The 226,049-nt window shown below is 37.8% G+C and overlaps 1 protein-coding gene across 1 annotated transcript; it reads right to left on the reverse strand.

Moving 5' to 3' along the window:
* Window positions 1-10,167: 10,167 nt before the first annotated feature.
* On the reverse strand, window positions 10,168-208,762 carry LOC5576770 (arginine-glutamic acid dipeptide repeats protein). The gene is made up of 17 exons (XM_001662807.2): window positions 208,116-208,762; window positions 183,534-184,523; window positions 133,894-133,939; window positions 79,028-79,462; window positions 55,166-55,387; window positions 54,918-55,097; window positions 54,025-54,855; window positions 47,895-51,598; window positions 38,941-39,384; window positions 38,452-38,505; window positions 37,074-37,169; window positions 36,930-37,006; window positions 36,375-36,424; window positions 35,899-36,010; window positions 13,916-14,007; window positions 13,589-13,656; window positions 10,168-13,207 (listed from the first exon to the last, which is right to left on the reverse strand). The coding sequence occupies exons 4-17, from the start codon at window positions 79,091-79,093 to the stop codon at window positions 13,141-13,143; spliced, it is 6,063 nt and encodes a 2,020-aa protein (XP_001662857.2). The 5' UTR covers window positions 79,094-79,462; window positions 133,894-133,939; window positions 183,534-184,523; window positions 208,116-208,762; the 3' UTR covers window positions 10,168-13,140.
* Window positions 208,763-226,049: the final 17,287 nt, after the last annotated feature.

The following is a 226,049-nucleotide window of genomic DNA, read 5'->3' on the forward strand; positions in this document are numbered from 1 at the left end:
ATAAAAGGACCGAAGGATTCATCGACAAAGGGTGAGATATCGAGATTTGGATAGTAGACTGTATAAAATACTGTTCAGTTAATCGTTTTTAATCATTGTCCGATAACCGGCAATATTAAGGGATATGCAAATCGAAGGCATTTTTTGGCATACATATGTGGTTCATAAATTAAATTGGCGATTCCAAAAAAATATTAGCCTAAAGGGGGCGGAAGTTAATAAAGTTTGGGAAACACTGCTCTAAGAAGTTCCTCCAAGAATTCCTTTAGGGTTTCATCCAACAATTTCCTTAGGAATCTCTCCGATGATTCCTTCCGGAGCTTCTTCATTGGTTTCTCCAGGAATTCTTCCAGAGTTTCTCCCTGTTTTTAAGAATAATTTCTTGGATTTTCTCTTGGAACTTCAAAGATGCCTTCAGGAGTCCTTCTTAGAATAATTTCAGGATATTTTTCATGATCTTTCCAAGAATTCTAATGGAGATTTCTATAGTGACCCCTTCAGGAATCATTCCAAAAAATCTTCCAGCAGTGTCTCCATGGATATTTTCAAAGGTTCTTCCAAATATACCACCAAACATTCCTTCAATAGAATTTCTAAGGTTTTCTTCAGTTATACCCGGAAACTCCTCTAGCAGTTTTTCGTTGAACTATTCCAGGAGCTCGATAAGAATTCTTGAAAAGATCATGAAAAATATCCTGAAATTATTCTACGAAGGACTCCTGAAGGCATCTTTGAAGTTCCAAGAGAAAATCCAAATCGTTATTCTTAAAAACAGGGAGAAACTCTGGAAGAATTCCTGAAGAAACCAATGGAGAAGCTCCGGATGGAATCCTTGGAGAGATTCCTAAGGAAATCGTTGGATGCAACCCTAAAGGAATTCTTGGAGGAACTTTTTAGAGGAATGCCTGCAGGAGTCACCGAAGAAAAGTTTAAACAGAATTCCAGAAAGACTCCCTGAAGGAAATCTTCATAGTTTACTTGGAGCAATCTTTTGAGATATTCATAAGGGTAGGATATTTCTGAAGAAATCTTTGAACGTTTTCCAGTATTTCATGGGTTTATAACTGACGGAATCCCTGGAGGTATTCCTAGAGAAAACCCTAGTGGTACTCTTGAAAAAAATCAATGGATATGTTATTGATTGCTAGAGAAAACTCTGATGGTTTTCCTAACAATTCATTGGAAATATTCCTGGAGGAAAAAATGAAAGTATTTCTGAAGGAATTTCTGCAGGAATCTCCGAAAGAATCACCGGAGGAGTTACAGGAGGTTACTAGACAGCTCCTATACAAATCCACGGAGAAATTGATAAAAATATCCTGAAGTTTATCCAGGAGGAACCCATGGTCAAATTTCAGGAGGAATCTAAGAAGCTATTGCTAGTGGAATCTTAGCAGTAATTTATGGACGAATCCTGAAAGATATTCCTCTACCTGAAGGTATTCCTGTAAGGAACCATGAAGTTAATCCTAAAGAATCCCTGGAGCTATTCTTAGTAGAGTTTTAAAGTTATTTCTTGTGTAGTTTGTGGAGGAAACCTTGGACGTATTTTAAGGGAATCCTTAGAGAAACTGTTGGAGGTATTCTTGGTGGTATTTCTGGAGGAAATGCTGAAGGAATGTAATTTAAGGAATTCCTGGAGGGAGCTCTGGAATTATTTTACGAAAAATCCTTGTAAATATTTTTCTGTATGAGTGAAGAACTAGTCATATGTGTTAAAATTCACGTTAATAAAGAAAAAAAAATATGTAAATATTTCTGGAGGCATTCAAAGAGGTATTCCTGATAGAATCTTTGGAAGAATTCCTGTTAAAATCTTTGGAGGAAATTCTGAACAAATCCCTAGTTGAATTCCTAAGAGAAGGAGTGCTAGGTGTAATCCGCGAAATCCCCGAAGAAATTTAAGAGGAGTTCCTAGAGGAATCCTTTGATGTATCTCATAGAAAATCCCTGAAAAAAAAAAATTTGCCAGAATTTACCAAACAATTTCTGGAGAAAATCCTGGAGAAATTCATAAAATAATTCTTGAAGGAGTATCAGGGGTAATCCCTAATAATACAGATTCTTCAGAGCCTCGAAAACCTCCTCCACTGACCTGCGATCGAATTAAATAAGGCCGATATCGTCCACAAGACCAAGGAAGGTGTCTCGGTTCGATTCCCTGCGCATAAAGTATCATCGTACCTGCTACCCGATATACGAATGCGAAAATGGCAATTTTGTCAAAAAAAACTCTCAGTTAACTACTATGGTAGTGCTCATAAGAACACTAAGCTGAGAATCAGGCTTTGTCCCAGTGAGGACGTAATGTCAAGAAGAAGAAGAAGATGTGACCGTGTCATGATAGTGTTATTTCTTTGCTCGCCTGATCTCCTAATATCACCCTGGAGTGCAATGTTGAACAGTGAATTCCAAAGTGCGTCTCCTTGCTTCCATCTAAATTCACACACGACATTGACACCTCGTCTCCAATCCAAACAGATGGTGAGTCTGCTAGTTATACTCCAAGAATTTATCTAAGTTCATTTGCAAGATGTATCTGGTAATATCTGATTCGTTGTCGGATCGGCCCTCCCAAAAACCAGCCTGGTATTGGCCGACAAAGGATTCCTCAAGTGGTCTCAGTCTGAAGGTATTCCTGGGAAATTCCTGAGAACATTAACTGAAAGAATTCCTGAAGAAATTTGTGGAGAAATTCTTGGAACAACTTGGAAATTGCAAGATAGATTCTTGAAAATTTTCTTAATTAATATTTTCATCTGGATGCAGTAATCATGCTTTTGTTTTGTGTGAAAAGCATTTAATTGAGATGTGTGTGTGTGTGTGTGTGATACAATCCACCTCCCACTGGCCGGCAGTGCTTTTATGGAAGAAAATTGTATGCATGTATTTAATGATACCCTTCGATATCTTTATATCTGCAGACAATTTTAGCCCAGGAGATGAAAGGTGATAGCTCTACTGAAATTCCAACGACCCATTTCAAGAATGGCAGTAAATACACACACATTCTGAGGTCATTTTTATTTACAGTAAGCCCCGCATAAAAACATCCAGATATCAAATGGATATATGCAATGTTTTTACACTTCCCGAATCGAAAATTATATTTTCGACCCTGGCACGTATTTAGTTTGAATTGGTAATAAGTGAGTAAAGTAAACAATAATAAAGAACGATTTTACCAGGATGTGAAGCAGTTTTTCTCCGTCGCTGCACTGGGGTTTCCGTAAAACACTATACACATTTTCACTGCACTCCACGCGTAACACGTTCGATCCTGACCGCATCACCCGCCCCGCAGGAGCAAGCGTCGCAGTCAAAGGAACACACACTACTGCAAAACAGGGGAAAAAATTCTCCGGCAACGAAAATACGCGCGAATCCGTCAGAAAAATCAATCGGACGACGCAAAACCGAACTGTCCTGCTTGGGCTTCACGAAGCACTACCCAGCAAGGCGCTCCAAAACAGGGAAAAAAAAAATCCAGCAACGAAAATACGCGCGAATCCGTCAGAAAAATCAATCGGACGACGCAAAACCGAACTGTCCTGCTTGGGCTTCACGAAGCACTACCCAGCAAGGCGCTCCAAAACAGGGGAAAAAATTCTCCGGCAACGAAAATACGCGCGAATCCGTCAGAAAAATCAATCGGACGACGCAAAACCGAACTGTCCTGCTTGGGCTTCACGAAGCATTTAATTGAGATCATGAGAAAAATTAAGAATATTGTGTAATAAATCTTCGAGCTGTTTAGTGGAATACCTATAATTAAAAGAAAACCCGAATGTAGTACTATACCATTTATTTCCACTAGAGTTTTTTTCATTTATTTAATATTGCAGTGCTTTTATGGCTGTCCTTAAGCTACATGCTCATTTCCAAAGAATTTCAGAGCTGGGAGGGGTCTCGTGGACTTTGCTCAGGGCTCTGTCTCAGTTGGGACATAACACCAGAAAGAAAATTAAGATCATATTGTCTACAAAACAAAAACAAGTGATCAGTGGGAGGGGGTGTGTTTGAGGGTCAACCCTCCCTCCCTCTCCACCTTAGTGGATTTTGGAGTAAGATTTTGGTGTGAAACTACTTGAAATACGAAAAATGCTCTTAAAAGCATGTTTGGCTTATTCAGTTTGGAATATGTGAATTGAATTTTATTTTTAAAATTAAACATTTGGATTTGAAATTCAAATTAGTGAGAGGCTTTAGTGATCACCAAAGTTCTTGATAGTGAGACATACTATTAATGAAATATTGTTCATCCCAAAAATTTTTTTGCTACGTGTCGTGTTTACATTTTCGCCCTCCTGGAGGGTTGACAATTCGGAGGTTCTGTTACTAAAATGATGAAGGATATTTCTCTTCACGAAATTTTACAGGCTTGTCATAGTGACGACCATTAGCATCCGTAAATTGCTGTGGGAGCTTTAAATAACATGAAACTAGTTTTGTTTGAAAAATGACATATTCTCATATTTGGTGGGTTTCCAGCAGGTATTTTTTTTTTAAATTTAATTCGTGTAAAATCATACACATTTATGCCTTGAATATGTTCCATGAGTCAAATTTCAAATGATTTTGCCATCGCTAGAGTTACAGTTAACTTGATGATTAAAACTTGACTAAAGTTTGGAAAGAGCTTCAATTTCTAATTGTGACTGAGACTGTTTTAAGTTTATTTTAATACATTTAATTGTTAAATTATATTCAATTTGATTCCTAATTTTCCATCTATTAGAGCAAACTGCAAATATTTCAAATGTTATCGTTCAAAATTAACACTTCTGTTGGTTTTTAATTCAAATTTAAAAAAATAAGACTCAGTAACTAAACAGAGAGAGAGAAAAAAAAATGAAATTTTGAACTACAAATATTTGGATACTGATCTTATTACTATTTGATTTAGAGCATAACAAAAGGTTTATTTATATTTTATTATTCTAGTACAAGAACCGCATCAACCTGCTTGATGAAATTGTGTCGTTTTCGTTCAATCTATCATGAATTGTTTCAATAATGAAGTAAAAATGTTGGAATTTATGATTTATTTGATTTTTTTTTTCAAAATATTTGATTTCGTATTACAAACATTGCAAGGCTTAAGGCTTTTTTTTAAGAAAAGTACTGATCTACAAATTGTGACTTTTAATTGTTGTGACTGCACAAAGAACCTATTAAACTGCCAAAGTCTCAATTTCAAAAGAAATTCTTAACTTTATGCAGTTTTTCTATTATTTTGCTGGATAAAAGAAAAACAAAATGATGTGGTTGAACCGTCTTAAGCCATCCCAATTTTTGTAAAAATATCCACGTTTTTGCGTCGTTCGTCTCCCCTGAGCAATTTTCTGGATACGACACTGCAAATTATATGAAATATTACATGTAGGTCTATTATTTAATTTTATAAAAATAGTCAACTGAGAGATTATTGATCAATTGAACATAATTTGTAAGCAACCTTATACAGAAAACCAAGCTGTTATAGGATAGACGGTCACTAATTTTGTGAGATATTTCATCCTGCTGCTCCAACAGTTCACGCTGAGCATTAGTGCGATACCTAAATTACTTTATTGAACCTAAAAATTCACCTCGCTCGTGCTGTGTATCACGGGCCAGGTTTACTTGGTAGTGTTGTACTTTTACAACGGCGTGAATGGCACGTCATAAATTCTACTCTCCCTTGTCCACCTCTATGTAATCAATAGACGACCTAAAACCCTTCAAAATGCATCAAAACTTCCACGTCATAGGCGAGAAATGCATAAATTGAGTCCTCGCTACACGCGCAAGCGCACCCCCCATCTGCTCTGCACCGTAGCTCAGCTACTAGTGCGAGGAATTTAAAAGGATCAGTCTTTATGAACACACTTTCGCTACTGCGGTGGTCGTGCGGCGACCGCACTAAATCTATTTATGCGACTGTTTGCAAACCAAACGCCGCAAAGAGAAGAAACAAATGGCGCATGTTGCGAAGCGATTTCATTTCCCCTTCGCTTCGGCACGACCGACATCTGTCGTTTCCGAGCACTTCATCCACACGCGGAGGCATCAACACACGAACGGACGAACGAATAGAGTTATCAGCCGATATTTTTTTTGATTCTTTTGCTCTTTGAAGCACAACTTTCAACATGATATTGTGACGAATCTACAAGAGATACACTTTTGCTCTCAAAGACACTTTGGTAGCTAACAAGTTAATGCATATTTTGTAGAAGAACTTTTTTAACATTAATTACGATAATTTTAATAAAATTCATAAAAATACGCCGAAAAATGCTGATTTTTCCGTCACTTTTTGCAAACTTTTCATAATTTGAGCCTTTGAATCATTTTCTACAAAAATCACGTCCAAGAAACTAAGATAGATTAGATCATAAGCTTTCGATTCATGCGCTGAGATTTAATGTATGACGCATAGTTAATTAGATATGAGGTTCCAAAGATGAACAAGTTGAAAATCTTAAAATCGTGAATAACTCACTTAGCAGTGATTTGCGACCCTATGTTCCATGGGCACTTTTTCATATCTCATGGAGACCTATCTACCCTCAAATTATTAAAAACATGGAACCAAACACCCTGTATATAGAGAGCGTTGTGTTTGGATGGGCATCTAATTCTTCCGAAAGAGGTGCACTTTGCGAAAGAGGACCACGTGATTATTGAGCTGAAATCGAATTCAGGTTAACTTCTGCGTTCATGAGTCCTCTCATGGCGTAGTGGTTAACGCGCCCCAACTAGAGATCGGGGAGTCGTGAGTTCGATTCTCACTGAGAAGACGTGTAACTTTTTCGCAAATCTTCACATCAATTTGTCCATCTAATCCAATTGCAAATTATATGTAATGTTTAGCTTTTCGGTAGTTGTTAAACTTCCACTCGGCTGGTTGGCCGTAAACCACGATTCATAATTAAAACAAGTATTTATCGAGCAACGGACTCATGTTCCGTAACCGGTCGTTTGAGAACGTCGCGACCCATTGGAAGCCCACACAATAGAAACCTCAGCCAGCGCAGTTGCTGGCTAGTGTAGTGTGCTATTCCTATATCTAAAAACAATGCGCTCTCGGGCTAGGCATTGGATATATATAGAGAGCGTTGTGTTTGGATGGGCATCTAATTCTTCCGAAAGAGGTGCACTTTGCGAAAGAGGACCACGTGATTATTGAGCTGAAATCGAATTCAGGTTAACTTCTGCGTTCATGAGTCCTCTCATGGCGTAGTGGTTAACGCGCCCCAACTAGAGATCGGGGAGTCGTGAGTTCGATTCTCACTGAGAAGACGTGTAACTTTTTCGCAAATCTTCACATCAATTTGTCCATCTAATCCAATTGCAAATTATATGTAATGTTTAGCTTTTCGGTAGTTGTTAAACTTCCACTCGGCTGGTTGGCCGTAAACCACGATTCATAATTAAAACAAGTATTTATCGAGCAACGGACTCATGTTCCGTAACCGGTCGTTTGAGAACGTCGCGACCCATTGGAAGCCCACACAATAGAAACCTCAGCCAGCGCAGTTGCTGGCTAGTGTAGTGTGCTATTCCTATATCTAAAAACAATGCGCTCTCGGGCTAGGCATTGGATATATATAGAGAGCGTTGTGTTTGGATGGGCATCTAATTCTTCCGAAAGAGGTGCACTTTGCGAAAGAGGACCACGTGATTATTGAGCTGAAATCGAATTCAGGTTAACTTCTGCGTTCATGAGTCCTCTCATGGCGTAGTGGTTAACGCGCCCCAACTAGAGATCGGGGAGTCGTGAGTTCGATTCTCACTGAGAAGACGTGTAACTTTTTCGCAAATCTTCACATCAATTTGTCCATCTAATCCAATTGCAAATTATATGTAATGTTTAGCTTTTCGGTAGTTGTTAACCTAATATCCGTTTTCCTTGTTTTTGCGTATGTTCTTCAAAACAGCACGCCCACACTGTCAAAATTTGTTGAATGTTGCTTAGTTACCATAAAAAGCGAAAAAAAAGCTGAATCATCTTCAACCAGCATTTATTGAGGCAATTTGAAATACATAAAGCGTTCATAAGGCAAAATGTACTTGATTTTGCTGGTGTAAACGGGAATGCAAAACAATTTTCGATCGAAAGAGCAATCGAACGTAAACAAGAATAGGGATGTATAACTCCGTACTAAAATCGAACGGTTTTCCATAATTTGTTAGATTTTGACGATAATTATCTACAATTTCTACAATTTAATCAAAACCAAATTTGAAGGATGCATTTGTAGTTGAATTCACAATACATTGTGTAAGAAAAATGCACCATGAAAAGACCTGTCGATGTGGGCAACATGAAATTTTTGGACGTATTGCCAAAATCGAACGGACACTGTATTACTATAATATCATGATAAACTTTTAAAATCTACTAAAATGTGTTCTTAGTTCAACAGCATTAAAGTATTGCAACATTTTTCATTAAAAAAATGAGAAAGAATCTCAAGTATTTTTGATAATTTGCAACATCCGCCATTTTTACCGATTTCTTACAAGACTGAAAATTAAAATTGTTTTTAACCATTTTTTTCGTTTTCCTTTATTAAGTAAATACACTTTGATGTTTCTCCATAATCCGTTTGAAAAGTGTATTTTTTTCATTAAATTAAATAAAGAATTATTATTTTTTACTGAAAAGTGTCTTTACTTCCCTTTGCGGGTGAATAGAACCATACGACATCTTAATAAACAAGTGAAGGATGTAGGAAGACGTCACGCATATTTGAGACTAATGAAAGTGGTTTTTATCCACACGATTTACGTTAGTTAGTGTTAGTTAGTTAGTTAGTGTAGTTACGGTATACTTCGTAGATCGGATACTAACAACATTAATGTTTCGTTTGATAATCTCATCGGTTTTTATCCACACGATTTACGTTGTACACATTCAAATATGTCGGATAATGTTTCTATTCGCCCCATTTTACGGTACCTATACATGGGGCAGTATATCGTCCCCTTAATGCAACAATTAGACAACTCGAAATTTCGATTTCAATTTGCCAAAACATAAATCTTAATTAACTTTACAAGATATCCTTCAGATCAGAAGTGTTTGATTCAAAGTAAACAAATCAAAGTTTACTTTTCAATTATATTCTCTGTGATTAACCATCACCAGGTGAAACGGTCAAACTTTCAACATTGGATAGTTCGAAATTTGGATTTTCGAGTTGTAGCATCCAGGGAGCTAGCATGTAGGGACGATATGGCACACGACAAGTTTCAAAATAATCCCACACAATTTCTTATTAAAAAAAAAAGACACAGCCACCGTCTTCAGCCATTTAGCTGCACAGACTGTAACTTAACACTAGACAACGGACAAGCATGCTCCAGTGGTACAGCCGAGAAACATTCGTGACGAAAAGTTTCAATGGCTGCAGCGGGAATTGAACCCACACCCCATGACACGATGCGCTTAAATGCCTGACGACATTAACCGCACGGCCACGAGGCCTGTTATTAACACTTTTAAATGTATTCGAATTCTCTGAGCAGAACTTCAATAGAGAAACAAAAAAGTAGATAGGAGTACCTTGTACCTTTTAATTCCGCCCTAATTGCTTATCTTTGACAGATACACACACGTATTGCGACTACCACTTGTAGCCTTCTTCAGTATCAGTTACTCGTAGATATTTGTTTTTATCTTTTGTTTCTCTTTTTTTTATTATTATTATTAATCTTTATAAACGAGGCTAGCTCATCTCGGAAATAATTTATTCTTGATTGATTGAAACTTTTGTTGTTCATAAGAGGAAAATAATCATCATAGTTATAAAAAAAATAAAACCAGTTTTTTGGCGCAATATCAAAGCAATGCTCAACAAAAGCTATCTGTAATGCGATTATAGATTTTTATGGCGGATTGCTTCAAATTTGATTGAAAAAAAAACTGGTTGATTTTGACTGGAAAATTTTGATGATTGGTAATGATCGAATGATGGATACTTGAGCCTTAATACCGTAATAGGGTATTGATAATAATGATAATAATAATAATAATAATATGGGTAATTCATATGACACTAAAACAAACTTATTTTCTTCAAAACTAGAATCCTAATAATAGCGCAAAGCGGATTTTTAATATTTTGTTTACTCGTATATTTATCATCACTATTCTTATGTTTTCACTTTTAATTGTGTGTTGATTCTTTTCCATTATTATACTTTTTGTCAATAGAATTACTAATACATAATTAAATATTTGTTTGCTTTAATATAAGATCAATGATTCTGTATTTATCCCTTTATTCACTAAATAATTGTTTACTTTTGTTTTGCTGCTGTCGAGATATACTTATCGATCAATAATATACCATTCTGTTTATTTATACTGTACTCTCATTTTTTTGTTCCTGTTTTTGCAATCTCTCACTTTTGCTTGAACGATGTCGTTCATATTTCGACTGTTTTCTGTTGCTGCCGGTTCAGTTATGTGCATTGTGGCAGTTTTGGCAGATCACTGAGAAGACCATGCTATTCAGACTGATGATTCGTGTTCAACCTGTCAAGTGGTCAAGTATCAAACTACAAAAAACCAGTCAGACGGTAGAATGTGTAATATCATCTTTAAAGGGAAACTATGAAGTGTTTGAATATCTGAAGGATAACATCTGATCGGATCAGACCCGACCAAAGACGAGAAGTCTCGTCTCATTGAAGGAAAATACCTCAACGGTGAATGAAATTTGTTTCAAAGAAGTTGAGTATGTTTTGCCTCAATGGAAGGAAATACCTCAACGTTTTGAAGACATATAGAAATTTTACCAAAGAAGAAAGGCAGAAAAACATACCGTTAGATTGATAGAAAAGGAGGGAAAATGCATTTCACAAAGTTTCGTCATAAAACCCTTAAAATGCTACAGATTTGATCTGCAGGTGATATTTTCAAAAAAACGAAATTGAAGCTCGCGTCGGGTGAGAAAAAGTTAATGTAAAGCATAACCATTTCCGTTATAGAAAAAGAGTATGCTAGTTTATCAGATAGTTGAATAGCATGGCCTTTACAAACTGATTATCTGTCAAGTTAACAAGTATCCCCATTAAACATTTGACAGTTCAACAGCCGACTAAATTGGTTGAAAAATTGGTCGATTGTTGCACCGACGCTTATGGAAGTTTAACACAGCTATCAACTGATCAATCGCTAGATTAAATCGGGTGACCGAGGAAATCTGATGTTTTGTAGGTCAACTTGCTTGGATTTTACTTAAAATACCGATTTATCCACCTATTTAGTAGGATTGCGTCGGCCCACCCTATTGAGTCGGGTGATATTCGGTTGATCCCTGTGTTAATCTTCCATAAGCGTCGGTGCAACAATCGACCGATTTTTCAATCAATTCAGTCGGCTGTTGAACTGTCAAATGTTTAATGGGGATCACATCCATACTTGTCACTTAAGTTGTACACGTTGTTTTTACATATTGGCTGTTGCTTTGCCTTACGGTTCACGACGAGAAGCTGGCTCTGTCTGAAAAAGGTTTCACTCCTCGTCGGAACTATAGTTGTTTTTCTGTTACCAAATTTACAATTCATCTGTTACAACAGTGTTGCCGGCTCTCCCACTTTTGTTCGTGTCTGCGTACGTAAATATAGTCGGTAGAAAATGTCAATAAGTTAGAACTCAAAACAACAGAGCTCACAGGCAACTAGTTTTTGTTTAAAATTTCTGCTTTTTTATTTCTTAACTGACATTTATCAAATATGTTAAACAATCAAACCTCTATATCAGTGTTTTAGCTAAGTTTTAACTTTTCATATCTTTTTCGTCGTAACTCAAAATGCAATTGAATGGTTGTTTGTATTAAGTGGTTAACTAAGGTAGCATTTTCTGGTAAGTACCAATCTTCGAGCAAGAGCTCCACGTGATCAGCACAAAAGCGACGTTTTTGAGTGTCGGCTCGTCCGTCTGCTGAATACTTATAGGATGTTGGAAAATCGTTTTCCAGTGAAATTTCATTTGTGAAAGTTTGTCCTTGCGCAAACATAAACGTAAGCAATAGGAAAGTAAATCGCTATATTTTTTACATAAAACTTGCTTTGTTATCGCCTTTTGTATTGTACGACATACGAATATAGACACTTAGAAGATTTCGAAAATGGGACCTTGTTTGTGTTAAATTTAGAAGCATTTTTTTAGTTTTGAATAGTGCGCTTTTAAGCCTAGGGCAGGGTTTGCTTAACATTCTTATTTCTTGTGGATTGAAGTTGAGTGGCAACAGTCCACTCTAGCGAGATGAAATTGGGTCAATATGAAATCGACACAATCCTCGCAGAAAGACTATTTCCGTCTTAAATTTTATCATAAATATAAAATATATACGAATCTACTTACTATCTACCGTTTGTTTACTTTATACAGTCATACAAATGATTTATGTGTACTTTGTCCAACTTATGGTTGTCAAATATGTTTGTGTTCGTACCTGCAATGACGTTTGCGGTAGAGAAACATCACATGCTGCAAATTATGTTTGCTTTTTCTTTGATTTAGATTCATTTTCCTATTCAGTGTAACAGTGCACAGCACAGTGGGTCTGGGTGCATGTTGTGTAACACTTTTTTGAAACTGCTTTGTGTTGTAACCATGTTTCCAAGCCAGCTCACTTCTAGATCATTGGTGCCCCGAAAAGCATGGCAGACTCGATTTGAACCAATTTTGCAATGAATGTTTTACGACCAACTTTGGCGCAACCGCTACCCACTATGCCGATTAGACTGCTTTCCAATATCATCGCGAATGTCAAGGAATTTGGCTACCCCCTGATGTGAACTGAAATATTACCTTATTATTGACAATATTCTCCAATAGATAATCTTAGCACAGCAACAAAGTATCCAGTGATGCCAGTTCTTTGAATAAATATTTTTCATGACTAACCGAATCGAAATTCAACTTGTGCATTAACTTTTTTTAGCTAGAGATCGTCCCCAGTCCGTGGTTGATTACATTCGTCCAATTATGTACAATCACACGTTTGCAGAAAGAAAACATACTAACATAACCTAGTTTGCTGCCTTTTCTTTCTAGCCTGTGTCTGTTCTCACCCTCTTCTTGTTCATCTTCCTCATCTTCGTGTCCTAGTTAGTCTATAGTGTGCAATGTCCCGCCTACATTGGTTTACCGCCACGTGCCGCTTCTTCCAGTGCTCTTACTTTCATTTCCCGCTCGTGTTGTCTAAAAATTGTGTTCAAGGAGGTAACATTAGCGAAAACTTGCAGTGGAACAATCTCCAGTAGTAAGAAAACAATCAAACAAAAAATCTAAACAAAATACAAATCTACCTCTAAACAAAACAAAAAATAAAGAAAAGTTACTCTAATTTACGAATACATAAAATTTTGATTTTTGATACGTTCGATAAAAAAAATGTTTTATGGGATTATCATTTTGGTATGCGCTCGTTTGATATACAATCACATGCTGTAAAACAAACTGAGTTCGGATGATTCAATATCGAACGACGTTCTTCCAAATGATTTTCCCATAGTAAAATGAAAAAGTAGTCGTACTCAGAAAATTAGTGTTTAAATAAAACAATCAAGACTTCAAATATACCTAAGATACTGCTCATGCAGCGAGTGGGCACGGTCTAACGCGTTTTGCCGTTGGAACTCAGCGGCCTGCTGGTAGTGGTGGCGGTGGCGGTGATAAACAGTCATTCATACATACAAGAGGGGATGATAAACAGACAGAGATACAACATATGAATATCGTTCAACCGGATCGATTACGATCGGAACTCAGCAGCGGCTCGTACTATATTTATAGTAATCATCTACAATTTAGGACTTTCCACGCTGATCCAATTGATTCGGGGTTGGGTGGCTGAGAGTTGAAATTTGGTTTGACGGACCCTTACTGCGGCCATCCCGGGAACCTTACCTGCAAGGGATCGTACGACATGCGCAACAGGACCTCCGAGTGGGGATCCCTCGGCATCAGCACATTCGGCCTCGGATATGGTACATTGGCAGCTAGAGGGGCGAAATGAAAACGAGAAGAAATAAAGAAAAACAAAATTAAACACGAACATTTGTTTTATGGTAATAAATTAACAATTCAGAAAAATGTGTTTTACAGATGAAATAATTGGTGTTACTGCAATAATGTGATAAAAGATAAGCAGGTACACACTTTTTTAATCCGAAAACATTTCTCAAAAAATACTCGTTGCTTGATATCGATTTGATCGACACTCTGGGGATTGTGGAAACAAAATAAAGCGGAATATGGAAAGGTTCGATGCTAGGTCACATGAAATGACGAAGGAAGTATGATCAATGATGGTGAAAAATAAAAAAAAATCTTAAATATAAAAATGAGATTACATGATAGCTGTCCGCAAAAAGGAGCGTGGACTGCCATATTTGTAGATACCTACTTCATCTAGGTAAAATTTTAAACTAGATAAAAAATAAGTTAGTTCTTTAATCGATACAAGAAAATAATTAAAATATGCTTAGTAGTTTCCAACAGAATATATCATCACAAACAACTGTGATGCAAATTATCGGCAGTTAGTTTATTTTAATTTTTCAATAATAAGTTGATTGCTTGATTCCTATTTCGAACAGCACGAATAAATCATATTCAAATGACTAATTTCGCAAATAAATTTTTCTGAGTTAATTTTACTGACACCAAACTAGAGAATCGTAACTACTCCCGAGGTGTAAAATGGATTTGAATATGTTAAAATTAAATTTCAATTAACTGCCATTTCCTGATTACTTTTTGACAAATTTCAGCGAACCATTTCAACCAAATCGCCATACAAAAACCGAGTGTTCGGAATATGAGTATGTTCGGTTCGGAATTTGAGACAGAACGGTAGTTGATTCAGTTTGTCTCAAGTTCGTCGAAAATCATTCGGGATCAAACAAAAGCTTCTATGGGAAAGAGGCACCATGATCACTGATCACTTTTTAGATATATGCAATCCCTGTCATGGTTAAATTTGAATAATCTAGAATTCCATATAAAAATGGTCTCATTTGTGGCCCACACTGAAAAAAAAAAACAAAGTTGAAAGTTCGATGTAAAACAAATGATCATTTTTTATTTTAATAAGGAGTGTATCGAAAAGTAGTCGCAAACATTCAAAACAGTCTCAAAAATATTGGGTTGCACCTAGAAACAATTTTTTGCTCAGAAATGCTTTACAATGTATTTAAAAATTATGATGCGGTAATATTGTTTGAATAAAGTGACATTTTGTATGATAATTTTGCAAATTACTAATGAATACTAATGAAAATCTTGCACACCTCTGAAAAAAATTGATATGTTAATAAATGTGTTAAATTTTAAGAAAAAACGATTTTTGTTTATGCCAATATATTCTGTGCCACAACTCTCATGACATAGTTTAAAAAATATATTTTGAAAAATACATTAAAAAGCATTTGAGAGCAAATACAAAAATAAAAAAAGTGGATTTTGAAGGACCTCGTTTTTTGATTTTCTCTTTCTACACGTTAATGGTAGTATCGAACGATTGTAACGAATAAAAAATATTATTTGATTGGAAAAGTTTCATTGCATATTTATGAAGTAACGTAAGCAAAGAATGGTACTGTATATAATTACCACTGTATATGACAGAGCTTCAAAAGTTGATTATACAAAAGTGACTTTCTAAAACCGACCTTATTCCAATATTTGAGCTTTCTTAGAGCAATAATTTATTTTTTGAAATCCGTTTACGTGCTGTGTGAAGTAAACATATTTTCCGATAGAATAAGCTTCTCATCCTATTTTGTTTGATATAAATTTTGTTCAATACAAATCATCGACACTTCAAAAATGTAATTTTGTGCAAGATTTTATTTTCTATGCTTTGTAAACCTTGTTGTATTTATATTAAGACTGCATATTAAATAATATGTTTTTAGTTGCTTCAATACTTGATGACATGATGGAGATTTGCGTAAAAAAAAGCTTTTGAAAAGATGAGCTATGCTCTGAGATATACCGTTTTGAATGTTTGCGACTACTTTTCGATACACTTTATTACTTATGTTCACTACCAACCGTCCATACATCGCAATAAAAGCACTTCTAGGAAAAACAAGTTTTTCTAACAAATTCTTTTTTTGTCTAATCAAAACTTTGTTTTTTTTTTTGTTTAATTGCGATTGCTTACAAAGTTCGATATTTTTGTTCGGTTCCGGTCGGTCGGTTGCTGCGAAGCGAGCAGTGCGTCGTGGTTGCTTTGTGTTTTTTTTTTCATTTTTTTTTAAGTATTTTGAGCGCAGCATAATTTTATGTATTGTTTCAAAAATCCGATGACCCTGTAGGGATCGGTTCTGATTATTTTTTGTAAGCAGAAACTCTAATCTAAATCATCACAATCCAGAAAAGGTACATCGTTCAGTACAAAACGAAACATTATAATCAATATAAGTAATAAACAAATGAATTCACTTTTGATTGCCGGTATTCAAAAGATTAAATTGAAAACATTTAAACAACAAATGCACTGGGTCCATCGCTGGCTTTCCTTGACCATATACCGCTCCCAACCTCCAACTCCGTAGCACTTACGAGGGTGTCGCTGAGTCGGTGGCCTCTCATCAAGTAAGTGCTTCATCAACATTTCCATCCCCTATCCCAAGTTACGGTAAAGATGGGCGTGGCCGGGAATAGCAATATTCATGATTTTGGTAATATTGTCTAAGGCTGGGCCAAGGTTTACTCACCAGCCTTGTTCCTGAAAGCAGTCTAGATGAGGTTATCAAAGGAAACGTGAATGTTGCTAGTATCCAATCTACGAAGTATACCGTAACTACGCTAACGCTAATCAAAACTTTGTTTTTTTGTTAAATATTTTTTTTTATTTTCAAACAAAACTAAACAAGTGAAAGTCACAATCACAACTTAATGAAGTTTAACAACGGAGCAATTTTATCTAATCAGTTTTAAGGACATAGTTGCTTGAGTACCAAAATGGCTTCTAATATGGCACCTTACTTTTCCCTTCACTTTCCGCTCCCTCTCTCACACTTTTCACAGTGCTTTCGAGAGCGATCACAAAAAATGATTATTTTAAGTTACTAACCTTATCGTAGAGGGGTGGTTTCTTAACTGAAATCATTCCATAATGTGTTTTTCACTATTTAATAGTTTTGAACGCAAACAACTAGTAAGTGCTGTGATTTGTGTTGTAAAATATCACTCCTACCGAATCAATTCTTCTTAACGATTCGTGTGGTTGTTTGCTGGCTTTCCTGTGCCTGTTCTAAAACTCACTAGGAATTGTATTTCCACTCACCGTAGCAATTCAAAAATTTAATGCGTAACTCGAAACACTTTGATTTCCCACGCACCGTGCTCCTAGGAGCAATAAATCATATATATTCTTCAATTTGTGCTCGAAAAACAGCACTGGAATGCGTATTCACCGAGCCAACATTGTTTATGAAAGGAGCGCGCAATTCTCACTGATTGGAAGTGATGTCAGCGCTGAGATGATCAGATACACAATGATGTGTTCCAATACTCCGGTCATTTAATGCTCGAGGTAGCGGAGGCTTTCGACATGACGGGTGGCTTCATTCAGGAGCGCTCGAAGCTCTTTGTGGGTCTCCGAGGTCATCTTCTTGAGGGACAACAACCCACGGATGTGAGTTTCCACAATCACGTGTTCATTCTCGGTCCGTCAGAATTTCCCAGGCATGATCGTAATCGCCTTCACTGAGGACCTTCGTAACCAGAACACCTGTTGCCTCACCGATGAGCGCCTTGTCGAGGTGATGCGAGTTTGATTGCGTCACTATCCCCCGAGTTCTCCATCAGATCTTGGAAAATGGCCTTGAACTTAGGCCAGGCGACATAGCTCCCATCGAACGAGCGAATCGGTGCCTTTAATGGTTGCTGTTGGATAACAACTTGAGGCGCTATTGCACTAGCTGGAGGGATCGGAGCCATAGCTTGCTTTGCTGCCAAAATCAGCGCTTCGACAACGTTGGACGCGGCATAGTGCATCTTCTCGTAATCCGCGTATTCATTTTCTTGCTCCTCCAACGTTTCATCCGGTACCAATCCCACTATGTTGGTATGGAGTTGACTGAACTCGACGTATGTGGCGGAAAGCACATTCCGTTGTGCCAATCCAATTTCCTGATTGTTGGCCAACGTCCGATTGATTCTTACAAGCTTCATTCTCACTTGGTTGCTCTGTCTTACGGCCTTCTCGAACTCCTTCTTGATTTATGGATCCATTTCTGATTCCCACTCGGCAAATCCGTGGAACGATCCGGAAGTATCGGCAACGGATACCGAAACGTGATTCTCCACTTCTTGGTTGGCGTTATTTTCTACGGCTTGCTTCGACGGCGTCACAGGCGGCATTTAGCATTGTTTTTTTCTTCGCGCTCTTCTTATTCAGGATCGCGCACAGTTCTACACACTCGGACGCGTTTCGGAACTCAACTCGTCGCGAAAACACCTTTAACACAACGCACCAACTTGTGCGCACTTTTTCTCGAACGCGCAAAAACTTTTCGTACGGAACTCGCGACGCAGTTTTTCAGTTCAAAGTTTTTGCTCGGGCATTCACAGCGGGAGCTAACTTGTTTTGATTCGCTTTCCACTTTGTTCCACACTAGCGTAGCTCGTCTCGAACGAACACGTTTTGACATGCACAGCGTGTGCAATCAACTTTTTCACTTTTTTTTTTTTTTTTTTTCATACTCGGTAAGTAGGCCTTGACCAGGTGAAACGGTTTTTTTCTCTGCTTGTCATTTTTTTTTCACATTTCAGATTCAAATTACTTCCGAGCTTTGGTTTTCGATTCCGTGGATTTGATTGGAGTATTTCACCGAGTGTTTGTTTCAAGTGTTGCTGTTCTTTCATCCATTCAAGAGTTTTACCTGTTTTTCAAGTTCGCCGTAGAAGTTTGGTTGTTCAAGTTCTTTCTGAAGCTTCGTTTGTTGGGACATCAATAAGTATACGTTTTATATTCCATTCCTTTATTTTACTTTATATATTCCATTTTTGAACAAATATTTTTCCCTCGTTAAGTTTCTGTTATGGAAACTGATGAGGGTGAGGGGGGGTCAAAAGATGGGGATCACTCAAACGAAACCACTTCATTGAATAAACCTTTTAGAGTAAAGGTTTATCCTTCCACTTTTCCTGGACCATTCGTGGTTTATTTTCGTAAAAGAGAAAAACCGATCAACGTTTTATTGATTTCATCCGAAATATACAAAAAATATAAATCGGTTAAAGAAATTAAAAAAATTTCTCTCGACAAGTTGAGAGTAATTTTTGGATCGAGAGACGATGCCAACTCTCTTTTGGAATCCAAATTATTTTTTAATTCCTATCGTGTGTATGCGCCTTGCGATGCATGCGAAATTAATGGAATAATTTATGATGAATTTTTGGATTGTGAAGATGTAAGGAACCATGGTTCAGGAATTTTCAGGAACAAATCCCTTTCTCCTGTCGGAGTTTTGGATTGTGTTCGTTTATCGAAACAGTTTTTTAATGGAAATGACTCCAAGTATATCCATTCAAATTGTATCAAAATTACGTTTTCTGGTTCAGTCCTTCCAGACTTCGTAATGATTGATAATGTAAAATTTCGCGTGAGACTTTACTATCCAAAGCTCATGCATTGCGACAATTGTCTTTTATTTGGGCACACTTCAAGTTTTTGCTCCAATAAGCAAAAATGTTCGAAATGTGGAGAGCAACATTCTTCGTCTGAGTGTAATAAACACTCGGACCTTTGTATCTATTGTAAACAAAAACACAATTCTTTGAAAGATTGTGTTGTTTATATTGATCAACAAACTAAATTTAATCAAAAGTTAAAAAATAAAAATCTTTTGTCGTATGCTGAAGTAATGAAATCCTCAGATAACATTTCTTCATCTAATGCTTTTGATGTTCTACCGGATGATGATGGAGTTGAATCATTTGAACATTTTAATAATTTTGTTTACAAACCTCCTAATAAGAGGAGAAAAACGTCCAATAAAGCTCCTAACAAGCAAAATAATATTTTTGATGAACCTCAACCATCAACTTCTTTTGACACGAATTTTCCTCCTATTAAGGCAACTGTTTCTCACAAAAATATTCCTGGTTTTCAAAGAATTGATTCTGATCCCTTATCCAGGACTAATGATCATAAATCAAACAATATTTCGAATGAACAAAATAACGAAAATTCAAATAATTCAATTTTGAAAATTTTGGAGGAACTTGTTGATTTTTTGGAATTGAGCGACTTTTGGAAAAAAATTATCAAAATGATTTTACCATTTCTGGCCTCTGTTTTGGATAAGTTGAATTCATTTGTTCCCCTCATTGCCTCATTATTCTCATCCTAATGGCTTCAAAGGTTTCCAACAGTTTGAATATTTTACAATGGAATTGCCGTAGTGTTATTCCCAAAATTGATAGATTAAAAGCATTAATATCAAATTTCAATGTAGATATTTTTTGTTTAAATGAAACATGGCTAGGCACATCAAAATTTTTCCGCGTTCCAAATTTTAACATAATAAGAAAAGATAGGGATTCATCATTTGGAGGAGTTTTAATTGGAATTCGTGAGAATCTTGAATTTAAATATTTAGATTTATCTTTTCAATCACAAGTAGAATATCTTGCTGTTTCTATAAGAAAAGATAATTATGAGTTTTCTATTATTTGTTTTTATATTCCTCCAAATGTTAGTTTTTCTCTTCCTCAAATTAAATGTATTATAAACGAAATTCCTTCCCCATTTTATATTTTAGGTGATTTCAATGCACATAATTTTGCCTGGGGTAGTGAGAAAACTGATGGTAGAGGTTCTTTAATTATGGACTTAATCGATGATTTTAATTTGAATATTTTGAATGATGGATCAATTACTAGGATTGCTGTTCCTCCTAATAATCATTCATGTGTTGATTTATCCCTGTGTTCAAACAATTTATCAATGCAATCTACATGGAAAATTATAAATGATCCTAATGGTAGTGATCATTTACCTATTATAATTGGAATACAAATTGCTGAACTCAATAATGTATTTCATGAACCATGTGTTCCTGATCTTTGTAAAAATGTAAATTGGTCGAAATTTTCTGATCTTATATATAGTTCATTAATAAACATTGTACATTCTGATTCTCCTATCGAAAATTATAATATTTTCACAAAATTATTGATTGATTGTTTACGGATTTCTCAGAAGAGAAAATTTGTTTCTGGCACTACTAAAATAAAACGTCCATCGTTTTGGTGGGATGATGAGTGTTCCATTTCTTTAAGAAAAAAATCAGATGCATTCAAATTATTTCGCAGATCTGGCTCCAGAAATCATTATTTATTATACTGTAAAGCTGAAGCACAGTTCACAAGAGTTATAAAATTCAAAAAGAGAAATTATTGGAAAAATTTTGTTGAAAATCTTGATAAAGAAACTTCATTATCCAAATTATGGTCTGTAGCTCGTAATTTAAGAAATTATAAATCTCCTCTTTCTACGGCTTTGGAATATTCGGAAAAATGGATTGACGACTTTTCTTCAAAAATATGTCCAGATTTTGTTCCTCGTTCTGTAAATTTCAAAACAAATTCTTTTAATTACTTTCCTGAACTTTGTAATCCTTTTTCGTTAGCTGAATTTAATATGGCTTTATCAATAACCAAAAATACTTCTCCTGGTATTGATAACATTAAATTTATTGTGTTGAAAAATTTGCCTGATGAAGGAAAACTTCATTTGCTTTCAATTTATAATTCTTTCTTATGTCAAAACATCATTCCTCTTGAATGGCGATACATTAAAGTTATAAGTATTGTGAAGCCTGATAGAGATCCTTCTTTTGCAGATAGTAGAAGACCAATCAGTTTGTTATCATGTTTTCGTAAACTATTTGAACGAATGATTTTAAATCGGCTTGAATTATGGGCTGAAAATAACAACATTTTTCCATCTTCTCAATTTGGTTTTAGAAGAGGTCGTGGTACTCGTGACTGTGTTTCACTTTTGGCTTCACAAATTCAGCTTTCTTTCAATAAAAAGCAGGATGTTGTTTCAACTTTCCTAGATGTTTCTGGAGCATATGATTCTGTTTTGATTGATTTATTGTTCAATAAAATGAATACTTTAAAAATTCCAAATTTGATTTCAAATTTTTTATACAATTTATTTTCTTTCAAAATTATGAATTTTTTTCATAATGGATGTTCCAAAACTATTCGTTATAGTTATTTTGGTCTTCCACAAGGATCTTGCCTAAGTCCTTTTTTGTACAATTTATTCACAAGTGATATTGCTTCCATTATACCTAATGGCTGTTATTTGCTTCAGTTTGCTGATGATAATATGATTTCTATTAGCGGCAAAAACAGAGAGATTATTAGACATTTCATGCAATGTGCTTTAGACAATATTGATATGTGGGCGCATGAGAATGGTTTTTCTTTTTCTGTCCAAAAAACTAAATTTATTGTTTTTACAAGAAAACATTCTTCCACAAGAATAAATTTATATCTCAACGGTCTTGAAATTGAAGAAGTTGATGTATATAAATATCTTGGCATATGGTTTGATTCGAAGTTGAATTGGAACACTCACATTATACACATTCAAAAAGTTTGTGCAAAAAGAATAAATTTTCTTCGAACAATCACAGGTACTTGGTGGGGAGCAGATCCTTCTGATTTAATAACACTTTACAAAACTACTATTCGTTCAGTAATGGAATATGGTTGTTTTACATTTGGTAGTGCTGTACAAACATATTTTGTCAAACTTGAAAAAATACAATTTCGTTGCTTGAGAATTTGTTTAAAACTTATGAATTCAACTCATACTCAATCAATTGAAGTTTTGGCAGGTGTTATTCCACTTAAACTTCGTTTTCAAGAATTGAACTGTAAATTTATGATGAATTGTTTTTCTAACAATCATTCGATTATTAATATTTTAAGGTCTTTATTTGAAATTAATCCCACGAGCAAAATATTAGACTCCTTCAATCATTGTTCTGTTGAAAACATTGTTTCAATTCCATGGAATGCATTTTATAATTCTAATATCAACATTCATACTTATCAACCATTAATCGACTTGTCTCTATTTTACGAATTGAAACAAGTTCCAAAAATTCATCATTCTAATATTTCGAAATTTTTATTTGAGCGGAAATTTACTGAAATCACTCCTGCACAATTTTATTATACAGATGGTTCTTTGATTCATGATGATGCTGGCTTCGGTGTGTACAATTTATTGTCAGCTCACTTTTTTAAATTACAATCTCCCTGTTCTATTTTCATAGCAGAGCTGATTGCCTTATATTTTACGTGCATCTTGATCAAAGATTGTACTCCAAATATATATATTGTTTGTTCTGATAGTTTGAGCTGTCTTCATGCATTGAATACAATCAATTTTAATTTTAAAACTCATCATGTAATATTTATGATTAAAAAAATACTATTTGATCTCAACTCTCAAGGATTCGTCATAAAATTCGTATGGGTCCCGGCTCATTGTAATATTTATGGAAATGAACAGGCTGATTCTTTAGCTAAATTAGGTGTGAATTGTGGCGTAATTTTCAATCGTAATATTTCCCCTTCTGAATATTATTCAAAATTTAAAAAAATATCTCTTTCCAATTGGCAAAATTGTTGGAACTCTAGTGATAAAGGACGTTGGTGCCATTCGATTTGTCCTAAAGCAAGTCACATTCCATGGTTCAAAAATATGTCAGTTAGTAGAAATTTTATTTGTTCATTTTCGAGGTTAATGTCAAATCATTATACTTGCAACAGCCATTTGTATCGTATCAACATCACAGATTCCAATTTGTGCGACTGTGGGAAATCCTATGAAGACATTGATCATATAGTATTTCATTGCGACAAATATATTTCTCCAAGAAACAAATTAATGAACAGCATAACTAATTTTGGTCTCTCAGTTCCTGTGTCTGTGCGTGACATACTTGGTGCAAAATGTTATCCAATTTTAAAATTATTGTTCAATTTCTTGAATGAAATCTCATATTCTGTTTGATTCTTCGTTGTTGCTTTTTTCTTTTCAATTTATTTTCAGATATCAATAAGGTTGTGCTTCGTTCCCTGACTGGTTTTTATTCGACTGAATTGACTGAATTGATGCCCTAATTCCAAACGTAATTGATGTCCCTTTCAAGACAATGGCTCTGTTATGGTTCGTTACCGTGTGAGCCTTTAGTTTAAGTGTGTTTTATAACGTTTTGTGAAAAGATAAAGAGGTTTTGTGCCTCTTTGAGAAAGATTTCCTAGAAGAAATCACTCAAAGGGGTTTTTCCCTCTTTCAAAATTTTTGTTTAAAATAAATAATAATAATAATAATAACTTTTTCACTTTCGCACGCCGACGACGCAGGCGGTCGACGGCTCGATTCGGCGAAGCTTGTTTGCCCACAGTTCGTCGAAACTACGACTCCTCACCAGTAAGTCCAAGTTGGCTCCTCTTCATGACCTTTCCATTTCTCGGAAAAAGTTGTGTGCCGCTTTTCTGCTCACCCAGTAGGAGCAAAAGGTGTTACCAGCTCTGGACATGACGTTCCAGGAAATTGTGCTGTGGTGCAATAGTACGATTGTCCTGGCCTGGATACGGAAGCCGCTCAACCAACTACAGTTATTCGTACGAAATCGAATCGCTGTAATCCAAGAGAATACCGGAGACTACAGATGGGAGTATGTCCGGTCCCTGCGAAACCCCGCTGATATCGTTTCCCGAGGCCAACTACCAGAAGCATTGAAGAACAACCAGTTTTGGTGGAATGGCCCGGACTTCCTCCAAAAGGTGGAATACGACATCGACTTGCCCCAGTTCGTTCCAGACGATCAGTTGCCCGAGCTCAAAGGCAACGTCAAGCTAACGTTCGAGGAACTGTCCACCGTCTTGGTTGAGATCGAGGCGGTACTGAACTCTCGACCCCTGTTCACCAACGACCTCCAACGACCCTGCGGACCCGCTGGTGATCATACTGGCCCACTACCTTATCGGCCGTCCGCTCACCGCCATGGCCGAGCCTTCCCTAGAGAATGTCAACGCAACCCGCTTGACTCGATGGCAGCATCTCCAGTTGATGCGAGAACATTTATGGCGCGCAATATCTTTTCTTCGCGTTAGAAATAGGTTAGCCAACTCGAGAAAATCGAATTTTCATCCACTTTGTCGTATCGCAATTTGATTCTTATGCTGAGGGATTCCACGGAGGCATGCAAGTCGATTCTGATCGACCATTTCAAAAATATCTGAAACTTTGCACAGTTTTTCAGTTCCATCTAAATCGTCATTTTCCGATATCAAATCTTCAAGTTGAGTCACGACTAACTTTTCAAAAGGGTGTATGTGAAAATGGTTCAAAAATATTCAAAAAGCTGCACAGCAAAAACGGTTCGTTCGATTGTTAGACAACTAAAGAAACAAAGTTAGACAACTAAATAAAGATTCCAAAAAAAATACACACAGTAAAAAAAAAAATTTTTTTTTTTTGCATTAAAAAACATCATTTTTGTCACAAAAACTCAAATATCTCAAAACCCTATCGGAATACCAACGTAATTTTTTGAGGGAAAACGGTCCATTATATTAGCTATCTACCATAAAAATGGTGATGGTAAGCCAATAAACAAAAAAGTTATGACATTTCAAATATTTCACAAATTTGACACTTAGTGAAATTTTTTTTTCATTGTTATTTTTTTTTAGGACCGCAGTTCGTTGCTGAATTTTTTGTTAAGGGTACCACATGAGGTTAACAAGTTGTTTTCATGATATTTTATTTAATTATTCATAACTATTATAGCATCTATTAGAAAGTTAGACGCGATCCAGTATTGTGATCTAAAGTCTTGATAGTGTCATATTTTTTATTGTACGTAACTGAAGAAAAATTCTCTCAATAGTGTTGAAACCTTTTGATAAAAGAAACCTATAAGAAATCTAATATTGAAGACAAAAGCTACAAAAAAAGTTTTCTATACAGGTATACGACTAGTTTACCTGCAAAAAGTTTACCTCGTAGAGAACAAGGCGGGTCTATACCCAGGTGATCTAGTATACGTAAAGCAGGTCGGTTTTCTCGGCGCTGGTTTTCTCCACAAAGTTAAAATCTGATTACACCTGGGTATAGACCCGCCTTGGTAGAGAATAGACTTTGTTAATCATATTTGGGAGAAAGCGAGTAACTTCAACAACATCAAAAACATGATAAGTACATACCATGAACATACTCACGAAAAAACTAAAAATATACTACCACTATGGTTATAAAAGATTTAATTGTAAAATTTTTCTTCAGTCAAGCAAACGACACCAAACTAGTCAGTAAAAACTTAAAAGTGATTTTGTTTATTAAAATCTAACGAGCAACATGAGTAGTCGCTTTCTCAACTGTTGCAGGCCGTTTGCAGAAAAAAAGTGTTCGAAAGAGCTACGAAATCTCACCGAAAGCACCATAGATAAACTGAAAGCGGCTGGTTATGCTCCAATGTCTACATTGAATACAAATTTACGCATTTGTACGTCCTGCCGTTTAAACGTTGACAAACGGGCAATCTGTACATCATCGGTGGATCAGGTTGCAGGAAGTTCGAAAACAACAACAACTGAGGAATTACTAGATGCACCGACAACAACTGAGGAGTTACTAGAAGTACCAAGTGCAGATAGTCTTGCCACGGTACCATCAGCGACATCTGTTTCAACAAATCAATCAGAAGATGAGTGCATCCAGAAGGTCAACATCGAACGCTTCAACGAAGGGATAGCTGGAATAAAAGTGACTCCGATTAAATGGACGAAGATGGGTTACGTCAATTATCCCGAGAAAAAATACCGTGAAATCAACGAAGCTGTACGAAGAAACCTCTTCAAATTAGGACCTGAGGATGTGGAAAATACAGACTACGATGAAGTAATTATGAATATGAAGGAAAGGTTCTCGAATCTAGCCACGACAAGGAAAGAAAAATTATTGATTTTGTCGATGCTGCCAAGCTCGTGGTCTATTCAAGACGCCATTGATGAGTTCAAAACCAATAGAAATACAGCAAAAGAGGCAAAACAATTCAAAAATAACTGTCTTGCAACCAAAAATGCTAGGTCGAGTACTTCATTAACAGATGAGACAAAAGAAAAAAATAATTCAATATTTTGAAGACGATGAAGGAAGTAGAGCTATGCCTGGCCAAAAAGATTATGTATCTGTAAAAAAAGATGGAAAGCGTCAAGCAATCCAAAAACGATTAATGATGACTACTTTGAAAGAAGCGTATACACTAGAGTGGTTCAAAAAATCGATTTTGCTCCACACCGCCCATTCGATTCTAGATCAAATTCTGAGTGTCCTCTCAAAATTTGAGCTAATTCGGATGAAAACTGAGACTGCACAAGCCCTTTGAAGTTTATATGGGAATTACTATGGGAAAAGCAACCAATTCATTCAATCGGTCATAGTGTTTGCCCATGTGCTCTTGAGGATTGGAACTACGTTGATACTGTGGGATACAATAGTCAGCTACAACTTTGCCGAAGACCGTTTTTAAATCGGACACTCCAGAAATTAGTTATTGATTTTTGAATGATTTGTAAAACTTTGGCTATAATTATTCGGCTGTTCTGCGGGCATCACTGGATATATGCAGTAAAACATAGTAGCCATGATTTGTGCGTGCTATCTTTCGCGCCAGGTGCAGCAATGTTGCCTGTTCAGAAGTTGAATGAGCACTGTTGAAGAATTTGTGACTGGATATAAATCAATAATTAATTACTGAGGCGTCTGATTTGAAAACGGTCTTCAGCAAAGTTGTAGCTGATGAATGTATCTCCCAGTATCAAGGTAGTTCTAATCCCCAAGAGCACATGGGCAAAAACTATGACCGATTGAATGAATTGGTTGCTTTTCCCATAGTAATTCCCATATAAACTTCGAAGGACTTGTGCAGTCTCAGTTTTCATCCAAATGAGTTCAAATTTTGGGAGGACACTCAGAATTTGATCTTGAATCGAATGAGCGGTGTGGAGCAAAAACGAATTTTTGAACCACTCTAGTATACACGCTTCAAGGAAATTAACGAAAATATTAAGGTAGGTTTTTCCTCATTTGCAAGCCTTCGTCCAAGGCAATGCAAGCTTCTATCCAATTCAGGAACACATAATGTTTGTGTGTGCACAACACACGAAAATATTAACCTAATCTTACATAGTTTGAAAAGAATCAATTTATCAAAGGATATTAAAATGTTAACTGGTAGTCTTTTGTTTGAAAATACAACATCAAATTGCTATCTACGATCTTGTTCGGATTGTCCAGATTCTTCATCATTGGAAAATACTTTATTCGCTGAGTTTGAAGAAAATTATATTGATCAGTTATCATTTGAGCAGCGGGTGACCACGGATAGGTGTGACCTAGAAACTATTGTAAAACCTGTAGATGAGTTTGTGTCATTTTTTTGCTTGAAATTAGAAAGTTTAATTCCTCACGACTTTATTAAAACAGAGCAATCCCGCTTTTTAAAAAATACGAAAAATACATTACAAGATGGTGAATTTTTAGTCATTTGTGATTTTTCTGAAAACTATAGCTTTGTATTGCAAGATGAAGTGCAGTCCCATCACTGGAACGTACAACAAGCTACAATTCATCCATTCATTATTTATTTCAATGGAAGTACGCAAATTGAACATTTTAATTTTATTGTAATTTCCGAAGATTTAAGACACGACTCAGTATCTGTAAATTTGTTCATTGCCAAAATGATTAACTTTTTACGCGTTGATAAGGATAAAGAAATCAGAAAGATATATTTCATGTCTGATGGAGCAGCATCGCAGTAAAAAAAACCGTAAGAATTTTTCGAGCCTATGTCAATTTAAATCAAAGTACGGAATTGATGCAGAATGGCATTTCTTTGCTACGTCACATGGCAAAGGTCCTTGTGATGCTATTGGAGGAACCATAAAGCGCATGGCCACAAGAGCAAGTTTAGCCAAAGAACGTGAGCATCCAATTAAAACTGCAAAAGAACTATTTGATTGGGCGAATCGCAGAAAAGAAGAAGATTTAACAAAATTATAATTTTGTTTTACTACTACTGAAGAGTACGAATTAACGGCATCAGAGCTCAGCGAGCAATATAATAACGCAAAAACGATCCAAGGAACCCAAAAATTTCACTGTTTCATTCCATTGTCAGAAAATAAAATTAAAGCAAAACTATACTCGAACTGTACTGATAATGATGCAAAAGTGTTCGATATAGGAAAAAAAATTGAATAACAATAAATAAATAAATAAATAAGTATTAATAAAATGTTTTCATGATCTCATAACGCATACCCAAATCCAAAACTTTTAAAGTTTATATATAACATTTAGAAACTCATCGATCATACTCTAAAAAAAAATATCCTGGTAAAAAAAAAATATTTTCGTGTAATCTGTTAATTCATTTTAATTTATACATATATACATATACATATAATATTTATACATATACATAATATTTATACATATAATATACATAATACTAATGAATACATGAAAACAACTTGTTTAATTCACGCAAGGTCCTTGTAATTGTAATTGTAATTGCTCAATCCACACCCTGGCAGACAATTGTCCGCCAATCTAGACACGGGCTGGGTGAGGACCTACCAAGCCTCCCCCGTTAACATGTCCTATACCGTTTAGCACACCGGGTTCTTCCACAAGCAGGCGCCGGAATTAAAGCGGTCCCACGAGTTTCAGATACATTAAATAGATATAGTCCCTCTGGCACTAAACCGAATAGCGCCCTCCACCTCATCACCAGCACTGCCCATCCCGCACGCCAAACAAAATGCCGGAAGTGGCGTGCCGTGTAGCACATCAGATGTTCTACAGAGCACACCACCTCCGACACCATGCTCAACGTACAGCAAAGACAGCGCTAATAAAAGCGGAAGGCGCACCACTCGGTTCAGTGCCAGAGGGACTATAAGTATAACGAAGAAGAAATGAAAAGATAGTAGAGTTGGTTCGGTTGTTTGATTGCTGAAACGAAAAAAACAGAAACAAAGTGTTAACATTAAAACGGGGTTTTATAATTGATAAATGTATCGATAGTTTCTCATCTGTTACGTTTCCTTATCGTAGCGCTGTCGATTTTTTCCATCTCCAGGGTGTTCATCTCCGCTCGAGCAATGAGGACCATGATGAAATGAGAATATAAAAATGTGAGCATTAGTGTTGATCTACTAATAGATTAATTTAAACTGCTTTTCATGTGCTTTCAAGTCCCTAAGTAACTTGTAAACTCCTACTCAATTATGTTTTGTTGGCCTCCACGTTTTATTTAGACACAATTTTTATTTAGAAAACTATTTGGATCCGAGATTTTAGGTGCAGATTGAGTATGTTTAATAAAACAAGCATCCTGTTTTCCTGTTGATGATTCTGTTATTTATACCAGCTGTATACAAGAATTTATTAATGTAATATATGGATATTGAATAAGTTTCAACGCGCGATTATAATACTTCAGTTTTCGTGCTGTTGTATTGGTGTATGTAGTGGGAAACCAATCAGTTTGGTGATTCTAACGGTAACAAATAGCACGACGAAAGGAAAGTTGATAATCTATCATCATTATGATTTCAGTCCTAATTTCATAATCCGTTTAATAAATTCCGCGTATGCTTCGGCAATTTTAACAATTTATACATATGTATTCGAAGAAAACAGACTACGAGCATTTATTACCTTGCAACACATTCATAAGTGATCAGATATTTATCATTTTCTACAGCCTAATTTAATAATACCTACATTGGGTTGTAACAAAAAAATTGATCTTGGGATGTTGATTTGCCTCCTAATCATAGTTTCGACAATAGTCACATGCTTACTATCCCTTATGGCAGTGTTGTTGATTCTATTGTCTATCGCTCATCAGTTTCGCGCTACCCGGCAGGGACTTGGTCCTATGTACCCAATACTCTGCTATGTCTTAACTTCACGCAATACATTCTGTAGATGTGTGATACAGTTTGCGGAATATTATGATTTATCACTTCATCCAGATGAAAAATTCTGTTATGGTACCATATTCACATATCAGATAACTCCCACCTGGAACGATGTAATACATCGGAGACATGTAGATTCAGATGTATGTAGACGATCTATGCCTAGTTCGGCTCTGATCGACAGGCAATCAGTGTATTCAGTTTTTCAACTAGCTTGAAGCGATGAACGTATCAAGACAAGCTCTCCACTATATCTGCTAGCAATCACCGGTCGTCGATAGACATTTCGGTTCTTTTCTGCTAAAGAAAGATCCAATTGTATGCCAAAGACTATGGCTCATGCTTTTCAATACAGCTGGAAAAACAAGAACTACACCCAGCACCAAATAGTACGTAACTATGAGGCGGACCGGAAGGTTTGATGAGCAATCCCCACCCATTTTGCAGCTTGCAATTCCAAAGTGATAAAACTCAGTCATCTTAAGTAATTTTGATTCAGAAAAGTATCACTACTTGCGCTTACCGATGCCCAGTACAAATGTCAATGACGGCCTACTTCGCCGTAACTGATAGGAGAAGTAAACTGTTTTCACAATAAGACGAACAATATTTTTCTATGCGGGCGGTAACTTTTGCTTCTCAAACAAATATTCCGGTCGAACGTTACCACGCATGATCTACTAAGATTGGTTGCTTTAATGGGTTCCGCAGCCAGTTTGAGGTTGAGGCTCTCCATGAAGTCCGCGTGCTCCATGTTCTCCTCTTTGCTCAAATCGATGTTAGAGTTGCCAGTCACGATGATTGGCATGATCTCCTTTTGATACTCGAAGAAGTTCCGCACCATGAAGAACTTCTTCTGCTTCGTCGTGGTATCCGGGGTAATGTAGAGGCAATTGTCGTATCCGTGGAGAACGCGCTTAAATTGTCCTAAAGCCCTGTCCCAATGTTCGTGCCAAACGCTTAAGTATAGGACAATAACACACGTTTACTCAATTTTATAATGTTTTTCGTTTGTCTAAGCCCAAGAAGCATTTTTTTTTTTATTTTTTCAATAGATTTTGTCACACCCCTTGGCTTAAACTCAAATTTCGGGTGTATTTCGTTTTCCGTGTCCTCTCCGAAATGTCAGATAGGAACAACCCCGTAGTGTTAAAACTAAAAGCCCTGTGGTGTTTTTGTCGACTAAGCGAACGTCAAACATGATCAAAAGTGTCAAGGTTCATTTATGGACCCAATTTTTAAATTAAAGTTTAAATATGATATAGCCGTTATTTGTGCGAGAAAAATTGCTAAAGTAGCTGCAGTAACATGCTCTTTCGTGTTATTAAATAAAAACAAGATTTCATTAAACATTGTAGGACCCTATTGCAGCACAATTTCAAACAAACCGACTTTTTTCAGGGTTACAACAATGCATTCGACGTAAAAGAGTTACAACCATAGACATTTCATATATTACTATTAATTGATTAATTAATTTATTTATTTATCAATTATTATTTTGGTTGATTAGTTTTCAACGGAGATAAATGGCAAACAAAGTTTTACCTAGATTCCCGTCGCTCAGGTCGGGCTGCGGTAGCATTTTTGCAGTCTTCTCTGGTGTGCATATTTCGATTCGATCGACAATTTTTTACCAAATCAAAACATCAACAAAGCTGTTACTGATTAGTTTTAGCTTTTTGTTTGACAAGTTGATACCACAGACAAACAGACGTCACACTCTCATCATTGTATATCGACAACCTTTTTAACGTTCGATTCAAAAATATGGTAGGTGGCCAATCCGCCACCCGCAGCGCTCGCATTGTTTTTGTTCGCGTTTGACGTTTACACACTACCGCCATCTGTTGTCCCGTCGGCCAAATACACTAATTTTAGCATTGGGCGTACCTGTCCTAGTGACTATGATTTGGATCGAGATTTGTTCTAAGTGTTACGTCTGTTTGTCTGTGTTGATACTCTGAACGCTCTAGCATGCATTCACATGTAGGTAGCGACGACGACAACGGCATTGTTCAAAGTTTGTAAAGTAAAGTTTGTAAGGATGCTTAAAAATATCCCGAGCCCGATTTCATCTTCTAAACTCGTACCAATTAGCTCATACGGTTGAAATAATAAAATTTCTGTTAGATATCAGGGATTTCATTAGGATATTGCCTACATTTAGGCGTTTTCATCGCAATTCTTGAAATTAGGGCCCATTCACAAATTTCATAACCTGAAGGGGGTATCAGGTATCAGAAGGCCGGCTCCAAAGGCACGTTGGGATATTTGAGTTTTTGCGTCAAAAATTATGTTTTTTAATGCAAAAAAAAAAAAAATTTTACTGTGTGTATTTTTTTTGGAATCTTTATTTAGTTGTCTAACTTTGTTTCTTTAGTTGTCTAACAATCGAACGAACCGTTTTTGCTGTGCAGCTTTTTGAATATTTTTGAACCATTTTCACATACACCCTTTTGAAAAGTTAGTCGTGACTCAACTGGAAGATTTGATATCGGAAAATGACGATTTAGATGGAACTGGAAAACTGTGCAAAGTTTCAGCTCAATAGAAAAAAATGAATTAAAAAATTTACCAAATTTTGGTGCTGTTGCTTGGAATCACTCTGCTTGTAATAAAGTGCTTTAATCAAATTGCGGCGTGACAAAATGGATAAAAACTTGATTTTTTGCGAGTTGGTTAACTTTTTTTACAACGTGGATTAGTATAATGCATTAATTGAAATTTATAATTCAAAGCTCAAATTACACAAGACAGTCTTATGGAACCACGAATGGATTGAAATCTTAATTCATAAGACTATCTATGGATTTTGTTATCGTGTCAATGCTGGTTCATAAGATCATCTTACGAAATTCCTTCGAGGTGTATTACGGAAACAACATCTGTCGAAAATCATACGATGGTCTTATGAATTTCAAAGATTTTTCTTGTGTCGTAATTCCATAAGCAAATCTCATGACAGTCTTACGTCCGCTTTCCTCAGTGTAGTAGCCATGATCCAAGTCACCAAACAGGGTCATTTTGTATGGAAAACGGTTAAATGATCTTTTTTTTCGCCGCCGGTCACTGTAGACATAAAAGGGGCAAAAATCAAAAATGTTTAGGAAAAACTGGTTTAGAATGTATCGAATGTGACCTCTTGGACTTACTACCCAAAAAAACGGTCGTAGATATGTAGGATACTGAACCGCTTTAATTCTCGAAAATTAGATATCAAACATAATACAGTCAGATCTTCTATAAGACGCTGCCAATCACTGCAATTTCTCAGCCGATTTCAATAGGATGTAGCTATTTTTTGTTTATGTCTGAAACATACTATGAGCTTATTGTCTGCCGACATTCACCTAAATCGTAGTTCACAAAAATGCATTCCCATTAGCTTAAAAGAAATGCTTAGATGGCCCGGGGATTCGAAAATGGTCTCATTCAATAATTTCTTAAAAGATTCACACTGATCCGGTTTTCTTAAAATTCTTTGATATAGTGGCCGATTCCGGAAATTATATGTGATTTGGAATGTCCCTACATCCAGGGGCACAAAAGCACATTTCTCTTATCACCCGACCTGCCCTAGTGACCCACCGGAATAACTCCGGCCAGGGGAACATAACCGAGATATTTTGGCCATAGTTTTGGGAACTTGTAATCAGAAGACAGAGTGTGTTTGTTTGACAAATTGAGACTTGAATTTGCGAAAAAATACGCGTTCTAGTGAGACTTTAACTCACGACTCCGTGTACGCTAAACCGGTGCTTTAACCAACTAAGCTACAGAACACCTTATGATTCTGCGCTGAGAGCTCAACGCATACTGAAGTTCGTGCCGGCAAGTGTTCGGCTTATAGATATGCGGCTGTAGAGCGTAAGAACTCAGCATCCATAAACAATTCGCTCTCACTTGCGATCGGGACAAACACGGAAAAGTGTCAATTGAATGTCGTCTATCACGATGACATTTGCACAAATCATAAGTTTTGTATAGAATTCAGACATCGGATCATAAACAACATGAATAGTTTGATCTTGCCTGTTATGTCGAATGTGACACACATACAGTGAAAGCAAAACAGAAACAAACAAAACCGTAATATTTCCTAGCGAAGCTATCGTGGTCAGTGACATTCAATTGACATTTTTCTTTTCGACATTCGTTTGATCGCTCGTGTTGTGCATGTTTAAGGGAAGCGCTGCTGAATGGGGCTCTGCACAAAAATATTTCGCTCTTTTTCACTCTAACATCAAATTTGTAAACAACAAGGCCAGTAAACGTCAAAATCTCATGCAAAATCAAAACATTGCAGAGCCCCATATCATCGAAAACGTGTCGACTACCGTGATTGCTTACAACACTGGCTGAAATGTGTTAGAAAACGTGATTTTCGTTGATTTTCATAAGCTGTACATGAAAAAATTGCTAAAACATGGGAAAAATCAAAATTTCACCGATGGAATATTTTAAAACTTTATGAAAACATAACCCAATTACTGAACTTTGACGGAAAAAAAATCCGAGGTACATTCGATTTGCATAATCTGCTGATTTAGACATATCGTGTGCTTGTTGTCGTCAGTGTCTTTTGCATGATGAACAGAAAACATAAGTAGAACAGAATTGTAGGTAGACTATCAATGAAAATAACCCAACGTAAATCAAGCAATGCCGAAGATTGATAGCGATAATGATCACTGGAAGCATATGAAGTGCGATAATCACATGATTGTAGTAAATCCGCAAGTGAAGGAGATGAAGGGTGGTATGCAGTAGAATCTGGTGGGTGGTTGTATCGAGAAAGAGCATATGGCAAATGTCTTTGAATACAAACTCACGTGGTAGTTGGAAACCGGCCGCTGCCGCTGCCGCCGCCGTGTCTTGCTGCTGTTGCGAGTGCAAATGCAGGTGCGTATGGGAGTGAGCGTGGTATTCACCAGCCAAGCGCAACTGGAACAAGTGAACAGACCGATAACCACATACGAAACAACAGTGTCACACAGGGGGATTTTCGGGGGTGGGAGGATTTCGGTATTTCGGGCACGGTACATCCGATTATGGATTGACAAAAATTGTAACGGTCTGATTCAGTTTAACTCATATTGATCGAACCAAATAAGTCTGGGTTATTCGACATAAAGGACATTTGACATAACATGTTTTCATTAAGAACATATATCTCTTGGAAGAAGGGATATAATTCTAGTTATGCCAAATCGCCTGCTCCCGAATCAAATGTACCGAAGCCCTGTGGTCAAAAGGATATTATTCATTCGAAATGGATAGAGACCAGAAGAAGGTTACTGATACGTACCAGTGGATCGGCCGGATCCAGCCCAATTAGATGTGGCGGCAGGCCTGATACTGATTTTTGGAGTTTTTTTTTTCAGTGTACAGTTCCATGTGGTGTGAGCACAGGATGTAATAGAAAGGATGAGGCCGCAAAGCCACGATCCAGAGAGAGCGCGCACCAGGAAGGAGGAAGCAAGCCACGTCAGACGACAACAACCAGGTGCGGTTTTTGTTCAGGGTGGGGATTTTATTTTATAATTATTCAATTTCAAACAACGTTTACAATTTTAATGATATCAACCCCACATTTGTTTGTGCGATAATTTTTGATGATTCATTAGATTCACCAGTTTGTCAATCGATATCACAGTGTTGATTTAAGATCGGAAATCGAATTTTGAAATTAGCATTTTGGATCGAGACAGGATTTTTGCGTTTTGCGTATTCGGCAGGTACCACACATCATCACATCACATAGAAATAAAGATTTTGATGTTAGTAATCAACATCCGAAAGAAATAAGATGAGAAATAATAGCAAATAAATGTGGTAAAATCATGTGAACAGAATGACTTACCTATCCGCTCTCGTTCGAGATGCGCTAAGGCAGAGGGGTTGCCATACAGTGCCGGAAACTGCGACGGATGCATCCCTCTAAAAAGAACAATAGAAAATTGTATCAAATATCTTATCGGCTTTCAATATTGTCGCCTATACCAACCTCCGGTAGTACTCCATCCAGTGCGGTTCCAGTCGTGATTGGCCCATGGCCGCCGCAGCAGCTGCCGCTTGTTGATTTTTCAGCTCATCAAACTCCCTAAAAAAGACGTCCCTGTTAATCGTAGAGAATGGGCCAAAACTGGGATCAATATCATTTATCAACAAGGCTAAAGTTTTTTTTTTAACGGGTTGCATATAAAACAGAGAATACAGGAACCGAAACGGACAAACAGAAACACAGAATCTATAACTAGGCGGAGTGCGCAGCGCAACGCACTGGGGATTTTTTTTTTTTTTTTTGGCGGTGTAAACCGATGGGCTCATGAAACCCATCATACAACCGAGACGTAGTCAGTGGAACTAGTATGTGAGTGCCTACATATACGGGATTCTAAACAGTATCTAAAAACAACTCCAAACGTAGTTCTATCACGTTTGCAATAAAAATCTTTACAGAATTCTTGAAGATATCAAAAGTTAGTTTACATACTTAGAATTTGTGTGGATTTCGTGTAGAAATCATAATGAAAATGAGTTTTTTACAAAAAAAAATAAAATTAACACAGGGTAATGTTGGCCAATATTGTAGGTTTGCGATTGAAGTTTTAATACACCTAGTTGCAATCCTCTCAGAATTCTGGCTATAACTTTGCTATGATTCTGTTTGTAATATTGAATCTTCGTTTTCCATCAGATTAAACTACACATTCTTCAAGTAGGAGGTACCTATTTGTTCTAACGTCTACATTAGATCCGTCCCATTTCGGAGATTAAATTTGAAAAGAAAAATTCTTGCAAAATAATAAAATGCACGAAATTAAGATCACAGCTGCGATTAACAAAGGGCACTTTGGTTGTAACGTGTTTTAATTGGTTGATGCTTCTACTATAAGAATAAACAATATATTACACAACTAGTTTCACTGACTCCACTCGCACGGGAGACAAATGTTCAGGATTGCGCCGGATTATTTTCTTTGGGAGAGTAAATTTTGATCGGACCTAGGAAACCATTTTATATCGGAAAAGCACAATTTTCGCTATTGAATCATGCAGCAATGCCATTTCCCACGATTGTTGTATGATCCAACCATATAGCTTCGTTTTAGAAACAACCAATTCAGAGGATGAGGATGGTGACGTTTGTTAAAGTAAATAAATTCAAATGAATGTTTGAAAAGTGAACTTGTTATAATTTTCCAAATGAAGTATGCAGACAAATGAATGAAACTACCAAAATTACATAAAAATAATCACATAAAAATAGGAACGAACACAAATGCCATTAAAAAAACAAACGAACCGAAGTTGTGTTAATATTAAAATGTAACAGTTGGAAACAAGAAACAAAACAGATAATCTCTGCTGAAGTTCTATACCTTTCTCTATTGAAAAGTGGATGATATGGCGGAGGGACCATCGTTTCCACAGGACTACAAATAAACCGTACGGATGGAAATCAGGAGAAAAAGAAGAAAGAAAAAGAAAGAAGAAACAAGATAATCAAGATACATGGTCGATTCGATAGAAAAGCGCACACACGCAAATGGGGCTTGAGGTTCTGAGCGAGGTCAAAGCTTTCGCACGCCATTTCGTGTAACAGGCTCTCTACGTTAATGCGTGTGAAGTTTTTTTTTTGTTTGTTTTAAAGATGTCAATGCAGGAGGTGTTGAGTTGATTGTAGGATATGTATGAGAACGCGAAATCATTAAGACATTATATGCCACAAGAAAATCCTCTCACTCTTCGGTTGTTCTTGAAAATGGACAAAACTGGATATCAAAGCAAATGCATCACACGAACTACCGTCGTAAATTCTAGCTTCATACAGGTGTGCGCCGTTAATTGGAAGCATTGAACAAACGTACCTGAAACCGACGTGAGGCCGGGCATATTCCGACAGCTGCCGCAGTGCCGGCGTGTCCGGGTAGGGTTTAATGTCCGGCTTCATCGATGGAGGTTGCTGCCCAGGATGGCTCGGATGACCAGGATGACCCGGCATGGGACCACCGGGACCAAGTGGCCCCGGTCCACCAGGAGGTTTCCCATGCTGTTGCGCTGCTTGTGCTGCTGCGGCCGCCGCCGCTGCTGCCTGTTGCTGCTGGTGCTGATGCTGTTGTGCTTGAGCGGCTTGCTGTTGTTGCTGCTGCTGCTGTTGAGCTTGCTGGGCTTTCCGTTCCCGTTCCTTTTCCGCCAGCTTTCGGTCGCGATCCTCTCGTTTCCGAGCCAGCTTGGAGTCGGGCGTTGGTTTGAACTCCAGATCCGTTCGACAGCAGGAGTTGTAGTCACCACGATCGCATCGACGAACAAATCTTAACAGGAAAGAATTAAATTAGGGCCATGTGGGAAATCGGTAGCGGGCCATTTGGCCTGTTTTCGAACTCTAGGAGGCATATGGCATTGTCATTTGGCATAACATTGTATCATTATGAACAAGCATATTTTGAAAAACAGGGATATAATTCTCGTTATGGCAAATGGCCTATAGGCCAAATGACCGGTTTGCCAAATGTGTATTATGTCATATGACCTCATCCCAAATGCCTTTAAGCCAAATGGCCCGCTCCCGAAAAGTAGGGGTCATTTGGCACAACGAACATTTGGCATAATTTTGAAACTATGTGCAAAGTAAGGGACATTTGTCATAATGGACATTTCGCATAACTTAAAAAAAATGTGAAAGAATCATTTGGCATAATTTAAAACTGTGTGAATGAAGAAGGTCATTTGTCAGGATTTCAAACCCCATATGTTGAATCTTTTTGGTGTCATAATGAACATTTGGTATCCTTCCCCTTGGTTATGCGACCTTGCCGCGATGAGAGGGCATAATCCATTAGCCCATATAATATCTCGGATGTGACCCAACGGACATTCTGCGTCGTTGATAGAATTGATGCCCATTTCAAATAATTAATCTATTCGAAGTGGACATTAATACGTTCAGACGTTCAGACTGAACGTGGTGACGTTCAGTTTGCCTTTTGCTAACCAGAATGATCCGTAGCCACTCTTACTATTAGCTAGCTAGATACATCGTTATCATGTACGACGTAGGGAATATTACTCTGAGGAAAATGACTAGTAGATTCACTGAGTAGATATAAGTGGTGACAATCTTATTTTAATATGGTTTTTACATTGCCATAATAAGAATTACCTCTTTTGTAACAGCGGTATAAATAATCTAATTCCAGCTTCATTTTCGAAAAATTTACAAGTAGAAAGTAGGCGTTGTGAAGCATTGCATTTGCCACCGAAAAGTGAATCTTGTAGGAGACTGTTATAGAAGCCTAAGGTAACTTTACTCTTCAATAAGGAATATAAAAATGACTATGGGAAGTAAGACGCTGAGATCGATCATTAGGGTACACTTGTTAGTTTCGAAAAATTGTTGAACAGACAAGGAAAGCGACTTTTTTCTTTAAGGATATATGAACGTAATGACCAATAAATACTTTTAACAACAAATATGAAATTGACTAGAACTACTACCAGAGGCGTCGCGTGGTCTAATTATCAACCTGTGCACTTCAAATTTAGTGTCATATTATTTTTGCATTATTGGATTCAAACCATTTTTTAAAGTTAATAAAAATGTGTAACCACTGGCTATCTCTCAGTTGATTCAAAATATTTAAGATTTTATGTGCTAATCGGGTTGTTTTGTTTGATGTTTTAAATGTTTCAGATTTAGCAAATTTGAAACATTTGCATCTTTGAAGAACGGAAAAAAAATCCTAGCCTACTTGAATTTTGACGTTGAGTTTGAATTGCGCGCATATCTTCTGCGCGTTACCGCCGCCGCTGGATGTGGATTTAAAATGAGCGCCGCAATACATATAGTTAATTCAAAATCGGTAGCATCGTGTAGTGCACACCTTTTGAAAAATGCTCGCTTTTAAAATACATCCCTCTTGCATTTATTTTCTGTTTTTCATCTAACTGACCATTGCAAGTTCCCCCGCGCTGTATGTGAAAAGCGAGATTTTTAACCAGTTTAGTTAAAAAACAGTAGCGCGAGTACCAAACGAGAAGAAACTTCCTAGTAGGAAGTTCCTACCGTCAGCCGCCCGAAAAATCCACCTGACTTCACACCACAAGCTTGGTGATGCTGAAGGCGCCAAGGTCAAAAGAGAGCAAGCAAAATAGATCTCTCCAGTAGACTGATTTCTCTCATATCTCTCCCATTCGCACGCTAGCACCGATCGAATTGGCAATGTAGAAGAACTGTGCACCGGCCAGAGTTGACGCTTTGGCAACTTACACACTCGCATTTGTAGCTCAAAAAGCTTTCTGCCACATATACAGAATTGCGTGTACGATACAAGGCAGCGCGTTTCCCGATGAGAGTGCACGCGTTGGTCTTCATCGTCACAGTAGCGAAGTGTAGCGTGGAACAAAATGTTGCGTAGCATGCAGCATGCTGAGCGCGTAGAGAAAATGTGGTCACAAATCGCTTTTGCATTTAATTTGCATAGAAAAATTTACCAACAGATATTTTGTCAGATGAAAATTGCGTTACAAGCTATCAATAATAGAGATAACGAAATGGGCTAAATTTAATATTATTAAGAGAATTATTGAATTGTACTTCAAAAGTAGTACATACTGTAGGTGGTTAGGTTGAACAAGTTGCCACCTGTGCAGTGCACATGTTGCACATGTGGACGCGACGCCTCTGACTACTACTAAACAGCCTAACTTTGTTAAGACTTGACGACAATTGACATTTAAGAGTCTAATCTTACGTAACAGACAGGAGTAATCAGAATAGCACTTAAATGACAAATTATTCAAAACCATTTCGACTAGACAGTATTAGTAATGACACTAGGAACTACACTACTATTTCAAAAAATCTGATGGAGCTGCTGATTTTCACAATGCTTCCTTTCCTCAGAAGCAAGGGAATATGGGTATTTAAAAAAAACTACCACGTCACAATACTAATAAAAAACAGTGGTCATGTGAGCACCATAGCCTAGTCCGTCTGAGTATTGGTCCTGGTAGAGGGGCAAAAGCCAGACCGAGGGTTCAGCTTTGACAAGTTAAGCTGTCAGGCAGCTCCAACTGAATACCATAAAAAAAAAAAAATAATAATAATAATAATAATGAACATTTGGTACAATGTTGTGCCTTCTCGATGTTTGGTAATTTGGCATTAATTTATTTTTCAAGCTTGAGGATTACTTTTGCATAAACCTTTTTTTACGATAGAAAACCCGAGTCAGATGAATACTACGCAATGCTTACTAGAACATGATTCTATGGTTGTCAGAGAATTTAATAAATCAACTTATTGTTTAAATAATGGAGCTTTTGATAAACAATTGAAAGCAAATTGATAAACAACAAAATAATTTGAATTGATTTTGAAGCACATTTCACCATACTGCTTATACTCGCATAACAGTCCTATTTTCTATGGGATTTCCAATATAAATGAAACTGTTATGCGAGTATGGGTAGCATATATCACGTGACTTCTCTCTCCACCGAGGAAAATGTCATCGGGAAATTTATGTTTCCTTGGAAATTCTGAATTATGTTCGATCGGTCATACCAACTGATGCAGTATTTCGATTGAGAATGTTCAATTACTATTCATTTTTTCCCTGAATTTTGACGGTCAACTGTGCTGAGTACAATAGATAACATTAACTTATGCAAAGAAAGTTCTAAGCTACGAAGCAGGCTTTGTCCAAGTGGAACCGGTCATTTGACTGAAAATACTGTAACTTAACAGTATACAATGGACAAGAAACATTCCTGACGAAAAGATCAATAGTTACAGTGGGAATCAAATCAACAATCCATGAAACGATGTGCTTAACTACCTGACGACATTACTCGCACGGCCAAGAAGTCCACAAAATCGCATAGAAGGGGTTCAAACATTTTGACATTTTTGTCGATATTGAGCTTGCCAACAATATGTTAAGATGATTTTTCAGTCCAGCAGTAATTCGAAGATATTTGGTATGTTTTTCGGCTGTCATGTAATTAGTAAAGAGTAAAAAAATGTTGAAAAATTTCAAAGCCGTTCTTCTAGTATTACTTTTCCTTAGCTTCTTTTCCACAAATTCATACAAAAATTTAAGTTGTCAAAATAATCGGCAGTGTAACCTGCTAATATTGTTTATCAATGTTCTGGAGGGACTTAATGATCAATCTCTGGTATTTTTTTCTGAGGACTTCCTGGAAGAGATCTATCTTAATAGATTAACTGAAATAATCCCAGAAGCAATTCCTGAAACAAACTGTTGATGAACACGTGAAGGAATCGTGAAAATGACTGGAAAAATAACTACAAAAAGAACTAAAAAAACGGCGTAGGAACTCCTTCAGGATTGGGTTTCCTATCCGTTCTTGTTTTTACCGAATTTCTCTGAAAAAATGGTAGATCTTATAGGGTAACTACTGGAGAAATCGATGGAAGAAATGGTAAAAAAGTCTTTGGTGTAAATCCTGGAACTGGAAGTGTCTGTGAAAATTCTCAGAGTTAGTCTTCTCGAAATTATTGGAGGCAGCTGCGTTAAATTTCCTGGAGCAAATTCTGGATAAATTCCTAATCATTCCGTAAAACATTGTTGAAGCACTTTATGAACGAATTTCTGGAATTTCTGGAAGAAAGCCTGTAGGAGATCCTGAAACATTTTCAAAAAGAAATCCCTGGAGTAATCAATAGGATTCCAGAAGCTTTGCCTCGAAGTATCTGAAAAGAAAATCCTAGAAAGCTTCTTCTGGATAACACTAAGCTGAGAAGCCAAGCTCTGTCCCAGTTGGGACGTAACAACAGAAAGAAGAAAAAGAAGACATTTAATTGCAGGAATATAACAAGAAAAACAGCATTAGGAGATAGACTTTAGCGTTAGGTTCCATGCGAAAATATTACATTTTTCGTAAAAGAAACCATTTCAAAAGGGATTATGAGAGTCGAATTTTGACAATACGGTCCTAGAGGTTATGATAAAGTCTTGCTGTGATTTAATAACAAGATAGAGCGTGTTCTTGCTACCACTTTGGCTAATTTTCCCGCTTAAATAACGGCTATATCAGGGTGTCTACTCATTTACGGAAATGAAATTCCCTGAGATTTCCAGGTTTTTCCAGGTTTAAAAAAAGATTCAAAACACTGGGAATTCTCCAAAATACATAAATGATTGATGAAAAGTTCATTTTACATGACTAAAAAAAGTGTTTCAAAGCATTTAAACAAAAAATACTTAAATTTACATAAAACATAAAAGTATTTTTCATTTTTATAAACAAAAACTTTATTTTCAGTAATTCAACATTAGAAAAAACAATTAAAAATTTTGTGATTTTTATTTGATTTCCACAAAAAATAATTATTCTTTTCAAATGATCTGAACGTGCCTTCAATCATCAAAATCAGATGAAGAAAATAGTCTATTCGAACATAAGGGAAACAACCTTTCCCCTAAAACGGGATTCTGAATCATGGACATCAGTGATACACCCAATTTCTTTAGAGGGCATTGATTTTGTATTTTTTTTTTTCCAAGATGATATCTTGGGGAAATCGGGTCTGGTAGCGTTTGATAGCCTTGGAAATAAGAATTGTAGATACCTTTCGCTCGAAAAAAAAATCAGAGGGGGTTGTGTACAAGACACGACCGCATGACGTTAACTACGCCAAGTGATTTTTTGCATTTGAATTCATTGACAACATATCTTGACGGTCGCAACATTTTAGATTTTCAATTGACACCCAGTATATTGCCGTAAGACGTAGTTAACGTCAAAAGAAGAATGCGCAAAGAAGCAGAAATTGGTCTGCTTTTTAGTGCACTTACCAACCAAAAAGAATCGTATGTTTGGTTGCGTAAGAAAGGGGTCGACATTTTCCCAATTTTCGACAGTCTATCGTCAAAAATCAAAAGTTTTCTCCATTTGAGTAAAATGTTGTATAAATTTCCGACCGATTGGTGGGAAAATATTGAAAATCTACCGATAAATGGCTGAGTTATTACCATTCAAAATCTTACATAATTTCGTGACGGTCGCAACATTTTAGATTTTTAATTGACACGACGTAGTTAACGTCAAAACAACATGAACCACGTCATGAAATTTTGGTTCCTCATTTGAACAGACATTTCTTTAAGAATGATTCTAAGACTTGTCGGATTCCCTCGACATTACGACAAGTATTACTGCTCGTTTTACCGTGAATTTCTTTCACATATTATTCCAACGATCTCTCTAGGAGTTTGTATTGTGATTTTTCAAGAACTTTATAAGAATTTCTTCCAAGGATATAGTTTTTGATACCTTCAAGAATTCAATCTGGAGTTTTCTGAGGATAACCATAGAAACTACTTCGGTGATTCCATCAGGAATCCCTCCAAAAACCTTTAAAGTCATTTTCAAAGGGAGTAACATGTTCTCAAGAAATATATCCATTGATTTCCCTAGGACTTTCTTCAACATTCCAGCAACTTCAAAATTCATTTTATTTTCCAAAGAAATTATGGCAAAAAAAAATCTAGTCGGTCTTCTAGAGATGTCTCCAGAGAGATGTCAAGGATTTAGAAAAATATTATAAAGAAAATTTCTGTGTGAGTTCTAATATGCCTTGATGAATACCTACGAGGATCTCTGAAAGAACTCCTGCATTCATGATGAAATTCTTCTTGATAAAATGCTAATATAACTGAAAAACAAACTATCGAACAGAATTTTGAAGAGACTCCCTGAAGAAATTTAAGTATGGACAATTAGAAAAATACTTGTTAGAATAGCTAACTTATGTAGAACCTTGAATGAAGTTTTGAAAAATCCACGGAGTTTGGAAATATTATTTGAAAAGTTATTAGATAAATGTTTGAACCACAGCAATAACATGTTGATGAAATGCTGGAGATATTCTGAGAAAAAAATCTGGAGAAACATAATCAGGAATTCCAGGTCAAATTTTTTGAGGAATTCTTGAAAAAATTCATAGAAGATTTCATCGGAATAAGGCCTGAGGAAATTTTCGGAGCAATTTCTGAAAGTAATCGTGCCTGATTTTTTATAGAATCCATGTGAAAAATGAAAAAAACGACGTGTGAATTGTTGTAGGATTTCTTGCAAAAATATCGAAATTATGGAATGAACCTTTGTGCAAAGAAGGAATATGTGGTGAATCTCCTAGAACTAACAACTGGAAAAATCGGTGAATGAATCAGTGGAAAACCAACTGGAGGAAATCCTAGGATAATCGCTGTCATTTTTTTTTTCAGAGTATAATCTATGTGAAAATTACTGGAAGTAATAATGTTGCATTGCTCTACGATTTTCTTAACAAGATTTATGAATGAATTAATTTAAGCATCTCTTGAAAAATTGCTGGCGGCATCCCTGGATAAGCTCACAAAGGTATTCCAGAAAGAATCACCAGAATACCTGAAGCATTCCTTCAAATTTCTTCCAGAACTTGTGGAATAGTCGAAAACCATTTTTGTAAATAAATTTGGAATGTTTTCCTCCAAGTTTCATATGATCATAAATGACACCCAACTGTAAATTAGAACTGTACTTGCTTTCACCAATCTTTCCAATCTTAAGTTTATGTTTTATGTTGGATAAATAAAAATCGTTAATAAAAATAGGGACTGAATATTTCTAGTAGCGTCTTGATAGCGGCGGAGCTGAAATTTTTATGATTGAAAAGATTTTTTGTCAAGAAAAGGACTTTTCTATGCAAAATAATTTCCCTGATTTTAGCCGAAATTCCCTGAGAATTCCAGGTTTTTTCCAGGTTGAATAAAATTCCCTGATAATTCCAGGTTTTCCAGGTTTTTCCAGGTAATAGACACCCTGTATATTATAATCAAACTTCAATTTTAAAAATGAGCATGAGTATGAACATTGATGACCGTACAATTCGTAGTTGCTACTCCGTGATTGACTAGAATAATCGAAATTGCACAAGAAACTAATAGACAGTATAATTTCGAGAATTCCAAATGTTATGAAGTCAATAATGGCGCCGGCCACGTCCTTACGGTCATTGGGGTAGGGAAGGAATGTTAGTGTGACATCCATTGTTATTGAAGACCGAGTATACCTATGCATCTTCAAATATTGGGTTTTGGGACGCTACTTACCCGTTTGTAAAAAAAAGTCATCGCAATAGTTGTAAGCATTAAAAAATACTGATGACTGTTATATCCTCAACATTTTTGATCCATTTCTAAGGATGAATAGACAAATTGATGAACAATAACCTTCCCCGATTATTAAGTATTGCTATTCTGTAAAGTATGTGGAATACGTAAATGCCTTGTGCCAAATGTCCATTGCGCCATTATGCCAAATGGCCTTTATTTTACAATTGGTTTGACAATATGCCAAATGAACCTTACATTACACATGTTTTGATACTACAGTTAACTCTCCCTTACTCGATATTGAAGGGACCATCGAGTTAAAGAACACTAAATCAGTGCAATTGCTATCCAAGGGACCATCGAGTTAGCCATGAAAATCAACTTTTACTATGGTTCTCTAACTCGATATCGAGCAAGGGAGAGTTTACTGTATTGTAATGTTCGTTATGCCAAATGACCCTCATTTTTCACATAGTTTGAAATTATGCATAAATCATACCAACCGTTATGTCAAATGGACCTTATGTCAAGGATAGGTTACATAAAGTACACTTGGCGGTCGTTTAGCGATGAGAGCATGTGGCATTATTTAAAACTATATGAAAAATTAGGGTCATGTGTAAAGTATGTGTCATTGGCCATTTCGTTCCAATTGTCCCAGACCCTAGAAAACCCTTATACTAAACCAAAATACTCACATCGCAGACTGCGACCGATGGCACTCGGTGTCGTCCGGTTTCGCCTCCGGACTCGGCCCCCGATTCATGTCGTGCACCGGCGAAGGTGGCTCCGGATCCGGATCGATGTCCAACGTTTCAATGTGGACCGGTTCGTTCGGGTGCGGGTGATGTGGAGGTCCGTGATGGCCGCCCGGTGGGGGCCCGTGTCCCGGATGGTGCCCAGGATGACCCGGAGGAGGTCCCAAGCCTACACCACCGGCTGCTGCGTGCGCGTGCGCCCGCAAGGCATCCATGTGGCTCGTTTTACCACTGACCTGCAGCTGGTTCTCGATGAAGGGATTGTGTGGTCCAGGCGGGTACGGCGACGGATGGTGAGGTGCTCCCTGGAAGGGACTCCCACTAAGTGGCCCACTACCAGGAGGACCTGCACCACCGGGAGATGGTCCCCCGGAGGGACCACTACTGCTTTGGCTATTGTTACTGTTGTTGGGACCTCCGGGAGCGGAACCAGGTTTAGAACCTGACCCAGAGAGCGACGAGGACGACGAAGACGAATTTTGGGGTGGTTTCGATCCGGATTTGCTCTTATCACCAGCGTTGCCGTGGATCTGCGAATCTTCGGGCCGTGGCGGAGGAATGCTTGTAGGATGACCCGGATGTAGCATTGGATTGTCCAATGGAGACCCTGCAGGCTTCATGTACGAAAACCCGGGACCATAGGCAGCTCCGTAAGGATACGGCGCGTAGAAGGGATTGTGATGATGCGGACTGAACAGAGAGGGGTGAACGAGTGGGTACGGTTGCGAGGGATGCATCACTGATCCAGGCATTCCTGGGATTGGTCCGGTCATGGGGAGTGGCAGTGGCATTTGTGGATGTCGAATTACGGGAGGTGACGCACCAGGTCGGAACGGATGACTTGGAGGTGGCGACCGTTGACCGGCTTGACTGTACATTTTACTTAGCGGGCTAGATATGAGTGAGGAGGACGATGAGGATGGTGGAGGAGGAGTCATATGTGGTGATTGTTGGCGCATTATTTGACGATCCCGTTCGATTGATGCCGCATTAGCTGCCGCTGCCGAAGGGTTCGAAGAGTGGTGACTTAGATGCATCGGACTTGCTCGACTGAGGCTGGAACTAGTTGAATTGGCAGGTGAACTGGACCGATGGTGATGGGATGATGGGAATCCACCGGGACCAGATGGCGGTTGTTGTTGTACACTGGGACTGGACCGACTCAGACTGGATGGAGCTGTTGGGGTTGACGGTGATTGCGCCAAAGGACTTGGCTGATGAAGCGACGTCGGAGGATGGTGTCCTGGAGGATTATTGGATACTGAAGGAGACCTACGTCCTGCACCTGCCACTTCCATTAAACTACCGAGGGCGGATGGCGTTGGGCCACCGAGGAGTGGAAGAGCACCTGCTGGTCCACCTAGTGAATGAGGTAGGAGACCAGCATGGCCCAATGGTCCAGCTAAATGAGCCGGATGATGAGGTGGTAGTTGCATCGCAGGATGACCCAAATGTAATGGAAGAGGATGCGTGAGCATCCCGTGAGGTGTTGGTACTCCCTGAAGGAGAGAGTTGATAGGAGAAGCCCTCGTTGGTGGAAGATCCCGAGGATGTGGTTGGTCGGAGGGACGCATCGGTGCAGGAGATTGAGAATTCATGCCAGGAGCTGTGGAGGTTGGTGTTGTTGCCGAGCTGGATGTTGGCGTAGTGCTCGGTTGAAGTCGGGAGCCTTCCGATTGCTGTGGTGGTTGACGGTGGGCAGATGACAGATATGGACTGCTTGGCATGTGCGATGGTAAACTTGTATTTGGTAACATGTGAGGTGGCTGTTGCTGATGCGGTGGTCCCGATGGTGGTTGCGATCCCTGCGAAGGGTGCGATGAAGGAGGAGGTTGATGAGGTCCGGAACCAACTTGCTGCATAGGAGGTGCGTGGCCCGATTGAGACACTGGCACCGGCGATGAATTTGATCCCATTAGCGACGGATGTGATCCTGGCATTAATCCAGGATTCACAATGCCCGGATGACCGGAATACCCAGATGGGGGCATTCCAGGATGGCCGGACTGTGGTGATGCGATGCTTCCGTGCATTGGTGGTTGTGAACTGCTATTGTTGCTGTTGCTACCCTGGCTGTCTTGATTCGGAGTGATTGCTAAACGAGAAGACGCTGAAACATCCAATGGAGATTGGTCAGCAAGTGGCGAGTATGTTGAACTTTTCATTAGATTGTCCGCTGAAAAGCTGGTCTTCATACCTGACATCGATTCCGGTGGAAGATATTTCAAGTCCTGAGGTTGCTGCTGTTGCGACGTTGGTGGTGGACCTGGCGGACCTTGCTGTGATGGAGGTTGACTTCCCGGTGGTCCGTACGGAGGATGTGGACCCTGATATTTACCCATCGGATCGAATTTCATCATGCCGCTCGGATCGTACGGCTGACGAAGCATACTCAACTGATCCGGATAGTGGCTCTTTGGTATGAGAGGCAAGCCGGTTGGCGTTCCAGCACTACCACTATCCGAGGCAGGAGAGGGGGCAAACTTGGGACGTTCATCCGGTGGTGTGTACTTCATGTTAAGTCCTGCCAGATCCTGCGGATAACCTTTCGGAAGTTGCCCATCGGAAGGACCTCCCGGTGCACCAGGTGGACCAATCTTCATCGACAGGGCACTGTCCTGCGGGGGATATTTGCCAGGTTCCATAAACCGTTTCATGTCGTACTCGAGTGGTTCCTCCTGTCCATATTTCATTGGACCATCCTGTGGCTGTGGTGGATATTTCATATCACCATACTTGAGACCATCATCGCTATGTCCATATTTGATATGGCTTTCGTAGGCAGGTTTCATGGTCAAATTTTCTGGATCATACTTGTTCTCCGGAGGAGCGTCACCTTGTCCGGGTGTGCCGGTTTCCCTCATAAGCTTGGCCTCAGATTTTATTTCAATCTTTAGTTTGAGATCTTGAGGTTGTTCGTTAATTGGCGGCTGACTTTCGGACGGCTCCTCTCCCGGTTCCTTTTTGATGAACACATCCTTTGCGTTGAACTCGGTGGGCGGTGCTATACTATGAGGATTAAGTTCTTGCTTCATGTTGGCAAGTTTAGAGAGCATCTCCTGTTCGTTAGGAGCTTGTCCTGGTAGTGGAACGGCACTGGCAGCGAGTGGAGCCGCACTAGACTCTTGTTGGGATGGGAGAACTGGTGGAGGAGGTACCGTAGGAGAGCCTTCGGCGGCCTTCTCCGGTGGTTCTTCCGCCAAGGTAGTAGGAACGGCAGCCATGGCTTCTTCCGGCGTTGGCACTGGGGCGGGAGCAGGTGTTGCTACCGGAGTTGTCGTCGCCGTCGAAGGTGGAGTGATGTCTTCCGTTTCGGGAAGTTTGGCAGTATCGGCTGCGGTCGGAAGGGCTGCCGTAACCGAAGCCGGTGCGGCAACAACTGTTCCATCCTCTTCCTTCTCGTCGCCGGTTTTGGTGACAGCCGTTGCCGGATTGCTACTTTCCGGCGATTCCGTGACCATCGGTTCTGCAGTAGGCCCAAGCGAGAGGGGATCCTTTTCCTCCTCCTTGGCCGATGGTGCCGTTGGAGTTGCTGCCGCTGCACTAACATTGATACTGACTTCGGTAGCGGCCTCACTGTTCGATTCTGCTTCGTCCAACACCGATCCAGGTCGGCTATCCGTGGTAATACTTTCCGTGGGGCTCTGTGAAAAGAAAGAGGGAGTGTAAGTTTTATGAATTGTGTTCTTTGTTCAACTACCCAGGACGATCTTACTTTGCTTAAAATGCTATAATTTGATTACTTTCTGATATTTGTGGGTACAATACTACATAATTACAATTATTAGGAGATTAGTTATGCTAAACAGTGCATGATATCATAAGGATCCGAAATGTACGTATAACGAAATCACCTGGAGGCTTTGTATATGCAACATTTTACATATAAGATGTCGCGAAAAGGCGTTCTACGTACAAAAGTGGAGGCGATATGCGTGCTTACATTATGTGATGAATAATAATATACAATGCGACTGTATAAATTTTCTACCGAACTAACCTGTGATCTTATCCGACTTAACTTATGATAACAAATTTTGATTTGACAGCTACTACGGAGTGATCCGATTTTGTTTGTACGAGTGTACGAGAGGAAACAAAATGTACAAGTGAACTCAGAAAAGAAGTGTTTTATGCGAGGAAGGTCATCAATCTGACGAGTTTATCCACGGTGTTTTGCGGGCTTGATGTAATTAGTATGAATAAACGAGTTGTAACGTGAACTTTCATCCGATTTCTGGTTGTCTGGGGTAGTCCGCGAAGCAAACAAATTGTCCGGATCTCGTGAAAATCGTGCCTCAGCTGTTATGTCCGACCTCCGCATGACACTTTCAAGCTCAATATTGAACAACAAGCACGAAAGTCCATCACCTTTTCGTAGTCCCCGGTGAGACTCGATCGAACTGGAGTGTTCACCCGAGATCTTCACACAGTTTTGTACACCGTCCTTCTTTGCTATAATCATTTTTGTGAGCTTTCCGGAAAAGCTGTTCGCGTGCATGATCTTCCATAGCTCTACACGGTCAATACTGTCGTATGCCGCTTTGAAATCGATGAACCGGTTGGTGCGTAGGGACCTGGTACTAACGGCATTTCTGGAGGATTTCTCCTACGGAAAAGATCTGGTCGGTTGTCTAGAGGTCGTCAATGAAACCTGCTTAATAACTTCCCACGAACTCGTTTCCTATATGTAGGTGATAGACGAAGGAAGATGATCTGGGAAGGCACTTTGTTGGCGGCGTTTAGAATAGTGATTGCATAATTTTTACATTCCAGTTTGTCGCCCTTTTTATAGATAGGGCATATAACGCCTTGCTTCCACTCCTCTGTTTCCCAGATTCTGACTATCAGCCGATGCAGGCAAGCGGACAACCTCTCCGGGCCCATCTTGATGAGTTCGGTTCCGATACCATATTTGCCAGTGGGCTTGTTGTTCTTGAGCTGTTGAATGGCATCCTTAACTTCCCCCATCGTTGGAGCTGGTTGGTTTCCACTGTCCGTTGTGCTGACGTACCCATCACCTTTGCTGTCCTGATTTGCTGTCCCTGTGTTCTCTGCGCCATTCAGGTTTTCATCGTAGTGCTGCTTCCACGTTTCGATCACCTCGCATTCGTCCGTCAAGATGCTCCCATCCTTATCCCTGCACATTTCAGCACTCGGCATGAAACCTTTGCGGTATGCGTTGAGCTTCTGATAAAACTTACGCGTTTCATGAGAACGGTACAGCAACTCCATTTTTTGGCATTCCATCTCCTCCAGATGGCGCCTTTGCCCCGAAATAGGCGGGTTTGCCTTTTCCCATTAAGTCTGTATCGTTCCACGCTTTGCCGCGTACCATGCTGTAGTACTGTAGTCCGCACTGCATTCTTTTCCTCTAAAACCTCCAAGCACTCCTTGTCAAACCAATCGTTTCTTGAACTCCGTTCCACGTATCCGACAATGCTTCGGGCAGCGTCATTAATGTCTGCTTTGACTGTCCTCCAGCAGTCCTCAAGAGGGGCCCTATCGAGCTCGCCCTCTTCCGGCAACGCTGCCTCAAGACGCTGCGCGTCCGCATTGGCGCCATCTGGTTGTTTCAGTCGCGTTAGATTGTACCGAGGCGAGCGTCGGTACCGTACATCATTGATGACGTATAGTTTTGAGCACAGTTTCACCATCACCAGTCAAGTTCGGAGTCAATGTTAGCAATTAAATGAAAAGATTGATGTGAAATTTGCGAAGTTACACGTCTTCTCGTTGAGAATCAAACTCACGATTCCCTGTTCACTAGATAGGGCGCGTTGCCCCTACACCACGAGAGGGCTCATGGACGCAGAAGTTAACCTGAATTCGATTCCAACTCAATAGTTACGTGGTCCTCTTTCGGAAGAATTAGATGTCCATCTAAACACAACGCTATATGCAAAATACCACGTGAAAGAGACACGTAGAAAACAGGAGACTTACAGATACTTGTTAGCACAAAAAATCCCCTAGATTTTAAAGAAAATTGTACCTTAAAGTACATTATAATGTATAACATTTTAGGCAAAGTAAAATCGTCCTGAATATTTACGGGTTCAATACTCACATCCGATCGTTTCCGTTTCTGTCCATCCTTGTCGTCACTGCCGTCCGGATCCAGCTCATTGGCCCGCTTCTTGCCCTTGTTGGGTGTGTCCGTTTTGCTTTTCGTCTTCTGTCCCTTCCCAGTCGATTCGTCCTTTTTACTCGGCGTCTTGGGACTGTCGATCGGCGTTGTGTCCGGTGTTTCCGTTCCACCCCGCTTGGGACGTTTGCCGCTGGTATTGTTGGTATTGTTCTGGGCGTTGGCCTGCTGTTGCTGTTGCTGCTCTTTCGCCGTCGGTTTCTGGCGAGTTCTCATCCTCGAAGGAGAATCCTCACCCGTTTCTCCTCCCCCTCCCCCTCCTCCTCCTCCGCCGTTTCCTGTGGTTGCTGCTGCCGTTGCAACTGCTGCTGTGGCTACTGCTGGCGTTGCCGTAGCCGTGACCGGTGCTCCCGCTGAAGCCGTCGTTGTGCTGGTTGTGGTTGTTAGTGTCGCTACGACGGTACCAGCTATTGCTGATGCCGTGGATGCTGTTGCTGCTGCTACAGCTGCTGCGGCACTTTCCTTGATGGCCTTGGTGGCACTCGAATCCGAGTCGCACTCGCTGATATCGTCCTCGGTGACGGAACTGTTCTCCTCCTTGGAGATCGGTGATGGCCGCGACGATTCCGTTACGGCCGGTTCCGGTGTTGCTTCCTTTTTGTTACTGTTTGGTGGTGTGTTGTTGCTGCTAGCATTACTGTTGGTACGCGTGTTGCGTCGACGTAATGAACCTGCACGGCGTCGCCTGTGCGGTCGGTTGTTGTTCGCTCCTGGAGTCTTCTTCCACAGGTAGTAGAACTCCACTAGTTCAGGCTGCAAAGAAAGTCGCAATTGATGAGTCATTTAAACGTTCCTAGTTCCCCGAGGGACCTTACCGTAGTTCTGTGTGGCAGTAAATCCTTGTGAATGCGAAAAAAATTCTTCCCAAATTGACGCAGACCCTTGATGAAGCGCTTGGTTTCCTCCTCGGTCCACTTTTTGTCGATCCCCTTCGTCACCGGGCACTTGAGCAGTGCTTCTAGTGCCTTTCCGGCGTCGTATCCAGAATCGTGTAACTGTGGGACAGAGGATGGGAATTGAGAATCTAATTCCGAGTATTATAAAACAAGGGATGGCTACTTACAACATCAAAAGCATTAATCGTTGTATCGTCGCGACTAGCTGCCATGCAACCATCCTCCTCGCACATGCCCTGGAACGCAGAGATTGAACGGGCGGCAGTCAGGTACATCAACAGATCGTTGTCAATGTAGATGCCGGGGGTCCATCTCGGATCCTCTAGGTCGCGTTCTTCATCGTCCTCGGAGCGGTAGTTTTCAATTGGTTGATAATCTGGTAATGTTGCCTGTGGCGGATCGAACGAGAATAGAAGTGGATAAGGGAAAGAAATGGGATTAGTCTCCGGATTAATGCACAAATTGGTCTGTTGCATGAATATGAAGCATGAATGGAAAGATGATTCAAGCAATGAAAGCAATGTAATGGCAAGTGTGTAAACTGAATGTCGAGGATTTTTCTAAAACTACATAGGATTAACCAATTGTCCAAAATGCAAGTAATTTTTTATGAGAACTATCCATATGTTGATCTAGTGCAATTTACGGCTTCGGCACCATTTGATTATTCTAGACAAGAATATGTTACATTCTTACAATATTTTTCTATGGAAACACACCAATGAATATATTCAGATATTTGTTTAGTCTTTCAGTTTCACCTCAAAATATTTGAAGTCTGAATAAAGAATTTCATGAGATAACCTTAGCTAAAATAAATACCGTGCAAACTGGGATCTATTTCGAGTTACCGATAATAGAACAACAGCTTAATTCATAGTTGGTTTGCTAGTAATTTTCAACCTTTACAGTCCGTACACCTCTTTCAAAATTTTGACATTCTCCAGGGACGTGGCTTCAATAAAGCGAAGTAAGTAAGTACCAAACGAAAACCTTTGGATAATATCCAGCAGGATTTTCTGGAGGAAACCTCGAGAGGAAATGTTTGTTTGAAAAACCAGAGGAATTGCAGTAAGTATCAACATTCGACTGCTGATGGAGTGATTCCTTTAAGGTGAAGTAGGCCGTCATTGAAACTTGTACGCGTCTTTGATGATTGCTTCTAAATCATGTCACAATTTCGAAGTCTCGAAAACTTATTCCAACAGTCTCATCAGAAAAGTGAACAAACTTACTTTATCGATTCTACGTGTTTCGCAGACGAAATTCTACGCGTTCCACTCTAAACCAATTCGATTTTTCACTTTCAGAACGTTTAATTCCAGATTTACAAAACGGCGTAAGTAAGATTTTCAACTTTCGCAAAACAAAGTGACTTAACCACGAATCAAAACAAAACGCTAGTCGGTTTTACACTGGTACAATAAACGTCGCAAGTAACTGAATAAAACGGCTTATCATTTTGCAATAAAATTGTAGTTGGAAGTAATAGAAACTACCTAGTTTTTGAATGCGAGCTGACTGTATGCAAAGTTTAAGCGATGTACACAGTGAAAAAATGTTAAAAAGTTGATTAATTTTAAAACAGTTTTAGAAGATAGGTTGTGATTTTTCTTAATTATTTTTCTCAAAACCGTATGAAAGTGACTTACGCCGATTTGAAAGAGTACCGTAATCCGGGGTAACATTGATCATTTTTTTCAGTTTTTCTTTAATTTTTCATTTCACAATACAAATGTTACAAGTTTCATATTTTTAAAACAAGTACTGCCACCCACCGCTCCTAGCTATGTACTTTATTTTGTTTTTCGAAAGATTTAAACATGTTTAAATAAATGTTTTAAGTGATTTTTTGATTCAGCTGATATGGGGTAACATTGATCACCCAAGTAAACAACGTTCGCTAATATTGGAAATGTCGTTACTTACTAAAATCAGGGCCCCTGAAGCCGAATATGAAGACCAAACTCTTACAAGTCATTTACTTTTTGAGTTATTTCAAAATTAAAAACACCTTGAACTGCGTAATACGCCTAAAAGTAGGCAATTTCCTCAGGAAATTCTACATTCGTAATAGTATTTAGTTAATGTTGCCTAAATGAATAAACTTATGAAAGATTTGACAACGGAATCGTTTCCGGCGATGCCATTTTTAGTAACACCCGCATTTTCCTTGATCACATCGTCTGCAGAACTCATGTGAGACATGAATTTTCGGTAGTGTCAGTGAAAATGATAGAAATCATTGATTCAAAAAGTTGACAAATTTGCGCATGAACTAAACGCAATTTTGGCAAAAACCTTAATTATCATTAGCTTATGAATATACGAAAGAGAGGCACCATTCATGGTTCGAAAATGCTTCATCAATAAATCTTTATTTGAACGTTTAACAAGATGAGTCATCTCGATCAATGTTACCCCGCTGATCAATGTTACCCCGGATTACGGTAATCGAGAAGTGATGAAACTCGGTTGATATTGCACTGACGTAGCCGAAAAAATATCAGCATTCTCTCTGCATGTAAGCGCATATGGTTATACTTTTCCCGGTCATTATTAACTATACGGACTGAGTTTTATTACTTTGAAATTGCAAGCTACTATGTCAACATGGCTGCCAAAACGATTGACGGCTACTTAGCCTTAAACACCAGTCACTTCTGAATATATTCCTGATCGAAGCTTTTTTAGAATCCTGTATTTCTGAACAAATGTTTGGAGTATCCTTGAAACATTTTCTCGAGGATTTTGTTACGGAATTCCTGAAGAAACTATGGAAGAGCGTCTCTTGAACCTCTGAAACCATTGTCCTTATAGGAGAGTCTTTAGAGGCCTTTCATTAGAAATAAATAGAATGAAAATATAATTGCTAGACTTGCAACAAAATAGTGATCAAAAAGAGACCTGCTACCCCCCTGATAGAAGATAAAGTTTCCAACAGAGTGAAATGAACTTTTAAAAGCAGTCTCATCTAGGGTTATTTGTACTGGTGTTTCATGGATTAACGATACAAAGTCCTTGTTACTGACAACAGTTCCTACCAATTGAATATATGTTAACAACTACCGAAAAGCTAAACATTACATATAGTTTGCAATTGGATTAGATGGACAAATTGATGTGAAGTTTTGCGAAAAAGTTACACGTCTTCTCAGTGAGAATCGAACTCACGAAACTTCACATCAATTTGTCCATTTAATCCAATTGCAAACTATATGTAATGTTTAGCTTTTCGGTAGTTGTTAAACTTCCACTCGGCTGGTTAGCCGTAAACCACGATTCATAATTAAAAACAAGTGAATATATGTTGTCTAGCAGATGATTAAAGAGTCGGAGTTTACCAATCCGATACACGTGCAGCCAGGACAACAAAAATGAGTACTAACTTAACAAGGATTGTTAAATACTGATAACACAGCGTAACAAAAATGGCATTTTCGCGTGTTTCAAGTAGATTTGGGGTTGCTGAATGCCGTTCTCAGAAATGTCCCTGCACGTCACAGGTCGCCAAAGTTGTCTAAAGCACTGGTTTTATTGATGTTTATTGATTCAGTTTTGCTGCTAGTACAAAGCCCCTTTTTTCTTGAACTAATCTTATAGCAAACCAAGGATAAGACTAGAGTTCCGTTGGATGAGCTAATAACAAACATCAATACACTCTTAAAAATAATGAGTTTTACAAGTGACGTAAACGTTATTATCCTGAATTATTTTGTGACTCAAATACAAATATGACTCAATTTTATGTTTTTGATGACGTATTATGAAATCCACCGGTTTATTAACCTATTTTTACATTAACATAGAAATTAAACAATGTGATTCTAAACTTCGACACTCCTCGCCGTGAAAGTTGAACACAAAACTTAATTTTACGTTTATTAAGGCGTAAAATAGCATGTCCCTCGACCGCATTGACAGCGCCATGAAAATAATCAAGTTTGTTTTCAAACGTGGTCTGTGCAAGACGTCGTCGCGAGTGTTATTTGAGAAAAACGATTAATTTAATGCGTATACTTCAATATATAGCCGTTTTCCACAGCATCCCATGCAGCTCTAATCATCTCGTTCGGGTGGGTCGTGCGGCTGTCAATAAATTGATCCAAAAAGTGTGTGAATATTGTAATTTCTATCATAAATTTCATAGCAAAAGAAAACCTTAGATTTCGTGTGGTGGTGAATTCATGTAGTGATCACAAGAAATGAATGTGTAGTGTGCTCGCTTTTCCCATCGTCAGTTCGTGATAAAATAATCTGTTTGATTTACTGAGAGTGCCTTATTAACATCATGGATTTAAATGATCTGAAGACGAAGTGTATAGTGGAGTAGATCTATTCTCCAAGACCAACACGAGAGTGGGAAATTTTGCAGCTAGATGGTAAGTGAACAAAAATTCTATAACGATTCGTCTCATAGCCAGCACTGATGATCGTACATTCAATTTGCTCAACCATTTTTGCTTGTCACAAGCCAACACACGGCATGGCGTGAAAGTAGATCTCTTTTAACTTACTTTCACGTCATGTCGTATTTTTTTTTGTCTAGTTGAGATCATGTAATTTTCAGAATGAACTTAAATTCGTGTCAAAAGGTTCGCTTCTTTTATGTGCATCTAAGAAGGTTGAATTTTACATGATATTTTCGAAGAGTGTACTATCGATCTGGTTCCTCAGAGATCAAATCGATTATGTTTGATAAGATTCGTGACTTCGCTGAGAAATATGTCTCTATGAAGGGTATAAATAGCGAGACATTTCACATTTTTCCATCAATCTCTAAGGAATGAAAACAAAACTTGTATAGAAATCGATACTTCAATCATTAGTTATCAATGGATATGGCGTAATTTGACATGTACTGTACACTAAGGATACAGGTATTGCTACAATAGATTAAAATAATGGTTGCATTGAATCATTCGAACAGAAAAAAAAGATGGGAGATTTGGTTTGAGATTTCTAACGTTTCATACAATTTATTTTTCACTTACATACAAGAAAAAATACCATGGGCTAGGGAGGTTGAAAAATCTCGTAAAATGTCTTAAGTAATTAATGGACAACCCGTAAAACGTTTATATTTTTTGTCAAAAATTTAGTCAAATCGTTATTACTTTTGAAATTGTGATTGGAAAAATGACTTAAAGATATCTGTCGAAATAACGGTCATCTAGTCACTATTGTTAGTCACTCTATTCTGCATGCTAACCAAATGAAATTGATTCAAAATACTGAGTGATCCGTAATAATGAATTTCAAAAACAAGGACGACATACCAAAAATGACTTGCATTGAGGACATTTTTTCATCAACGATTAGTTGTTAAATCTAGTAGCATCAAAAGATAGTACTACATAATGTTAAGGACAAACGGCGAATGAAAAGTACACTAAAGAAATGCATAAATTAAGTTTCCAAACAATGGCCAATGATACGGAAGGTGCTGCTACAAGCTACCCGAAAGAAACAAGGAAAAGGAGAAACTCACGCACCATAAAGCGATGGAACTTACAAAACAGGCAAATTAAGATAAAGGTGGGAGATAAAATTAAGAGAATGCGCGCGCGTTGAAATAAACTTCCAAGCGAGCTTTCTGATAGGGGTTTATAAGACATGTATGTACTGTGGTTGATGCTACCAAATGTGGGTCGAAGAGACACGGCGGGAACACCGGTGCTGTCATGTGGCAGCACCTTATAACCCGTCATCGTTGTCTCGTCTAGGAACTGAAAATAACAGGTGATTTATTGGCGCGAGATTGGGTTTTTGAATGTGGTGTTAAAAAGTAACCATAATAGCGTTGAAAGATTATGCGATTATGAATGAACAGATATTAACGAGGCGAAACTATAGCACAGACAAACAGACGTAACAGTGATGAAATGTCCATTGACCAGCAAAGGCGCGCATATCGTTTTTCTTCGTGTTTGACGTTTCACACTAGTGCCTTCTTGTGGTCTTGTTGCACAAAAGAATGTTTCAGGCAACATGCTTACCAGATGATGATGATGTGAATTGGGTGATTGGGTGGTCTGTTTGTCTGTGCTATAGCGTAAGTGGTGGGTCGTGCTACTGCTTTCGAATTGGATAAAGGATAATGATCATGCTGATGAAGATGATGATGGGAGGGAAATTATTCAATTGGCAGTCAACCATCATGGAAGGAAATCGATAGGGGGTGACCGAGGGGAAGAGAAGGATAAAAAACAATCTGAAATCAGTTTCGGTTTCCATTTTCTCACACGCGGCTTTCGATTTGTCGATGAGTGTGGGACTCCAGGCTACACATTTTGCCGATCGCAATAGGGAGGCCCCGCACAACTTGGCTTTCACTCAATAAAACTATAAATCAATAAACAACAGAATAAAGAAACTATAAATACAACATGCCTGACAACTGGAACTCAATTCGAACGATACTGCAACGTGTACGGCATACATAGGGGTGCTCTGGGGGAGGTTCATTGCTCTTCGGCTTGAAGAAGTCATTTAACTAATTACCGTCCCTAAAACACTCAAATTAAAATTAATTATTCAACTACTCCGCCATGATTGGTGGTAGACAATGGCCAATCAAAAACGATGTCATTTTCCAATCAATCAAGTGTTGTTTCTACCACTGTATGACATCATTTCAGCTGATAAGCATCTGATTATTGTTGCATTAGTAGGGAAAAAAAAGACTTGTTAACATAGGAAAAGTGATTGATTGGTAGACCGATAACAAAAACCTGTTTTACCAGTTGCATAGAGAAAAACATCTTGTCGAAATATAGTGAAATGTCAGTTTCAATTAAGTCATCCTCATCTGTAAAAGTAAAGGCCCGCTTTTCGTTGCCGTTCCGCTATCATTGCGTTTGGGCCTTAAGCATTAAGGTGCAACATTCCGGAATCCAAACACGGCTGTCACAATGGTCGGTTTGTGCCCCTAATCGCAATTTCAAAGGCAATCAATCTGGAGAAATATTGAACTCGATCTACTTATTTTAAACTTCCTGCTAGTGCACAAAGCTAAAATATATAGGAAATTGTAGAAAAATTGTTGTTAAGATGACAAATCCGTAGACATTTTTTTCAACAAAAATCTCCAGATTTGGAAACTTTGTTTTAAAATCGACGAAAAAAAGAGCATTCAGAACAACATAAATAGTAAATTATTATATAAAAAAATGTTTGATGGACATCCTGCAAACTAAATAAAACTCAAATTGTTCTTTAAATGTTACTAATGTATTAAATTACTATTCCTGTATGTTACTAATGTATTAAATTACTATTCCTGAAGTAAAAACCTTGGATGATGTACAAATTTACAGATATTGAGCCATATCCGGTATTGTGTCCGGTATTGGAAGCCACCTACTATGATTAGCCAATTTGGTACTACATATACATACTGTAACATCATCAAAATGTAATATCAAAATTCGTATTCTTATGTTCAATTTATTTTTGTACGCTACAAAAATGATAATAGTTATCATGAATGGGTAACAAGCTCACATAAAATCAATATTTTTTAAATTCTGAATTTAGTGGCTTAAGTGTCTGGTACTGGGGTTCCCCCTATAAAACAATTTAACTTACTTCTTCACGATACCACCCAGAGCACCCCAATCTACACTGAGATTCAATCTAAAAAAACGTAATTAACTAATTCTAATCGCTGCTCCCCATTCGGGTAGTTCACACACTCGGAAAACCAGCAGAAAAAAAAACATAAATCTCTCTCATTTCCTTTTCAGTCCGACGAAACAAAAACAAATAACGCGTTGTCGGATCGGTCGGTAGGTCCGTCCGATTTACCATCCACTTTACAACACCCACCACCATCATCAAGCTAAGACCGCGCGCTCCGAAAGAAAGTAAACGTTCAATCAAACCACCTAGAACCAATTAAAAGAACCGTTAAAATACTTGAAACTCATTCTTGTTCAATCTGTTTCCTCTGTGGTCCTTCTACACACCAGTGTAATTCCCAACCTTTTTGAAGCTGCGACCCCTTCAAACTTCAGACAGACATCCTGCGGACCCCTCAGAATAAAAGTTCTAGGAATCCTCAAGAGCTAATTTCTGGATGTTAAAGGGTTATGGAGAAATCTGCCTCGTATTCCGCCTAAGCCTTGGGATTTACCAAAGAACTCAGAAAGTGGTCAAGGATTTCTGCCAGAAATCTGACAAAAACCAGAAACGTCAAATAGATACCTCCAGGTGCAATATTAGTAGTTATATCTGGAAGCAAACCACGTAGCGAAATTTAAAATAGCTTGCAATGGCTTCGCGACCTCCTTGAGGACTCTTCACGCCTTCCTAGGGTCCACGGCGCACCGGTTGGGAAACCCTGCTCTACACTGTACAGTGCATCCGTTTACGGAAAGCAATGGGGGCAATAAGAAACAACTTCTCAATGATGGGCCTTCACGTTTACAAAACAAGATCGCGGCCGCGGCGGGAAAATTCGACAAATAAAGACACATTGGGATCGATCCACTTGGAGAGCGACATGGGTTGTATTTTTGACGAATTTAGCGGCTCCATGCTAGAACACAGTTGACTTGAATTGCACTCACACCAAGTGGAAGTAAAATGAGACGAGAAGCGTAAACAAGTTACTTTTGTAACCAAAGTGGCTCAGTAGCCTACTGGATAAAGCACTCGTCCAAGCATACAAGAGTCGAGAGTTCAAATCCCACTCGAGCACGTGGAATTTTTTTCCGTGATCGTATTCAAAGCACGATCAAAGCAAGTGAAGAGAAATATACCATCTGTGTCGGTATGTTTCGCTGTATCTGTATGTTTCGCAAATGGTAGTTAAGCATTGACTATTCGGAAATTTTGTCCAATTTGTTATTATTGTTATTCCTTTACGTGTTAATCAACGTCACCTTTCCCATCGGTTTTCATAGAATAACTTTTTTTTCACAAATGTCAGATTGTTTTGCGGTCTTCGGCAATATTCTTTATCGTAAAAATGTCTATCGAGGACTGTTCTATAGAGGTCAATAGAGAATTTCTATAGAGGTCAATGGGCGTACCGTAATAAATCCCATATAAACTTTGAACGGCTGGCCTGGCGCAAAAATATAGTTTAACCGATCGAGCTGAAATGTTGCAGTTGTTATTAATGCAATTCAAAAAGTGAGAATCTGAGTTTTATCATACACTAACGGACAACACTTATCTACTATATTGAACACATCTGTAAATGTAAAATATAATCAAAATCGAAGACTTTCATGAAGAATAGGCATGATTGCACATAATTTCGAATCATTATCGATGGAATTTGTCATAAGGGCGGGCTTGTAGCCATCCCTATCTTTCTATTTTCTATCTTCCTATCTTCCTATCTTCCTATCTTCTTATCTTCCTATCTTCCTATCTTCCTATCTTCCTATCTTCCTATCTTCACATTTGCCTATCTTCATATCTTCCTATCTTCCTATCTAACTATTTTCCTATTTTACTGGCTTCTTAGCTCCCTATCTTCCTATTTTCCTAGCTTCCTAGCTCCCTACCTTCCAAATCGAAGACTATCATGGCTTCTTAGCTTAATAGCTTCTTAGCTTCCCTAGCTTCTTATCTTCCTATCTTCCTTTCATCCTATCTTCCTATCTTCTATCTTCTACAGGGTGGCTACTAAATTTCCATTTTGAAATTCCCGTTTTTTCCCGGTATAGTTTCCACAATTTTCCCGGTTTTTAATATTGCTAATTAAAGGTATTGCAACTCAACTTTTAATATTTCGATTTTTTTATCTTCATGAAAATCCTGTAGAGCAAATAATTTTAAGGTGAAAATTATTTTCAAACACTTTGTGGATTTGTTAAAAAAAAGACCTATTCGGAATTGTTTTCAAAAATAAATATCAGGATTAAATAACTGAAGAAAAATTTTAATTCAATATGTTTTAAAACCAAAATCTCCTAAAAGAATTAATTTAACTTTGATTCTAAACTTCGTGTAAATTAGTTAGAGAATAGTTAAAAAAATGTTACCTCTGATAGTAGTGAAAATACTAATAGCTATTTATGCAACAAGTTTCAAAATGATGATTCTTCCAGCACGAATTATACATTTATCCAACGAGGCTTTCCAATTTGGATAATTACAATGGATACTGAAAAAAAATTGTTTTAGCTGGTTTTTTTTTTCTAAAAGCAAGATGAAACAAACACACTCAATCTGTTCGGTAAAAATAACTGGGTTTTGGAACTACCGAAAGTCAGTAAACTAAAAAAAATGTCAGAAATCGAAAAGCAGAGATTTTTTACTGAAATTTTGTCGAGAGCTTTCTTTTTATATCATATATCGGTACAAAATAAAACATGGTGAAATTTGCTTTTCAATTACGCGTGGCGACAGTTTTCATTTTACTGACTTTTTCGGTAGTTCCAAAACCCAGTAAAATTTTACCGACCCCAGTAATATAATCTAAGTGTGAAGTAGGAATCCAATCGTTGAAATTTGTCATGCATTCCAATAAAAGTTACAAATGCTGAAGTACAATAATTATATTCAAACATAACGATTTTATACAACCTATGATTTGTAGATATAGAGCTAGAAAATATTCGTTCCAAACTATTTTCCCGGTGACCATCTCAAATTTCCGATTTTCCCCGTCTTTTTTCCCGGTTAGGTGGCCACTCGGCTTCCATTCTAGTCTTCTATTTTCTAGGTCCCCATTAAAGCCATTTTGAAGTTACAACTTGTAACATTAACTTGACATGTGTGGGGCCCTTTCCTTCTTCAATTCAACTTGAATTCTACATATCCAGTAATGCTAGCTTTATATACACTGTTTATATGCATAAATTGCAGCTTGCGTAGCATGGTTACTTTGGTATGACTCGAGAGATGATTGGAATGACTGTAAGAGTAAATGCTTAAATGAAATGGTGGAAGAATTGGAGAAAATTTTTTTTGAATAAATCCTGGTATAATTCCTAGGAAAACTTTTAGAGTTTTCCCTGTAATAATTACTGAAGCTTATAGAAGAAATTGCATAAAGAAATCCCTGAAAGTAACCAGAGGAAATCTCTGGAGAAATAACTAGACGAATACATAACGCTTTTCCTCGAGGAATGTATGAAAAAATCTTGAATAACCAGTGTAATTATCACGTAACAGTCTCTAGGGTGCCGGTGCCATTAGTGGACCACCTAAGCTATAAAAAATCATAACAAAATAACGAAAAGCCTTAACAGAGATCTTTTGGCGTCAACAGAAAGATTTCAACCTCTACTATATGGGAAAAATATAAAAAGAGTGATAAAACTAATATTTTAACATACAATCGCTTGAGCCACTATTGATACACGTGTTCCAGTAGTTGCGCTAGTGCTCCAGTAGTAGACGTTCGGCAATGATACAAGGAAATTTAAACAAAATGGTAATTTTTTACATAGGTTTAACATTTTTCCCTCGGAACAGCAATTAATATCTATCGAATGAAGCATAAAGATCATCTCTAGGGCTTTACTTCATTTTTATACATCCATTTTAAAAACTGCTTCAATCCGTTGATCCACTACTGGAACACGACGGCTACTACAGGTATACCTCGATTTAGTGGACAATATAATTTAAAAAATGTACATGAAATCGAATTGTCCATAAAATCGAGGCAAATTTTTTTTCACTATTTTACAATTTCTTGTTCTTAAAAGTTCATATTAATGCAATGTTATTGATATAAAAATTTTTTTTCATACAAAGCTCAACATTACACAATTGGGGGTTTTCATCATTTTAGCGCTTTTAATAAATAACGCCTTAATTATGCTTCCTAGCGTTTTGGTGTCTTCTAGAAAGTTTTTCAGTAAGTTAATGCGCTCCTTTTGATGTATTTAGCATTTTGATCTATCCTCCTAAAAGTGATATAGAAAATTTATTTTTTTGAAATTTTCAATATACAGGGTTGGTGTCTTCACAAAAGTTGTAGAAAAGACTATTTCAAGCAAATTTGTCGAAGACAACAAGTTCATAATTTCATTACTTTTAAAAATATAATTTATTTTTCGGGGAAGAACCCGTATAACCCAACTAACAATTCAGAGCCACAAACAAGCATGCATGTTTAATTATTGTTCAATAATGGTAATGACAGCTGAATAAAAATGTTGCTCTATAAAGAGCTGAGGAGGTGCTTTTTAACACAAACTTAGATCAATGTTCAACGTTATGCATTAGAATGAACAAAAGTTGAATCGCCACTTATTAAACGTTTCCAAAGATTCTCATTCGACTAGTGAATATTGTTTTACTAATGAGCTGAACAAGACATGTTTCCCCCAATTAAAAAGCTAATATTCCACTAAACAAATGTATATGTATAAAACGATATTCAGAAGACGAACTAACGTTTTACTTGCATCGCACTTCAGCTATTTCCACATGTTTAACAAAAGCATGAATAAGAGCTGAATAAGTATCTTATAAAATCCTAATTCAGCTTCGGTATATTATAAGAACAGTTGATCCAATAGAGGCCAAAATGACGATTAACAAACACATTGTTCAGTAATAAATAAGCCTTGTAAAAGCGATCACACTATAGCTAAATTTCATAAATGGACAAAATATCCGAAATGCGTGTTGAGTTCCGAATGCATTTCAAAGCTTATAACTTATGAATTCTCAAAATTTTTTAAATAGTCGTTCAGAAAATAAACATGGTCAGCCTCCAGAAATGTAGGATTATTTTGAAAAACAAACATTTGAGCTAAGTATTCCTAGTAGGAGCGAAGTACTGACAAACAAAGCGTGATATTGACTTGATTGACATAATAGATCTGAAGACAACATCAAAATTTTGTTTGATTTTTGTATGTAGTTAATTTTACAAATCGTTTCCAGATCTTTTACATATTATATCTCTCAGGTTATTATGACTTTCTACTATCCATATTATAATTAGCTATTGCTAAGCTTTTTTCGCCTGCTCGGGATGTTGCTCCGTACAAGAAAAGTGGACATTTCTTTGACAGAATTGATTAAATAAATATCTAAAGCAAGCTACATTTAAAATGACATTTCTTCTCAACTGAATAGTGCGATCTAGGAAAAATGATTTACTTGGCCATTTCTGGAAAAAATCCCACTCGTCAAGATATTCGAACATTTTTCTATTCAGGCGCATAGTCCTCAGAACACTTCAAATGATTTAAATATATTCATAATAGGTTTATGAAAAATACAAATCAATAATATAATTAATAAATAAAAATATAATTTATAAAATAAATGAATTTCAATTTAAGTTAATGAATCATTAAAATTGAAGTTTTGATCAAACTAAAAATTATTATGAAATCAAAAATAATGTTTATTTACACTAAGTGAAATCAGTCTGAAATGATTAAGGTGAAGATGCATCGAAGCCAAACCTCAAATTTTCAAGAACATGAATCTAGAGAACTAAACATCCGTTCAAGCTGAAAACTTAATCGATTGGTCACCACCAGCGTGTGACCAATCGATTAGGTTTTCAGCTCGAACCGCTGCTTAGTCTGGTTCTCTAGATTTGTGCTCTAGAAAATTTGAGGTATGGCTTCGATGCATATTCACCTTAATCATTTCAGACTGATTTCACTTTGTGTAAATAAACATTATTTTTGACCATCATTGACATATATGTTCTCACTGTGCGCTAAAAATAGCCGGCTAAACTCAGCTTGGATCAGCACTAAACAGCAGCTGAATAATATGCTTGTTCAGTTGTTGATTAGCGTACCATGTGTTGATTAGACGATGTCGGATAGAAGCTCAAACAAGATCAATATTCAGCTGTGAGAGGTTTATATTTTGCACTGGACAAATCATTCATCAATTCTAGGATGGCGCAGATGGCAAGGCATACCGCTGACGATTGGAAGGTCTCGAGTTCGAATCCAGTATCCAGGCGATTTTTAAATATGGTATCATATCAAGATAATTGTGTACAGTACATTTTAATTGAAGCGCCTGAAAAATATTTTTTTGTTTTTTATTTGTTTATAATTATTTTTGGACCAGTCGTATATATCCTAGTTTTCCCTTCTTCTTCTTATTGTTTATGTTGAGCATTTTGCACTCTCATCTGTAGAACATTAGTTAGAAATATTATGGTATGACCCATATTTTATTTGATGCTCATCAAACATCGTATCACAATTAAGATGATATAGATATTAGTTGTGGGGCCAGCCTATTCGGGTATTGGGATAATGATAAATATAAATCATCATGAGTGGTACTATGAAAATTGTATTTTGTACAGAATGCCACTGCTTTACACTCAGTATGCTCTTGACAAACAAGATCTGTTAGCGTTGGACCGATATTTTAAAGATAAGATGTACGTATAAAAGGCAATTTACACCGACTTCAGCCCAAAGCTGCACAGACTGGACGATCACAAGCATTAGGCAACGGACAACACAAAACACCCAGTAGCCCAATTATCAATTTTACGTTTGACGAAAAGTTTCCACCGACTGGAGCGGGAATCGAACCCACACTTCATGGCACAATACGAATCGATCCCACACCCAACGACACAATGCGCTTTAATACCTGACGACACTAATCGCACGGACACGAGACCCACATTCTGAAGCTGTATTTGAAAAAAAAGTTGGAATTGTGGAAAACTCTTGGAGGGAAACTTGAAAAACTTAATGTAAACATCCATCTGTAATACTGAAGAATGATGCAAAATCGTTAGAGTACTCTGTTGAGAAATCCTTGCTGGATTGGGCAACTCTGCCTTCTTTGAGAAAATTTGAAGAGCTCTTGGATCAATTTCTTAACCCCCTAAAATCTACAAATGAGAAATTTATAATAGTGGAATTTTATGAACAATCCTAAGAATAAAAGGATGACCCAAAATAATTTCTATTCGTGCAAATCACAAGAGACTTAGTTCTATAAATATTGAATTCGTGAATGGCGACATGTTTAAATTTATCGTTTATTTATGTTTATTTATGGTTGGGACAAAATCCAAAAAGAAAGCACTTGAATGTCAAAAAAAAAACGGCTGAGGAAGTCACACTGAAGTATTTATTTTCAAACCACTCTAATCTTGTAAAGCTTTGTAGAATATCTTCTATCTAAATAAAAATGGAGTGATGTTTGTATGTCACGAAATGGCTTCCGAACGGGTCAACCGATTTGAATGATTATTTTTCCGATTTGTTCGTTAAGTGTTCCGACGTGCTTGTGTATTTAAAAATCCCAGGATATTCACCGGGAGAGTCGAAAAAATGAGCGTGAACGTAACTGTCATTTTGTATGGGACGATTCATAGCGTTTTTCAAAAGCCTACTTGATGGCAAGACGAAGTTTGCCGGGACCACTAGTTTAATAATACATATGTACCATTTTGCAACAAAATCGGACCCAGGCACTCTATATGCATAACGCAAAGTCCTTAAATATAATTAATTTACATAACGCATGTTTAGAATTGGGTAAACATTAAAAAAAATATAACATGAAATTTCAATGTCCATAAAATCGAGGTAAAATGTACATAAAATCGAAGTACATAAAATCGAGGGTCCATATAATCGAGGGTCCACTAAATCGAGGTATACCTGTACTGGAGCAAGAGAGCAAATTTTTTGCATAAATTTAATTATTTATAAGACTTTTTGATAAAATAAAAAGCTGAAATATGGCAAATCGACTAAACTAGAGACGATCTATCCACCAAAAATAACACATGTAGTGATTATCGAAAAATGTTCGTTTTATTCCATAGTCCAATCTACTGGTACATTACAACGATTGGTACCGGCACCCTACATGTTTTTTTTTTTCTAGAACCTATTAAATTTGGCATCAACATTCAGGAGGAAGAGGAAAAGAAAGTGATGTTATAGTCCATTTTGATGAAAAAAAAACAGACTTTAAAGAGCTATCATTAAGAATCGAGATTTTTCGAAGAGTGGTATTGAAATAGTTACTAATTTCAAACAAGAGACCTGAAAATTTGTTGCCGAAAGGTGATTCAAAAATGATTTTCATACTAATTTCTGATGTCTTTCAAAAATACTTCCAGACACCAACAATTTTAAAAATAATATTCTGGTTTAATTTGTAATGTAGATTGAGTATATGTTAATAATTGTGTACCTAAAAACCCAATTCAGGTTCGTCTCTAATCATTTTAAAAAAAATACAAACATTTGAACCTCATTTTCTTACAAAACCTTCGAACGAATTTCTTTAAAAAAATGGTTTTTGATCTACTTTAAATATAAATTATCATCCAATGTAGTATAAAATGATTTCTTGCTTGTTTTTTTCCGCCTTATGAAGGAATTAATGTCAGAGACAGGTATTCTAAAGACTGCAACTCACAACTTGAATTTTGACAAGTTTCTGAGTCCTTTCCCATGGAATAAGAACCGTAAAACCGAATAAATTCTTCCCACTCGCGTACATCGTACATCGCTGCCCGTCTTTGGGTCTTTGCTCGCGCTCTTCGCGCCCGCAGTATTACTTATTGGCTAATTATACACTGTGAAAAATTTGAACAATTTAAAATTAATTACAGTGCGCGGGGAGCTACAACAGCACAAGAGCCACCGCCAGCGGCCCATTTGGAGGAAGCGGAGAAGTGGGTAGTAGCTCGCGGCTTATAGAGCGCTTTGGGGCAATAAATTTCCGAACAACAATAACAACACGACGGACGACGAAAGACGGGGTAACAATCGAAATACGTTTGTTTGGTATTTTTTAGATGGATGCCTTATTGGTTTCTGCTTCGGAAGGGGTTTCCTGAGAGGTGTATTACATCAAAATTGTATTATGGTTCTATCAAAATTTGTTACAAATCACAAATTGCATTTTTTGGGTAAAAGCATTCTGAATTGACACAGGTAATTATAACACAGTTCAAACATGATGAGTTATTATAAATAAGATTTGTTTAAATTAACAACATTTTTCTTTAAATAAATAGTATAAAGAATTGACAAATTTTGTTATAATTAAGGTGAAAATAAATGGAAGCCAAACCTCAAATTTTCAAGAGCACAAATCTGGAGAACCAAACATCCGTTTAGGCTGAAAACTTAACCGATTGGTCACTAACTGGTGGTAACCAATCGATTAAGTTTTCCGCTCAAACTGGTGTTCGGTTCTCCAGATTTGTGCTCTTGAAAATTTGAATTTTGGCTTCGATTTATATTCACCTTAAATTATGGAAATAACGCTATGATTTATTTTTTTGATTATTTGTTATTTAAATTGTAACAACTCTGTTAAATGTAGTGAAAATTTTGTTAAAAAAACGTCCTGACTGAGTAACAAAGACTGTTACAATTCGGTTGTAATCCACAAATCGGGTTGTGGTGCACAATGGGAACCACTTCCATCATTTGAATTTTATTTACATTATGTGTGTACAATAAGCTTTCATTGGGTTCGTCTTTTTTTCTGTTTCAAGATCGGATCGAAACGCATCGTTGATGAGCACAGCGCGCGTACGTCAATCGACAATTTATTTACCGAACGATCATCAAACGGTAATTGAACGATGATCATTCGATTACACTGGATTATTTTTCTTTTACGTCATGGAAACTTAAGGGGCCTACCTTAGCTTTGAGGTCTGCACAGCGAAGTGAAAATCGCGGAAATATCATATGAGATAAAATAATGCGAATGTTTGTATTCTGTGCTCATATATACAATACGAGCATCGCAATAATTGAAGCTGCTTACTTTTTCAAAATCGGGAAAAGAGTTTCTATTTGTTACAATGACATTCTCAGGTTCTCAGTAGACATTTTCTACACATAAAATTAAGGGTAAGGTCATCTCAACCCATGCATCAACATCAACATGCTTTCCCTTCCCAAAAATATTCCATCACAAGGTTGAAAAAATCATAAATTAAATGAATCCATCAAGAATCTCAGATTTTTTTTATGAGCTGATAATGAGCAGCGTACTATTTAACTTTTAATAGAGTGCAAAACAACGCAGCACAGAATCGCTCTCCAACTTATATTTCAACTTTACCACATAAAAAGGCCTGAAAAAGAGCCATTCGACAAATCAACAACGACAGCAACGGCAGCACGTGTTTACATGCCTTTATGGACTTGTATCTCATCGCACATATTGAAAGCGAAGCAATGAAAAATTGCCACAGATGAAAGATTAGCGACGATTGCGCTGGTCTGAACCGTGTGCTGCTGCTCTCTCGTGGAAGTGTATTTGATTTTTTTTCTGTTCCCTGCCTTTGCTCAGTTTTTCACGGAACATGCGATACTTATCTGCAGTTTTTTTTTTGCACACAAGAAGAGCTGAGAATCATCATCTTGCGAGTAATTTGTTATCACACTGGCAGGGCTGGTTGCGGATGATGATGATGAGTGTCGCCTTCCTTAGCCGAGTGGTTGTGTCCTTTGCTAAGTACAACATCCAAAGTTATCTTTGAAACTTGTAAATTTCATCGCCCTTTGAAAAAAAAGTGGGCCTGACTTTATCATTCTGATGTTCGATGTTCGCCCTTTGAAAAAAAAAGTGGGCCTGACTTTATCATTCTGATGTTCGATTACTGTAGTTGCCAATGCTTTCCAAAGTTAAATCTCCAATAGAAAGTGTAAAAATAATTTTTCTTTGACATTTTTTGACTCTGATTGGAAAACTCCAATTTCTTCGCACATTTACTCACACAAATATGCTGTTGCAAATAAAATGTGAACTCGTGAAACTTCTGTTCTAGTAAGTGAGTATTTTGCTACATTACTCCTTAGCGATAAATGGAATTTTTACTAACAAATTACAATGAATGCCTAAACGCCAAAGATTTTTTAGAAACTTATAAATTGTGCGAGGAGAGGAATGGGATAAAAAAACGTGAAAGAAAAGCTTCAGTTCTCAAAACTCAAATAAAAAATAAGATTGGACATTTAACGTATAATAAATTGGAAAGCAAGTCTTCAAAAATGAGTATCTTCTGAGCTGTAAATGTTGAATTAAATTTTCATTTGTAGCAAAAAACATTTTACATTACGTATACATTTTATCAAAAATTACGGTGACAAACCTAACAATCTGAGCAAAACTAGTCTTAAATGCTGTGTTTTGAGTCAATCAAATAAATATAGTCAACCTAATTGCATCCAACACTTTAATGCTTCCAGTGGACCATTTTGTCTCTTGAAAGAAGCACCACTTTAGACAATGGACCAGCACTCAACGCTCTGTCGACACAATCGGAAAACGTTCCTCATGAAAAGTTTTCCGGATGAAGTGGGAATCGAAGTAACACTCCTCAGCACAATGCTTGACGACACTGTGCGGTAGGCCTTAAATTCTAAAAACGAGTTCAAAAGTTCTCAACAATGAATGTTCCAATAACAGTCGATGAAAACAGATATAATTTAACAACTACCGAAAAGCTAAACATTACATATAATTGGCAATTGTATTAGATGGACAAATTGATGTGAAGATTTGCGAAAAAGTTACACGTCTTCTCAGTGAGAATCGAACTCACGACTTCCCGATCTCTAGTTGGGGCGCGTTACCACTACGCCATGAGAGGACTCATGAACGCAGAAGTTAACCTGAATTCGATTTCAGCTCAATAATCATGTGGTTCTTTTTCGCAAAGTGCATCTCTTTCGGAAGAATTAGATGCCCATCCAAACACAACGCTTTCTATATATATCCAATGCCTAGCCCGAGAGCGCATTGTTTTTTAGGTATAGGAATAGCACACTACACTAGCCAGCAACTGCGCTGGCTGAGGTTTCTATTGTATGGGCTTCCAATGGGTCGCGACGCTGGCTAGTGTAGTGTGCTATTCTGCCCATACTCGCAAAACAGTCCCATATTCTATGGGATTTCCTATATAAATGGGACTATTATGCGAGTATGGGCAGTATTCCTATACCTAAAAAACAATGCGCTCACGGGCTAGGCATTGGATATATATAGAAAGCGTTGTGTTTGGATGGGCATCTAATTCTTCCGAAAGAGGTGCACTTTGTGAAAAAGGACCACGTGATTATTGAGCTGAAATCGAATTCAGGTTAACTTCTGCGTTCATGAGTCCTCCCATGGCGTAGTGGTAACGCGCCCCAACTAGAGATCGGGGAGTCGTGAGTTCGATTCTCACTGAGAAGACGTGTAACTTTTTCGCAAATCTTCACATCAATTTGTCCATCTAATCCAATTGCCAATTATATGTAATGTTTAGCTTTTCGGTAGTTGTTAAACTTCCACTCGGCTGGTTAGCCGTAAACCACGATTCATAATTAAAAACAAGTAGATATAATTTGTTTAACCCGTATAGGCCTGAGTGAAAGCAAAAATACTAAAACCCTCATCGCTCAGCGAATACGTAACGGATTCAAATAATATTTTATAAGTATACTGGCTCACATATCTAGTTTCAAAAAGTGGCCAGAGGAAATCGGGTATATTCCTGAGGGCGGATTTATTCCAGTGGGTCACTGGGTCAAGTCGGGTAAAAAAGGGCGATTTTTTGGGACATGAAAAGTTAACTTTATTTTTTTGTAACGGCAATAATTTTAATTTGCATAAATCATTAAGATCTGATAATCAACATCCCAAACAAAGAGTTTTTTACCGTTTAGAGAGTACCAGATGTGGCTACTCGGACTTAATGCCCGGAAGAATCGGCTATAGATTTTTTGGATATTAAACCGTTTCAATTCTTTTGAAGTAGAGATCAAACATAGCAGGTCACTGAAAAGCATTCCCATAATCTTGACACAGATGTTTAGATACAAATTGACCACTTTATCGTAAATTTGAGGCACCCGGGGACACGAAAATGATCATTTGAAGGATTAAACAAATGCAATACATAAGGTTATCCAATTAAATCATTTCTCAAAAGTTCTACACTGATGCGTTTTACTTAAAACTCCTTGGTATAGTGGCCACATTATAGACGATTCCGGAAATTATCTGTGACTTGAAATTTGCCTACATACAAGGGCACAAAACCACGACACCCTTTTCACCCGACCTGACCCAGTGACCCACCGGAATAACTCCGGCCAGAGGAACATTTCCAAAATCCTCTGACCACTTTAAGAAACTAGATATGTGAGCCAGTATACTGACAAAATATTATTTGAATCCGTTTAGTATTCGCTGAGTGGCGAGGTTTTAAGCAGTTTTGCTTTCACTCAGGCCTATACGGGTTAAAAGACGTCGAAGAACAGTTTTCTTAAAAACGAGTCAACACTTATTTTCGAAAATTTGAGAGGTTTTCTAAGATAATGGGAAGATTACAAATTTAATCATGAGTTAACTTGCGGCGCCCCTGAAGAAGTGCTACGGCGCACCAGGGCGCCGCGGCGCACAGTTTGGGAAGTACTGCCCTAGGAGTCCATCCAGGTATTCCTCCAAGAATTCATCAAGGTATCTCTCCAAAACAATCTTCAGAAAAGAAGTGTCTGGAAAAAAAATCTTGCAGGAATTCTTGGATGAATTCTTGAGAATATTTCTGAAGTACATAATTACTGACTGAATTCATGGGAAAATTTCCAAAGAAAATTTTTAGATCAATTCTTGGACGAATCCCCGAAAAAATATATATCCAGAAGAATTATCTAGAAAAAATGTCTGGGTAAATCCCTGGAGGATTACCTGAAAAATATTTGAAGTTTTTCCTGTAGCGATTTCGTTGAGATTCCTCTGGGAAAATTCATAGAGGAAACGCTTAAAGAATTCGTGAAGTAGTTACTTGTATAATCCCTGGAGGAATTCCTGAAAAAAATCTCCGGAATGATTCCTGGAGGAATTGGGGAAAACCCTGTAAATGTCCTTAGAGGAATTCGTGGAGGGATTTCTGGAGTAATGTTTTTAGTAATCCTAGAAGAAGTTGTTCTGGTGTAATCCTTGTAGAAATTCCTGAAGAAATCCTTGGGGACAACTCTGCAAGAATACCTGTAGAGATTTTTTGGAAGAATCTTCGGAACAGTCTCCAGAAGAACTCCTGGAGAAATCTCTGGGGAAGCATCATGAGAAATCGCTTGAAAAATCCCTGCAAGAATCCATGGAGGAATGCCTGTACAAGCTGCTGGAGAATTCTTGAAAAAAAAAAATCTGGAGGAATTTCATTAAAAAAATAACCTATGGAGGAATCACTGGAGGCATTCCTGCAGGAACTCCTTAAGAAACTCCTTGTGCAATCTCTAGAGGAATCCCTGTAGATATATTGCTGGAGGAACTTTGGAATAATCCTTGGTGAAACTCGTGAAGAAGCTTCTGGTATAATTCCTACAGGAATTGCTAAAGGTACTTTTGGAGTCCTATCTGAGCCGGTCCGAAAAAATGCAGGTTATGAAATGTTCTTTCTAGAGGAATCTCTGGCAAAATTCCTAGTGGAATCCCTGGAAAATCGGATGAATTTATTTAACATCCCTGGAGAAATCTTCGAAAAAAATCCAGGATAAATGTCTCAAAGAGACTCTGGAGATATTTTTTCCGACACCAATGTTTTCATTATCAATCGGAGTAAATTGTTTTCCTTTTGTACTGAACAACATTCTACGGTTGCTATACAACGCAAGTTCGGTGAACCAACAAGTTTGAATGCACGAATATGTTCCTATGAAATGTTTGCTAGTAGTTCGTGCACATATTACACAGTTCGCGCAAACATTCGTGCAACTTGCACAAATGTTCGTGCATTGCACGCATTACCGATTTTGCAGTCATTTTTAACCAAATATAAAGGATCTTGTACTCAAAATTATTGTCAAGGCTTATATATTCTAAATCCCACTAAAAATCTAGGTTCGATTAAATTTCGCAGCTCATATTTTAGAACAATTATTATCCAAGTCGTTGTTATCAACGTGGGGTTCCCATGACAAATTCTTGGGTTCTTGGTGGAGTCTCGGGAAAGTGGTCAATTCCTATCATTAGATTGAACCATACCATGAGATACATCAAACTATTCAGAATTTCATAGAGAATTCATTAGAGATGTCTTCAGTTGTCTAAGGTAATATTGACCACCTAGTGGTTTTGTAGGGGTTCCGGAATTGCAGGATATGAATAGAACTTTAAGGGGGCAGGATCCGTCATTGATTTCGGAATTTTCAAAAGCAGTTTTTTCGTTCAAAATCAAGAAGTTTTACAGAAAAATGTGTTCACTGTACTCTATTCTCCAACCGAAACACAGTGAACACATTTTCATTGAATAATATTTAATTTTGAACGAAAAAACTGCTTTTGAAGTTTTAATGATGACGCTGATTACGATGACGGAGCGTTGAACGTTAATAGAACTAAACCGTATGATACATCCAAATTAGCATAAATTTACTAAGACTTAATCAGAATTTCCTCAAAAGAGTGACCAAGTCTCTAAGAAGAGATCTGCTACCAGCCCTGTATCGGAGAACAAGTATTTTGTGTCTTTATATTTGGCTTGATGAATGAATTCAATGCGTATGAACAAATTTTGAATTCTTGCTTCAAAGTTAAAGATCTGATCGGTTCTAGATGTAATTGACTACAACTTTTAAGTATCGATAACTTAATGATGTTTAAACATATCTTACATCACATTGATCATATATCAAAAATGCTTATCAGAATGTATTTTTCTCAGATAGCCATTCGAAGAAGCCAAACCAAAAAACGCCATAGGAGGATACATGTTCAGATTTCTCACTTCATGAGTGTCTTCTTCGCTGAGCAGTAATAATTTATGTGCTTATCGCGGAAACCGGAGTCATTTTTCACTTGTTTCAGGTCGAAGAGAAAATGTTTCTGCTTTTTCTTGTTTCAACAAATAAACAGTTCACGAAGCAGAAATGCGTTGTAACCGAACTGCGAGGAAATGAGAGAGATTTCGAGATTTTCGTTGAAGAAAAAAAAAAACGGAATTCATAACATTATCTCGATAGTTAAGCCACGCACACAACAGGTCCCAAATTCTACTTAGAACGCCATTGGTCATCTCGAGTTTACCGCACGATCGCGTTTGATTTCAGTTTCGTTTTTGGACAATTGGGCCTACGTACATAGATATCGTTTACCTGATGGCCGGGACCCACTCTGATTTCTCCCTCGGTTGGCGGTGTGGCCATATTAGCCCCTCTCAAGCAGCACTGCCGGATGACCTAGTACGACGACCTCCACCAGCAGAGGGCGACGAGAAGACGTGAACTTCGTCGGGTGAGCCGTTTTGGGGCCGGCGGGGTGACAGCGGCAAGGCTGACCTGCTGCAGATCGGTACTACTGGGACTGCTACAGTTGCTGGCCCCCGAACCGGTGCCAGGATCGATGGATTCCAAGCGACGACTAACCGCAGGCACCACCAAATGCGACACCCCGTGAGGACCAGATGCCTGCTACTGGCAGCGATTCAGTGACCTAGTTGGATGTCTTCATCGATGGAACCTAGGACTGGCGATTTGGGGATGGCTGACTGGCGGCGGCAGATTTTGTAGAGGTTTCTGTAATGTAGAACAGATAAAATCGAAATGTTAGTTGCGAAATACAAAACAAGGAGTGTAAAATGATACATAGTATAGCATAGCATAGTCTGACTGTACATGTCTAGTTACTCCTCCGTGATTGATCGAAACTGGTAAGAAATGCACTTCCACCCAAATGAATAAAGGATGGGACTTTACGCTTACTGTCGAAGTGCACATTTTAGCAGCTCTCATATTATTGATCAATAATGGCGTCGACCATGTCCTTACAGTCAGTTGGGATGGGGAAGGAATGTTAGTGTGTAATTATTGTTTCTTCTAGAGACCGAGAATATCTTTGCATTTCTTTTCTAATATTTTGCAATAAAGTGCCTATCACCATTTTATCGGTTACTACTTAGCAAGAGGGCAACAACTCACTATTCGGGGATATTACACTGGTTTATAAATGTCGAATCAGTGTATCAAAAATCTACAAGTTCACATCCCCATTCAGAGATGTTAACCCTTACGTAAGCTAGAATCCAAATCCAATTGATTCAATTTCACACCACATCTTCCAAGCTCAACCGTGGCAAACCAAACGAAGCCATACGGGACAAGCAAGCAGCTAAAAACGATAATCATTCGGACTGATCTCGCTGTATTTTATGTGGCGACCATTGACCACCTTCAAGGCACTGTACAGTACAGTGTGTCACCAAAGCTAACCATTTTCTCGACTTCTGCTGCAACTCGTACTGCTTCTTGCTTGTATTACCAACGCGCTACCCGAGCAGGAACGAATAACTCGCACATATCTATGCATACCACATTTTTGTATTATACCATAATTTGATATTGTTCAGTAGTCCACGTATTACCATCCCCTCGATTCGAAATTATTATGGTATTGAACATATTGTTTAAAACAATTAAAAATACCTCATGGATTTTTTCGAAAGCTTCCGAGTACTGCTTGAGGTATTAAATAGTTAATGAAAAATTTCACTTTTAAACGAAAATTTATCATATATTATTTAGGTATGGCAATATCTGGGTATTTTAACTCTTATGCAGGACTCTTTCATACCTTATTCAGTTGGTAAACGTTGAAAAATATCTGGTATGGAATACCCAAGTTTGGTATTCAGCAGCAATTTCCTTCTGTTCGGGTACATTCCTCGTTACATTGAAACAAAAAAAGCCCAGCAAAAGAAGCACAAAACACACGCTTCACTGCGTACTTTTCAACAAATTAGCTGTATAATCAATAATAAGCTGCCACTTTAGCGTAGCCGTCTCTTTTCACACTTAGTCATAACGATTAAGAGCGGCGAGCAAAACGAACGAAACGAGCAGTCATCAGCCAGTCGAGTTCCATCCAACCGACCTCCCGCGCCCGTCGCGACCCCGTCTCTTCTGAACATGGTCGGTGTGGTGGCCGCAACTTATACCTACATGTGTTCTGCTGTGCGCATTTTCCTCATGCTCCTTGCCCAGGCAGGGAAACGACGGCCAACGCAAATTGTTATACATGTAAGCAGATTGACTTTTAACTTTGGCTACGTCCCAACTGCTACACCGTCGTCGACTATGCGATGGTGGTTTGGCCTGAGCTGCCTATCGTAAGGGAAGATGGGGTTCACCATTCGTATTCGCGATTGCACGGTGTTCCTTAGACCGTTATTAGAAAAACCCATCAAGTTTGCGACGATGGATGTCCATTGCTATGGGCAAACTTCATGTTTGAAAATTAAATAAAAAAATATTTTTTTCAGGCCAGAAATTCTAAAGAAAATAAAGATCTTTACCATGAAAACTTGGTTCAAAGTAGGTTTGTATAAGCATTATTTACCACTGATAGGATTTTTTTAATTGAAATATCAACAATAATCAACAATACCTATATTGAGTTGCATATTTTCAAGGCGTTACTGTAAAAAATACTAATTCCAAATATAATAATATATTTGATAATGTAGGTTAAGAGCGTTCAAATGCTTATGACAATAAAATGTTATACCTAATTGAATTTTATAATTTGTTAATTTTTCAAACATTGGAATAACGCATCACGAACAGATTGTTATTATGTAATTAAATATTTTTTATTACACAACAATTTCAGGGCTGTTACAAAAGCTTCAAAATCTTATCAGCGAAAAACACGATTTCTGATATTGTGAAATCAAATGGTAACCATGGCTTTGGCCAAACGATAGGTCAAAAATTGCAGAATTTGAAAAAGAATTCATCAGAAATGTTATAAATTAAGTAGGTTTGTGTCTTGGTAGTTCCGTAGCAAGTTTTGGGAGTATCAGAAAAGTGTTTTTTTTACAAATAAAGTCAAAAATAATATGTTAACATGTCCAAAGGCCTTCTCTAGCATAGTCGTAACATCCGCGGCTATAGCATAGCTGAAAGTGTCTGGGTTCGATTCCCCATTAGCGGCAAAATGTTTAACTAAATAATCTGTCTTCTAGATGTCTATGACCTTCTGAACAACTTTGCCAAAGATTCGAACTTTCGATCTCATGTGGATCTCAAGATAGAACATGCTCAAAATTATCAGTTTTACATGCTCACTAGCGCCACCTAGCGGCAAAATTGCTAACCAAACTATTTACTTTCCTTATGTCCTTGATCTTGCAAACAAGTTTGCTGGAGATCGTATCCATCTATAAGAGACATCAGCATTTCCAGGCATAGCATCATGAATGTTCCTGTTTCGAAGTGATGCTAAACATTTCAGGGTGATTCAATATTCAGCTGAGTGTTGCAATAGTTAGGGGAAGGGGTGGTAAAATGAACACCTTAAGGAAATCATCTTGTTTCTGATAGAAATACGAGGAATTTGTATAGTTCTATCGCACAACATAAAAAATAGTGATGTAATCAATAGCAGCGACATGGATGCAGACTTAAATAGCTAAATTTTCATATATTTTCATCGCTATCAAAAAGCGATCCAAATGTTCATTTTACCTGCACTATGTGGGTAAAATGAACAGCGGTTGGTGGTAAAATGAACACCACGCAAAAAACGTGAGCAAAATAAATATTTCTGAAAATTTTCATTGCCCCACCGAAAATATATCCATTAATGATTGTAACCCATTCAAAAAGAATTCTTAAGGTATCAGATTTAACATCATATCATAACGATATTCACCTCACTGAAAAACCTCAAGTCTTCCGAGCTAAAAGTTACGTCAGTTCTAATTTTCAAATGTGGTTTTCTAAAATCCTAGTTTTCGTTGATATTTTCACTTCAATTAACCTACATATCAACTCGAACACGCAGATTTATGCTTTAAATCGTCCGTGCGTGATAATAATTCATCGAAATTTGTTTTTTCTTGGTAAAAGGCACGGTGTTCATTTTACCACCCCTGTTCATTTCACCACCAGTTCCTCTATTCAAGCGAGTTCGTACTTATGACGGGTAGTGTATCTTAAGAATAGAAGGGCTGGTAACGACTGAGTGCCTTCAAAACAGGAACATAAGAGACCATAGAGACCAAACAGGAACAAATAAGAGACCGATCGGGAACAAAAGAAAGAAAATATAGTTACCAAAAGAGCGAAATAATTTCAAACTGGAGCCAGAAGATAAAATTTTTCATAAGAATTTTTTAGGATTATTTTTTTAATGGCAAATGTTACAGTATTTTTTCAGGATTTGCATCAGAAGCTAATGCGGGTATTTGCCCAAAGAATTCAATTAACGCTTCTTCAACGGCCTTCCAGAATTCTACCATGAAATTTGTTCAAGATACCTTCAATAATTCTAAAGCCTGTCCACGATAAATTTCGGACACGGATGGCGGGTGTACCACAGAAAGTTCGAGAATTTTACAGAAAGAAGGATTAACATCCTTTTTTTGCTGCCATTATTTGGGTGTCCGAAATTTAACGTGGACAGGCTTTAGAATTCCTTAGGATAGCCCCAGAAATTACTTCAGAAACTCCTCCATTAGTTTCTTCAAAGAATCCTCGAAAGATTATTTAACAAATTTTCCAAGAAAATGTTGAGTTCATCAGTGATTCTTTCGCTACAAATTCTTCCAAGATTTCTGCCAAGACCATTTCCGAAAACTCAAAAAATAATTTCTCCAAAAATGTTCTCACTGATTTCTAAGGATTTTTCTCCAGAATTGTTGTTTATTTTTTCGAAAATTTCGATCAAGATTAGAGGTTGTTTTAGAAAATCCTCCAATAATTTCTTCAATGAGACTATCAGAATTCTTTGATTCTATCCACGCGTCGAGGATCTCTGAAAACCCCCTAACTTCTGAGGAGGTCTTGAAGGTTTTTCTATATGAATTTCTAGAATAATGACTAATGATAAAAATAATCTATTAATTGCTGGTGATATTTTTAAATACCTCAAAACAAGTATTGAAGAATCCATAAAAATTTTACGTCATTACTAGATGAACTTATGGTGAAACAGCTTGGAATCATATATTGCTCCAACACTTTAAAGGCGCCAATCTCGCGAAGCAAGCATCCAACATTAGTGCACTTTTTGCACAGTAACAGAAAGCCTAAAATAAGAAGATCAGGAACGTTGGTCTTCTTTTTGTTCGATAGTGCCTTTCATCAGGAAAATGTAAATAGGGGCACAGGTAGGTCATTATGATGGCCACATTTTTATTCCGAGATGTTTCACCTTAGTTCACCAGTAGTCCAATTTATTGAGTTTATCAAAAAAGAAGAGTTCTTAACAGATTTCCTGAAAAATCCCTGGAAAACTTTTTGAGTAATTCTTGAGAAAAACCGTAGATGAATACAAGAATACACGATGGCTGGAGAAAAAAACTGAAAAAATCGGCGTAAGAACTCTTTGAAGAATACTTGGATTCCTGAAACACAAGAAACGAATTTCTTAAAAAACTCTTGAAAGAAACCTTTGGGATGCTTTGGAAGAATCTATGTAACAATTTTGGAAGATCTGCTAAAGTAACTACTGGAAAATAAGTGGAAAACTAGAATTGGTGAAAATATCTCTGAAGGAAATCCAGGAATAGCGTTCTGGATCTTTTTGAGGATAATTCCAGCGGAAATTCTTGGTTAGATATATCGAATTGAAATTCATTGCAAGGAGTTCGAAAATATTGAGTTTGGTGATGTTTAATAAATAGAGTTTGAAGATCTTTTATGAAAAATAGAGACTTTTTAGAGATTTTCATTAAAATAGAGATCAAGTCTCTAAAGAAAGAATGGAATAGGTCCGATACAGCTCTAATGTTTCTTATGGTTTTCAAATTTGGCTATATAAAAATCATATCTGTAATATGATTACAATAACTCTAGAGATTCTTGCTTCTCTAGAAATACTTTGAGTAGCATTGCAGTACTCAACGATTTCCAGGAGTAAATTCTTCGGGTTCTTGGGAGAATCGATGGAGGTATTTCTGGAGGAGTCCTTGATAATAATCTTGAAGTAATATCTGAAAAAAAAATCACAAGAAGTTTTTCTGACGCTTTTCTTTTTCCTCGAGAAATCTGAGCAAAATATTCTAAAAGAAGTGATAGAACAGTTGCGTAGTCTGTAGAATATTACACTAGGATTTACTGCAAGCAAAATTATAAAAAGCTGACTACAAAACCATGTTGATTAAAAAATATACATAAGTGACCCTTGGAATCTTTTTTTTTCTGATAATAACGGTTTTGAGGAGCACCGTGGCTTGTACACTTCGGGAAGCTCTTAGAGACTCATCTAGCTCCAATCTCCCCCTTGGCCGTTCGTGGTTATACTTCTCAACCGTTGTATGCTCGGCTTAGAGTTGGTCTTCACGGTCCTCTACTCTACTGCCCTTTTCCACCTCCGGCCGCGCTAAGGTTGGCCGATGGTAAATGAAATAGTGTATTAACATAATTGAGCATACCAAGTTCCGCACCGCATGCAACGTTGAATTACTGCTCCCAGTGGAACCCGACCTCTCGAAAATAAAATGGAGCGTATTTCATTCGAATAACGATGACGACTACGAGTGGGAAACCGAGCAGGAACGAATAACTCGTACCTTTCTATGCATACCAAATGTTGGTGTTATACCACAATTAGGTATTGCTCAGTAGTTCAGGTATTGGTCACATCTCAGTTTGGTATTCTTATGGTGGAACAAAAAAAATGTATAAAAGTAACTGATACTGAAGACGGCTACAAGTGGTAGTCGAAATACGCGTATCTGTCAAAGATAAGGGGTCATTCAAAAATGACGTCCATCATTTGGGTGGGAGGGTTGTCTTACTGTGTGACAGTACGTGTATAAGGTATTGAAAAAAGCGTGACAGAGGGGGGAGGGGGGTCTAGAAATCCCGAAAAACTATGGACGTCATATTTGAATCGTCCCTAAGCAATTTGGGGCGGGATTGAAAGGTACAAGATACTCCATTGTACTTTTTTTTTCTTTTGAGATTCTTCTCAGAGGATTCGAGTATACTATAAAGAATTATCATGGTGTTGAAAATACTGTTTAAAACAATTAAAAACACTTTATTGAGGTTTCGTAAGCTATTGCGAACTGCTTGAAGTATTGAATAACCATTGAAAAAAATAACTCCGATATGAACATTCATCATGATATTCAAATACCTGATTGAATTATAAGTTTGATGTTTGCAGAATATGCATAAGATTGAAGTATTTTACCACTTATGCAGGACACTTATCCAGGTGTTATGTTTTGAATATTATCTGTTGTGGAATACCATAGTTTGGTATTCCGCAGCAACTTTCTTCTGTTCGGGAAATCGTTCTTGGTTGGCCGTGTAGAGGAATCCAATTTCGTGTAGCATGTGCTCTGGTTGTGCGAAGGAAACAGTCCAGTTTGGTATCGAGCCGGAGTGAAGTGACTATTTCCTGAGGGAATTGGGTTGGAGTGGAGTTTGGAATGGCACGCTGGCTTTCTTTTGCAGCGCTTCTTGGTGGTGGACTGCGAATGTTGTCGTCGACGGGGTCGTACGGTGGTCTCATTTTACAACTGAGTTTGGATTTGTTGCTTGCTTGCAGTTGTATGCGATTTCTTCGTTTCGATTTGGTTTTACGGTCTTTTTTCGTACCTGTTCGGGCCTTTTCAGGTGGGTTTACATGCAGCTATCATTGTCGGTTTGGACGAGTCTCACTGACCATTATCCGAAACCCGATGTTTTGTACTAAATAGGTCATTTGGATATCATTTGCTCTTTGTTCAAGAACAAGGTCGTGATATTTTTATTCTTTTTTCTGGCGTTACGTCCCAACTGGGACAGAGCCTGCTCGCCAGCTTAGGGTTCTTATGAGCACTTATACAGTTATTAACTGAGAGATTTCTTTGTAAATTTACCATTTTTGCATGTGTATATCGTGTGGCAGGTCCAAGTTACTCTATGCCCTGGGAAGTTGAGACAATTTTCGACATCAGTTTTTTAAGCATAAGCAAAAGCATTGATGACCGTACAATTCGTTGATTGACAGGAATAATCAAAATTACACAGGGAACCAACAGAAGTAGCTTAGGAGTAGCATACCATCTTCAATGTACAGTTTCGAGGACTCCAAACTTAGTAATGTCAATAGCGATAGACGTGGCCGGCCTTATGGTCATCGGGGAAGGGATGGAATGTTAAAGTGACGTCCATAGCTACTAGAGACCGAGATCACCTCTGCATCTTCATGGTTTTCACAGAAAGGAGTTTTGTTAGTGGGATGGATCAAAAGCTGCATGCTCAGGATTCGCCTTCGTAAGTGATGCGATTCATGAAGCCTCGATTTATATAAGATATCTATCGGTGCGTCGACAATTTTAATGTAGAACTGTTCAAAAGTAATTGCGATAAATATATACAAGAATATGTACGAGTAGCTCATTTTTTTAAACAGGAATCAAGGCTTATATCGACACTTACAGTGACGAACCATCCATAGATTGTTCAACAATTAAATAAATGAAACATCATACAGATTTGTATTTGTACAAGCATGAAACGAACTCACCAGTTGGTAATCCATCCTCAACTGAAGTCACAATTTCGCCATCAACACGCAAAAGATAGGAACCAGGAAAAAACACATTTCACTCCGGCGACGCGAAAAACGAATCCGCTTGCTTGGGCTTCACAAATCCCACTCAAATTTTCGACATCAGTTTTTTCACTTAAAACCGTGTCATAGGTTATCTCATGTTATCTGAAATGCAGTGGTATAATTTTTAATTTTTATGGAAAACTGTTTTTTTTTTCATTTTGACGATTGAATGAAAGAATCTTATCTCCAAAATTCACGCAGGAGTTTTGTTAGAGAATCATACTAGGTATTTTTCCTTGAATATGTCGTCATGCATTAATGCTTCGGAGACTCTTCTAAGAACTTCTCAGAAATGATTTCAGAGACTGGTTTACGTGTTCCTCATGAAATTCTTCCTTCATGGATTTATCGAAGCAACCCTGACAGGATTTCACAAAGAATTCCCTCGAGGATTTCTTTGCGGGTCAGGGTGGCCACCAAATTCCCATTTTCAAATTCCCGCTCTTGACCCGGTTAAGTTTTCAATGTTTTCCCATATTTTTAAATGTGCTAGTATGACAGATACTTATCTTTGTACTTTCGATTCATTCGGCAAGGGTTTTTTGAATGTACTGAACTTATTAAGCAGCAATATGATATTTAAGTATATCTTATCATCGAGTTTCAGACAATTTGACCGCCAAAAATCCCAGATGCTAAAGTAGATCACCGAGGTGCTCAAGTGGTTCTTTATCCTTATTAAAAGTATTTAAATGCCCAATCGTTCAATTCTCTTCATGGAGGATAGAGAGATCTCTAGATCAATACTTAAGGTAACGACGAAACATAACAACACATGTACATTCTACATGTGTCTCATACATAACTTATTCAATCCTTAGTCGATAAGTTTTTCACATAATTATTCATTTAGCTCTTATTTGCTCTTATAAGCGGTTTCTCAACCACCGCTTAGACCTTAAATCTAGTTTAGCCATATGGGTTAACGTAGTTTACGGCTTAAGCGATGGTTAAGAAATCGGCCTTTAGGCATTTTAATTCAATGATTTAATTAACAAAATCAAATTACGATTTCTTTTGATATTCGTATACAGCTTCCTCCAGAAATCTTAACAGGACTTCTCGTAGAATTCAACCTGAAGAATCATTACAAAAAAATCTTGGCTTTATCCAGGGATTTTATAAAATTACTCCTGTTATTTCTCCAATGATTTCTGCAGAGATTCCTCCAAGCATACTTGCAGAAATTTCCCCAGGTAGACCTCTCGAGATTCCCCCGGAATTATTCCAGAGATTTCTTCAAGGATTCAACCAGGAATTTCTTTAGGCGTTCCATCAGGAATTCCTCCAGGGATTTTACAAGAAATTACCTCAAGAACTTTCCCTTAAATCACTCCAAAAAATTTACCAAGTAACCAAGGAGAAATCTCAGTAGTATTAAAACAATAAAACCTTAGAGTAATCACTAGAAGAACATCTGTGAGAATCTCTTGGGGAATTCTTTGGAAAATCCTTAGAAAAAAATTGCTGGAAGCATCCCTGGAGAGATTTTTTTGGAAGGGTTTCTGGAGAAGTCTCTGGGGATATTCCTGCAAGAATCTCTGAAGATTACCTGGGTAAATTGCCAAATCTATCTATCTTCTTTCTTCTGTATAATTAAAAATGGAGTGGTGTTTGTATGTCATAAAATAACTTGAGAACGGATGAACGGATTGGCGTCAGTTTTTCACAGTTGCACACGGCAAGGGATGCGACGTGTTCCTGTGAGAAAAAAGTTTGGGAAATTCTCCGGAATAATCGAGAAAACCGGGGAAGTCTAATGTATCATTCTGTATGGGGGATTACATGACGTTCTACAACAGCCTACTTGATGGCAAGACGAAGTTTGCCGGGACCACTAGTGAATTAATGAAAATTTACCTGAGTTAATTGATAAATGGGTTTTTGAAGGATTGCTGAAGGAATTCCTTGCGGTATCTCAGGAGGAATCCCTGGAGAATTTCCTAGAGTAATACTTGGAGGAATCTATGGAGAAATTTCTGGAGGAACTCATAAAGGGATTTTCATACAATCCCTAGAGCGATCCTTGAAACCCTGAAAAGGACTATCTGGCCTGGGAAAATTTCTGCATGTATCCTTGGAAGAATTCATGGAGGTGTTTCTGATGAAATTTCTGGAGTAATCTTTGAAGAGATTGTTCTAGTGTAACTTCTGAAGGAAAACTTGGAGAAAGACTATACAAGGATCCCTAGAGTTTTTCATGGATGAATCCTTGGAGGAATCTCTGAAAAAATATCAGCATAAATCACTTGAAGAATTCCTAGAGGAATTTCTAGAAGGATTCCAACGACAGCGAATAACAAAATGTAAAAATAGTAAGCCAAATTTCAGTCCAAAATTTAAGACCTAAATGATTACATTTATCAGCAGTTTTTCAAAAGCTACAACTAGTTCAAAATCTTGTTACAGCTTCCAGTTAATACTCAGTATAAGGAATAACTTACATGACCACTACACGCAAATATAACTGTTCCCGAAAATGCGAACATCTTAAACAAGCTGATTTTTGCTTTACAAATATAAACCATGAACTAAAATCACGGAACCCAGAACTATGTTCCGCAAAACATTCGTAACCCCTGCAGAATTGATTACTGGTACAAGAAGAAATCGTGAAACCGTGATTATTGTTCCGCTAATTGAGAACACTGTTCTTGAAAATTGGAACACTGTTTCAATCACAAAATTTAATGACAAGGATTATAATTATGGAGATAGAACTCACTAGCGCCATGTTTTGAAAGTATTCCATTTGATTTGTTATTTATTATACAGGTCTTGACATTCAGAAAATCTTCTCTAGAGACACCTTTCATGAAGTAGGGATCATGAGCAGGGATTGAATTCTGAGAATATTGAGAGTATCTCTCACTTATCGAACTCTGTAACAATCATGAATATTATTATGTTGTCCTTGATTTGCATATCAATAATTTTATACTATATTGAAATGCTATTGTTCGATTTGTAAAAGTTATAGTGGGAAGAAGTGAAATAGTGACTTGTGTGTCGTGTATCGGGGTTCAGCTGCATTTTACCTACCTTAGTGTATACGACTATGCACGTAAAATCCAATTATCAATATAAATCATAGACATATGTTTGCCGGCATTTAAAAGAATAAATTTACAACTCTTAACCACAAATTCCCTGGGTCCATCGCTAGCTTTTCAGGCGAATCCTATGACATTCTACCCCTCCCAACCTCCACGTCCGTAGCACTTATGAGGGTGTCGCTGAGTCGGTGGCCTCTCATTAAGTAAGTGCTACATCAACATTTCCTTCCCTTATCCCAAGTTACGGTAAAGATAGGCGTGGCCAGGAATAGCAGTATCCATGCTTTTGGTAATATTGTTCATGATTGGACCAAGGTTTACTCCCCAGCCTTGTTCTTAAAAGCAGTCTGGATGAGATTATCAAATGATCCATGAATGTTGCTTGTATCCAATCTACGAAGTATACAATAACTACGCTAACGCTTATCGCGCTCTGTAACAACCATGATCCGCAACACAAGAGAGTCCGTTAATCGTCTACTGCTACAGCTCTGATTATATCGGGGGGTAACAGTGCGTGATAAAACCCATCTAATTAAGCTCGAAACATTGAGGGTACTATTGCTATAAGATAATCGGGGAATGGTTATCAGTTCAGTAAAGTAAAAGACCCAATCTCAATGGTAGCGAGAACAATGGGTTTATCATCACTGTCTCTTTGGGGCTATCTTTCGCAGCTGATATTTATCAAGCTTGTTACAACTTACGAATCATTGCCGATCATGGACGATCGTTTTTCTTTGGGATGTTTTTCTTCGCTTGCTTTGACCGTATTTAGAAATCAGGTGAGAACGAATTCTGCAAAGCCTGATCATGAGATGTGCGTGAATATACATTTTAGATCCATTTTGGACACTAATGTCACTTTCGTTTTTGAACTTAACAACCTCAACAATTCCAACCTAGGTTCAAAAACAAATTCGATATAAGTATCCCAAATGTACCATCAACCCAATAAGGGTTAACCCCCTTGAATCCTCCTAATGTTCCACTCTAGCTCACGAGGACTCATTTACAGCGAATGACAGGTCACATTAACGTACTGGCTTGAAGTGTCCAACTTTCACTGTGTGAAAATTCCGCCTCGAACAAACGCGAATCTCTAGCCGGGGTCTAACCGCACTGACTGCAGTGATGCAGAAGAAAAATAACGACGACGGCGATGACAGCTAGAAATAAGACAGAGAAAAAGACAATCTGATCGTGGCTGCGCTGCAGCAAAACTCCGTGACGATTGAGTTGCTGCTGCTTCTGACTCTTCTGTTGTCTGTGGTGATGGCAGTCAAAGCAAAATGCTAACCAAACGAACCAACTAACGACATAGCATGAGCGCGAATGGCTGCCACGGTTCGTTCGCTGCACAGTGGTACCGACCATGGGCCATAATTGAAACATAAGATGTCTTGTTTGCACTCCTTTATCTTTCAATAAATCATTTATGATCCCAAAAATGAAAAAAAAAGCTTCACACGTCTTCCGGATACTTACAGAAAATCAATCAATAATGGGATATATTTTCAGTTTTTTTTTAAATTCGTAAAAACAAGAAATTTTTACATTTGTTTTATTGCCTCGTAAACCAAAATCAAACGAATTTTCAAAAAAATTGGAGTACAGAGCCTTAGAACAGTGTTTATATTGTTAGAAATCTAGCAAGCATCACCTTAGTAGGCTACTGCGTATATTTCAAGAAACTTGAATAAGGAATTGCTATGACCGCTTTGTGAAACAAACGAACCCACTGTGCCCCGCTGCGGCTAAGTGAAATAAGTGAATGAGCACCCGTGACATAGTTAATAAATCTGTGAAAACCGACACCGAAATTGAGTGTTTCGAGGCGGGAAAACAAATAACTGCACGCCGCCTCCCATTCCGCCACGACGACGTTTCGTCACCAAGCCGTCCCCGAGAGTTGGTTGTTGCACCCTTCTCTCGAGGAGCTTACTTGAGCTCAGTCACAGTCGGATGGACCTTCCACGAAATTGGAAACGAACGAACGAACGAAATGGACGACCCGAGGTTCAACTCACTCACGACTACACTGCGGTGGGTTTTGCTTCTTTTTGGTGGTTTGACGTAGCTTGTGGAACTCGATCTCGAATTAGTGTTTTCATGAGCATTTCCACAGTTTTTAATTGGAAACAGTTGCACAATGACAAAAATATGTCGAAAAACAAATCCGTCCACACGGGAATCGAACAACCGAACCGAATACGACAAACCGCACCTTTGCTCACTGGACTAACCGGACACCCTGAGGTATTTCGTTGGTTCAATGCGATTGCCAAGTGTGTGGCGATTCGGGTCGGCTCTTTGGTCACGGTTCAGTTGACGTAACTAACTAAATCGAATGAATCGAATGTGTGTTTGTTGTCTGTGTTTGATTGCAAGTTCTCCGCGGTCAGTTCAATGGGTGCTTATGTTTGTCTACAACCGAGGCTACTGTTTCTGATCATGAGTGATGTTTTATTGATTTGCAATAAAAAAAACAGTATCGTGTGTGTGTGGCAATTTCGGTAAGGCCAATAAAGCTTTACAACTTCTATCGTGTTTCCAATCAAGTGGAGATAACTGCCCGAAGGCTAATGACAATCATGAAATCGAAACCGATTATTATAATTAGTATGATTAGAGTGGACCGGGGTAACTCGAAATGGATGAAGTAAGGTGAAGTTTTTATGTTTGATCATTTTTGGTTTACGATTGATTTCTGACTAGTTTAACATTTGATTCTAAACGTAGATTGAAATAGCGTTTATGAATCAAAATTGAGTTCATTGAAAAAAAAAATGAAACGACCTCACCAAAAACGATTGAGGGCATTGTTTGTGCCAGTTTTCATACTATTTATTCTTTCGCTTTTTGACGTATATTAATATAATGTTTGGACAGGCATCCGTATAAAGATTTTATGTACGAAATTTATATCGTCTAACATCTTATTTATCAAATATCATGAAAGGTCGTTTTTTTGTAGTTGTAAAATATTAAAGGGAACTTACCAATCAATTTTATGGAAATTAGTTCAGATAGCTCTAAGAGATCACAAACACATGATAAACGTTTATCCGCGTTAGAGAATTACCTGAAAGTAAATGAAAAAATAATAATTTAGTGTTGTACTATTTACTAAAATAGAAAAAAAAAATAGGATGAAAGTTCGACTTTAAATAACAACTCTGATGGAGTGCATTTACTATCCCGTCTATTTCAAGATAATCCCAAAAACAGGGTTTCGGCATACTTTTATGAATAACAGACATTTAATGATCAATCTTAGTTATGTTTTGGGTAGGAAAAACATAGGTTTCAAGAGAATACTAACGTTCATGACAATTTCTTTTACCTTCATTTTACACTAAATAAGTATTTTGCAAAAAAGTTTAGCATCTTTTTCGACGATACACTTACAATATGATCATTTCGTTGCATGTTCTTGCGGAATCAGATCAATCGTATCCGGTCCACGTTGTGCGAAAAGATTTCTGTTCAGTGGAGGATGGACTAGTGAGCTCGTTTTATACTTATGATAACACATTTTTGTCATTGCAACGTTACGTTAATGTAATTTTCAAACAAACTTTGAATGGTTAGTCACTACAAATGTCGCCAACTACTACAAAACTTAAATCTGACATAAAACTGACCGTTGAATAGTTCGACATTATGAAGGTCAACGTACTTTTTTAATCTTCTACTAATATTTTTTATTGACCACTACACAGGACAATACAAAACTAGTTTTAGGTAAGTGTCGTATTTTCCCTCCTTAGCCATGGATCGCACACCGACCAAAGGTGAAACCCAGATCTTTCTCTTTCCTCCCTGATCATCACCTTTCCGAGGCGATTGTGTAGATGCAGAGGTATTCTGGGTCTCTAGAAGCAATAATTATTACATACTAACATTCCTTCCCCATCCTAACTGACTGTAAGGACTTGGCCGGCGCCGTTGGTGATCAATGATATGAGAACTGCAAAAAAGGTGCACTCCAAGAATAAACGGAAAATCCCATCCCTTATTCATATGGATCGAAGTGTAATTCTTACCAGTTCCGATCAATCACAAAGTAGCAAACATTGACATGTACAGTCAAGCTATCCTGTAACAGCGACTAAGGGGTCATTCAAAAATGACGTCCATCATTTAGGGGAGGGGGGTCTACGAAAGTGTGACAGCTAGGCAAGTCTCGTTGGATAACTATTCGATTTATGTTTAAAAAATCATTTTGCAACATGTTACATAAATAACTATTTTAAAAGTATTCACTTTTTCCTCAAAACCATGATAAAAAAACTTTTAGATGAGGTAAAAACTATCGCTTGGTTAATTATTCGATTTTATTCAAATATTTTTCCTTACCTGATTGATACACCGACCCTATTTTGATTGTTTGAAGCAGACTTCAAAAATTTAAATGAACCACTTCGAAAAAAGAAAAATAAAGAGAAGCACGAAGAAAGTTTTTCAATGTATCTCTGTGAATAAACTTTTTTTTTACTGACTAGCGAAACCACCAGCTAATGATTTACTTTCGGCACTTCCATAACTTTTTAAGTGAAAAAGCAAATCATGACCCACTGGTCTAACAAATGGTCCAACAAATTGAGTCTTGTAAACTTCTAACACTCCCCAAGTTCACAAATCCACAACGTCCTCTCAGTTCCCTCGCAATCCAACATCTTCGTGAGTCTACAGTTTATTTTTTTCCCTTCTCCACCAACAGACAGCAGCCGTCGTACATTGACTGTGTGGTTGAGATTTTCGTCGGATTTTCCAGCTGGTCCGCATCGGGCTTCTTTCTGCCTTGCCAACAACATACTCACCAAAGAGGAACAATACATTCCGAGATGCTTGAGGAACCGAAGATGGAAAAAAAATCCCTGTAGAAAAAGATTCAAACCCAAAAGCAAAGACGTGAAACGAGTCTGTTTTTGCCTCATTGCGGCTGAAATGCTTTCAACGCGCTCGGTGTAGAGTAAGGTGGGGCAAAAGATTGCTTTTTAGATTTCCGGCCGAATTCATAACGAATGTTTTAAATTTCACGGTGGTTCAGGAGTGTTAGGAGACTTTCACTGCAACAAATATAGCAGTCGATTAAAATTTGGAAAAGTTCGTTGTTTTTATCGTAAAAATTATAATTTTGGACAAAATTGAGATACAAAAGTTTGGCGTCACCACCTAAAAACATAAAAAAAACCTTTTGTCCATATCTATGTGATTAGACGTCTAATTGAAACTCTTTATGTCTCATTCGAAAGGCAATGAGTTACTTAGTAGGTTTTTTTTTATCAAAAACATTTGTTGAATTCTACCTAAAGTTGTGATATTGAAAAAGAAGCACACTGAAAAAACATGGCTTATATTCTTAGCATTGGATCGACCAAAATTGTGAATCAATGTGCAGGTGTTGAATTCTGTATCGCTCTGTAATAATCATGATTAGCAACACATCACGAGAGTCTGTTTATCGTCTACTGCTACAGCTCTGATTTGATCGGGGATAACAGTGCATTAGATAAAACCCATCTAAACAAGCTCCAAACCTGGGAGCACTATTGCTATAGGGTGTTCGGGGATTGTTTATCATATCAGTAAAATAAAACACCTACCCCCAAAGGTAAATGAGCGAGAAAAACGGTTGTTTGTCATCGCGCTCTCTCTTCGGGGCTCTCCTTCGCTGCTGTTATTTATCAAGCATGTTACAACTTGCGAAACATTGCCGATCATGGACCGATACAGATGGGATGTTTTTCTTCGCTTGCTTTGATCGTGGTTCGAAAACAAATGAGAACGAAGTCTGGAAATGTTAACTAATTTGCCCAACCTTACCCTACTGCTCGCTACAAGAACACGGCGGTGGCATGCCAAGTAGCAGCCGATCACCGACTATAACAAGTACATACATACGAACAGAGGAGAGCTTCGTCACATTGCCAGTGTTTTATTTTGTCATTATAGCGATTTTTCGAGTTTTGGTTGTTCATTTTCCCTTTGTTGTCTCGGGGATCGGGCGGCCGCTGCTGCTGCTGCTGCAGCAATAAAGACGTGATGAATATTTTGTTGGCTGGTACATAAATAACTGCTTAAAGTTGTCACATTTAGCGTGACAAATATGTCTGTTTGTCGCTTTCTCTCCGCCGTCGGGTTGAATGTTTGCCAACTATTAATGCTGTCGTTTCATTTCATTGATTGTTTGTTGCAGGGGGCTATGACTCGCTGACGGAGGTGAATTGTTTTGATCGAAACTGTCAAGAGAAACGGCTGTTTTCGGCTTTTTTGTAAAATCGGGGCGATGGTGATAAATTTCTTAATGCATGTACAAGAAAGAGGATTACGCATTGTGTTTTTTACATTATCAACCTTACATGAGCAATCTTATGGAACTTTACTTTACATATCTAACATAATACTTTGGGCTAACACTACACGGTGTCAAAACTCCAAACATTTGTATGAAATTAACAGAAGTTCTGTAAGCAAATAAGAAATCGAATTCAAAAATTGCAACATTTAATTACAACTAGAAATTTGTATCTATTTACAGAAATATTTACACAGCTTTACAGAATCATGCACAACGCTTCCAATAACTATATATTCCTATTCAAGCATTGCAGAATTCGTTTTCAATTGATTTCAAAGCACGAAACATTCCATCGGTCCATGGTCGGCAATGTTTCGCAGCTTGTTACAACTTGATAAATAACCGCAACGAACGAGATAGCAATGATAAAACTTATTACTCTCGCTTATTTCCCATTGGGTGTTTGGCCATTTGGCCGAATTACGAACAAAAATAAAATCAAATTCTGACAACGCTGATGTGTAGCATTCATAAATGTGGCCCAATAACTGATCAGCTAATTAATTTGTTGATCTGTATGATGTGGCGGGACGTCATGTTTGTCGCTAGATAAGTGCTCCAAGAGGGTAATTAATACGATCCGTTCATTCAGGACGATGTTGTCAACTCGCGTCAAGACTCTAAGCTGATGGTTGGTTCGTCCCTGGATTACCAACGGTATGTTTCTCCGTTGTGAAGAAAAATCTAAACTTGTGGTTGCTAAAATTAATTAATTTACTAAGTACGTTCAGAACGATTGAAGCAAATCGATACTATAAAAGGACGAATAAGTCGTAAATCGTTTTAGTAACTGTCAAAAGCTTACTACAAATGCAATGCGAAAATCTATGCTGGCAAAGAATTGAATAATTGCTTACATTTAGAATGCTTTTCTAAACTGTTCTTTGAAATTCATTGCGAATTGTAGTTCACTATTGTTTTCAATTTCAGCCAAACGGCATTCGGCCAAATGGCATTTGGCCAAATGACTCTTTCGGCCAAACGGCATTCGACAAAACGGCATTCGGCCAAATAACCCGGAACCTTCCCATTGAGTGTAGGTGTTTTATTATACTGAACTGATAAACAATCCCTGAACATCTATTAGCAATAGTATCCCCCAGGTTTGGAGCTTGTTTAAAAGGAGTTTCATCATGCACTGTTATCCCCCCCTCCCCCAATATGATCAGAGCTATAGCAGAGTGCGATAAGTGAGAGATACTCTCGGTTTTCTCTAAATTCCTTGACTTCCCTGGACATAGAGTATCATCGTACTTGTCACACGATATACGAATGCGAAAATGGCAACTTTGGCAAAGAAAGTTCTCAGTTAATAACTGTGGAAGTGCTCATAAAAAACACTAAGCTGAGAAGCAGACTCTGTTCCAGTGAGGACGTAATGCCAAGAAGAAGAATAAGAAGAGGTTCTCAAAACAATACTAACAAAAAGATACTCAAGATACTTTTTTTAAAAATTCTTCTAAGATATTCTGTAGGGATGCCTTTTAAGGCATTCCTTCAAAGATTTCTTTACGCATTCTTTCATGAATTTATCCTGATATTCATCAGGAAGTTTTTCTATGAATTCTGTTTGAGATTCACACGGAAAATCATATTAAATGAAATTACCAGTGAAAATTCAACGTATTTGTCTTGGAATTTCATTAGGCATTCTGACACTAATCCTACCTGATATTTTTTAGGATGGGAATTAGTTTATGTGAATATGCCTGAGAGACCTCCTAGAGGAAACCATGGAACAATTTCTAGAATTTTTCCTGGTAGAATTTATAAAGGAATATTTTGGAAATGACTGGGAGTTATTCTAAGTATTTGAAGCTGATAACTGCTGAACATTTAGCAACAGTTCGTCCCCTTAATGCTACAACTAGATAACTCGAAAATCAAAATTTTGGGATGTGTAACTTTGAAAATATGACCGTTTTACAAGGTGATGGTTAATCGCAGAGAAAATGATTGAGAATTAAACTTTAACATGTGTATTTTGAATCACACGCTTATGAGCTGCGGATATTTTGCAGTCCAATTAAGAATAATGTTTTGGCATATTGAAGTCAAAAATTTCAAATTTCGAGTTATCTAGTTGTAGCATCAAGGGGACGAGTTCTACCTAATGAATTCTTCAGATATGTTGGTCATCAATTTCTTCAAAGATTCTTCAGAAGTGCTTCCAATGTTTTTTTTTCAGTGGCATCTTTAGCAATATTTTTTCATTTTTTCATATATTCATTCAGAAAATTCACTTCAACAATATCTCTTTTGATTACATCAGTTTCTCGTGTAGTTCCGCCAGGATTTGTGGTCAATTTTTTCAACCTTATTTTACTACATTTCCAAGAATTTATCCCAAAGAAGTTTTTCATATTTTCTTTACAATAACGTCAAGAGTAACTACGTAAATTTCTTTTTTTTTGTTTTGTAATTTCTTCTGAAACTATCCCAGAAACAATTGAAATATATGGTCCAAGTACTTCTCAAAAAGTTTCTCTAAGAATATTCATAGCTGGAGTGATTCTTAGATGAGCGTTTTTGATTATCAGAAATTCATTCAGATATCCATGGATATTTCATAATTAATTTAAGGGAATGTTCAGAAAACATTTCTTTAAAAATTTGTGTTAAAGTTATTAGAATTATACCAGGATACTCCCGAAGGCTTATTCTTCTTTGTGTCTATTACAGGGTGTCCATTCAAAATCAGTCTAACGATTCCCAGATTTTTCCCGGATGCCTAAACATTTAAAGCCGGATTACTTTATGATCCTTGGACATGATATTTTCTGTATTTTCCAGAACTTTGTTAGTCAGTTATGATATTTGACATGACTTTCAAAATATTCGTTTTCAAACAGTATCTTCAAACTCAAAAGATTTTTGTTTTTTTTTTCAAAGTTAAGAAACTCTTTGCATTTTAAAAATATCAGAACAATATTCCATTTTTATACATGAACATTGGTAAATATTGGAAAACATTAACAACATAATTGAAGTTATACATTGTATAAAATAGAGTATAGGATGGTAATAGAATATAACAACTGTAGGGTTTTGCAAATTCTGCAGCTTCTTGGTCTAAGATGTTAAGTTTGTGGTATCACAGAGTTAAGCAAAGCATTTTGCAACATTATTGGATGTTCAAATTCGAAGGACTTGTATTACTTACATGAATTATTAAAATATACTTAAGTTTTTAAGGCCAAGTCTTAGATTCAATTAGTCTTAGACCTTCAATTTTCAATTGGCTGGGCAAAACTACGGGTAATAACTAAACGTTGACTATATTTGTACAAAAGAGCAAGAGTTTAAAAGCCAATCCATTCTCATCTAAGAACGTCTTAAAAATATGAGGCAGAAATGGTCCATGGCCCTAGAGAAATTCTTGACCTGATGAAATTATTATAGGATACAAGAGAAGATCTTCCGCCAAAAACACAAATTGTCTAAGAATACCTAAAGGATCTAGCCTGGGAGGAAGTATCGGTGTCTACACATGAGATGTAATACAAACTTCAAGATAACTCCAGCTCGCCAGCAACCATCAAGGCAGGCTTAGTTGAAATCACTAGTTTCATTTCATTGTCCGGGCAAACTTTGAAAAAGGACAAAATTTGTCTATGTATTTTAAATTTTTATCGTTATAATCGAAAAGAGTAAAACTATGTGTGTTTCACTACTGTTTTTTATTTACATCGCAGATGCTATTGTGCCATTGCTTTTGGATGTGTAGAAACTAAATCTTACCTGCTTTTAGCAACTTAAAAATAAGTAAAAATATGCTTTAATCAATTACGCGCTTTTATCATATTAATCCTTTATTTTAGAAGACAACTCACAGACAGCTCGTGTAAACAGAATCTCGGCTCACCTTGACATACACAAATTCCGTATCGGTTCCTGTTTCCCAGGATCGCACAATTTATTCATCCATGAAATATCTTGCCATGAATTCATTAGGAATTTTCTAAGAGATAATGTCTGGAAGAATTTTTTGTGAATGTTCATACAGATATTCATACAATGACTTATCTGGAACCTCATAAGGACCATGTCGAGTGTAAGTAAAGCTTGTAGCCCTAATAAGTACCAAGAAAAATTATCCCTAGGAATCCGACAAACAGTAACAGTAATAAAACTGCCCAGCTTACAAGTAGAAATCACCTAGATCTCTTAATAAAAGTCACCAAACATCTTTGTAGATCAGCGTTCCACAAACCGCTAGGAATCTGCTAAGAATGAAAAGAAAAATTAGCCAGAGATCTTTAATAAAATTCTTTAATGACATTTTATGACATTTTATTTTCTTATGAACTTTTAGTAATTTTCCAAAGAACCTTAAAGTATCTGCTTAATTATTGCCTAGATTTCTGTTAAGATTAAGGCAATGATCTCACGAAAAAAATTGCCGCGAATGTAAATAGACATCTATCAAGCATCTTACCAAGAACCTTATCGGGAATTCATAAGTACCCTTCAAGAAATTTGATTCTTCATAAGATCTCTTTGATTTGGAACTTTGACTTATGCCGCCAGAAATCTTCAGATCATCTCAGACCAAATGTTTACTCTAATGTTTGGAATACATATTTTTCTCGATGTATTTTAGAATTTCCCAGATATCCCTCCATATTTTTCCCAGTGATTTGGAAACCCCGGGTTTTTTTCCGTTTTCCCGGATTTCCCCATTGGATCGACACCCTGATTTATTATCAACTATGAAATGCCTCGAAGTGATTTAACGTCTGCTTAACAATACATTTGCATTTTTTTTATCAGATGTGAAGTTTATAGATTAATTTGATTTTACCTGTACAGTTTTACTAACGACCTTGTTTTATATTTTGTACAAGGAATCTTTGTCTAACTATATAGCATTAGAATTTACAGTCTTCCATCTAAGTACACCCGATTCTGTTTTTGCACGGGGGATGCGTAACGTGCAAAAAAGTTTTCAGTTCAAAATTTCAAAATCCGTGCAAAAAAAGTAACACCATTTCTCGACGTTTCATGCAAAAATAAGGTTTTGGCGGAAAAAAATGTATGGAAACTTTTTTTTGCACGGCCGTGTAAAAAAAATCCGTGCAAAAACAGATTCGGGTGTACACAAGTTACATGAACAGTGTTGCCAATCATCTAAAAAGTTTTTCTTGTCATTATAGACTTAGGGTTTGAAATAGCTTGTGGTATCCACTCACTCCACCAAAACTAAATATTCAAATTTCCTATTCAGTTATGGCTTCAATTAATTAAGTTTAATTCGTTAAACGATTATATCTTATATTGTTAGGCTTACAAGATTCCCAACTTTCTAAACGGTCGTCAAACTTAATTTCGGTCCTTACCAGAACCGAAGAATAGTTTAGAGCAGTGCTTCCTAAACTTTTTGAACTTTCGCCCCCTTGAGGCCAATATTTATCTAGAATCGCCCCTCTGATATATGATTAAAATATTTGTTTTCGTCAAAAAATGTCTTCGACTCCCATATCCATAAAATCATAATACAATAACTATTATGTACATTTAAAAACATTTTCTTGAATATCGATAACCCACCATTATTATTAATTTTTTTTTTTCTGTATTAACGAGATTTTTAGCCCTGGGCTAGTTCATCTCGGGACCAACGGCTTTACTTCCCTTCCGAAGGAAGTCGTCACTGAAATTTTTAGTGACTATCTCGGGGATGGGATTCGATCCCAGGTCCTCGGCGTGAGAGGCGTGTGTTCTAACCACTACACCAGGTCCGTCCCCTCCATTATTATTAATGATTTAATGCACTGTAATTGATAAGAGCAATCAGTTTTCGTTTGGGTCGAAGCTCTTCAAAATTGAATCAAATGCAATGTTTTTTCGAGAAAACACACTTCTGTTCACATGAATATGTCATGTTTGGGTGAACTGCATTCATTTTGTTTGACATTATGCGTTTTTGGAGGGTCCGTAATATGATTCTTTCATTGTGATTTCATACTGATTTACCTGGTACATATTTCTAAGATTACTTCAAAAATTTTCATAAATTGTGAATAATAAATACGTTTCTGACGTTTCTGGGTACGCTTTTTTATCCAACCCAAAACCCCGAAAAAAAAATATAAAAATCCAGAATGGTTTTCAACTAATTTGTCAACGCAATATGTCAAAAGCGTTTTTTTTCAGATTTTTTCGGACATTCTGAAGGTTCAAATCCGATGCATCTCTGATATTTCTTGAAATCAATTTTTAAACAGAGTGTGTTCATCTTCAAAATCAAGTGGTTTCATCGTTGGAATCCAATTATTGTCTGCTAACTTTTTCAAAATTTTACTGAAACCATAAGAAATGAAAACAATGAGTGCAACCGAAACTTAAATATGGGTACTATTATCTTCCTAACCTCAAAGTTCCCATACAAAAAATCCTTATGTACAATATTGGGCATTTGCAAAAATTTCTAAAAATTCTGAGATGCATGTTTTGTACATCCAAAATATGTTGGGTGTTTTAATTTTGATTTTTTAATTGTTATCTGTGACTAATCAGTCTGACATTGTGAAAATCTAAAATATCGAGCATTATTTAAATTATACATGATTTTTAAAAACCTGCATGCATAACACTAACATTTTGTGTTTGACAATCATCAAGTAACGTCTTTCATAACTTTAAAATGACCATAATTAGAGATATAACGATCTAAGGTTAAATAGTCCTGGAATTAGTTAAGTTTGGAATTGATTATCCTTTAGATGTGTATCCTCTTAGGAGTATTTTTTTTTTTCAAATGCTCCCGTGTTAGCTTTTTCGCCCCCTTATTGGATTTTTCGCCCCCCAAATTATGTTTAACAAATTTTCGACCTCTTGAGCCTGAAAATCGCCTCCGGGGGCGAATTTGCCCACTATGGGAATCACTGCTTGCTATCAAAACGATAGCAAATTATTGATTATTACGTTGATCTCTTTTACAAGCTAAGCATTCAATTCTTTTTCCCAGGTTCAAAACTGTAACTTGAAATGTGTCTAAATAAACCTAAGGGTAATTTATACAATGACCTAACATACATCGTACACATAGATATTGTATAATCAAACGTGATCATCCGTTAACCCCACAATCTTTAAACAAAATCCACCACGGAACACCGCACTCACTTACCGGAAGCCAGATCATTACGGCCGTAGCCATATCTCCCCCGGGACCGGGACTGACACACAAGAGAAAGGCCTCTGCTTTGGTGGGAATTACCGTAGAACAGACTCGCTGCTTCTCGGTACGTGTACGTGCACATCAGACACCAGCGGATTGATTAATTTCCCAAAACTCATCAAACGCGGCCATCTTCTCCATCGCCGCTACAGAAAACCCATCGAAACGGTCTCCCACGGCCATCATCAGGTCCAATAGCTTCCCGAATAAAAAATTACAATTAATTTTATAGTTGGAATCTTTCAAAACCATACAGTCTATGAACATAGTTAAGTCCATAAATTTATAAATTGTTGAACATTTGAGCAAGGATGAAACATTTATTGTTTTACTGAAAATTCATATTTTATTATGTTTCTACTGTTTTTCAGATTCAGTTTTACTTTTGGGTAGAGCTAAAATTTTATCGTGAATATTCACAGCTCATAATCAGATTTAAGTGCCTAATTGTGGACATTTTCAGTACAAAATTAAACGTTGTATTATGAAGCATAATAAAAAACACCAAAATATATTGTTTTGAGCAAAAAAAAAAAATCAAGGCAGTAAGGCTAGCAGTCTGAATAAATGGTTTATAAATTTATTATTCGAGACAATTATTCCAACGTTTCGGTCCCAATTTGGATCATCATCAGGGGATCTGTATTTTATTAAAGATATGGAAAATTAAAATGTTTAACAATCATAGTAAAAGGGAGGGACAGCATTAATGTCTAGTCAATACAATTTATTGTTTTGTAAGAAAAAAAAAACAATTAAAAACTATTCAATGAAAATACATTTAAGTCGAGTCTAGTACACGACACTGAAGACGGCCTTACAAGTGAGGTCGAAATACGCGTATCTGTCAAAGGATACAAACTCTAGTGGAATTAAATGGTATAGTATTAAATTCGGTTTTATCATCTACACATTAAATTTTGTTTTTTTTAGCCTTAGTAAGGAAAATTTTCCAAAATTATGTTGGAAAGATATATTTTGTTTTATAGTATACCTGTTGGAAAATATTGTATTGTAAATATACTGCATTTTTATAACATTTTTAGCAGGGTCTCGTCCTGTCTTCCCGCGACAGGGGCACATCATCAGTCAGTCAGTCAGTTTAGTCAGAGCTCAGTCCAAAGAGTGGGAAAATGAAGAAAATCTTTCTTCGGCGAGCACAGCAACGATGACGACAACGACGACGACGCTGCTAAAGTGCCTTGATGCCTTGGGTGTATAACAAACACCGACCATCCAAATCAAATTATGGATTAAATAACATATTAGCACGAACATAAAAACACAGGCAGGCCAGATTGCCATCCGACGACGACCCATTCGTAGCCAGGGACAGAATGAAACGGCATCAAGGTTCGAGTGCAAGCGCGAACGAGATAGAATTTCGGTCCGTCATGCGGGAGAGCATCTCCCATCGAGGGATGTTCGATTTAATTTCGTTAATGGAAAATTAAGATTTCTGCCGATGAAAAGTGAACAACCCTCCGGGTAGAAGCAGCGCAAGCGTTCTAAAGCCTGTCAAACTCTGACACTGTAGTTTCGCGGGAGGGCAGCGTTTCTCAATTGGCGGGTCGTACGGATTAGAGCAATTTGTGAGGACAATTGGTAGGGTTTGGTACCAAATGGATCAATCCCCTTGTAGGGCTGGTAGCGACTGGGTATCTTATTAATAAGAACTTTAGATACCTCATGCCTGTAAAGACACCAAACGAGATCGAAAGAAAAATAAATGAAAAAATTAAAAACTATTTTGCTTTTACAAGATACTTCAGAGACCTTCCATTGAAAATAACGACTTTGAAGAGATTTGTAACCAAGTCTCCAAAAAGAGACCTACTACTAGTCCTGCGTCAGAGATCCCTCTTCGAGAACCACTGCGAAAGATACCCTCTCTCCGACTGAAGACGATGGGTAAATCCGGATTCATTGTGTTTTTGTCAATGATAAAGTACCGAACCGAGAGTCAAACAGTATTATGTAGATGTTGTACTAGCAGCAGCAGCAGCACCAAAAAGGGGGAAAAGAATTCGACGAAGAAATACACGGTAACCGCATGACGAACCGTGTGCCAATCTGCTACAGCCCTTATTCCCTTCGCATCATTGTTTCGGAAAAGGAAGAGGGTCATCGATTTGGAAGACAGGAAAATGGTGGCAAGCGAGCGTGGCAATACAAGCCGTCATGACACGGAACGCCATCGCCACCACCATCGTCATCATATGTTGTATAGCAGCTCTATCGAGTCCAGTGGTTCGCAAGCTGCAGCATATCGAGGTCCAAATCACGATTTTTCATCAGCGTTGTGGGTCGCTTTGGGAAATTTAAAAAGTTCTGATCAAAATTCATAAGCGTTCGACCTCGATGAATTCATATTCTTCAAGAACAAAAAAATGCGAAGGGAAGGAATGCTAGTGTGTAATGATTGTTGCTTCTAGAGATCGAGAATACCTCTGCATCTCCACAATCACCACGGGAAGGGTGTTTACTAGAAAGGGCGGTAAAAGATCTGGGAGTCACCTTTGGTCGGTGATGAAGGGAAAATTACTACTCTCACTTTTGCATTTTTGTCTCTTGCTAAAAAGATACTGATAGAAGATTGAAAATGTATGTCGACATTCATAATGTCAATTTATGTAAAGGTAATTTTTAATAATGATGAAAAAAAAATATATAAACAACAACGAATCTTATTTATTTATTTATTGTCGTCAATCATGTTTGTAGACCGTTACAGAGAGTTTCTTATGCGCTAGTTACACATCTACATTCAATTACCTAATTTTTCTTCTTAAGATAATGTGATACAAAAAAGGTGATCTCATATCATTTAAATAAAAACGACAAAAATACAAAACATTTCTGAAATTCTAAAAAAAAACAAGTAAGTCATTACTTTTATTCTGGTTTTAGAAACTATTGTAAAATATTGAGTACTTCATGCAGAATATGGGTATTTCAGGATCTTGGGCTTAAAAACACAACTTCGAATTATTTCATATGTTTTCATAATATATTGATTTCTATGCTAATTTTAAATTCATGTTTTGATTGAATGCTATCATTCTTCAGAAAATGATGCATTCATTTTCGAAAAACTGATTAACAATGTTGAATTATAGCGGGCCGCAGCATGAGCACCACTGGTCAATCCCAAGACCTTCCTGCAGAAGTGGTCGATGGCGGTGGCCAACGACGACAATAGCGGAGAGAGTGACTCGTGCACGAGCACGAGCTCCGGTGCTGCTTCCCTAATAATGTCGGGTCGGGTCGGGATAGTAGAGCCATCGCATCGCATGCACATATACGGAAAACGCTAAGCCCCCGCACCTGCTCCTAGACCCTTCCTCTCTCTTCGTTTGAGTGTATCAGTCAGTGGTGCGAAGAATAGGCAACAAAATCACCCTCATTTCACTTTACTAAAATGCGATAAACTCATTGTTATTATTAGGTATAACAATTCATGTTTATGATCATCAACACAGGAAGGAACAAGCGGCGCATAGCTCTATACTTATATTATGTGTAGCAAAGTGATAGCTGTAGGGGAGTATGGAGCAAGTTGCAATTTTCGAAGCTTCGAATTCATATTAATGTTTATGAGGAATGAGCTGTAAAAGAAACATAGTATTCCAGCGAAACTAATTAGGCTAATACGTGTAATGGTAGATGCAGACCTAGTGACGATAGAAGAATTAATGCATCTCTTTGCTTTTTGATGATCTCCTTGGAATCAATAGATGACAGTTGAGCTTCGTACCAAGAGGAAGCAACGAGCATAAACCTGGCCATCAATTCTATCAAAACGAACAACATGGTTGCAGGTAGAGACATAGGAAGGAAGAACTTGATTGCAGGTAGAAGCAGGGGAAGGCCTCGTAGTTTTGGTGTTCAGGTAGTGTTTGATGGGGATGATGTTAATTACCTTGGAATATTTGTGACATGTGACAATGAATCTCCCGTAAAATGAAAGAACGAGGTGTGATTGCGAATCAGGCGCAGACAACATAAACGGAAAGAGGAAGTGGACCTTAGTATTCTTAAACTTTCGGGACAACTGTATACAAAGTAGAGGTATCGTCCAACACTAGCGAAAATCTACAATACGCCCGAAAATTATGTAATGCTACATTTTATCCGACGATATATGAGGTTGGTAGTTCTCCGCGAATTTTGTCGAATTCTTGGCTGGATCTTTGAACATTCCATCTTTTAATAACATTTTTGGAACTCTCATCAGATCTTCTGTAGGATAACCTGCAGCCCTTAACGAATTTTACGGAAGATCAGTGACAGATTCCTAGAGACATAGTTGTTCAATCATTGGTATGTTCTTGTCTCTTGAGATTATTAGAAAATCACTCACAAAATCTTTAGAGGTTCAAAGTTTTAATTAGATAGTTAATTAATTAATTGACTCTCTATTATGGGGAAATTCAGCCCGAGGCTGGTTCATCATTAACAATTATCTAGTGATCTCCTTTGTCGATCCACTAATCTGAGAAGCAGGCTTTGTCCCAGTTGGGACGTAACGCCAGAAAGAAGAAAGAAGAAGAATCCTTTGTAGATTCTTCCCTAGATCTTCAAAAAATTACTTGCGTGATCTTTAACAAAATCCATTTGAGATTATTTACATAAATCTCACAACTCTTTTAGTGTTTTAAAGAAACTTCAGGATTCCTTCCAGAAGCATTCAAAGATTTCGTTTTTACTAAAGAAATAAGAAACACGCGCTGAGTATTTTAGTATTCTTGATTCGTTCTTTGAGATATTTTTACGGGAGGGGCTTCTGATTACCAGATGATCATGGGTTCAATTCCAGGCCCATGCCTTACTGAGATAATATTGAAAGTTGATCAAACGTAATACACACAATCCCACTAACAATATACAACTTTCTATGATGGTTATGGAACGATCTAGTCTAGAGATCTCTGTACCGTTCTTAAGTAGGCATCCAACTGGATTTCTGGTATCCTCCGTCTCTCCCTGAAATCCGGGTCTGGTTACGCCCTTTCGAAGAATTGTGGTCGAATAAGTCTGAAGAAAATACAGATAAACAAGACCATTGTTTTTCGTATAGCATACTTTGACATATTCTCATACATTTGTTTTTATAACTAGGACTTTTGTAGAGATTGAATTTAGATTGCCATGTAGACATTACGAATTTAACCTTCCTCTCAAGGGTTTTGACGGATTTTACCTGGAGCTCTAGCGAGTTGTTTAGCCACCCTGGACTAGAAATTGAGCAAATTATTTGCAGAGTCCTATTCCATATAAGATTTTTGATGGAAGCTCAATATATTTTAAACCATTTTTTTATATTTATTCAGATACTAACATAACTTTCGATAGATAATAGTTGAACATGGGCCCATGATGTTAAACGTATCCTCTATATTTCAGTATTTAGGTCGTTGTTATTGATAACATGTCAAAACCATTGCATGATGCTGAAAAAAAAATGAAAAATTTGACCCGAAATCACGTTACTTCTTGAACATACTGTATTATACATCTTCCGATACTTTGATAACAAGTTTACTACAAAATCTAATCCCATGATGCCACTCTATTCCAAACTCCCCTACTGTGCACGTATAAATCCGATCCGAGTCAGGATAAAATTACACATCGGTCTGGTAGAACAGAAGCATAAAGTTGCGGAAAGTGTCATTTGGGGCAATAATCGTTGCAAATGGACTAGTGGATAGAACTTTTCAAGTTACTCATAAAAACATTAGAAGTTTCGTGGGACTTGGATTGAAAGGTTTTTCCTTTATAGAATACATACACGTTTATTCGCTCTACACGGTGTTCAATAAGTTCGAATACAAGTTTTCATCATTGCGTAGGTATGCGCCATGTACATATTCTGCATTGGTATTGGTGTCAGCTTTAGCTTCATTCATACGCTACCGAATGTGCGCGGTGTTGACATTCTGTTAGTTGTTGTTCGTTTGTTACGCGCGATGAAAGAGTATCGGGACTTCGTAATTAAGCGTTTTTTGAACGGTGAGCGACCCGGCGATATATTCCGGCTGCTGAAATCGCATGGGGTCAAGCGGAACTTTGTCTACACGACCATCAGGCGATACCGGGAGACGTCCTCGACCAATGACCGTGCGAGATCCGGTCGGCCGCGTTCAGCGAGGACGCCACGGGTCACCAAGATCGTGAGGGAGCGAATTCGACGCAAAAAGAACCGCTCAATCCGGAAAACGGCTGCAGATCTCAACGTTTCCATTGGAACCGCTCACACCATACTCATCAAGGACCTTGGTTTCAGGCCTTACAAAAAACGTAAGGTCCATGGCGTTTCGGAGGCTACCAGCAAAAAGCGGTTGGATCGAGCTAAGAGGATCCTCTCTCGGCACGCTGGTCAGGAGTTTGTTTTTTCGGACGAGAAACTGTTCGTGCTGCAGCAGCCGCACAATGTGCAAAATGACCGGGTGTGGGCGCCATCGAGGGACAGCATTCCTGAATCCAATATAAACATCCCTCGGTTCCAAAGTGCCGCGTCGGTGATGGTTTGGGGGGCAGTATGCAAACGTGGTAAGCTACCCTTGGTGTTTATTGAAAAAAAAACGTCAAAATCAACGCGGCGTACTACAAAACTGAGGTTTTGGAAAAGGTTGTTGCCCCCAGTCTCCGAAGCCTCTACGGCGATGAGCACTACGTGTTCCAGCAGGACGGTGCACCAGCCCATACGGCAAATGTGGTTCAAGCCTGGTGTCGGGACAATTTAACCAACTTTCTGGACAAAACTTTGTGGCCTCCCAGCTCCCCGGACTTGAATCCTCTCGACTTTTTTGTTTGGTCCTATATGATGGCGAAGCTGAACGAATACAAGGTCAGCACTTTGGACCATTTCAAGACGGTAATTCTCAAAATCTGGGACGAAATGCCCATGCAGTCCGTGCGTGCCGCTTGCGACGCGTTCGAGAAACGTTTGAAGCTCGTTAAGGAGTACAAAGGGGGGGGTCATTCCAAGAGAAATGTTGTAAACGTTCCTTGTAAACATAGCTTTCAATAACATAATTCCAAAAAATAAAAAAAACATGTTTTCATTTTTTTTAACAAATTTTGAAAGTGTATCCGAACTTACTGAACACCGTGTAACACGTATTACAGAACGATGAATCAATAAATTGTTAAGCAATAGGACATAAATAAGGTCTGTGATGAAACCTATCAATGATCACTTATTGTAAAATCTCTTCTCTGATAAAACCATGTACTGTTAATAATAAATCTGGAAAGATTTAGACATAATCACATATCTGTTTATGTTCGTGAAAAACATTCAGCTTATTCAACAAATACTGACATTTATGCCTTGAACCGGAAAACTTTTTGGTTTGTTTATAGCCCAACACACTCGACATTCAATACCTTACTTGATACTTGATACTTGATGGGCTACAATTCGCTACGATGAATCTGCGCCGAATGGATGAGTCTTCTCCACTGGGCTCGGTCCTGGGCCAATCGCTTCCAGTCGCCCTGAACGTTAAGTGCCCTTAAGTCCTCCTCAACCGCAAAAAGCCATCGTGTGCGCGGCCTACCACGAAGTCGGCGGCCTCGTCCGGGTTCTCTGTTGAATATTATCTTTGCTTGTCGTTCTTCCGGCATACGGGCAACGTGACCAGCCCAACGCAGCCTGCCGTATTTTATGCGCTTGACAATATCCACCTCTTTATACACTTGGTACAACTCGTGATTCATGCGACGCCACCAGATGCCGTTTTCTAGTTTACCGCCGAGTATTGTTCGCAGCACTTTACGTTCAAACACCCCGAAAGCTCTCCGGTCGACTTCCTTCAATGTCCATGATTCATGGCCATAAAGGACAACCGGAAGGATCAGTGTCTTGTATAACGCGAGTTTTGTTTTCGTTTGCAGGCTACGGGACTTCAGCTGGTTACGGAGCCCGTAGAAAGCCAGACTCGCAGCTGCAATACGTCTTTTCACCTCGCGGGTAACATCATTATCGCATGTCACTAGTGTTCCAAGATACACAAATTCTTCCACCACTTCAAACTTATCACCACCTAGCACCATTTCGCTACCACTAACACGTCCGGACCCACGTTGACCACCAGCTATCATGTACTTCGTTTTTGTGGTGTTGATCGTGAGCCCGATTCTCGCTGTCTCCCTCTTGAAAGGCACGAACACCTCTTCCACTGCCCGACGGTCAATCCCGATGATGTCGATATCGTCCGCGAAGCCAAGGAGCATATGAGAACGTGTGATAATGGTACCGCTTCTCTGCACACCGGCTCTCCTGATAGCACCTTCGAGCGCTATGTTAAACAGCAAGTTAGAAAGAGCGTCACCCTGTTTCAATCCATCTAAGGTTACGAACGATGATGAAATCTCGTCCACCACCCGCACACTTGATTTTGATCCATCAAGCGTTGCACGAATCAGTCTAATCAGCTTCGCCGGAAAGCCATGTTCGGACATAATTTGCCACAACTCGTTTCTCTTCACTGAATCGTACGCTGCTTTGAAATCTACAAACAGATGATGAGTCTGCAAGTTGTACTCCCGGAATTTATCTAGGATTTGACGCAGGGTAAACATTTGATCCGTCGTTGATCGGCCCTCTCGAAAACCAGCTTGGTATTCGCCGACAAAGGACTCCTCATACGGTCTCAATCTGTTGAACAGAACTCCAGACATGATTTTGTACGCCGAATTAAGGAGTGTTATCCCTCGGTAATTGGCGCACTCCAGTCGATGCCCTTTCTTGTACAAAGGGGAAATGAGACCTTCCAACCAACTAGTAGGCATTTGTTCTTCCTCCCATATCCTCGATATGATACGGTGAAGGAGTTCGTGCAGCTGCTCGCTTCCATGTTTGAGAAGTTCGGCCGGGAGCTCGTCCTTCCCAGCAGCCTTGTTGTTCTTCAGCCCATTGATAGCTTTTTTTACCTCATCTAGCGTTGGAGGTTCCACAGCCTGTCCATCGTCATCGATTTGAATTCTGCTACCAGATCCACTTCCATTATTTCCATTCAACAATGACTCAAAGTACTCTTTCCACCTGGCGGCCACCATTGTCTTATCCGTCAGCAAGTTTCCTTCGCGGTCGTTGCACATGGCGGGAGACGGCGCTGTTTTTCTCCGCACACCATTTACGGACTCGTAGAACCGTCGCATGTTGTTCTCTTCCATAGCTCCTTGCGCCTGAGCAATTACTGCCTCTTCATGCTCCTTTTTCTTTCTGCGATGGATCCGTTTTTCAGCTGCCCTTGCTTCCTTGTACCGCTCTCTGCTCTGACGGGTACCAGACACCAGCATCCGGCTTCTAGCCATGTTCTTCTCGTTCGTCATTCTCTGGCACTCCTCGTCGAACCAACCGTTCCTTGGTCTTCGTTGAGCAGTACCTACCACTTCTCGCGCTACTGTGCTCACTGCTCCGTGGACTGACTCCCACAGATCGCTGAGGTTGACGCTTTCGTCGATTTCGCTAATCCGCTCGTCGAGCTTTTGATGGTAGTCCGCTGCTACACCATCTGCTGACAGGCGTTGGATATTGAAACGCAACGATTGTCGATTTCTAGAACTCGAGACGGTTGATAATCGCGCTCGAATTTTGCTTACAACGAGATAGTGGTCTGAGTCGATATTAGGACCCCTGAAAGTTCTAACATCGATGACGTCGGAAAAATGTCGGCCGTCTACCAGAACATGGTCGATTTGGTTGCAAAGTTCGCCATTTGGGTGTTGCCAAGTGTGCTTGCGGATATCCTTGCGTGCAAAGTAAGTGCTACTGATGGCCATCCCCCTGGTGGCAGCAAAGTTCACTAAACGTAGGCCGTTGTCGTTGGTAACAGAGTGAAGGCTCTCTTTACCAATGATAGGGCGGAAGAAGTCCTCTTTTCCGACCTGCGCATTAGCGTCGCCGATGACAATTTTCACGTCGTGTTTTGGGCATTCTCCATAGGTCTTGTCTAGACATTCGTAAAACGCGTCCTTCACGTCATCGGGTTTGTCGTTAGTCGGTGCATATACGTTGATCAGGCTGTAGTTGAAGAACTTGCCCCGAATCCTCAATACGCAGATCCGCTCGTTGATCGGCCTCCACCTAATAACGCGCTTCATCTGCTTCCCGATCACTATGAAACCGACTCCGTGTTCAGCTTTATCGCCACCGCTGTAATAGATGTTGTATTTGAAAGCGGTGTTAGCGACGGGATCTACCGCTCTGAATTCACGTTCTCCAGATCTTAGCCAACGCACTTCCTGAATAGCAGCCACGCACACGCCAACTTTTCGCAATTCACGAGCCAAAAGGCTCACTCGTCCAGGTTCATTTAAGGTCCTGACGTTCCAGGTACCGAGTTTCCAATCATAGTCCTTATTTCGTTGCCAGGTCGGTTGCCGAAAATAACGTTCGTTTCTTCTTCTTTCTCCATTTTTCGTGGTGGATAATGAATTCGGTATGCTACCTTACCGGGGTCGCGCTACCTACATCACGTTGATGGGACTGCCATCTTAGGTGTAGCTGACGTGATACAGCGTTTCGTACTCAGCCGCTGGATACCAGAACAGACGCTGTTTGAGCCGCACCTCCTGGTGTACAGACGCTCAGAACGCACCTCCTCACTCTAGCTGATGTCAGAAGGACGGAATACCACTTTCCGCATTACCATTGCCCTCACAAAACAGAAACCATCAATTTGCTCCATCGTCGTCACTTCATTACATGTGAATAGCCCAAAGGACCGCTCTGAAAGTCAACTTCATTTCGGGGATCCCGATAACATCAAAACGAGAGAGAGAGAACGAAACAAAAAGAGCTCAACATTTTCGGGCTGCAATTGTTTTCGGGTTCCTTCATTCAACGGAAAACATTTTATTGCCATCGTGCCTTACAGACGGTCGCGCCCGGATTTTGGGTGGCACTTTTCAACCCGAAGAATGTCCTTTTTTTCGCTTATGGTGTTGTATGTACCTACAATAGAGTGCGGCATTTTTTTTTCGAACGGTTTCGAATCCAGATACTCGTTTGCTCAAGTTTGTGCCAAAAATATTAAGGTTTAAAGAAGTCGCTTGCTTACATAACTTTGTTAGTTTTTAATCCATTTTGAAACTTTGAGCATCTTTCTCTTCAACATTAAATTAAAAAGTTACAACTACGAGTCACACTTTTCGACTATATATTTTTTATGTAAAAATACTTTAATCTAAATAAATAAAAATGGAGTGGTGTTAGTATGTCACGAAATGGCTTGAGAATGGATGAACGGATTGATGTAAGTTTTTCACTGTAGCACTCGACAAAAGGTGCGACGTGATCTTGCGAGGTAAAAGTTTGAGAAACTTTCCGAAATAATCTATAAAACTAAAGAAGACTTATGTGTCATTTTATTTGAAATATTACATGACGTTTTACAACAACCTACTTGATGGCAAAACGAAGTTTGCCGGGATCACTAGTAATACATTGAATTAGCATTTTTGCTAAGTATGGTTAGCATGGTTTTTAATAGATTTATGTACAAGAACAACCAGTTTCAGCTTTAGTATTAGAGTTAAACTGCTGAAATTTTAAAAGTTGAATAACTAAAAAAGAGTGAAAAAAGGATTTCTTTAACTATGGGCTTAATTCACACTTCACACAAAACAACTAGATTACCTTTAAAAGCATGTAAACATATTTCGAATCGGTTTAGTATTCATGAAGTTATAGTAATAAAAATGATTGTTTTTAGCACAATTAGGAAAAATTTGGAACCAGTTTTGATTTGAGAAAAAAAAATATGTTCTACAAAATGTTTATAAATAAAATTTTGAAAAGAATGATGCTGAAATTCACCTACAAGTCGCTTGCGCCACGTCTAAATCTTTTTTTGGTTTTAAAGTTTCTCTTTTAATGTGATTTGTGAGCACAAGATTTTTTGCTTTTGAGAACATTCGAAATATAAGCCGCACCCTAACGTACACTCATATCGGTGTACAACACGAAACCCGAAAACCGGTGTCAATCTATTTTAGTGTTGGCTCTTTGTACTATTTATTCGGTAGCGTTTTTTTCATCGTTTTTTGGAACGGATTCGTGCTGAATGACTAACCTGAAGAACGAAGTACCTACAACACCAACCTTTCTCGATAGTGGATTTTACATTGCTTGCCCACCTCCACCAATGAACCGCAACATCATCGAAATTATCCTTCACTGTTTGTGCTGGGGTCCCTTTCAGATGTTGCAATGTAAGGGTTTGCGATTGCAATTTATTTCAACATTGAGTTTTCCAATTTTCTAAGCTAATTCTATGAACCATAATGAATTAAATCGCGATCTAAGACCGATGAAATGGTAGCTAATTTAAATTAACCATTCTCAGTAAAGTTTGACAAATTTCGGAAATTAGTTTATAGAAAACTAGAAAGGTTTACAACAATTCTCAAAATTCTTAAACTTTCAGCAAAATTTTGTAAAAATAAATCATAGATGAACGCACATCAATCGATGTGATTTCATTTGGTGTTTGATCTAGTCATTCAGCGGGAATGTATGCAGGTCGCATATCGTGAATGCGAATTTCATATTAATCGGGGGGAAGGTTATTTACGGCGCAGATTCGCTTTGGTTAACAGGTGTAGGGAAAAGCGTATTTTTATTATTTGCATTAACTCTTACTGCTTCCACAGTGATTCTCAGCTTAGATGCCAATGCATAATTTCGTTGTTGAAAAAAAAAATTGAATGACTTTGAAAACTGGCTTAGTTTTAAAATAGGGCCAAAGTCGCGTGGGTTACCTAAGGCAGCCAAAACAGTATGCTCAATAATAAATACATTTAATCACTCTAAAACATCGATCGAATCATTATATGATGGCCCCTGTGGAGCCCAGAGGGTCGTGGGTTCGAATCCCACCGGTCGAGGATCTTTTCTGGTTGGAAATGTTCTCGACTTTCCAGGGCATAAAGTACCACACGATATACGCATGCAAAAATGGTCATTGGCATAGTAAGCTCTCAGATAATAACTGTGGAAGTGCTCATAAGAACACTAAGCTGAGAAGCAGGCTCTGTCCCAGTGGGGACGTAACGCCAGAAAGAAGAAGAAGATGATGGACCCCTAGATATAAAGATACTATCCTGAGCAGCTTAGGATCATATTGGACCATTGTGACCACATCGTCATCTGGTACAGGTTCCAATAGGGAACCCAAGGGGATACTTAGGGAATTTTACATCTATTGGTACCGTTCGACGGCTTAAAGTTTATGATTTTTTTATTTGTAAGTAAATAGACATGGTGCCATTTATCAATGATAAGACAAGACCATGTCGGATGTTCCGATATCGGATCCGGTAGGACTCATATGGGACACTTATCGACTTTTCGGTACCAGAGTATTCTGACGACTCGAAATTTATGATTTTTCATATTGTATTGAATATCCATCCATCCAGGGGGGGTAACCTATTTCGCATAAAGACGTTTCGCATACGGACGTTTCGCATAATGGACGTTTCGCATAAACCAGTTTCATAAAAGAGCAGGTAGCATTTTAAAGAAGGCATATAATTCTCATTATATCAAATATCCATTATGCCAAATGTCCGTATGCGAAACGTCCTTATGCGAAACGTCTTTATGCAAAATGGCCCACCCCCTCCATCCAGGTGTTAGAAATTCGGTTCCGGTAGGGCTCACATGGGGTATTTTTTGAACCAGCCTCCAGAAATTCCTCCAGGAATACCTCCAAGACTTCCTCCAGGAAAACCTCAAGAAATGCCTCCTAAAATTCCTCCAGGAATACCTCCAAGACTTCCTCGAGGAATACCTCCATGGATTCCTCCAGAAATTTCTCCAAGAATACCTTCAGAGATTCCTCCAGGACCACCTCAAAGCATTCCTCCAAGAATAATTCCAAGGATTTCTCCAGGAATGCCTCCAGAGCTTCCTCCAGCAATACCTCCAGGGATTCTTGCAAGAATACCTCCAGGAATTCCTTGAGAAATATTCCTATGAATTACTTAAGGAATATCTTCAAGGATTGCTCCTGGATTGTCTCCTATGGTTTTTTCAGGAATTCCTCCAAAGATTGCTCCAGGAATACTTTCAGTAGTTCCTCCTGGGTAGGCTTACCAGATGGTATCCTTTGGGAGGACATGTCCTCCTTTTTGATCAATTGTCCTCCCGTCCTCCTTTGGGCTGAAAATGTCCTCCTTTTTCAAATTGATCGAATATTCAATTCCATATCCATTAGATTCTATTTTTTTTGCTAGAATCTATTTATTAGTTTTTGATAAGGATGAAGGATTTTTTGCTTTCAAACCCGATGGTGAGTTTGACAAATTTTCATCACTGTTTTCTGCACGTTTGTGAATTTTCAATTAAGAAATTTTAGATACTTGGTTTCTTTTCTAGACAATGTTTGATATTTTTTGTTTCTTTTCTAGACAATGTTTGATTAGTCCTCTACAGAATACAGTCATGAAATCTTTGTCGCCCTTTGATGTGCATGTTTAATCAACAGCGAGCTTTTCCATGCAGTCTTGGTGAAATGGTTCTGGATTACAGAGTTAAGTTCGTTTTTTGAACTTAACTTACGAGTGTATTACAATTACCGTATATTGGAACTTTGAATAGAATTGTTTCAGGATTTAATGGAAAAATACACAAAAGTATTCCTTCAAAAACCTTGCAATAATAATATTGATTTTTCCGAGACGAATTCCTGAAGAAAAATTTCCTGAAGGAACAATTGAAGTAAACCAGTGGAAAAATTTCCTGGACAATTTCTAGAGGCAATCTTTTGAGGAGTTTATGAAGAGTGTGCCAGGACAAAATTGTGAACGAAATTCTGAGGATTTTTTGGAGGAATCTAACGGAAAATTCGTTAAAAAATCAACGTTCGACTGCTGGAGGATACCTTGGAAGAGAGTGAAAGCAATCATTTGAAATTTTCTTGATTTACTGCAAAATTCCCTAAACTTCAAAATTTCTTCAAAACGCTGGAACCCTCGTTGGTTTTTCAGAAAGAACTCCTGTATGAATATTTGATATATCAGCTGAAATAATCAGTGGAAGATAACCGATACCGATACCGAAAGAATTCCAGGAAAAAATTCTGGATGAAATCTTTGGTGATTTTTTCGAGCAATCCATGAAGAAATTACTGAAATCATTGAACTGCTGAAAGAATTCCTAGAAGAAATTTTAGAGGGATTTACTAAAGTGAGCTGAATAACCCCTGGGCTTAACCCCTCCTCCAACCACCTCGAGCGTTACGTAACTTGTGGACTGCGCATGAGGTGTTTTTTTTTGAATTGCTTGAAGAATATATGCAAAAATTTCATGGTAATTAAAAATATTACTGTTTTCTGAGAAAATTTTAACACGAATTATCCAAGTTTAAAACCATTGAAATAATTGAAGAATTTATGCTTGAATTCTTTGTAAAATTTGTGATAGTATTTCAGAAAGAAAAATGGAAACAAAACTTGACAACATTACTTGAGAATCATGAGGAAATTGTCCTGGAAAATTGTTGGCGTATTCAGTGAACGCATTTGTTTAGAATTTTCCAGGATTTTCTTTCGGGACTTTTTCAGGCAATAAACCAACAATATATCTAAGAAATAATGCAGAGAATCCTCTAGGAATTTTTGGAGAGATTCTACCAGAAATCTTTTGGAAAGCCGTGATGAATTTATCCCGGCGGAATATTCATGAGACTTTTCCATAAATTCATTTTCAGACTTCCTCAGGGTTTTCGTTCAAAATTGTTGTTTTTCAAAAGATACCTCCATGAATTATTCCAAAGGTTCAGAAATTCCCTAAGAACTTTGGAAACATGAAAGCATTTATGCAAGCAATTTCCTTGTATTTCCTGAAGAATTTGTGGAAAATTTACTTAAAAAATTGGTCGGTGTTCCAACCAAGCGTGTTTTTAATGGTTTCAGAAAAACGTACCCCAAGCATTCGAAGTATCAAAATATTTGCATTATTTGCTTTTATGATGAAGCCTATCTATTTGATGATACACCTGTAATTGAAATAACATCGTTAAAATCAGAATTGCTGGAGTCCTTAACGTATTTATAGAACGCCAAAATATAATCTACTCTGGTCTGTCGGAACACCGACCAATTATTCGAGAAATAATTGGAAGAATCTGCTGGAGTTATCTTTTGGTGAAATATTGGGGGAAACCATAGATAAATCTCAGGATGCTCAGGATGGATTTTTGAACATCCATATCCTTTGCCATTTTTTCTTGAAGCCTTTTCTGACTACTGATTTTTGGTAATAATAAAAACTTAAGTCATAAAAAAACTTTGCTCATATGAATGGTATGAGCCAAGGTTTAAGTCAGAAATAAAATCATTTTGATTTCAGAGCTACGAAAAAATACACAAAATTCCAAAGTGTACCCCGTCTAAAGGCAGGGTTGGGAAGACCTACTCAGCAACTGTTCAGATATTCAATAATGATTATGTGCCCTAAGTCTCGTGAAAATCCTGCTCGAGATTTTTCGAGAATTATTCTCAGGGAGAGAACAAAGCCTGTATGTCAGAATTATTCCTTAATAAAGCTTAATTTATAAATGCCGTTCTGGAATCTGCGAGAAAACTGTCTAGGTTTCATTAAAAAAAAAACTTTTTCATAATCTTATCGACTTGACCAAAAAAGCCATTTTGTTCAATCTTGATATACATTCAGATATTTTCTATAGGGCAGTGAAGAGTCATGGGGAAGAAATTATTCTTGTAATCCTTATGAAACCAATCAAATCTCAAACCAAATTTATGTGTAAAACTAAAAGGCTATTCAAACTCCAAATGAGAGTGCTTAGAGTCAAACTACTAAACATTCACGTATTTTAAAAGATTGAAATATCAAAGGAGCGCTGTTTTTTTCGGGAAAATTTAAGGACAGTTAACAAAAGTAACATGTTTTTGTTTATATAATTGGCGATATGGACCATTTTTTCTTGGGCCCATATAGCCGTAGCGGTAAACGCGCAGCTATTGAGCATGACCATGCTGAGGGTCGTGGGTTCGAATCCCGCCGGTCGAGGATCTTTTCGTAACGGAAATTTTCTCGATTCCCAGGGCATAGAGTATCTTCGTGCCTGCCACACGATTTACACATGCAAAAATGGTCATTTGGCAAAGAAAGCTCTCAGTTAATAACTGTGGAAGTGCTAATAAGAACACTACGCTGAGAAGCCATCAAAGTTCCTAAATGGGAGAATGGTTTTTATTGAATTGAAAGTGAAAATTCAATTTTGTGAATAATTCTGTTCGTGATTGAAGAAGTGAAATCTTGTTTTATAATTTCTGGGTTTGGTCTTATTATTGTACCTCAATATGTTAAGCATTTCAGTATCTCAAAACCAAACAAAAAACAAGGCATGAATTAAGATCTCTAAAAAACGTTATCGCACATCCTGATTTCCAAGAGCTCCGTCTGACCTGACTTGACTTGGGGCATGACTTGAACGAAGAAGCTCATCTCGATATGGCGACTAAACCAAATAATCTAAAGAGCTAATTTTGCCAAACCTTGTTGCACCGAGAAAGGCTCTTCATCGGGCGAAGAAAGCAACCGAAACCGACGAGGGAATTGGCACCAGCCGAGGTTCTCCTCTACGGTTGGTCGAACGGTTGTCCGGAAAATTGATTTTATTTTCGTGTGATTCCACTCGGAACAGCACCCACTGGGTGTTTTAGTAGCCACGACGGTATTGCTTTTAGCACACGGTCACTATGAATCGATATAGGTACCTACTGATGTAACACAAGGGTAGAAAAGCTGAAAAAGAGAGGTTACCACCAGTCATCCAAGAAAACTCGACGAGAGGGTCGATGTCGAAGTTGGAGTCGGTCGGTACGGATGAAAAGCAGGGCAAGCTATCAAATGCGGGTAAAGTGAGCATATGGCTCAATAAACATCGCTTTCAATTAAGGTTTCGTCCCCTTTCGCTCGCTGTTTCGCTCGTCGTCACAGGGGAATCACAAGGACAAATTTGTGGCCAGAATTTGAAATTTAAAAAAATAGGAATTTTTATTCCGTTAGCACTGGTATATGTTCAAAAATCACGATTTGTTTAAAATTTCTCTGAAAAAAAATCTTTTTTTATGAATGGTGCTAGCCGTACACTGAGACTTTACGGACTTTCGATTAACCTGTATCCACCCAGAAAAGCATAGCATAGCACATAGTGACTGTACATTTCAATGGTTGCTACTCAGTGATTGATCGGAACTGGTGAGAATTGCACTTCAATCCGAATGAATAAGAGATGGGACTTTCCGCTTACTATCGAAGTACACATTTCAGTAGCTCTCATATCATTGATCAATAACGGCGCCGGCTAAGTCCTAACTATGGGAAAGGAATGTTAGTATGTAATGATTGTTGTTTCTAGAGAACGAAAGACCTCTGGATCTCCACAATCACCACGTAATGACGAAAAAGAAAGGAATGTGCAGGGCTGGTAGCAAGAATTGATACCGAAAAAAGTTATTTTAGTGACCAAATTTGAGAAATAAGTGACTAAAAAGTGACTTTCTATTCTCGAAAAAGTGACTAAAAGTAACTTGAAAAGCAAGCCGTAATCGATTTTATTTCAATTCTAGTATACTGTTTTACGATCAACATCAATTATGATAGGGAATATTCCAGATTATCTTCTGCAGGTAGTAGTTCTAGTTGAGACATTTTTATTGTGCTTCCAAATTTACAAGATATCACCTAAAATTTTTTCAAACAGGGTAGTTTATATTTACGTCTGAAATCTGAAAATCTACTAAAAAGGATTATTTTTTAGTAGATTTTCAATATTTTCAAAATTTTTTGTCTTTTATATTACCAAATTATTTTATATTGTAAACTTTAATAAGAATTTGGGACATTTGTAAAATTAAAATTTTTGTCATTTCACATTTCCATTTAAACTCCAGCTTTTCTACCTAATAAGGTCAATATTTTTATGCATTAATCGATATTTCAAATGAAAAATGATGACAAAAGATCGAATTTGTTTGGAATACTGCTTAAACCGCGTCCTTTAAACGCCGAATTTTCCATCAATAAGTTTAATGGAAGGTATTCACATTCTAAGACTTCCTCGTGGAATTACGACAAGTAACTTTTCGTTTTGCCGTAAATTTATTATTACTTCGAAGACCTTTTCAGGAGTTTGTTTTGTGATTTTTAAGAACTTTTTATGTAATTTTTCTAAGTTTATATACCTTCATGTATTCAATCTGTTTTATTTTTTTTTTTTAAGAAAAACCACGAACGAAAAAAAACTTAAACTTAAAACAATTTCATATTTTTTGTGAAAAATTTTGAAAAATCCACGGAGAATTTCTAAAAAAAATCCTAGTGTAATTTCTGATGAAACTTGTGTGAGTTATAATGATAAATACCTACGAGGATTACTGAAAGATCTCTCGAATTCTTGATGAATATATTTCTTGATAAATTGCTATGATAATAAAAGCATATTAATCCATCAATGGTCGGAGCAATAACTGTAATAATTGCTGTAGTATTAACTAGTGTGGAACCTTGAATGAAATTTTAAAGAATCTATGCAAGTCTGGAAACTGTATTTGAAAAAAATATCAGTGAAGTGTTTGAGCCGCAGTAATAATATTTTAAAGAAATGCTGGAGAAATTTCTAGAGGAATCTAATGAGGAATCCCAGATGCAATTCATCGAGCAATTCTTGGAAAAGATTTTATCCAATAAGTACCTTAAGTAAGTTTTTAGAAATTCCGGAGAGTAATTATGGATGAGTTTTTGAGAGAATCCTTATAAAAATGCCTGGATTAAATGAAAAAAGCGTAGGAATTATTGTAGGGTTTCTTGAAAAAATGTCGATTGAAGAAATCTGTGAAAGAATCAGTTATCTGGAGGAAATACTGAGATTTTTTTCTTCAGAGTAATCTCTATGAAAATTACTGGAGGTAGTAGCGTAGGAATGCTCTAAATTTTTTAGTATAAAATTGAGAAGAAATTCCTCTGAGCTTCTATTGAAAAATTGCTGGTGGCATTCCTGGTGGAGTTCTTGAAAGTATTCCAGAAGGAATCTCTGGATAAATAGTTACGTAATAGTCTCTGAAGGTTTCTCTGGAGCCTCTAGAATGTTGCACCAGAATTCATTGCAAGCAGATTAACCATCTATTTCCGACTACTTTAATCGACAGTTTCTTTATGAAAAAGCGTTTTTATAAAAAGTAATTCAAAAAACAAGCTAAGAGACGAACCAGCCAAGGGCTGAAAGTCTCTCTAATAAAGAAAATTCATTCATTCAAAAAACAATATTTCAAAAGGTCTATTTTTTTCAAAATCAGTTTAAAATTTGTTGGTTGTTTTACAATAGTAAACTGATTGCTTACCAATAGTTTTACTATTCAAAAAGTTAGTTGACTTTTGGATTAATCTGATAAGTATAGAATCATAATCTACTGTTAACTCTCCCTTACTCGATATTTCGTATCTCGATATCGAGTTAAAGAACCACAGTAAAAGTTGGTTTTCATGGCTACTGCGATGGTCCTTTGGGTCGCATTATCGAGTTATGGAGAGTTGACTGTAGAAACTAATGCATAGTATTCCTCTGGTTCGGTTTGCCTCAAGTTCGTCCAAAATAATTGAGCTCTGGAGCTACCATGGGAAAGAGAGGGTTATGGCAAAAAAGTGACTTTAGATACCATATTGATTATAATGTCTTTAGAGACCTTAACTAAAAATAAACACTTTTTAGAGATATGCATTGAAATAGTATCTAAGCCTTTAAAAAAGATCTTCTTACCTGAAAATATACTATTTTTACTTGCTTTAATCTTTTCCTACAAATATTATTTATTTCATATGCTCATGAAAGATACCCAACTAGAACTGGGAATCGTATTTGCCTTTCCCATTTTAGCAATCCTAAGTCACACTACCTTATTTAAACAAGTTATTCGGAATATTAAAAATAACTTAAAGTGAATTGACTGAATACCTCAAGTTGTAACAGCGGCGCAGCCGAAATTTTTTTTTATTGAAGAAATGTTGTGTTACAAAAAGGACATATTCTGCCATAATAATTACTGGTTCGAGGTTTTTTTTCCTGCGTATAGCCGAAATCTTCTGATAATTCTTGGTTGAATAAAATTCCTTGATAATTCCAGGTTTTCCGGGATGTTTCAGGTAGTAGACACCCTGCTAACTTAAAACTTAGCCTAAATTAAGAAGGCCGATTCAAAATTTTCTCCCGAAAAATTAGCTCAAAGTAGTTGAAAAAAGTGACTTTTTGTCGAAAAAAGTGACTTAAGTTGAAATGGCTTCAAAAAAGAGACTTTAAAGTGACTGGCCTCAAAAAAGTGACCAAGTCACTTAAAAGTGACTCGCTACCAGCCTTGTCGGAATGTGTGTACTAAAGTTATATGAAACTGGGATAAGTGTTTATGTCGACACTTGTAATGACGAACCAGCCATAGTTTGTTTGGAAATTTACATAAACGTAAAGTTGTCAATACAAAAATGTTTTATCATAAACATGGAACGAGCTCACCAGTTGGCAATCCATCCTCGACTAAACACGAATATTGTTTCGCACTCGCAAAACCCGACCCGAACACAGGCATAAGAAGATTATTAGGAGTCAGACAATAATTTTGACCATGATTTACCCAAATTACTCCTATGTGGAGTCGGTTGCCCGCTCAACTCAGGACTTTCTACGGAGGCGGTAGGTATATGGCGAGAGGGATATGTAGTGTATGTGTTGAAACCATGCTCTCCAACTCCAAGGTGACAAAAAGCGATTTTGATTGCCTGCAGGGATCTTCGGGCTCGCTTCGGTGGAATGTGTTTCGGTGTTGATTGTGTCTCGAATTTGTCACATTGTTTTAATTGTGTCGCACATATTATGACCCATGCTTGCGCTTGTCGACGTGTGTGATACGGTTTGATACATAATTTTTTATTCGTTGTTTTTTTTCGGTTTGTTAGTTACCACTTCCCGGTGCACAGATGGACGGATATTGATATGGTGAGCTCTCTCGAGTTATCCTTGTCCTCGGGTGAGGGTACATTTTGTTGCATGCGCTCGGTCTGATGTATGTTTCTTTTTTTCTTAGCATTACGTCCCCACTGAGGGCTCTGCATTTTCAAGTTTAGTGTTCTAAGAGCTTTCTTTGTCTAAGTTGCCATTTCCGCATTCGTATATCGTGTGGCAGATACGATGATACTCTGTGCCCTTGGAAGTTAGAAATTTCCATTCCGATATGAACCTGGGCCGATCGGGTTTCGAACCCAGACACTTTGCTTCGCAACCACGGACTTTACCACAAGGCCAAGGAAGGCCCCACCGGACTGATGTTTATACACGTCATAAACGGCACTAATGGGGTGCCTGACTGGGTTTTGATCGCCGGAAGTGAATTATTAACGAAACAAGAGATTTTATCTGGGTTGCAGCGCTCAGCTCACCACCGACGACTATACATAGCCTGGCGTGGGATATTGTTTCCGGTTTTATTGGCAACACACTGTACCGAATATGAAACTGTGTAGAACGTGGTTGATTTTGCCGGCGGTTGGTTGGAAACGAAACAAAAAAAATGGAACCGTGCGATGACATTTGCGACAGTTATGATGAATGATTTAATCCTTTTGGGGATTTTTTTGTTGAGCCGTACAATGCACTATGGTCCAGGAATCAGTTTTATGCGGAAAGATGCATTTTGAGCTTTAGAATGAAACATTAGACAAAAACGATCTTCTACAAAGTTGTTTGTATTAGTGGAGCCCTTTGTTTGGTTTTATTGAAAATTAGGGTGGAACACATTTTCATAGAAATTGTGTAACTAACTTTCTTATTTGTAGAAATTATATTATACATGCTTCAGCAAAGTTGTAGACCATTCAATTTCAAGCAACTTTGCCAAAAAAAGTTTTTTTGTATCTCTTAAATTGACCGATTTAGAGCTTTTTTCCTACGATGAAATAGGGTGGTCCGAACAAAACTGGTTTTCTGGCTCTAGAGTTTTCAATTCAAATTTCTCATCAAAGTAGTCTAAGAAACACTTTTAGAGCTTTGAAAAATGCGTAATTTGGTGAGTGAAGAAACTCGCTATCTCCTTCCGTTTAGGAGTTATTGTTGTTTTTCTCTCAAAAACATGCCTACTCTGATTGTGTATATCTCTGATTGGGGCAAACATAAAAAATATCTTTTGACGGCATTCAAAAGACAAAATAAAATTGTATATTATGTCAAAAAATTACAGATGTGTTATTTTTGTAACTCTAATAAAACGTCTTGAAAGTCAAATATTTTTTATCACAAAAACTTTAATAACTTTTGAACTAAAATAGAAATCAACAATCTTTTTGCATGAAAATTTGCGTTTTGGTAAGTTCTAAAAGTCGTTCATAGACGACTTTGACGAGAGAACAATATTAAAAAATCTAGAGTTGAAAAACTTATTTATGTTGGACCACCCTGCGATGATTAGGAAAAAATGCTCTAGATTGGTCAAAGTTTGAGCTACAGAAAAACTTTTTTTGGCAAAGTTGATCAAAATTTCAAGTCCTACCGCTTTGCCAAAGAGCATATACCAGTATTTTTGCAAATAAAAAAGTTGATTATATGATATGTGTGATATTGTGGACCACCCTAGTTTCAAATGAATACTGTGTCAAGCTTACGTTTTTAGAAACAATTTTGTAGAAGATCATTTTTGTCTAAAATTTCATTTTCATGCCCAAAATACAATATAATAAAGACATACATACTATGAAAATCTTCAAAATAGTTTTAGAGCCCTATCTTTCTTATTTCGGATTTCTCGTCAAAGCGGTCTATGAACGACTTTAAGAACTTGACAAAACGCAAATTTTCATGCAAAAATATTGATGATATCTATTTTAGTTCAAAAGTTATTAAAGTTTTTCTGCCTAAAATCCTTTGTTTTTCAAGGCATTTTATTAGAGTTACAAAAATAACACATCTGTAATTTTTTGACATAATATACAATTTTATTTTGTCTTTTGAATGCCGTCAAAAGATATTTTTTATGTTTGCCCCAATTAGAGATATTCACAATCAAAGTAGACATGTTTTTGAGAGAAAAACAACAATAACTCCTAAACGGAAGGAGATAGCGAGTTTCTTCACTCACCAAATTACGCATTTTTCAAAGCTCTAAAAGTGTTTCTTAGACTACTTTGATGAGAAATTTGAATTGAAAACTCTAGAGCCAGAAAACCAGTTTTGTTCGGACCACCCTATGTCAGCGAAGGAAAAAAGCTCTAAATCGGTCAATTTAAGAGATACAAAAAAACTTTTTTTGGCAAAGTTGCTTGAAATTGAATGGTCTACAACTTTGCTGAAGCATATATAATATAATTTCTTCAAATAAGAAAGTTAGTTACACAATTTCTATGAAAATGTGGTCCACCCTAATTTTCAATAACATCAAACAAAGGGCTTAACTAATACAAACAACTTTGTAGAAGATCGTTTTTGTCTAATGTTTCATTCTAAAGCTCAAAATACATCTTTCCGCGTAAAACTGATTCCTGGACCACTGTGCAATGTAGCGTTTGATGTCGGATTTTCTGCTCTAAAAATGGAGGTGTCATGAACCGTATCCTAATATGGAAGGCTTGAATTGAAACACTTGCCAAGCCACTCAAAAGTTCACCAGTAACGTCAATAATGTAGCGTAAAATTTTCAAATAATTAGAAACTTCAATAAAATATTTTTTTAATTACTCGGTACCATCTCGTAAAACTAGCACTACCAAATCATAGATGGCGCTATTGTTCTATTCGTTTTCATATACAGGACAGTGCCACCTATACGTGAATATTAAAAATTTGCAAATGCAAAACTGCTTCAGAGTTCGACAAAGTGAGAAGTTATTTGTTACTGCATAGAAATCGATATAGCAGCTAAAGAATACATTTTATTATATACAGTGAGATTCCGTTTTTTGCATGCTCCATTTTTGGCACCCCCCGGTTTTGGCAACAAAATGGATCCGCTTTCGGCAACATATTTGAATACTATTGAAATTTGTAAATTTTGTCAATATAGTTGTACCTTTTGTTTCAATCATTGAAACGGCAGGTTAGCTTCATGCTTACCGCATTCCAGAGTCCCATCTTCATCGATATTTTCTCAAATAGCACCAACTGATAGGGCTCCCATACGTTTTTATTTATTTTAATTTATCAATAATTGTGTCCGCAACGTTGCATGAAATCATTTATCTCTACAAGTATCTCAACTAGAGTTTTAATATCTTTTCCCAGGCCTTCACACTGTGTGACCAGCCCACTTGAATCTATCGGTAGGTAATACACTTTATAAAACCATTTTTCTTATGATTTGGAACAGTTCGTTTAAACAAACCATAAGCACTGACCCAATAGCAATATAATACAGCTTCAATCTTAAATTTCGTTTCGCCTTTTCTGCACACTGCTCATTTCATTGTGAAATTTACGTGTGAGAAATTGGTGACCCATCAGCTTTTTCTAAACGTCGTTGAATCGCGTCACCATGACAAATGCGAGGACAGCCTAAACTAAACTTTTTTTTATAAAAGTTTGATGAGTGCTTTCGACTGTGATGACTAATTTCTTTCTGAAGTTTTATCGGCTAAAACGACTTTTGCATCTACTTATCCGACGTTTCAGCGTATAAACCCTAGAAAAAGACGAAATATACGCCGAAACGTCGAGAAAGTAGAAACAAAGGCTGCCTCAAAACGGATAGAGCCGATAATACTTCAGAAAGAAATTTATCGATAAAATCATTCAGGGAGCTTCTGTATGACGTTCGATATGACGAATTCTGGCAATTCCCAGTAAACTCTTAAGATTTCTAAAGCGTCTTTTAATTTTGTTGGACTGGAATATTGTAGATTTCTGGAATTTTAAGGATGCTGAATAGGTTTCTATCGGAATTGGGGATTGATAACGGAAGTCTTGCAAGTTCTAACAGACTTTTGAGAACTTTTGTTGGTGACTTGAGAGTTAGCGGAATTTTGTAATTCTAAGCGAGACTATCGAAATTCCTAGCGAGCTCTTGAGTTTAAGTCAATTTCTATCTATCTTTATCATAAGCAAGATGCGTAGAATTCTAGGCAAGATTCTGTGGATTCATAGCGAGCTATTTCGTAATTCTAGCGGGTTCCCGTAGATTTTTAACGATCATCTCAAGATTCCCAAGTTAGCCTACAAGATTTTTCAGAAAATCCTGCTGGAAATTTTCAAGATGGCTTTCGAGGATTTTTCCAACAAAAAATTCTGGGACTCTTCAAGAAATCCTTGTGGGCAGCTTCCACAAAACTTTCGGAGATTTTTTTCGGAGATGCCTCCTAATCTTGCGTGAATTTTTTCGAATTCCTCTAAAAATTCTGTTGATATTCTTCGGAATATCTTTCGAGGATTCTCTAGGACAACCTTCTGGATTTGTCTTGTAATCTCTTCGGGATTTTTCCTGAAATCCTGCTAGAATTCTTTACCTTATTTTCCGATAATTCTTCCAGAAGTCCTGAGATTTTTCTACTACAAAGATTCATCTGAAAATCTTTCTGAGATGCTTCCAAACATCCCTCTTTGACTCTTTCGTATACTCTCAGAAATTTTTCTAAAATTCTTCCGAAATTCCCTTTAAGACTTACATAAATTTCGTTGAAATTCTTCCGGAAATTCATCGGGAATCGTTCCGAAAATCCACCCTTGTTAATCCGACCTTTCCTTCTTCAAGTTGCAACCTAGTGTAATGTTCAACAACCATTCTGTTCAGTTTATTGCAATTCCGGTGTTCATCGTATTACTGTTTTCACCTTACAATCTATCGTTTGTCGTTTGAATAAGCTTCATCAAGGCATTGCACGCAACCAGTTGCTGTCCGAATCGTTCCATTTTATAGCTGGGCACCGATATTTGTCAAAAATATTTAAACAAATAAGCCACTCCTGATAAGCGGTCAATAAAGGTGTTAAATTCAGAAACCGAAAATTAAAACATGGCGAATTTTTCTGCAAGTCCAGTATTCGACAGCTTAAATTGCATTATGTTGAAGAGTTTCTGACATGTTCCTATATTTTTCTGCTAAACATGGATTTCCGTTTGAGGTATTGACACTATTCCATGGAATGACGTCCACATAGCTTCTCCACAAATTTTGCAGGGAAATCCTGCACTAATTTCAGGGTATCCATTCAAAATCAGTTTTCGAATTCCCGGATTTTTTCCCAGAAATGCCCAAAAAATTAAAAAAGCCCATAAATGTCCGTAAACGGTATAAAACGGACAAATTTTGATGGTTTGATCGAAATTTTTCATCATTTTTAAACTCAATTTAAAAAAAACTGTGAGCTTCAAAAGGTTTGAATTTCGAAAGTATATTGGATAAAAGATTAAAAACATCTGTTGCAATATCTAAAAGACCATCCACCCCCTATAATTCGAAGGAAATTTAGATATATTGTAATTACATGAACAAGTTTTGGCTCTGTGAATCTAGACTATACAACATAGGGCAAAGTTCAATAGCCAACCTTCTAAGAATGTCTTCGGAATTATGTTAGACATGGCCCATGGCTGGTATCTGTAGAAATTCTTAATCTGGTATAACTCATGTTGGATCCTACGACAGATCTTTTCAACAGAAATCTTGTCTTCAAATACATGTTATTGTTCTCTTATGAAACTGACTGAAATTTTAGCCATAAGTCCAAGATTACATCTTCCAAGCAATCTATCAAAAATTTGATCAAAAACATAACAAAAATCTGGCCAAGAATACTTGAAGGACCTCGCTATTTATTTACCCATCAAAGATCTCGTCATGCTTTTATGAAGGAACTTACAAGAAAATTTTTAGGGATGATTGGAATAATTTGCTGAAAATTGTAGAAATTTACACAAAATCTTGTCTTGGGCCTCAAGGACTCAATACAATCCAGACAGTACGGAATTTCTAATGAATCTATCCAGGATATCAGTAAATTTCCCAAAAAACATAATTTTTTTTTTGGCTTAGCTTTTTTCCACCCTCTACGAATCTTCTAAGATTTTGCCAATTTTTACGAATCTACTAAGAAATCAGCCAAAGATCTTTTCTAGAATCCACTAAAAACCTTATTAGCATTCTACTAATAATTATTTCAGTGATTTTTCAGAAAGGACATTCAAGAAACTAATCAATTATAGTTTCCCTTTAGTATTCCAGCTAAGATATCTTTAAAACAAATCATGAATCTAAATGGAAATCTAACAAGCATCTCGCCAAGAACCTTGCCAAGGATATTAAACGTTTAGTATCTCTCACCCAACTCACTGAAAGTTTGAAGTACGAGTGACAGCCAGCCGTGCACATCCTAGAACAAAATTGAAACAAACCGATAGCCTGTTGCTAAAAATACATATTTTCCCGATGTGGTCTCCAAATCCCCGGATATTTCCCTTATTTTTTGCAGCTCTTTATTATTTCCGGGCTTTTTTCCGGATGGACATCACCATAAAATAATCCACAAACTCTCACAAAATCCTACATCAATTCCTAGAGAAATTCTAATAAAGAAATCTTCATTGATTGCGCCAGGCATTAGGATAGATATTCCGGACATAAAAACTCAATGGAAATTATTCCAGGTACAAAAAGTTTTGAAAATCGCTTGAGGTTGCTCAAAGACCATCATCCAAATTTTTGTCAGAAATTCATTACGAATTTTACCCGAAATTTATCCAATAATTCTACCAGAAGACTCAGTAGAACTTAATCCAACAACTCTACCAATAATCATTTCACACAGGCAGATACAATTTTGAATGGTTTGCCAGACAGTTCGTTAAACGGGGTAGTGCTGATAGTTTCCCAGAAAAATAAATAAAGTTAAGCAATTCGTCTTCAAAATTCTCATCAGACTGATCCAAATTTTTTTTTAATCTTATATGTCTATAACTTTATTATTACTGTCATGACAGGTTCAGTTGAACAATTGATTGAATGCAAAAATCGTTAGAAATCATTTTTTTTTTTTAATAAATATAGTTTTGTCGGCAAATCAATCAATTCTGTTATGTTTACATTGGTTTCAAGCTTTTTGGACTGTTTTAAATTGAAAACATATTTTAGCGTTAGCGTAGTTACGGCGTACTTCGTAGATTGTATACTAGCAGTATTCATGTTTTTTTATAGTCTCATCTAGACTGCTGCCAGGGACAAGGCTTGGGAGTTAAACTTTATCTATCCCATCTTTACCGTAACTTGGGATTGAATTTAGAATTTACATTATGAACTCACCATACTTCCAGGAGTTTAATCAATACATGAAAATGTATGACATTAAATACAAACTTTCACCCTAAATCGTGAAAAATTAAAAAAAAAGTCAAAAATCAAAACAACGAACTAGCATGCAAAACCCAGTGGCAAAGTTGAAAAACCTATCTCACGAGAAAATTGTCCCACACTCGTTGGCACGATGTTGTCAAAATCGACCGGACACTGCAGTATGACGTGGCCATGAATAGCGATGTTCGTGATTTCTAGGCACTCTGGGTGAGATTATCAGACGGATCATGAATATTGCTAGTATCACATCTACGAAGTATACCGTACCTAAATACGCTATCCCTAATACAGTAACTTGATCCTTTTTTGAAGTACGTATTACTTATATGTCAGTAATGTGTTTCAATCCACGCAGTATAGATATTCGACACCCTGCTATATGTGTATTGCTTTTATGATCAAATGATTATCTCAAACAGTATTTACCTTTTACTAGATTATGTGACGAAGGAATTTGATCTCTGGGTTCAGCCTGAAAAGGATACAAAATACAGAAAGATTAGATGAAACGTTCAAGCAAACTAACCAAATCTTATTCTATATAGTTATATTAATACATTCAAATGCATTAAATTAAACAATATTCCCACAATCTTTTCAATAAACGCCACCGGTTTTATGGCCACCGCCGCAAAACAAATGAAACCCGCCGTTGACTTATTCAGGAATCCGACTTCTCGGAATCGTAAAACAAGTCGCCGACGACCCTCGGGATCAATTTCCATTCTTGAGAGTGGTAAACATATCCTCCCGTATACAAAACAGCCACACTTCAGCACCCGTAACGTCGCTATGTCAAAGTTTCATAACCGCGTTTATGGCGGTACACAGTACACACTCCTGGAAGGTCATACCTAACCAACAGCATCCCACACCGCCAATCTTGGATGATTGCACTGAGATAAATAGTTGTTAAGATTTTCATTAGAATTGTTTCTGAAATATGTGAAAAGAGAGCTCTTATGCAAATCACAAGATTTTTTCTAAAAAGATCACTATCACCAAGAATGAAAACTTATAATGGCTTTCAATCACACGTTGAATCCGTAGCGTTGATGGATGTGTGGATAGAACACGCGATTCCCTATCTCCACGACCTTGGTTTGAGTCCAGGTTGAGACCTTCTTTTTTTGGGCAAATATTTTTCTTATTTATTGAGAAGAAAGACAAGATCTGTGTAAATCAAAACTTATTCCTGTGTCGAAATTAGGCAAGTAAAATTGAGAACAGTCATGAGTTCAGTTTTCTCAGTGTACACCTCCAAGGAGGAAAGAGACACCAAGAGCTCACATTTTACGACGGTGGTGAGACTTCTTCTGTACACTGTTGGGTGCACAGACACAACAAGCGAACGAAGCGGAAGGAATTCCAAGAGTGCACCTCATACAGCAGATTATGATGATTTTCTCGGTGTATTACAAAAACTTTTCGGGAGGGTTTTCGTCAGCTTTCATATCATCGCACGTTTGCTTTCTGCTCGTCGGGGTTTCTTTTGCTTGAACGTGCGTTTCAGCATGTGCACATTGCCCAGAAAGACATTACTGTCCCATATGGAAAAAAACGTTTCAAGTTTGAAATTAGCCTTCTCATACAAATGATCATAATTTTGTAGTACAATTCCACTTGACATATTTATTTAACACCACCGAACAGATAACTCATTCTGCTACTATTAATGAGCAAAATATATAAACTTGGACATTATCCAAGTTGCGCAGTTGCTATTTGGGGTCCAAAGAGACTTTGTTCTTCAATATGGAACTACTCTAACTTCATATTTTTCCACAACAAAATGTGTTGGTTTTAATTTATGCGATTAATGTCGCAATGAAGAATGTGTTACAGCCGAAGCTTGTTATAACGACATCGCAAGGGACCGTCGTAGTAGAGAACAGTAATACCACTGAAATATTTTTCAAGGGACCGAAAAATGTCGATATAAAGAGCTTTTGTCACTATAAAAGCTGTCGTTATAACGAGCTTCGACTGTACTTCGAAAATCCATATGGGACAGTTATGCTTTTATGGGCAGCACAGGAGATGTTGAGGGGAGCAGATTGGGGATTCGTCGAGTATCGACTCACTTTTGGAATGAGGTCTCGGTTCTCCTGTTGAAAGCTCACCTTCGTCGTACGATATTGTCTTCGAAGATTATGATTAAGCCATCATAAGTATAATGGCACGATTCTTATCAAAGAATGCAATTAAAGCGTCAATATATTTTTTTAATTCGGCTTGGACGTAACTTTGGTAATTTTCAAATATCACTCTACTTATAAGACAACTTAGAAGCCATACGGTCGGCTTAAGTATGACCATGGCAAGCCATGGAAGGCAAGCGGTTTTCTGTTGGTTTGTGGTTCCTCCTCCTCCTAGGGTCAAAGGGCTAATTGTCGAATGAACGATGGTAATGCTATACTTTGCTCGTGTGACAAAAGAGTTGACGTGCAAACGAGCTTAGCTTCTTTTCAGTTTCTTTCCAGTGACTTTTCAATCTTTTCAAAAGGACCTATCTAACATTGAGAGGATCTCTTTGTTTACTTTCTCTTTAGTCGATAACTGATCCACATTATCCTCTTCTGTTGCGTTTTTTTTTGGAAGAAACGCCAGTCAAGGACATTAATCTGAAGTTAAAAAGTTTCCAAAAGCTTCAGTATTGTATGTTATAATCGGAAAAGTGCAAGAGCGAAGAGAATCTCTTTCCTTTAGTAAAGTTTAGCGAGAATTACATAGAACTGTTGAAACTTCAAAAGTTTAGCAACGCTGATGTAGCATTTCCCATCCTTTTAGAATTTTCCCAAAGCTCATCATCCTTCATTACACTTTGTTAATTTCGTGACACGGCTCACCTTTTCATCATGGCTACATAGGACACGGCAAAGTTTGTGCGTATAGCAGGGCTGGTAGCAAGAATTGGTACCGAAAAAAGTTATTTTAGTGACCAAATTTGAGAAATAAGTGACTAAAAAGTTACTTTCTATTCTCGAAAAAGTGACTAAAAGTGACTTAAAAAGCAAGCCGTAATCAATTTTATTTCAATTCTAGTATACTGTTTTACGATCGATATCAATCATGATAGGGAATATTCCATATAACCTTCAGCAGGTAGTGGGTCTAGTTGAGTACCATATTTGGACATTTTTATTGTGCTTCCAAATTTACAAGATATCGCCTAGAATTTTTTCAAACAGGGTAGTTTATATTTATGTAAGTAACCCTTTTTTAGTAGATTTTCAATATTTTCAAAATGTTGTGTCTTTAATACTACCAAAGTATTTTATATTTTACATTTTAATAAGAATTTGGAACATTTCTCGCATAATCTGAGATAACGCCCTAAAAGCCATTGGTAACCACGTGTGTAGCTCGTTGTTTCTGAGCAATTGAATGAATAAGAATACAAACAAATACCACTGGCAGGTAGGGAATGATCCTTTCTTTACCATAGAGTTGTTAAATAACGTGTAAATCCATTAAAATTCTCAGAAACAACGAACTACACACATGGTTACCAATGGCTTTTAGGGCGAGATCATAAGTTATGCGAGATTTGTAAAATTAAAATTTCTGTCATTTCACATTTCAATTTAAACTCCAGCTCTTCTACCTAATCAGGTCGATGTTTTTACGCATTAATCGATATTTCAAATAAAAATGATGACAGAAGATCGAATTTGATTGGAATACTGCTTAAACCGCGTCCTTTAAACGCCGACTAAGGAAGAAATTTTCCATCAGTAAGTTTAATGGAAGGTATTTGCATTCTAAGACTTCCTCGTAAAATTACGACAAGTAACTTTTCGTTTTGCCGTAAATTATAAACCTTCATGTATTCAATCTGTTTTTTTTTTAAAGAAAAACCACGAACGAAAAAAACTCAAACTTAAAAAAATTTCATATTTTTTGTGAAAATTTTTGAAAAATCCACGAGGAATTTCTAAAAAAAATCCTAGTGTAATTTCTGATGAAACTTGTGTGAGTTATAATGATGAATACCTATAAGGATAACTGAAAGATCTCTCGAATTCTTGATGAATATATTTCTTGATAAATTGCTATGATAATAAAAGCATATTAATCCATCAATGGTCGGAGCAATGACTGTAATAATTGCTGTACCTAGTATTAACTAGTGTGGAACCTTGAATGAAATTTTAAAGAATCTATGCAGGTCTGTAAACTATATTTGAAAAAATATCAGTGAAGTGTTTGAGCCGCAGTAATAATATTTTGAAGAAATGCTGGAGAAATTTCTAGAGGAATCTAATGAGGAATCCCAGATGCAATTTATCGAGCAATTCTTGGAAAAGATTTTATTCAATAATAGCTTAAGTAAGTTTTGAGAAATTCCGGGGAGTAATTATGGATGAATTTTTGAGAGAAACCTTATAAAAATGCCTGGATTCAATGAAAAATGCGTAGGAATTATTGTAGGGTTTCGTGTAAAAATGTCGATTTTTTTCGAAAACTCTATAATAAACCTTTGGGGAAAAACTTTTGTAGAGCATGCGGGAAGAATCCTAGAAGTTGAAGTTGAAGAAATCTGTGAAAGAATCAGTGATCTGAAAGATATACTGAGATTTTTTCTTCAGAGTAATCTCTGTGAAAATTGCGTAGGAATGCTCTTAATTTTTTAGTATAAAATTGAGAAGAAATTCCTCTGAGCTTCTATTGAAAAATTGCTGGTGGCATTCCTGGTGGAGTTCTTGAAAGTATTCCAGAAGGAATCTCTGGATAAATAGTTACGTAATAGTCTCTGAAGGTTTCTCTGGAGCCTCTACAATGTTGCACCAGAATTCATTGCAAGCAGATTAACCATCTATGTCCGACGACTTTAATCGACAGTTTCTTTATGAAAAAGCGTTTTTGTAAAAAGTAATTAAAAAAACAATAGTTCAAAGGGTCTATTTTTTTTCAAAATCAGTTTAAAATTTATTGGTTATTTTACAATAGTAAACTGATTCCTCACCAATAGTTTTACTATTCAAAAAGTTAGTTGACTTTTGGATTAATCTGATAAGTATAGAATCATAATCTACTGTTAACTCTCCCTTACTCGATATTTCGTATCTCGATATCGAGTTAGAGAACCACAGTAAAAGTTGGGTTTCATGGCTACTGCGATGGTCCCTCGGATCGCATTTGCACTGGTTTTGTGTTCCATAATTCGATACCTCCTTTACTCGATGGCCCCTTCAATATCGAGTTACGGAGAGTTGACTGTAGAAACTAATGCATAGTATTCCTCTGGTTCGGTTTGCCTCAAGTTCGTCAAAAATAATTGAGCTCTGGAGCTACCATGGGAAAGAGTGGGTTATGGCAAAAAAACTGACTTTAGATACCATATTGATTAGAATGTCTTTAGAGACCTTAACTTACAAAAAGGACATATTAAGGGGGTGCCGTAGCCTTGTGGTTAAAAATTTTCAATTTTATGTTACGTAATAAATGGACACTGCCTTAGTGGTTCGAGGTTTTTTTCTTGCGTATAGCCGAAATCCTCTGTTAATTCCAGATTTTTCCAGGTTGAATAAAATTCCCTGATAATTCCAGGTTTTCGAGGATTTTTCAGGTAGTATACACCCTGCTAACTTAATAATTAGCCTAAATTAAGAAGGCCGATTCAAAATTTTCTCCCGAAAAATTAGCTCAAAATAGTTGAAAAAAGTGACTTTTTGACGAAAAAAGTGACTTTAGTTGAAATGGCTTCAAAAAAGAGACTTTAAAGTGACTGGCCTCAAAAAAGTGACCAAGTCACTAAAAAGTGACTCGCTACCAGCCTTGGTATAGGCATACTAGTACTTTGATGCCGAAATTATGTTCTTTTCCCCAAATTATGTTTCTTTGCCTGGCGTCACGCAAATCTTCTTCTGATTTGCTCTTAACATTCTCAGTTCCGTTCCGTGTCGGAGTTTCCTTTCAGCTGAGGGATTTTGCTCCCTCACAAACTCACATACACACAAACACACACACAAACATCCTCCCTCAAATGCCGCTTAGTATAGGCGTCCGGGTGTACGTGTTTTGGCACCGGTGTTGAAGCATTAGGATTAATTTATATGTTTTGATTTGGCTTTGGTTGCTCTTTTATCCCTGATGAAGTTTGTGCGGGCAAAAGAAGAGCTACTCCCAAGCAGCACCGCATCAGCAGAGAGATTAGTGTGAGATGCTTTAAATGGTTTCGCTGTTTGATTGAAATTCTCCCACAAATCGCCAACCACCCTCACTCCCAAATTGTTCCGTTGCACAGTGGCCGCACTCCTTACAAAAATTTAACTAACATGCAAATTTTAATCAAAATGTTCGTTGAAGGTTTCGAACATTTTGATTAAAATTTGCATGTTAGTTAAATTTTTATTAAATTGATCGTTCAAATGAATCGACAAACAATGCTTATTAAAATTAATCTGATGGAAATTATTACTGAAACAAAAATTCGATATTTCCGATACTTTTGGCAGATTGGGTTTGAAAAGAGCGTTTAATTCTCACGTAACTTTTCAAACGGACCTATTTAACATTTGAAGGCTCTCTTTTATTACTTTTCCTTTAATCAATAACTGATACACATTAACCTCCTCTGTTGAGTTTTCCATTTATTTTATTTTTTTGTATAAAACGCTTCTTGTTACATAGGTCTATTTGAAAAACTCTAGGGAATTACTATTTAAAACTAGAGAAACTAAACAAAAATATCGGCGTTTAGATTTGTAAACTTTTTTTTTTACTTTTGGCCAACTTTGAGCCACTGTGCCTTGCCTCGGAAGGACCCGAAATGGGAGCTTTCTCTCTTTTTCGCTCTCGCACACGTGCCCCATTATTATTAAGGGGGTATCAGGTTCCTTCTCGTTCGGTTTGGAGAGCACTTCCGATCTGGGTGTTAATGGGGGGAAGAATCGCTTTAAGTGAGTAAACCGAGAGATTTATCAGAGATTTTCGGCATGCTGCTGCTCGTTGGAAGAAGATCATTTCAAACGGGGGGTTAATTTATAGCAGATTAGCTAAGTGGCGCCCTCATTTGGCTTTTTTATGTCGAGGAAGTTCCACCGGCGGCAATCTGTTGCAAAGTGGAAAGTGAAATGGCTCTGCTTTCAATTAGTCGTGGCATTCACTCTCGCCCATCGGTGATTTATTTGGGCTTGAATGGGATGTTTTTAATTATAAATTCCATAATTTGGGTAAAAGACACAAAGTCGAAAGACAAAATGTCGAAAGGACAAACAGTCAAAATTGATTTGCTTCCTGCTTTTCCTTCTTTTCATTTTTTTTTCGACCTTTTGTCTTCTCTTTTTCCCCGTTCAACCTTGTGTCCTTTCGACCTTTTGAGTATCGACCGTCTGTTATTTCGATTGTTTACCTTTCGACCTTTAGTTATAGATTCTAAACTGACAATTATTATTTTTATTGGGTTCTGGACTGTTTTTATTTTGTATAGGTTTTTGACTTTTACTGGCCTTGTTATTTACACATTTTGTGAAAGAGTGAAAGAGAGAAGACTATATGTATTGTGCCGAGCTTAATACCTGGTGAGTGGTGACGTATGCCCAAGGCTAATGGAGGATATTTCGGGTTGTGATTTTTTTCGACTTCCAAGGGCAAAGAAAGCTCTACGAGAATAATTGTAGAACATTTTGAAAATATTGGAGTTTTTTTTGTAAATATGTATTAAAAGAAGGCATTAGCCTTCAATAAACTTCGTAATACTTGAAAGATTTGCTGAAATATTCCACAAACATTTCACCAGACATCTACAAAAACTATGCTTAGCTTTTTTTTTATATTGCTGGGTTTCCACCAAGTCTGAAAACAGCTATGAATATTTTACGAGACTCGCTTCGTGTTCCTTCTGCAGTGAAAGAAGAATATTATCGAAAATTCTCGAATATTTTACTGACTAGTTGTTGTACTGTTCTATAATACAATGGCATCTTTATAAATGACAGTTGTAGTGTTCTAACATTGTAATAAACTTTTGTATTGTTTCAAAGCGTTACTAACAGATAGACAATTCTGGGATTTTAGATATGATGACATCAATAGAGTTTCCGTATTTAAAACATAAAATAAGATAAGTTTAAAATATATTAGATGAATTGTTCATCTTAAATAGGGTAAAATAATAACCACGTAAGAGACTCCTCAACTGTATTTATCAGTCAAGAAAAATGACGGCTTCGCGGACCTCCTGTAAAGTCGTCACGGACCACCGGTTGGGAAACCCTGATTTCAACAGCAAGGCACAAACACTTCCAGGATACCTAATCATTGATTGCATAGAAGTACCCCTCAATCGATAACGTTTCGCAGCACACTTGTTAACGAGGCCAACAATTTGGAAATCCATAAAAATTAAATCTTTTAAACGCCATCACCATGATATGGTCCTGATTTTATCGAACCCACACCCTTCCATTTGGCGTAGCAGAGGTTCTGCACTCGAAAGCAAAGCAGCTGAAAGGTTCACTTTCAGCACTTAATATAGAGCCCTCTTGGTGCTTGTCGAAACCCACGACCAGAACGTGGGTAAACGAAACAGCAGCATCACCATCCTCGGAATCGGACAAAAGGGGACGCAGCAGGCTACCATTACACACCCCAGCACGATTCGCCATCATTATCCGTTTTGCAGAACTGTTCAAAAATTACGTAACGTTTTGGAGTTCACCCCTTTTATAAGCAGAATACAACTTTTACCTTGGAATATTACTTAAATCGCAATATTTTTGTTGTCTTTCTATATTCATGCACCTTGTTCACAAGTTAAAAAAAAAAAGTTTTTAAGAATTTGTGTCGATTTTGATCCTTGGTCATCTGGTTTTGGAGATGTTTCGAAATTTCTTGGGATACGTGCCATTACCCACGTTAATATCTCAGGTTACCGATTTTCCTCATATTCGGTAATTCGCTTTCCAAAATAACACTTTGACGACAGTCTGTTGTGGTAAAATGATGCAAATAATGAGCATTATGATTCTGATCATATAAAAATCTTAAAAACTAAAACTAAAAAAATTGTATTTTTTTAATTTTTCATCATGAATGAAAGGATTCTAAAAACAGAAAGATTTTCCTGAGAACTTGTGGAAATAAGTTCAGTTTTGTTTGGCTTTTTTTTTTTCAAAGGGACCCAAAGCGTAACAGTTCTTCGAAACATGCTTCAATCAAGTTACAAATAAGCGGTGGCAATCTTTGAACCTTCTGCTGTTACGTCATCCACGACTGTCACCTATATGTATTGAACGAATGGCTGGCGAACACCCTACACACGTTTCCATCGGGGGGCATTGTGTAACCATCAGCGAAGAAAGGAGAACATGCCCATCTGTGCCGATCTGATGTCAGTGGACGTGCGCACTTAATATGTTGGCTTGGCGTGTTTGTTTGTATGTGTTTTGTTAGGCAGATCATCAGACACCGAGCTCCGAACCGTGTTCTGTTGCTGTTGTTGTTGTTCAGTGGTTCGGCTCGTTTTGATTGCTGTTAATATTATTAAGTAGATGTAAGCAGTTTAATAAACATTGGCACGATAGACAACAGTACTCGACGTTTCGGGCCGATTACCACGAAGGCGGGGAGGGTGAGAGTGGGGGCGTATCAACAGCAGTAATATCATCATCATCGTTTTGCAGAGTTGTAGTCATCGTCGTTGTCGTCTATGGTGGATGGGGAATGGGGAAAACAGTTGGCAGTCTATGAAAAGGACACCAAAATGGGATAACAGAAGCGCAAGTAATAGCCTCTGTAATGTACCTCTGTCAGACACGAACGATGGCGAACGGAGGTGGTCGAAAGCCATTCTCATTGTTGTAGATTGCCTAGGTTTTCTCGCTATTGTTGTGGTTTAAAAGGACGACAGTCGCTGACAACAGAACAAAACGACCGAACGCTTCACAGACTGCGCAATACCACCCGTTGGTGACCGAAGGTAATCCTTGGAAACGTCACGTACTCCATGGACGGCAATCTACATATCGTATTCCGGACGGTACGTGTGCACTAAAAGTGCCCTGGGATTTAGCAAATTTTTATACCCATATCAAGAACGGTCCGGAATCGGCCACTACTGATGGCACTGTCGTTTACTCTTCCGTTCATCGTTTCCCAAACGATTCAGACAACCAACCGTGGCCCTCGGAGGATCATAAAAGCTCGTAGCCGCTTCTTCTTCGTCTCTTACCGCCGTAAAACTGTGTGCGTGCGTGTATGGGAAATAAAGCTGGCTGGGTAGGTGGGTGTTTGTACGTTAGGTTGTTCTGTTCGGCTCTTGGGGGAAACGACGAAAATGAAACTCAAGTAGCTCATTATGAATGGATAATTAATATTTTATTCTTGTCGTCATCAAAATGATTGTGCGCACGTTTACTGGCCGGGAGACGAATTCGCTCAGCGTTCCGCCTCCCTCCTTTTCCGAATGCGTAGTTTGAAGGGATGTTGTTATATCTATGAATTTTGTTGACTACCCGAGCAGAAGAAAATAACTACTGAGGTATTCCATACCAGAAAATTTCCAATACTTACAACCTGAATGAGGTATGAATGAGCCCTGCATAAGAGGTAAAATACCTCAAATAATACCTTCTGTATATTCTAAAAAATACAAAGCTGATAATAATAATGATAATTTTTGGGCTTTTGTGTAGAATTTGACAAAATCAGGTAAGTTTAAAAATGCTCTTTGTAATTAATATTTCTGATAAAGTAAAGTATTTCATAATGAATGGTTGATTGCAGTCAAAAGGGCCAACATAAACAACTACATCTCATGATCTATAAATGCGGTTCGTAATTTTGTAGAATGCGCAAACAAGCTTCTTATCAATTTTACTTGAAATGATTTTGAATTGAGCTTGATACAGTTTTACACCTACCTTATGAAACAAACAGAAATTTATCTATCTAATTCTGCTATGAAACCTCAAGAGCCTAATAGAAATCTATAGGGTCTCGTAAGTAATCTTCAGGAAAATGCTAGGGCTCTAGAGCATCTTGCTAGGAATGCGTAGGACCTCGTATATAATTCCATGGATCTCGCTAAGGATTTTGATATTAACTATTAAATTAACTTTTTTTTGTTCGGATGCGCCACTGCGGCCATTATTCAGATCTATTGTTACATTATCCTCATCCTTCGTGTATAGTGCATGTCGCATTACTCCATTTCCATTGATAATTAGGTAATGAATCATCGATTTATGTACAGTTCTTGTTTTGATTCCTCAAAGATTGATAAAAATCGAATGTGATGAAAAGTTCTCGCTATTTTCGTAAACAAGATGAGACTAGGGTTCAAATTGGTAGATCTTACCCCGTAACGCACCATGAAAAGGTGATCCACCCGCGTTACGGATAACAAATTAACATAATTTCGCTGCGATATAGCTGAAAAATCTTTGATGATTTTATTAAATGTTCATTATATTTAGGCTACCACTACCACTCCTCAAATTCTTCTGAAAAACCTTTTTAAAATCCCCTAGATTTTGCCATAAATACTCATACTACCTCTAAAAATTCTAGGAATTTACGGGACACCCTAAAAGTTTCAAGAGTTTATTAGGAACCTCCAGGTTTTGGACATAATCCCCAAAAACCAAATATACATTATCAGGATCCCGCAAAAACCCTCAGTGTCCGCTAGGAATCTACAGACATCCCTAAGAATCCATTGAAATGTCTGTGAATTCCCTTAAGAACCAAGAATTCCCTAAGTATTCTACAAGGTACAGTTAGGAAACTCATATACCCAGGTCGTAAGGAATATTTTGATTATGTTGATTTAAAATCTTGTATAGAATTCTGGATCGTCTCTTAACAAATCTAACGTCATTCAGAATCTCTAATAGAAAGGGAACGTAGCTCTAAATACTTGACGCAGGAGGTGGAGGTAAAATTCTTAAAAAAAATATAATACAGTAAAATATGCACTCTTTTCATGCAAAATATGTTGACAGTTCTCCAATTCACTAGAATGACGCATTTTATTTAAAAATATGAGACGAAATTTATGATTGTTACACTGTGTGAGACGTTCTGTTGCTCTTATGTTGGTACTTGTGCTTTGTTCAAACAAGTTGTTCCAAATCTGAAGAAAAGTGTTTGTTTTAGGTTTATCACCTACTGGCAGACTCAATTGGACTGGTCACTAAGTATGAACGCCTAAGAAAAGAGATTGGTCTCAAGTTGACATTCTGGTGGAGATTAATGTCCTCATGAAATGTTACGAATGCGTCACCAATGACCATCTCGAAGTAAATAAGCAAGTACAAGAACCTTTAGTAGTTGGTGAGATTTGGGAGAATATCGACGAGAACGGAGCTCTTGAATGTAATCGGTGTGTAGTTGACTTGCTATTCAAATGAATAAAGCAACAGATACGATAATACTTACAAAAAACTAAAAATTTAATAGTATTCAACAATGTTGCCAAAAACGGATCCATTTTATTGCCAAAAATGGAGCATGCCATGAATGGAACATGCCAAAAACGGAACCCCACTGTATATCCTCACGAGCAGGCGGATGCGAACTTATTCACACCAAGTGTGTTCACGAGTCTGTCATGTTGTTTTGCGTTGGTTTACACTCGTGAGGTGCTTCGTGATGTGAACATTTCTACCACTGGTTGTCACTGTAGATCAGGCCTGCTCAACATTTTTGCCTCTTTTTGACATATATGGTTGGTGCGTTTGCAAAAATAGTTCGATATTGAAGTATATCTAACTTGTCCATGTAAAAACATTTGAATTTGTATCAAGTATTTTGTTAACGAGGCAATTAAAGGCAATAATCAGCCCAGTCCGCGGGCCGAACGAATTTTTCGACCAAATTGCATCGGTAGCCTTAAAAATATAAGATTAATTTTTAAATTACCTTAAAGATTAGATCGATATACAACAGAGTTTTTATTTGATATAAAACCCATTATGTCAAAAATTGAGACAAAAAGGTTGGGTCAGCAGGCCATGTAGATGTTACGCTTATGAATCATGATTATGATTCAAGATATCATTGTTTGTCGTCATATCTAAGAATCGCATTTTTATCCGTGTATAATATCAAAAATTTAGGGGCCCAGATAGCCGTAGCGGTAAACGCGCAGCTATTCAGCAAGACCAAGCTGAGGGTCGTGGGTTCGAATCCCACCGGTCGAGGATCTTTTCGGGTTGGAAATTTTCTCGACTTCCCAGGGCATAGAGTATCTTCGTACCTGCCACACGATATACACATGCAAAAATGGTCATTGGCATAGTAAGCTCTCAGTTAATAACTGTGGAAGTGCTCATTAGAACACTAAGCTGAGAAGCAGGCTCTGTCCCAGTGGGGACGTAACGCCAGAAAGAGAGAGAATATCAAAAATAATGAATACTATGAAAGGCTACAATTTTTTTTTTTAAGTTTCTCTTAAACCATGCCGTTGTTACCGAAAAATAAATGATAAGAAAATAACTCAAGAATTCTGCAGAACTTTTACTAACAATTTCGAATATTTGTTGGGAAAACGATGGTTTCAAAGTTCCATGTAACATGTGTTTCTGTAGAAATTAATTATTTAGCTGAATCGGAATAATGTATGGCCCATGTCATATATTTATTACTAATTAAGGTACTAAAGCAAAAAAGTTTGAAGATTTAGTTCTTTGTCGAATGCTCTGGTGATGAATTTTACACCTTCAAAAATTACATTTCATTGTTGAAAATTTTAGTTTGGTATGTATCAGAGGACAGAGCAAGTCTTAGAGAACGTGTTTTTCATAGTCCTTATATAATATTTTGGCAGGGTTACGGTTTTGGGAGCATTTGCGTCTTATGAGTTTGATGAGCCTTTATTTTTTTGTTAAAGTTCAAAAAATAAATAAATGCAGAGGTCTATAAGAGTTTTTGAGGAAGAAATTTTTTCTGTTGATCAAAGACTACTTAGAATAATACTAACTCATATGTTTTTAGCAAAACATATGCCGCTTTAGCAAACACAGAGCCGCTTGTCACACTTGAAGTTTCAATCTCATCCCATCGTTAACGTTTTAAAAGCTTTCATCGCAAAGATATTGAACTCGATGACTGCATAATCAAATTTGAAGGTATGCTTCAAATTCCTCTCTAGTAAGGAGCAAGTAACATATAAAAATCATATCAATGACGGGGTTGGTGGTCTGATGTCTACCGCTTCTGCTTCATATGCAGAAGGTCATGGGTTCAATCCCAGGCCCGTCCCTTTCCTCGTACTTTGTAGTTGTATACCTCTCACTTGCTTCTATCTTCCATTCTAAATATATCACACTCAAAACTATTCGTTCATAGCAAACGCTAGAACCAGAGACGGACAAGAAACCGTTTCCCTAACGCTTCCTACTTCCACGCGCACGCCTTTCTTACGCCTGATACATAGGCAGTCTGCTAACCACAAAAGCAAACCTCTCTGCCATGCCTTTCCCCCAATCCATAATACACTCCCGCATGAACTGACGTGGATGCAGTGGAATATACGGTCTACGTGGGAGTCAGTTCAATGCATCATCAATTCCTCCCCCTTCCCCTCATTGGTCTGCATTCTGACGTGGCAGGTGCCATTGTTGCCTAAAAATAGAAGATCACCAGCACTTATACACTGAGGATGCCTGTTAATCCCAAGCAGTCATCTGGTTGGTTACTTGTGTAAGTGCAGCTGATCTGGCGATACTGGAGTGCATCCACGGGCGGCCAATCAAGCTCAAGCTCAAGTAACATATAAAAATCATATCCAAAGCGAAAAACAGAGTCTAAACAGATCAAACAAAACAAACAATGAATACCATATTTGTTCAGTTTTCAATTTCAAAATAAAAACTACCATAAAACATGATATGACGATTTTCGCATATTTTATAAATCATACTGTATAATAAAAGAATTCTGGACTAGATTCTGATGAGGCTTCCTCAGCCTAATGGTAATGTCCGCGGCTTCAAAGCAAAGCCATGCTGAAGGTGATTGACTTTCCAGTTCCTGGTCGCTCCAAGATCTTATCGTAATGCGAAATTGATCGACTTCCTGGGGATTTCCCTATCATCGTACCTGTCACATGATATACGAATGCGACCATGGCGACTTTGGCAAAGCAAGCTCTCAGTTAATAACTGTGGAAGTGCTCATAAGAACACTAAGCTGCAGAGGCGTCACGTGGTCTAATTATCAACCTGTGCACTTCAAATTTAGTGTCATATTATTTTTGCATTATTGGATTCAAACCACTTTTTAAAGTTAATAAAAATGTGTAACCACTGGCTATCTCTCAGTTGATTCAAAATATTTAAGATTTTATGTGCTAATCGGGTTGTTTTGTTTGATGTTTTGAATGTTTCAGATTTAGCAAATTTGAAACATTTGCATCTTTGAAGAACGAAAAAAAAACCCTAGCCTACTTGAATTTTGACGTTGCGTTTGAATTGCGCGCATATCTTCTGCGCGTTACCGCCGCCGCTGGATGTGGATTAGGGTGCGGCTTATTTTTCAAAAGTTCTCAAAACCAAAAATTCGTGTGCTCTACTGAATTCAAATCACTTTAAAAGAGAAACCTCAAAATCTGAGCCAAAAATATTAACATTTAGAGGTGGCGCAAGCGTGTTGAAGGTGAATTTTCAAGTTATAAAAAATGACCTGCAGTGAAGTAAACATAACTTTGTTGTTTTTCAACCGATTTCAAAACTTTTAGCACCATTTTCTTTCAAATTAAATTTATAAAAATTATGTAGAACATCGAATTTGTCTAAAATCAAAACTTGTCTTAGTTAAATATACTTTTATCCAAATTTTTCCTCATTTTGCTAAAAAAATCTTTTTTGTTTGACCATAACTTAATTAAAACTCAATCGATTCTGAATCTTTTTACATACTTTTGAAGCAAATTTATTTGTTTTCAAACTGCACATACAACATTTTTTTCTAAAAAATAGTTTTGACTTAGGTATTCAACAAAAACTACCCAAAAACATGATTTTTCAATAAAAAAATCAAATTTCTTTGGATTATTTAAGTTTTTTTTTGCCGGAAATAGCATTTTTTCTATAAAACTTAAATATATAAAGCATCTTGCCCTAATAACGAGTTGAATAGTGCATGTATTTTTTAACATATGCAAACATAATTTTGTTTCAAAATTATTTGAAAATTGTTACAAAGTCCTTCCCAAAGGTTTAACAAATGAGAAAAATTAGTTTGAGCTTAAGAGACAATATTTAACTGCCAAAATTTTGACAAAACTTGTATTTTTCGTTAAAAAATAATGTTTTTGTGCAGTTTTTGCTGAATAACTTGGTGAAGACATTTTTTTAGTGAAATGTGGTATATGAAAGGTTTGAAAACAATTAAATAAGCTTCAAAAGCATGTAAAAAGATTTGGAATCGGTTGAGTAATCATGAAGTTATGGTCAAACAAAGTTGAATTTTTTTAGTGAAATGAGGAAAAATTTGAAATAAATTACTTTTAACTAAAACTTGTTTTGATTTTAAACAAATTTGGTGTTCAACAAAGTTTTCACAAATTTAATTTTGAAGGTATTGATGCTAAAAGTTTTAAAATCGGTTGAAAAATAACAAAGTTATGTGTACTTCACTGAAGGTCATTTTTTATAACCTGAAAATTCAACTTCAAGACGCTTGCGCCACCTCTAAATGTTAATATTTTTGGCTCAGATTTTGAGGTTTCTCTTTTAATGTGATTTGAATTCAGTAGAGCACACGAATTTTTGGTTTTGAGAACTTTTGAAAAATAAGCCGCACCCTAATGTGGATTTAAAATGAGCGCCGCAATACATATAGTTAATTCAAAATCGGTAGCATCGTGTAGTGCAAACCTTTTGAAAAATGCTCGCTTTTAAAATACATCCCTCTTGAGTTTATTTTCTGTTTTTCATCTAACTGACCATTGCAAGTACCCCCGCGCTGTATGTGAAAAGCGAGATTTTTAACCAGTTTAGTTAAAAAACAGCAGCGCGAGTACCAAACGAGAAGAAACTTCCTAGTAGGAAGTTCCTACCGTCAGCCGCCCGAAAAATCCACCTGAATTCACACCACAAGCTTGGTGATGCTGAAGGCACCAAGGTCAAACGAGAGCAAGCAAAATAGATCTCTCCAGTAGACTGATTTCTCTCTTATCTCTCCCATTCGCACGCTAGCACCGATCGAATTGGTAATGTAGAAGAACTGTGCACCGGCCAGAGTTGACGCTTTGGCAACATACACACTCGCATTTGTAGCTCAAAAAGCTTTCTACCACATATACAGAATTGCGTGTACGATACAAGGCAGCGCGTTTCCCGACGAGAGTGCACGCGTTGGTCTTCATCGTCACAGTAGCGAAGTGTAGCGTGGAACAAAATGTTGCGAAGCATGCAGCATGCTGAGCGCGTAGAGAAAATGTGGTCACAAATCGCGCATCGCATCAAACAGCTTTTGCATTTAATTTGCATAGAAAAATTCACCAACAGATATTTTGTCAGATGAAAATTGCGTTACAAGCTATCAATAATAGAGATAACGAAATGGGCTAAATTTAATATTATTAAGAGAATTATTGAATTGTACTTCAAAAGTAGTACATACTGTAGGTGGTTAGGTTGAACAAGTTGCCACCTGTGCAGTGCACATATTGCACATGTGGACGCGACGCCTCTGCTAAGCTGAGAAGCAGGCTCTGTCCCAGTGAGGACGTTAATGCCAAGAAGAAGAAGGGTGTTAGAAAATGGTTTTGGTTGAAATTGATGAGAAATGTTTTTGAATATTGCTGTCTGCCAAATATCGGAAGACAATAGCGTCGAGAAATGTAAAAATGACTTTAGAGTCCTTTTTTTGGATAGACATATCTTCAAAATCTAACATTAAAAAAAGAGATTTTTAGAGACTTCAATAGAAAAAGTTACCAGGTCTCTAAAAAGAGAACTGTGACTAGCTTTGCAATGTGACGTCGCGGTTGCTCATAACATGCAATACTAGCGCCGTCAGCGTCCGAAAGCAGGTTAATTGGGGATATGAGGAAAATATTGATATATTGTTCGCATTATCGTTGAACCCTCTTTACTTTACACTCCTAGTTTGAGCGATGCGACAGTATTTTTTGAACAGGATTAGTCCTGTCTAAACGTCTAAACGTCGGAAGGATTCCTTCGTAACCTTGAATTCATCTCCTCGCTTGACACCTTTAATGAACAGCTAGTTATTCGAACTGCTTGACATTCAATGGACCTCAGGATACCATTAGGTGAAAACCACCTATAACGTAACGTTTTGGAGGAAGGGACAAGGGTTAAGTTGTTAGGGCATGTTACGGCAAAGTCCAAAAAAACGCTAATTTTAAAGTTTTGTGTAAACAGTACGCTGCGTTAGAGGGTTAACTAGATGATTGACATTTTAACTAATTACTACTTAATAAGTACCACTATCTTAACTGTTATCATCTCTTGATCTCGCTGTGCATCTTACCACATGATTTATGGACAGTTGCGTTTTTGTATGAAATGCTAGCCAAGGACATTGTATTTCGATCTATAGTGGAGAACGTCTCAAAAGTTTTATTATTGCACTGTTATAATCGGAAGAGAGCGAGAAAGTGAGAGAATCTATCATTGTCGTCGTCTTGAAAAGTCAGGGAACAATTGTTTTCGTTAATAAAATAAAAAGCGACTAAAAATCCACACCACCGAAACATCGCGCTTCCACTTACACACTCTACTCAATCATTTCCAACTTTTAACATATAAACACTGAAGTATCTGTTTATCTGCCCTTTATCATCCCACTTTCAAACCCTACTTGGCCAACCGCAAAACCGATACCTGTTATCTACTTTGTTTGACTTAATCACTTTTGTTGCCCCTAATCCCATCTAATCCGTGTCGATACTTTCTGACCCAACGGCAACTATCGATTATCATAACAATTTACCTAAACATTGAACTACCCCGCAGCCCATTCTCCTGCAAGTTCCCTCCTGCCTGATCAACGATAAGCCTCGTCACTCCACAATGAAACCACACATTTCAGCGTACAATGCACACCGCAGCAGGTAATAATCTGCTTATCAATCAACGATCCAATAAAGGCATGAATCATGTACACCACTCATCACAAAACCACCCACCTCACTTTTCCCCCATCTGGTTGGTGAAGCCCCAAATGGAAGCAGTAACGAAACGAAAATAATAAAAAAATAACTGCTCAAATACCATAATCTCTGCTCAATCAAAAAATAAACCACACTCTGATATCGACCGACCCGAGCCAACCAACAAAACTGAACAGCGTACCGTAAAATGGGGTAACTTTTACTGTTTTTTGGACGACAGCCAGATTTTTCCCGCGAACCGTTTTAAAAATTCACATTTTATCAGTCGAATCTAGTACACTACACTGAAGACGGCCTTACAGTTGAGGTCGAAATACGCGTATCTGTCAAAAGATACAAACTAGCGGAATTAAATAGTATGGACCGATGCACGAGTTCATTAATCTGACGTCTGAGCGGTGCCGAATTCACTCGGCGTAAATAACACGGCACTGCTCAAATGTCAAATAGTGAACTCGTGCATCGGTCCATAGTACTAAATTAGGTTTTCATTTATTGACATATTCTAGGTCCTGGTATCAAAGTTATCGATTGCAGTTGGAAAATATGCAACGATTCATTTCGATCTAACACATATATTTATATATAATCTAAAGTTGATTTTCGGTTTTAGGGTAACATTGATAAAGGGTAAGTGAACACTTGAAAATGTAGAGCATAACTACTGGTTGACATTATTAAAGTTGGAACTTGACTATCGAATGTTAATAGCATACGTAGTTTAGGTTTTATGCATTATAATACAGCATTAGTAGAAAACATAATCTACAAACGCTTTCAGATGAATCAAACCTGACAAACCTTATCACAAGTTTATGAGCATTTGTATACAATTGTAATATCGAAAACAAATCGATTGTTTTTTATACTATTTGTTTTTTTCTAGAACAGAAATGGAGACATTTAGTACATAATTAAATGAATTACATTAAGCTGATAGAGCGTTACATAACCATAGGCTCTTAAACGTTTTATGGAAATATCTCGCTATGAGCTCAAAATCGGCCTGGATTTGTGAAAAACGCTTTTCGCTAAAGATTTAAGATAGAATACAAGTTTTAATATAACTAAGGTATCAAAGATAAGTGACAGTGACCGTAGAGTAGGTTGTTTGTGGGCGTTTGAAAAGTGCTAAAATAGCATCAATATTTAACGTTTAATTAGTTTCGTAATTACATGATTTCGATTCCAACGAAAATATTTCTAACATGAAATGTCAGACTTCTACTACTATGAGTTTTGCTTGACTGATTAACAGGAATTTTGTTAATTCATTGAGTGAGCAATGGGAACCTGCACTATCAAAGTTACAAGCAAAACCAAAGAAGCCCCGTTTTACGGTACTTTATTGAATCGCGTCAGGCAGAGGCCGTCAGTGGAAGCACTCCGGATCCAATAATTGAGTGCCTCTGCGCGATGCCGATGCTGCTGCTGCGGTTGATTCCATCCATTTGGGTATTGTTGAAACGAGTGTCGACCAAAGTACGCAAACAAATTGTCCGAAACAGAAATTTTGATTGGATTTCAGGCACTCACGCATTTTTATCACACCGGCAGCGAGCGACGACGGCACAATGACCAAAACGGCAAACAACGGGCGCTTCGGTGCGATCGTTTACAATGGTTGTCCTGTTTTGCGTTGTTTGTCGATTATGCTGTGGGAGAGTGTTAGTGTGCCAGGTTGGTGCTTTGTGTACATTATATTGAAACGGGCAGCGGTGAGTTGCTGTCAGTAAGTTATGGAATAAAACTAATTAATGGAGGTATTAAGGCATTAAGTCAAAATAATGGGTATAACAGGGAGTCAGTCCATCAGGGGGTTAAAACGCCACTTCTTAGCTCTTAATAGTTATACAGACACTACAAAAACGTTTGAAGCTTTTGAGCTGCACAGACTGTAACACAGCGTAACAAAAATGACATTTTTACGTGTCTCAAGGATCAAATTATGTGTCTCTAGTAGATTTGGGGTTGCTGAATCTGATGCCATTCTCAGAAATGTTCCAGTACGTCACAATTTTTAGATACAGGTCGCCAAGGTTGAATAAAACACTGGTATTATTGATGTTTACATGAAATTTAGGGTACAATTTATCTAACTTTTTTGTTATCTTATCCACAAACATGCAAAATAGAACTTAAACTTTTATTTCAGATATAATTTAATTGAAATTGCACGATTAACTTTCGATTAAATCGATTTTTTCAACATGCTTGCAGTCTTCATAGAAAATTCTTCGTTTCTCTTATATGGCAAAATACAATAATTTTCTAAACCATAAAAAAAAACTTTTGAGCATCGAAAGTATAATAAACTTTGATGATAAGTATTGTTATACACAAAAATTTTGAATTCTGTGGCAAATTAAGCAAATAAATTGCCGTACAATCTGGCAAACTTGCATGCAAGTTGACTGAAATAGTCAATTTTTGCATTTTCAACAGTCAATAGCTCAAAAACTAGACGTGCTATGATATTTCTCAATGAATTCAGCAACCCTTAATTAGGTGGATACTGGTATTATGGTGCAGGAGACAAAAAACGTGTTCCGCAGTGTAATTCAATATAGACAACGGACAAGCCTGCTTACGAAAAAAATCGTTGCTGAAGCGGGAATCGAACCCCATGACACGATGCGCTCAACTGTCTGACGAACATAGCCGTACGGCCACGAAGCCGACAAAAGATTGCAAGTAGTGTTCTTAAATCTACAACTGCAGAAATCCAGCAAAATCGCTATTAGATATTTACTTATCGATCTTCCGTTGTAAGGATAACGTAGTGTTGAACACGCAGCTTTTCAGCAAGACCATGCTGAAGAAGCAGAATTCAATTTCCGCCAGTCTAAGAACTTTTTTCGATTTTTCAGAGCCTATAGTGTCTTTAAGCTAGTCTCATTTTATCAAGATGTAAAAATGATCAATTGGTAGAGAAAGCTCTCAGTTAATATTGTTGTGCTCATCGAAAACTAAGCATTGAAGCAAAATCTGTCTCAATTTGGAAGTAACGCTAAAAATAAGAAAAAGCTACAACACTTCATATACATTTTTCTCAATAAATGTGTTGATTCAAAAATGTCACTTATTTGCATATTCTACATTTTATGAATCGGAAGGAACTTGTCCACAAATATCTTGTGAAAGATAGACCAATTTCGTCTGTGACTTACAGATTTCTTCAGTGTCGAGTGCTTCGACTTTTTTGCACAGTGAGAGATAAAGTTAAATTACTTTTCGACCTATTGTTGCTTTGGAATTCGCGAAGTAAAAAAAATATGTGCTCAAAAATAAATGTTAAAATTCAAGTTATATCAGAATTTTCAAAAATGATCATACAAAGGAGATTCGAAGTGATAGCAAATGTAATATCCATTCAATACTTTTTACATGCACAAGTAACTTCAATGTGTTCCATTGCAACCAATTATGGAATTGTCGCTGAATCAAATGAAGAGAGCTACTTTACTGAATTCAGAGCAAACAGCTCATAGAAGTTCGCCGTTTTCCGCAACATTAGATACTGTTACGATAGTGGGGTTGCTTTCTACACACACACCACACTCGTACGCCAAACGAAGTAGTAATACACCAAACAAGATTGTAATCTTACAGGATTTTTCCGCCCATCTATTACGGTGTTGCTCGGCACTTCAATCTAGATCATTGAGTACGAACAACGACTCCTCGCAAATGTTGGTGCTAGCTGACGATGATAATGGTAACCCATAGTCAAGCCAAGCTGGCGCATCATATAAAACCATTAACCATCATCCGGTTCCGGGGGTTTGCTCCGGCACGGCGAATGAACGACCATATCGAATGTTCGGCACACACAACAACCACGTCGGTTCCGATACGGTGAGGACAGAGAGGGTGTGAATGTCCATCAAGGTGGCCCATTTTTATATCGTTCTGATCCAAATATGGGAAACATTTCACATGAAATGTTTCCTATATTTGCGGTTCAAAAGTTCCCACTTAAATCTTAAATCATTTTAATGAGCATTTTTAATAAATATGTATGAAACCCAACAGTCTTAGACGTCTCTGTAGCCGTTGGATGATTTCAACTGATGATTCGACATTTCTAATTACTACAGCAAGTGCAACACCTACTACTAACTAGACTACTAAAACTATAGCACCATAGTAATTAGAATAATAATTCCCATGAATTTGTTCGATTTTTTTTTATACAAACCTCAAGCTCGTTTAGCCCCCCTTAGATTTAACGGATTTAGTTAAAATTTTCACGGTAGCTTCTGTGGGTCCAAATGAACAAATTTGGTGTAACTTAATTTTTTTTGTAATTTGATCATTATGGCTCACCCTAATATCCATCTACCCCTGATTTGAAGCGAAAACCGAACAACAGGGGCAAAAAAGGCGATTATCTCTCGTGGTTTTCGGGTATGCACTGATTGTCGCTGGGCAAACGGGGAAACGACCGGAACCGAGCGTGAAAATGGCAGCTGATCTTCCGCCCCAAATCAGCAATTGATGAACGGCGGCGGCGTCGCGAAACTGCGACGACGATGGCAGATTTACCGTGAAATGCGAATCACTCGAAAATTCGATCAAATTAGATCCGTCACGTATCCCTTTTGTTTTTCCTGTGTGTGTTTCCGCTTGCAATCGGGACCACCCAGCTGTGTCTAATTGTCAATTTACCAATTCAATTCGAAAGATACACACACTCGCTCGTCTAATTTGTAATCATGTTATAGCTAATTAAAGCAACCGGCTTGGCGTTGTCTCTCTGTCTCACTTCTCTGACAATGTGACTGACTATGCGTTCGAAAATGCTAAGCGCCGTCGGTCGCACACACGTACAGGGATGGTAGCGACTGAGTGTGTCGAAAATAGGTACTTTGGGAGACAAAAACTGACCGAAAAAGAATCAGAAAGATACCATACATGAATCAAGAAATCATAAATAATCTAAACAGGAATCATGTTATAAGATCATTTATAAAAAAAAACCAAGCCATACATTTCTCTTTGAAAACTTTTATTTTTATTTATTTTTTTAATTACAAGTATTGTTACAGAATATTATAACAAGTATGACAAGAATTGGTGTATGTATTTTATCAATATTTTGTCCATGAATTTCATCAGAAACTAATTGAGATAAACAACTACCGAAAAGCTAAACATTACATATACTTTGCAATTGGATTAATTGGACAAATTGATGTGACATTTTGCGAAAAAGTTACACGTCTTCTCAGTGAGAATCGAACTCACGGCTCCCTGATCTCTAGTTAGGGCGCGTTACCCCTACGCCATGAGAGGACTCATGGACGCAGAAGTTAACCTGAATTCGATTTCAGCTCAATAATCACTAATTGAGATATTTGCCAAAAGATTAAAATTATTAAACAAATCACAGAACAATTAATTACATTTATCTCTTGTATATGGAACGTCACTCTAAGTCCTATGGAATGATGATGTATCGTATTAGATGTTTGAGTCCTCAAGTCAATCCTGTAAATACCTATATTATTAAGTATATTGCTCTTTAGTTGTTTTTGGCACAATTTACAGGAATAGCTGAATTATGAATTAGGATTCCGATTCTTACAGGGCATCTTATACTGAACTTACCTCCTAATTTAAAATAAACAATTAGATCAGTGTTCCTCAGCCTAACAGGCTAAGCGGGCCAATCCAATACATTCAAATCATGACGCGGGCCGCAAGTTATGTGAGGATATATTTTAACGACTTTCTTGAGAATCCTTCTCTATAAACATAAAAATAATAGAAAATATTTCTGGAATCTTCAAAGCTCTCCCCAAGATACTATCATGATCACAAAGATTCAGGAAGCGTTTATTACATTAAACAATTGTAGTCTCATGTATTTCAATGATTCTTTAAACTGGGATTAATTCCTGATAAAAAATGAATTCGATTGTTGGACATGTAGAAAAGCAAATCAATTGGCGATGATTTTAATATTGATTTGCAAGATCGGACTCTCTTTAAACATATTGCACAAAATCGAACTCTTCTGAACCAATACATATGTGAAAAATTTTCAAACGCGTTGAAAACTCAATTTTGTTCTGATTTATACTTCATTTTCACAATTTTCATGTCACATTGCAAATCATTTTCATGTGTCATATACTATGCAAAAAAGTAAAAGAAGTCAACAAAGGAGAATTTTTTTTCTGAACTTGTTGAAATGACACACGAATTAGAAAATGCGAATCGTACTCAATTTAGTGTAACTTCGTTTGACCCAAGTAGCCAAATAGCACTCTAGATCGCCCTCCGTCCTAATATAGTGCTATTATAGAGCTGACATGCCCTATATTTGCCGTTTAATAGCCCTATAATCCCAAAAAGGCAAATTAGTGGGCTAGTGGTTACTTGGGAAGCGTGGAAGAATTAACATATTTTTATCAATAATTTACTACTTGCGGGCCACTTGACACTAACATTCAAAATCTGTTCGCGGGCCGCTCAAAATGCTTTCAAGGGCCGCATGCGGCCCGCGGGCCGCTGTTTGGTGACCACTGAATTAGATGTTTGGAGTCGGAAAGCAATGAAATGCACATTCTAGAATGATGATCAAATCTCAATTATTGAGCTCTCCCGCGAGAACAAACTTATTGCAGAAAGGTGTAATATAATTCTACCAGACTAAAAATAAATCATTGCTGTAGAAATACGAGACAATCAGTCAAACAGCATGATCAATTCCAATCGTGAGATATGAGAATTTCTGTTTCTCACCACACTGATGGTTAGTACATCTCAATCTAAGTTACTAGCGATAACTTTGGAAGAAAAATCACCATAATCGTTTTACTGATTAAATTTTGATAATCAAACTACAGTAAACCGTAAATGTTCATATTAATTTGCAAAACTTTCGCAACCTAATCTCACACGCTATGTCCAACCCAGCAGATTATGAAAATTGAATGTACCTTAAATTTGTTTCCGCTAGAGTTCAGTATTTTTTTAGCTATTTTTCACATACAGCCCATGAAAATCACGTTTTCCTACGCATTTCGGCACATACAAAATTTATGGAAAAAAAAATCACCGATAGAATATTTTAAAACTTTTCGATTTTGAATTTATAGACCAAATACTCTCTAGCGGTAAGAAGTCCAAGGTACATTCGATCTTTATAATATGCTAGTTTAGACATGGCATGTCTGATATTTGATCGCATGAATTAATTAGGTCCTCAATTGATTGCTCACTTTTAGGCTACTTGGCATTGCCATCAACCAAGTGGTTCTAGTTTATTCGTTCTATCTAGGTCTCCTTCATACATTTTATGGACATTCTCGCCGAACTTTACTTAAAGACCTATGTAAACAATGATAGATTCTCTCATCTCACGCTCTCTTTCGATTGTTTCAGTGCAGTACCAAAGCTTTTGGAAAGTTTTTCTCAATAGATCGAAAGATCTGGCTAGAGTTTAATACAAAAAAGTAACATAAGAGGTTAATGTGGCTCAGTTATAGGTTAGAGAAAATAATCAAAGAGAACCTCTCAATGTTAGTTAGGTCCTTTTGAAAAGCTACGTTAGATTTAGTCAAAAATAATACACATCCACCATTTAACATTTATTTCAATAAAATAATCGTAACAAATTTCAGAAATTACTCTAGAGGTTCCAGGATGAAATTCTTCAGGAATATCTCCACATTGGTTTACAGTTCTCAAGAAAATTCCAAGTCCTCCAGAAGTTCATACATTGATTCTTTCATCGACTAGGATTTTGTCCGAGAGTTTCGTTTAGGACATCTTTAATAATTCAACTAGTAATTTCTCCATGGATGCCTCCACTGATTTCACCGGTTTTCTGCCAAAATTATCGTTCAGCATTTATTTAACATTTTTACTAGCTCTTTTATGTATTCGAACGCTCTGAGCAGTATCTCAAGAAAGAGAATTGTGTATCTTGAGGAAATAGATTTGGGTGTTGTACCTTTTAATTCAGCCTTAATTGCTTATCTCATTTGTAATGGATGCGAGTAACTGACACTGAAGAAGGCTACAAATGGTAGTCAAAATACGCGTATATGTCAAAATATAAGCAATTAGGGCGGAATTAAAAAGTACCATACTCAAAACATTATTTTTTGTTTCTTCATTTCTACTAGATATTTCTCTAACGATACCTTCAGAAATTATTCCAGAAAATTTTCATAAGATTCCCTTAGGCAGTGCTCTTATATAACTTTCTTTTGAAATTTTGTGAGAACAAAATTGAACATGTAGGGTAGAAGCACCGGTCAGCCTAAGAGAAAATGTCTTAAGAAAATATATGGGAAGCTCTATTTCTACTACAAATATGTCAAACGATAGCTTTCAACCCATATTATGTATGGAAAATGTCGAAACGGAGCGGAAATTATTTTTTCGTTTGGAAATCTCGTTGATCAAAATAGGCCACCAGAACCGGTTTCGGCCAGGGATTTGGCTTCTTTTTCTTTCTGGCGTTTACGTCCCCACTGGGACAGACCCTGCTTCTCAGCTTAGTGTTCTTATGAGCACTTCCACAGTTATTAACTGAGAGCTTACTATGCCGATGACCATTTTTGCATGCAGGGTGTCCATTAGGGTGCGGCTTATTTTTCAAAAGTTCTCCAAACCAAAAATTCGTGTGCTCTACTGAATTCAAATCACTTTAAAAGAGAAACCTCAAAATCTGAGCCAAAAATATTAACATTCAGAGGTGGCGCAAGCGTGTTGAAGGTGAATATTCAAGTTATAAAAAATGACCTGCAGTGAAGTAAACATAACTTTGTTGTTTTTCAACCGATTTCAAAAATTTTAGCACCATTTTTTTCAAATTAAATTTATAAAAATTATGTAGAACATCGAATTTGTCTCAAATCAAAACTTGTCTTAGTTAAAAATACTTTTATCCAAATTTTTCCTCATTTAGCTAAAAAAATCTTTTTTGTTTGACCATAACTTAATTAAAACTCAATCGATTCCGAATCTTTTTACATACTTTTGAAGCAAATTTATTTGTTTTCAAACTGTACATACAACATTTTTTTCTAAAAAATAATTTTGACTTAGGTATTCAACAAAAACTACCCAAAAACATGATTTTTCAATGAAAAAATCAAATTTCTTTGGATTATTTAAGTTTTTTTTTGCCGGAAATAGCATTTTTTCTATAAAACTTAAATATATAAGCATCTTGCCCTAATAACGAGTTGAATAGTGCATATATTTTTAAACATATGCAAACATAATTTTGTTTCAAAATTATTTGAAAATTGTTGCAAAGTCCTTCCCAAAGGTTTAACAAATGAGAAAAATTAGTTTGAGCTTAAGAGACAATATTTAACTGCCAAAATTTTGACAAAACTAGTATTTTTCGTTAAAAAATAATGTTTTTGTGCAGTTTTTGCTGAATAACTTGGTCAAGACATTTTTTAAGTGAAATGTGGTATATGAAAGGTTTAAAAACAAATAAGCTTCAAAAGCATGTAAAAAGATTTGGAATCGGTTGAGTAATCATGAAGTTATGGTCAAACAAAGTTGAAATTTTCAGTGAAATGAGGAAAAATTTGAAATAAATTACTTTTAACTAAAACTTGTTTTGATTTTAGACAAATTTGGTGTTCAACAAAGTTTACACAAATTTAATTTTGAAGGTATTGATGCGAAAAGTTTTAAAATCGGTTGAAAAATAACAAAGTTATGTGTACTTCACTGAAGGTCATTTTTTATAACCTTAAAATTCAACTTCAAGACGCTTGCGCCACCTCTAAATGTTAATATTTTTGGCTCAGATTTTGAGGTTTCTCTTTTAATGTGATTTGAATTCAGTAGAGCACACGAATTTTTGGTTTTGAGAACTTTTTAAAAATAAGCCGCACCCTAGTGTCCATTTAAAATCAGTTTTCCGATTCCCGGATTTTTCGGATGCCTAAAAGTTTAAAACCATATGCCATCATGGTTCTGCGACTTATTTTTTTTTTGACACTTTTAATTGAAAGGTTTAATATGTGATTTTACCTTCAAAATATTCGTTTTCAAACTATGGATCTTCAAATCCATAACTGATTTTATTTATTTGCAATCGAAAGGGAAAATACGGAGGCATCGTCTAGAATTCACGGGAGAAAGTGTGGATTTATATTTAAACAATTAATCTATGTATCTAGATTCAGATCATTATTAGATTTGTCGAAATGTTTATAATGGTGAACCCTTCTAAGTATGCCTTCGGTTAGACATTGTACATAGCTAGTTCCTGAAGAAATTCTTGATCTGGTGCAACTCTCATGGGATCCAAGGACAGATCTTTTAGATAGAAACGACATATCGCAAAAAAAAAACATTTAATTGATTACTTGCATAAAATAATAACATAATTCCAAACAAGCATCTTCTCAGAAATACATCAAAGATTTTGTCAAGAAAGTGGTCAAGATATAAACAAAAATCTGCCCAAACATACTTTAAGTACTTTGCCATTTATTCATCCATCGAAAAACCTTTCATATGTTCGGTATAGATTTCACAAGCAATACGCTAATGCTGACAAAAAATCGCTGTAAATCTATAGAAATCCATACATAGTTTCGTCTGAAACCTCACAAGGATTTTGTCATTGATCAAGGAATAGTCCAGTTAGTAATCCAAACAAGTCTTTTTTAAGTTCCTCCAGGAGTCCGCCGAAAGCAATTCTCAATTAACGTGTCTAGAATTTCTTTGGGAAACCACTTAGATCTCACAAGAAATTTTAAAAAAAAATTAAGATCAGCTTTTCACCGACCACTAATAAATTACCCAAAATTTCAATAAAATCCGCCAAAACACTTTTATAGAAACCAATAGAAATCTTATTTACAATACACTAATTATTTCCAGGGATTTTCCAAGGAACTTTCAATTACTGGTCAATTATCGCCTCGATTCAACGTAGGATTCTTGAAAAGGAGCCCTGAAAATGTGCTTCTCATGTGCATCTCATCAAGAATCTCAAAGTAATTTTCTAGACACTTTTAAGGGTCTCAATGATGTTTCCTAAGAACTCCTTTGAATGTGCTTAAAATCTTCAGCCAGAAATTCGCAAACCATTTCACAAGAATTCGATAACAATGAATTTCCTGCTTCGCTCATGTCCACAGTTGATCAGCAGAAGTTTTCTCGTTTCATTTTGTATGGGGAAAGGCATCTAACTTCAAATTTCTCGTAAATGAAAGCATTAATCGAAAAAATATTTGGTAGGCGTTATAGCCACCATCATTGCGTACAACCGGTACCAAATATTTTATCGAAAATAGTTCCCAATTTTGAGAAATAATTCGTTAGATGCATTTCGCCATACAAATATTTTTCGCGTTACCTTTTAGCGATTTTTCGTACATAGACACTAGCGCATGTGCGTAACTATGCGGCGAGCAACGAATCAGGGCATGCATGTAACCCATTGTGAAAAAACTCTGCCACACAACCGTCTTTGAAATCAACGATTTTTTTTTGGCTTACAATCATTGTTTGGATTTTGATCCGAATAAGCCGATCGAACCATATTCGGAGAGTGTAACAGTTCGCGAACCATAACAGTTCGTGGTACATCGCATTCGAAAAGCCCTATGAATGTAAACATCCACTCTCTCGTTTGATGTGTGGCACGAGAGCGTTCAAGAGCAACAACTATCACAGACTGCAACAGTATCGAGCCATTCGGGTGATTTGTGTTTTGCATAAAATTGGTAATAACTTCCACATTTTCTGGTAATGCAGCCTTTAAAAACCAAATTAAAATCTATTGGACCATTGAACACTACTTTGGTTGCAAACATAGCACAGAAAATAAAAAAAAATATTCGCCTCTGTTTCTTGATCAGAATCAAAGTGGGCCAGCGAATGATACAAGTGTTGACACACAGTGATCGGCGTCAAACAGTGGGTGGTGTGTGTCTGTCTTGTTTTCGTTCATGGCTCGTTATCTTCCACGAACGATAAATGTCATGCGTGTTGTATGAATGCAAGCGGATAAATGTGATCAAATTCTGGCTCATGTGTAAATGATTGTTAAATTTTACAAAGCCTGCTTAACTCTCTAATACCCAACCCCGCCTTTAGACGGGATACACTTTGGAATTTTGTATATTTTTTCGTAGCTCGGAAATCAAAATGATTTTATTTTTGGCTTAAACCTTGACTCATAACACGCATATGAGAAAAGTTTTTTATGACTTTTGAAACTTTTTTGTATTTTTGAAAATTGAATAATATAAAAATCGTACCTTTATATTTTTCTACTTTTAACCTATGTATAACAGAAGAAGAGCTTGGTGGTATTAAAATAATTTCAAATCTGTTTTTCCGTTAATTACATGGAAAATAAAAATATTTTCAGAAAAATAAATTTTTTAAAGTACCGTAAAAACTTGAATTTTTATTATTGCCAAAAATCAGTAACTAGAAGAGGCTTCAATAAAAAATGATAGGGATGTTGAAAAGTAAAAATTATAAAAATCAAAAACCAAAATTCATAGATTTGCGAATAAAAATAAATTATTGCCCAGAACGTGTTTAGAACGATTTTAGATAACTAAAAATTATATTTAAATCGAAAATAAAAATTTAGGTATTGGAGGGTTAAGTATACTAGATATTAACAAGACTTTAGCCGATAACTAGTAACTTAAACGTGCATCCCTTGACATTTTTTAGGGCTTTTTACCGGTGTGTTCTACAATGTCCCGGGTATTTCCCGTATTTTTCCCGGTCATTTGTAATTCCCGGGTTTTTCCCGCTTTTCCCGGATTTCCGGGATGGATGGACACCCTGTACATGTGTATATCGTGTGGCAGGTACGAAGATACTCTATGTCCTGGGAAATCGAGAAAATTTCCAACCCGAAAAGATCCTCGACCGGTGGGATTCGAACCCACGACCCTCAGCTTGCTCATGCTGAAAAGCTGCGCGTTTACCGCTACGGCTATCCAGGGATTTAGCTTCGGTTCCTAAATTGTCCAATCACATCGATCATTAGCGAGGCCACATCAGCAGTACCTTGATCAGATTAGGTGTGTGAGAATTGAAATTATATGGAGAATGAATTATTTTTCTAATGCTTTGAGTCGATTCGATTATCATGTAAATGTGATCTACTGAAAATAAAATGTTTCATGCTAATTTAAATAAAGACAATCTAAAGACAAAATCGGTACTTCTATCATATGTTGTTCTGTGGAAACAAAGTTAAGCTCGATTGCTTAAAAGGGAACAAATCTAGAGCATTCCAGAGTTGTCTATCCTATGATATTTTTTGAAAATTGTTGTAGAAGTTTCTGAAAAAATCCAGAATGTGTTTCTAAAACTTATCATCGGTAGGGGGATGTACCAATAACGGATATAATATGTTAACAGTATGGATGACTATTACATTTAAACTCCGTTTCTAAAACGTAAGCATGACTTGTTTATGTTAATTAATAATTTGGAACCCTACGAAACAGATGAAATAAACAGTTTGAATGTTGATATGACTAAAATCTTCCTTAAAATTGGTATTAAAATCGTTGTCTTTGTTCCAGTTGTGGCAATAGTGTTCCCGATATTCGCCATAAAAGTGTACCGATTGTGGACTATCGATTATTTGCACAAAATGAGCTCAAATGGTATCCAAAGCGCTTAATAATGCAACGCTAATGAATAATGAATATATGGCTTACAATATTTTCCAGATATATTGTGTTAAATTGGTATTAAGTCAATTTTGGCGCAAAAGACTCGTGGTCATATTTGGAATTTCGAATAGGTGTCGAAATGTTGTGAAAATTCAAAGTTAAGTATCACTGAAAAACCTCCTGTACCATGAAGAACTCTTGCAGATACTTTCGAACCAACCATGGAAGAATTTTGGCAATATTGTGCTCTATACCTTGAAGATAATGCCTTGCCGAACCGTCTCGCCATGAATTCATTTCGAAAATACCTTTACTTGTTTTTTTTTTAACTGAACAAAAAAATGTAAAAAAACACCCCAAAAGTATCGTCATGATTGGGTTCTCATACACTCTTTGTACCAGTTATCGCCATAGTAGATATAAAATAATTTTCAACTAAAACCGGCAATTTTGGTTGATTATCAGCTTAATTTGTTGCTTTGCTTCCACTGCAGTAGTTGAATCGAAACTTCTGCAGTAGTTGAATCGAAACTTCTCATGAACTGCAGTAGTTGAATCGAAAACATAGCTTTCTGTGCAGGTGTTCTGGTTTTCCTCTACCAAACTGCTAAGAAGGCGACATATCCGTGATATAATATTTCAAAATGTTTGTCTTCGCAGTGTATTGCACAAATATCCTTATCAAGGCCTAGTTATCACTAAAAACAAATAATTTTGTCATCCCTGTGAATAATCACTTATATATTCTAGTTAACAATAAAAAAAAAACTATTCTTTCACTATTGACATAATTGGTACTATAACTATAATTAGTAGATAAATTGCTTAAAAAAATCTCGCGTTTATTATCGTACTGGCGTATCTGCAAAGATCGATTTATCTTCATCGACTTTTTATTTGGGTTGGTACACGAAATTCAATGGGTTTTTGGAACGTTTTACAATGCAAGATGAAGAAGGACGATGAGTATTTATTATACTGAACGCAAGAGTTATTAAAAAAAGTCAACCGTACATATTCCTGGATAATATTCTTTGGGATTTTCTGAAGGAATTATTCGAAAATATCGTACGGTATCTTTTAAGAAATGTATGTGGGAATGATCATAATGCACTATTCACTAATGTGAAAGATGCCATTTCTAAGAATCAATGAAAATTTTACTCCAGACTACAGATTTGTATGAAAGAGTTGCAGGAGTAATTTTTGAATGAAATGTTGGAGTAAGCTCTAGATAAACTTTATTAACACTTCAGCCGTAACGTTGTGTACAACACTGTTGAAAAAACCTCGGTTTTCTTTTACAGCATCAGCGTGGTGGTTCTGACGGTGGCACACCGCGCGACGACTGAAAGGTTAAGGAATTCATTGAAGAGTTCTTAAAAGACTTCCAGGAGATAATTCCTAGAGGATTTTCTTAAAATTAAAATTCTTAAAATTCTTAAACCAAACCGTACACGAATTCACGAAGGACTGGACAATCTAATGTATTAATTCTTGTAGGGTTTCCAAAAAAAAAATCTATAATCTAAAATTTCAGATTTTTTGGAAGAAATGTTGTTGGATTTTTTGGCAAATCTGATACAGTGACTACTGGAGTAATCGGTGAAAGAAACTTCTAAACTTTTTGGACTAGGATTCACTACGAGGAGAAAACGAAGAATAGTGCCTTTGGAGGCCATTTAGGTTAAACAAAGAAACTTAAGAATCTTTCCATTGGAACAGTGATCAAGTCTCTAAAAAGAGACCTGCTACCACCCCTGCACAAATTATGTGTGCTGGGCAAACATGAAGGGCCAGCGGCGGAAGAACGAGAGTGTAGGTAACAATGCATCGAGCTAATTGACATTTCATAGATAACGTTATCGTCCAATCGTTTCAATGGTCGTCCGTGCTGTTCAGGTGGCACGTGGGTTACATACGTTAACCACTGCTGTTCTCTTGCTATGACACTAGACGGTCAGAAGATAAATCGACGACGACGGCGATGTCATCGGAGGAGGTGAATGAAATTCGACTCACGTTGTCTTCATGCAAATAAACCCCAAACGTGGAGGCTCACCGAGAAACAGCAGCGCAAGTGTGGGAGGACCTCACACAAAGCTTAGACAACACTATTGTTCGATAGGGTTGCCCAGAAGAAAAATAATGTTCAAAACGTCATGGTGCTCAATCTTATAATCTTATAATAAATAGATGAACTTTCTCAAAAATTGTTTTGAGGTTACACCAGAGAGATCTATGAAAAATTGCCATTTTTAATCAAAAATGTTATATTCTCATGTTTATGCAGATGTTTTGGGCTATGAAACATCTGCATAAAACAGTTTTTATCAAGAATGACCATTTGCCATAAATCGATCTGGCACAATCTCAAAACTATTTATTAGAAATTATGTTCTACAAAAATGCTACAAACAAACATTATCATTCAATCTAGAATTGAGCACCATGACTTTTTGAACATTGATTTTTTCTGGAACACCCTACTGTTCAAGCGAAGACTATGTGTAGGCTGGGATCGACGACGGCCGGACAATCGACGACTACACAGCGGGAGCGAGCAGCAGAAGCAGCAGTCGGGGGATAAATAATTGATGAAAAATGGAAACATTTCCCATTGTCAGTTCATTAAGATATACAAACAAACATTTTGTCCAACTCTGTACTCAATCATCCGTTCGACATATTGATTCTACTGATCCCTCGCACGGATGGAGGGCAAGTCGTCATCGTCGTCGTCGATTGGTCTCAGTTTTCAGTCAGGAATGAACAGGAATTCAGACTGATAGATGGTATGGAAAGGGGGCTCAGATAGCCGTAGCGGTAAATGCGCAGCTATTCAGCAAGAGTTCAAGCTGAGGGTCGTGGGTTCGAATCCCACCAGTCTTTCGGATTGAAAATTTTCTCCGCTTCCCAGGACATAGAGTATCTTCGTGCTTGCCACACGATATATTAATGCAACAATGGTCAGTTGGCAAAAATAAAGCTCTCCGTTGATAACTGTGGAAGCCATCAGTTGAGAAGCAGGCACTGTCCCAGTAGGTACGTAACGCCAGAAAGAAAAAGAAGAAGATGATATGGAAAGAGAATGTGCGTGTTCGGTTTGCTAGTCATCGTCTGCACCACTTCATCGTATCTATCTATGATGCCAAGGGTGGATTTCTTCTGCACGTATTCATGTGCTTTTATGTATTCATTCCAGATGCCATATGGAAAGGTTCTTTCTCTGGTTTTAAATTCCGTTTTGGCGGAGAAATGATCTACATCTACAATGGGGGCCTAGATGTAGCCAGTAGTGTGCAAAGGAATGCGAAGCATTCATCTAATGGTAACGGTCATGTTTAAATCCTTTATATTCTTCAAGCAGGTGTTTCAACAGAAGAAAATTCTTCGAGAAGTTTTACATTCCTAAAAATTGACCACTTTCGGTGGTAAATGCTCTGCTTTAGGCTTAGGAATCACAAACGTAGTCTGTAGCCAGTACCAGCAGTCTCCCCACAGTTTTGTGCCCTTCCTTTTTTCTCCAAAATGATCAGCTGGATTGCATTATGCGTTTTACACAGTGTTTTCTGCGCTATTTCGCCTTTGGCGTCTTTCAATCGATAACAATATTTTTTTCGCTGTTGTTCTTTTACATGATGTAATTGAGCAATTACCGCAGAAACCAGGCCGCTACTGATACTGAGCAAAACAATTAATATTTATAAAGGAATTCCTGTTGAACTTCTGGGATCTCGGAAAAAAACTCACGAACCCTTGTTGAAGTCTTACTGAGTACTTTAGAAAAATTGTAGTAAAGTATTGAAAAAATAATCAATAGAATTCATTCTCTTATTTTATCAGGTAAGATAACGAAATAAGCTCAATATGGCGCAAATCTAAATTATAGTGGGACACGTGCATTCTAAATATGTAATACCTGAAACCAAGAGGATTAAATTCTGTCCATATTTCAAAGAATTAGAAAACGAAACGATCTATCCAGGCATGTGGCACTTATAAATTTAGAATAGAAACCACAACTCGTTCTCGAGACTGCATCAAATGCTGAACGAGATAATAAAACTAAATGGCTAAACATGACACGACCAAGGCGCACATATAAATAAATCGTCCCACACGGAGCGCCACAATAAATGGCAAACAAATCAACCCGATATGTGCAAATTGATCTCCCACAATTGCCACATTTATTTCCACTGTCTCTGCTTCTGAGAGCTGCAGCCACAGAAAGCTAACAAAGTGCAACGAATTGATGTTATCTTGCCCCCAACAACAACAACAGCAGCAAGAACTAAAACATACATCGAGCAAATCTCGGTGGGAGTCAGTTTGACACGGAAGCCAATAAAATTCATCACCTGCTACTTACAACATTTATACCGGCTTCGGACCGAAACCTCCTCCAATGTGGAACTGAAAGTGGGGATAGGGAACGGAATGTCGAAGCTGTTTTCACACCCTCTTGTTAGGTGGAACTGTATGTAAGTATGCTTGAGCACATTGGCCAGGTTAATCGCAAAAACCACTTCCATCGCTTTGCTTTCTGCTCAACTGGGCGCAAACTTTAGGCCTGGATTGATTTCCATGTGGTATTTGCAGTGTTACAGTTTTCAGAAGAAAGGGAGTTCTAATTTTAGTGTACAGACCTAAGTATCGAAGGTAGCTTAATCATTAATAACAAAATACATAATCATAAAGAACAGAATGCATATAAAACTTTATAAAAATAGCGGAAACGTCAGTTATCAGTAGGAATCAAATTGAAGACACAAGTACAACAAGAAAATAATAATCAAGAAATAAAGATTTTAGAATGCAAAAAATATATAAAGCATGAAATTAAGCATAACTTTTCAATCCGACGTATATGCAAAATTTAACAAATCTCGATTGCTTTTTCAAATCGACGTAAGTAACTTTCATACAGTTTTGAGAAAGTATAATAACAACCTGTCTTCTAAAACTGTTTTAAAATGAATTTCTTTTCTTACCGTGTACATCGCTTAAATTTTGCATGCAATCAGCTCGCATTAAACAACTACTATCTTTTTCCACAAAAATTGTATGAAAAAATGTTAAGCCGATTCATTCGTTTACTTACGACATTTTTGTTCCAGTGTAAAATCGCCTCAAGTAGTGTTTTGTTTTGATTCGTGGTTAAGTCACTTCGTCTTTCCATATAACGAAGCGGCGAAGTAGTAATAAGGTTGCGAAAGAAAGTTGAGAATCATACTTACGCCGTTTTGTAGAAATCAAGTAGAAATTGGAAACATTCGAAAACCAATGTTCGTTGTAGTTGAACATATCAACTAATGACTTTATCATGTTTTTATGGGAATTTACAACCCGACGTATGTGCCATTTCAAAACAAATACCGGTGTATTTGATGTGACGCAAGTGCAAAACTAACTGTCTAACCGACGCAACAAGCAAGGTGTATATAACAACCAAGGTATGATATCGACGAATCATCAAGGTGTATATGACAAAGCGCAAAGCAATCTAATTCCAAACAAAACGACATTGCTTAATAGTGGTTAGAAACAGTGTTCCTTTTTTTTCAACTTATAGTAGATACAGCAATAGAAAAAAATGCAGAACATTTTTAACATGATTTAATATGCTTTACAACATAGTTTCTCAAACTGTAGGTCGCGACCCCCAGTGGGGTCGTGAGCTGCTCTGTGGGGTCGCGAGAAAATCCTACTTTTCTCTTATGTTCCACGTTTTTCAATGTCACCTCAATTTTTGGCAACCAGTTTGGTTTTTTTTGTTCAAGAACTCCAAGAATTAGGCCAGTTGAATGATAAAATCGAGAGTTTTGAATTGAATTTTAAATATTGTGATTCAACCTTCTCTTTCAAACGGTAGCATAGGCGATCTACCGGTTTTAACGAACGCTAACGAAATCGAATTGGTACGATTAGCTCAACAATAACTGGAATAAATTTATACACACATTAATCTCATCAAAAGTCGAAATAAGGCCAAACTATTGAAAATCAATCAACAAACTATTGATTTTCAATCAAATTCTTATATTGACTTTGAATAATTTAAATTATAACAGCTTCCGTACAAGCCTTTTTTTAGGAAGCACCAATTTTTGGCAGTCAAAATTGCCGAACAAAGCTGTGGGGAAGAAATGGTTAATCCTGAAGCATCTCTAGAACAAATAGCTGCCAACACTAAAAATCAATAAATTTCATAACAAAAAATGCAGTTTCAGTGTTTTGTAACAGACTTTCTGCACTCTTTATGCTGAAATTTCCCCTCGGCAAAATAAAGTTGAATCTTGCTGATAAACAACGAGCAAAGTTTGTAAAATAATTTAGAATAGTTTTACTATTACGTTCTGGAAAGATTTGATTGATATATTTTTTTCTACTGCACGGCTTACTTAAACAAAGGAAGCTAAGAATGGTGAGACTAGGTTCTTTAGAGTTTTTTTTTTTTTGCTAAAAATAAACATTCAATTTGTTATAGGTAGATGATTTTGTGTTCCAATAGATGAACTATGATGATTTCTCTCTTAAGTAATAACTCTTACGATTCATTCTTCCCTTTTTTCTTTACAATGATTGATCGTATGGTGGGAAATGATTTTAATATAATTAAATTGGTCCAAAATTGATGACCTGTATGTGTTGGAACAAGGCTGCTGGGAAGGACGAGCTCCCGGCCGAACTTCTCAAACACGGAAGCGAGCAGCTGCACGAACTCCTTCACCGTATCATATCGAGGATATGGGAGGAAGAACAAATGCCTACTAGTTGGTTGGAAGGTCTCATTTCCCCTTTGTACAAGAAAGGGCATCGACTGGAGTGCGCCAATTACCGAGGGATAACACTCCTTAATTCGGCGTACAAAATCATGTCTGGAGTTCTGTTCAACAGATTGAGACCGTATGAGGAGTCCTTTGTCGGCGAATACCAAGCTGGTTTTCGAGAGGGCCGATCAACGACGGATCAAATGTTCACCCTGCGTCAAATCCTAGATAAATTCCGGGAGTACAACTTGCAGACTCATCATCTGTTTGTAGATTTCAAAGCAGCGTACGATTCAGTGAAGAGAAACGAGTTGTGGCAAATTATGTCCGAACATGGCTTTCCGGCGAAGCTGATTAGACTGATTCGTGCAACGCTTGATGGATCAAAATCAAGTGTGCGGGTGGTGGACGAGATTTCATCATCGTTCGTAACCTTAGATGGATTGAAACAGGGTGACGCTCTTTCTAACTTGCTGTTTAACATAGCGCTCGAAGGTGCTATCAGGAGAGCCGGTGTGCAGAGAAGCGGTACCATTATCACACGTTCTCATATGCTCCTTGGCTTCGCGGACGATATCGACATCATCGGGATTGACCGACGGGCAGTGGAAGAGGTGTTCGTGCCTTTCAAGAGGGAGACAGCGAGAATCGGGCTCACGATCAACACCACAAAAACGAAGTACATGATAGCTGGTGGTCAACGTGGGTCCGAACGTGTTAGTGGTAGCGAAATGGTGCTAGGTGGTGATAAGTTTGAAGTGGTGGAAGAATTTGTGTATCTTGGAACACTAGTGACATGCGATAATGATGTTACCCGCGAGGTGAAAAGACGTATTGCAGCTGCGAGTCGGGCTTTCTACGGGCTCCGTAACCAGCTGAAGTCCCGTAGCCTGCAAACGAAAACAAAACTCGCGTTATACAAGACACTGATCCTTCCGGTTGTCCTTTATGGCCATGAATCATGGACATTGAAGGAAGTCGACCGGAGAGCTTTCGGGGTGTTTGAACGTAAAGTGCTGCGAACAATACTCGGCGGTAAACTAGAAAACGGCATCTGGCGGCGTCGCATGAATCACGAGTTGTACCAAGTGTATAAAGAGGTGGATATTGTCAAGCGCATAAAACACGGCAGGCTGCGTTGGGCTGGTCACGTTGCCCGTATGCCGGAAGAACGACAAGCAAAGATAATATTCAACAGAGAACCCGGACGAGGCCGCCGACTTCGTGGTAGGCCGCGCACACGATGGCTTTTTGCGGTTGAGGAGGACTTAAGGGCACTTAACGTTCAGGGCGACTGGAAGCGATTGGCCCAGGACCGAGCCCAGTGGAGAAGACTCATCCATTCGGCGCAGATTCATCGTAGCGAATTGTAGCCCATCAAGTAAGTAAGTATGTGTTGGAAACTTCGCACATTCTATTGTTTCGAGCGGAGTTTCTCTATTACAATACTTAATCAAAATTTATAGTATAGCATAGCATAGCATAGACTGACTGTACATGTCAATGGTTGCTACTCCGTGATTGATCGGAACTGGTAAGAATTGCACTACGATCCAAATGAATAAGGGATGGGAGTTTCCGCTTACTCTCGAAGTGCAATTTTAGCAGATCTAATATTATTGATCAATAACGGCGCCGGCCAAGTCCTTACAGTCAGTTGGGATGGGGAAGGAATGTTAGGGTGTAATGATTGTTGCTTCTAGAGACCGAGAATACCTCTGCATCTCCACATTCACCACGGGAAGGGTGTTTATTAGTGAGGGAGGAAAAGATCTGGGAGTCACCTCTGGTCGGTGATGCGATCCATGGACAAGGGGGAAATATACGACTTATATTTAAAGCTAGTTTTGTATTTTTGTCTCGAGAAGTTTTTGGTAGAAGCTTTAAAAAATAGGTCAACATCTATAATGTCGAACAATTCAAAAGACGTTTTTATTAATGTCGAAAACTGAAAATTACATGTATATATTTTAAATTATATGAAACAGGAATAATGCCGACACTTGTAGCGACGAACCATACATAATTTGTTTGAAAATGACATATGAGTATTACTGTGCATTTTGTCTCGATATGGTAGAAGTTTTAAAAAATACGTCAACATTCACAATGTCGAACAATTCAAAAGATAATTTTTAATAATGTCAAAAAGAGAAAAATATATGTATATTGAAATTGTATAAGAAAATAGTATAATGCCGACACTTATAGTGACGAACCATACAAAGTTTGTTTAATATTACATAAAAGTTACGCTTTCATGAAAAAATGTGTTATCATAAGCATGAAACGAACTCACCAGTTGGTAATCCATTCTCGACTGAACACAAAACTGACACTGACAGCAAAACTTCTTGGCGTTCCGAAAACAAACCGTCTTGCTTGGGCCTTCCCAAATACCTACCCAGCAAGACGCTCCAAAACAGGGAAAAAAAAAATTCTCCGGCGACGAAAACACGCGCGAAACCGTGAGCAAAATCTATCGGACGACGCAAAACCGAACTGTCCTGCTTGGGCTTCACGAAGCACTACCCATCAAGACGCTCCAAACAGGAAAAAAAAATTCTCCGGCGACGAAAACGCGCGAAATCGTGAGCAAAATCGATCGGGCGACGCAAAACCGAACTGTCCTGCTTGGGCCTCACGAAGCACTACCCAGCAAGACACTCCAAACAGGAAAAAAAAAAAAATCTCCGGCGACTAAAACGCGCGAAATTGTGAGCAAAATCTAACGGACGACGCAAAACCAAACTGTCCTGCTTGGGCTTCACGAAGCACTACCTACAATACTTAATCAAAATTTATACCCCACAAAGTAATAAACGATCATGATTGTTTTCAGTTCAAAATTATTTTTCCCTGGTGGGTTGCAAAAAATATGCCTGATCGCTAGGTAGGTCGCGCACACGAAAAGTTTGGGAACCTATGCTTTACAATATATTACATCGCATTTTATTGAATCCTCCCGAATTTTAGATACGTTTTGAAAAATTATGCTCGAAATATATGAAATCAAATGAAAAAATATGGATTTCAGTTTCCTGTAAGAATATAAAGTTTCTCTTTTATAAACTTTTTGATGGGTGAAAATCTACAGGGTGTCCGCATATTATCCGAACAATAAAATTTGTAAATGATTATCTCTTATTGAAAACAATAAGAAATCAAAGTCCATGTACCTTTTCTAATACTTCTATATGTTAACGAAAATAGGATTTTTAGTAATTTCAAAATGATTGCTTCGTATTGATATACGCCCATTTAAATGTTTCGGGGTCATTTTCCTCGAGGGCCGCTAGTTAATCAAGAGATATTTGCTCCCATAATTCTACATTAGTCGAATCCAAATGTCCTTTTGATAATTACGACAATCTACATGTTCTTGGCTTTAGGATAAACTGGGCATAGATAATTATAGGTTCAAATCTAGTGAGTTTGAAGGACATTTCCCATCCGTTAAAAAGCTTATAAAAAGGCGCTCATTAAGACCACTCAACACATTTCCCTTGGTTTTTCAAATCAAGCATAATTCTTCAATCCGACGTATCTGCAAAAATAAACAAATCGAGATTTGCTTTGCATGGGCTTGACAAACGCGTAATCTACATATTGAGCCTACAAAAGTATTCCTAAAACCATTTTTCGCTTTTTTGAAATAAATTTCAATTCTGCCCTATGTGCACTTTACTCAGTGTTTTAATTTGGCTACATACACCCTACGTTTCTAGAGCGACTCAACTGTCAACATTTTTCATTCTAGCACATACACCGTACTCATGCACATGTATGCTCATAGTAAAGCGACCTATATGCACAATCAATACATAAAATTTTAATCAGCAGATACGTCATACTGTTTGGGAATCACTAAACTTGTTGGAAATCGAGAAATTCGGATTTCCGCAGCTGCAGCTAGCTGACGCGTCGGCAAACTGATGTGGAACACCATCAATATTCGGTTCTAGACAATATTTCTTACCAAATTTCTCACAAGAACTGTTCTCCATCTACTTTTCTTATTCCCGGCTCCGTCAGGTGCTCCTGTTAGTTAAGATGAAATTTTAAACATTCGGAAACCAATATTCGTTGTATAGTTGAACGTAAAAACTAACTTTATTAAGTTTTATGGGAATTTTCAAACCGGTGTATGTGCAACTGCAAAACAATACTGGTGTATATGACGTGACGCATGTGAAAAACGAACTGTCAAACCGACGCATCAAGCAAGGTGTATGTATCAATCAAGGTATGATATCGACGAACCATCAAGGTGTATGTGAGCAGCACAAAGCAAAAGGGTTTATTCGATAATTTTATCAGTTTTTCAATCTAATTCAAAACAAATCCGAATTGTTTAATAGTGGTTAGAAACAGTGTTCTTTTTTTCAACTTATAGTAGATACAGTAATAGAAAAAATGCAAAACATTTTAAATAGGATTTAAAATGCTTAACAATATATTGCATTGCATTTTTCTCGAATCCTTCCGAATGTTAGTTACGCCTATTTGAAAAATCATGCTTGAAATATTTGAAATCAGAAATGCGTCAAACTTGCTGCTTATGAATATAATAGGTCACGAGATTAAACCGGGTAGGAATGCTCAACTTGCCCAGCTTGATTACATAGAAGCATGCCTTCAAAATTTGTACGGATAATCACCCTCATTCTTGTTTACGGCGGATCCAACTTTCGATCGAATCCTATTCTTTTTTTCGAAAGTTTTCGAAGTTTTTTCGAACATCATTTATTTCTTTTTATTTGAGTTTCGAACACTGACTTGTAACATGCCTATTGCTCATTCCACCCCATTGGCAAACCGCTCCGACTACCCCTAACTAAGTGAGTTCAATGAGGATTCCTCCAAGAAACTGACCGAACATTCTTTTAGATCGGAAGATAATGTTCTTGGCTAGCGTTTCATACAAAAAAACGTAACAGAAGAGAATGTAGACAATGAGAGCCCCTCAGTGATGAATGAGTCCCTTTGAAAAGTTAAGCAAGAGTTATTTTAGAAATATTTAGAAGAACAACTGGAGAAATCACTACGAGAATTGGACCTATGTAACAATGAGGAGATTCTCCCCTCTCTCGCTGTCTTTAGATTGTAACTGTGCAATTGTGAAGCAATTTTGGAAAGTTTTTCACTATAGATTCATACAACAGAAAACGCAACTGAAGAGGTTAATTCAGCACAGTTATTGATTGAAGGGAAAGTAATCCAAGGGAGCCTCTTAATATTTTATAGGACCTTTTAAAAAGTTACGTGAGAATTAATCCCCATGGATCAATGAAGATATCAGTATTGCTCTTTTGAAAAATTCTAAAATAATTCCATCGAGCATACCTAGTAAAATCATTGAATGTTTTGGAAGGCTACCTGCAAGAATTTCTGTAAGAATCCTAGGATGGAGATCATTTTCAAGGAATCTACGAAGGGATTCTAGAAGAACTTGTGAAGATGACGCGTGGAATTTTCTATAAAAATCTCTTGATCCTCAAGGATTCATCCCAGGATTTACGTCAAGGATTCTTACATTATTTTTGTAGAAATTCCTCAGAAAAGAATGAACCATGAATACTTCCAGGATCCCTTCAAGATTACACTCAACAGTATATCTTATGATATTCTGAGAAATTTATCGAAAAAAATCTGCAGGGTTAATAATAACATCATGTTTATCAGTACTCTCTCTTAAAGTCCGTTAAAAATTTCGAAAATTTAATGAAAGATTTCTTCTGTCATCTATCCACAAATCGTCCAGATGTTGTTCATGATCTTCTTCTTCTTCTTTCTGGCGTTACGTCCCAACTGGGACAAAGCCTGCTTCTCAGATTAGTGTTCTTATGAGCACTTCCACAGTTATTAACTGAGAGCTTTCTTTGCCGATTGACCATTTTTGCATGTGTATATCGTGTGGCATGTACGAAGATACTCTTTGCCCTGGGAATCGAGAAAATTTCCTTTACGAAAAGATCCTCGATCAGCGGGATTCGAGCCCACGACCCTCAGCATGGTCATGCTGAATAGCTGCGCGTTTACCGCTACGGCTATCTCGGCCCCTGTTCATGATATCCGCTTCCAATATCTGCAATGTAATAACCAAAAATATGCAAGAAGCCTAGACAAAATACAAAGCAAAAAAGCAACTAAACATTTCGCTTGAGTAAGAAACTTCAGAGTCCTTTCATTAGAAACTAGAAACCTTTTAAAAAGTTTCATTAGCATTGAAAGAGTGTTCTAGTCTCAACCAAAAGACCTGATAATAGTTCCGCGTTTTTGATCATAAACTGCATTTTTCTATCTTCCGAAGCTTCCTCCATTTTACTCTGTGAATCTTCTTTCTTCTTTCATCTGCTATTTAATACTCAAGTTCTAGTTAACTAATAATATTTAAATTCAGGTTGGATAATGCAAAACAACGAAAGAATAGTAAAAATCTTATAATGACATAATAGACTAATGTCTATGATTTAACTCTATAATCTGCATTCTTTAACATCGGGTTACTCTAGTTAGAACTTAGCTACAGTCAACTCTCCCTTATTCGATATTCCATATCTCGATATGGAGTTAGAGAAGCATAGTAAAAGTTCCTTGGATCGCAGTTGCACTGGTTTTGTGTTTTGTAACTCCCTAACTCGATGGTCCCTTCAATATCGACATATTGAAGCGTTGACCGTATCACCAAATCCGCATAGTTCGACCAATCCTGCAAGGGTTGATGATCACTTGTTTCCTGCAAGGGTGTAGAATGCAGGTCAATTTGAGTCTCACATAAGAATGCAGGTCAATTTGAGGCAACGAAGAACATCAACATGATGAACTTTGAAAAACATAGCAAAATGTCACTATATGTATTAGTGCAACTTTCTATGATAAATCATAGAAATAACAACTCGAAAATCTTATTGAAAATAGTATACGTTCAATTGTAGATTTATGGACAGAAATTTGAAGATCTGTCATGGAACCATCATAAAACGAATCAATAGCTATTCAATTCTGTGTTTGAATCGCAAACATCTTCTACTGCAAAAGGCCTAGAATACATATATTTACTGTCTTCTATAGCAAAACCTCTCCGCCGTTTGTCAACCATATCATCGAGAATCTAAACGGAGAGAATAAAAATCCAAGTCCTGACACTTTTTCCTCCACCGGTGCATTTCCCATACACTTCTTATTCCAGCTCCAGCCATTTTTCCACCCCTTCATGGCGTGGAGGTGGTAATCGTCGACCCTCTTCACGATGATTGGAAAACATGGCACCGGTTTTCATTGCACCAGCCAATCGTCCTCATACCACCCCCCGCTCAACGTCATCGTCGTCAGAAAACTCTGACGAGGTGGATTTCAGCTTCGGGAAATCGGATTTGCTGTTTGTGGTAAGCTAGCAGCTATAGGTATCAGAATCGAAGCCTATAAGGACTGCGGTGACCGGACCAACGCGAACGAATCCGTTGCTTGGTGAACGAGACATCTCGATTACTTTTCCGAAACGACGTAAGTAACTTCCATACGGTTTTTGAGAAAATCAATTGAGAAGAATCAAAACCGTTTTTCTGAAAACGATTTGAAATAATCCTCATTTGAATATATTTTTCGTCGTTTACATCGCTTGAAATATGAAGGCAATTAGCTCGTGTTTGTTTTGATTCGTGCTTACGTCGCTTTGTATCTTTATATAATGTAAGTTAGATTGAAAATCTCACTTACGTCGTTTTGTATTTATGAAAATTAAACGTAGATCTGTTGAAGCACTTATTCGAGAAATCTCGCATTACATTTCTAAAGGGCCAATGATCAAACTGTAAACAAATCAGTTTTAATATCATTCGATGGCATCTTCCAACACCCACAAACTGTGCAAACATTGTCAACAAAATCAAAAAACTTATCGTTATTAACCCGATTTTCAAAACTACCAGAAACAGCTTTTTTGCCAAATCACTTATTTACCCCTGCTTAAAACGGCCAATGATCGGATCTTTCTCCGTCAAGAGGGTCTACAATCGTAAAATTTCGCAAAATGTCAATGGCCTTAACATGGTGAGAGTTCAATGACTCTCTCTTGCACATTTGTTGTAAACCAAAAGAGCCTTACCTTTTGCCAATGCACGTTAACAAAATTCAAGTTGGTCAAGCCCTTTGGAATTTTTACACGAGAAATGCTGTTATCGAAAGGAAATCTGTCGGTATCTTTATCGAGATTCTGAAACCTCTTGGATTTGAGCCTCCACATGCAGTCAGTGGTGCAGAATGTCGGTCGGCTCGGTATATTGAATCGAGGAAAATGCTTAAGGGAAATCAATGCAATAGGATGTGCGGTGACGACAGTGATCGGAAAAATGTGTGCTTTGAGTTTCCTCTTGTACCGTGCAAGAGCAGGATGAGATTCAAATGTGTGTTTGTGCACAAATTTATTCATAGACATATAAGGGTAAACGTGTTCTTCAATCCGTCTGGTTCTGATATACATCTATTAAAGCTCAAGGGCGTGTACAGAGGAAAGGTACTCAAATTATAATCTGAAAGGAAATTTTGCTATTTATGTACTCGTGAAGGTAACTGAAGAGCATGTGCAGCTAATAAAGTCTCATGGTTTTGTAATCAGAACACTAGCCGAATCATTACTAATATTAAAAAGAGTATGATTGATTCAAAAGTCACTTCAGAGAATTTTTTAAACAATGGCTCCCAACCAGTTAATTCCTAAGACGTAATTTCCTCTGAAGGTGAAGATGAATCGAAGCCAAAGTTAAAATTTTCAAGAGCACGGATCTGGAGAACCAAACATCCGTTTGAGCTGAAAACTAATCGATTGGTCACCACCAACTAGTGACCAATCGATTAAGTTTTCAGCTCAAACGGATGTTTGGTTCTCCAGATCCGTGCTCTTGAAAATTTGAACTTTGGCTTCGATTCATCTTCACCTTAAGAGACCTTCGAATCCATTGTTAAGAATTCTAGCGTTACTTTTCCAAAGGCCCAAAAAAACCGGGTTTTGATATCATTCGATAGCATCTCTCAACACCCATTCACCATGAAAACATTGACAACATAATCAAAAAACTTACCGATTTTCAAAACGGCCAATAATTGTGTTTTTCCAAATGATTCATAGGCCCACAGCTCAAAACGGCCAATGAACGAATCTCTCTCCACCAAGAGGGCCTACAATCGAGAAATTTCGCAAGCTGTCATTAGCCTTAGCCTGGTGAGAGTCCAATGACTCTCGCTTGTTTATTCGAAGTAAACAGAAAGGGCCAAACCTTGGGCCAATTCACGCTAACAAAATTCAAGTTGGCCTGTAAAAAAGGCCAATGCTTGGTTGAAAATCGAAAATTGTCTCGAAAACTCATAATTTTTTTCACATTTTTGACAGTTTTCAGAATAAAATCGAGTTTTAACGTGTAGTTACAGTAAATCGTCACTCAACGAGCAAGAAATCACATTGATTGATTTGAATTCTGAGAAATAGAAACTGAAAATGTGGTGAACAATATTCACATCGAATTTTCTCAGAACTAACGATATGAGGATTGGCCCTTTGAACTGTTACGCGAGATTTATTGTTTAACCCACATCTACTGGCAGTTAACGGCCATGTTTCCGCATCGACATCGGGCCAAGTCCTTAGAAGGCTAATAACGCTTCAACGTTAGTCAGTGTTCATCAACCGCAGTATATCTCCAGCTTTCTCCTATGTGGAGAACACAACCCAGACAACCGACCACAGGTCACGTCCCAGATACTAATATCAATCTGGGCATAATAACTACTTAAGTGAGCAATATTTCAACAGAGCAATAATTTCGCCCCCGCGTCTACCCCTTCTCGACCCACAGTCTGAGCAGTTAGCTCATATTGTAGCACATTCTGTACGAAGAACGTACCGGGCTTCGAGTCCACTCACGAAAAGTTCATCAGTCTTGTGGCAGAAGTTCGCCCGCGCCGTTGCGTCGCTTGTGCCATTTACCTAAATAGGAAAATATGACGACGAGAACGTAGTCTCTTCATGGCAGGGCTGGTAGCGACTGAGTGTCTTTTGGGAACTTTAGATAACTTGCTTGAAAAAATAAGACCGAACAGAAACAAAAATAAACACTTCTTCTTGATGAACTCCTGCGAGGATCTCTGAGAAACTTCCTAATTTCTGATGAATTCTGGGTCTGGATTATCTTGGAATAAGTTCTGTAGGAATCTTCTGAAGATCTCCTACAATAACAAATTATTAGAAAAAATAGTTGAAAACTATCCAGATTAAATCTTGAGATAGTCTCTTGGAAATTACTGGAGGTAGAAGGGTTCAGATAGACCATTTTAGTTAAAATGGAGAATTTTAGACCTTTCGTTTAATGAGACGTGTGTTAGAATAGAGACCAAGTATGTAAAAGGAGCCCTGCTACTAGCCCTGAGATGTGTATTAGAGAGCTGCTGAACGTTCATTCGAACGAAATAGAAGCAAACATTTCCGTTGACGTCCGAAAAACTAACCATCTGAAAGGGGATATCATAAAGCATAAAGAGCATCTCACTTACTTGATTTTGGTGCGGCGCTTCTTCCCCACTTCCAGGTGATGACCACACGGAACCGATTGCAAACGCTACCCCGAACTTGCCCGATCGGTAGGCAAATTACAAATTGATTGATGACCGAATGATGGGGCTCCTCGGTGGCACCTTACAAAAGATGTAGCTCACCAAGGCGACAACACCAGGAGATTCGGTGTCCCAGTGAAACGGAATTTGCCTCCCACTTTTCGCAACTTGGGTCTTCTGGCTGCTTACGTTTGCCTGCGCCTTCTTCGACTGCCTTCGGGGGGTAACCTTTATTATCCTATTTCTTCTTTTGAGCTAATTTTCTCCTTGAACACTCACACTCGGTTTCTGCCTTTGCCTTTGTCGAAAGCTTTGTAGTCGTTTGCTTGGAATATTCACACAAAAAAAAAACCGAAAAAAACTGCCACTCCGACTCGCGGCACAAAGGTACTACTAGCGGAACACTTCCACTACACATGAACACACACACAAAGGTGGATTCGCTCTTCTGTAGCCTGTGTCTTCCGGGCACCTCCAAGAAACCTCACTGCACTTACAAGAGAGTATTGCTATTCTTCTTCGTTTCGGTTCTTCTTCCCCAGATGGTTCAATTTCTTCAGCACCGTCAGCATTCGGTTGTTTTGTATTTTTTCCTTATTTCTTCTAATTACTGTTTTGTGACGTCGTCGAGACACACAACGGACTGGTCCCCATCCGTCCGGACAGCACACTCACACACCCTTGGATCCGTTGCTCACTGGGAAGGTTTCGGCTTCCAACAAATTTTGCACCTATCGGATGGCGGCTGCTGACGCTTTTCGCTTTTCACATATAGCTTCTTCCATTCAATTCAGAGTTTTGCACCCGGCATGCTGTTTTGTGACGATGTGCAGCAGGGCACTATGGCTACAGTTACTTGGAAGCAATTCCAAGTGCCGCTTCATCACGGTTCGGGCCTTATTCGACGATTGATCGATTGGAACTGGGCAGCTGAAATAAAGTGAGAAGTTGGGGCGATTAGTGAATTATGACGAGGCAAAGTATGGTTTTATATAAGTTGAAATCATATTTTACAAGTACTGATTGTTAATTCGCGTCGTCAGCCAAAATTAAAAGGAAAAAGGATGGGAGAATTTTGTCGGATGGACTTGAAATGATTAAAAGATGGAAGCAGCATTATGCTGAATAGAGGAATGACGCCAAGGTCACAGGCACAGAGTTTCTAGAAAATTGAGGATATTTCAAGTATTCAACCATAGGTCGTGTGAGAATCTGTCGAAAATTTTGTAAGAATATGTAGGAATATTTTATAACATTCTTTGAGAATCTAGACTAAATTATCAGTGAGAATCACGGCCAACATGTTGTCAGAACTCTTGCCAATGATTCTGTGAAAACCACGCATTTTTTTTTACGAATCCCACCCACGAGTATGTGGGAATCTAGCTAATCTTGTCCAAATTTTGTAAGAATCTTGCTGAGAATTCTGCAAGAGTTATGTCTACTTTACAGTTTAAACACCTACTATCCAGTACTCTGTCTGAATCCCTTTCTTCCAGCTACAGTGTCCATTCCGGAACAAACAATCCCAAGATAACTTCTGAAACCCAGGAAGTCCCAGAATTAACGTAAAACCTTATGAAAACCAGCATTTCATTTATCTCTTGACTATTATATCAATTTTTATGAGTCTCCAGTGTACCGGAATAACTCAAGAACTACTTGGACCATATTTCCAAATTTTTAAAACCCATATACAAAGTTTTCCGGGAAGATCTGAAAAAAAACAATGAAATCAATCACGAAACAAAAAACTTACGCACATTTTAGTGTGATTTTCAACATGTTATTCAGCAGATCAAGAACAATCTTGCCAAAGAAGTCAACCTTCAGGATGTTGAGGATGGGAATGGCGCCATCTAGCAGACGAATTCCCGTTCAGATTTGTCACTGCCAGATAGCCTATGATCAGCTGAACAAGTTTGTCGAAGACATCAACTTTCTAGCACATCAGGGACTTGAGATATTCGTTGAGTGGATAAGATAGCTGATTTTAGGACCCCAATACGGTCTAGAATTAATAATCTCGCAAAGAAGTCAACAAAAGTGTCACTTGGTAGCTATATAGTATCTTATGATTTCATCAAAGATTTATTAAGGATCCAATACTTCGTCAGAAATTCGTCACTCATATCTATTGAAATTCGTTTTCGCGGAACATATTCGCCAATGGTCTTTTAAGGATACACCACGGATTTTGCCAGAGACATCGTATAACCTGAAAAATCACCAAAACAGCATCAATAAACTCTTCTCTAAGATTTCACGTAATTTCTTGAAAATTTGGCAAAACCCTTCATTTCAAATTAAAGAAGATCTAGTCATAAACCTGTCGCAGTTATTGCCAGTTGTCCGCAATAAACTATGATAAAATAAAACCGCCAAATAGATTCTGAGAAATTTCCTAAAGGTAGCTTTCATTTATTACGTAAGGTAATTTTATTTTAATTTATGATCTCGCCCTAAAAGCCATTGATAATCAAGTATGTAGCTTGTCGTTTCTGAGCAAACAAATGTAGTGATCAGAGGCGACTCGTAACCTCAGTTTTTACCTGTTCTACGCATCTAAAAATGCCTTTTTCGACAAATTGAGATCATAAAACAAATAGTAAATGATTGGCATCTTCCTTTCTAGCAAATCTTCACTTGATAGCTGCAAATTGGAGCATGAGCATATATGACCGTACAATTCGTAGTTGCTACTCCGCGATTGACTAGAGCAATCGAAGTTGCACAGGGAATCAATGAATGGGGCTTGGGATTAGCTAACCATTCTTCAATGTGCACAAATCGAGAGCTCAAATTTTAAAAGTCAATAACGGCGCCGGCCACGTCCTTACGGTCATCGGGGAAGGGAAGGAATGTTAGCTAGACAACCGTTGTTACTAGAGACCGAAGAATCTTCTGCATCTCCACAGTTGTCATGGAAAGGATATTGGGTTAGTGGGATAAGGTAAAGATCTGGGAGTCACCAGCGATTGGTGATGCGATCCATGATACATTCACGACTAACCCGTTTAACGCCACTGTTTATTCATGCCGCGCGAGCGACGCGCAACACGATTGATCCTGCTTACATCACCCGCCCCCGCAGGAGCAAGCAACGCGAGCAAAGGATCAAACACTACTGACCCTATCCGCGAATCACGCCACTATTTATTCGTGCCGCGCGAGCGACGCGCAACACGATTGATCCTGCTCACATCACCCGCCCCCGCAGGAGCAAAGGATCAAACACTACTCACTTCACTTGATAGCTGCAAATTGGATGCGTAAAGTCAAGAATTTCTATTCGTGGAACAGGTAGGTTTGAGGTTAGGGAATCGCCACTGGTAGTGATAGTTTTTATCTTTGTCTATTCATCATAAGTTATGCGAGATTTGTTTTCAATCATACTCCTGTTTGAAAGGCCAAAAACAAATGGCGAAACCCTTACACTTACGCGAAACCCTCAAGAGGCAAAGAATCATCTTTTAGAAGTAAGTTCACACAAACAGTCGTACAATCAAGCCCTTGTTTGCCAGAAAGGCCCATTAGATGAGAAGAGAAGAGCCCGCCCTCTTTCCACGAAATGTTAGCGATAGTTAGTTGACAGATTCACTCTTCCTATCAATTTCGCTTCATTTTAGTCAGTTTCAATAGGTAATATATTAAATTGTTTAATTAATTTGTTGTTCTTGATGGTACTTTCTTCGCCCTATTGAAGACGTAGAGTTAGATTCAAAGGATCCTATCTTTCTCTTCCATTGCACATTGGTCCCAAAGCCATATCTAGGAAAACATAAATGCTTGCGCCTAAACCGTCAATTTTAGATATATGGGTCTTTGGCAAAGTTTCTCCTCTATTTTTCAGACATTTTTTTCAGTGATATGAAATTAGGGCGGTCCGCATGGTTTACGTGATCAGAATATAAACTTTTTTGCTGACGCGTTTAGGCCTACACAATGTTTTAGAACAACCGATTTGGAACAACTTTGCCGTAGAATCCAAATTTCTATCTTTTATGGTTAGAGAGTTACGATTTTTTTTTTTAATAAGTTAGGTTGGCACTGAAAAATCAGTGTTTTCTTGATAACATTTTATACGATAATTTCTCACAAAAACTTTGTTCCGAGCACTTTTAGAACTTTAGATTGCGCAACTTTTTTGCCTTTTGAAGTCTGTCTGTCTGATATTTTGCTATTTGTTTCTAGATTTTTTCAGCTTTACTTTCAAATTTAACTCTATTATTTAGCTAACTGTTTTCATTCTTAAGTTATTCATGTTAAAGATAGATTTATTTTATTGTTCTGGTGTACAAGGAGATCAGAGGCCATGTCTCCAGCAGAAGTTAGAAAACTTACACCTTCCATAATACACCAGGGTATATAAGTTTGGGAAGTAGGCAATGCAACATCTTTGACCAGAAGGTTCTTTAAGTTTTGCTTCTACTCTAGACTTCCACTGCACGTGTGAATGATTCAAGGCCAATAATACATGAATCAGTCAAACATATAGCGGTAGTGAAGTGTTTTGCTTTAAGGATATTGGAAAGGAGGGATTTTGGGTGGTGTTTTGAAAAATGCACTGTGAAACAAATTTGTTATTGAGCAGAAGTAAAGCGTGAACGCGAAGTAATGACCTTCCATCCCATCTTTAAGTGCTCACCACAAGCACAACACTTCATTCTGGCACTTTAGAACGTCCATGTTGAAATTTGTTCACACAAGAAATCTGCCTTAACTGTTACTGTATTTATCTAAATCATTATTACGTGAATCCTTCCATGTTAAACTTGGTCTACCTTCCTTCTTCGTTTCGAATCTCATTTTGTAAGCAAGTTCAATTGGATGATTATTTCTAATTCTTAGAATATGTCCGTCATAACTTATCCTCTCTACTCTTACTCTTTTGTGAACAGTTTTCCCATCTAATAGCATTGCATTTCAGATTCGATGGCTTCTTAGTTGGTTGGGCTTGATAGTTGGTTGGGCTTGATAGTTGGTTATTCCATAGGACTCTAGTCATTTTATCTTTTATACAAGTGTAGGGCTGCAAAATGGTGAGTCGACAATCAGGAAGGAGCGACCAACACAGCTCTGGTCCTCACAAGTTCCTACCTCGCGTTTCCACGGGTCAAATGATGACAAAGACCGCCAGCTAAGGGTTGCGTACTTAGCTGGTAGTGCAGCCTGGGCACTGTTGTCCTTCTGACATCAGCTAGAGTGAGGAGGTGCGTTTCGAGCGTCTGTACACCAGGAGGTGCGGCTCAAACAGCGTCTGTTCTGGCATCCAGCGGCTGAGTATGAAACGCTGTGTCACGTCAGCTACACCTAAGATGGCAGTCCCATCAACGTGATGTAGGTAGCGCGACCCTGGTAAGGTAGCATACCGAATTCATTATCCACCACGAAAAATGGAGAAAGAAGAAGAAACGAACGCTATTTTCGGCAACGAAATAAGGACTATGATTGGAGACTCGGTACCTGCAACGTCAGGACCTTAAATGAACCTGGACGAGTGAGCCTTTTGGCTCGTGAATTGCGACAAGAGTATTTCTATCTACCAACCTAGAAGGTACAATGAGAGTTAACAATATTTCTCTAAGATTCTGAACTTTACATATCCTTGCCTGCATTCCAATGTTCATCCATAACTCTTCTAACGACAAATATACGTTCATCTATCGATCTGCTATTAGTAAAGGCTGCTCGGTACAAATTCGGTTCTGGTGAACTGGTGGGGAACGTGTCTTTGGAGCCGGCCTTCTGATGATTCTCCCCTCAAACAGCTTTCCATCCAAGGCATTTGTTTCCACGACTCGATATTTCCATGAGTCGATGGACCCTTCAGATATCGACTCATGGAGGTTTAACTGCACCACGTTTCATAATGAGATCCTTCTGAAGAGATCTGCATCTGATGCATTTACTTTTTTAAGAATCGGTATTTGCGTTGATTTCATTCAATCACTTGGTAGGTTATTTTTCGTGGATCCCTTTTGAATAATTTCAATTAGTATTTTGATCGTATCATCATCTGCATGTTTTAAGTATCCCTTGAATATGCGATCCGGTCCCGCTGATTTTCCGCAGCACGCAGCATGATGTTTTAATAAAGTCTTTAGTTTCTTCATCTGTTGGTGGTTGTTTGAGAGGAGTGTAGTCATGATTTCAGCAACAATCTATCCCTAGTCGCTCACTCTCTTTCGAAATAATTAACCAGCGCTAATATCTAATCCTTTCTTTTGTTTCTGTTTTATAAATCGTTCATGAATCACATAAATATGTTTTTTTTTTAAATCGTTGCCCTACTACAAATTTAAACGACTTCCTAAAAAGCTTATTTCTTTTTTTTTGTGTCGATACTGTTTTTGTATATAAAAATGTGCTAATAAATAGTTTAATCCCAATTTCATTATCCTTAATCATTACACAATACACGTCTTGGTTCGTTATTACTTTACATCGACATCTGAAACACTAGCAGTTGGGGTCAATCTTTGAAAACGTTAGGGGCGGTCCATTAATTACGTAACACAATTTTGGCAGTTTACCGAAACCGAAAGTTTGGATCACCTTATTATTATTGATCACTATGTTATGTAATTTAAATGGTGGGTGACCCCTAAAAGTGTGACCATTGGTAACTGCGAAATTCGATATGCCGTATCTTAATATATATTTGACGACTTATAGTAAAAGTTGCTGTTCATGGCTACTTTGAAGGTTTCTTGAACCGAAGTTGCACTGATATTGTGTTCTATAACTTGGTATCGAGTTGAGTATACTATAATCAACTCTCTCTAGCTCGATATTTCGTTAGATTGAGTTAGAGAACATCAGTCAAAGTTGGTTTTCATGGCTAACTCGATGGTCCCTTGGATCGCAGTTGTACTGGTTCTATGTTCTATAACTCGATACCTCTCTAACTCGATGGTCCCTTCAATTATGGAGAGTTGACTGTATATAAAGTTATTTTATTGTTACATTATATAGAGGTGTCTCTGTAATCATTATTGTAATTCAGAAGTAATCAACGTTTAACACTCAAAAGGTAAAAACGGAAATATATTATCGTGGTATGAAAAAATCCGACCAAAATCCATGCCTTGTACAAATAATTGCGAAGCAAATCGCCATCTAGATTTCCACAACCGCACAAAGCGATCGCTTTCCCAACAGAGGAAAAAAATAAAAAGAGCCGCCCATTCTCACACCGCAAATCGCGCCCTCACCTCTCGACAAAGGCCTAATTCTTTCTCTGAATACCATTATGTGCTCCGGGACGCGGGACTATTGGTGGCACTCGGCTTCCCACACCGCAACAAATCACTCCATTTCACGACTAATTGAGCGCGCCCTGCCGCCCGCTACCGATGCCTCACCGCCTTCTTCTGCAAAACACCCAAAGAGGGGGCTTAGGGTGAGGCTTATCTCTAGAAACTTTTTAAAACCAAAAGTGTGTGTTCTTCTGAATTAAAATCGTATACAGTTCAAATCGTATCAGTTGAGGTCCAAAAACTCGTATCTGTCAAAGGATACTAACTGCATTGGAGTTAAATGGTAAAGTAATAGATTCGGTTTCCATTTATTTATAGATAATCCACTAAACAGCTCGAAATTTGATTATGCTCAAAGTTTTACCATTAGGACGTTTAAACGACTTTTAAATTTTATTTTTGGTTCAAACTTTATCGAGGTTTCTATTTTTGTGAGATAGAAATTCAGAAAATTTTGGTTTTAGGTCCTTTCTTAAAAAAAAAGCAGCACCCTAGGTGGGGGGCCTATGTTGGAGCCTCCGTTGGCCCCTCACCGCACCCTATACTTCCCACCCGTCGTCGCATCGACATTCTATTATCGCACAGCCAGAGCCCCTCGGTCTCTAACATATTTTAGAAGGCAATCAATTGAAATTAATTTAGCCATAGCGGGATGACGATGATGATGGGGGAGGAGCGCGGTGTGGAAGTGGCGGCCGCTCTGAGACAGCAATTGCAGCAGCAATTGGAGTTGCAGGCAAGCATTTGCGACAGATGTTATGTATAGACATGTGGAGTTGGATATGCAATCAAGTGAAACACAGAAGCTATACACTCTTGGTCAAATGAACTGGCTGGACTTGGCCAAGAGGATGACGATGATGATTGTTAATGCTAATTTGAGTGGATCGCTTGTTTACTGGGGGATTACTTATGGTTACTCTTTTTTCAGCACGCTACGGCTGAGTTATTAAGTTGAACGTGGAATGAAAGCATCGGAATGACATTGTCTTGAAGCAGCATGAAGAATAATAAATGTTGGTTAAATTTTGTAATGTCATCTTGTAATGTCCGATATTGCGCAGATTTGGAGTTCTGTGAACCAGTTTTTAACCCTACTCAATTTTTTATACTACTGCTTCCATCTTTCAAGTAGCCTTACCTTCATAATACGTATTTGGTTAGTTTTACACATCGAAACTAAGAGCATGAAGCCTTTGCAAGATTTGACGAGCTTCTGGATTAGCTGTATTTCAAATCCCTAAACTGAAATAAACAAATGAATATTTAACATTTTTCACTTGCTTACGCTGTTGTATGTTCACTGTTTGTTCAAATCAAGCATTCGAAATTATTGAGAATAAACGATATGCACCAAAAGGTCTAATTTAAGCTTAAATCAGGCTTTCTCAACACTCTGGGACATACTCAATTGTCCATAAAGAATCCTCAGCACCAGAAACGTTTGGATTCAACTGGATACATATTGAGAAAAAAAAAATCGACCGGACTTTCTCAAGAATCCTAAGAATTTCGTTCTCAGTAACACGCTAGGAACGAAGAATCTTTGATTTGGCCAGCAACTCAGCAGTCAAAAAATCATGGATGAGTTGGCTCATCTCTTTGATTCATTGCCTCGCATTTCCACAGTTTTCTCACATAAAGCAATGATTCCTTGTTAGTCTTTTGATTTTGACTTGTTTTATAACTGAATCATTTTCGACGGCTTGAATGTAATTGATTAATTTTGCATGAAAATCTCAAGCGTGGGATTTACGCAACAGATCACTAATGAGTTTGCTCTCACGGGAGATTGAGATTTAAGTGTAAGTCTATCAACACTGGATTTGGCCCTTTGTATACTCCTCATTGAGAACCACTGTATACTCATCAGCAATCGATTTGTCAGCCTTATAAGGACGTCTGACATTCGAAGAGCGAGCCCCGCATGTTAAAGCCCGTCCGTTCCATAACACTTAACATGCTCCCTCCTTCCACTACTCCGGTAGGTGTTCGAAATCCCTAATCTTGGCTATCCATCGGTACAGACAAGTAGCCAACCTGTCCGGGCCCATTTTCATAAATTCCGCTCCAAAACTATCCTTCACATATTGTGAGAGTTAGAACGTCTCCGTCATCTCGTATCAATGGAACCATTCCTCTACTACCGGAGGACTACCGGTCTTATCAGCGTCTTGTACATGTTACACTTAGTACGTAGGTGAAGCTTACCAGACCGCAAGGTCTCGTGGAGTCCGTAGAAAGGATGACTTCCGGCAAAAATACGTCTTCGAATTTCTCTGCTGCAATTGTTATTCGACGGTACCAATGATCCGAGGTAGACAAATTCATCCATCACCTCGAACTCACCTCCGTCGATCATCACACGTCTGCCAATTATTTATTCTTTATTTGTTTAATTCAACGGACTATAGTATAGTCTAATTGAATATATACTTAATATGAAAACAATGCAATTCGAAAACAAACAAATTTTCTAGCCTAATACGGTTTTGCTGCTAGCACAAAGCCCATTTTTTCTAGTATTTTTCTGGGACTAAACTATAAGCGAAACAAGGATGGGACTAGAGTTCCATGGTGAAATATCAGTAGTACCGATTTGGTTCCTCAGAAATTAAATCGATTCTGTTGTTATGGGGTGCGCCTTCGCTGAGATGTAAGTTTCTATAAAGGGTGTAAATAGCGGGACCTTTTCATCACATTAAATTTTTATCAGTCTCTGAGGAATCAAAACAAGAACTGTACAGAAATCGATGCTTTATTACCTATCAATGGAAATGGAGTAATACGACATGCACTATACACTAAGGATATGGGTCATGCCACAATAAATGTAAATAATGGCCGCAGTGGCGCAACCGAACAGAGAAAAAAAAGTCTTTTTTTAACTCAAAATGACATTACAACAAGTATTATTGCTTGTTTTGCTGTAGATTTCTTTCACGTAGTACTCCGCTGATCTCTTCAGGGGTTTGATTTGTGATTTTTCACGAATTGTCTGAACAATTATTCCAAAAAATTCGTTTTAGATACCTCCATGAATTGAATCTGAAGTTTTTTAAGCATTATTTCCCTTCAAAAATCGTTACATTTTTCAAGAAAGTTTCAAGTTTTCCAGAAATTTATCCATTGATTGCCCTGGGACATCCCCCAACATTTTCGTTTAGAGCATCTGTAAAAATTAAAAAATTCTTCCAAATATTTTTTTTAATTCCCAAGGAAGTCTCTAAAGTTTATTTTCCAATCAAAAAAAAAGAAAATGTCAAGGAAATTTTTCTAAATTTTGAAAAAATCCGCGTGAATTATCTGACGAAAATCTTACAGTAATCTCTGACGAAACTTGAGTGAATTTTAAGTATACCTTGAGCAATTCCTACGATGATCTCTGAAAGAACTCCTGAATTCTTGATGAAATTCTTCCCAAGATTTTGTAAATAAATTGATAATCAAACAAAAAGAAACACTCGAATCTCTGAATAATATCCAACAAGACTATTTTAAGAAATTCAGAAACAATCCCTGAAGAAATTTATGTTTATATGATCGGACTGTAATAATTGATGTAGTATCAACAGGTGCTGTAGTATGAAGTTGTGAAAAATCCAGAGAAATTTTTGGAGAAACTTATGAGGAATACCAGGTTGAATTTATCATGGAATTCTTGGATAATTGTATTTCGAGCAATTCCTAAGAGTAATGAGCTTGATCTTGAGCTTGATTGGCCGCCCGTGGATGCTACTCCAGTATCGCCAGATCAGCTGCACTTACACAAGGAACCAACCGAATGACTGCTTGGGACTAACAGGTATCCTCAGTGTATAAGTGCTGGTGATCTTCTATTTTTAGCGACAATGGTGCCTGCCACGTCAGAATGCAGACCAATGTGGGGAAGGGGGAGGAATTGATGATGCATTATACTGGCTCCCACGTAGACCGTATATACCACTGATTCTAAGCCAGTTCATGCGGGAGTGTATGGATTGGGGGAAAGGCATGACAGAGAGGTTTGCTTTTGTGGTTAGCAGACTGACTGCCTATGAATCAGGCGTAAGGGAAGTCATGCGCGTGGAAGAATGGAAGCGTTAGGGAAACGGTTTCTTGTCCGTCTCTGGTTCTAGCGTTTGCTATGAACGAATAGTTTGAGTATGATATATTTAAAATGGAAGATAGAAGCAAGAGTCTGAGCAATTCCTAGAGTAATCGTACAAAAATAATAAAATAATCCTTATGAACATTCCTGAAATAATTGAAAAAAATAGCTTAGGAATTGTTGTAGGGTTTCTTAAAAAAACATCAAAACTTTTTTTTTTCGAAAGCTCTGGAGTAAACATTTGTGGGAATTCTCCTAGAGTTAACTGTAAAAATCGGTGAAAGAACCAGGGAATGAAACATACGGAGGAAATCCTGGGCCAATCGATACGATTTTAGCGGAGTAATCTCTGTGAAAATTACTAGAGGTAGTAACATTTGGTTGCTCAAGAAATTTATGGACCAAATTTTGAATAAATTCCTCTAAGCATCTCTTGAGAAATCGCTGGTAGCATCCCTGATGGAGTACCTGAAAGTATCTCAGAAGGAATCTCTGGAGAAATGACTAGAATCCCTGAACTCGGGATCTGAGAAAAATATCATTAAGAACTTGTGGGGACGGTGTAGTGGTTAGAACACACGCCTCTCACGGCGAAGACATGGGACCGTATCCCATCTCCGAGATAGTCACTAAAATTTCATTGACGACTTCCATCGGAAAGGAAGTAAAGCCGTTGGTCCCGAGAGGAACTAGGGCTAAAAATCTCGTTAATAAAATAAAAAAATTAAAATAAAAAACTTGTGGAATATTCGCGTAATAGTCTCTGAAGATATCTCTGGAGCCTCTAAAAGTTGCACCAGGATTCACTGCAAGTAGGTTCCTTTTCTTTCCTATGGTAGTACAGGTGATCCACCGATTTTCGACGAACGCTAGGTAAACCGAATTGGTACGATTAGCTCAATAATGATTGGAATAAATTTATGCGCTCATTTGTCTCATCAAACATCTAAATAATGGACCTAGGGGTCAAACTATAGCAACAGCTTTTGTTCAAGCACTTTTTTTAAGAAGCACCATTTTGACTGTTAAATTGTCGAACAAAGCTGTGGGAAGAAGGGGGGGGGTAGGTTTAATAATGACTTTAGAGACTTTAGAGACCTTACATCAAAAATAGACTTTTGCTTACCTGAGAATTGTATTATTTTTCCCACCTGTTTTGCTCTTTCCATACAAAGCTTATTATTATTGTAGAATAGACGAAAAAATAGTAAAAAAGTAGGAAAGTTTTCAACCATGTTTCATATGCTCATGAACCCAACTGGAACTGGGACCTGTACCTGCCTTTACCAACTTGGCAATCTGAAGTTCTGCTTCGTTGACTAAACATAATTATGAAAATTGAATTAACAAAAATGATTAATAAAAAAAAAATGAACGTCGCGAGTATCGTTTTAATAGCGGCGCAGCCGAAAATTGTTTGGATTGGAGATATTTTGTGACACAAGAAGAACATATTCTACCATGTACCATGACCCCACAGTTATGGATCAAATAGTGTAGAGTCCAACCTATAAAATTCAATAAAATGACATGGAAAACGTAAAATTGTAATTGAAAAGCACGAATTGAATCGTATCAAATTGGAACTTCGGTTAGTGAACTGTTTTGAGTGAAATATTTACATAGGATTACATAAAAATTAAAAATTACATCGGTTTCTGAAAACCATAGTATGGATTAGAGATGGGCAAAACGGATCATTTCAATGAAAGGATCCGATCCGAATCACTCATTTTAGCGAACCGAATCTTTTGAACGGTTCAGTGGCTCAGCGGCTCGCAAAAGAAGAGCGAACTGAACCGAGCGAACGAAACATAACGGTTCAATCGCTGTTGCGCCACATGCGTTCCTTACGTATCTTTCTCTCTCTCTTATCCTTGGTACATTTCCGATTTCCTCTACCCGAACCAAAAGGAAGAAGCAAAAAATGTGCCTGCCATTCAAGTAGGCACTGTTTCTCTCTATCTTGCATCTTCCTGCGTACAAGTGGGCGGGGCAAATTTGTCTGTCTATGTTGAGAGCGCAAATAGCACGGTACAGCAGAAAACTTTGCTTGCATGTGTGGCGTGACGCGTAAAGCAAGGTACGTGTCAAGCGTTATAATATTTATTATAGGCTCTATTATAAAAGCCGAGAAACGAACAACTTTTTTCGGGTCACTTTTTATCTGACCCGTGCTGATCAAACGAACCGACTCTCGCAAAAAATGATCCACGGATCACTCGTTCATTTTAGTGATCCGGATATTTTTAACGGCTCCGATTTGCCCATCTCTGGTATGGATCAATTTTCATATTATGGATCAAATTGTGACATATTACGGATCAGTGCGCAAAATCAAGAGATTTTAAACTCAATGCATCTGTATTGCATGATTTGGTGAAAGTTAACAATGTGTCACATATTACTGCAAAAAATAGCATTGTTAGAGCTGGAAACAAGGGTAAAATGTCCTTTTTTTTGCAGTAAATCACAGCATTGTAGTAACTGAGGCATGAACTGTTCTCGCTCCACGCCAAGTTTTCCACCCATTTTTGTCTGCTAAAAAATGAAATTTATCAACCTTGATGTTGTATTAGTTTTATCCTTAGTGCTATTGTCTGAAAATGTCGAATCCAATGCTTAAAATGGTAGAAATCTACATTCTTTGGTAGTGATCCATAACCGTGGTAAACAATCATTTCCTGGTCCATATTATGGATCACTAGTTAGAAGTGCTAATATTCGGTATTTAGAATCAACAATCAAGAAAACTGTTTTCTAAAGATGAATTCACACTAAATCGAAGCGAACGAGCATGTTTTATACTTTAACATATGAATTTTACCACTTGTGGGAGCTTATGAATGCTGACGGCACTTCTTACAGAAAACGACCATATAATGATAGCTGTGTGGTACCAACTAAACATTTGTCAAATACACCGTTATTAAGCGGTTGAATGTTGTGCTTAACTTTACAAATGCTAGAAGACAAATAGTATAACATGGGAAAAATATGTTTTACGTCAACGTTTATGTTTTGAGCGAGTTATCCGATGTTGAACGCCAAAGTGATCCGTCACTGTGGGTGATCCGTAACTGTGTGGGCATGGTATCACCAATTCAAAAAAAAATCTCTGAGAGTGCGCATTCATTTCAAATTATATATTTATCGTTTACCAAAACAAATCCCTCCCCATATCCAAACTCCCAGTGTTTACTTGTGGAAGTGCAGAGGACTCCTCGGCTTCCATAAAGCAAGTAACACGTCAACATTTCCCTCCTATCCCCAAATTGACCTGCATTCGGACGCAGCCGGCGCCGTTATTGTTTATTATAATAATGAGAGCACCAGTACTTACACATTGAGGATGCTACTGATCCCGAGTAGCGTCTGTTGGTTCCCTGTGTAAGTACAGCTGTTCTTGCAATAACGGAGTAGCATCTGCGGGCGATCAATCATGCTCATGCTCATGCTTTTGGGGAAATGTAAGTTGATTTTCTGAAGAAATCTGGCTCTGTGAAAACCAAACTGCGTATCTGACAGCATGTCATTCAATTCAACCTATTTATCCAATCGAAAGAGTCATCTTCTCTAAAAACTTGCGAATGCACGACAGCATCGCAAATGCACGGTACGAATTATAGTTCGACGCGGGTTTCCAGGGTTTTTAGATGCCTCCAGAGCAAGTGAGAATTCAACCACCGAAAACGGTCTATTCATGGCGTCCATATCCACCGGAATATCCGACGCACGCGATCAACAGTAACGGAATCCGGACAAACTTTCATAGCGAAATCGATAAACACCGGAGGAGAGCTCTCCCGATCCTCATTACAGCGGGGATTCGCTGGTTGGAACACGACTGCCTTCCATCTAGCAAATCCGATCCGTTAGTTGGAACGACTGAAAGCTGATGAAAATGCTCCAGACTCACGCAGCTGAAGAGCGAACAGAGGCGACTCGTAACCTCACTTTTTACCTGTTCTACGCAACTAAAAATGCCTTTTTCGACAAATTGAGATCATAAAACAAATAGTAAATGATTAGAATCTTCCTTTCTAACAAATCTTCACTTGATAGCTGCAAAATGGATGCGTAAAGTCAAGATTTTCTATTCGTGGAACAGGTAGATTTGAGGTTAGGGAATCGCCACTGAGAGCGAATCAACTCTTGACATTCCAGTGCTTTTTAGTTGGAATATTTTCCAATCAGCGAACATCCAACGATCGAGTCATTCCATGTAGCGGAGCTCCAACGAGCGAATCCCCACTGTATTATGCATTCTTCTTCCAACGGTCCAAAGCGTTCTCAACGAGGTCTCGCGTCATAATCCTCCCACGACATGGAACTAATAATCGCTTTTCTTCGTTTTGACCAAGCTTTTGAACTTACGTTAAAGGGAAGAATAGCGCTCACAGTTATCAATTGAACCACGTTTCCGGAAGTCTTAAAACGCGACGGATTTCTCGCGATAGAGTTACGTACACTCGTCGTCTCACTACGCATTGGGAGATTTCTTACGATCCGACGGACCTCGCGGGACGGACCTGGTGTAGTGGTTAGAACTCTCGCCTCTCACGCCGAGGACCTGGGATCGAATCCCATCCCCCGACATAGTCACTTATGACGTTAAAAGTTATAGTGACGACTTCCTTCGGAAGGGAAGTAAAGCCGTTGGTCCCGAGATGAACTAGCCCAGGGCTAAAAATCTCGTTAATAAAGTCAAACCAACCTACCAACCGACGGACCTGGCACAGGACGGCGTTGTCTTTGAAGCGCGCTGTTGTGAATCAACTCGGATGAAAATCGATAATCTTCCAACGGAGGAAGAACTTCTACCGCTTGTTCTCCATCAATGATAGCTTCAGCGTACTTTCACCAGCCTATGTGCTTTTTGAGGTCGTAGGCGATATCGATGGATGAATGGTGCTGTGTTCCATTGGAAATTGAAACTACGATCGGCAAATGATCGCTACCATGGGGATCTTGGATTACCTTCCATGAACAATCCAGCGATAACGAGCTTGAACAGAGTTGAGAGGTCTAAAACGGCTATCTCTAGGGCTTCCATCTTGAGCTGGAGGTGTCCTTCGTGAAACTTTCCCAGTGTTGAGAATTATTGTCATATTGAAGTCGTCGCAGAGGTCATATATCAACATTTTCGGTGATCGTCATACAGTTACCCCAGCCTGTTCCCCAATGAACAACCGTGGCTCAGGCATAACTGAGTAGATGAGAGAGAGATCTCTGCGAGATATCGTAGATCTCGGAGGAAGATTTAAGGAGAACAAGTCTGTTAAACGAGTGACGCTTTTTGATCCCCAAAAGCACCCCTCCATATGAGTTGGATCGATCCAGGCGAAATATTTTAAAATCAGGGAAAGGAAGGTGTTAGCCATGTTTTGGACAACGCAAAAACATCACACTGTAAATTACTAACTAAAAATTTTAAATTATCTAATTTAGGCATAATACTACGACAGTTCCAGTGAACAGAAATCACATCTTCGATCTCAGTGGATAATAGGGTCCTAAAGCCCTGTCCCAATTTTAGTGCCAAACACTTAAGTTTAGGCCAAAGACACATGTTTACTCAATTTTTCAATGTCTTCCGTTGGTTTAAGTCCAAAAAACATTTTTTCATGTTTCTTTAGATTTTGTCACACCCCTTGACTTAAACTCAAATTTTGGGTATATTTTGTTTTGCGTGTCCCTTCCAAAATGTCAGATAGGAACAACCCCAGTGTTAAAACTAAAATCCCTGTGGTGTTTTTGTCGACTAAGCGAACGTCAAACATGATCTCAAAAGTGTCAAGGTTCGTTTATGAACCCAATTTTTAAATCAAAGTTTAAACATGATATAGCCGTTATTTGAGCGAGAAAAATAGCTAAAGTAGTTGCAGTAACATGCATTTTCGTATAATTAAATAAAAACAAGATTTCGTTAAAAATTTTAGGACCCAATTTAACCATCAAAAGATATGATCGTTGCAAGGAGGGGCTTTCTAGAAGCCAGCTGCTTCAAAAGACGAGTCACACATGGAAGCAATCCTTTGACAATGTTTTTGACTATTTTTGATTTTGGATAAATTTGGTGTTCTACAAAGTTTTCAAAAATTAATATTTTAAAGATAATGATGCTAAAAGTTTCAAAATTGGTTAGAAATTACTGAAGTTAAGGTGACTTCACTGAAGGCAATTTTTTATAACTTGTAAATTCACCTTCAAGACGCTTGCGCCACCTTCAAATCATAATATTTTTGGCTCAAACTTTGAGGTTTCTCTTCTAATGTGATTTGAATTCATAAGAGCACACGAATTTTTGGTTTTGAGCACTTTTGAAAAATAAGCCGCACCCTAGTGTCCAGGGACACGATATAGTGAACGGAACCTTTCCGCTCGATGACTCGACCTGGCATTCAAGACTTCGTGTTTCGGGAATGCTGTTCAACATACACCAGGTCATCTTCTTTGAAGTCGCGCTTGACTGCTCCATGCCGACCGTTGAACTGGTCCTTCTGCTTTTGGCTCACGAGGGGCTACGAATCGAGGGTTGCTTTCGTCGGAGATTTTGCTGCTTCATCGTTGTCCACATTAGACCAGTAGATGTAACTGCGGGCCAGAGATTTCATCCTGTCCATTCATGGGTGTCCACGATATAGCTGTCGAATAATCCGTTTGCGGAATTTGAGCGGCACGACGATTCGTTCGCCGAACATGACGCAGTGGTCGACGATTTGAAGTCGTCTAGCAAAGTACTTCTTGACGTCAGGATCTTCAATTTGCTCCACATGGGCCGACCAACCTTCTTGAAGAAAATTCACCACTTGCTGGACAACTAGGTCTTTTCGCGTTTCAGCCACTATCATCTGGTGAGTGACTGGAAGGTTGCTGATGGTGTCGTCGAAAATTTCTTTTGCTTCGGATTCGACGTGCACGGCCGCTATCACGTAATCTTCATCTGGTCTACCGTTGTGCTGATATCAAGGTAAGGAAATCTGCGTAGCCGAAGTTCGTTGTCGAAACGTGCTTGATGTCGAAGTCGTACAGCAGGAGTATCAAGGCCAAGCGTTGCGAGTGGTGTGCTGTGTATACCGGAATCCCCTTCTTTGAACCGAAAACTTTGAGGAGTGGTTGATGGTCGGTCTGTAGGAGAAAGTGGCCTCATTTTGCGGAAACGAGTGACTGCGAAAATCAGAGCCAATTCTTCGTTTTCCACTTGACCGTAGTTCATCTCGCTGGAGTCAGTGAACGACAGGCATGACTTCTTCTTCTTCTTTCTGGCGTTACGTCCCCACTGGGACAGAGCCTGCTTCTCAGCTTAGTGTTCTTATGAGCACTTCCACAGTTATTAACTGAGAGCTTACTATGCCAATGACCATTTTTGCATGTGTATATCGTGTGGCAGGTACGATGATACTTTATGCCCTGGGAAGTTGAGAAAATTTCCAACCCGAAAAGATCCTAGACCGATGGGATTCGAACCCACGACCCTCAGCTTGGTCATGCTGAATAGCTGCGCGTTTACCGCTACGACAGGCATGAGCGATTGCCTTCACCTCTACGGTTGGCAGTCGATGCATGACAACTGCGCCAAGACTGTACTTCGATGCATCTGCTGCGACGATGATCTCCTTGGAAGGTCGTAGTGGGTAAGCAGTAGAACGGAGAGAAGAATGGGCTTGAAGTGATCGAAGGAATGCTGGCAATCGTCAGTCCACTTCTAGCGGTTATCCTTCTTGAGCAGATTGTCCAGGGGTGCCCGGAGCTTCTTCATCTGCTTGAAGAACGGACCGTTCACAGCACCGAGGTAAGAGCGGAGCTGCTGCACATCTTTCGGTGGCTGCATCATGGTAATGGCTTCCGTTTTCGATGGATCGGATCCACGATGTGTCCGAGGAACTCGAACTGGGAGAGTGCGAAACGGCATTTTCCGAGACGTAAGTGAAAACCATACCCACGAATACGGTCGAGAACGGCGTGCAGATTGCATACGTGTTCCTGCTTCGTGCGACCAGCGATGAGGATGTCATCCAGGTATAACTTGACTCCAGGTATGCCGACCACCATGCTGTCGATGATGCGCTGGAAAGCGGTGGCTGCCGACTTGGATCCAGGGGACAGTCGGTTGTACTGGAAAAGGCCACGATGAGCGTTCACGGTGAGCAATTTTCATGAATCCTCCTCCAGATCGACCTGCAGGTAAGCGTCGGATAAGTCGAGATGCGTGAAGTAGCGTGCCCCAGCCAGTTCCGCAAAGAGGTCATCAGGATGAGGCAGCGGATGGTGGTCACATTCTAGCGCGTTGTCCAGCCCCGTCGAAAAATTACCACACACGCGGACTGATATGTTGTCCGCCTTGCGCACGACGACTATTGGAGCTGCTTGAGTTGATTGACGTACTGATCGGAATGTTGGTCGGAACGATTTTAAACGACGTTGACCAAGCTGGTGATCGATACGGACCACAGATCCATAGTCTCGATTCCAAGAACGTTGACTTCTACGCTGTCCGAGATGAAAATGCGACGGGTTTTGGTAACATTCTTGATGGTGATCTCGGCGAGAAGGTTGAGGTTACCACCAGATAGCAGATTCTTCCGTCGGTTGAGTGGGTGGCTGTCCGATGCTGATCCAAGTATCTCTCGATATGATGGTGATGTCGGACGCCGAGTCGTGCTGAAGGTTGACTGCTACACCGTTGAGCTTAACCGGGATGAACTTCCGCTTGCTTCCAATGTTGCGCACCGTGTGAATGCTTCTCGTCTTCACGTTTTCTTTGGGCTTCGAATGCTTAAATAGTTTCGAAGCTCACGTTGCTGGAACAGTACCCTTCCTTGTGCTTCCTGTTGCTTGTATCTTGAACAGGTGTGTGAAGCGAACGGACTCATGGACATAGTGCTGGTCACCACACTTCCAGCATGGCGTTTTGGGTACTTTCTTGCTATTCACAGGATTCTTTCGGTTGCGAGAGACAATGTTGACGTTGCGTGATTCTTTGTTCTCCACCATCAGTGCGTCCCGCTTGAGATTGGCCACACGGTGGCATTCTTCCACTAGATTCTCCAGGGTAACCTTGCTGGTGGCTTCTACTAGTTCGTTGACTGCGGTTTCGTCGGCTTCCAGCTTCGAAATCAATCTGGCTTGGATGTCCGCATCCCGTGGCGATTAGAGTTCACATACGAAACGGAGCGCTTCGAATTGATCCACGATGAGCTTTGAAAGTTGGAACGCTTCACAGTGTTTGTTCACCATGGCAGCATACGAGGTGAAGTCATCCGCGTCACTTTTTGCATACTGAAGGCACTGGTAACGGGAATGGAAGACCGACTTCTGTCGACTGAACAGTTTCTTCAGCTTCGTGAAGATCTCCAGAGAGTAGTGAGGGGGTGGGGGCGATTGGGTAGAATCATGTTCACGTACTTGTCGTGCAAAGGTATGCTTAGCTTGCGAAGAAGCAATCTCATACGAGCCAGGTCCAGAGATTGTGCATCCTCTATGATGACGTCCTCATACCTTGCGTTTCAGCTATCGAAGAAAACGCCTCCGTCCAGATCGTACTGGAAATCCTGTATTCCGCTTGCCAATGCTTCGATGATCTTCTCGCTGCCAGCAATCGGATTGCGTCGGTGCCCCAGGTTTTTAATCTGTTGCTGGTGAGTTTCAATCTGCTGCTGCTGCCGCACGATGAGATTGGTGAGCTGTAGGATTGCGTTCTTCAAATCCGCGTCTGCCATTTTCTTCAGTGGTACTTGGGTGAAAAAACCTTGAGGGTCTTCGAGTTGCTTCCAAACCTTTTCTCGTCGCCAGCTGTTATAGCCGTAACCAAGACCAAAAGTCGTTACCAAGGAAAAGACTATGTTGGTACGAGCTAATGTTTTATTCAAACTTGCTTGGTTGATGGTTCGCTAACTAATGACAATTCTATTTCTAATTTGCATGCACAGCCTACTATGGCTAGGCCTGCAACAATTGCAATAAACGCATGTTGGTAGAGGCGGATTGAAAGCATGTAATAATGTATACAGGATTCTGTCACACATTTTACGAACCTGGGCACGATTCTCATAAAATGTTCAGCAAGAGCGTAACAGAATCCTTAGTAGAGTTTCGCGGAATCGCAGGTATGAATATCACCGAATTAAGGACATAATCATGGGAAAGATTCTTAGACTATACTTAATGAAGTTCTTACAAAATTCTAAACAGGACAAATCTCGGAAGATTCTAAAACAGAAAAAAATGAACCTTGCGTGGGATTCTGAACATATCCTAAGATTTTTTTTAGAATCCTAGGCTTTCATAATTAGAAGACACTGGACAGGAATTTTGAATAATACTAGATTAGATTTTGACCAAATTCTATGAATGTTTCTCAGTCATGGGAATGATTTTTATAGAATTCAGGAACAAATTTCAAAAATGAGGGCAGGCTTTAAAAAAAAAATCCTGTTTTAGATCCTGACGTAGTCATTAACATAATTCTATCACAATCTTTGGCAAGACTATCACATAAAACATTAAATTTTCTCGCTGAACATTACTAAAGGACCTATGTACAAATGAGAGATTCTCTCCTCTCTCATTCTCCTTCGATTATAAAGCCTGGTTTGCTATTGACAAGAAAAGGAATCCTTTATCTCGATGCGTGGAAAATTTCTTCCCAGAAATGGTCCGGAAAATAACATTTTTCTGATCGCAGTACGCAGTTGAAAAGAAATGTCATTTCAAATAAGAGTTTTTCACTATAGATCGAAAGGCAATTTCCTTGACTAGCACTTCATACAAAAATACATACGCAATAGAAGAGGTTATCATTACACACATACGGCAGAAGAGATTATTATTATTATTGTCTTTATTAAAGAGACTTTCAGCCCTTGGCCCTTGGTTCGTCTCTGAAGGAAATAGAAGAGGTTAATGCGACTCAATTCTGGACAAACATTTGAAAAGGGCCCAAGAGGTCTTGGGCCTTTTTTTGGAAACGTTGCTGTTGAGCCCTTTTTAGCCCGCCCACGCAAACTAACACCACCAGCAGAAAGATTGGTGTTAGCTCTTCCTGATAGTGGTATTGGTGTGCGTGTTCGAGTTAAATTAGGCTCAACAGCATCTTGCAAAGCCATTGTTTACCAATGTTGATGTGCCCTTTTGAAATGTTTGTCCAGAATTCAAGACCAACAATTGAAAAGGCCTCAAGTCCAAAATGTAAACAAATCGGGTTTCTGCTGATTTAAGTGTATAAGAGCCTATTCTTACTGTAACATACAATAGTCATGCAAAAATATGCATGAAAGTTGAAAAAATATCATTTTTCTAAAAGGCCACATCTCATTTCCCGATAATTAGAATATTAATCGTAAATGCGGCCTTTTCCCAAAAAGGCCCCATTTCTATATTTACTTGAAACCGAGTTGAGGCCTATTAAACAAACATCAAAATTGCAACTAAAATTACGAAAAAATGTTTCAAATTTACTTAGCAGATACAAGTTATACTTCAGCCGCTCCGCTCCCTGTATTATTTTACACAGCGGTAGTTTCAACAGCGAACATAATCAAATTTTCTGTCGGGTTCCTGTGAAGTGATGTATTTTGTATCATACTACCTAATAATACCTGTGTCAGCATGTCTACTTCACGACTTATTAATAACAACACGATTTCGTTACAATTGCATGAAACATAACGTTCAATTGAAATATTACTTCAATTGAACAAATATTTCCATATAATTGCTCGACGACACTCTCGCTTAGCACATCCATTATGTTTATCGATGACGATGATTGAATAAATCACATATTTAATCGACCGCACGAATCTCCTCTTGCTGCAGAGATCCCATGTTGCTTTACCACGTACCTAAACTCTTCTACACTTCAATTATTGTATTTTATCATCAATTTTGAATGATTTTCAAAAGGCCACATCTGAAGATGATGAAAAAACAAGCCACAACTAGAAGGCCTCAACACATTTTAGAGTAAACAAAGGCGTCAACTCACAGGCCTCATCAGCGTCGGCCGGCGTCTATGGGCACAAATGAAAAGGGCTGCACAGCTTTTGGTGAAATAAAAGCCTCATTTCCTTTGACTCGTTTTTTTAGCAGGATTTTTTGCTAAAATGATAGTAATGAATATTCATAGCTATAAATCAGTTTATCCATCGACTTTCTGGACGATAAAATAAACTAAAAAGCTTAAATTCATAATATAAATTTGATTTATTGTTTGACAAAACGAGATTGCATTTTTCTCATTGTTTACTTTTTGGAGATGAGGCCTTTTGAATTGTTAGTCTTGAATTATTGATTAAAGAGAAAGTAAACAAAGAGAGTCTCTCAATGTTAGATAGGTCCTTTTGTAACGTTGCGAGAGATTTATTCTAAAAATTCGAAAAATTACCAAAATTGTCTTACGTAATTAAGGGGACACGGGAGACCGTGTTATTTTCCCTATCTTTCGTCTCACTCTAACAATAATCATCAAAACTTTGTGGAAGCAAATCTCGAGTTTTAGTGATCCGATGAAGCTGAAAATTTATCGGGTTGTGCACTACATATATAGAATCATAGTGATACATTTTCGCATCGATATATGGAGTGGTTCTTGGGATTTGCTTCTTGAAATGGATAGGGTGATTATGATGACGTCCCGTGCGGCCTTAATGGACTAAGGTGCTATTTCATGATTTTATCAGCATGTTTTAGCGGTTTTCACTATGGTGCACAACTAATGGTACATTTGCCCTAGTTGTAGTCCTAAAATAATAAACACGACCTTATTCTTTTTAACTGGAAGTATTCATGATGTTGAGAACCTTGGTTCTCCTTGCCCACTTGCGCCACGGGTACCGTGGTACTTATATTTTAGAATGTCTCTGCCATAGTCAAATTTGTATTAAAAGTTTTATACTAATAAGAACTCAATCGAAGGATTACCGTCATTTTATTTTCTTATTTTGACAGCTTGATTTTTTGGCATTCGATGCCAAAGCCTACTACGAATTTGAGGTGTCATGAAAGACGTCTTATGAAGAAAAGCTTTTTAACCCATTCGACGGTAAAATAATAGCGAGTCTCAAAACTTGCTAGGATCTTGTGCGGGACATTGAACTCTTGGAAAATAAAAAAAGAACCTTCCGGGGAGTCCCTAATGATGCTACTAGTAGTTGATTAGTGTCTCACCTTCTCACACTCTGGAGTGGATTCATTCCCTTTCCACAACTTCCGCCAGCGACTCCATTATTCCTTCCGTACTCTGCGCAATCCCTTCTTCTTCTGGGCTAATAATAATAAGCTCCGAAACCACTTGAACAATATTCACTCTCAATTAACATTTTTTTCTAGTACGACACACGAATCTTTTTCCAAAAAACTCTTTTTTCCACTGCAACCTCTTCCCTTGGTTCTTCCTCTTCTTCCAACTTCCAAACCGCGGACAGGCTTGATGGGAATCGGAACAAGAAAACGCTCCTCCGCCGCCGTCTTGGATTGATTATGGATGGGAAGATTTTCTGCAACTACACAAAACACACACACACACTCCGCGGTCGATTCGAGATTCGATTTCGATTGCCTTCTAGTAGGCGACCGACACTCTTCACACGGATCGACACTTCCGGCACGATTTTCACGTCCGCCTGGCACTCGAATCCGTCCTTCCGGGGGTGGAATCGATCGGCACCGCCCAGAACCCGTTCCGGAACCGTTTTCCGGGGCAAAATCGTACCGTTTTTACGCAACAATACGCGCGACAAGCACTCGCGTTTCGACCACGGCTCCGCAAAAGTTGGCCATTTTGAAAATTTTTCCTTCCATCGTCGTTTGTTTCTCTTGCTCGCTCTTTCTTGCTGCTTCTTCGGGCGGTTTCGAAGCAATAATTTGGCATCGGGTACCGAAATCCTACTGCATGGAGCGAGCGAGAGAGAGGGAAAGCAAGCAAAACATCCCGTTGATGAGTGTGGGAGTGAACGGGATGGGTTTTGATTGAAGTTTCGGGAATGCAGTGAAGGTGTCGCTTTGATAGATAGTCAAGTCGTGAACCCAAAATATGAAGGTTAGAATTCGAAGCAATCGAGGGGGCATGATTAATAAAACTCAAAAACCGATCGACAGCACACGCAAACAAATTTTATTGTATTTTAATGAATTATTGATCATAATTTTCAACTATAGAACTATAAGTTTCTAAATTGATTAATGAAATTGACATTAAATCAGAAAATTTTGTCCAGTCCACATGTTTTGTATAATCCTGTAAATTTTGATTTTCTAAATTTTCATTATTAGCAGAACTTTTAACTTGAATTAAAATAGGAAGATCAGGTCCATCACACTCGGGCTCAGTTTGTGTACCACTTCTAGTACTCCATTTGGTCCCTCGGTAGTACAAAAGGTACAAAAGATCGCAGTACACTTTTCATGGCATTCTAGATTACCTTACGAGCCATAAAATTTTGGGCAACTCCAAGGGACATCGAGGTCTTTAATTTGTCTTTGGGAAGATTGTCACTTCCATTTGGGTCATGGATTGTCTTCCAAGATGATATAAAAGATAAATTACTCGAACATAAAGATAAATCAATACATGAATTTTGTAGGGGTGGAACAGCAATCCTTGTGAAAGAACCATCATTTAGGATATTTAAATTAAATTCATCAATTAAATTCAGCAATAAAGAACCTCGACCATCTGTTCTATCGCTACCCCAAGAATAATTATGAGCGTTGAAATCACCTAAAATAAAATAGGGAGCTGGAACATTATCTAAAACCATTTTGATTTCACAAACTGAAAATGTTGAATTAGGGGGAGCATACAGGCAAATAATACAAAATTCACATTCGTGATGTTTCACAGAAATAATTACATATTCAAATTGTATTGTCGCGCGCCCACCAAATCGGAACGCGCGTGTGGGACACGCAACGTGTGACTCGTTCCCGACATAACTGTCATAATGACATGTGTGGCGCTGCATTCTTACGATGTTTATGAACACAGCGCACTATTCAAATATTAGTCGCGACGCTTGGAGATTGAGAAAAAATATATTAAAACAAAAATGTTTGTCCCTATTTCTGTCGGATCCATACTACATCTAATGAAAAATTCAAATATTTAAACTTAATATCATTTCTGATGCCAATCAATACTCCCCCATATGGAGTATCTCTATCTTTTCTTACAATATTAAATTTGGGAATACGTAAAAATTTTGAACTAGTTAATCACGTTTCATTCAAACAAATAATGTCTATATTGTTATAACTAATTAAAGCTTTTAATCTATCTATTTTAGGAATGATGCTACGGCAATTCCACTGCAAAATTTTCAAGTTACTCTTCACGTTTGAAGCCATTACAAAGAAAATAACGAAGCAATGAAGGGGCCAAATGAATTCAATGATAATAGCGTTAGCGTTAGCGTTAGCGTTAGCGTTAGCGTAGTTACGGTATACTTCGTAGATTGGATACTAGCAACATTCATGTTTCTTTTTAATAATCTCATCCTGACTACTTTCAAGAACAAGGCAGGGGAGTATACCTTGTTCAAATCATAAACAAGAAAACTTAAAGCATGAATATCGCTATTCCCGGCCACGCCCATCTTTACCGTAACTTGGGATAGGGGAAGGAAATGTTGATGTAGCACTTACTTAATGAGAGGCCACCGACTCAGCGACACCCTCATAAGTGCTACGGAGTTGGAGGTTGGGGAAGGTATATTGTCAGGATTCACCTAGAAAGCTGGCGATAGACCATAAATATTTGTTGTTTAAGCGTTTTCAAATTAATCTTTTGAATGCCGGCAATCAAAAGAGAAAAAAATAGCTTATTTATAGTATAAATTGTATTTCGCGAAATGCTTGTGGATTGTGCAGTAATATTTTTGCTCAATAAACAGTAAAAAGCAAAACCGATCCCTCCAGGGTCATCGGATTGTATAAAATAACGATACGCGTAAAAAATCTCCGGCAACGAAAACACGCACGAAACCGTGAAAAAAATCTATCTGACGACGCAAAACCGAACTGTCCTGCTTGGGCTTCACGAAGCACTACCCAGCAAGACGCTCCAAAACAGGAAAAAAAAACAAACAAAAAAAAATCTCCAGAGACAAAAACACGCGCGAAACCGTGAGCCAAATCTATTGGACGACGCAAAACTGAACTGTCCTGCTTGGGCTTCACGAAGCACTACTCAGCAAGACGCTCCAAAACAGGAAAAAAAAACAAAAAAAAATCTCCAGCGACGAAAACACGCGCGAAACCGTGAGCTAAATCTATCGGACGACGCAAAACCGAACTGTCCTGCTTGGGCTTCACGAAGCACTACCCAGCAAGACGCTCCAAAACAGGAAAAAAATCTCCGGCGACGAAAACATGCGCGAAACCGTGAGCCAAATCTATCGGACGACGCAAAACCGAACTGTCCTGCTTGGGCTTCACAAAGCACCCAGCAAAGACGCTCCAAAACAGGAAAAAAAAAACAAAAATAAAATCTCCAGCGACGAAAACACGCGCGAAACCGTGAGCCAAATCTATTGGACGACGCAAAACCGAACTGTCCTGCTTGGGCTTCACAAAGCACTACCCAGCAAGACGCTCCAAAACAGGAAAAAAAAAAAACAAAAAACAAAAATCTCCAGCGACGAAAACACGCGCGAAACCGTGAGCCAAATCTATTGGACGACGCAAAACCGAACTGTCCTGCTTGGGCTTCACGAAGCACTACCCAGCAAGACGCTCCAAAACAGGAAAAAAAAAAAACAAAAAAAAATCTCCAGCGACGAAAACACGCGCGAAATCGTGAGCCAAATCTATTGGACGACGCAAAACCGAACTGTCCTGCTTGGGCTTCACGAAGCACTACCCAGCAAGACGCTCCAAAACAGGAAAAAAAAAAACAAACAAAAAAAAATCTCCAGCGACGAAAACACGCGCGAAACCGTGAGCCAAATCTATCGGACGACGCAAAACCGAACTGCCCTGCTTGGGCTTCACGAAGCACTACCCAGCAAGACGCTCCAAAACAGGAAAAAAAAAACAAAAAAAAAAAATCTCCAGCGACGAAAACACGCGCGAAACCGTGAGCTAAATCTATCGGACGACGCAAAACCGAACTGTCCTGCTTGGGCTTCACGAAGCACTCCCAAATGAATTCAATGATAATCTTTTTCCAAAAATCACTAAATCCTAAAAATTCAACTAATTCTTCCAAAATTCGTAAAATTGGGTCCTAAAATTTTTGATGAAATCTTGTTTTTATTTAATAACACGAAAAAGCATGTTACTGTAACTACTTTAGCAAATTTTCCCGCTCAAATAATGGCTGTATCATGTTTAAACTTTAATTTAAAAATTTGGTCCATAAATGAACCTTGACACTTTTGATCATGTTTGACGTTCGCTTAGTCGACAAAAACACCACAGGGGTTTTAGTTCGACCACTGGGGTTGTTCCTATCTGACATTTCGGAAGGGACACGGAAAACAAAATAAACCCAAAATTTGAGTTTAAACCAAAGGATGTGACAAAATCTAAAAAAATGTTTTTTTGGGCTTAAACCAACGGAAAACATTAGAAAATTGAGTAAACATGTGTTTTTGGCCTAAACTTAAGCGTTTGGCACTAAAATTGGGACAGGGCTTTAGGACCCTATTGAAGTTTTATCATTCGCATTGGTATCATCATTTGGAGCTTCTACGTTTGCATTTAAATTACTGTTTGATGGATCAGAATCAACACGTTGAAATCCAGGTACTGTATGCGATGTAGATGAATTTAAACGAGGAAAATGTTTTTCAAATGACTTAGGGTTTATTCACAAATTTCATAACGCCAAAAATGGCCATTTTCGACACCCACCCACCCCCTTGTAACGCTTTTTGTATGAACATTTTACAAATTTTGTATGAGCCGTAACAGTTCGATGACACCCACCCACCCCCTTCAGCGTTATGAAATTTTTGAATGGGCCCTTAGTATCAGGACTGAAATTATTTTGAGCATGTGTAGCAGATTTTTGAATGCGTTTTCTTTTAGAAGGAGGTTTGTAAATAAAATTGACCGAATCAGGAGAATCAGTTTGCTCATCATCACTGAGGGATTCATATATATTAGGAGCAGAAATGTCTTCCGAAGTTTTCAAAATTTCTGAGTACGATAATAGATTTCTACTTTTTAATTTCTGATTAATTTTAATTTGGTTATTTATGTAAACAGGACAGTCTTTTAATGAATCATGTTTTTGATTACAATAAACACAAATGTCTGATTTTTTATTACAATCAGAAGCCAAATGTGATAATCCACATTTAGAACATTTGGGTTTATTACAGCAAAATTTAATAGTATGTCCAAAAAGAAGACATCTTTCACAGTGCATCAATTTTGGAAAATAGAGTCTTACATGAAAAATTACTACATCTACTTGAACAAAGTCTGGTAAAACTGATCCAGCAAATGTAATTTTAATGCAATTTGAATGAATATATTGACCTCCTTTGTCATTTAAAAGTAGCCTAGATAAGCGTTGACAATCTAGAATGTTTACTGGAGATATAGATTTATTTTTGAAAATACTAATGCCATGATTTTTAATATCATCACATTCTAAGGATTCGTCGTATATGACACCACTGATTTCACAAAAATCACATGGTTCATATACACGATACGATCCAGAGAAAAGTTGAGATTCTAGGAGGGAATTGGCTTCATCACGAGAACCAAAAACAATTCTCAATTTATCAAGAGAAATCTTTTTAATTTCCTTGACTGATGAAAACTTTTCATAAATTTTGGCAGATATTAATAAAACATTAATCGGTTTCTCTTTTTTCCGAAAAAATACTACATACGGGCCAGAAAAAGAGGCCGGATAAATTTTAACACGAAATGACTTTTCAAATGAAGAAGATGTGCCAGGAGGTGGATCACCTTTTAAAATAGAGTCATTCCCTTCTACATCCATAATCGAGCAACAGAAAAAATACTACAAATGAAAACCAATACTAATACTACTACACTAATAAAATAAAACAAAAAGATACTCAATGTTCCAAGCTAATATGTCACCAACGCTTCCTCGAAATCTTCCTCTTTCGCGCCACACAGGAACTCCAACCACCTACCACACAGGAATACACACGAGCCAAACGATTCAAATTGAATCAGCACTCACTAAATCTCCTTCTTCCGCGCCACACATCAGGAACTCCTACTACGAACCACACAGGATAACCAACGTTTCACAAGATCCTTTAAGTTTTCTTCAAACTCGCCGTTCAGGCAATCTTGTTCTTCTTCCGCAACACACAGGAGTCGTAATTCCAAATTCTTGAAAAAATTTCTCTGAAAAGAGAATAAATGTCAGATGGAAAAAACAACGTCTTACGGTGCGGCCATAGTAACGCGTCCGCGTCCGCGAACGCGATGCGATCAAAGGATTTCCTGTTGTTGATATTCTGCTTTGCGGGCTCGCAGACGCGCACGCGTCGCTCGACGCGTTTACTATGGCAGCGCCCTTACCCGTTCAAGGCCTGCTACAACAATGTTTGCAACTGAGTTATGCAATCCGGATTTATTCATGGTCAAATCACACGAAAAACGAATTAATGTGTATCGTTTGCTTCGCGGCGAGCTGTTTATTTATGTTTTATTCGCGGTGGTAGTCACTCCTGTTGAAGCGAAGTGAGCGAATCAAAAACAACAACAAACTAGTTTTTGAAGTCACTGAATTTCATTACAGTATGTAATGGGTTATTTCAAGTAAAAGCATGTGTCTGTATTTTTGAGGAACTTCACCCAATACGGCGGTTGTCATTTCGCAGTAGCCTTGTTGTCACTGGTTAGAATCGCTGTATTTGCATTTGTCGTGAGATGTACAATATGTTCAGGTAATTCAAGGATTCGCGACCCAGCGTCGAAGTTCAATGGAATGATCCAAATTTGGGTTCTTTCGAGTTTACCTAACGTTAAGTTGTTAACCCATCAGGGAGGCTTCGAAAGCTAACACTGGGTAGATTTTTTTTTTTTTGCACTGAGTTGTTTATTTTGCCGCTGTCAAATAGAAATAACCTACACGGAGAAATATTTTTACCTATTTTTTTAGTTTACTTTACCCAAAATTAAGTAAATCGATTATAGTTTCAACCCAAAATCTCTCGGTTTTCTCTTTCTCCCACACGAAAGTTGTCAACAATAGAGAGAGCTGCATCTACCCAATGGGGGTACTTTGGCTCAATAAGCCAAATTTGGGTAAATGCAACTTTTCTTATGTTTGGGTCGAAAGAACTCAATTTTGCGTTAAATCAACCCAAAATTGAGTAAATTTTTCTAATGGAATTAAAGCCAAACCACCTAGTGGAGAACTACCTAGTGGGGAGTGCCAAAATTGAGTTATTGGGCTCAACTACGGAATTGCGTTGAAACAACCCAAAATTGAGTTGAATTCCATCTCCATGTAATGATAGGTATATATCAGTTAACCCAAAGTTGGGTTATCCCACGGAAGAGCCGAATTGCGTCAAAAGAAGTCAAAGTTGTTTTTTTATTAATGACACTTTACACCATAGGGTGCATTCGTGTCAGTTGGGTTGATTTGCGGCTCCGTATAGGTAAATCCATTCGTTTGCTCGGTGACAACAAGCTTCGGTTACCAATGGCTTTTAGGGTGAAATCACAGGTTATGCGAGATATTAAGTCATGGCTGGTAGCGGGTCATTTTTTGGTGACTTGGTCACTTTTATTTAACCTAGTCACTAAAATCACTATTTGCAACAAAAAGTCACTTTTTCAAAAAAAAAAAAAAAAATGGCCACTGAAGTGAATTTTTTGGTGATATGAAAATAAAAAATGATAATCTACAGTACACATCTACAGTAATACAAATTTTGTTGTATTCTGCACCAACGATTTTCAACCGACTACAAAAATCTGTTAAGTTTACTATAATCTGGTGAAAATCACTGAGCAGTGTAGTAAATTTGACTATGTCCATAGTAGCATCCACTACAAAGCATTCCCAAGTAACCACAAGCATTATAATATTGCACGTATTCTACTGCATATCAACAACATTGATGCAACATTGCTTTTATTCAACAAATTTCAAGAGCTGTCAAGCAATAAAGCATTAACCCTACATTACAAATGTATCAATGCACTAAAAACACTTTATAAATTGTACTGGTGCATTAATATTACTTTATAAGTTGCTTCATTGCTTCATCGTCCTTCTTGCATTAATTTAACTGTAAAAGTGCCCTTTTCCACTTTTAAACTACTTTGATGGTAGGCTTACGGCAATGCAGCTGCATTATATATGCAATGATATAATGCTCCATGGTTACTTGGGTTGTATTTCAATCCGTGACACCCACCGTACAACACAGTGTGGTCAAAAGTATGATGCTAAACTTTTCAAATCAAGAATTTTTCTAGTCAAAAATACTACAACTCTGGTTATATCAACAGAAGAAATTTTCTTGTGTAGTGATGTTGACTATGTTTTGGTAGAGTTAACAGATTAATGTAGTCGGTTGAAAATCGTTGGTCTTCTTCTTTCTGGCGTTACGTCCCCACTGGGACAGAGCCTGCTTCTCAGCTTAGTGTTCTTATGAGCACTTCCACAGTTATTAACTGAGAGCTTACTATGCCAATGACCATTTTTGCATGCGTATATCGTGTGGCAGGTACGATGATACTTTATGCCCTGGGAAGTCGAGAAAATTTCCAACCCGGAAAGATCCTCGACCGGTGGGATTCGAACCCACGACCCTCAGCTTGGTCTTGCTGAATAGCTGCGCGTTTACCGCTACGGCTATCTGGGCCCCTATCGTTGGTGCAGTTCTTAATTTTACCATGGATTCAGTAGTTTCTACAATAAAATCCATTTCAGTGTAATGTTTGTAAAATATTTGTGTTGATCTAGAGAGACATAGTTTTGAATTGGATATAAGGGGTCATGCACAAATTACGTCACGCTCCAAGGGGGGGGAGGGGGTCAAGCCAAGCGTGACAAGCCTTACAAAATTTTTGGAGGACTTATACAAAAAACGTGACAAGGGGGGGGGGAGGCTGGTCAAAAAAGTTGAAATTTAGCGTGACATAATTTGTGTACAATCCCTAAGAGTGTCAGATAGAAGAAAAGAAGGAACTAATAGATATTATGGATCGATTCAGTTGACTAAAGATTGGTATTTCTGCATCATACGAACTTAGTACGGCAAACTAAGGATTGATTAATTCCATTCCATTTTTTGCGTGGTAGTAGATGATTTGTGATCAACTAACTGAATGAATTGTTGAAACTACTAGAAAATTACTGTTGAGGATACTAAGAGACGTATTCAGCACAGACAGCACCTTAAGAAGAAATTGTAAAATATAAATCTTTAGGTGAAACCAAAACAGTTTGAACGAATCAGGTCAGTAACATATCCAGCAATTACGCCAGATTTTTTTTCTTAAAAATCCAACGGCTTCTTATTATTATTTTGCTCTGGATTTTTCTACGAAATTTGATTCAAAATATCCCTCAAAATTCCTACAAGATTATTCTACTCGTCATCATCATTACTCCGCCAGAAATTTTCACAGGCATAAGCACTTAAAATTTTGTAAACTTGTAAACGAACTTTTGGCAAAACGTCCGTTGATCTTAACAATATCCGATTAACTGACCCGACTTTCTATCAGGGTTGCCTCATCAAAATTGGTAGTTTTTCCTTGAAATATCTGTATTTCTTTATGCTGTATTTTCAATATACATTCAAAAAATTAAGATGGACTGAGAATTACATAAGAAAATAAAAAAAATACCGCCTATGTGTTGTAGTCTCACATGATTGATATACTGCTTCTCGTGGAAAAATGGATTAACCAACGTGCGAAGTTAAGTTTTGACCAACTTCGTCACGTCGCAACTTATTTTTTTTTAATTTTTTTTTAAGGCACTCTGTGCTCGTGGCCACTACTGTGCCGAAATCAGTTGATCTGTAGCTTCTTCTTTACCGATACAGATCTATTTTCAACTTATCTATATTTACATCTTACTTTCACTCTCTCCTACTCTTTTACTCTCACACCGAGCAGTCAGTCAAACGTCTCGTGAAAAGGCCTATTAGTAGAAATTTTACTTGAGTGCTTTCCCAAGTAACCACAAGCATTATAACATTGCAAGTATTCTACTGCATATCACCAAAACTGATGCGACATTGCTTTTATTCGACAAATTTCAAGAGCAATCAGGCAATAGAGCATTAACGCTACATTACAAATGTATCAATGCACTAATATTACTTTATGAATTGCTTCGTTGCCTTATAAGCATTATTGCATTAGTTCGACTAAATCTTTTCCAGTTTTAAACTACTTTAATGGTAGGCTTACGACAATTTAACTGCTTTATATAAGCTATGCTATATAAATCGAAATACAAAATGTCTTGGTTGTCATTCCTTTACCTTTCCATGGATCCATTATGATCTCAAGAATGTAAAAACATAAACGTTACAGACGTTCCAGTATGATATGCATAGTTGGGCTATGAATGATTGAGTGTATTTTTCATGTGTTAAAAATACGTTAAAAATCAAGCGATTTCAACACTTTGTTTATTATTTTCGCAAACCAGAAACAAATGATTTTTCAATCAATTTAGATTACATAACATTAGAACAAATGTATATATCCCACTTCCGATAGATCTTAGAGTGTTATTTGACATCTAAGAGTCAGTATTGATGTGAGTAAAGAGGATAGAAATATACCCACTTCGTAACTACAACTAACTAACTAACAACTAACTGAAGTACGTCTTAATCACATTTAAACAAACTTTTGCCACTAAATCATCGTGGTTGAGTAGGAAAATGAACCTGTCAAGGTTCTAGCTGCAAATATTTGCAAATAAGTTAACAACGTGTCCTCAAAGTAGTTACTTTTGACCAATAAAGGCAATGGTAAAAATGTTCATAAAATTTATTACATACCAGTTTATTTGTAGCGAACAGGAACGAATATACAAAATATTATATATCATATTTTTTGAAGTGATATCAATAACGACATCAACCTCGATGAAGTTTTAACAGTCCAAAATAATTAATTTGGCAATTTCTGATGGTATTTATCATCGGATAATGAGTAAAATGATTTATGACCGCTTCGTAGAAAAAATGGAACCACTATGCATCGTTGCACCCGTAACGCGGGTAGATCACCTTTTCGTGGTGCGTTACGGGATAAGATCTTAAAATTTGAACCCTAGTCTCATCTTGTTTGTCGGGCTAGGGTAATATGTTCAGGTAATTCAAGGATTCGCGATACAAAGCCCTTGTTACTGGCAACAGTTTCTGAAAACTAATCTATTTTACCGATTTGGTTCCTCAGAAATTTAATCGATTATGTTTGCTAAGGGGCGCGCCTTCGCTGAGATGTAAATTTCTATGAAGGGGTTTTCGATTTCGATTTCAGCTCAATAATCACGTGGTCCTCTTTCGCAAAGTGCACCTCTTTCGGAAGAATTCAGGTTAACTTCTGCGTTCATGAGTCCTCTCATGGCGTAGAGGTAACGCGCCCTAACTAGAGATCAGGGAGTCGTGAGTTCGATTCTCACTGAAAAGACGTGTAACTTTTTCGCAAATCTTCACATCAATTTGTCCATCTAATATAATTGCAAATTATATGTAATGTTTAGCTTTTCGGTAGTTGTTAAACTTCCACTCGGCTGGTTAGCCGTAAACTACGATTCATAATTAAAAACAAATAAGAAAATACCGCCTATGTGTTGTAGTCTCACATGATTGATATACTGCTTCTTGTGGAAAAATGGATTAACCAACATGCGAAGTTAAGTTTTGACCAACTTTGTCACGTCGCAGCTTGATTCTCAATAGTGCGCGTAAATGCATACGGCGGAGGGCATACATACACTGAAACAAGCGTTGCAGTAATGAGAACCATGAACGTGTTTTCAAATTTACTATTCCAACCACGATTGAGCTATCATGAACGCTTTTTATTTGCGTTTTGTTCCCTCTCAATCCAACCGCGTCGATAGCCGAGCGGCTAGCGTTCGCGCTTGACAATCCCCAGATCCTCGGTTCGATTCTGGTCTGCTGCAAGTTTTTAACCATGATATAGTCATTTTTACTATACAAATGATGCCATGGTAAAATTGAATGCACAAAATATTCTAAATAAATGCGAATTTAGTCTGCACAAATCAAGTGGCGTTGTGTATTTAATTTAACCCTCTGATATAGTATTTTCAACCGCAACGCTGTTCTCAGTGTACGCTCTATAGCAAAGTGACTCGCGACACGGCGAAGTTGGTCAAAAATCAAACTTCGCACATAGGTTCACCCATTTTTAGTCGCGAAGCAGTATATTTCCTTGAACTTCTTATGTAATTCTTATGTAGTGTTGTACTTATGCAGAACTGTCAGAGGTTTGTTTAAATTTTAAGATTTTCAAAAATATATATTATCATTTTTGATCATAAATTGGTATCCATTTGTACAGTTTTTGGCAAAACTATGTGTTTAGAATCTGAGCTTTCAAAAAAAAAAAACAAAAATCTGTACGGTGGCAATTATGAGGTCGTGTATATTTTTAAGCTTGACTCCCACCAAATATAAGCGGTATGCTAAAATTAATGTTTATGTAAAATTGAAGAAAAAATACAGAAAAAGGTTTTTGTAAAATGTATTTCTACTTTTCACCTGCTTCACAAGTGGGGCAAGTGAAAAGTTTGTAGTATTGAACAATAAATTGGAAAACTAACAGTTATGTTTACGATTTCTATAAACTTTAACATCTGTTAAGTTAACAATAACATAGATAACATGCAAACAAAGAAAATTTTATTCTTCTCAATTCAATTTTCCTCTGTTCAGTTATGCTTGTTCAAATGATTTGACAACATTATAACTACAACATTTTCAATGTTAGTTTTCTTCTAGTTTTAGAATCTGTGTGGATATTAAGCATTGGTCCTCTGATTCCTAAGATATTCCGAAATTCCTTGGGGACCGACGCGTAACCATAATCCCCGTTAATTTCTCAGGCTACAGAATTTTCATCGTATCCGAATATTCACTCTTCAAAACATTACATTAATGAAAGCATGTTGTGAAAAAATTGAATTGAAATTGGCGAAGATGAAATACAAAAGGATTCTGATGAAGATAGGTAGAAATCCTCGAGAATTTTTGTCTCTGGTGGACAAAAACAGAGAACCGGAAAATGAATTCTGACTGAAATGGGCAGTATTCTAGAGAAATACTGGTTTCTGAGGAACACAGAGCACATCTACGGCAATGATATAAAAATATGGTCAGTTTTTGTTTTAGAAATTTTTAGAATATTGTTTGGCATAAGGGTACAAAACAACGGATGAGGTCGGTGTGTTCGTACAATCGAAAAATATCGATTTTTTTAGGACTTGCAATCAAAAAATAGATTCAAAAATAGTTTCAAAAATTTCACATGAACCTAGAAGCCTATACATTTCTGTGGATGCCAACATTTTGTTAATCGGGGAGCCGAGGTATGGTGGGTTGAATTTAGCGTTCCGCCTAATCTTGAGGTGGTCAAGGCACCCTGTGGTTCTGAAAATGCTTACGAAAATATTACCTTAAAAAATCTTTAAGTCTTTTAACCCTATATAATTCCGAACACGTTCCATATTGGTCACATCCCTCAGAGCTCATGCAACCTGGAACCTACTACAGAGTGGACAGTGTATCTTGCTATTCAGAATATGCTTTCGGAAGCATCATCTTGAAATTTGATGCACAGTTTGATATGATTCTAAATAATAAATACAAGACTGAAAATACAAACATGACAGACCATTCCGGAACCAGTTTTGCAGAAATGGCCATATTTCGGTAGTTTTCCAACAAATTTTAGTACGTCTACCGACATTCACATTTTAATTTATTCTAATTTCTAGGAGAATAATGTACACTGAAAAATTTCATATATTTTTCATTCATACCACGCAGATAGATTGGATTCGGGAAAAATGCGAGACTTTGTTTTGGGTGTAACTTTTTATCTTGTGGGTTAAAATTAATGAAATTTTGGGTAATGGTCTAATCCACCGGTGTACTAAATTCACTCGGTCTGAGAATTGTGACACTTGAGCGGGGCACGCTCCCGTATGATCCCCACGTGATCTGGACCCGCTCTAGTGTCAAAATTCTTCGACCGAGTCAGTTTAGTACACCAGTGGATAAGACCATACTAGCATTGAGTATGGTCTAATCCACCGGTGTACTAAATTCACTCGGTCTGAGAATTGTGACACTTGAGCGGGGCACGCTCCCGTATGATCCCCACGTGATCTGGACCCGCTCTAGTGTCAAAATTCTTCGACCGAGTCAGTTTAGCACACCAGTGGATAAGACCATTATGTTTATGTTATGTTATGTATGCAACATTGTATCGCGATCAGTCAAGTAGTTTTCAAGATGCATTCGAAACAAGAAGCGCTACGCCAGCAAATCTTAGGCGTGGTGATCGATAATCGTGGTCAGTCGCTCATATGGATCGGTAAAAGGCTTGGAATCTACCATTCCACCGTGTCCCGCGTTGTAAAGATGTTCCAGGAGACGAAAGCGCGCTAGAAGCAGCCGAAAACCGAAAACGGAATACCGTTTTGATTCATATTACGGACACTTAAGGTGAAGCGGCGTGTAACTCAAAGAATCATTAGAATCATCATTGATGTAACAGTAGTAGTGTCGCCTTTTCATGTATATTTTCAAAACAAACAAACAACGAATATAACATTTGTGTTAAGCATATTTTTATGTAAACATATGGGAAATTTAGTAGATTGACGAGTATTGGAAATCAAAATCAACTGTTCAATCGTACGTATCAAAAGAAAACATTACAATTTAATGAAGGGCAACGGAATTTCTCTGTTTTTTATTGGATTTATCGCATATTTTTGTTATGCATCGGTACGGTTTATGTTTGCAAGGGATGACAGTGTTGCCAGGTGATTGGTGACAGATTTTTCTTACAATTGTTATATGCTTGTTTCTGGAACATTTGCTGCATATTATAAAAACTTATTATTTTGCAAATAGTTTTACATCATAAGATCACTGATTTAATAAAATTTTAATGATTTTTGTGATCAATCCACATTAAATGCTATGATTTTACAGATAGCAACTCTGACATCACTGCGCTCAACGATCGCGATGATTGTGCACACACGATAGACGCGTCCCGACGCATCCCGACGCATCGCACTGTGGAGCTTTTCAATTATTTTGGGTGGTCCAAATTGATAAACTCTTGGTATGATTTTATGCTTCGTAGAGATGGTTTTTGTAATTTGAGAGAATCGAAAAACAAACAACGTATGAATTTCAAGTTTCTATGCTTTGCCCAAACTTTCCGCACTGAAAATTAAGACAACAGAAAAAAAGTTGGATATTTTAGACTATAAACACAGGCATGTCCCAGTGTGCGGTGGCGGCGTCGATTCGCAGCAAGTGAAAACCACCGCCATAATAGTTTTGAGTGATGCGGTTGATAAAACTTTATATATATTGAAATCCCGGTGGAAATGTGTTCCTTTAAGGAAAGTTAATAAAAGATTTGTTTAGTGGAAGTGTAGTGAACGCAATATGGGATCCAAAACACAAATGCTTGCCGCTGAATTAGAGCAGTCGTAACGGTGCGCGACTAAACTAAATTACATAGCGCAGTATCATTACGCTGATCCGTACCGGGCGCTGCTAACCGGGGTAGCAAAATGACAGCGCTGCTTTCGGAAAGCATCGGGTGAGCAAATTTAGCAGCGCGATAGTTGCGCTGCTATTCGATTTGAATTCAAGCATATACGGTGTGGGATATGAAATTCTGGTTGGAGTTTTAGTAATCTGATGCGCATGAAGTAGAAATTTCATAATTTTGAGAATTCGGGTAAACCTTCAAGATTTTGATAAGAATACTAGGAATCTGATGCAATTATTGGAAGTCCGATAGAAGTTTATGAAATACTCGAAAATCCTCGATTTCGGAGAATTATGGGATTTTGGGATTCCGACTGGAATCCTTAGAATTCCAACTGGAATCCACGGGATTCCGCCTGGAATCCTCGGGATTTCGACTGGAATCCTCGGAAGTTCGACTTGAATCCTCTGAATTTCGACTGGAATCCTCGGAATTTCGACTGGATACCTCGGAATTCCAGCTGGAATCCACGGGATTCCGACTGGAATCCTTGGGATTCCGACTGGAATCCTTGGGATTTCGACTGGAATCCTTCGGATTCCGACTGGAATCCTTGGGATTCCGACTGGAATCCTTGGGATTCCGACTGGAATCCTTGGAAGTCCGACTGGAATCCTTGGAACTCCGACTGGAATCCTTGGAAGTCCGACTGGAATCCTTGAAGTCCGACTGGAATCCTTGAAGTCCGACTGGAATCCTTGGAAGTCCGACTGGAATCCTTGGAAGTCCGACTGGAATCCTTGGAAGTCCGACTGGAATCCTTGGAAGTCCGACTGGAATCCTTGGAAGTCCGACTGGAATCCTTGGAAGTCCGACTGGAATCCTTGGAGGTCCGACTGGAATCCTTGGAAATCCGACTGGAATCCTTGGAAGTCCGACTGGAATCCTTGGAAGTCCGACTGGAATCGTTGGAAGTCTGACTGGAATCCTTGGAAGTCCGACTGTAATCCTCGGGATTCCGGCTGGAATCCTCGGGATTTAGACTAGAGTCCAAGGATTCCAGGCGGAATCCCAAGGATTCCAGGCGGAATCCCAAGGATTCCAGGCGGAATCCCAAGGATTCCAGGCGGAATCCCAAGGATTCCAGGCGGAATCCCAAGGATTCCAGGCGGAATCCCAAGGATTCCAGTCGGAATCCCAAGGATTCCAGTCGGAATCCCAAGGATTCCAGTCGGAATCCCAAGGATTCCAGTCGGAATCCCAAGGATTCCAGTCGGAATCCCAAGCATTCTAGTCGGAATCCCAAGGATTCCAGTCTGAATCCCAAGGATTCCGATGGCATTCTAAAAATTCCGCACCAGAATATAATAGATATTCCAGCAGAGTTACAAAAATTCCCAACCTGAATTGATCACCATTATTTTCACAACTCATATGTTATCCCAAAAAGCAACGACCGGTACGGAAACGAGTTATTAAATATGGTAGCCACCGGTGTGAGAATGAGTGACTAAACTAAAATGACAACTCTGGGGGTGATCATTTTAATCACCCAAATAGTCGCTCCCGTTAAAGATGCTCTACAATCGAAAAGGTAAGCACCTTCTATTTACAAGTGTAGTTGTGTGAGGCAATGAAATGCGGCATGAAATCGGAGATTTTTTTTGAGGATATAAATCTCATGTATATTGTCGCTAAATTGATAATGCTGTATCTGAAAGTGTTGATTAAATATTGAAATACCACCTGAAGCATTTTTCTTCGCATAAATTATCTATTAAATCAGGTGGTAAGCAGTTATATTTCATAGATGTTGCAAATACCAATACTATCATAACAATATGTTAATGATTTTGGAAGAAGCCATTTTGTGATGACGCACCAAAAGGCCTTAAGGCCTTAGTGAAGTATAATTCATCAAAAAGCATATACAATAAATCATTCGTTATGATTCCTCCGCGTTAACGAGCATCCAAAACACTTAAGTTTTGAATGGCGAGTGAAGATTTTGATTCCGCAACATGAATAATTTAAAATAAATAGAAATGTGTGGACTTTTCACGATTCTAATTCCGGACACTTGCTCACTTTTGCCTCATATTCCGGACACTTTGATTCGAACTCCGGACAGATCATGAAAATCCTAAATGGAAAAGTCAAATTATCAATTGGAAACGTCACTAAATAGACGTCTAAGGCAGCTGGAAATTATACATTTTCATGGATTTTCTTGGAAAATGCTTATTAAAACGAGCCACGAAAAGAAGAACTTTTAAACGGAAAAATTTGAAACATTTCGTGTGAAATGTTTCCCATACAAACTAGAGTGTCCGGAATTTGAGGCTGTCCGTAATATGAATCAAAACGGTACCCACCGAAGGCGCGGAAGATAAGGCAGTGCTA

This window comes from Aedes aegypti, chromosome 2 (genome assembly GCF_002204515.2).
Source record: "Aedes aegypti strain LVP_AGWG chromosome 2, AaegL5.0 Primary Assembly, whole genome shotgun sequence".
Taxonomy (NCBI): domain Eukaryota; kingdom Metazoa; phylum Arthropoda; class Insecta; order Diptera; family Culicidae; genus Aedes; species Aedes aegypti.

Bases quoted from the DNA above. Each gene is read 5' to 3' on its own strand.
- LOC5576770 (XM_001662807.2), bottom strand. From the start codon at position 79,093: ATGGCCACACCGCCAACCGAGGGAGAAATCAGAGTGGGTCCCGGCCAT. The intron at 38,506-38,940 runs GTACGTTTGTTC...GTTTATTTGTAG, and splicing joins CGGCCTCACGTCGGTTTCAG to TCCTGTGGAAACGATGGTCC. The intron at 13,208-13,588 runs GTATATTTGAAG...CACAATTTTTAG, and splicing joins CTGCATGAGCAGTATCTTAG to ACAACACGAGCGGGAAATGA.